Source organism: Chiloscyllium punctatum, chromosome 44, assembly GCF_047496795.1.
Source record: "Chiloscyllium punctatum isolate Juve2018m chromosome 44, sChiPun1.3, whole genome shotgun sequence".
Taxonomy (NCBI): Eukaryota; Metazoa; Chordata; class Chondrichthyes; order Orectolobiformes; family Hemiscylliidae; genus Chiloscyllium; species Chiloscyllium punctatum.
In genome coordinates this window covers 8,310,047-8,538,500 of record NC_092782.1, presented here as the reverse complement: position 1 = coordinate 8,538,500, position 228,454 = coordinate 8,310,047, and the positions used below count along the sequence as shown (strand labels likewise).

General features: G+C 41.8%; 1 protein-coding gene across 5 annotated transcripts; it reads right to left on the bottom strand.

Annotated features, from left to right (window-relative positions):
• Positions 1-935: 935 nt before the first annotated feature.
• Positions 936-176,271, bottom strand: ptpro (protein tyrosine phosphatase receptor type O). 5 transcript variants are annotated; one of them, XM_072562175.1, is made up of 27 exons: positions 175,863-176,271; positions 99,904-100,183; positions 90,637-90,798; positions 85,460-85,612; positions 83,166-83,618; positions 82,130-82,291; positions 68,911-69,107; positions 64,687-64,807; positions 62,201-62,394; positions 56,385-56,496; positions 52,934-53,085; positions 46,200-46,320; positions 42,286-42,419; positions 33,726-33,861; positions 30,291-30,411; positions 30,102-30,194; positions 24,739-24,822; positions 21,397-21,432; positions 18,910-18,991; positions 18,152-18,242; positions 12,658-12,734; positions 10,764-10,898; positions 9,406-9,555; positions 7,534-7,688; positions 4,325-4,460; positions 3,597-3,717; positions 936-2,537 (listed from the first exon to the last, which is right to left on the bottom strand). In XM_072562175.1, the coding sequence occupies exons 1-26, from the start codon at positions 175,935-175,937 to the stop codon at positions 3,607-3,609; spliced, it is 3,723 nt and encodes a 1,240-aa protein (XP_072418276.1). In that variant the 5' UTR covers positions 175,938-176,271; the 3' UTR covers positions 936-2,537; positions 3,597-3,606. The 5 variants fall into 5 exon arrangements, with proteins under 5 accessions (XP_072418276.1, XP_072418277.1, XP_072418278.1 ...); XM_072562176.1 differs by having other exon boundaries at positions 30,126-30,194; XM_072562177.1 differs by lacking the exon at positions 24,739-24,822.
• Between the last annotated feature and the right edge of the window lie 52,183 nt (positions 176,272-228,454).

Here is a 228,454-nt window from a genome sequence, read left to right as displayed (position 1 = left end):
GTGAGAGTTTCTGGAGTGGTGTTTAAAGCTACTTTCTCCAGGCAAATGGGAAGTACTCCATTATAATCCTGGTTTATATCTTGCAGATGACAGACAGGCTTTGAGAACCCAGGCTGGGGTTGACTACTGCAGGCCTCCTAGCCTTTGACCTATTCATTTGGCTATATTATGTATATCGTGAGTCCAGTTTAGTTTCTGGTCAGTACTAACCTCATGCCATCAATTTGTGTCCTATTGAAGATGGGCATTGCCTGGCACTTAAATGGCAACAAACATCTGCACCACGCATTATCTCAAGCCTGAATGTTGTCCAGGTCTGGACACACTTAAAAATGAACTGCTTCATTATTTGAGGTGATGGTGTGAAGGGTGCTGAACATATGCACTCCACCTCACTACCTACATTACGATGGAGAGGATGTTTGGATTTAAGATATTACTGAAGGAATTCCTCAAGGTTGAAATGATTGACTTCTGGCAACCACAATCATCTTCCTCTGTACTAGGTATTATTTTAAGCAGTGAAGAATATTCAAGTTTTGCTAGGGCTTTTTGAGGCAACATTCAGTGAAGTGCTGCCATGATACCTAGGGCAGTCTCTCTCCCTTCCCTGTGAGTTTAGCTCTTTTGTCTGTAAATAAGATGCTTCACTGGGCATAGTTATGACAGACTGTTACACCATAAAATATCTGAATTGGTTTGGTTTGTTGTGCAATGAGGAGATTCTTGTCCTGATGTGCTGTACTGTTTCATGATGCCAATGCTCACTCCAAATTGTTCTTAAAATGAGTTTATCATAACATCTTTAGCATTTGTTTGAGATGTTATTATTAAACACTTAGTCCATTATATCCATAGACTGAATAGCTTCTTGTCGCCAAAGATTTTTATTAGTTCCCAGTAAAATCAGGTTGTAAAATAAAGTCACAAGACAGTGCAAATTAATGATTTATTGTCAGAGGGGTTTTCTTATATCGGTGCATTCCCAATACTGGTACAATTCAAAGCTGAAAAATCTACACTACAGCAAGCCACCAAAAAAAAATAAATTAGAGATACTATTATACAAAGATTTAATGTACAAATATGACTTATGAATGGTACAAAAGTGACAAACAGCAGAACAAGTGCTGCACATGTTTCTGAATCTTCATTTAAGCACATAACATTAGAAATGGTATGTTGCTTTTGGTGGTGTTGTATGAAGGTGCAGTTCTGGTTTGGGCCTGAGCAACACATCACTGGTATATCAATGTGAAGAACTTATTCTCTTCTGCCTCACCGAGAACTTTGAAAAATTGATAATGTTGTGTTCATGGAGTATAGTTAAAACTCAACCAAATGTTGTGCAGCATCTGGTTGTTCCATTTAATTTGGAGTTCTTTTATTAGATACTCTTCAGATGCATTTGTAGATATCTTGCTTTTGAACCATAATGGTTTAAGGCTAGAGATTTGTATTGTGTAACATCCAATAATTTTACTGATTTACTTTTTAAAAAAAATTTAACATCTTTTCAGAATGGTACAAACTGGTACTCCAATAATTATGGTATCTCACTAACAATTAGAATTCTAACTGTATTAACAGGTCTGGTTTGAGACAAGCAGTTTGCTTACTGCTATAGGAGTGTGGTTCTCAATCACTTGTGTTGAATCTTGCTGTCAACTTTTACTTCTGGGGAGTAAATTTCCTGTGACAATTCACTAGCTAAACTATAGCATCGTTGCACCTTTTGTAAAATAAAACATTTGCGCAATTCAAATTCAAATTAGCATTCTTTTCTCCCTCATCTCATTTTTATTTTTAGCGCCAATTTTATGTGCAGCCATGTGATCGTGTTTTTTAAGATCTAGGTAAATTCAGCACCCACAAGGGCAGTGTGTGTAGATGTTGGGAAATATTTATCATAACTGCTAAATGAAAACAGTGAATTTTACCTCCTCTGCAACACAACAAAACTGTCAAGACACAATGCATTACACAACATCAATTTATAATCAACAGTATGTGCATTACTGAGGAATACCTATCAGATCTGCAGTGCCAGATAAATCATCTTAATCACCAATCTCTGATGCAAATGTTCTTTATTGCATAAATACAATAATTCCATGAATTCCTCAGTCACTTCACAGTTTTTACCATTTAGTTTAAAGTGTGGTTTTATTTGGCTTGTATAAGAAAGGCTAGACGATTCCCGGAAAGCAGACGTTTAGTGAAAGTTTATCTTTGTAACATGGTGCATTTAACTGAACACGAGCAGTGGAATGCAATACACTTTATTTCTTCATTATGGACTTGTTGCTTGTACCTACTTTAACACTTGTTTCATATGAATTTGGTCCCACACTGAATTTTCATTGGTGGAAACAGTCCAAAGACACTACAGGTACTTTTTAAGGCATTGTTCCAGAGCACTTTTTTAATGTTCTTTTATCAGCTCTCTCTTGCTAGCACTGGCCCTCTGTGGTTAGAGCCAAGCCCAGGACGTACCTGAAGCTTAGAATAAAGCAGTGTGCTGTAAAATTTGGAATCTGAAAGACAGTAGAAATTATAGAACATGGGAAAGGTTAAAATGATGAGTCATAGATGTACAGCACGGAAACAGACTCTTCCGTCCAACTTGTCCACATTGACCAGGTATCCTAACCTAATCTAGTCCCATTTGTTAGCACTTGGCCCATATCCCTGCAAACCCTTCCTATTCATATACCCATCCAAATGCCTCTTAAATGTTGCAATTGTACCAGCTTCCACCACTTCCTCTGGCAGCTCATTCCACACACGCACCACGCTCTGCATGAAAAAGTTGCCCCTTAGGTCCCTTTTATATCATTCCCCTCTCACCCTAAACCTATGCTATCAAGTTCTGGACTCCCCCACCCCAGAGAAAAGACCTTGTCTATCCGTGCCCCTCATGATTTTGTAAACCTCTATAAGGTCACCCACAGCCTCCGCTCCAGGGAAAACAGCCCCAGCCTATTCAGCCCCTCCTTATGGCTCAAATCCTCCAACCCTGGCAACATCCTTGTAAATCTTTTCTGAACCCTTTCAAGTTTCACAACATCTTTCCGATAGGAAGGAGACCATAACTGTATGCAATATTTCAAATGTGGCCTAACCAATGTCCTGTACAGCTGCAACAAGACCCTCCAACTCCTTTACGCAATGAGATTGTAAGCTTAAGTCAGATTTTATATCAGTATTGATGTTAAGGGATTGCATCAAACTCAACTGGCAGGAAACAACCTGCTTTCAAGAGTGTTTCACATATTGCAGGCAAGTTTAAAAACTATTATGGTGCAAAGCATGGAGCTTTGGGAACCATGCCTGAAGATTAATTCCAAGGTTCCATCAAATTCCATGGAATTCACAGTGATATTAACAGTTACCTTCAGTAAGGCAACAGCACAAAACACCAGGGCTTTGCATACATTTACACCCACAAAAAGAGGAAAATTACTGGAGTTTGGGGTGGGGGGAGGGGGAACTGGGAAGAGAGTATCTTGGGTTGGCCATCTGCTCTAAATGCTAATTTTTCAAGTGAGCATTACATTAAGATAACACAGTTGCCACCATATCAAAATTCTTACTTCTCAGACTTCATAGCTGGGATGGTCTAGAATTCTCATATATCACATCACTGTTGCCATACTGTTGCTTTCTCTTTTTCCACATCAGCTGCACGCACCGATGAATGAAAATGTATTGTTCCTGGGTGGAAAAAAATATTCAAAGTAAGATCACCACAACTTGGAGTCATAGTCATAGAGATGAACTTGCGGCAGAGTTACGAACAGTTCTGGCCTGGCTCCAATTTGTAGGGAGGGCTTCTAGATGAAGTAGTGAGCCCAATTTAAAAAAACCTTGTTACCTTGATATTATACTTTATATTGATCTATACTTATCTTCTTGAAGATAATAAGATAAATCAATATAACATTTCTTGTGATTTTTAGGAAGGCCAGATAATTCCAATTTTAATTAGTTGTCTCTGTAGCCTATGTTTTCACAGGTTTTTTATTATGCAATGTTAAACTTGCAAATCAGTAATGACATTTCTAAATCAATTTCACAATATGTAGAGCATTTCAAAATACCCTGAAAACAGTACAATAAAAGCTGCTTCATCAGAAGAAAATCTGAGAGTAAGCTGACAAATTTTCCTATCTCTAGGGCCAGTGAGGCAAAATTCCAAGAAAAATTATATAATTACACCCAAGCCAATTGAATTCTGAACTAATTTGGATGATTCACAAGCAACTATATTAGAAGTTTGCTTTCCCCTATGAAACTCCACTTGTACACATCTCTGACCTACCTCCGTCTGAACCATTGATGTTCTGTATGTACGCATTTCAGTCACCAGGCCCAGGATATCTACGTACTCATGCTCCTGGATGTGCTGCATAAGTCGGTCAAGAGCTATAAAGGTGCCCGTTCTTCCCACACCAGCGCTAGACAAGTCAGAAGTACATTGCTTAAATCATTATTCCTAAAAAGAGGTCTCACTTTGCCAATTATTGGTTGACTGCATACAGTCTTAAGTAATCAATTTAGTTACTGCAGTATGGCCATGAAAGAAGCTCTTATTACAGCAAATGGATATTTAATGAAACATGCACCACTTGAATTTATACTGCCCTTGTGGAGGAGATGTATCCGATTGGTACCTACGTGTGGAGAGCTTGGAGTTGTGAGCATTTAATGGGGTTTGATGGGAACACAAAATTATTTGCTTATTTGGCACAATGGATGTAGAGAAATTGTTTCACAGATTTTCTTATCTTTTCTGAATCGTGTTGCAAGGGGGATAGTCACAGCAAGTATAACTTTAATGATTTACAAATGCTTGCAAGAGGTTATACATTTTGGTAGGAAGAAGGGGTATGGACTATTTTCTAAACTGAACATATTCAGAAATCTGAAATGCAAAGGGACTTGGAAGTCCAAGTTCAGGATTTTCTTCAGGTTAACATGCAGGCTCAGTTAGTAGTTTGGAAGGTGAATGCAAGGTTAGCACTCATTTCAAGAGGGCTAGAATACAAGGACAGATGTACTGCTGAGGCTGTGTAAGGCTTTGGTCAGACTGTTTGGAATATTGTATACAGTATTGCTGGTATTAGAGGTGGTTAAGAGAAAGTGAGGATTGCAGATGCTGGAGACCAGAGTTGAAAAGTGTGGTGCTGGAAAAGCGCAGCAGGCCAGGCAGCATCCGAGGAGCAGGAGAATTGATGTTTCGGGCATAAGCCCTTCTTCAGGAATGAGGCTGGTGTGCCAAGCGGGCTGAGATAAAAGGTGGGGCTGGGGGTGTAATTTTAGAGGTAGTTTACAAGAATGATCCTACGGGTTGAAGAGTTTGTTGTATGAGGATGTTGGGTCTGTGATATAGAGTTTAGAAGAATGATGGGTGTCCTGACTGAAAGGCCTGGATAGAGTGGCGAAGATGTTTCCAGAGCATATCCTCAGGGGTGAAGGGGCACCCTCTTCGAACTGAGACGTGCAGGATAACTTCAGCCAGAGGGTGGTAAATGTGTGAAACTTATTGCCAAGGAGGCCAAGTCATTGAGTGCATTTAAGACAGAAATAGGTTCTTCAGAGGATCAAAGGTTCTGGGGCGAAGGCAGGAGAATAGGGTTGAGAAACATATCAAACATGATTGAAATAGTGGAAAGGAAAAGCGTCAAAATCTGCTCAAATTGTAAAAAGCCCTGCATCAGTGCAACGTTTAGCATACCCTCAGATATAGGAAAAGAAGTAGTCCATTGGGCTGAATGGACTACTTCTGTTCCTATATCTGAGGGTATGCTAAACGTTGCACTGATGCAGGGCTTTTTACAATTTGAGCAGATTTTGACGTTTTTCCTTTCCAACCAATGGGCCAGCATTTTATGGTACAGTTAAGATACTTGATTGGGATCTGTTCTGTCTCTATTTAAGATGAAGTAAAGAAGAATATTTACGTGCATAATCCCAAGCACTTAAACCTGCACTACACTTGAAGGGCTTTTGCCCGAAACATCGATTTTACTGCTCCTCAGATGCTGCCTGAACTGCTGTGCTCTTCCAGCATCACTAATCCAGAATCTGGTTTCCAGCATCTGCAGTCATTGTTTTTACCTACACTTGACAGTATAGTTCAGGCATGTGAGAAATGCATCCTGAACAGGTCACCTCTCCAATCTTGTAAAGCAATGCCAGTGTAGCATTAATCAAGCCCTGGGAATAGGACTAGGCAGCATGTAACCGATGAAAACAAGATTTACTTTCAATATAAAAGTTATCAAGGACTTCATAATGTTCAAGACTTGAAAGGCCATCTTCCCTAAAACTAATGCATTTTTCATTTAATATAATAAAGGGACAGATCAAGAAAAGTTTAAACATGAGGTGGTTAGGATCTAAAACGTATGACTAGAAGCAGAATGCAGACTCATTAAGAGAGTTGTAAAAACATATCCTTTTAAGCTTTTATAGTGAAGAGGGAGCGTTCTTGGATTAAGTGAAAAATTCTTTCAGAAAGCTGTCACTGGTACAGTGAGCTAAATTACCTCTTTCTGTGATACTGCCTTGCGAGGAGGAAGGGAAGGATACATACCTGTTTGAAATATACAGTGTCTCAAGCATTGAATCCTCATCATTATTGTGTATATAGAATAACTAAATTACGTATAACATGGTGATATAACAAATAGATAGACTGCTAATGTATGTTATAATATTGTTTGAGGAATGATTATTGAATAGGATACTGGGACTATTCCTTGTTCTGCTTTAAATAATGCCATGGAATTTCTTCTGCTCACTTGAATAATTTAGTATATCTCAAGAATCACAACCTATAATGCATCCAATCTGTATTGAAAGTAATCTGCCAGTCCAAGTTAATCCAAATAAGTGTGAAATGCAACTCCATTTCAATTAAAATGGGATGAACCCAATTTATTTTGAAATTTAAAGAAGAACGGTAAAGAAACATTGAGAGAGATTTTGGAACAATTTCTGGGAGCAGTGGGTTAGATCAGTAGTAATGCATTTCTATTTCTTTCTTTTAGATGTATTTCTTTCTATTGAACCAACACTGAAGTCCATTTTATTTTACAGTAAACTTTTTATTATCGAACACCTATGGGGCTAAGACTGTGCCAATTGATCAAATATTCCAGATAACAGAGATCAACATCAACAATGTAAAAACACACACTGATAGAAACGTAATGCAGGGGGTATACACATCACTGTATACTTTATTTACATTTTAATATTAATGCAACTTTTCCTTAAATTTACTAGAAGGGAGCCTTCTCAATCACATCTTCAACTGACTACGCAAACATTGCAGTAGAATACAGTAGTTAAGGAGAATTTGGCTCAAAATTAGATCAATATTTGATATTTAGTGGTAAATAAACTTTTAAAACTATAATAATTGCACAGAATAATACTGTAAGCCTAATTTTTTTTTTGCCAGGTCACAATGTGACAGTTAAAACAGTTAGCTGCACTAATAACATAATTGAATAGACTCACCTGCAGTGCACAACTATTGGGCCGGGTCTCTCCATTGCCTCCTGCCTGACCAGTTGTACGAACTGTAAGATGTTCTCTGTTGCACTAGCAGTGGGCACACCATGATCTGGCCATGCCATGTAATTATAGTGAATCACTCTCTGAATTTCATCTGCCTGTAAAAAGGATACATATCTGGAAACTAATTACAGTAAACTGCACAAATTAAATTGAAGTAGGGTACGTTGAGTTCACAGTAAACAAATACCATCCCGGAAGAGAGAAGAACTAGACAATTCAGTTAATGTAACGTCGGGAAGGTGGTGGCCTAGTAAACCAGAGCCCTAGACTAATGGGTTTGAATCACATCCCATGGCAGATGGTGAAATTCAAATTCAATAAATAGCAAACAATAATGACAATGATGTAACTACTGTCAGTTATTGTAAAATCTATTTAACTCACTAATGTCCATTAGCAAAGGAAACCTGCAATCCTTCCCTGGTCTGGTCTACATGTGACTTAATGGGCAATAAATGCTGACCAAGTTGTCCTTTAAAATGCAGAATAAAGACATCATTGTTTTGCCATCAAAAAATCTGGGAGAATGAGGAGCCAGCATAGAAACATGGAAAATTTGAGGAAGGTACTGGAATTCTTGAAGGAAATGGAACTTAAATGGCCTGCTTTCCTCCCACTCCACCCCCCGTCCACCCACCCAGCCTCATTCCCCCTATTCGCAAATCCCTGGACCTTATGGAAAATCCACTTAACCTGCATATTTGGACTATGGGAGGATATACAAACACTATGCTGGCAGTTGCATAAGGGTGGAATTGAACCCAGGTTCCTGGTGTTGTGAAGCAGCAGTGTTTGTTCGGTGACTATTCCATATTTGGATGTGAGACTGAGTAAAGGTTGTAAGCCTGGTTAGTATTTTACAGTCAAAGATGTCTTATACCCTGAAATAGCTACAAATGGTTTAATCACTTGTGTAGATAATTTTTCACATCGTGACTGTACCCACATTTTGTTTGGACATTCTCCCTGTGTCTGTGTGGGTTTCCTCCGGGTGCTCTGGTTTCCTCCCACAGTCCAAAAATGTGCAAGTCAGGTGAATTAGCCATGCTAAATTGCTCATAGGTTAGGTACATTAGTCAGAGGGAAATGGGTCTGGGTGGGTTACTCTTCAGAGGGTCGGTCTGGACTGGTTGGGCTGAAGGGCTTGTTTCCACACTGTAGGGAGTCTAATCTAAACTAACCCCAGACGTTTCACTGGAGACACTTCCCATCATGGAGAGCATCAAAGAGGGTAGTGGTCATGGAACTTCTAGTGGATATATTTAATTAAATTAGTTAAAAAGTGAGCTTGAATCAAAAATAATTTAGACAAGCGAGTAAAATTAAATATGATTTTAGACCTATTGTACTGATACGCAATCAGATAATTGGAATTGTAAAATAAAACTATAACCAGAGCTTATAGTTGAGCCAGTGTCTAAATTCCACAAGCATTCTTGTTCTCTGTTAATCATAGTCACTCGCAGCTGCCATCCTGTGATACAAATCTGGTTTGAACACCCTATCTGTCGCTTTCTTTGAGCTATATTAATTTATCAGTAATCTCCCCATTTTCCTAATGGAGGCGTTTATACTTGCTGGAGTAAAACATCAATTCTCTCTGACCCAAGGCCACTGAGGCCAATCAAATGCTGCTGCATGTGGCACAAACCAGGTTGCCGATTATAATCTCAACTCCACTCCTGCTTCAATAACGTTAGTGATCATTTTCTTTGGAAGGGCGTGAAAATGCATTTATTTGAATTAAGTATCACCATCACACTGACTGACAGAACAAAAGATTTACAGCAAAATCAGAGCTGAACAACTTACGTAGCTTACGTTGAATTCCCTGATGATCCATTCAGACTGATAAGTCTCCTCAGCCTGATCTGAGGGCTCTGATTCAAAAACTGTTTCAATAGTGATGTCCCCATAGCCAACAGGCTGTTCATTAAAAGGCCAATAATGGTCACATTTTACCTGCAAACAAAAATCAATTTTTCATCATTTTTTTATTTGTGTGATATGCATTTGTAATTAAAATGGCATTTAATCCTTTACTGCAAAAAGCTGAAGTGTAACAATCTATTTCACAACCATACATCATGGCTTTGATAAACCCACACTCTCAATAACTGGCACAGTTGTGGTTTCTTTACCCAAGGACAGCATAGTTCCCTTATAGCAGGTTCTAGATTGGTTACGGAGGTAAAAGATTGAATAGAATGGGGTTTATAGTCTCTGGAGTTCAGAAGAATGATGAATTTGCACTGACATATAGAAAATTTTCAGCCAGTTTAGTTTCTGTTTCCCTGCCTGAAGGTTATAAAACCAGGAACCATTTAGGAATGGGATAAGAAGAAAGTTCTTCAGTTAGAGGGTTGTGAATCTTCAGAATTCTCTCCTCACTGCCTGTGCATGCACCATCACAAGGTGCATTTAAAGTTGAGATCAATACATTTTTGGCCATTCCCACTCTATCCCAATAGTGTGTTAAAGTGAAGTTAGTGTGAAGATATTTTGTTCCCTTCAATAGCAAAGCAAGCTCAGAGTGAGCCGTATATTACTTCTAGATATGTTTGAGTTCTCATAAATTAATAAATACGTAATCTGTGGAGGGATTTAAAGATGAACATTTAAAATTTAAAGCATAAGGGCAATCGCCCATTACAGGCTAGTTAGGACATTCATGATGTGTGAGTAAGAGGTATCCGAAGATAAAATACCAAGAGCAGAAGCTCTCCTCAATAGCTCCCTGTGCAGGGTGATTAAGATGCTGATAATGTGTTGCTGGAAAAGCGCAGCAGGTCAGGCAGCATCCAAGGAGCAGGAGAATCGACGTTTCGGGCATGAGCCCTTCCTGAAGAAGGGCTCATGCCCGAAACGTCGATTCTCCTGCTCCTTGGATGCTGCCTGACCTGCTGCGCTTTTCCAGCAACACATTTTCAGCTCTGATCTCCAGCATCTGCAGTCCTCACTTTCTCCTGGGGTGATTAAGATGTCAATATTTCAGCAAATGTGGACTGTGTACACTAGCTAGTGCCTAGAATCGGTAGTAAGATCTGATAATGTATATAAAGTCATGATAACAAAAAATGTTTTAATGGAACATCAGTTTTGATGGCGAGAGGGTAAGTGGACCAGACCATTACAGCTGTGGCTGCTGTTAGTTTATTTAAGTTACTTGCCCGTCTCCTCTCAGTACATTGTGTAAGCATAACGATGATACAGGATTTCTGCTGCATTATCATTTTCCAAAAATCATTTCTGGTCTCTGGCAAGGGTCCTTGCGTTGCAATGTATTCACGTGCAGAGTTAAATCCCTGTGGAAAATAAATTACAGTTGACCTCTTTGTTCCAAAGACTATGGGTAATATAGCTAAAATTCAACATTCCAAAACAATTGCCATTATGAGAAACCTGAAACACTGTGCAGTGTTATCTATTCTACAGCATCCCATCCTGCTCAGCAGAACCTTCCATTCTCTGTACTTCAAGCAGTCCTTTAGTTGCTCAACACAGAATTATCCCTATCTCCTGGTTATATCTCATCTGTCAGACAGAATTTTTTATACACTGCTCTTGCTAAAGGAGAGGTAGCCCCTCTTTGCAATCCCATTTTAAAATGCATCCTCTAAGATTTTTTTTTATATACACTTATGGGACATGGACTTTGCTGGTTGGCCACTATTTTATTGCCTGTCCCTAGTTGCCCTTGTAAAGATGACAGTGAGCTGCCTTCTTGAACCATTGCAGTTAATGTGCTGTGGGTTGACCCATAATGTCCTTAGGGGTAGAATTGCAGGATCTTGGTCCAATAGTGAAGCGATGACCATATTTTTCCAAGTCGTGGTGGTGAGTGGCTTGGAGAGGAACTTGCAGGTTGCCGCGTAGATCCTGGGAATCGTGTTGTTACTGCAAGTTAATTCATCACTGTGACCAAACAGAAATGTCCAAGGGTTTCTTCTCTTTGAGTTAATGAATGGTAACTGAGCCATTACAGAACCATTATACTTGATCAGACTGCTCTTCCCAAAAGGTGTAAATAAAATCAGCTGTCATTTGTACTCTTGATCTTGTTAGCCACAAATATTTCAGTTTTGGGGAGATGATGATTATATTAGCATAGTGACATTTGTGAAATCTCACACATGGCAAGTCGCTACTGATTGAACCTGACATTCACAGCATCAAATCCTGACCAAGAGCCTTCAGCTACTCGGGAGGAGGAATTTAAAGAAAGCAAGAAAAATAAAACTTTAAAGATCTAAACACTTGCATTCAAGTGGCAAATGTTAATTTTAAACAATGAAATTAATTGCGAAACTAGCCACATTTTCTCCCCCGAATGAGTGAATTGACCAAGTAACTTGAGAACTCAACTACCTGAAAAACTATGTTGTTACTTGTGCCAGTTTACAGATCAAATTGGAGGAGTAAGCAGCTTAATTGAATATTTTTGGTATCGATCATCCGATACAAAGTTAAAAATGACACAAATCCAGGTTTATTTAGAAGCACTAGCTTTCAGAGCGCTGCTCCTTCATCAGGTGGTTGTGGAGTATAAGATCACAAGATATAATTTATAGCAAAAGTTTACAGTGTGATGTAACTGAAATAATAGGTTGAAAAAGATCAGGATTGTTTGCTAAGTTTCTCATCTTTTAGAATGAACATGTTGGTTTCAGTTAGGTCTTCAGATCCTCAGATAGGTGAATGATTCAGACTGTTTAAAAATTATTTCCACTACTTTACCGCACTGAAACTGCTAAAGGACAATCAATTTAAATATTAAGCGTACAAAGTGGGCATTACGTTACAAAGCATTTTCGGTAATTGTGAGATATGACCAACTGTGGTTGGACTTGTTTGTAGGCTACTCCAAAAATACTGAGATGACGTCAGGGTTGTTGTTTTGGTAAATCAAACTTTACAAAACCATCGGCAGTGCTCTGTTTATCGTAGGGGGAAGGCATGGGATGTCATGTCAGCGACATCTTAATGAACCAAGTTCTCTCTAACTGAAACCACTCAGACTGAAAAACAATGATTAAAAACTTCTGTACCACACCAATTACTTACAGGGATGTAGTTAGCATTGATGTAGTCTGAGCCCTCTTCATTGTGAAGAGATCTTAATTTCACTCGGCTGAAGTCGTCTGTGGAGAAAATGGTATCCAATGAAGACGTTAGATCTCTTTAGGTAACCTCTTAACCATATTTGAAAGGAATAGTAAGCCATTACGATGTACCTACTGCATATCTCAGTCAATTAGTGCCAAAATTGATAGGAGTATTTGCTTCACTTAAGTTGCCATTGGAGGGATAATAACAAATAATCAATGCCAAGAGACAGGTTTATCTCGAAATGCAACTGTGCAGATTAGGGCCTCAGAAATTGGGACCCTCGTTAATAGTCTATTCCTCTTGGCAAATTGCTTTTCTTTCAAAAAGACAAAGGGACATCCGAGGAGCTGGAAAATCGACGTTTCGGGTCAAAGCCCTTCATCAGGACCGAAGGCAGGGAGCCTCCAGCGTGGAGAGATAAATGAGAGGTGGGGTGGTCAGGAGCTCAGAATGCATGATCCTTAATGTATTCTGAAGTTGCCCCGTTTAGTGTTGTTTCACTTTAATGTTGGTTATTTAATGGGTATCTGCAATTTTGTAGAAAGTCACAGGATTCATTATCACATCAGCTGTAATGTTAGTGACTGGGAGAAGCCTAAATTTGCTCCTTGCTCACATGTTAGAGATTAATCTTAACGTTGCCTCCTGTGTGGCCTGGCTGGTGCCTTCCTGATTTTTGAGTTACAGACTCATAATGTCCTAAGGTATAGGAGCAGAATAAGGCCATTTGGCCCATTCAATCTGCTCTGCCGTTCAATCATGGCTGATATGCTCCTCACCCCAATTTTCCTGCCTTGTCTCCATTTCCCTACAACCCATTACCAATTAAAAATCTGTGTAACTCCTCCTTAAATTTACTCACTGTCCCATCATGCACCACATGTTGGAGCAGTGAATTCCACAGATTCACAACCCTTTGGGAGAAGTAGTTTCCCAAGTCATGGCTGCTCCCTACTTCTAACCCTTCGTCACCAGATAAGCTACGTCCCTCTGTTGCACTTGTTTTCCTATTCAAGATCCAGATTCAATTTGAAGCACAAACTCTATGCAATGAAAATGCGTGTCCCAATCATTCAGAACTACTGGGGCTTTTTGCAACCCATGTGTTTATTAAAAGTAACTTCCAAAGTTGCTCCTGCTCTCTCCAAGGCCCTAGCTCAAAGCAAACATTCAGGAAAGCTAACGAGCAAATGGGGAGCATTTAAAAGCACGTGCACTATAGAAGAGCCAGCACTTCCAACCAGTGGGATTCACACTTCCATGAAGGAAGAGTTCCGGCTTCAGACTGCATTTAGACCTTGGGAGGCAGTGCAAGTCCAGGAGATGAACCAGTAAGAAGGTGAGTTGGGGAGTGAAGACGCAGACACTAATCAGAAGTCAAGAAGTGAGGAAAAATGTATAACTGGTGGTGGTGGTGGGGGGGGGAAGTTTGAAGAAATGAAGAGAGGTCCCGAGAATGGAAAGAAGCTATGCCGAGAAGTAGGATCGCCGATGAGAAGGAGATACGTCAAAAATATGAAAGAAAAGTTTAAAGTTGCAAATTTCAACTTATTCTAAAAGTTATTTTGTTTACCACTGAAGGAATTAAACAATGCAAAATGTTTTAATTTCGAAGGTAGAATAAATCAAACCATAAAATGTAGGCCATTCAGCCCTTCAAATCTGCTCTGCCAATCAATGAGATCATTGCTAATAGCATAATTCACAATTCCATTTTTGTCCCTTTGCTCTAAAATGTGTCTATCTCGGCCTTGAATAGACATAAACACCCAGCTTCTAATAAAGTGTTAATAGTTGGTTTTATGATAAGGAAGATCTTACTGTTACTACAGTATTAGTGTTGGTTCCTATGGTAACTTTGAGGACTTACTGTAAATGAGCACAGAAGACTGGAAAAAGCAGTTTTGGTCTTTCTGGTCACCCCAGAATGATATTTACTGAGCTGTTACCTCTGATCTCATTCGCTGTCCCTGTTATCTGTGACCTCTGCTCTCACTACTGTCTACATTCAGTACTGTCCCTGTTCTATCTGAACTGTGGACTCTCAATCCTGCTTCTTCTCCAATGCCAGTTACTGTAATTGCATTCATGATGCCATCGAAATGTAATGGACCATCCCATGGTGCATCCCAAGTAAAGTCACAAAGTAAAATGTTTCACTGAGTCACACATTAAGACTTGAGCATGTCTCTGAAAGATAATCATGGTAGGAAGTTCTGTGCATGCACATTTTGAGAGACACCCTGCCAGCAAAAATTTGGCAGCATCCAAATAAGCCCAATAAATTTGATCAACAGAATGACATCAGTGAGAGAGGTACTGCACATGTGGATAGTGTAAGGCACAGATACCAACAACAGTGTGATTAAAATTACTGATGCTCAAAAGGCCAGCTGAGAGGAATGCAGACCTTTGAGGTGTGTTGGCATAGAGGAGATGTTTCTTTTTGCTTTATTCATTCACAGGATGAGGGCAACTTGTATGGCCCATCCCTAATTGCCAAGAGGGCAATTAGGAGTCAACCACACTGCTGTAGGTCTGGAGTCACATATAGACCAGACCAGGCGAGGATGGCAGTTTCCTTCCCTAAAGGACAGTGAACCAGATGGATTTTTCTGACCACAGATTATGGTCATCATTAGACTCTTCATTCCAGATATTCATTGAATTCAAATTCCAGCATCTGCTGTGGTGGGATTTGAACCTGTGTCCCCAGAACATTATCTGGGTCTCCAGAGTAACAGTACAGCAATAATACCACTGGGTCATCACCTCCCCTTACAGAAATGGGAAGAGAATTTGGAACCAAGAAAAATAATTTTAAAGTCTAGCCATTGCTTGACTGAGAGCCAATGTAAGGAAGGCAGATTTCCTTCTCTGATCTACATTTATGAACTGATGGCTTCAAATCATTTCAATTACCCATTAAACTCACTTTCAATTCCAGATTTAAATTCCAACAGATGCCTTGGTGAGGTCTGAAGCCATCTTCCCAGAGCATTATTCTGGGCCGCTGGATTTCTAGTCCAGTGACTTATCCACTACTCCAACAGCACTCACTTAGTGGGTTAAAGGCTCTTCAGTTGTAAGTGAAATTGGAGGTGAACTAGGAAAAGGCAGTACTCATAGGAAAAGACAATGGCAGATGTGGGTGAACAGCAGTACAAGGAAAGAGACGTTCCTTTGATTGAAAATAGCAAGATCAAGGGGATTGCCATAGATATGAGTTGGAGAGTTTACATTAAGGGAAGACGAGATGGCAGTGAGCTCACTGAGGAGAACACACTTAGTTGAAGTGAGGGTTGAAATGACTGAGCTTCAGACAGTACTGCGTGCAGAGGTGGAGGGAGGGACACAATGATGATACCTCAGTGAGAAAACTAAAGTGGAAAAGCCAACAGGCAAAAAGAGGATTGAAGTGGAGAGGTGAATGGGTGAAACAAGGTAAGATATTCAAGAGATGTCAGAGAAACAGGGGGTCAGAAGGGTGTTGTATTTAGTTAGTGTGATAGTTATTCTGCGGGATGGTCTAGGAAGGGCGAGTGATGGAAAATATTTGGCGGAGGAGCAATGGTTATGGGAAAGGTGTTATCACCTCTTAACTATGTTCTGTCAAGAACACTAAGTCAATGCAATCATCCACAAGCATTCATTGCTCAGCAGGGTGGGCCATGTTCACACATGTGAATTGACATTCGGAGGGAGTATAAAGCTCAATGATGTGACATTAATTCCATTTGCATTGTACTTAAAACCATATAAAAATAGTGCCAGACTTCAACTCTTTAACGTTCTTCAATACCTCAAAGTTTCATAACATCTAGATTCTTCTGCATCTGAGAATTCTGCAGTAGTTCTCTAAGTAATATTATTTTCCTTTTTCTTGCTACTTGGTGCCCCCTTCTCCCCTTGTTCCCTTTCTACCATTCACTGACCTTCATTTTCCACATTTCTATTCTACTCCCTTGCCTCAACTCTATCTGTTTATTTATTACATTTCATCATAGAATCCCTACAGTGTGGAAGGAGACCATTTTGCCCATTGAGTCCTCACCAACCATCCAAAGAGCATCTCACTCAGACCTAGCCTATCCCTGTAACCCAGTCCATCCCGGGACACTATGGGCAATTTAGCATGGCCAATCCATCTAACCTGCACATCCTGGGACTGTGTGAGAGAAAACTCACGCAGACACTGGGAGAATGTGCAAACTCCCCACAGTTGCTCAAGGGTAGAATTGAACCTGGGTTCCTGGCACTGTGAAGCAGCAGTGCTAACCACTGAGCCACCGTGTCACCCATTAGTGGTCGTATATTGAAATGTTCAGGGTGGGCCTCTCTCATTTAATCCTAACTGTTACTGTTACCATCATGTTACTGTGACTGTAAAGACCACACCTTTTTATTTTGGATTGTGAACCGAAAATGGAAGCATGAACACTGTTTTTCAAAAAGAAGGGGAATAAAGTGTGCATTGAAGCACTTTGCAACACGTGGATTATAACAGCAGCTCATTCTACTTGTGTGTCTGCATTTGGGACACCGAACAGTTTCTTCACTGATTGTATATTTTCCTGCCATCCACTGTTTTGGTGTCAAACTTTCTACCTTATGTGTCAATCATAATTGAGTGTGTGCTAGGGTAAAAAGAGGTATAGCTTAAGTTTAATAGTGGTAATTTAGTAATTAATAATCAATCTTCTTTGTTAATGTAGTGGTATTGATTATAAAGTTACTTTTCCTGTTCATAATGAAACCTTAAGTTTGGTTTCCAAACTGCAGTCAGTCAGCCAGGTAAAATTGGATTTTGTGCCTTAATACACATTTGTCGAGGCTTAAGTGGAATAGTGGGGCTCATTTCTCAGCACAACGTTCCCAATTGGGTTGTGCCAACACTCTGTGGTGGATTAGGTGTTGCAGGATGGCTGGTGTGCAGAAGCAATACCTTCAGATTACTTTAGTGGACCTCTCCTTGAGCTGGGAGGGTAGATCTTCCCCTGGCTCAGCGAGAAGGTATGGATTAATATCGCAGGACTGTTAGCAAGCTTAAACAGGACAATTGGCTGAGTCAGCAAAGTGGGGACTGATTGTGGTATGTTAAGAGTTCAATGTGTAAATAAATAGGTTAAACGTCAAACCTGCAGTTTTCAACATTTTTCTCTAAATTATGAAAATACATCATAATATAAAAGTCCACATTGTAGAAAAAAATGAGCGCCTTCCAACACTTATCACTCAGACCATTAGTAAACCAATTGAACCTACGAACTGTTAGGAACAGAAACAGTCCTTTGGGAGTTTAATCTAAAAGCAACTTGGTTTAAAGCTGCAATGCATTTAATTTAAAGCTCTGCATGTTTCACAAGAATTACACTTCCAGACAGTGGAAAATGACGTGAGAGAGGATTATTTGATGAATGCAGTATTGTATGACTCCGTAAATACTCACACGGCAGGATATTTGTGTAACGATTTTTACATCGATTCACTGGCAGTTCAGCTGCATCATGGGGTATATCCTGACCCACAAGCTTTAGATCCTGACAACGAAAACCAGAATGATAATGAGTTCATGGAAAGACATGATCGGCACGATAATGAGAAACACATGGACAAACACATGTTTGTTTAATATAAAAACGAATTGTAATCTAAATTGTAAAAAGACTTGTTCATAGTGGAGGTGGATCAGCTGACATCTCAGGCAATGTGGTGCCAGTAACATCACTCCAGTTTATAGACAACAACCACCATGATGCTGGTCAGTCACTGAGGGAGACACTAAACAGAAACAGGAGACTTTCCCATTGAGGTTGGTGTTTGTAGCAGAGGGAAGAAGGAAAAATTTGAAATAAATCAGTGATGGTGAACCACAGCCTATTCTCACATAATGCCTATCTAATCAGACAATGTAGTGGCAGGAACATAAGGTAACAGTTGTTTGCCTGCTATCTGAGCTGAGCTATCAAGGGGATTCGTTGGCTGTACAGCTGGTTGCTGACCCAGAGTGACATCAACAAGTGAGTTCAATTCCTGCGCTGGCTGAGGTGAGGCGACCCTCAGGTTAAACTCCTCACCGGACATCTTTGTCTCTTGGACAGAGCAGCCCTCTCGGGTTACAGTGACTTTACCAAGTACGTGCACGAGCAAAGAAAAGGAGGAGCAAATATTTCTGTAAGTGTCTCATTAGCTGAAGGAGTACCTTACCTCAAACTGCAGAGAGAATTTGTAATCAGAGTCTCTACCCATGTCCTTCAGATATAACTCAAAATCGTCCAGCTGAACAGGGCTATGGGAAGTGAACAGAACAGTCCATTAATTTTAACTCCTGTAATTGGCCTTAAAAAAAAGGATGAATTCACATTAAAGATAAATTCACTTCTCAAGATGCCTTTGCTACGGCAGTGAAGGGTGACATTATTAGAACTTTAGTCAAGTGACTTCTGTTATTTCAAAATTATGTAAGTCACGCTCGTGCCTATTCAATTCATTTCTGGCCTATGGAAAGAACTGTTTAAAGTTACACTTGTAACATGTGTAAATGCATAGTTACAATTAGATGCACATTGCTGGTGTAAACTAACGGGTTTGGGTGCACTGGAGACTTGTCGCACCGACTCTGTTAAATCACTGACAGGACACAGATATAACATGAACACAGCATTTACCATTCGCAGGGTTCTCCATTTTAAAAGCTGCAGCCAGAGGCAATCAAATGAGAGTTCCGTGGGTAAATGCGAAACAGTGTAAAATGGGTTGACCTGTTTTATATTTCTAGCAATTTTTGCTTTAAACAATAGAAGATGATAAACAGGCTACAGTAATTTTACGTTCTCAGTTTGATTAGCTTCATTCTCTGAGACAGGTAATATGTTCACCAATAATTAAACAAGAGCCTGACTATCGCACACTTCTTTTTAAACACGGACTGCTCATTGGGCACCCCAAAGGGATGGCATATGCCAGGTTATTTCCAAATATTTAAAATCTTTTTTGAGAGGGCTGTTAATGCAGAGGTCATGAGTTTTTGTGCAACAGACCAACAGTTTCAGTTGAGCAATTCTGGGAAGCAGCGTACATCACCACAGAAAGGAAATGACTGCAAACCAAAATGAACAACTTGCAGCTCAAAGTCATATCAGCAATTACTCATGTGCAAGGAGCAAGGATCAATAATTGGAAAAAAAATACAATCAATATTCTACAGTGCTGAGAAAGAAACAGCTTAAATTAAAAAAAAACTATTGCTCAGTCTAACCAGCTAAAAATAATCACAGCTGTCTGTGGTCTCCCAATACATTTTTCACTAACTCATCAGTTATGAGTATTACTACTCAGTGCTGACATAGTGGAAACTATTAAAATGAAAATAGGTTTTATTTTGACTCGTCATTATAAATTTAACTTGTCAGACCATTTAAAATGATTTCACCCTTTTGAGCCCAGTTTTATAGTACAACGAATACAACCTTTAAAGAGGATGAAAGGCTTGTGATGAACTTAGCTCCATGATGACTTTTCAGGTTCTCTAATTGAGTGAGGTTTCTCATGAGTAAAGAGGTGGGTAAAAACCAAAGCCATGTCACATCAGTGACTTGGTTATACATATGGCAGTTGCATCTTTTCTGCAACACATTATGACAGTGGTTGCTAGCTGTCCTTTTGCCTCAGAAATGCATGGGTGGTTACAGGCAGACCTTAAAATATGGATAAATGAGCTAAAAAAGAACCTTCATCTGTGCCATTGTCCAATTACCCGGTGAGAAATTCTGCAATGTATCATTGTTGAGGACAATATTTTAACAAGACTTACTTGAACCCTGTAAGATTGACTGGAATGATTGTTAAGAGGATGTGGTGTGGTCAGGAAAGCAATCTCAGTATCAAGTTGCAAGCCATGATTTCTGATTGACATTTTGATTTGGTTTGTGCAGAGATTGGTCTTGGTTTTAAACAGAGACTTTGAGAAAGACTACTGTGTGACCCAGATGGTCAGTGCTTTTCCATAACTGGGTTGAAGAAAAGTTGTACATCGAGATGTGAACTTTGGATTAGATTAGATTACTTACAGTGTGGAAACAGGCCCTTTGGCCCAACAAGTCCACACCGCCCCGCTGAAGCGCAACCCACCCATACACCTACATCTACCCCTTACCTAACACTATGGGCAATTTAGCATGGCCAGTCCTCCTGACCTGCACATCTTTGGACTGTGGGAGAAACCCGGAGGAAACCCACGCAGGCACGGGGAGAATGTGCAAACTCCACACAGTCAGTCGCCTGAGGCGGGAATTGAACCCGGGTCTCTGGCGCTGTGAGGCAGCAGTGCTAACCACTGTGCCACCGTGCCGCCCAAAATAAATCAGCAGCCTGATGGAGACCAGATCCAACAGTTTCCCTAGTCTTAGGAACACATTTTCCTCTTACACACAATAAAAATTTACTGGAAACATCTATTTTATAAGACTGCAGTGTTGTATCTTCCTGCACCTGAAGATCCTTGTAGATCTATCTGGAATTTACAAAGGCCCTATTCTTCTGCATCGGTGTTGGACTTGTGCAAAGAAGCAAGCCTGATTTGTGACATGGGATAGATACACTTTAGTTTACTGGTACTGATACCTCACTGTCTAACACTTGGATCAGAACCATTTTTGATCAGTTTCAAGTTCATCAGAAAAGTGCTGAACATACTTGGCCAGTTTCCTCTTCTTCAATGCATATTTATTCCTGTAATTAAAGAACATCTGATTAGAAAGATGCCATCTGTTTCTAGCTTCAGTAATGAACATTATGAAACTTCCTCAATTGTAACAAACAGCACACTTGAGCATAATTTGGAAGTCATTGTTCCAAAAGACTCTCAGTAACTATCTACACTTGAATATAACTTACAGTAAAAAAATGATTTCTTATCCCCTTCTTTCCTGAGTCATTTCCATTTTACTAACCTGGTATTTGATAAGCACACATCTCAATCCGATGAAGGAAAAGTCGCAATGGATTAAAGGCTAGGACAGAATTCATGCAGGTTGGTAATAACTGACACAAAATATTGATAAACATACAATAAAATGGAGCAAATGTGATTACACAATGAAAAGGATCTGGCTGGACATAGAGGCAAGCACAAGGGTAAGTACAGCATTCACAACAGGGAGCCATACTCAGTGTAAGAACACTGTGTCACCAGTGTGTCTAACAATGTAGTGGCGTTGTATGTAAAACGATATGTGCTTCAGTTATTCAATCTTATAATATCAGTACATTAATATATACATTACTCATGATTGTGATTTTACATGTATTTAACATGAGAATAGTATTAATACTTACATTTTGTGAGAGTATAATGTATACTACACATATAGCACTGCATCATGTATACTATATTATGTTATTATAGTATACAATTAGTATAGTAATATACATTAGCATATTTTAGGATGTGGCTACATTCATTACTATTGTTACTAATGAAATGTAGGTTTGAGTTAATGTATACTGTAGAAGAAGCATGTCTGTATTGTTTATTTTATTGGCAGATTACTGATTTATTATATGGTTCTTGTATATTACCTTACTGGGATATCTTATAAAGTAGCAGTGTTAAATACCAATATACCTCATTACATAGATATGTTGATTCATAGTGAATGTAGAAACTTGTCAAATTCACGACACAGCAAGCCGTTGAAAACCGACATCCAAAACAATCCAACTTTCTGGCTCTTGGTCTCTAGGGTTCGAGGTTATGGCACCTCCAAGTACAGTTATGATTTTAAATGTGATGAGAGTTCCTCCTTTGACTAGCCTTTCAAGCACCAGGCTCCAATGTGCTTTCATCCTGCAGGTGGATCCTGCATTTCCTCCTCTAATCCTCTATCAATTATATTAAACCTGTACCCTCTGGTGATTGATCTATATGCCAAGGGAAATTGGTTGCATTTATTCACTCTATCCTGGACCTTCGTAATTTTATAAACCTCAATTAAATCTTCAAATATGCTACAGTATATATTAACATTTAATGCCATAACCTAACCAATATAGCTAACGATATTTACATTCATATTTGTTAATAAATCTGAATGTAGGCACATCGATCACTAATTCAATGCACTTGAATTAGTTCTTCATCTTTTCATGCAGTGATGTAGTTATCAATATTATTTACAATGTAGACTTGTCTTTTACTAACTTCCCAACATAAGACATATTCCCAGGTACATAAACAGTGACTAATTTTAAAGAGCTTGAGTTTAGGAATTAATAACCTATTTAGCCATTGAAATTCTATAACTGATGATAAAAATGTTAAATTTGGAACCTAAATCTACTGCCTGTTTACTCATTAGCTTGTTCTTGCTGATTCACATTGGCTCCTTGATTTCCCACTGATTCATTTAAAATCTGTATCCTAGTTTTGCAGTCACATTGAGACCTCACCCAGTTGCAAATTAAGCAAGTCTTACAACCCTAACAAAGCCAAGTATTCTCCAGTGCTGGCATTGTTTAGAACAAAGAACAAAGAAAATTTACAGCCCAAGAACAGGCCCTTCGGCCCTCCAAGCCTGTGCTGATCCAAATTCACTGTCTCAACCTATTGCCCAATTCCTTAGGATCTGTATCCCTCTGCTCCCCACCTACTCACACATCTGTCCAGATGCACCTTAAATGAATCTACCATGCCTGCCTCTACTATCTCTGCTGGCAACGTGTTCCAGGCACCTACCACCCTTTTCCACGTTTATCTCCCTTAAACTTTTTTCTCCTGTCACCTTGAATGTGTGACCTCTCATTATTGAATCCCTCACCCTGGGAAAAAGCTTATCTCTGAACACCCTCTCTATACCCTTCATCTCCTGCTTTTCATTCACCTGGCAGCCACTATCCATCTGGGCCTTACACGCTGGAGTGTTCTTCCTCAAACTTTGCTTCACTTTAACGATTTGGTCACTTCTCCTCTGGCTTGGCAATCATTCTCGCCTGATCTTTCCATAATAAAGTATAAATTTTGCTGTAAGTTAACTCTTTCCTAAGGCCCTTGGTCAATCCTATTTGTTATTATTTACAGGATGTGGGCATTGCTGGCTAGACCAGCATTTATTGTCCATCCCTAGTTGCCCACAGGGCAGTTAGAGTCAACAACATTACTGTAGGCGAGTAGTCACATGTAGGCCAGACCAGGTAAAGATGACAGATTTCCTTATAGGACATTAATGAATCTGATGCCTGTTTTTTTTTTAATACAACAATCTACAGTCTCAGTAGGACACCATTGGACCACCTCACCATTCCAGTCTTTTATTGAATTCAAATTTCACCATCTGTGATGGTAAGAGTCTAACTCCTCTCTCCAGAACGTAGGCCTGGGGTTCTGGATTACCAGTGCAGTGCCATTACCACCTAGTCACTGCCTCCCCTACATCTTGGATATAGGAACATGGGAATCAAGAGTCAGAGTATACCAGCCAGCCAGCCCTTTTGAGCATGCTTGGTCATTCAATAAGATTGTAGTGACCTCAACTCCACTTTCCTGTCTGTACCCATAACCCTTGACTCTCTTGTTAATCAAAAATCTATCGCAGTCCACCTTGAAGAAATTCAATGACACTGCTTTTGGGGAAAAGAATTTCACAGAGGTAAAAACAAAAGAATCTGCACTTCCATCTTAAAAGGTGAGATCTCTTGCTCTGAAACTGCCTCCCCTAATTCTCACCTCAACTCCAAGTGGAGCCATCCTTTTCAGACCCTTCAGGACACTGTGTTTCAACAGGATCACCTCACATTCTTCTAAACACTCAATGGGAATTGGCCTAATCAGTTACAAACTAACCTCATGCTCCTCACAAAATGACAGAACAAATGCCCATAACTCTATGGTATATAACACAAGTAATTTTCTGAACTATCCTCCATATTGTAGCTCATAGCTTCTCACAATACAGTTGTGAGAGAACATCTGGTTGAGATGCTTCAGTTTTAACATTTCTCAGGAGGCTTTAGGTAAGAAGACTGTTAAAATAAACTTACCAAGGGTTAATACCAAAGGCCAAAAGATAGTCAGTCCAAAGGCATGATGGGAGAAGTGCAAGCACAGCAAAAATACTTCTACGCCTGAGAAAATGCAACACAGACACATATAGACATAGAGTCTGTTTGATTAATAAAAGAGAAAGTAGTCTGCAATTAACATACACATGAAGCAAGACTTAGTTAGGTACAGTATAAAGAGATTCTGCAGTAACACAGACATGCTGCACAACTTAGATAGTGTTACAATGAAATACAGATAGAGAAATGCACAAAGTTAACATGACTAATAGCTTCATTCACACGTGCAAACACAAAATCAAAACCATTACCTGCTATATTATTCTTCTCAATTCCTGCCGCAGTATTTGACTTGCTTCCAATTAGACATTATGCACAATTATACGGAGACTGGATTGCAGTTAAGAAGAACTCTCCTCGAGTGATTATTGTGCTAACAGCTAGGCATCAGTCTTTGGCTCGAAATTTCACCAAGCTTTCAGGAAACAAGAGCTGGATTTGTTTCAAGGCCTAAAGCTGCCTGTAGAGGGAAACTAATTAAAACTAAGCTTCCTATGTGACTGACTTGGCATGGAGACAGTTTTCCTGTCCGAGAAACCTAGCAAGCACACTCACTAATGGAGACCTACCAACTTCCGAGGAGCAGCTAGCTATAGTATGAGGTGAAAAACTGGACAGAGTACATCAGCAACAAGTTTCCCTCTCAAGCACTATCTTCAAATATTTTCATTGAATTCAAAGAAGCCAAGCCACCATTTTGGGGGCAAGGCAGGGGGAGGGGGTGGTGTTGAACCCCAACAATAAGGTGTTCTTTGGCTGTACCTGCAGTGGGCCTATCAGGAGGCTTGGAATCCCAGCCTTCTGATTGGTGCCCAGTTCCAGGCATTTGATCTGATCTTGTGCAACTGGAAATAGAAGACCAACTGCCAAAGCCTCTGTCATAAACTCACCATTATATCTTTAAAAGCCTAATTGTCTAGTCTATCCAAGAATTGAGGTCACCTTGCACAAATGGCCAGCGCTAGGAGCAGTGTCCTAAAACTGACAGTGGCCAGCACCAATATTTTCATGCCTCTCCTTACATCAGTGCGACATCAGTCTTGGAAGGACCATATCTTCATTCTTTTCCTATTGGTATCTATGTTGGCCATTCAGTCCCCCATATCTATTCTAGCTCGCTACAAGGGTGATTCCTTGAGCCCCAATGCCTGCCTTTTTCCCTCGTAGCATTGCAATAATATCTTTTTTTTCTGCAGACACCAATCAAATTCTTTTCTGAAGGCCAGCTTAAATACACATAGTGCTTTCTAAACCCTCACCACTCAGACAGCAAAAACCATTGCTGTTGCTTCTTCTGCAAATCAGTCTCCTCACGTTCTTAACTCTTATGAGTTCAGTCTAGTAACATATTGTCTGTACTGTGTTCTTACTTGAATGAGCTCAAAGTGGATCTCCCCATTGCCTCTTGGTAGAGGCCAGGTGACTATGGGAAGCCAGGAGGCACAGTGTTACATTTCTATCCCAACCACCTCCCATCCGAGAAATACAAAACAATTGCTTGCATTATCATTCTGAGTGGCCCAAATTACCCAGCATGCACAACTGTTTTCACACATTAGCAGTTTGTTACTTTCTTCTGTCTCTGCAGATGCATTTTGAAAATGGTTTTAAAATCATCCCACTCTCTTGATGTGGCCATTAAATGTTTGTCAGGGAGATGTTCCTCCCCTGGGTAGGCACTTGCTGTTGCCATGGTACCTGTATGTTTGCTGTGGATCATTGGGTCTGTTGGTTGAGCCGAGACCAATGCAGGCGATGAGTTCACATCTTCCTGATTGCCCCTGCCAGTTGAGAAATCGTTTCTCCTCTTGTGCTTATTGCCTGTGATTGTGGGGCTATAGCTGCTCATTCATTTCCGCCGCATACAATCAAGATGGTGCCTGCCATACACAGGTGCCAAGTTACCACTCTAGCTGAAGATGGTCCAGAGTATTGCCTAGCTCTCCAATACTCAGCCTTGGGAATGGTTTAGTAAAATGAAATGTGGCTTTTTTGCTGTCAGGAAGAGTAGTTACCATTTGTCTTTGTACTGGATTACTTTTTTGTGTGTTCAGTAGGCGTGTTTCTTCTCCACTTGAGGACTGCCTTGTTCACATCTGTGTTTGATTTGCTCTGCCTCTCCATTTTGTTGGGTATGTTGTGGAGATAATGTGTGCCGTTAAATTTTAATAACATTTACAAAGCAGTTACATTCTTCACTGATGAACTGAGTCTCACTGATTGTTATTGGAGTCAACTGGTCCATCCCCCAGTAGTCAGAACAGTAGTCTATGGAACAAGATGATCATTTCTGAGAGAGTGAAGACAAGTACTCACAGCTTTAGCCGTGCTCTGTCTGCAACCTCATGTGTCATCAAAAGCCTGATTTACTTAGCTCGGTACTCATTGCAAGCACAGCACTGATAAGAATTTTATTGCTCATATTTGACCAACCCAGCACATTGGTTGCCTTCCTCAAACATGACTCCATTCCTTAGTAGCCTGCATAGATGCACTTTAGCATCTCTCGTCTCAATTCCTTTGTACAACATGCCCATTGAGGACTGACAATTTGTCTCTGATTGCCCGATACATTCTTACAGCAACAAATATACCCCTATGCTTTGCGGCCATCTTCTAATCATGACTTCTTGCAACACTTGGACAACTAACATCTTGTTAAGTAGTTTGCTTGATTTGAGCAAAGCATTCATTTGTCAGACACAACGTTTCTGCAGGTTTCTGACTTCCAGAGATGGCCAGATGCTATTCCATGTAGAAGCTGGAAGACTTCAAAAGCTGTTGCAATATCCTCTATTTTCTTCATTTGGAGCACTGCTCTCAACAGCTTGTCAGTGATGTATATCTGCTTCCCACATTCATGTGTCATCAACTGAACTACAGTTCTCATAACTGGCCCACAACCGCAGTTGAGATTGAATCAGTGTTTAATGATGCTCATAACTTCCTCGGTTTTATACTCTATAGCTTTCTTTATTTAAGACACAGATCCCATCTGCCTTTTCAACCACCTTCTCAACCTGCCCTGCCAAATACTGTGCACATTTACACCCAGGTCTCTGTGTCCCTGCATTCCCTTTATTGTATATTGTCTCTTTCCTCCAACTAACAAGTAAAAGTATCACTTCACAAGTCTCTGCATTGAATAACTGCCAAATGAGTGCCCATTCCACCAGCTTATGTCCTTTTTTTTAAACTCATTCATGGGACGTGGACATCACTGGCTAGGCCAGTATTTCTTGCCTGTCCCTGATTGCCTGCTTAAGAATAAGCCACATTGCTATGGGTCTGGAGTCATGTGTAGGCCAGACCAGGTAAGGATGGCAGTTGTCATCCCTAAAGCACAATAGTGAACCACACGGTTTTTCCTGACAATTGGCAATGGTTTCATGGTCATTATTAGAGTCTTAATTCCAGACTTTCATTTGATTCAATTTCCACTATCTGCCATGGCAGGATATGAACCCAGGTCCCTGGGACATTAATTTCGTCTGCTGGGTAGCAATAATACCACTTGGCTATTGCCTCCTCCTGAGGTCTTATCACTAGCTTCCTCACTATTCATAATATTTCCCGTTTTTGAAATAGTGCTCTGTACACCCAAGACTAGGTTATTAATATCGATCAACAAAAGCTGTAGTCTTAGTAACGTCTCCAAAATACAGTGGATGCTGCAGATCTGAAACAAAGCAACTCAATCATAGAATCCCTACAGTGTGGAAGTAGGCCATTCGGCCCATTGCGTCCACACCAACCCTCCGAAGTGTATCCCACTCAGACCCTGTACTGTGACCCTGCATTTCCCATGGCTAATCCCCCTAGTCTACACATCCCTGAACACTACTGACAACTTAGCATGGCAATCCACCTAACCTGCCCATCTTTGGACTGTGGGAGGAAACCAGAGCACCCGGAGGAAACCCATGCAGACACGGGGAGAATGTGCAAACTCCACACAGACAGTCGCCAGAGTCTGGAATCAAACCCGGGTCCCTGGAGCTGTGAGGCAGCAGTGCTAACCACTGAGCCACCAGGCTGGTGAAATTCAGCAGGTCTGGCAGCATCTGACAGTGAAAAACAAAATGAATGCTTGCAATTGGCTATGAGTCTTCTTTAGAACTTACTGAATTCCTCCAGCAGTTTCTGATTTCAAGCCCAGCGCCAACCTCCAGGGAGCCTCACAATACATCTCCCTTCGATTGTTCAGACTGCTGTCTCCTGACAGCCATCTTCTGCCACTTTCTCATTTTATTCCACATCCATCAAGTTTGGTTGCAAGTTGATTTTGTGGCACCTCATCAAGTGTACTTCAGACGTCCAGACTTGCTGAGTCTCTCTAGCACTTTTGAAAAGAGCTTAACTAGAAGGGTGGGATTCTAACTGTGTTTCAGCAAACCCCTACAGAATCAGAGCAACATTATTTCTCCTTACACTCCCAGGACAATCTGCCATTTGCCTTCCTAATTACCTGGACAAACCTTACTTTCCCTTGGAATTAGGTAGAAGATTCTTCCTTGGTAAGGCAGATGCCAATTACTTGTTTAATACCCCAGCAATGCCCTCCATGTATAAGAAATGTCTTGGTGTCAGCTTTCTGTGTTTGCTTTTGCCCAGAGTGCTGAGATTTTGCCCTGGTGACATCACTGCGACTCTTAAAAACCAACATGAAAATAGCAAGAATTGAAGAACATGTGCCTAAATGGTATTATTGCTGGTTGGTGAGTGTGGAAGTATAGGGCAAATGTGAGGACTTCCGAGCTGGAGATTAGAGTCAAGATTGGAGTGGTGCTGGAAGAGCATAACAAATCAGGCAGCATCTGAGGTGCAGGAAAATCGACGTTTCGGGCAGGAATGATGAAGGGCTTTTGCCCGAAACATTGATTTTCCTGCTCCTCGGATACTGCCTGATCTGCTATGCTTTTCCAGCACCACTCCAATCTTGACTCTTGTGTGGAACTGTAGATAATATGAAGCATCGTGCACATATCCACCACAAAGTAATTGGGGGAAACTTAAATGAAGTTTGGATATACTCCAAACTTTGGAAATCAGCTACTGAAGATTCTAAGTTATATTTTTTGTCCCTTTCAGACAATGGAAGTTTACTTCTTACTTGCTGTACTTTGTCAGTGAACATTTTACAATGACTGCTCTGTTATGTTTGGGATTATGACTTCCGCTGTTCAAACCATCTCAGATAAAAAAAGTTACATGGAAGTTAAAACTGATTTTCAGGCGTTCAAAAATAAAAGGCCCGTCACTCTGCCAATCCAATCATTTACCTCTCCTTTCCACTCTGAACGTACCAGTTAAACGGCAACTTCCCATCTCTCTCCAAAGTGGCGAAATTGACAAATATTCCGGCTCCACAATTTCTGTAAGGTAGCAATGTGATTATTTATACATGACCTCGGTAATGAGTAACTCAACATAGCTGGAGGAGAGAATGTGTGTAGAAAGTTACTCTGTACCTGGCATGTTGCAAGTGCTTTCGTCGTAGAACAAACAGTGTAATCAGCAACAGTCCGATAAGCAGGATACTCAGTATTGCGAGGGCAGAGATGACCACCATGTTCGAATTCACTTCCGTAACTAGATGTTCAAAACAATGAATCAGAAACTCCTTTTGGTACAACTGGTCGGGACATTCTGCTCCTCATGAGCACAACTTTGATGAACATAAAACTGATTAGCAACTACTTTAATATTTGTTAAAAATATACTCAATGCAGTGATGCGAATTGTCCGAAATCACTCCACTTGTGTAACAACAAGATACAAATTTCTTCCTGCCCAAGGCAGGCATTATTGCCCATCAGTAAAGGGTAGAATTGCCATAATCCTACCAGACCATGGGCCGCGCTCTCATTAGACAGAGATAACTGGTGGTGGTTTAACCTGAGGGTCACCATTCTTCAGGCAAGGGGAGAGGCTGAGAAGGAGAGTCCTTCCTGATAACCTGAGCTTGTGCAGGAATTGAACCCATGCTGTTGGTGCCAATCTGCACAGCAAACCAGCCATCCAGCCAGCTGAGCCAGCAGACCCCTTCCAGCAGCTGTTGCCCTGAAAAGGTGGTGGTGACCCTTCACTGGAGGTTAACACAACATACTTTTCTCTATTTCCCCATCAGCCTCAAGTGGATCATGTTGCAGTAAAGCTAAAAGTACTCCTCTCATTTGTCTTGCATTTAACCACAATTTGGTTTCTTCTGTTCTCTTTTGTAGTGAGCAACTGTATGATACCAGAAGATATATATAATTCATCTTATCCCAGGCTTTAGCCATTCTGCTCTCAAAACAATTGTCAGCAAGTGGCTAGGCCTTGTGTTAGGCTTTGCTCCTTATCCGGCAGTATTAAGGGGAATAAAGGAATTTAACCATCACATTTTTGCATTCATAAGGACGCAAGATGGCAGGAGTAGACCAGCCTGATCTGCTCCAACTCCACTTTCTCACTCCCTTCCAACATCCCTTGATTGCCAGAGGCACCAAAAATCCAGGTTGTCCCTCCCTAATGCAGCACTCTCTAGCACCCACATCGTGGTTCCTATTCCAGTTTACTGATGAACCCAGGAGTGTTCTGTGGCCATCTCCCCAAAAGGTAATCCTTGTCGTGCTGGTGTAGATCTATCAATGGGCTGGTTTGAGCTAGTTTCCAAGTGAGCTTCATCTTGACAAGGAGCAGGATAATTGGTCCTGTGCGAAGATGCTGTTTCAGTCATGTCAGGGTGTTGCACATGCTCAGTCTGCACTCACATTTATTTCAGTGAAATGCTCATCTTTCAGTTTAGAATAATTCAGATCATAATCGTTAGATCCTTCAGTAACAATGGGTGGATATTGTTTCTCACAGATGGGTGTGGGAGATATAAAGAATTAAGTGCTTCAAAACGCACACAGGAACAATTGCCCTCTGGTGCCGTTGACACCTATGAAACTTTCTCTTTATTCCGGTTCTGTACTGAGGATCATTTATCATTTCAAAATGATTTGGAACAAGGAAACATAATTGAATTCGAATCCTGCCATGGCAGATGGTAGAATTTGAATTCAATAAAAATATGTGGAATTAAGAATCTAATGATGACCTTTGTTGATGGTTGGAAAACCCCATCTGGTTTACTAATACCCTTGAGGGAAGGAAACTGCCATCTTTACCTGGTCTGGCCTAATGTGACTTCAGACCCTCAGCAATGTGGTTGACTCTCAACTGCTCTCTGGTCAGGTATGGATGGACAATAAATCCTGGCGCAGCAGCGACACCCTCATCCTGTGACTGAAGACTGTGGGTAACTTGATGCAGAGCATTTTTAAATGTGTTTAAATATTTCTGCACTAACCCTGATATCAGTCCTCCTGAGTTGCAGTCTGATCTGACAAAGATCCAGTCCCAAGGTTGCTGGCTTACAGAGGTACAACCTGTATAACTGATGAAGGGGCACCTGCAATCCTCCAGAGGACAGAACTCCAAAGATTTACAACCTTTGGGTGAAAATGTTTCTCTGATCTCAGTCCTAAATGATTGACAGTTGACCTTGAGGCCGTTTGTTGGTATTTTTGACTTCTCTGCCAGGGAAAACAACCTCTAGGTCTCAACCTTGTTAAGGTCCTTCAAAATTTTTTATGTTTCAAAGAGATCACCTCTCCCTCTTTGAAGTTCCAGATTATAGTCCCAGTTTATTAGTCCCTTACCGTAGATGACTCTTTCATCCCAGGAGCCAATCTTTCACTGTAGCAGTGCACTTGTAACTACTCTATTTCATTCCTTAAACTTGGAGAGCAAAACCGCATGCAGTTTTTTCAAGCAAAGTGTGCTCTAACAAGTGCTGTGTTTATCCGCAGCATAACTTCCTTACTCCTGTATTGTAATCTCAAGTAAAAAAAAGGCAATGTATCATTTACTTTGCTTACTTACTGTTGCATCAACCTGCCAACTTTACATTTCTTGTACGAGTACACACAAATCTCCCTGAACATTTAGAAAGATTCACGTTTTCAAAACATTATTCTGCTTTTCTGTTCTTACAGCCAAAATAACGTCTCACTTCCTCAAATTATGTTTCAGCTACCACCACATTGTTCACTCACTTACCCTGTTTCTTTCTCTGCAGGGAAATACGTCATTGTTCACCAGTTCACAAAGGACACCTTCCAGTTAATGCCCCAGTCTGGACTCTGTCATTGCTGAGTCTCAAACTATCAAGTGGAACACAATAAAAACTAATGCAACACCAGAACACTGTGTGAAATGCATGGATCTGTGCTATAATCCTAGCAAAACTGACATGGGTCTGCAATATGTCTCAGAGTCCCTAAAGCTTGCCTTTGTTTTCCAATTCATTCACAGGATGAGGGTGTCGCTGCTGGGCCAGGATTTATTGTCCATCCATACCTGCCCAGAGAGCAGTTGAGAGTCAACCACATTGCTGAGGGTCTGAAGTCACATTAGGCCAGACCAGGTAAAGATGGCAGTTTCCTTCCCTCAAGGGTATTAGTAAACCAGATGGGGTTTTCCAACAATCAACAAAGGTCATCATTAGATTCTTAATTCCACATACTTTTATTGAATTCAAATTCTACCATCTGCCATGGCAGGATCCGAACTCAGGTTCCTAGAATGTTACCTGGGTCTCTGGATTAACCGTTCAGTGAAAACATCACTAAGCTATTGCCTCCCTTATTGCACTTCATTTATCCATTAACTAGCTGGTATTAAACACTTGTCTTGAATACTCTGCACAAAGAGCAACATTCAAGCAACAGAGAACCTGCCTTCAAATTGGAATTGTACTCTCAACTGCAGGAGTTACTGTTGCTCAGTAGTATCCCATTGATACTCAAAACCTGATTCCTCCCTTTGAGGCTGTTCCTAAATGATAGGAATACCTTCATTTACAATGAAAGTACCTGTTGTTGAGACAGTGATGAAAACCGGGGCACTGTAACGCTCATAACTGACACTGGTCACACTGCAGTTATAGGAGGTCGATGGCACGAGGTTGGTAAGTGTAACAATAGGAGAGTAAACTGTGGCCTCTTCTTTCTGAAATGAAGAGAAAGCAACTTCAAACTTACAAACGATGGAAGACTGGCAGAGCAGGCATGTGTGAGAAGCTACACAAATACACAAGCTTTAGTATCATCATTGCTACAGCAAATTAAACCCTTTGGTTACATCTTCTATAACATGCCAGGTATACTGCATATGTAGATTAGTGTTGTGCAGTATGTTATCAATTTGGGGCTAATTAGGAATTAAGATGTGGCCAATGCATTTCCTATTAATAAACAAACAAGTAACAAGGTCCTGAAGAAGGGCCATTGCCCGAAAAGTCGATCCTCCTGCTCCTTGGATGCTGCCTGACCTGTTGCGCTTTTCCAGCAATGCATTTTTCAGCTCTGATCCCCAGCATCTGCAGTCCTCACTTTCTCCTAAACAAGTAAGAGACATCACATCTGGAAATGTTAATAAATATTAGAATGTTATACATATTCTAAACTTTATTGTACAGTTTCAGTAAAATGGAGGTATAAAGCAGAGTGCACAAATATCTTCTTTAAAATCTCTAATTACACACACACACACACACACACACACACTGTTTAGAATAATAGGTGGCCATGCTACCCCTGGGTGGGCTTTGGCTGCACCTGTATACAGCAAGGGATGGCCTGTAGCACTATCCAGAACTCTGACAGAATGAATGCCACCCACCCTGTCCTGTCACTTGGTGCCAGTTAAACTGCAACCCACACAACTCCCAAGAAGGACAAAATCCCAGTGCCTTCCATTAACAAGGTCCTGAATGAACCTAACTGGCCACCTGCCTCTTGTGGGACAGCTAGACAGCAAGCCCTGCCAGGCCCTGAAAAACACCATCGTGGAATGCCTGGCACTAGTAAAATCGGTGAGAAACTGGCACACTGGTCAGTGCCAGTATATTTGTTCCTAATCTTGGCGGGTTCTCACATCCTGCCCACGATGCCCGATGTTTTCACAGTCACAAAGTGTTCTTCGGCATCTTTTATTTTTATACTTCGCAGTTTCACATCCATTTAGTTGGAGTGAACGTTTATTGTCGTTTAACTTGGCTTCGATGTTCTCAAGTTCCGGCCAGCTGTGAGTAGATGCTGTTGAAACTTGAATACTTGCTTTCAGTCACACTGGCATAATGTCATAAACACATATAGGAACCTCATCAGTGCAAGTTCCAAGTTTTGACCATGCTTTCATGAAAACACCAATAGACTGAATCTCTTCCTCACAGTTAAAAATATTCACGTGAACCAAAAAGTCTCCTGGGTCACTGCCATTCACCTTATTGTTTACGGTAACAGTAGGACAAAGGTGCGGTAGAAAAGCTGTTAATGTATAAAGGTAAAGGATCACTGACTGATTTCAACAAAATGTAAGAAATCCGGTTGTTACAGGATCAAACATTCAAGTAGTAGAATGGTTTAGCTGCCATAACAATGTATTATAAATTACCTGTTGAATATTTGCAGAAAGTATTTGCACCAGTGATATCAGAAATACATTGTAAGCATGGATCGAGCATGAATGGTAATTGAAAATCAGCACTCCAGCTATTTAACATTGAGTTTAAACTGATTGAACTATTTCAACTTGTCTGTACGGCTGCTCCCTGACTTCACAAGGCTGGGGAAGTGGGAACGACTGAGAAAATTGCAGCCTTGAAAGACGTGGAGGAAAAAGTGATTTGACCAGCTTGGGCAATATAAGACAGTCAATGGAAAGGAAAAGAGCAATTTCCATTAAATTAAATTGTGAGAGTAAGACAAGGAGGCGCAGTTCCTGGAACAGACACCCGGATAGTATTCACACACCACAACTGACTTATGGAATGGAAACTTTTTAAATTATTTTCTGTCAAAGCTCTTAAAGTTGGGCTGTGGAAACACAGGCATTTATTGCTCATCCCAGATTGGTTTCAGTGCATTGAGGAAGACAGACGGACTGTGGGGCTGGCGTCGCAGGAAAAGCACATCTGATAGGCTTTCCACAACAATCAGTGTTAGTGCCAGTCCATAAAGAACCAAACTGTAAATCTCCACGGAAAGATCTGACCCGGATTTCTCTTGAGTCCAGTTTCAGAATGATTAAATGTCTGCAGTCAGCCACAATGCCTAGAGCCAAGGGTCTGGTTTTACAACACTATCACAGTGCTACCAGTCACTTTCATTAAACTGCACTCCGATGAAGGAGTTGGTTTTGCCACAATATCATCCAGGCTTACTCATTCAATCAAGTAAAAGACTTCGTCCATAGACCAACTGCTATTTACACCAGTAACACTTGATTGTTCCTTTCATTCATTTATTCATACAATACAGAACAAGAGGTTATTATTAAATAAATTTTACCTACATGTTACCCATAGCTCTTGTGGATGATGCAGACTGATAGCCCAACTGGCTGCTCATTGTGCCTTAACTCCGTGAGAACATTTCACAAAGAGCTATCTTCCTGGCTACTGTGAAGTTGCCTGTGCTGTCATCATTTACCTTAATATAAATACTGCAACTGCGCAGAAAGTTATATAAAGGCAGAAAAGAAGAAGGAGGTGGCATTTACGTAACACTTTACATAGATTACAACACCAGCCAAAAATAGCAGAGCTAAAATACCGAAGGCTGTTATTAAAATAAAACTGACTTTGAAAAATATCTTTTTGAATAATACCATATCAGGAGAGTGCACTGCCACAAAATTCTTGAGTTTCAAATCGATATTCTCTTGACTGCGCTGGCCCAGAACTTGACTGCATACTCACAGACCCCAAGAAGTCAAACATAAATGCGAAGTATTGCATTTTGGTACAGCAAACAGGGCTAGGGTTTAAACAATTAACAGTAGGGCCTTGGGTAGTGTTGTAGGACAGAAGTCCTAGGGGTGCAGGTATATAATTCTTGAAAGTTTGCATCACATATAGACAGGGTTGTTTAAAAGGCGTTTGGCACACTTGTCTTCATTGGTCAGTCCTTTGAGTACAGGAGTTGGGAGGTCATGTTGAGGTTTGGCAGGACATTGATGAGGGCTCTTCTGGTGTACTGTGTCCAGTTCTGGTCACCCAGTGACAGGAAGGAGATTATCAAGCTGGAGAGGATCCACAAGAGATTTATCAGGATGTTGCCAGGTATGGAAGGTTTGAGTTATTAAAAATAACTCTGGATAGACTGGGACTTTTTTCACTGGAGCGCTGGAGGTTGAGAGACAACCTGATAGCAGTTTATAAAATAATGAGGGGCGTAGGTTAAGTTAATAACAATTGTATTTTCCCTAGGATGGGGAAGTTCAAGATGAGGGGACACATTTTAAAAAGAGAGGCATGGGACTTAAGAAGACATAAGGGGCAAATCTTTTGCACAGAGGGTGGTTCGTGTGTGGAATGAACATCCTCAGGAAGTGGTGGATGTGGATACAGTTACTATGTTTAAAAAGTATTTGGTGAGGTACATAAATAGGAAAGACTTGAAGGGATATGGGCCGGAGCAGGCAGGTGGGACTTGTTTAGTTGGGGATGGACTGATTGGACCAAAGGGTCTGTTTCCATGCTGTATGACTCTATGAATGGGGAGGAGCTCACAACTTCCTGGGGTCTGCGAGTATTCAGCCAGGTTCTGGGCCAGCAGTCGAGAGAATATAGATTTGAAATTCAAGAATTTTGTGGCAGTGCACTCTCCTGATATGGTTTTATGCAAAAAGATATTTTTCAAAGCCAGTTTTTTTTTCATAACAGCCTTTGGTATTTTAGCTCTGCTGTTTTCGGCTGGTGTTGACTGAGGACTTTAACACAGCAATCCCTCTGCACTCAGGGTGCAAAGGCAGGTACTGTTCTCTTTGATGGAGTCATATAGTCATAGAGATGTACAGCATGGAAACAGACCCTTCAGTCAAACTTGTCCATGCCAAACTGATTGCTTAAATTAATCTAGTCCCATTTACCAGTACTTGGCCCATATCACTCTAAACACTTCCTATTTATATACCCATCCCGATGCTTTTTAAATGTTGTAATTATCCCAGCCTGCACCACTTCCTCTGGCAACTCATTCCAAACACACACCACCCGCTGAGTGAACAAGTTGCCTCTTAGGTCCCTTTTAAATCTTTCCCCTCTCACCCTAAACTTATGCCCTCTAGTTCTAGACACCCCAACCCCAGGTAAAAGGCCTTGTCTACTTACCCTATCTATGCCCCTCATGATTTTCTAAACTTCTATAACCATCACTAGTGAGGTGAGGGGTAGGGAGAAGGGGATAAATCAAAATGGAGTTTGATGGGGAAATAAAACACTGCATCCCCCATGGTGCCCACCTCTCTCAAAAGGCATCAAGAGCATTGATGCACATTATGTGCACCCTCTCCAAGGAGTGCCAGACACAAATATAACCAGACTACGTTTCTATATGCCTCCCCAGCACATTTTTTCCACCTGCATTAATCCCATTACCAAAATGATATCTAATGTGGTCAGCAATTTAATTGGAACAGCACCTCCTCAATGGGATGGTAATCAGACACTGGGATCTCTCAGTTGTTTAAACAGCAAGAACATAGAGAGGGATAGACCTGAGTCTACTAACCTCTGGGCATAATTCATTGCCTTTCAAGTTTCTGATGGCTAATTTACATGCTCAGCCAACCAATCTACCAAATCACTCAGACCACAAATCGAAAGTCCACAAACATATGCATGGAGAACAGCTGACCCAACTCCTTCTTCTGCATTGATCATGCCCAGGAGCACAAGTATCAAGTTATTACACACAATGTTGACCTCCATGAACTGACCATTACTGGCATTGATAATCGATGGTTAATTAGTGAAAATAATATGACACATGTGGTACATTCCATATCAATACTTACTGAACAGTTACGTTTCCAGAATTCTCTGAATAAGAAAATCTAAAAACAGAAATCAAATATGCACAGTACAATAATGAAGATTCCATACTAGTTGAGTAATGTTGTAATTTAATTGGCAAACTAGCACAGGACAAGTGCAGAATTTCTCACTGGCTACGAGAATTCTGATGCATGCTGTGAGTGTGTGCAAGATTAGAAAGTAGAATTTTTATTTTGGAATCTTGTCAAAGATTTTGATAAGGCTCAAAATTAAAATGTCTGTCAACAATTAATTTTCACTACTCCAAGGAAAGCAAAATATTCCACAAACAGCAATGTGATAATGCCAATATAACTTGTTACAGCATTGTTGGTCCAGGGCTAAATATTTGCCTAGACACCTTGGAGAGATCTTGGAGGAGGAACATCTCCTCTTCCATGTTGGGACCCTCCAACCATATGGGATTCATGTGGACTTCACGTGTTTCCTTATTTTTCCCATTCCCGTGCCCACCCCCCAGCTTATCCCAGATCTTCTAACCTGGCCTCATGACGTTTCTTACTGGTTCATCTTCCTTTGCACCTATCTGCTCCACCCTCCTCTCTGACCTATCACCATTAGCCACACCTTCATCTACCTATTGCACTCTCAGCTACCTTCCTCCCAGCCCCACTGCCCTCCCATTTATCTCTCTACCCCCGGTGAAGGGCTTATGCTTGAAAGGTTGATTCTCTTGCTCCTTGAATGCTGCCTGACCTGCTGTGCTTTCCCAACACCACACTCTCGACTCTGATCTCCAGCATCTGGAGTCCTCACTTTCACCATGGAGAGATCACCTACTCTTCTTTCCAACAATCTCAGATCCTTTGTGCTCACCCAATAAATCCAAACAGAGCATTGGATTGTGATGATGAAACTTCCAACTATGCAGTGCGCCCTCAGTAATCCATGTCTTCATTCAACTTTTGATTCATCACTGATATTAGGAGTTCCAGATTCAGGAAAAAGTATATACACACAACTTTTGTAAAAATATTGTGTACCTATATGGATTCTGACAGGAACTGTTTAATTACCACAAGCATCAAGCCTTTAAGAGGTTCTATGTGACTTCTAACACAGTAATCAGGAACATTGTACTTCCATTATAAATGGTTACTTCAGAGGAATAAAACTGGACAATTGAGTGACAGTGAAACCAAGTGAACTGTTCTTGACAGGCTTTCAGGTGACAGGGAACTCTCCAAGACAATAGTTACTCAATTCAGGCTTGGTTCACATTTTGTCACACACGCTCCAACCATCTCTGAAATTCGTTTGTAATGAAACCCAACAGCCAATTTATAAATTGCAATGTCCAAAAAACAGCAATGTTACAATCACCAGATCATTTTCTTTCATGTCATACACAAGATAGCATGTGAGGCAGTGCAATATTCCCTTGGTACATCATGATATGCTAATCGAGATTCTCTAGAGTAGGGCCTGAACTCATAACAGGGAGAAAGTGAGGACTGCAGATGCTGGAGATCAGAGCTGAAAATGTGTTGCTGGAAAAGCGCAGCAGGTCAGGCAGCATCCAAGGAACAGGAGAATCGACGTTAGGGGCATAAGCCCTTCTTCAGGAAGCCCTTCATTCCTGAAGAAGGGCTTATGCCCGAAACGTCGATTCTCCTGTTCCTTGGATGCTGCCTGACCTGCTGTGCTTTTCCAGCAACACATTTTCAGCCCTGAACTCATAACGTCTGACTGACAGCTGTGAGTGCTCCACCTGAGCCAAGACTCACAAAGGTGACTCCCGACAAGCTCTCAAGGGCTTCTCCTTTGAAAGAAAGTCATGATTATTTTTGTTAAAACATTCCCTAAAGCATTCCCTTAGCATGCAATACAGAGAAGTAAGATAACACCGGTTTCATTCCCTCACAGTCGTGTCTTTACAGCAACTGTTTCTGACAACAATGTGGTGCTGATCTTCATTAAAACAGAGAAACCTGAGCTCTTCTGAGCTCTGTGGTGCCCCAATAGTTCACCAAGGGCACCTTTCCCCAAACGTTTCTTTTTGATATTAGCAAATTGTGAGCTTTGTAATCCTCCAAACTGCAATAAACCTCCAGATATCCTGTTTCAGCGATGTAAATCTTTGGGCCATTAGCACTGTTAACACTCAATCTGAGCTACATTTCTGACTGTACAGATTTGGCAAAACTCACAGCGTTATCAAGCAAAATGTTGGAGTCTTTTCCAATTTGAAGTTTTCAAAGGAAATGCCAGGGAGTAGGGAAGAATTTAAAATTACCCATCAGCTAATTATACAGGGAGGTTTATTTCTTAAATTGCTCTTATTTAAAATAAATATCCTTATTGTTAAGGAGGAATGAATCAAACCTTCTGAACAGGACACTACAATGGGAAATACCAAAGAAAGGTAGACCAATGCGATAGGAGACTAAGAGAAGGTGACGAGCAGTGGACAAATCAGGGGCTATCACCAGGAAGGTGCTCACTGCCCAAGTAGCAAAGCTATGGTGTAACGGAGAGGAAACAAGTACAAATATTAAAGATTGTTCGCAACACTGGGCTTTCTCATTAGTGCTCAAATAAATATACCAAGGTAAATTAGAAGAAAATGCACACTTTCCCCACAAAAGCCACACAATATCCCCTATGATTCCCACGTAATGTGGATAAACACCTATTGGAGGCAAAAACACTTGCAAATCTCCCCTATGGACACTGATGGGCAAACATCAGCACTGGAGAATCGTAGCAACTTTCTTGACAGTGCTAAATACCACACCGATTGCAAGATGAGCAAGATCCTTATAAACTTCACTAGTTACCAACATTGTTGAGGCAGAGTGAAATAATTGTTGAAATATCATTCAGAAATCATTTTAAGAATTGGATATTTATATGGGGAATCAAGTGATAACTCAAAACAGGTTTTACTTATTCTACATCAGCTTGTGCTGTACTTGAGTCGTGTTCTTGCTGCCTGGAATGTGTACTCACTGGGTTCCCATTCCTAACATTATACAGTTTTACTGCCCCTCCACAGCAGCTCCGAATTTCTACAATGCATTCCTCAGGATAATGCTTGGAACTAGCCAGACTTCTGCATCCAAACTCCGGGAAGTCCCCGCAGCCCACGCTCAAATCATAGGCTTTCCAAAACACTTTATAAAATAAACAAGGGCATTTACTGCTGACAAAATCGAGCATGAGCACTGCACCCCCTGGTTTTGATACAAAAACCAATTGGTGGGATCACCCCTGCAGCTCTGAAACATGTGAAAGATCATAAACAGATAACAACGTGTCAGGAACGTGTGACCTGGAGGATGAAGGTAAGACCTTTACCGAGGGCTGGTCGTTCGTCCTCAGGTGAGGGGTAGGTCTGGAGGATGGAGATTTTTTTCCCAAAATGTCAACTCTCCTGTTCTTCGGATGTTGCCTGACCTGCTGTGCTGTTCTAGCGCCACCCTTTTTGACCTGGACAGTTGGCCTTATCTAACTGATTCCCATGGTTCCAACCATGATCTAATTAGTGACAGAACCTGGTTCTGAAAAAGTGAAGAGAGCTGGCGACCAACCTTTCCTTCATCTCTTGCTCCAACCTGTTTGCACGTGACCTCATAATGATCAATGACTCCTTCCTCTACCCACAGGAGGGTCACCGATGTCTGCGTTTTGTTGACAGCGAAGAGTGACTTGGGAGAAGCAGGTTCTGTGAAGAAACAGTGAATCACAAAACCAAAATGGATTAGAGCAGTATGCAACTTGGAAGACCAAACTGGTAAAATTTGACCCTGGTATTTATAATGAGCAGAGATAAATCTTTCCCCAGCTTGGCCTATTGCCTGGACTTCAGAAGTAAAATGGATATCTACCTCTCCTGTTCTCACTATACTACCAGGATTGAATTTCTGTTCAAAATATAAATATTTCTTTAAATGGCATCCATTGGCAGGGTGAAGTGCTTTTCCATGGAGAAGACAGAGACTCTGGTGGAACAGAGTTTAGGCTGCTCTTGCACACCTCCTAGTGGTTGTTGTGAAGGTGCCCCGTCAAGAGATCTGAGGCACTGCATACAGCAAATGGAGAGCACGAACTGGGGAAAGGAAAGATAGCAATTGAGGAATTTAGGAACACATTTGGCAAGTTATGAACAAATGTGTGAAAGACTGCTGTAAAATAAAACCAGTGATGCAGCCACATACTTACCCAGGAAGTGAGTATCTGTTATGCATTATAGAAAGTGCCAATCTCTGCATATACCTTATCTTTAGAACACTGTATGCGTACCAACGTATTCAGGGGCACAAACACCTTTAAACAGGTCTGAATTAGGCCAATATTTTATGTGAATTTAAAGACAATCCGGTTCCGATTTGGGGGCAGGGGGAGTTGCTTAGCGCAAATGTCGCAGGATTAAAAATCCAAAGGCTCAGGTTAATGCTTTATGCTCATGGGAGAGTTCAAGTTCCACCATTGGTGGAATTTAAATTTTATTAGTAAATAGGGAATGTTTAAAAAATACTCTTACAATTGTTGCAAAAAAAAACATCTCATTCTCAAATGTCCTTTTATGGGGGAAATCTGCCATCTTTACCTGTTCTGCCCTACCTGTGACAGCAGTGTGGTTGAGTATTAACTACTCTAGCAAACCATTCAGTTCAAAGCCAGTAAGGTTTGGTGTCTAGGAAAATAATTCAATCCCACACCTAACAGAACACGTACCTGCTGGTGGATGAGGGCATGTATATGTTTCATGAAGGATACACATTGAATCAATCCTTTTTCTCTCCAGAAATCTGGCTAATTGTTTCAAGCATCTGTTTATTCTGTTTGTTTCAATGCATTTCATGATTAATGTCATCGTAACAATTTGACAACTTTACTATTCTCTGGGCAAAAGTAATCCATTTAACTTGCCTTACTTAATTCAAACTTCCTCATTTTTAACAAAAGTACAGAAATTGCTGGCGAAACCTAGCAGGTCTGGCAGCGTCTGTGGGAAAAAGCAGAGTTAATGTTTTGAGTCGATTGACCCTTTATCACGTGGGTTTCGCCAGCTATATCTGTTTGTGTTTCAGATCTCCAGCATCTGCAGTTCTTTGTTTTACATTACTGATTTTTAAATGAGTAACACCTGAGATTTACTAAAATGGATGTTTGGTATCAATTTTGATCAAGTCTTTCATTTCTATTACAACAATTAAATGTCCTGTTTTACAAAGCAATGAGCAAGACAGTAAGTCTGATTTCTTGAATATTTTCACATATTGGCTGCTGCCGCTGTAGCTAATCCTGATGAAGAGCTTTTTCCCGAAACGTCAACTTTCCTGCTCCTCGGATGCTGCCTGACCTGCTGTGCTTTTCAAGTATCACTCTAATCTTGACTCTAATCTCCAGCATCTGCAGTACCCATCTCCGCCCTGTAGCTACCCCTGCCTAGTGATCTCCTGCCATAGTATGGTTAGGTTGTCTGTGCTATCCTGACCCACTCATTGAAGCCTGATTGAATCAGCTCAGCAGCATCCATCGCCAAAAGATACCAAGGCCAAACCCTTTCTGCTGCCTCCTCTTTGCCCTCTTGAAGAGACCTCTGTAACTCTACAATTGTAAAGAAATGCTGAGATTTTCTTTATTGGGCGTCACCTCTTTTCCTTCCTGCAACTTCAGGCACCTTTTTATACATCCTGCAGTTATACGTTAAAATTCCAGATGCCCAGAATCTTAATTGTTTTGATGCTCATCCATTGAGTTGGCTCTTAAACCAAACAAATGGCCCAAAGCCAGGTCCTGGCGTAAAGCACAGGGAATGTATCTGCCACATGGAAAATCTGTGGTCATATCAATCATGCACGTCAACTTTACAGGCAAAGAAGCTGACAACTGAAGAATAGCCCTAACATGTCAGAACATGTATCATACAGGGGCTTTGCATCTTAAAATGTTGGTATACTCAATATGCCGTTACTAACGCTGGAGAATAAAGGAACTGGGATACATGAAGGGCTGAAGACACATAAGTGCTGAGGTACTGGTAGAAAATGGGGTGATTTGAGATTTTTCCAGAGCTAAACTGTCCAGAAGTAGTTTTAAATCCGTCATTAAATGATTCATTCTGGCTGAAGCAAGCACTAGTCAATGCCTATTAGATCTTATAGTAAACATAAAGGAGGAAAGCACAAGTAACATTTGGATTTTAATATACCAGCCCATTATTCTCCATGGATACATCGATGTTCACTCTCACATATCCACCACACCCCCTTCACACTGTCCCAGTCTGATTCTTCTAGTCTTAGTTATCAAACACCCTGGACTCCACGCTTTGCATTCTTATAGAATTATCCGCTGCTCCAGCACTCCTAAATGGAATTTGTCGTTTTCTCCCACCCCTTAACCACATTAAATTGATGCTCTTCTTCCACTCCTGCCCTCAACTTTATACACACAGAGGTTTGCTATATCTCGAAGTTCATATCTGCATCCTCCGTTTTCCCCAATCTAAAACCAAGGTGTTACTCTTACCCTCTGTCTCATTCTATTTCCCTTTATTGCCATAATTTGTTCCTTTCTCCTCAAACAGTCATTATTCCCACTCTCCACTTTCACTGCCATCTACTCTCCTTCTTCCCTTTATCATTGCCATCCATTTCCAGCACTTCCACCAAACAGCAGTCCCTGTGGCTAATGCAATATACCAGGCCCCTGTCAGCTTGGTGCCAGAGGACTATAGCCTCTGCCTCCATGAGAACCTCTTATTGAGTTACCATCCCTGGCCGGTAACGCTGTGGTCATCAAGCAGGAACAACGGCCCATTTGGTTAGTTCAGTATCAGAGCCAAGCAAGTGGTGCATTCACCTTAATTTAACTTAACAACCAGATTTCCCAACCTGACCTGGCTCTGACACACTACAACTCTAAGTGACTGATGGTCAGTATCTCTGCCTCTTTTCCAACTTTAGGATAACTTTACATGAACCACACAAAAATTGGTCCAAATCAGGAGCAGTCTCCACTCCAGTTTATTAGTCAGACTTGAATCAAATTCCACAGATGGAGTGTAATAAACTGGAACTCCTCCATACACCAAAACCAAAACTGCTTTATCATATCTATTGACTCATTCATACTCTGAGGATAACAGATAATTTTCTGTTTTACAGTTCAACTTTAGTTTGTGTCGGATTTGTCCCTGGCTTTACACAGTCTATGAAACAGAGCTCAACTTAAACTCCCTCACTAAATTTGTTTTGGACATTGCATGGATTTGATCATTTTGATCATGGGAGGCTTTAGATCCTGTGGAATCCACACACTCCTTATTCCAGCTACTCCGTGACATGGCTGGGTTAAGCTTTTATGGTTTTCAAACATTGTACACTTGTTAAACAATGAAGCAATGTTACTGCAGTCAAACATTACATCAGGATTATGAGAACAATGCCCTCAAGACACCTTCTACTCGGATGGTAAATGGAAATGAACTACTTACGGAGTTGGATGATACGCGGTGCAGAGGAGTTGCTACTCCCTTCTGTGTAGGCTACCACAGTTAGGTTATAGATGTCTCCAGGGGGCAATCGAAGCAGAGTTGTCATTGTGCTGTGAGGCACCTGTATGGAGCAATAGATTGCTATTAGATACAGAACCTCCAAATTACCAAACGGCAAGGTCCAGTCTTCCCAACCTCCCTGGAGCCTCACGTTGATCTTGTGACTGTGAAAGGAATGAGATGGCTCTGAGGCCAGTGGGAATTGTGACTAGGCTCCAGGGATGAGTCATTTGATAGTTTGGGTTGTTTAAACATTTTAATAAACTTGAATTGAAAGAAGATAGATAACTTGGTGGATATAGGCACGGGAGGTGTAAGACAAGTAATATCTATGCTTTCTCAAAATTGAGTTTCAATCATCCCTTCTCTTTCCTACGATATCAAATTGGTCTCTAGATGGTGCTAAATTCTTTAATTCAATCCTGCAGATGATTATCTAACACTTTGTAAACTGTAACTCTGGACATTCACATCTATCATTCCCAGTCCTTCCTATTACCCATCTACTTAATCAACTTCTCACAGTTCACACTCAATGGTCTTGCTCCCAATCATCTTCAAACTCATCACAATCCTGGAATATATACCTCTTCCCTTGATTCCTTCTCAACCCAACTCTCATCAACCCCAATCTCCCACAATTTGTAACTTGCTCAGTGATTTCACTTTCCGTCACGCTGCCCCCATTCTATGTCATGTCCCATTCTCTTTAATAAGCACACTACTGTCGCTTACTTCTCAAAGAATGCTCAGTCTTTTGACTTCACTGCATCTTCACCCTTTCTTCAAAACTTTGGAATATGCATTTCCCATTGAACTGGTCAGGGCCCGCCTAAATTCTAGAAATCTGGTTTCTTCTGCAGTAGAGCCCAGATTGACAAAAATCGTGAGTCTCAGTTAATGCCATGATGTTGCCAACTTCCCCATTCCCCTTCAACATCGTGCTCTATAAAACATCTCCAAATCATTCATTTTTCATGTCTCCACTCAAACCCACCACAATAAAAGCATGCACCCTCACTCGGGATCCTTGTTGTCAAACTCAGTCAAACACTGCCTTGATGTCACTCTCATAGAACATAGAACATAGAACATTATAGCGCAGTACAGGCCCTTCGGCCCTCGATGTTGCGCCGATCAAAGCACACCTAACCTACACTAAGCCAATATCCTCCATATACCTATCCAATGCCCGCTTAAATACCCATAAAGAGGGAGAGTCCACTACTGCTCCTGGCAGGGCATTCCATGAACTTACGACTCGCTGAGTGAAGAACCTACCCCTAACATCAGTCCTATATCTACCCCCCCTTAATTTAAAGCTATGCCCCCTTGTAATAGCTGACTCCATACGTGGAAAAAGGTTCTCACTGTCAACCCTATCTAACCCCCTAATCATCTTGTACACCTCTATCAAGTCACCCCTAAACCTTCTTTTCTCCAATGAAAACAACCCCAAGTGCCTCAGCCTTTCCTCATAGGATCTTCCTACCATACCAGGCAACATCCTGGTAAACTTCCTCTGCACCCGTTCCAGTGCCTCCACATCCTTCCTATAGTATGGCGACCAAAACTGCACACAATATTCCAGATGCGGCCGCACCAGAGTCTTATACAACTGCAGCATGACCTCAGGACTCCGGAACTCAATTCCTCTACCAATAAAAGCCAGTACGCCATATGCCTTCTTCACTGCACTATTTACCTGGGTGGCAACTTTCAGAGATCTGTGTACATGGACACCAAGATCCCTCTGCTCTTCCACACTACCAAGTATCCGACCATTAGCCCAGTACCCCATCTTTTTATTACTCTTACCAAAGTGAATCACCTCACACTTAGCTACATTGAACTCCATTTGCCACCTTTCTGCCCAGCTCTGCAGCTTCTCTATATCCCGCTGTAACCTGCCACATCCTTCCTCACTGTCTACAACTCCTCCGACTTTCGTATCATCTGCAAACTTGCTCACCCAACCTTCTAACCCTTCCTCCAGGTCATTTATAAAAATGACAAACAGCAATGGTCCCAAAACAGATCCTTGCGGAACACCGCTAGTGACGGCACTCCAAGATGAACCTTTGCCATCAACTACTACCCTCTGTCTTCTTCCAGCCAGCCAATTCCCAATCCAAACCTCCAACTCACCCTCAATGCCATATCTCTGTATTTTCTGCAGTAGCCTACCATGGGGGACCTTATCAAACGCCTTACTAAAATCCATATATACCACATCTACCGCTTTCCCCTCATCTACCTCCTTAGTCACCTCAACTCTGCTGTTCAGCTTTATCGTTCATGTTTGGACCACGGTTGGAATGAGGTCAGGAGCTGAGTGGCCCTGGCAGAGCCCACACTGAACATCAGTGAACAGGTTACTGCTAAGCACATCTTGATAGCCCCTTCAATGATAATGTTGGTGATCGAGAATAGACTGATAAAGAACAAAGGGAAAGAACAAAAGAGAAGTAGAGTACAGCAAGAGGCCCTTTGGCCCTCCAAGCCTGTGCTGACAATCATGGCCTAGCTAAACTAAAAAGCAAACCTGTTGCCCTTGTTCGGTCCATATTCTTCTATTCCTTCCCTATTCATGTAATCATCTAAGTGCCTCTTGAATGTTGCCAATGGATGGGCCCGAGCTACACCTGCCCCTTTGTCGGTTATATTGAACAGTAGGTACACAGGCACTGTGTCACAGCTCTTCCACCGTTATATCAATGACTGCATCATTGCAGCGTTCTGCACCCAGGCTGAACTGGAGCAGTTCATCAACTTCGCCCACAACTTCCACCCCGCCCTCAAATTCACCTGGTCCATCTTGTACACCCCCCTCCCCTTTCTTGACCTCACCATTTCCATTTCTGGCAACAGTCTCCAGACAAACATCTACTACAAACCAACAGACTCCCATAACTACCTGGATTACACCTACACCTCCACCCACCCAGTCTCCTGCAAGTGCTCCATCCCATTCTCCTAATTCCTCCACCTCCACTGCATCTGCTCAGACGAGGAGACATTCCAGTCGTGAGCACCCCAGATGTTCAACTATTTTGAACAATGTACTTTTCCTTCCTTCATCATCCAGACAGCCCTCCGCTGCACCACCTCTATTCCCCGTTCCACTGCTCTAAACCCAACACCCTTTCTACGCACCTATCACCCCACCAGTCTCCATATCCGATGCATTATCATCAAACACTTCCTCCAACTACAAATATACCCCACAATCAAGAACATCTCCCCACCCCCCCAACCCCTCTCTGCCTTTCGCAAGGCCCGTTTCCTTTGACAGTCCGTGCTTCACATGTTTTTTGACATGTAATGGAGTGAAATGAATTGCTTGAAAACCAGCATCTGTCACACTGGGGTTCTCTGGGGGAGACCAAGATGGATCATCCACTCTGCACTTCTACATAAACATTGATCTTGTCTTTTGCACTGATGAGCTGGGCTCCCCTATCACTTAGAATGGGCATATTTGTGGAGCAAATTATTTTTTAGTTGTTTACTTGTCTACCACCCTTCATGAATGGATGGCACAGATTACATGGCTTAATTGTGATCCATTGGCCATAGGATCACTTAGCCTTGTTTATCGCTTGCTGCTTCCACTGGTTGGCATGTAAATAGTCCTGGATTGTAACTTCTCCAGGTAGTCATCTCTGTTTTAGTTATGTCTGGTACTGTTCAAGCCCTCCTGCACTCTTCATTTCGGACTGCAGGAGGGCTTGATCCTCTGGCTTGAGTGGGGGATATACCAGGCCATGAGGTTGCACATTGTATTGGGCCATGATTCAACTGCTGTTGATGGCCACAGAACCTCACAGATAGTTGCTGGATTTATTCGGAGTCTGCCCATTTACCACGGTGATAGTGCTACACACTGCGATGGTGGTTATTCTCGATGTGAAGGCAGGATTTTGTTTCCACAAGCACTGTGCAGTTGTTACTCTTATCGATACTGCCATAAACAGAGACAACTGGAACATGTAGGTTGGTGAGGAAGAGGTCAAGTACATTTTGCCCTTTTGTTGGTTCCGTTACTACTTGCCACAGATCCAGTTTAGCAGCAGTGTCCTTTAGGACCTAACCAGCTTGGTCAGTATTGGCAATACTGAGCCACTCTTGGTGATGGACATTGAAGACAGAGTACACTCTGTGCACTTGTCACTCAGTGCTTCCTGTTGCTTCCTAAGATAAGTCGGAGTACTGTTTTGTCAGCCAGGGGAATGGGTAATATGTGGTAGAGAACTGGAGGTTTCCTCACTCATTTTGACCATGTAATCCAATGGTGTCCAGAATCAAAATTGAAGACTCTCAGGACAACATGTGACTATATACTACAGTGCTACCATTTCTGGTGGGTCAATTCTACCAGTTGAATACCAAGGGATGGATGTCAGGGACATTGTCTATAAGGTATGATTCTGTAAGTTTGACTGTATCAGATTGGTGTTTGACTGGATGGTGATATGTAGGGCTGAGCAGGGTTGACGGGGCCGTGTTTGCCATTGTCGTTTCCTGTGTCTAGTCAATTACAGGTGGTCCATCCCTTTTCAATCCTTTTTTTTTAAAAGATAGTTTTGCAGTGTCATCTGTGCTGATACAGCTTGGTGGGCAATGTCAGATGCCAACTCAGACGCCAACACACTGCTGTAGGCCTGGAGTCACATGTAGGGCAGATTTCCTTCCCTCCAGGACATTAGTGAACCAGTGAGGCTTTTACAACAATCAACAGCAATTGCATAGTCACCACATTTAATTACATTCAAACTTCACCATCGGGCCATGATGGGATTCAAACTCATGTCCCTACAACATTAGCCTGGTGCACTGGATTACTAGCCCAGTGACATTAACACTATGCCATCCTCTGACCTTCCCTGTCCCTGGGATTGCACCTCCTCATTGGTGGGCATTGTGTGACTGTCTTGTGTTGCCGAGGCCACTGTTGCTCCTTACTGCTCAAACTCAACAAGTGAATAAAAACTGTGCCTATAGTTTCCCCCTAACTGAACTCTGCCCACACCGTGCTAGCTAAACCTTCTCAGCAGCTCCACATATAATTGCAAGGTTCCTCCAGGGTCTGAAAGCTCGACATGAGAACACTCCCTCCTCAAGTTTTCCCTCCTGTCATCACCATTGATTAACAGTTACAAGCATGCTCAAAGTTCAAACTCACACAACACGAGGTTGTGACGAAGAAGCAGCGCTCCAAAAGCTTGTCCTTTCTAATAAACGCGTTGTACTGGTGTTGTCTGATTTTTAACTTTGTCCATCCCAGTCCAACACCAACACCTCCACATCAAAGCATCGTCAAAGGATTGGTTAGATTACTTGTATTTACAATATTTGCTACAGAGAGTTGTGAACACAGCCCAGTGATTGAGTCATTGAATTTGAATGGTTTCTCTACAGGTGTTTTTGGTTCAGAAATTTTTTTCCTTAAACCAGCCATTTAGCTAGATGGCTCTTCTGACTGCTACAGTGATGACCTCTTCAACAAAAAAATTTTATTTTAAATATTTTTTCTCTTTTCCAACTGTTGATCTTGACCTGCCGTGCATTTCTAGGTGGATCCCACCAGTGCCACCATATTTTGTCATGTGTTTTTCTTTTGTCCATATCTAGGAGTTTAGTGAGACTCACTGGTCAGGGAGAAAGCAAGGTCAAAAACTGTCTCCAGTTGAAATGTCAAGTAGTTTTGGAGAAGCAAAACTTTAATTACATGATACACTGGTGGAAGGGAACCATGTGCTGAAGGTTGTCTAGCAATAGTCTTAGGCACCAGAAGAAAGATCTCCAAACTGGGAAGGATGGTCTCTGACTCTGCTTAATAACACTAGAACAGTTACAAAGTAGCTACCATGTTCTCCAAAGTATGAGTTTTGTTTAGCTAACTTCTTGCCTGAACAGACTGGTAAAATTAAAAATCAGGATCTCTAACTAATTCTCATTTGATTGGAAATCTGATCTGAACATCTTATCAAGTCTACAACTGTTAGCATTGAAATCTTGATGACAGAAAGTCAACAGACTGAGAGAATATTTTTTCAGAAAATCATTTTTTAATTGAACATGAAGCCTTGGTTTCTTTAGGTTTTTTCCCCCAATTTTCTTTCTTTACAAGTACCATAGCATCTCGGTAGAGTTTTATTATCCCGATGTGTGTGAATGTATCTGTTTTGAATTAAGGGATATAAATTTAATCCTGAATATAGCTTTGTTGCTACTTAGTTATGTGACTTGTACAAATAAAAGGTTTGTTTGAATAAAGAAGTTAATTTTGAGTTTATTGAAGAAACATGGTAAAAATCTGTTTTTTTGTTCCCGATAACAAATAAAAAGAAACAAATTAACCAGTAGACTGGTGGGTTATGATTGTTCATGCACCTCTACCATCAGAGTTGTAATATCACAGTGTTCATTCAATGTTTGTGTCTTTCTGCACTTGCCTTTAAGTTTTGTTCCTTACTCTAAGATGTGAACTGAGAAATATTTCCTCATATTATGCAAACTGTAGGAAAATCTGAGCTCTGCTACCTAACTGATCCATCACATGGCAAAAGGAGGAATGATATTCCAATTGTTTTAGATGGGAGGTTCTTTAAAGAGTTAAATTCACTTTGCTTTACCCGCACATTAGAACTAGCATAAAAGAATATACTTACACTCTTTTTAATAATTCTTCGTCCAACTGCTACAACAAGCCAATAAGGTAAGGTTGAATTGGATGCTTCAGTTGTAATGTCCCCGTAGGTCCAGCTAACAGAGAGTAGGTTCTTAGAATACTCCAGCCAAGTAATCTTCGGAGCTAGTGGTGCTATTCAAAAAGCAAAGCAAACAGAACACTTTAGAAAGGTAAATGTGAACAGATTAATGGATTATTATTCACACATGTCATCCAGAGACTTTACTAGTCCAACACTGCTTTACTATCTTTTACTCTTTATAAAGGTGAGATCATCCAAACCTCTGCTCCTTGGGGCCCCACTTGGCACCCAGTCTGTTTGCCACAAGACATCTCTATTCACAGACCTAATCTAGATACACAGTTAAGTGACTCCTTGATTTAACGTATTGATGCTCATTTTCAAATCCCTCTGAGATATTTTCCCTCCTGATCTCAATAACCTCCAAAACCTTGAACCATCTCTGCATGTCCTGCACATCTTCAGTTGTTATTGCTCTACCATTGGCTGCATCTCCAGCTGCCAAGGCAACAAGCTCTTGAATAACATTTTACTCCTTTAACACACTCCTTAAAATTTATCATTTCAAACAAAGCTTTGGTCCAATGTATTTCAGTGTCAAATTTTGATTAAGTTTGGAGCAACCTTGGAAACTTTAACCCAATATTTGGACAGCTTGCGCATTGATCCTAACTTACATTACCACATGTAGAATTCTGCTAAATTCAACCTAAAATGCTCATTCAGATGGGATCTTGGTAAACATGTGCTAGACCTTCATATCCTTATGTAGACTTGTTGATAGAAATGCAAACACAATGGCCCACATTTATGATTGTAACAAAATTGTCAACGTTCATCGTCATACTCTGTAAAGCTGCTAGCATTTTCTGGCAAGTGTGTTGTCAGTGGTGGAAATCAAGAACCTGTTTTCTGTTAATCGTCAATTGTCCACAAGATGCATTGCTGAACTCTACACAGATACAAATTTTAGATTCACTTGATCCAATGTGAACATCCAGTTTTTATCCAGTTAAGTGAAATATCTGAAAACGTTAGACTGCATGTGCAGATTGATACTCCAAACTCTTCGGTGACATGCTCTTCAATACCAAATGTTTGTGTCTAGTTTGTGTTTGCAATAAGATTGCGGGACTGTGTTAGCAGCAGAATCTGAAGGCAACTCCCCTTTGGGTTTATGAGTTGAACTTTATGGCCTCCTGGTTATCAGGTGGTGGTAATCGTGGTGGGGAGCAAGGTGGGCAGGTTGGGTTGGGGGTTGATGGAAGATTGAGCAATATGCCAACTGTACCCCATGTGCCTACCCAACCCCAATGTGAGCCAACTGAGGGCCTTAAGCAGCCATTAAGTGGTCACTTGGAAGCCTCCCCCTACGTTGGGGGTAGGCCAGTGCAAAGTGTCTGACATGCCTGGTGAAACCTCATTGACTAGTGGGTGGGCATCTGGAAGTGGGTGTCTCTGTGTCCATTGGTGACTGCCCCTTCCCCCTCCCATTCACATTACCCCTCCCACAATAGTCCCCACCCTATTTGCCACACGTGCTGGACTGCCAGTTTGGTGTGACCCTAGACTTAGCTCACTATCCAGCTCCAGCATAACTCTCTTGCTTCTGGGACTCCCTACAGCCATAGCAGTGGTCACCGTCTATCACTGATGCTCTTGGCATCGGAAAGCCACCAACAAATTGATTGGCTAACAGGCAGCTCTCTGAGGCAGGACCTCTCCCCTGGTAGTGACAGAGGGGTATCTCTTCCAGCTAATTAGTAACCCAACAGAAATTAAATGGCTGGAGCTGAGACAATCAATGGAGAATGAGTTTGGTCTGGAGTTTATCCAGGGTCCAAGTTCCCATCACACCCAGTGGAACATTCAATGCCTTGTTCTTCCTCAGCAACCATTTCATGTATTTAATGCACGTCAGGGAAACATCTCTGCAAAACTAAACAAGTCATTCTGCAAGCTTATCCCAAATTTTGGAATGTTTGGGAGGTGGTATCCTCATGATATTATCACTGGACTGTTAATCCAGAGACCCAGGTAATATTTGAGGGACCCGGGTTCGAATCCCACTCCAAGAATCTAATAATGACCTTGAATCCATTGCTGATTGTCAGGAAAACCCCACTTGGTTCACTAATGTCCTTTAGAGATGGAAACTGCCATCATTACCCAGTCTGGCCTACATGTGACTCCAGACCCATAGTAATATGGTTGACTCTTAACTTCCCTATGGGCAATAAATGCTGGCCTGGCTAGTGATGCCCTCATCCCATGAATGAATAAAAAATTCACTATTATTCTGAGGAGGGGTTTTTAATCAGAGGTTGAAACAAAAGGACTGATGAATACTAAGCTCATGGACATACGGCAGGTAGGGAGCTAAAGTAACAGTCTTGAGTGAAATGCAGCAGTGGTAGAGAATTGCAATGTGACATCTCCCACATGGATAGCCAAGCACAAAGTCATGTTTTTTCAGCTGCAAGAAAAGTTGTCCACCAGAAGTGGTAACCAGAATAAGGTTAAGAAATGGATGAGTGGAATGGATGCATATTCCTTCCATAGCCAGTGACCTAGTGGTTTTGTTTATTGGCTTGCTAGCAGCCAGCTGAGTACCCAGGTGACTGGCAATGATGTTTTGCCAGTCGTGTAAGATATGGCACCCACTGGTACTCCTGCCTACTGCCGATCACTGGCCTTTGTTGGATCGATTTGCAGATTGATGCTGAAGCCTATTGGTGACAGTCCAAAGATGTACAGGTTGGGTGGATTGGCCATGCTAAATTGCCCACAGTGTCCAGGGATGTGCAGGCTAGATGAATTAGCCCTGGGAAATGCAGGGTAACAGGGAGAGGCTAGGGGTTCGGTCTGGGTGGGAAGTGCTTCAGAGAGTTGCTGTGGACTCAATGAGCCAAAGGCCTGCGTTCACACTGTAGTGATTCTATGATTCCGCATGCTTTTCAATATCAAGTGTTCATGTTCTTGCTGTGGCTTTGCAGACAGCTTGCTGCTATTTCAGCAGCGCTGGAAGGTTAATGGTACAGTGGTGCATATGAGCAGCTACCTTTGACAGGAATCCCAAGGCACTGGGATGTGCCTTCAAACACTGTTTAAAGGAAAAAGCATCAGTTACAGGTTTCAGGCTCGCAAATTCAAAATCAATTTTTGGATTTAATGCACGGTTTCACAAAATCATAAAGACAACTCAAAACTGAAGTTTAAAATAAAAACATGTAACTTGTGGAAAAATCTAAGAGATATCTGAAACTAAAAACATGTCCAACTTAGAACATTGGAAGTATTTTCCATTCAATGGATGAGCATGGAAACAAACTAAAGGGATGGGATTGTGTAAAACAGCCTTGCACACCCCTGTTGCACTACGAGAAACTGTAAATCACCCTCAGCTTACCTGTTATGTAGCTCATTAAAGATCGGTCACAGCAACTCATTTCAGGCTCTCCCCAAGACACCATCGTGACACGAAACTCATAACGTGAGGCTGGTTGCAAGTTAGTCACAGTCTGACAATGAAACACAATGGCAAAAAAGACTTCTTTTAAAATAAAATTAACATTGTGCATAGCATCATAGTGAAATTTTGGCCAAGTGTGATATGCACTTGTTCTACAGCGTGATAGTCATATTCCTTTGTGGGCCCCGCGCTACACACGAATCGCGTCATACAAACAGCACTTAAAATGTTGGTGATCAAATTGTGCTGTAGCCAACACGTGTTTTAAAAGCTTGCCTTTTAGAAACTGTGTCCCTTATCTGTCAATCACACTAAAGCCAATTTGTGTTGACGAGACACTGTAGCAGAACAACTTAGTTTAACAAGAGAACCTAACACTGTAAACGGTTAATTATGCTGGCTGCAAGGAATGTTGCAGTGAGAGTCAGGCAATTCTATATCAGAAGAAAGAAATGTATGTTTTAAATATATACAGTAGTGAATTCATAAACTAGCATTCCTGACCTCAACTGCACGCAATTTGGACTCTAGATGAAACACACTTTTTATTTCCCTGACTGGAGGATAATCTACCTCCTTGACTACCTGTTCCCTTTCTAGCCAACAGTTATGGTCCTAATCGGTAGACTGGTTCACCTGTTTATTCAGCATGGAAGGTGCTGATGAGAGATTCTAACCTGAAACACCCACTCTCCTGCTCCTCTGATGCTGCTTGACCTGCTGTGCTTTTTTGCAACTCAACATTTTATCAACTCTGACTTTCCAGCATCTGCAGTCCTCATTATCTCCACTACATCTTCCATCCCAATAGCCAGTAGAGGGATGGTAGCCCATGCCTTAAGTGACCAATCAGAACAAGGCTGTCCCCATATATGAGAGAGAAAGAATCTGTGTGGAGCTGCTCCAATCACAAGTAGCTTCTCTTTCACGTTGTCAATCTTGCAGCATCAAACATGGGAGAGAACTGCTCTGTGATTGGAAGGTAGGGGCTGCAAGGAGAGAGTTGCTTGGATTGCTATTGGTGTGGTTCTGGCCTCATGGATGGTTCTCGGCACAGCTCCTGGCCTTGGGAACGGCTGTTAGCCTGGCTATGGGCCTTGTTGATTTCTGATGGCGTGGTCTAGACTCTATTGTCTCTTACAGGGGAAGGCGCGAGAATAGGAGGACACTGCAAAGGAGGGAGTAAAGAATGGAACCTGTCAATGGTTGATCCAAGTACCTGGGAGCAAGGAAAACTCAAATTCACTGTGAATACTGAATTGCTTGAAAATGAACATGGAACCTCTGACTTAAGGCTGCATGAGACCAGGAGCAACAGCTTGAGGAGGGACATAGTGAATTCTTTAGAAATCAACACTGTCAATTGTTAAATTAATTTGCAGTTTTGTGATCCAAGGTGCAGTAAATGGAATAGTAACTACCTGGTTAAAATGTTCCAGAGTTGCCTATCAGCAATAAACACATTAGCTGTGATCTCACTAGCTGTAGAAGGTGAGTTCAGGGTGATGGATTTTATATAAAAGCATCCATCAGATTTTTTGAAAAAATGCTAACCTTTTCCTCTTGTCTTGTGACAATTTAAATACTGTGATGTCTAGGATATTAATGCTTTCCTTGTGTTGTGGCTTTAAGTTTAATAGAGTGTTGATAACAGAAGGCACTGATGAACTCTTCTCATTCTGCTTTTGTGCAAAGCTAAGAACTCCAAACATAGGATTAAAGAATGCCTACAGTGCAAAAAGGGGCCGTTCAGCCCATTGAGTCTGCAGTGACCTAACAAAGAACATCCCACCCAGATCCATCCCCCACCCCATAACTCCATTTGAGATTTTTAACCATGGTGCACCAACATAACCTGGACACTACAGGGCAATTTTTAAATTATTTTAAGCATGGCCAGTCCACCTCATTTGCACATCTTTGGACTGTGGGAGGAAACTTGGGTACCCGGAGCAAACCCACACAGACACAGGGAGAACGTCCAACAGACAGATGCCCAATACTGGAATTGAGCCTGGGTTCCTGGTACTGTGAGGCAGCAGTGGTAACCGCTGTGCCACTCCACTCAACTCAGATATAATAGATATTGTTGCCGTGTGTCCTGATCATCAAATAAGTGGGTTTGTGAGAATGTAAAAGGAGCCCCCAAAAACCAAAAAGTAGTCCTGAACATTATAAAGTACCCTTGAGAAAATCCCAAGAAGAGTCCTTGAAAAAAATTATTTGGACATCGGGTCAGGTTCAAAGAAGTGAAGCTAGTTGCATCACGTGATGATTAAGTAGCATGCAATTGTCTGATATTGCCAAGGTTGAAAAGTCTATCCTGCTAAAAACTGATCTTTTAATGTCCTTTACAAACAGAGACATGGAGTACATAGCAATGACGTTTGATGAAATGATATGAAGAAAGTTAATTCCATCGTGACTATTGTTACTAATTCTAGACACCTCTGAAGAAGAATGTGAAGGTTTTGTTGAGGAGTCAATTTATTTTTACTAGAATAACTTCAGGGATGAATCTTTTAAAGCCAGACTGGGGCAGATTGGTATTGAATCGTCATTTCTGTCATGGTACACGAGATGGTAAAGAGCAGCTGTATTTTAAGATACACAAAATATGCCAATAATGATAGTTGGGAGGTCAGGGAGGGAGGAACTTTAATCTGAACTGTGGACTCAATCTGCCTAAGTCTGGCTTTTAAAAATGTAGAACAAAGACAGAAATTGCTGGAAAACTCAGCAGGTCTAGTAGTGACTGTGGAGAGAAATTAGAAGTAACATTTTGAGTCCAGTCCTGAGGAAAGGTCGCCAGACCTGAAACGTTAACTCTGATGTCTCTCTACAGTTGCTGACAGACCTGCCGTGCTTTGCAAACTATTTCTGTTTTGTTTCTGATTTATAATTCCCACAGTTCTTTTGGGTCTTAAAAGATGTGGCACTGAAGAGGCCACTGGAAATGGGTTGCCAGTTTAAAACGTTATAATGAGACTTGGTCCTGATTTCTTTTTTGAAGAACACGTTACATTGCCACATCAAAGTTCATTGTGGAAAGGCTAGTTTGCAATGTAGAGTGATGCCAACAGCATGGCTTCGATTTTTAGATTGACTGGAGTTACCATCAAGATCCTATCTTCCCAATTCCATCCTTTACCCAAGGGTTGGTGACTCCCAGGCTAAACCAACACCAGTTATTCTGTCTACTGAGAAAGCAAACCCATTGGACTGTGGTGACCTTATTGTAGGAAATCAAAGCTCTTGGCATTTGTGTACCAGTTAGCATGGATGGAAAATTGGCAGAAAACAGAGTATGAATGATTGCGTCTTTGTCTGATTGGCAGGATATGATGAATGGATGCAGTCTCGGCTTGTCACAGTTGATATCAATGATTTAGGAGCAAAGACATGGCAGCTACATTTACAGTTAATGCAAAGGTAAATAGGGCAGCACGAGGATAGGGTGGTTAGAGATGGAACATTTATAGGATGAATGAGTGGGCAAAAAACTGGCAGATGGAGCACAATGTAGAAAAATTTGAAGCTGTTCACATTGGCAGGACGAATAAACAAGTAGAGTAACCCTCAAATAGAGTACTTACTCAAACAGAATTCCAAGGTGCAGTGGGAACCAGCTGGTCTAGTCCACAAATTATAAAATGGTAGTGCACAAAATCCAGCAAGACCTACAGTGCTGTCCTTTATTATGAAAGAAATTGAACATAAAAATAAGGATCTCAGAGCTTAGTTGTACCTGGAATTGATGGAACTATATCTCAAACACTGTGTCGATTTTTGGTTTCCCTTATTTAAGCATGGATGTAAATGTGTTGGAGGCAGTTTATGCTTGGAATGAGTGTGCTGTCTTATGACGATAGCTTGAAAAGATTAAGCCTATTTCCATTGGCGTTTTGGAGAGTGAGTGGGAACTTGAATTGTACAAGATCTTGAATAGTTTAGACAAGGTCCACATGGAAAGCAGAGTTCCTCTTGTGGGTCAGTCAGGAACAATGGTGTCAAAATATGGGGATAGCCCTTCCGGTCAGAGATGTGCAGAATTATTTTTCCCTCTGAGGATTGAGAAAGTATGCAACTCTGCCTCAGAGGCAATGAAGGTGGGGCTCAGTGAATATATTTAAGGCAGCGATAGATTGATTCCTTAGCCTTGAAGAATCTGAAGTTATCAGGGGTAGATGGAATGTGGAACTTGAGACACAAACAGCTCAACCATCAGCTTAATGAAAGGCAGAGGCTCAAGAAACTGAAAAGTCGACTTCTGTTCCTAACTTGTAAGTTCATAAGTTTAACTCTGCAAAGTTAGGTATCAGGAAACCCATCAGCTCCAGAGATGTAAGGATCCAGGAGGCGAGTAGCATAAGATCACAAGAAAATGCCTTTCTGCATGCTTCTAACCCTCACCAAGGAATGTTTCTGCTTCATGAGAAACCCAGGTTATTGAGGGTGACTTCCAGGCACAGAAACTGTCAACGTTATCAGACACACGTCACAAAGTTAGAGTATGGGGAAACCCTGTCTTTTGCATTTCTCAGGTGTCAAACCTCTAGCATCACTGATCCACCCATGGCAGGCTAAATCGCTAACATTCCTGCCATAATTTCAGTCAAATGTCCAAGGGAGAGCAGAAAAGTTATTCAAGTGAAATGCAAGCCCATCCTTTCAGAAAATAAAAACATTGACTGTTGGAAACATATTCACAGAATCCCTAGAGTGCAAAAGATGCCATCTGATCCATCGAGTCCAAACCAACCCCCTGAAGAGCATTCCACTTAGACCCATCCCCCTATTCTATCTCTGTGACCCTGAATTCCCCATGGTCATTCACCTAACCTACATGCCTTTTGACTGCGGGAGGAAACCCATGCAGACACAGGGAGAAAGTGCAAACCTCACACAGAGGTCGCCCGAGGGTGGAATCAAACCTGGGTCCCTGACACTGTGAGGAGAGCAGTGCTAACCACTGAGCCACCGTACCACCCCATATTGCCCTACTTGCTTGCAGCTAGAATGACAATTAAGCGAGTGGCTTCTCAGGAAGGTGAGAGAAGGAAGGTACTCTCTTGTGAGATTAAAAGTGATTTACTGCAATAGTATCAAATGTTTACTATTTATGACATTTTATCTATTTAGGCAGATAGCTGAACCTAAAACCTCCTTAAAGTTCACAGTGCATCACTATTAGAATTTCTTAGCTAAAATGTTCTCGTTATTTTCAGACATATATGACACACCTTATGGGACTTGACCTTCTAATCTAGAGATAGGGACACATCCACTGTGCCACAGATCCTGTTGTTGAAATATTCTAAAGTCTAAATCCAAAGTCTAAACTATAGTCAGGTGTTACACTGATTCTATCACCTCCTGAAAACAAGAGCAACTAATGAACTCAATGAAAGAAGGGTTCACTTTTCACTCCCTGGGTATGTTACCAATTGATCTGAGCAACTATGAATATAAGGAGTGAAGGTTCACATACCTGTGAAATGTGACAATGTGGTGAAGACAAAAATGTTTACCTCTGGGAGATGAAATGACCAAGTGAATCATCCAACCTTAACCCACACTGTCTGATTTTCGTCCCATTAATTTCACTGGGGCTGGGGGGAGGAGAGAAAGGCAACTTCTACAAACTGTGGACTATCTGCTCAATTGCTTCACTATCCAAGTGATGAAGCCAACAATCCAACTTGATGAACTCAAGGTCCCCAAAATGTAATCATTACGGTGAATTGAATTACCATCGAGGTTGTTAAGGCAATTGTGAATGGAATATCTTGGATGGTTTTCCATTTTGAGTTTTGGTTCAGTGGATCATGATGGTACATTTCCACAACGTACTTTTTAAACACCACAGAGTAAGGTCTGCTCCAGGTCAACACTACTGCTGTGGGGCCCAAAGGGTATAATATCAGATTCTTCACTCCTGATGGCTCTGTGGAAAGAAGAATAGGTTTAAAACTAGGAGTCTGTCCATTATTAAGGAGACTTTTATGAGAAGTAATATTAACCTCTGATCCATAACTAAAGCAGAGACCTAATAATGAATGAACATGGAACAGTACAGCACAAGATCAAGCCGTTCGGCCCATGGTGTTTAGATTAGATTAGATTAGATTACTAACAGTGTGGAAACAGGCCCTTCGGCCCAACAAGTCCACACCGCCCCGCCGAAGCGTAACCCACCCATACGCCTACATTTACCCCTTACCTAACACTACGGCAATTTAGCATGGCCAATTCACCTGACCTGCACATCTTTGGACTGTGGGAGGAAACCGGAGCACCCGGAGGAAACCCACGCAGACACGGGGAGAATGTGTAAACTCCACACAGTCAGTTGCCTGAGGCGGGAATTGAACCCGGGTCTCTGGCGCTGTGAGGCAGCAGTGCTAACCACTGTGCCACCGTGCCACCCAAACATGGCACCAAGTTAAATTAATCCCTTCTGCCTGCCCTTGGACTATATCCCTCCATTCCTTGCATATTCAAGTGCTTATCTAAAAGTCCCTTAAATGCTCCTATTGTATCTGCCTCCACCACCAACCCTGCCAATGCATTCCAGACTGCTACCACTCTCTGTGTAAAATAAAACCTGCCCCTTACATCTCATTTAAAATACCCACCTACACATCCCTCCTAATGTTGGATATTTCAACTCTGGGAAAAAGTTGGTGACCATCAACCCTACCCATGTATCTCATAATTTCATAGACTTCTATCAAGTCTCTTCTCAGCCTCTGCCACTCCAGAGAAAACAATCTGAGTTTTTCTAACCTCTCCTTATCGTTCATACCCTCGAATCCAGGCAGCATCCTCTCCCAAGCCTCCACATCCTTCCTGTAACGTGGGGGCCAGAATTGGACGCAATACTCTAAATGTGGACTAACCAAAGTCTTAGAAAGTTGCACCTGGCAATCCCATCTAGTACTCAGTTCCCCAACCGATAAAGGCAAGCATGCCATATGTCTTCTTTATCACCCTTTCGACTTGCATGGCGACTTTTAGGGAGCTGGATGGAATAAACGAAGTTTTGAATCACATAGCTTCATCATTATCTGAATGTAGATTTGATGGACTATAGGTGGGGTCCACAAAACAGTCGCATGAATTCTTTAATTAATGTTCCCTTCAAGGTTTTGGTGCAGGACAGATTGAGGTGCTTGGATCTGGAGATGCTCAGCTGTCAGACCTTCCTATACACTGGTCCATGGTGTAATACCCTTCTGGATCCCTGGAATTTATAAGGTAAGGGGTTCAGTGAAACACTCTATTCCTTCTTGTTCTGTTTACAGTGTTCCTTTATATCTATGGTGATATACCAAAAAACACTTCATTGACTGGAAAACACTTTCACAATATCCAGAGGTCATGAAAGATGCTGGAAGGGTGATGCAGAAGGCAGTAGGGATTCCGCAGAAAGATTCTGACATGATTTCTATTGCCAATGTTGTGCTGGATATTAGCAAAATATTTGACACTTTCTCCCCCTTGTGCTGTGTAGTTCAATATTAAATAAAACCTTACTCATGAAAAACCATACAAAATGTTACTTAGACTACAGCAAGAGTATTGTGTGCAGCTGTGGAATCCATATCAAAAGGAGGGATATGATTCCACTGGAGAAGGTGCGTAGGAGATTAACCAGGATGTTGCTTGGCCTGGAGAGTTTCAGTTATGAAGGGAGATTGGATAAACTGGGACTATTTTCTTCAGAGTAGAGGAGATTGTGTGGGGTCATGACTGATGTTTAAATAATGAGGGGGATTAGATATGATAGACAGGAAGAGACTTTCCTCTGGGTGGAGGGTTCAATGACCAGGAGATGTAGATTTATGGTAAGGAGCAGGAGGTTTAGAGGAAAAACGTTTTCACCCAGAGGGTGCTGGCAAACAGGAACTCACTGCCTGTAAGGGTGGTAGAGGCAGAAAGCTGCATAATACTTAAGAAATACTTAGATGTTCACTTGCAAATGCCAAGGCCTACAAGAGTATGGGGCCAACTGCTGGAAAAAGGGAATCAAGTATAATAGTTAGGTGGTTGTATTCAATCGACAGAGATGTGATGGGCTGAAGGGCTTTTATCTGCACTGCAATTGGACGGCAAAGGATGTTCAATCTGACAATCAGTGTTTGTATCCGTATGGTTTTTAAGAGGTAATTCTATTCACGTTCAGCCTCATTAGGGCCTACTGTCAAGGTGCTGTCATGGATTGCGTAATACTTACTCAAACCAAATGTAACTGGGAGAGAAGGAGGGCCAACAGCAGGGCCATTTTTCAAGTAGACCACAACCTGGTAATACGCTCCTGGCATTAGGTTTTCAATGATGTTACTGCTCAGATTTACCTGATAAAGCAAAGAGATTTGCAGAAGTCAAGTATTTTTCTGCTTTTGATACCCTAACAATTTCAGGACTCTTAAGACTTCCAAAACAATTATTGTCCAGTCACTGCGGAGATATCAGTCCTTTTTACCCTTCACAGTCAGATCAGGTCTATATTATTTATGGAGATTGACTCTTTTACAGCATGTTAATATTTAATCTTGTGTGTATACACACACACATACACACACAAGTCTCCACTGGCAATCTCATTGTTCCTTCCACGTATTAGAAACTGCAATATTAAAATTCCAGCTTGGTGCCATTTATACTCGAGTTCATTGTTCAAAGTAAACGAGTCTGTTTTCAAAAACACATCTTGCAAAATGATTTTTGGCAAATGCCTGCATGTTATAAATTAGAATAATGAAAAACACATTAACAGTGTACATGGTTTTGCACATGATATCTTGGGGCTAAACTAATAAATTCTGTCGGCATTACAACGTTATGCAGCCACTAGTTCTTAATGAAAAGGCCTCTCATTTCAACAGTCAGTGGGCCATTGAATAGATTCTCGTCTAGAGCAGAGATCAATTATTTGATCCAGCTTAAAGTACTGTAGGAAGGGCTGGAATGTGCGTTTAGTCGCAACACTAGACCCACCTATTACATGGCTGATGGTTTACTCTACAAGTTAAGGAATTAGCTTATTAAGTTGTGGTACCTTAATGTAAATCTAGAAAGATTCACTTAATGAAACAGTGGCTAGTAAGACATGTGGTCTACATGTAGTAGCCATAGTCTATAAAGGACTGGAGGCATCTAATTGAACAAACAATGGAGTATTGCAGACCCGCATTTTTAGGAAAGCCACATACACTGACCATATACTCAACTACAACAGCAATCATCCCAATACCCACAAGCTGCATCAGGACATTATTTAAATGGGCCAAAACACACTGCAGCACCCAGGAACTATGAGCAGCAGAAGAAAAAAAACTTTGTACAGCATATTCAAGAACAACAGGTACCCAATGTACACAGTCCTCCTATTTTTAAACAACAAACCCAAACAATAAGACATAACACGGCCAGAAACTCTAGCCACACCACCGTACATCAAAGACATCTCAGAGACGACCACCAGACTACTCTGGCCCCTTGGCATCATGGTAGCCCACAAACCTACCAACACACTAAAACAGCTACTGATGAACTAAAAGGACCCCATACCAACAACCAGCAAAACGAATATCATTTACAAAATACCCTGCAAGAACTGCAACAAACACTACATTAGACAGACAGACAGGAAACTAGCCACCAGGATACACGGGCACCAAATAGCCACCAAAAGACATGACCAACTATCCCTAGTACCCTTACACACAGACGAAGGACACCACTTTGACTGGGACAACACATCCATCCAAGGACAGGCTAAGCAGAGACATGCACAGGAATTCCTAGAGACCTGGCATTCAAACCAGAAATCCATCAGTAAACATATTGAGTTGGACCCCATTTACCAACCTCTGAGAAAAAAGAACTGGAAATTATGTCACCCACATTTAACAGACCAAGACATACAAACAGAAAGTGGGACAGGACACCAGCGTTTCACTGGAGGCTCCCTGATGTGATATTACCAAGCATGGTAACAAAACGTAGCAGAATAAATCTACCAGCTCAGCGAACTAACTTACAAACTGCATCTCTCTCCATGCGAGAGGGATATATGGTGATATACTGCTCGAGAATAATGGCGTCACAAACCTTGGCTTAGATGTAGAGGCAGGTCACTGGGATTAAATGTGTACTATTGGCTTTATTCTATATCCTGTAGTTCACTGAGCTATCTGACCCGTTCTACATGTTCTGTTCAGACGACTATATGGAACAAAAACAATTGGGGCAGTCATCATTTTTAACATGTTATTATTTATTATTTAATGCTCAGATCTGAATTTACTTCTTTCACTTTGAGTAAGAAGAATTTGTACCTAAAGTTACAGTAACTGTGCTCCAGTATACTCTGATGTGTCAGGAGGACATTTTTTAAATGGTATAGTGCTTAGCCTGCAAGAAGAATATATTCCCAAACCAACAAGCTCAGGCTAAATCAAAAGGGCTCTAAGTGGGGCATTAAACAAATGTAAGGAAAGATAAATCACTAAATCCAAAGGGGATATTAAAAGATGATCAGAGAGACAAAAAGACAGAAAAAAAACTGCAATTGAAGCCAAACATATAAAATGGTTACAGCCCAAAAGGAAGCCACAAGCTCATCGTATTCATGCTGGCAATCGATAAGAGGATCTCAGCATGTCCCAGCTCGGTTCGGGCCCAAAGACAAGTCTAGAACACAGGATTTGAAACAGGTCATTCAGTAACATCATGGCTGACTGAATTTGTGTTCTGCTCCACTTCTTCTCTGCACCTCAGAACCTCCAACTCCCTTATCTATCAAAAAACTGTTTATTCACAGTGAGTTAAAGAAAGACCCAGACTACATTATCTTTTGGGGAAAGAGAATTCCACACTCCCTCAGAGAAAAACAGTTCACCATATCTCAGTCATAAAATGGAGACCTCTTACTCTTATAGCATGCCTCCTAGTTTTAGGTCTCACACCTTCCCCTAACACAACAGCAAACATCCTCTCAGTATCCACTCTATCCGTGTCCCTCATGATCTTCTGCTTCAATAAAATCATCTATCATTGTTCTCTACTCCAATAGATGTAGTTGTAACCTGTTCAATCTGAGAAGCCTTTCATCCCATGAATGAGTGGAGTGGAAAAGTTTCAGAGAACACCTCTGGGAAAAAAACGTTTCAGAGAGCATCTCTGGGATACCTGCCCCAACCAACCCCACCACCCTGTGACTGAACACTTCAATGTCTGCTCTCACTTCACCAAGGATATGCAGGTCCTGGGCCTCCCATCGCTAAATCCTAAGCACCCGACGCCTGGAGGAAGAATGCCTCATCTTCCGTCTTGGGACCCTGCAACCACACGGGATCAATATGGATTTCACCAGTTTCCTCATTTCCCCTCCTCCCCCCACTTTATCCCATTCCCAAGCCTCCAACTCAGTACCACCCTCTTGACCTGTCCATCATCTTTCCCATCTATCTGCTCCACCCTCCTTTCTGACCTATCACCTTCTCCCCCACCTTCATCTACCTATCACATTCCTGGCTGCCTTTCCCCCAGCCCCACCCCCTCTCCCATTTATCTCTCCACCCCCACTGCCTATGAGCCTCATTCCTGATGAATGGCTTACGCCTGAAACGTTGATTCTCCTGCTCCTCGGATGCTGCCTGACCTGCCGTACTTTTCCAGCACTACACTCTCGGCTCTGGTCTCCAGCCGTTCAACAAATCCTTGCTGACTTTCCTTATTTAATCCATATTTATCCAACTGACTGTTAATAATCCAGTGCAAACTTATTTCTAAACACTTTCTCACCACTGATGCCAAGCTGACTGGCACAGAATTGTTAATTTATCCTTACATCCTTTCTTGAACATTTACAATTCTTGAGTCCATTGGCAGGACCCCTGTGAGTGAGGAGGATTGGAAAATAATGGCCAGTGCCTCTATAATTTTTACTCCTATTTCCCTCAGTACCTAAGGATAGTGCTTTATGAAGGTCCTGAATATTTAATAGCCACTCTATGAACTTTTAGTCCGATCAGTATCGCTACTGCCTCTTCTTTCACTATGATTTTGGCAGCATCCTCTTCCTTGCCTAACAATATAAATACTGTTTCTGCACTCTGTGGTAGGGAACAACTTCGTACTAAGAGTTCTGGATCACAGTTGCAAAGATCAGAGCATAAATTTGACAAAGAACAGAGGAAGGAAAGGATAAATTGGACTGCATATTGGATTGCACACGAGGCAGAATATCTTGTCTACTTTCATTCATAATGAAGAAATGAAATATTGTGTATGGAAAATGAAAAATGGAGAGATGGAAACCTAAATAGTGCTGTTGGCAGTGGGGAAAATTTGAGGTGGCTTTCATACTTAAATCATTTGAATTAATAAACAATATCATAGCAAACAGTTCCATTTTATTTAATGTGCATCCATAGGTAACAGTAGCCAATACCTTGTAGCAATAATGGGACTCAATTCTCTGGCCCTCTAATTGCTGCTGACAAGACAGAGATACGATCGACACAATACTATCGTAGTTGTTGTCTTGTGAGTGAGTCCAGGATACGTGGGCTGTAATAGAATTCAGCACCTTCACAGCGATGTTCTGAGGGCTTTCAGTGATCTCCTTAAACCACTTCCCAAAGGAACCTTCAAAAAGAAAAACACGTCAAGTAATCTTCCATGAAAAGAGAAACAGCACCGGACTTGGGAAGAATATAACCGAATGGCCGTAAATGTAGCTGCAGGGCATCGTTAGTTTTTGATGTTTCTACAATGGTAAATCAAATGCCTTGGCAGAACATGAATCAGTTTGAGTAATCGCAAGGATAACTGAAAAATAACAAAAAAGATAATGTATTTACAAAGAACCATATTACATTTTTGTGAGGGAATTCCAAAGCCTTTTACATTCAACAAATTATTTTGGAGCACAGTGACTATTGTGCAGGAACACGTGGTAAATGAGCAACCAGATAATCTGGTTTTGACGATACTGGTTTATTAAAACACAAGGAGCGCTCGCTTTACCATCCACTCCAGTGTGCAAATAAAGCCTGCATTTAACATTACAACTGAAGAAAAAAAGACTTCTGACAATGCAGCACTCTCTCTGTAGAGCACTGCTGTGTCATTTTAGATTATATACTTGGACTTCAATTCACAACCCAAGCTGTTGCTGACACCAAGTGGATACTAAAGAATATGACCGTGGAGCTATTTAAACACTTCTCATCTGCCAGGCCGTCTCAAAAGCACAAGAAAGAAAATGGAGAGCACCTGGACAGAATCTTGTGAGGATCATGATATTAGCTGGACAGCTTGTGATGGTCGTGAAGGACCTCTGCTTGAGGAGGCTTGCTGCATCTTGTCATACTCAAGCATGCAAGAGAAGAATAAAGAGCCTTCCCCAGGCTCAAACACCACGTGGACAGAAGCCAAGGACTACAGCTGATCACCTGCACTCAGCAATGCCTTGGTGTAACTGGTAGCTGCTGCTGCAGTTCACCCACCTATGACCCCAGGACATGGGCTAAAGGTGAATGAAGGCAGGATGGGGGTCCCTGAGGAAGTAGGTTGGCAGTGAGTGCAGGAGGGTCTCTCTCAACAGGACTCCCTTCCAGCAACTTTTTAATGCAGGGTCCTTAGATCAAACCACCAAAGACCTTTGAATAAGGAGCTGCCAATCTAAACCCCAGGAGGCCGCGAGCAAACATGCATCTGTGTAGGATGAGTTGGAGACAGAGTTAATACAAGCAAGGATAGGATGAGGCCTTTAAGATGGCATTAATTATGCAACCTGCCATCTGATTAAACGCACCCTGCCACGAAATCCACCAGGGGTGAGGGCACAGGATTCTGTCCCTTGAGTGAAAGTCAGCAAGAAACCAAAAGAGAGAGAAAAAACAGAAAAATAACAAAAAGTGGAACAGACAACAAAAAGAAAGCAAAAGAGAAACAAAAGAGAAAGTTGAAAGCAGGCAAGAGTTTAATGGAAAATATTCTCTCCAACATTGTGGCACATTTTGTTATGTGCCACATCTTCATTCGAGGTAATGTTTTCATCTTGCAAAGTTCAATTTAAAGGAAAATGGATATGACTTTGAGAGATTCAACAGATGATATATGTTACAGTAATTGTGCTTTCCATTACTTTATGTTTTACGATTCATCTCTGCTGCCCTGCTTCTCTCCATAAGAAGTCAACAAATTCTACACTGACTCATTTAATGACAATCAATCATGTACACTGTTTGGACATTCCTACATATGCATAATTAGTTGTTTTATCATTTCAGGAAACACCCCTTCTGCCACCCATGTAATGTTGTAAATCGGCTTCATCAGCTTCTGCTGTTCTAGACCTCTCTGAAGTTTAGATTCTTTCCCTTCATTTCGAACTGGTCAATGTGTCCAATATAATCAAAAGATGGGAGAGGTATGCACATCTCTGGGCAAGCCTGAATCTCTTAAAGGGCTGCTGTAGCCATTAAAGGGGAAGCTCAGGACCTTAACAACACTGTGATGTCTTGGAGTCGTAGAGCATGGGTATGTGTAATAATTGGGAGGAGAAGCGGCAGAGTTTCTTCACTGACTACTCATCAGCAGAGGGATACACATACAAGTTTCTGGGGCGACTTAATTTCACACAGGAAGTACTGAAAATTCTGCTTTTATTATGTTTTAGGAGTGCAATGAACAGCTCATGGACCAGAAATCTTCCATTCTACAGCGGTCCAGCCTCTTTCAAGACCGCAATTTCCGTCAGACAAGGAGGACTCAAGGAATTGGATTTAAGACTGGGCAGTGACTTCACCCTCAGAAAAGGAAGAAAGAGGGGAAAAGAATGCGAGCTGATGACCTGCAAACTCATTGGAAGGTGTAGAATAGGAGGCACCCACTGATGGACATCCACTTATGGCAGAAGTAAGCATTCAGGAAGATCATATGAACAAGGAATAACAGTAGGCCACTCTATCCTTTGAGGCTGCTAAGCCACTCAATAAAATCATGGCCGGTCTGATTTTAACGTCACCTCTGCATTCCAGCGTATCCCTGATAATCTTTCATCCCCTTGGTCATCAAGAATCTATCTCGGTCTCAGAAAAAAAATTGAATATTCTGCATCCACTACCTTTTGAGGAGGGGAATTCCAAAGACCCTCAGCCCTCAGGGAAAAAAAATGTTTCCTCATCTCAAACGGGCATCCCCTTATTTTTACACCATGATCCCTGGTTCTAGATTGTCCCACTTTGTCCCCTCAAGATCTTATATACCAGTTGTTGTTACCTCTGATACTTTTAAACTCCAGAGGATACAGGTCCAATCTGTCTTGCCTTTCCGCATAAGGCAATTTACTCATTCTACGTATTAATCTAGTAAAGCTTTTCTGCAATGCTTCAAATACATTAACCTTCTTCTCTAAGTGCAGTGACCACTTTGTGTGCTCAATAATGCACATTCACAATCTTGCACTCAGTTCCCCTCACAATAAACTCTAACATCCCTGACTACTTGCTGAAGCTGCTAACCTTCTGTGGTTCAGCCGCACCCCCTCAGGTAATGTTGGGCTGGACACCTTACCTGCCTCCTCTCAGCAAAGAACGCACAAAAATGCCCAAAGATGACCAACGGAGACAAGGCAAGTTCGAAGAGCATTTCCCTTTCTTCACTGCACACTCCAACTTGCTTCCTCATCGATGCTGTACAGATCTGGTGCTACAAACAATTCAGGGCCAGTACATACTTCTATAGTGACAGACAGTGATAGAAGCAAGGCTGAAGTTATGAATGAAGGAGGCTGCACAGTGACCGTCTGGACAATCACATTTGGGAGACAGACCTCCCCCAAGAAGTCCTTGACAAATCTGCTGCTAATCACATCTATTAGAAAGTAGCATTTTGCTGGGGCACTCTCAACTGCTTCATTCTCCAACCCAAGCTACAATTCCATTCTTTCCTTCTCTTTCTCTACAGGGAAGGCGCAGAGATGTCTCTGCCTATCGTGAATGCCACACGTATGCTCCAGAGTCAGAACCAGGGCAGAAGAGGACATGATTGCACTTGAAGGGATGGAGGATGCTACCTGGGCTGGAACATTTCAGCTTTGAAGAGAAACAACATAGGATGCGGTTGTTTTCCTTGAAGCAAAGGTGGCCAGGAGGGACCTGATAGAGATCTACAAAATTATGAGCTGCAATTTGAAGGTGATAGGTATAAACTTCTCTCCTTAGTATAGGGGTCAGTTATCAGGAAGCAAATCTTTAAGGTCAGGGTGGGAAGTTCAAAGGGAATTTAAGGAAGAAGTGTTTTATCCAGAGGCTGGAGATGATTGAAACTCTCAACCTGCAAGGGTGGTAGAGCCACTACAATGTTTTATAAGCATTTAGATGAACACTTGAAATGCCATAGCATACAATGGTATGGGCCAAGTGCTGGGAAATGGGATTAGTACAGATCAGTGTTTGATGGACTATTACAGACATGATGGGCCAAAGGCCCTCTTTCTGTGCTGTAATATGGCAGGTTGAAAAATACAAGTGTCAGGCAATACTGTAGTAAATGTGAAACTCAACCTTCAATGAGGAAAACTGACAATTAGTTGGAAGTCCTGCTCTAAGAGGTACGATAACATTAGCATCAACAGTGCAGAAAGTGTTTCCATCCAACCCCAATGGGAATGCTTCACTCCGACAGCCAATCAGCAGAGCTGGATTTACTCCTTTTCACAATATTCAGAGTAAACTTAACCTTGGCCAGTACAGCTCAGTGTGACAGGAGCAACACTAACTGAAACAGTATGCCCACTAAATTGCATTGTTCTGATCATGGACAGCTATTTTCTCGCATCATACTGTTGCTTGGGATGACTTGATCTTTGTTAGCAGTTTCTTAAATATGTTGTGTGTGAGCAAGAGTCTTAAAGAATGACAGCAAAATAAGAATGCACAGGACGTGCCATGAATCTTATCTCACACAGAGTGGTCTGCTCCAGATAGGCAAACTGGGAAGAGCTATGAGGCAGCTGCTCTCCATCCTGGAGATAGATCCTGCAAGAGCTAGCTACATGGGTTACTCAGGACTGTGATCATTAAAGGTGAAGGCTTTGATATGAACCTTTCCGTCCTGATTGTCTGCATATCCTTTCGCAGTGTCAAAGAGTCAGAGACGTACAGCATGGAAACAGACCCTTTGGTCCAGCTTGTCCATGCTGACCAGGTATCCTAAATTAATCTCGTCCCATTTGCCAGCACTTAGCCCATATCTCTCTAAATCCTTCCTATTCATATACCCATCCAGACGTCTGTTAAATGCTGTAATTGTACCAGCCTCCACCGCTTCCTCTGGCAGCTCATTCCATACACGCACCACCCCTTTGAGTGAAAAAGATGCCCCTTAGGTCCCTTTTACATCTTTTCCTGCTCACCTTAAACCTATGCCCTCTAGTTTTGGACTCCCCTACCCTGCAGGAAATACCTTGGTTATTTATCCTAACCAGGTCACTCACGATTTAATAAGCCTCTATAAGGTCTTCCCTCAGCCTCCGATGCAGCAGGGATAATAACCCCAGTCTATTCAGCCTCTCCCTAGAGATCAAAACCCTCCAATCCTTGTGAATCTTTTCTGAACTCTTTCAAGTTTCACAACATTTTTCTTATATCAGGGAGACCAGAATTGCACACAATATTCTAAAAGTGCCTCAAAATTTGAATGAGGTTCTCGTTGCTGACAATATCTCCCTTCTTAGAAATGCAGTAGTGTATTGATTTGTTTTTTTATATTTCAAAAATATTCTTTATTCATAAAATATTTTGATGATCTGTACAATTGGTGGTGCCATACATATGTTTACATTCTATTTCTTTAAATACTCAGAGATCGGAACTAATCATTCGTATATACAGGTCTGTAAGTTTACCATCCATATATTTAGCTGAGGCTTCAGCAGAGCCCACTTACTGTGTGGGCCCGATGTTCATCTTTGGCAGTCAGACGTTACACAGTGGTCTTTCCCCACCGTGCCTTGGCAGCAGCTGCCCCACGCTTCAGCGCGTCCCTCAACACGTAGTCCTGGACCTTGGAATGTGCCAGTCTGCAACACTCAGTCGGGGTCAACTCCTCCAGCTGAAGATCAACAGGTTTTGGACAGACCAAAGAGCATCTTTCACTGAGTTGATGATCCTCCAGGCACAGTTGATGTTCATCTCGGTGTGCATCCCGGGGAACAGACCAGGGCACTGCTCAGGACGAACCTTGACAAACACCACTGCATTCCTCTCCAGACTTCCTTTGTGTAGGCACATTCCAGAAGGAAGTGTGTGACAGTCTCGTCCCCTCCGCAGGTGCTTCGAGGGCAGCGTGCATAAAGGATCTCACAGGCAGAGCCCTTCTCACCACCAGCCAAGCCATGTCTTGGTACTTGTTGGAACGTTCTGGCGATGAGGCATTCTGCCAAATGGCTTTGACAGTCTGCTCAGGGAACCGCTCGATAGGATCCGCCCTCTCCTTTTCCCGAAGGGTCTCAAGGACACTATGCGCTGACCACTTCCTGATGGACTTGTGATCAAAGGTGTTTTTCTTCATTAACTTCTCCAAGAAGGACAGGTGACATGGAACGGTCCAATTACTCAGAGCATTCCGTGGCAGCAAGGCCAGGCCCAGTTTGATCTGGTCACATATACACATGAGTCTGCGCACGGACAGTGGATCCGAGCAGAAAACGGCGACATCATCCATGTACAGGGAGGCCTTAACCTGCAGGCCCCTGCTGCCAGGAATAGTCACCCCTCTCAGGCTCGCATCCTTCCTGATGGACTCGGCAAATGGCTCTATGCAGCACACAAACAAGGCAGGAGAGAGAGGGCAGCCCTGCCTGACTCCAGATCTGACTGGGAAGCTATCTGATTCCCACCCATTGATTGAGACTGCACTGACAATGTTGGTGTAGAGCAGTCTGATCCAATTGCAGATTCCCTTCCCAAAGCCCATTTTGGAGAGAACATTTCTCATATACGTGTGTGGTATCCTGTCAAAGGCTTTCTCCTGGTCCAGGCTGATCAGGCAGGTGTCCAACCCTCTGTCCTGCACGTAGGCGATCGTATCCCTGAGGAGTGTGAGACTCTCAGCGATCTTCCTGCCCGGTACAACACAGGTTTGGTCAGGGTGGATCACCGACCCCAGAGCAGACCTGACCCGGTTGGCGAGGACCTTTGCCAAGATTTTGTAATCCGCATTCAACAGTGAGATTGGTCTCCAATTTCTGAGTTTCTCCCTCTCCCCCTTCCACTTGTAGATGAGGGTGATGATGCCTTTTCTCATGGATTCACTCATGGTACCTGCCCGAAGCATACTGACATACACCTCCAGCAGGTCCTGGCCAATCAAGTCCCACAGAGCAGAATAGAGCTCGACCGGTAAGCCATCGCTTCTGGGAGTTTTATTCTTTTCGAAGGACTCGAGGGCCTTGGTCAGCTCGTCCAGAGATAGCGGCTGGTCCAGCCTCTCCTGTGTTCTGTGGTCTAAGACCTCCGTGATAGAGGACAGGAACGACTGGGAGGCCACGCTGTCGGTCGGCTTTGCGTCATACAGACTGGCATAGAAGGATTTACTGATCCTCATGACGTCAGCCTGAGATGACGTTATCGAGCCATCTTCTTCCTTCAGGCTGCTGAGCACGGAGCTCTCTTTGTGCACCTTCTGGAAGAAGAAACGTGAGCACGTCTCATCCTGCTCCACCGAGCGGACCCTGGACCAGAAGATTATCCTGGAGGCCTCAGACGCAAAGAGCGAGGCTTGCTGGCCCTTCACCTCCTCGAGGTCCTCCATGACATCGACACCCATCGTCTGCAGCAGGAGCAGGTTCTGCATACTTTCCTGGAGCTGGGACAGTTTTCCCCGCCTCTCTCTCACCTCCTGAACACATTTGAGGATGAAGAACCTCTTGATGTTCCCTTTTACTGTTTCCCACCAGTCCGCTGGGGACACAAAGAGGGGCTTCACAGTTCTCCAACCTGCGTAGTTCCTCTTGAGCTCCTCAATGTTTCCCAGCGTCAACAGCTTTGTGTTCAGCTTCCACGTTCCCTTACCAGCCCGCTGCTCGTCCTGTAGGTGACGGTCGGCCAGCAGGAGGCAGTGGTCAGAGAAGAACACCGGCTTGATGTCGGTGGATCTGACCGAGAGCGTTCGGGACACAAACAGGTAATCTATCCTTGAGCGGATAGACCCGTCTGCCCGTGACCCAGGTGTATCTACGCTGCACTCCGTCTGTAGGGGTGCTGAAGACGTCATGCAGCTTGGCATCTTTTACCGTGTCCATCAGTGCTCTGGACGTGGCATCCAGTTTACTGTCCCCACCCCACCCCACCACCCCTCCCCCCCACCCCCCACCCCCCCCCCCACCCCACCACCCCTCCCCCCCACCCCCCCCCCCCCACCCCACCACCCCTCCCCCCCACCCCCACCCCCACCACCCCCCCCCCCCCCGCCCCCCGCCCCCCGCCCCCGCTGGATCGTCCATCTGCATCAATGATACCGTTGAAGTCTCCGGCCTGGACATAGCCAGCAACAGTGGAAGCTGCTGCAGGACGGCCAACCGTTCACTCTTACCCACTGGGGCGTACACATTAATCAGTCTCAGGGGAACATTCCCGTACATGACGTCAGTGATGAGGAGGCACCCGCCCACCACCTCCTTAACCTCAGAGATAGTGAAGTTGCCTCCTCGCATCAGGATACCCAGGCCGGAGGCGTAGTTATCGTTGCCCCCCCGACCAAAGTGACGGCCCATGGGCCCACAAGCTGGACCATCTCCTGTAGCTGAAAATGTGTTGCTGGAAAAGCGCAGCAGGTCAGGCAGCATCCAAGGAACAGGAGAATCGACGTTTCGGGCATAAGCCCTTCTTCAGGAGTGTCCCACACTCCTGCAGAAACAGGACATCGGCTTTAACGTTGGGCAGGAAGGCCATCGTAGAAACACATCGCGTAGCCAATTTGATGCTAAGCACATTAACACTGGCAATTTTTATCCTCATTTTAACAGTTTATGAGGTTACCAGTGTCTGTTTGCTGCTGGTCCTACCTCTCTGGCGTAGCTATCTGCATTCCTGTGGTGATGACAAACTGCTGGACACTTGCATCATTCGTATATACGTGCAACAACTGAAGACTCTGTCCACAGAATAGGAAGGACATCATCACCCAAAGAAGGCCACCATAGCTGACACTAGCCTCTCCTTCTACTCAGTGTTACTGTCAGATAATGAGGGGGAAGATTGGGTCCCACATTTTAAACCTCTCGAGATTGGTTAAAACATTATTTTTCCTCTTTTAAGCATACAATTATCACTTAAGTTAAAATACAAATCACTAATAATGGGGACCAATTACCAAGGTTTTCTTGAGTGAGATTATTGAAACTAACCCTAAGGAATAAAAACAAAAGCTCATCATCACATGTACACTCAAACACGGGATTATAAGGGATTATATGTGGTGTGAGCATTGAGAAAAATTTTGAAAAGGAAGTTATTTGAGGTTTTCAAGTACTAGATTTTAAACTTGCAATCGATTAACGGTTGACTCCTATTCACTGCAGTAGCAGAATCTGAGTTTGAGTTTTTGGTAAATGATTGCATTCGCAAGTATATTTTATCAGAGTAAATGAGAGACCCAGGAGGGCCAGAAAAGGAATTACAGGTTTCGTTGTTGATAAATTCATGTCTCCTTCTCTCAAACTACTGCTCAAAAGCAGTTGTTGAAGTATAGTTCAGGATTTATGCCATAGCTTATAGAATCAAAGAATCTTTAAAGTGTGGAAACAGGCCATTTGGCCTAATGAGTCCACACTGACTCTCTGAAGAGCATCCCACTAAGACCTACACCCCTATTACTCTACATTTACCCCTGACTAATGCACCTAACCTACACCAGACTGCCTTTCATACCATCCTTATCTTTTATACAGCACTCTTTATATAAATATCATGTGAACACAGATTATTGTTTCACCCCTTACTTGCTTGTCTTGGCCTATGTTCCACAGCCTTGGCTATTGTTACCATTGTAATATATATCGACAATTGAACCTATACATCTTTGGACTATGGGAGGAAACCGGAGCACCCAGAGGAAACCCATGCAGACATGGGGAGAATGTGCAAACTCCACACAGACAGTCGCCCAAGGCTAGAATCGAACCTGGCTCCATGGTGCTAACCACTGAGCCACCGTGCTGTTTTGGGCTCTGTTCTCTTTCCAAGCTGGCTGACTGACAGTTCAGACTTGACTCATGTGAAATTATCAGACATTTGTGAATTAAATAGGACATGCAAGTTGTCCTGAAGCTGATGGTTACTTGGTTTCAAGTTAAAAATGTTAACTTCAGCGCAAGCACCATGGTCACATGAAGCTTCCTTCAATCATGGTCAGGTGAACATGCAGTAATTTTAAAATCCATATTTGTGTCTTTTTAACAAGAGAATTTACCACATGAAGCTCTCAGGTAAAAAAATCAAATGGTGGAAGTTAAAATTGAATTGTCAATATATATTACAATGGTAACAATAGCCAAGGCTGTGGAACATAGGCCAAGAGAAGCAAGTAAGGGATGAAACAATAATCTGTGTTCACATGATATTTATATAAATAGTGCTGTATAAAAGATAAGGATGGTATGAAAGGCAGTCTGGTTTATCTGCAATAATCTGGGAGATCTAGTTACAGTGAAGCCTGGTCATGTTATCCTTTGTTCTCAAAGAAGTAGCCATCCCAGTCCAGAGGTTTATTCAGACTCAGCCTACAGTGTATGTCACTATTCACCCTCTAGTATCTGCAGTGAAGGTGTGAAGACAAGTCATCTTTGACATGCCTAGCTGGGAATGGATGCATGGGTTTCCTCTGGGTGCTCCGGTTTCCTCCCACAGTCCAAAGATGTACAGGTTAGGTGAATTGGCCATGCTAAATTGCCCATAGTATTCAGGGATGTGTAGGTTAGGTGCATTAGTCAGGGGTAAATGTAGAGTAAAAAGGGTGTGGGTCTTAGTGGGATGCTGTTCGGAGAGTCAGTGTGGACTCATTAAGCCAAATGGCCTGTTTCCACACTTTAAAGATTCTATGATTCTATAAGCTCTGGAATATATCCTGAACTATACTTCATCAACTGCTTTTGAGCAGCAGGTTGAAAGAACGAGACTTATCAACAACGAAACCTGTAATTCCTTTTCTGGCCCTGCTGGGTCTCTCATTTACTCTGATAAAATATACTTGCGAATGCAATCATTCACCAAGAACTCAAGCTATCTACAGATTCTGCTACTGCAGTGAATAGGTATGTAAACACAGGTCATTGGGTATTGAGAAAAACAAATTATTTGAGGCATCGCAAAATCTGAAATACATCAGCCTCTCTTCGTGACTGCTGCAGTTCAACTGATGTATGTAGCACTGTCGGAAGATGGAAATGAATTGCCATCTATCTCGTTGTCTGGGCTGCAACATATATTGATTGCTGCAGTATCAGGAATGCAGCAAATTGCAGGCTTCAGGAAAAGGGAGCTATTAAAACAAACTAAAGGATGTCAATAACTCAGATAAATGCCCACTGCCTCAATGCCCAAGAGAAAAGGCTTTAACTAAAAGATCACACCATTCCTTTAACAAATATTCAATTAACAGTAATCTGCCCATTTAATACGGGATAGAGCCTTAGTAGAAAATGTAAAATTATATACACCGCGAATTGATATTACAGCCACCTGTCCACTTGCACCCTGTCTAAAAATTGCAACATATAACACTGAGAATGAGCTAAAAAGGTCAAACTTCTGACTTTCCACCATGCGTGTTGTAGAGCTCCTAATTTTCTGTCTTAATCATTGACAAACCTTGACAAAATTCCAGTGATCATGCCTGAGGATAAGTTTCCAACCAGCTTCGATGCTGCTTTAGTTAAATATTTTAAATTTACAAACCTATTCCTTTCCTATCAACATTAATAAAAAATTGATTTTGGCAGAAACAAGGTGCATGCCTTTCTAAACAAAGAAAACAAAACCCGCTAACTTGATAGTATAGAACTCGAATACTGCGGTAAAGAGAACCATGTCACCACAGCTTTTTGTCTTGCACTCATCGGGGTAAATGTCACAAAGAGAATTTGTGTGTTCCTTTTTACTGCTAATGCTCAGTGTTGGAATATAAAGGATCTGAGCTTTCATACTCCCAGACTAAGTGTCCCAATAAGCAATTCCAGCAGCATGCGTTATTGGGAGGTTGACATTTTGTTTTGTTCCTTTGTGGAGTGTGGGTTTCACTACCTAGGCCAGCATTTATCAGCCCTCCCTAACCACCCTCAAGTTGGTGGTGGATAGCTGCTTTCCTCATCCACTGCATGTGGCGTGTGTACAAGGTAAATCACTAGCGCACACACGCTCTGGACTTTTTCTAAAAATTACATTTCGTTTCCACAAACAACCCAAACAATGTTTGCATACAGATGAAAGTAAAATAGTACTGTTACAAAAAGCAATTATCTCAGTCACTTCCATGGCAGACCTGTTGACTTTGAATAATTGGATGGCTTGAAGCTGATTTGATTGATTTTTACAAAATTTTTCTGCCTGCAAGCAGGGAAATTTCCCCTGCAAGAAATTTCAAAATGCAGAGAACAAACATGGCTGCCTCATTATGTGAACTTCCACAAGTTCAAAGTCCTGTTCCTAAACGAAAGCTGAAGTGTCTGTCGATTCCAATCATTCTGCATTGTTATTTGACACCTTGAGAGTCATCCAGTGTCAGTGTTTGAATTATGCATTCAATTCGGAGTTACTCTTTTGAATTCGTTTCAAGAAAGCCCTGATACATCAGCCTGGAGTGTTGCTTTCAATAGCTCTCAACCTGAGGAGCAGAATTAATCCACAAAAAGAAGTCAGGTGACCAACCTTTGCAGCCTTCTCTTCGGTTTTAAAATTTTACTAAAAGTTCTGAATACACTGGAACATGAAGCAAAAATGTCAAATGTCTAACAATGACTCAACTTATACTGCACCTGAAAAGGCAGCATAAACTTGTGTTTATTTGAAATTTGACAGCTTGACATTAAGATCAATCAGTGTCAGGTGAAAAGCTTTAGACAACATGTGTCTCTTTCCATGAATATCAAAAATGAAATGACGCAATGTTTTCTCTGCTTTAAAATTCATGGGTATATTTTACAGACATTCATCATTTTCTGAAGAAATGTAGGTACATATAGGAAGTATATTACACCATCTTGCTGCTAGTTCTCATATTGTCCATTAATTGTCGATTATAAACAAGCTCAGTCAATTAAAGTTCATGCGACGGTTAAAGCATTAAGCTTGGCCCACTGCACACATGTTTTGACAATTGTATAAGGGGGTATCTATATTTCCTTACACTCTGAGGGACAGCACAGTACATCCACAGTTTTAAAGCAGTTGCTCAACATGCAATGCACATGCTTATAACTGACACATTAATTGGGCATGAAGGCAGTGGGACCTGTTTACTTATTTGTGGGTTCAATGCTTAGAGCTGTTCTGCACAGTGTTTTTGCCACTGCTCTGAGATAACTGTGGATTCAATTCCTAAGCGTGGCTCTGAAATTGAATTTGTCTGCAGGAGCTACCTCATTCATGCAACAACGTACTTACTCAGGTAAAACGTCAAAGCTTTCTTGGTTGAGCTCTCTCTAGTCGGACAGATTCCAAAGGAGCTGACAGTTGTTACATTGACATTGTACTTTCCCGCCTCTTGGAGTTCGAGCTCAAAAACATAACTGTCATTTTCTACTGTGAAAACCTGACCAGGGTTCCCTGCAGGAGAAAGAGGAAGATTAAAATTTACATGCAAAATACTGAAACTATTTTCAGTGCATTTTTAATGCAGTCCTCTGCAGGGAGTAAATGTCCAGCATGTATTCATTTTAATTTCAACCTACATAAATATCCAGTATAGATGGTTTAAAAAAACAGGATCATATTAGACTCAATTTCCCTCTCCATGTTGCTGCCTGTTGAGTTTCTCCAGCATGCTCTGATATTATTTCATATCTCTGGCATTCACATTTCTTTGTCTTCATTACAGTATCCTGGAGAAAGGCTTCTGTATTCTCAAGAATTTTCCAGTAAAAAAAAATGCAACATTTAAGAGGCATTTGGATGGGTATATGAATAGGAAGGGTTTGGAGGGATATGGGCCGGGTGCTGGTAGGTGGGACTAGATTGGGTTGGGAGATCTGGTCGGCATGGATGGGTTGGACCAAAGGATCTGTTTCCATGTTGTCCATCTCTATGACTCTAATTTGTGCTTGGAAAGTTTCTTTTTATCATTTGCATCCATCCTGAGAAAAAAAAATCATATGATTCTAGCTCAATTCAATTTGTCAAGGCCTTAGGGATCAAAATACTGGTGGGAATTCTCTTTGAAATACTGCCTGGGGACTTTTTAACTTGAGGAGGGAAGACACAGGCAGGTATAATGTCTTATCCAAAACACGGCTCCTCTAACAGTGTAGCACTCACTGAACAGAAGGATCAGCCTGGATCAAGCACTCAACTCTTGAGTGGAGTCTGAGCCCATAGTCTTCTACTGGTAAGTGTACAACCCAATGAACAATGGTGAGACAACGATGAATAAGATAACACAATAACATTTTTTTAAAGTGGTGGTATCGATAGCTTAACTTACCTTCCCTTTGGATGTAAATGTTGAAGCCATCGTAAGCTGTATATGATTTTGGGGGGAACCACTGGAGCACGAGCCACACAGTCTCTGGACCAATCACGGAGCGCACAGACGCTGTGGTCGCATAAATAACATTTGGAGAATCTTCTTCAGTAACATTCATTATATCTAAATAATCGCTTCCACTTGCTGAAATCTCTTTACTGTCTGGATGCAACTCCAGTGCCCAATTAGCTTTCGTTTTCTTGTCAGCGTCATTGGTGAATTTATTATCTCCCCGTTCGGCTGACTGGTTTGCTGTGGGGTCACTGATCTCAGTATCAATTGCATTGCTTCGCTCATCAGCGGTTTTATTAGTGTTGAGAAAATAATGTTCATGACCAGCATGAATTTCACCCTCAGACTGGCGTCTCTTGTACACAATCTTCATTGACACATTACTGGGGGGGTAGGGTGCTGTCAAGGGTAAAAGAGAGATTTGCTTATTGATGAGATATAAAGTCAAGTCAGAATGACTGATCGTATATTTATTCTAAGCTTTTAAAAGAGCTTTGTACATGTTATTAAGATATTGAATTAGGACTCCAATATGAAAAGAAAGACTATAATCGGCTAAAACGAACACATAGTTGTTCTGCACACACAAAGCACATTGTTTTCACACTTATGACACTCTGCACTATTGTCAGAATTTACCTGGCGCTGGATTAGACAGTCTTTACACATAGAGCTCACGTCGGAAATTTAAATTGAGAGATCTGTGCACCTGATTTGTAGCCAGCACAACATCTATTGCAGTGGCAATTTAATCTCCCTGACTCTAAATCAGTGCCTGCACTCTCAATATTGTTCTAGCTGCAGCAGCTCTGTGCTGAAAATGTGCGCAATATATTTTGTCGAGAGTGTGGTGCTGGAAAAGCACAGCAGGTCAGGCATCATCCCAGGAGCAGGAGCGTCGACGTTTCGGGCATAAGGCATTCATCAGGATTGGGGCTTGTGGGCCGGGAGATTATCTGGGAGGGGGGTTGGGCCAGGGAAAGGTAGCTGAGAATGTGATAGGTGGTTGAGGGTGGAGGAGAAGGTGATAGATCAGAGAAGAGGGTGGAGCTGATAGATGGGAAAGATGAAGGACAGGTCAAGAGGGCGTGGCCAAGTTGGAGGCTTGGTACTGGGATAAGGCGGGGGGAGGGGAAATGAGGAAACTGGTGAAATCAACATTAATCCAGTGTGGTTTCAGGGTCCCAAGGTGGTAGATGAGGCATTCTTCCTCCAGGTGTTGGGTCATTAGGGTTTGGTGATGGAGGCGGCCCAGGACTTGCATGTCCTTGGTGGAGTGGGAGGAGAGTTAAAGTGTATAGCCACGGGGCAGTGGGTTGGTTGGTGCGGGTGTCACAAAGATGTTCTCTGAAACGATCTGCAAGTTGGTGTCCTGTCTTCCTGATGTAGAGAAGATCACATTGGGTGCAACGGATACAGTAGATGACATATGTTGAAGTACAGGTAAATTTCTGTCGGATGCGGAAGGATCCTTTGAGGCCTTGGATGGAGGTGAGGGGAGTGGTGTGGCCGCAGGTTTTGCACTCTTGCAGTGGCAAGGGAAGGTGCTGCGGGTGGGGTATGGGCTGGTGGGGAGGCGTGGATCTAACAAGGGAGCCACGGAGGGAATGGCCTCTCTGAAACACTGATAGGGGTGGAGAGGAAATATATCCCTAGTGGTGGGGTCTGTTTGCAGGTGGCAGAAGCGACAGAGGATTATGCAATGTATATGGCGGTTGGTGGGATGGAAGGTGAGGACAGGAGGGTTCTGTCCTTATTACCTTGGGAAAGGTGGGGTTCAAGGGTGGACGTGCAGGAAGTGGAGGAGATATGCTGGAGAGCAGCGTCAACCACGTGAAAGAGTATCCCACCCAGATCCACACCCACCTCCCCAAGTCCCATCCTTGTAACCCTGCATTTCCCATGGCTAACCCACCCAGCCTGCACATTGCTAGACACTCTGGGCAATTTACCATGGCCAATCCATTTAATCTGCTCATCCCTGGAATGTAGAAGGAAACCGGAGCACCCAGAGGAAACCCACACAGATATGGGGAGAATGTGCAGACTCCACACGGTCGTCGGAGGGTGGAATCAAACCCAGGTCCCTGGTACTGTGAGGCAGCAGTGTGAACCACTGAGCCATCATGCCGCCCCAATCTCAGTTTTCTCTGGATGAGAGCCTATCTGCCTAGTATTCCTATAGCTACCTCTGAGCTTTGGCACTACCAAGGCGTTACCATTTGTAAAGGCAGTTTTACCTGTTCGATGATGTTTTGGCTCATGTCCAACAGCACTGTACTCCATTAACGGAACTCGATTAACATTAGCCTCTGCCACCAGTTGGAATGTAATGTTACTGTAGCATGTTCCAGGTAGCCAGGTGTTGAAAATTAACTTGCCCTTCAGAAAATCTGTTTTTAAAAATTATAGACAATAAACAACTCAACAGTTACATCATGCAATCAGCATTGCAAGTCTGTTTTAGAAGCCTTTAAATTAAAAAAAAAGGGCAATTTAAAAAGGGACAAATTTTGTGTGGCTGTGGCAAAGAATCGAGAGTGTGGTGCTGGAAAAGCACAGCAGGTCAGGCAGCGTCTGAGCAGTAGGCGAATCGATGTTTCGGGCATCAACCCTTCATCAGGATTCTGATCTCCAGCATCTGCAGTCCTCACTTTCTCCTCCCTGTGACAAAGAATCACTTGTTTTCCATCATTTTCTGATAAATGGTGATTGACAGACTCTCATTTGGAAAAAAAAACACTGTACGTAATATTCTTCCATTAAAGGATGGCCATCATGCAGGGACATGTTATATTGCAATAAGCGAGAAGGATTGTGTGTTCCCAAAATACCATCAAACTCTGCCAGCGCATGAAAGAAAAACAGCTTGTTGCTGACCAACTGTATCAATCCATTTTCGCATGAACAGGAAATTAGCATGTGATGAAATTCTTCGTACTTGTTCAGGGATCTTCACATTTCCAGCACCTGCAGTATTTTGTTTTTATTATACTTCATACACGTATTTTTTAAATATAGAATCGATTCTCTACAGTATGGAAACTTTGGCCCAACAAGTCCACACCGACCCTCTGAAGGGTAACCCACCCAGACCCATTCCCCTACTCGACTATTCTAGTTCCCCCTCACAGACTTAAGACACTCTGCACTCACTACACACACACACACACACTTTCTCACACTCACAAACCCCACCCCAGACAGACAGACAGACACACACACACACACACACACACAGATAGACAAAGACCCACATGCACACATATATTTTGTGGGGTGAATTTGTACTTGCAGAGTTACATTGCGCTTTGCTCAAAAACTGCATACATTCATGTCGAACTCTGAGCTCAAAAACTGCATGAATTTATGTAAAACTCTGTTATCTCACTTTTTAGATTAGAATCAATCTAAACATCAGGTCATAGACAGAGAACACAGGGGGCTAACACCTTCAACATACTGTCTAACTATCACCATTGTTAACAGCTAACCAGAGAATGCAACTTTAAAAAAAAGGTTTTGTGATTTACACATGAAAGAAGTGAAACTATCACTGTATTCTAACAGATGAAAGGTTTAACAGACAATCAATTTTTCAATGTATAATTTCAGTTACATCACACTGCAAATTTTTGCTATAAATTCTGTGTTACGATCGAGCCCTCCACAATCACCTGATGAAGGAGCATCGCTCCGAAAGCTAGTGTGCTTCCAATTAAACCTGTTGGACTATAACTTGGTGTTGTGTGATTTTTAACTTCGATTATTCTATACTTAACCCTAACTAATGCACCTAACCTACACATCCTGAACACTATGGGCAATTCAACATGGCCAATTCACCTGACCTGCACATCTTTGGATTGTGGGAGGAAACCAGAGCACCGGGAGGAAACTCATGCGGACACGGGGAGAAACGTGCAAACTCCACACAGACAGTTATCAGAGGCTGGAATCGAACCTGGGTCCCTGGCGCTGTGAGGCAGCTGTGCTAACCACTGAGCCACAGTGTCACCCCAAACATTGAATTCAAATTCAACCATCTGCCATGGCAGGATGTGAACCTAGGTCCCCAGAGCATTAACTCCATTTCTAGATTACTAGCCCAGTGATTATACCACTAGGCCATTTCCTCCCCTCACACTACATTAATAGCATTTGTGGCACAGGTTTAGAAGTAGCCCAATGAGATTTCACACCAAAACTCACTTGTCCAGTGTGAATTGGGGTGGCTCCCAAACTAATAGTCAAATGAACAATTTTTCTTGTAAATCTCTCGCTCCAGCTGTCAGATCAAATTGTGCATTTACATTATAACTTGCATGTTTAGTATCAATCAAAACCACATCAGACTCCATGGAGGGGGGTCCACTTTTAACCATCTACAAAGGGTTGGCTCATGGACGAATTTGAATCTCATCCAACTGTTGAAGTGGATCCTGAATCATTTATGGAACAAACAAGTTTTGATTGTGTCAAAAGGCACATTTGAGAGGGTGTGCAGGTAAACATAAACTGGACTTTCAAACCTGTCCAACACACTTGATGCTGGAAGCCTCATAAGTAAACACTTTCTAACCTCACCACCCAACGAGTATATAATCGTCTGGGAGAATCAAACAAAAACACAGAACAAAAAGGGGTTAAAAAGTGGTAGATGACCTGGAAAATTTCTATTCAAGGGCCTAAAATGAACAAAACAAGTCCAACAGAATACATTAACCATGCATGCATTAACTGGTTATATTAACCGTACATATGTTAACTGTTAAATCATTTACCTTTTATACAATGCAATCACATAATACTGTAATTCATTCTGAAGTTTATGTCTTTTATAAAGAAGTATTATAGCCACAGGGTTGTGTGTTTGAACTATGCTTGCAGTCTTCCCATTTATTCTCCTGAAGACAATGGGAACTGTATTGTAAGATTAAGACAAAAAGATTCAGAAGTAGAAGGCCAACACGGAGGTCGTAGTCTCAAACTGCCTTTCACAAAAAGGTTCCTTCTTGGAATTTTGAGTTGAAAATGCTCACCAGTGCACAGCAATATTCAAAATTAGGGAACAACCGGACTCTGAAGTTAAAAAAAACATGAAAACACATAACTGCAGAAACAAAAACCAAAATTGTTGGGAAAACCCAGCAGGTCTGGCAGCATCCGTGGAGAGAAAGCAGAGTTAACCTTTCAGGTCAAGTGACCCTTCTTTAGAAGGGTTCATGTTACTAACTCTGGAGTCTTAGAAATGGACCGTAAAGGGATTCAGAGTGCTTCCTAGGGTTGCAAACTGAGCAGAATCTGAGGTAGAAATTGAGGTATCTTAATGCAAATTGTTACGGGGAGTAAAATTTCATCGTCTTTCATGAAGCTCCAAATTCAAAAAGCAGTCGCCAGTTTTTTTTTAAAAGCTGCACATTAAAGAAGCAATGGAGAAGTTAGTCACAGCCAGGAATTCCTTCTTTGCTCAGGAAGGATGGATTGAGACTAGTTTGAGAAGGTTTCCTTGGGAAAATGCTCATGTGCATGAGTCCGACGCAAAGCTGTAATTTAATAAGGAAGCTGGGGGTGGTTAATGGAGAGGAATGACAAAGGGAGACAATGTAAACAGAGACCAGGGGAGAGAGATATAGGAACATCAGTAAGCCATTCACCCCTAACGCCTGCTCCTCCATTCAATTAGATTATGGTTCATCTGCACACTATTTACTCACCTTGGTTGATTCCCTTTTCCTTACAAACATTCAAATGTTCAATTAAGCTAGACTCAACAGCATTTTGGTGGGAGAGAAAGGGGAAGGATAGCAAGTGAATACAGAGGCTGGAGAAGTAGATAGAGCAAGAGTCAGTGAGGCTGTGTGCAAGGAAGTTAGAGCAGGAAATGCTTCCAATGGGGAAATGTGATAATTTTCTAAAGCACCTGTAATCAGTTCATTATATTAGAAACAGCAGTTATTCTTTGATTCAAAAAGCTACAAATTGCTCAGTCAAATTTAAGAAAAGGCTAAAGGAAATCGATCACTTTGCTAAATGAAAGCGTGGCAGTTCCTAAGGAGAGTGAATACCTCAAGAACAGTGAACAAATTCAATTTCACAGAATTATAGAGTACAGAAAGAGATTATTGCCCCTTCCTAAAAGTGTAACATTATAGGATTATATCTTTTGATTGATACATTATGGACGTCTAAAGTATTTATCAATTAGGTGTGGAGGGGCAGATCAAAAGGGAAAGTCTGATTTGTTGCTAGGATGGTGGTCAGAAATATTCACATCTTGGGTTATAGTAGCCTCTTTGAATAGTTCTTCAGGAGGTGGTCTGTGTTTGGAATAACCCAAGAGAAGGTTTGAAGATCAAGTGTAAATCTCACTCCCCTCCCCCTCACATCAACCTATTCATTCCCTCAGATCGGAGAGGATTTTAAAGGCAACCACTAAACAAAGGGATGTTTTGAACAATCCATGTACTTTTCAGATCAAGAGAAAAGTTTAATGTTAAACATAGTCGATTTGCATTTCTATCTGAAACTATACGCCGTGTATCACATTGCCATGGGGATGGGATGAGGAATGAAGATTCCTTGGTTTTAACCTTTGTTTGATTCTTTTCCCCAATCTGTGAGTTAGTCAGTCTGGGAACCATCTGCTAGAATTAGAGATAGGAGCAGCAGAAACTAGGAGAAACCACCTCCTAGCAGCAATGCACAAAGATGCAAGTGGAGCCCTTTGAATGGACAACCGAAATTTATGAAAAATTAAAGATCTGTCTTATACAATGGGCAGAAAAGATCAGCAGTGGAATCCTCGCAGAGAGTTTAAAATGGCAGACAGGGAAAGGACATGAAATGGAGTGTATGTATGGGAGCTGAGACAGCCATTGGTTTTGGTCCAAGAGAACTGCATGATTACTCAAGACCCTGCCATGTGAAATGAACTTTACAGATAAAATCAGAAACAGAAGGGTGGAATAGTGGCATGGTGGGACTGCTGCAGAGATGCAGTGTTAATACTTATTTGTTTATCGGGAAATGTTTTCTCTTTTGAAACATAAAATGTTATTGCATGATGTTTTCAGTTAATAACCAGGAAATCAAGTGCCTTTTTAAAAGTTGCAGGTATACATTGAGTTTGTATCATCCTGTAGTTGCTTTTTAAGGAGCTACTCAGCTAGTCTCATATTCTAGCTTTTAACCCATTTCCCTGCAAATTGCTCCTTTTCCAACTGATGTTTCAACTCAACCATTTATTGGACCCACTTTATCATTTCATGAAGTGCATTGGATGCTATTGGTCCAACAACAATTAGACATTCAAAAACAATCTGTAACAATACACTTTTGGATCAAAATCAGCAATTAAGCTGAAAATTATTTTATACACCCCTAATGCATTGCTGGATCAGAGATGTTTTCTTACCTTTGTGGAGCGATGTTCGATAATAACTGCCTTCAAAGTAGCTTAATTTTAATCTTGAGAAAAAGTTGGTTGTCTGCTTTGGATATTGAATGTCAAACAGGACTCCAGTTTGTGGGGATTGCTTGTAGTCATATACAGCCACACTGTTGACTGGGAGTGGTTCTAGCAAAGAAAGAAAAAGTGTTAGTCACAGTAAGACCATTTTTTAAATGTTTCAGCTTTGATGTAGTTGCCATTAGAATCTAAAAGACCTTTTTTTTTTGTTATGCAACCCTAATTTAATTGTGATTGGAGATGCCGGTGTTGAACTGGGATGTACAAAGTTAAAAATCACACAACACCAGGCTATAGTCCAACAGGTTTAATTGGAAGCACACTAGTTTTCGGAGCGACGCTCCTTCATCGGGTGATTGTGGAGGGCTTAATCGTAACACAGAATTTATAGCAAAAATTTGCAGTGTGATGTAACTGAAATTATACATTGAAAAATTGATTGTCTGTTAAGCCTTTCATCTGTTAGAATACAGTGATAGTTTCACTTCTTTCATGTGTAAATCACAAAAGCCTTTTTTTAAAAGTTGCATTCTCAGGTTAGCTGTTAACAATGGTGATAGCTAGACAATATGTTGAAGGTGTTAGCCCCCTGTGTTCTCTGTCTATGACCTGATATTTAGATTGATTCTAATCTAAAATGTGAGATAACAGAGTTTTACATAAATTCATGCAGTTTTTGAGCTCAGAGTTCTACATGAATGTATGCAGTTTTTGAGCAAAGCGCAATGTAACTCTGCAAGTACAAATTCACCCCACACAATATATGTGTGCATGTGGGTCTTTGTCAATCTGTGTGTGTGTGTGTGTGTCTGTCTGGGGTGGGGGTTGTGAGTGTGAGAAAGTGTGTGTGTGTGTGTGTGTGTATGTCATGAGTGCAGAGTGTCTTAAGTCTGTGAGGGGGTGCATGTGTGCGAGTGTGTGTGTCTATAAGGGTGTGTGTGGGTGTCTGTGTGCACGTCTGCGTGTACCTGTGAGAGTGTGTGTGTGTAGGAATATCTGTGTGTGTGTGTGTGTGCAGTGCAATGGTGATCACCTGTAATGTGACATGAACCCAAGTTCCCGGTTGAGGCCCTCCCTATGGGTACCGAACTTACCTTGGGTTCATGTCACATTACAGGTGATCACCATTGCACTACACACACACGGATATTCCTACACACACTCTCACATACACACGGACACAGGTACACACAGACGCGCACACAGACTCCCACACACCCTTATAGACACACACACTCCCACACATGCACCCCCTCACAGACTTAAGACACTCTGCACTCACTACACACACACACTTTCTCACACTCACAAACCCCACCCCAGACAGACACACACACACAGACAGACAAAGACCCACATGCACACATATTTTGTGGGGTGAATTTGTACTTGCAGAGTTACATTGCGCTTTGCTCAAAAATTGCATGAATTTAATTAAAACGCTGTTATCTCACTTTTTAGATTATAATCAATCTAAACATCAGGTCATAGACAGAGAACACAGGGGCGAACACCTTCAACATATTGTCTAGCTATCACCATTGTTAACAGCTAACCTGAGAATGCAATTTTTAAAAAAAGGTTTTTGTGATTTACACATGAAAGAAGTGAATCTATCACTGTATTCTAACAGATGAAAGGCTTAACAGACAATCAATTTTTCAATGTATAATTTCAGTTACATCACACTGCAAATTTTTGCTGTAAATTCTGTGTTACGATTGAGCCCTCCACTATCACCTGAAGAAGTAGCGTTGCTCAGAAAGCTAGTGTGCTTCCAATTAAACCTGTTGGACTATAACCTGGTGGGGTGTGATTTTTAACTAATTTAATTGGTTTACACTAAGAAGCAAGCAGTCTGTAGAACAACTGCTTTGAACTTACTTTGCTGATACAAGACAACTTCCAAACCTCGATCACCTAAACAATCAGGCCTGCAGGCATATGAGACTATTAACATTGTTCCTCTGCAAGTCTCACATCATACTGATTTAGAGAGGTACTGCTTTTCCTTCATTGATCAGAATTCTGGAATCCCTCCCTTGCAGCACTATTGATGTATCTAAACCATAGGAACAATGTCATTTCAAGGTGCTAAATTTCTCGTACACAATGCATAGAGATAAATACTGGCCTTGCCACTGACAGTCACATCCTTCAAATGAAGAAAATAAATCTCCTGACTAAAGGGCTGTGCTTTATCTACAACTTCTAAAATATACCTCCTTACCCACCTTCTTCACAAAGAATCGAACATAGAGCACAGAACAGTACAGCACCGCACAGGCCCTTCGGCTCTCGATGATGTGCCAGCCTTTTATCCTACTCTAAGAGTTTGGATAAACAACAAATTGAGTTTGCAACTCCATAAGACCTTCCATTTGCTTTGGATGTCTCAAAATGTTTCAAAGTCAATTATTTACTTTTGAGGTGTTTTCATTCTTGTTCTGCAGGCAAACTAGCAAGCTTTTACAAAGAGCAATGAGATTGTGAACAGTTAAACTGGTTCCTCTCTGTTGGTTGAGGAATCAATATTTACCAGGACAGTAGAGAATTCCTGTGCTCATGTGTGAATAACTTTCTGTGTCCATTCAAGGATGTGGCCAGTTCTATGTCTCACATGAAAGGCAATGCCAATCGAGCACTCCCTCATTCTGACACCGCAGTGTCCGCTGAGATTTCATGGTCAAATCCTGGAGGGGGGAGGGATTGAACCCATTGACATCTGAGGCACAGATGAACTTTACAGTCAATAAATTCTATCCTCTCCGGCAGCAAGAAAGTTATTTTCTGATCTCTAGAAAATTCAGCCTTCAAAAGTAATTGATGTCTTTTGAAGAAAATGTTCTATGTTGACTGATAGCATGATCAAGATTTGGAGCTTGTTTAATTGAAAACTGGGGACACAAAACAGCAACTTCACAACCGAAGATAACATATTGCAACCTTGTGTGGCTAATCTGCCATTTAAGTCTAGTTTTTAAAAAAAAAATTTTAATTTTGATATTTGATACATTTTACATGCTAGGTAATACATGCATTGATCAACAGGTTCATCTCCATTTCCTGTACAGGAAAGTTTACAACAATTAAGACATCAATGCATGTCTTAGCATCAAGTAGACTAAGCTGATATTGAGCTTAAATGATGGCTGACTGGAATAGGAAACCACGTCCAGTGGGAAATCTAAGCCAATAGCACATGCAAAAGCCTTAGTAAGAGAAGTCAGCATTATTGCTTAAAAAAAAAGGATGAATTGGATTATGAAGATCATTCATTGTAGTTAATGGGAGCATTTTCATATCGTACAATGCAAATTTAAGGATTTAATACTGAATTCTTTATCGGAAGTCAGCACAATCTCAACAATCACATAAAGGACAATGAAGTGCAGGACTCAAGGAAATAGTAGAAAGACATTGAATACTGATTAGGATCAGCTATTTTCAGGTTGATTGTACAACTGTAGATAAATTGGAAAGGCACTGGTCAGCATGGCCAATTTTCTTTTGACACAGTATGTTAAAAGAGATCGTGTTGACACCGATTTTCAAATGTAACCTTAATTACATTTCCAAGCAAATAAAATATGACACAGCAATGGCCTGACCTGTCACCATTGGATCAAACAAGTAGATTAAATCTAGGAGTTGGCCAGGGCAGCAACTGCATGACAATCAGGTGGCATGTAGAGGCTGTTTAACAAAGATCAATCTAACTATTCTTCATCTTTAAAAGAATTTCAATCTTCTAAGTTTGAAATAGCGTCAACATCATACATATTTTAGTCAAACATAGACAAACTTCTGATTTCATTCACACAGCCAGGAGCTCCATGTTTTAATAACATACTTGGAAAATTCTAGCTTATGTTGTGTATAGGAGTCTCCATTAAGAACTCCCAGCAGCACGGCTCCAGAGTACTAGAAATTATCCCTACTGTGTTTCCTCCTTGTCCAATTATGTAATGTAGTGAAAAATCAAAACGTAGGGCAGAATTTAAAAGATCAGGCCAGTGATAGGTCAGTGCAACATCGAGGGCCGAAGGTCTTGTACTGCACTGTAATGTTGTGCTCTGTGCTCTGTGTTCCGAACCTATGTCAAGAACTGGTTGTGCCCTACTATGACAATTTCTAGGAGCCATGTTGGGATAAGGTACCAATTAGGCATCCTACCAGTGTCATCAGGGTTCCTGGCTCCACAAGGAATGATCTGCCTTCAAGGGTGACTGACTAAATTGGAGACCAGCAGCTCCCAGCTCTTCAACAAGCCCACTGGCGATAAAGATAAGTGGAGCTGGCTCATCATGGGCTGCCAGGGAGGGATGGGTACGTATAAAGTGCTGGGCACTGGGTGGGAGTGGATGGAGGAGGGAGCTTCCCCCAGATGCCTCCTTAGCTCTACAGCTGGACACAAGATTCCAGATGAGCAATTCTTTTCCACCACACTGCAGACATATCACCAAGGGTTTGCCTATTGTCTGCTGATTGACGTGTACCCTATTTTTTACTGGTTAAACATGAGTGGTGGCAGGATGAAGTATTGATGGTGCCATTTAAAATGCTTACTTGGCATCTGGATGGAAGGGCATTCTGAACCTTGCCGAGAATTAACTGGAGAAGTTGGGATGGTGATGGGGTCACATCCTCACATTCCCACTGCATTATGCGCCTCTTCCTCCCAGCCTACCCCCAGTGAGGAACATTAAATTCTGCCAATAGACTTTATTTTCACGCTAACACGTAAACTCAAACTAATTCAGGAACACAAGTTGAAAATCGGATCCCACACTGATTACTTCTTTAATGCTGCCTTCCAGTAAAGTTCGTTCTGAATCTTTCTCATGAGTACCTGATAAGTGAAGATGGGTGGGCGGGAACAAGAGGAACAAGAACATAGCACAGAACAATGATAAAATTGTTGCTTGAGTTTATTATGCAGGTGTGCGTATTTATAAAAGTCAGAAGAGAGAACAGTGTGTGAACATGACCAGTTTTGGAACTTCATACAGTAATATGTTGACAGGGATTTGAGAGCATTAAGATTTGACACACGTAATTGTGTTATATTGTTTGAATGACTACACCAGTCTGGGTTATACTAACTTGTTCACTGTAGAGGATCGAGAAAAAATTTATATGAGAGAAGTACAAAATGGTTAATCCATTACATTCTGATGGGAAATGCACTGGGCAAGAGTTACAGTGCTTACAATAAATGGGTTAAGGTCACTTGTAAAATTGACAGCCACTGATCTCTTAATTTAACAGCCATTACCTTCTCTTGTTTTCTGCAGCCTTCATTGGAGTTCTAGCTCACATCATATCTGTGTCAGATACAAACTGGGAATGGATCAATACACTATTGTAAGGCTCAAAATACGTAGTCCAGTGGACAATTCCCATTCCGAAGCCTTTAAAGTGGCCAGTGAAATTTGATCACAGGAGAAAACAATTGGAGAAAAGTGTTGCCCCACCACAGTATACACACAGTGCATCCATCAACCGAAACCACTGGGGAGAAGCAGCTTGTGATGGTAGCAGCTTGCAGAAGGTGAGTAATGCAGTGAACAAATAGGAACAGGGATCAGAGAGAAACTCATGGGTTAGGACAAGCAGGAGTGGAGGTGGAGGCTGGAGTGAGGCAGGAAGCCGGAGACAACAGTTACAAAATCGATCAACAAAGGGACATTCAGGTGCATGGAAGCCATGGAAATGAAAGTAATGAATTCCTGGCTACTGAACATGGTGTTTCTCACTAATGTCTGCAGGCATTCAGAAGTTACTATGCGGGTAAATGGGAAGAGTAGGGGAGGCGACTGTAACAAATACTTTTGAATTGCATATTTAATCTTCAACTGTTTCATTTATTAAATGTTACATTTATGTATTATCGGAATTCAAAGCATCTCTCATATTGTGAATTACTTGAGGCATGTTAGAGAGAAACATGCAACTGCTGAGCTGTGACCTCACCAGTTCACAGAAAGTATACTGAGGGTGTTGGCTTTTTGTGCACAGAAAGTGTAAGGTTTTGTAAAAAAAATTGATTGCTAACTTATTCCTGTTACCTAGTGTCAATTTAAACACTGTGGTGTCCAGGAAATTAACGCTTTTCCTTTGTGCGATAGGTTTAGGTTTTATGGTGCAGTGATGATTATTGACGATACTGACGACGTCTTCAATTCTGCTCCTGTGTGACTCTAAATCCCCCAGATTTCAACACAAGCACACAAAGTATTGTTACTGTGTGGTGCATCACCCAACGAAGGCGAATGAGAATGAAAGAAAGCCCCTGAAAAACACACAGGAGTCTTCATCAATCAATAATTAGCCCAGGTTAAAATAAAATCTCAAGAGGAGGCCCAAAAGAAAAGTACTGACACCTGCATTACAGTCAGACTTTTAAAAAAAATTATTGGTTCAGGATAAGATAAGTAAACTAACTAATTTATGAAATCTGGCTCCTGCTCTGTTTTATCTCTCAATTCATTTTGCTCGTTTCATAACAAATTCTGCAGCAATTACCCATATAAGCAATCTTATAAAAAGTACAAACATTTTATTTACCTTTTACAAACAGATAATTTTCTTTGCATTCAACCAAAATCTGTTTATTACTTAGTTATAGAATCCCTACAGTGTGGAAACAGGCCATTTGGCCCAAGAAGTCCACACTGACCCTCCAAAGATTAACTCACCCAGACACATTCCCTTGCCTATTACTCTACATTTACCCCTGACTAATGTACATAGCCTACACATCCTTGAATACTGTGGGCAATTTAGCATGGCCAATTCACCTAACCTGCACTTTGAACTGTGGGAGGAAACTGTAGCACCCAGAGGAAACCCACGCAGGCACAAGGAGAATGTGCAAACTCCACACAGATAGTTGGCCAAGGCTGGAATCAAACCTGGGTCCCTTGCGCTATGAAGTAACAGTGCTAACCACTGTGCCACCATGCCTACTACTGAGTTAATACATCCTGGTAATCTCTTCAACTAAGAGATTACTTGGCACAATATTAATATAAAGCGGTAGGTGTAATCATATGGCAAATGAATTGGCCTTTTTGACCTTATTTTAATTCAGAACAGTAATTGTGATGTAATAAGTATCTGAAGAGCAATATTCATTACTGCAACTGAAACTTGTTCCACATAATGCTACAACTCTTCTATTTATTACATTTGAATAGCAACAACTATATTTGTTATTTATAGGTTGACTGGAATGTGAAAAAACATTTTAATTAAGTCATAATACTGTATATCTATTTTTGAGTGTGGCTTCTCCTTTGCGAATTAGGAATTGCAAAGTCACTCAATAACAAATACAACCTATCTTATGATTTAAGAAAAAAATTCATTCAGTTGGGCCACCATTTATTGCTGATCCCTAGTTGTCCATGAGAAGGTGGTATTGAGCTGCCTTCCTGAAATGCTGCAGTCTACAATATTTGGTGCAGGTACACCCACAGGGCTGTTAGAGAGTTCCAGGGTTTTTTTTACTAAGTTACAGTGAAGGAATATAGAGGATCTTTGGTGGATTTTTGCGGTCTAATGTGAAGACAGTAAACACTGCTGCTAATAAGCATCAATGGTGGAGGGAGTGAATTCTTGTGCTAGTAATGTGAGCTGCTTTGTCCTTAATGGTGTCAAGCTTAAGTTTTGTTGGAGCTGCACTCATCCAGGCACGTGGGGAGTATTCCATCACACTCCTGACTTGTGCCTTATAGGTGATGAATAGGCTTGGGGGAGTCAAGTGCATCTTTAATTAAATACTAGTTAAACTTTTTTGTGTGGATCTAGTGACTTATATCACTCAAACATAAAGCCATATGAAGAAAACTTGCAACAGTAAAGGCATTCATTGATTATTAATGAAACCAAGCAGATCAAAATTTACCACTGGACTGCCATTTCAAAATAAATGTGAACAAATTGCTGCAAAGGGACTTGGAATTACAAGAAACGCAGGAAGGTCACACACGGGGGCAGCAAGTAATCGGAAAGGCTAATGGAATGTTAGCCCTTATTTCAAAGGGGTTGGAGAAAAGAGTAGGGATCTTATTGCAACAGTACAAGTAGTACTGTGAGCAGTTTTGGTTCCCTTATCTCAGGAAAGATATGATTTCATTGGGGATCATCCAGAGAAGGTTCACAAGGATGATCCCTGGTATGAAGGGATTGTCTTACGAGCAAACATTAAACTTGTTGGGGTTCTACTCACTGGTGTTTAGAAGTATGAGAGGCGATCTCATTGAAACACAATGGGTTCTTAAGGAGCTTGACAGGCTAAGTGCTACAGGGATATTTCACCTCATGGGAGAGTCTAAGACAAGAAGGCATTCTCAGAATAAAGGTCCGCCAACTTAATGAGATGAGGAAGAATTTCTTTGCTGAGTGTTGCGAGGCATTGAAAATCCTTGTCACAAACGGCTGTGAAGGCTGAGTCGTTGTGCATATTTAAGGCTGAGATAGATTGTTGATCAGTTGTGGAATCAAGAGTTACAGGGAGAGGTGGATGTGAGGAATGTTGGATCAACCATGATGCTATTGAATGACAGAACAGGCTCAAGGGGCTGAACAGCCTTCTCCTGTTCCTGTTTTGTTTCAGGTCTTAAATATTGTAGTTATGTGAAACTAACAGATCAATCATCAATTATATGTAATTTGTACTAAGGTTCTTGTCTTTTGCAGTCCTTTGACCAAAGTGGATGAAGTAAACAGTATTCTGAGAATTTCACCACACTGAAGCTTCTGTATGACCCTCTTATATATGACCAAGAGGAAATAGGTAATCTAAGAAATATTTAGCAAAATTAAGCCAACTCGGTTAAACAATTACAGGTTGACCTTTTCCTTTGATATATTAATATACAGGATTTTCATGTAATTTGATATCAGCGATTCTGATGTCAAGCAGAAAATTGTCTTTGAGCATCAATCAAGGCTGATGCAAAACATTAGAATTATTCTATAAACCTGAGCAAGTAAGTGCTGTATGTGGAACTCCACGTTCCAAAGACATCACATGAAGTAATTGACATTTGGCACCTCCAGGTGATGCTGGGAAACCATGTTTCTCTCTTCTAGTCTAGATAACTAACAACACCTCCCAAAGGCATGACTCATCGCTCAGCATCCAATAAATTATAACTGACTTACTGATGAACATAATAAACCAACAAACAAAGAGTTGCTTACTTGTTAGTACAGCAACTAAATGTACCGGCTTAACAGTTGATTTTGAGCTGCCAGTCAGGAGGGTCACTAAATAGTAGATCCCATGGTAAGAAGCATTGAAGACCACAGGAGGAGGGAGCGTACTGTTGAAGTCTTTGAACTGGAGTTTATAATTAGTCAGGTTAACAGACTGTGTTATCTTCACATAGTACAGAGAGGATCCATTTGTCACATCAGATGGCTGGAGTGACACGATGATTTTGTTGTCATCACTAACCGTAGCAGAGATCGCAGCAGCACTCTAGACAGAGGGAACAAAAAAGTAAGCTTTAAGAAGAAAGCTCTTCAAATGGTGTTTTTTTCTGCACAAGTGTACACATGGTCAGATTAAATAATTCAGGGAAAACTGCTCCTCTACAATGCTTATCACTTTTTTAAATAATTAGGACCTGGTAAAAGAAAATATTTATTCAATCATATTTAACGCTTGCACACAGAAGAACAAAATGATCAGAAAAATATTTACCAGATGATGCCCAGTTATATTACTAACAGACAGAGTCAGAACTGGAAAATTCAGGTCAAGAGCAGATTATCACAGTGAATGTTTCTTTCAATGTGGATTTATTCTCCAAAACAATGCTGTTTGCTTCCCTTTCAATAGCAACCATTTTTGAGTTCAAAAACCTCAAGCTTATTAAGATTAGCATAAGCCATTTGTTAATTGTATCCTTCAATGCATGTATCAAATAAACAGCAGATTTTACAAGTGTATTATTGGACATTGATGAAAGAAGCCTGCAGCTCACCCCTGCTACAGTTCAAGTGATATTGTGCCTTGTATTAACTGTCCATATGAGAGAATTAAAATAACACCCACTATACTTGCAATTTTATCCAAATAAACCCAGATAGAAACAGACATTTCCAGTGATTATATTTTTAGATGTACATTATTTTCTACACAGAACCTGTACATATTGAAATGTGACCATATGATTGTGTTAAATGTGATAAAACAGCATATCAGAAGCTGTTTCAGAGATCTAAATGGTCATATCAATTTATTTGACTGCAATACGATATTACCTTAATGGTCCACTTATGTTTCAATAAACACACTATGGTATGATTTACTGGTGATGCTGTGAACATAACCAATGGAAGGATCAGTTGCAGGGATCTGTGTGCCCAATCTGTGACATCTCCAAATCTTGGTCATTATCTTTGGTGATTACACAAGTAGGATATCAGGGCACACATTGGGTACACTGGTCTCCACACGTGATTTTCCAATTCATGCTTTCGAGCTGCATTCCAAATAATTAACCTTACAACTTCAAGGGAAGAGCAGAATATTGTCACAATAAGTAGAGGAAAAAGTGACAAAGTTGATCCATGATATGGAGGTGCCACTGTTGGATTGGGTGGACAAAGTTATAAATCACACAAGTTTATAGTCCAACTTTATTTGGAAGCACTAGCTTTTGGAGCTCTGCTCCTTCATCAGGTAGCTAGTGGGGCAGGATAATAGTACACAGAGTTTATAGTAAAGGACCACAGAGTCATACAACTGATGTGATACATTGAAAGTTGATCCAAACAATAATGACTGTTTTGCACCAAACTGAGTATTATTGCAACAAACTCAATCTATGATGGATGATTCATATAGACAGAGGTTCCAATATCAATAAGTTTGAAATATCGCTGATTTTGATTTTCATTGAATAGAAATTAGGCTTTTTCAAGTGTTATGCTCATGTGGATTTTGTTAATGTTATAAATGGTGCTTGCATTGGTTAAGGAGTAAAGGGAAGATATGTGATGTCTCACATATGTAATGTCAGTAAAGGTTTAAGAGACATGATATACTCACTGTACCTTAGCATCTCACCTGAGGATACACGGATCTTAGTCTCTCTCTTAACTCTAGCTACTTAAAGCATGACACATGATAGAAGCCACACTTTCTACGCCTCTTTGTAATCTAATCGATTAACAGCGTAGTAGATACTGAAGTGTCAGTAAACATAATATGTGTACATACGAATGAACTGTAATAAACATTTGTTGGATCTTTCAATACCATGTTCCTGATGTCCTAATCGTTTTTCCGTTATGGTAGATAACGTAAGCATGGCGGGATCAGGCAAGGATACCCAGCCTGCATCAGTCCATTCATCCACTGGCCGAGCAGTGGGGAGTCAAACGGAGGTGGTGAAGTAACTAAAGTAACTACCTCTGACCAACAGTGTCTTTGAATTTAAATCCTCACTGGATGTTCAGGATTGCCAAATATATGATGCCTATTTGTAGTACCTGTCAATTCTGAAAAAAGAAGTCGGGGTAAGTTAGAAGCTGAATATTCAATTTCTGTTTCAAATTCTGAAAATGCAACTACAGAAATGTATATTAACACCATATTTCTATCTCAATCTCCACTTCTTGAGCGCAGTGTAGCTTATCCATGGCCTTAGAACAAAGAAGCAATCGTGTATTTGTTCAGGAAGAGCAATGCACTGGGAATGGGATGTTTAAAATTTGAAGATCACAACATAAATGTTGTGCAGTGGCAAGTGGTCAATTATTTTGTTACGTAACAATTGTACTTTCAGCACCAGAATATGTCAAGCCAAACAGTATTCCAAATGAAGGTATGGCATTAGTGCAGTATTTTCAAGGAATTTACCTTGTGAACAAATGGATGCTGTTCTCCCTAATATTTTGAAATGCAAGGTTGATTCTTTTTGACATCACCATGACTTAGGGCAATCACATGTAAAACAGACAATAATAAGTTGGCAGCCAGTTTTACATCTTTCCTAATTTTCATTTCCATTCAATTCAACCAATGAGTTGCTAACTGATTGCTCCCTAGTGCTGATATTTCTGTGTTCAAGGATTCTGCTACTTTCAAGGACTAAAGCCCAGGAACACTCAAGGACTCTGACTACCATGAATTTCTGGCCATTGAGGGTCTGTTCTGCATTCTCTAGAATGTTCCTCTCTGAGTCGGGTACAGCTAACTCTTTGCCCCAAGTAAAAATAACTCTCCCTCACACTCAGTAAGTCCTGTAATTAGGAAACACAATCAGGGCAGGACTTATACACTTAATGGTAAGATCCTAGGGAGTGTTGCTTGGAGTGCAGGTTCATAGCTCTTTGAAAGTGGAGACACAGGTAGATAGGATAGTGAAGGCGGCATATGGCATGCTTTCCTTCATTGTTCAAAGCATCAAGTGTAGGAGTTGGGAGGTCATGTTGCGGCTGTACAGGATATTGACCATTTTTGGAATATTGCGTGCAATTCTGTTGTCTCCCTGTTGTAGGAAGGATGGTGTGAAACTTGAAAGGGTTCAGGAAAGACTTACAATGAGGTTGCTAGGGTTGGAAAGTTTGAGTTATAGGGAGAGGCCGGGTAGGCTGGGACTGTTTTCCCTGGAGCGTCAGAGTGACCTTATAGAGGTTTATAAAATCATGAGGGGCATGGATAGGATAAATAGATAAGGTATTTTCCCTGGGGTCGGGGAGTCCAGCACCAGAGGGCATAGGTTTAGGGTAAGAGGGGAAAAATTTAGAAGGGACCCAAGGGCAACTTTTTCATGTAGAGGGTGATGCGTGTATGGAATGAGCTGCCAGAGGAAGTGGTGGAGGCTGGTACAATGACAACATTTAAAAGACATCTGGATGGGTATATGAATAAGAAGGGTTTGTGCCAAGTGGTGGCAAATGGGACTAGATTAGGTTGGGATATCTGGACGGCATGGACGAGTTGGACCGAAGGGTCTGTTTCCATGCTGTACATCTCTATGACTCTATAATACATATAGTTATCCATTAATACCAATTGCACAATGGTATGTATGATGTGAAACATTCCAAAAGATCTGAAATCATGCATTTGCAATGCAATGTTCACTTTTTATTGGAGCTATGAGATCCAGAGGCACCAGAATAAAGCACTAGAGTACAATAGAAGCTGACTGCGGGTTCAATGACGAGGTCTTGCTGCCAAACATAGCAATGGAGTGAAGCAAAAAAACTTCTATGGAGAAAGAATCCTGCAAAATATGCAAAGATGGTATAAAGTCTGATATGTACAGGCCAACATTTTTACACTTTCACACCATGAATGTGGGCTCAGGATAGATGTGTAACAAAGTAGGCTCCTGAAAGCTGTACCATGAATATCACCACAAAGTAGGAACACTGGCTATTTGTGGAAGCTGTAGTCAATTATGGGAACACCAGCACATTGACCGTGTTACTGAACTCGTATTCCAATGCCTATGTCAATGATCTGCTGAGATCAGGTAAAATCTCACCACTATGACAGGAGAAATTTAAAATGAACTCATTAAAATCAGGACCAAAATACTTAGTTGTATCAGACATGGGGCTATAAAACTGCTGGATTGTTGATCATGAATGTCACTCAGGAAAAGCAATTTGCTGCCCTTAATTTGTCTGCGCCACACCTGGTTCCAGAGGCCCAGCAATGCTGTCGACTATTTACTGCCCTCTGACATGTCAAGCAAGCAACTCAATTATGATTAGTTCCTCCAGAAATGTCGAATCACTGTTACCGTATCTAAACCACATGGATTGCAACAGTTCAAGTAGGTGGCTCACTGCCAATTTTTCACGGACAATTAGGGATGAGCACAGGCTTTGTCAGTGAAGCCTACATCCCAGGGATGAATAAAAACAATGCACAAAACGCTGCATGATGTTGAAGATGCAGTGGACAGATCATGAGAAGTGAAAATAGGTAAGTTATGTCAGTTGCATTAGAAATGGCATGATGGAACATAGATTTAGCATGAAATTCTGCCTCAATCACTATTGTCTGTGATTATAGCACAAAATGATGAGCAGAAAGCATGGAGGAGCTCTCTCTATCTCTGTAGGAGGTAGCATTTAGAATTAAGGTGGCTGCACTGGAGGAAGGTGCAGAATTGGGTTATTTTTAGGCATGCGAGTGAAGGGAGTTGGCAAAGGCAGACCTCACTGATCCTCAACATGTAGTTGCAGGTTCATTTTCTATGGCTGCTTGACCCTTGTCTTTCTCTGGCCATGCTTTCATTGCTTCCATCCAATACAAGGGCTAACTGTATCATTTTGTCTCTAAAAGCTGCCCCTCCACCTGCGTTCTGATACTGGGATTTTGCACAGCTGCCAATCCCATGCTCACTTTATTATCTGAAACAAATTAACAATGAAAGCTTGAGCAGAGGGTGATTATTTAATGCGGAATCTGGAACTAGCAGATTACTTTGGTCATAGCATCTGACAGGTTACTGACCAACTGTAAACTACTAGTTGGCACCCTTGTCATCAGATGGTAGCATGGAACTGTAGACACAGTTGCTGACAACATTGAACATAAACACCAGAATGCAGAATATAGTATTACAGTTAAAGAGAAGATGCAGAGAAAGATTAACTTCAATATATGACAGGTCCGTTCTATAGTCTAATAACAGCAGGGAAGCTATTCCTGAATCTGTTGGTATGTGTTTTCAAACCTTTGTGTCTTCTCCCAACGGAAGAGGGTGGAAGTGTGTATTACCCAGATTGGGAGGAGTCTTTGATTATGTTGGCTGCTTTCCTGAGGTAACAGGTGGTGTTAAGCTTCTTGAGTGTTGCTGGAGCCATCCAGACAATTGGGGAGTATTCCATCACACTCCTGAACTTGTACCTTGTAGATGATGGATAAGCTTTGGAGAGTCAGGAAGGTGAGTTACGAATTGTAGTACTCCTAGCCTCTGCTCTGCTCTTGTAGCCATTATATTTATGAAGAGAGTTCAGTTGAGTTTCTGGTCAATGGTAACCTCAAGGATGTCGGTTTTGGGAGGTTAGTAATAGTAACACCATTGAATGTCAAGGGAGAGTGGTTAGATTGTCTCTTATTGGAGATGGTCATTCCCTGGCACTTGTGTGACACCAATGTTACTTGCCACTTGTCAGTTTAAATCAGGATTTCATGCAGAGCTTGTTACTAGCTCAGGTTGAGGTTCTGGATATAGGTTTGCTCGTAGAGCTAGAAGGTTTGTTTTCAGACGTTTCGTCACCATACTAGGTAACATCATCGGTGCGCCTCTGGATGAAGCACTGGTGGCATGGCTCGCTTGCTATTTATGTGTTAAGGTTTCCGTGGGCTGATGATGTCATTTCCTGCAGTGATGTCAAAGTCAACACATTGACTTGGATCTCATTTAACACCCCCGAGAAAAAGAACAGGACATGACATCACCACTGGAAATGACATCATCACTGGAAATGGCATCACCAACCCAAGGAAACCTAAAACACATAAATAGAAAATGGGCCATGCTACCAGTGCTTCATCCAGAAGCTCACTGATGATGTCACTGGTGACGAAACATCTGAAAACGAACCTTCCAGTTCAGCGTGCAAACCTACATCCAGATTTTAATGCATTTGACCATCTGCTTCAGTATCTGAGGAGTTGCAAATGGTTCTGAACATTGTGCAATCATTGGTAAACATCCCCACTCTGATCTCGTGATGGAGGGAAGGGCATTGATGTAACCGCTGAATGTGATTGGGCTAGGACACTACCCTGAGGAACTCCAGTCGAGATGTCCTGAAGCAGAGATGACTGACATCCAACAACCATAACTATCTTATGTACCAGGCATGACTCCAACCAGCAGAGAGTGTGCCCCCTGATACTCACTGATTCCAGTTTTGCTTGGGCTCCTTGAGGCCACACACAATCAAATAGGCCTTGATATCAAGAGTGTCACTCTCACCTCACCTCTGGAATTCAGCACTTTTGTCCATGTTTGACCCAAGGCTGTCATGTGGTCAGGAGCGGAGTGGTCTTGGTGGAACCCAAATTGGGTGTCAAAAAGCAGGTTATTGCTGAGTGGGTACAGCTCGATAGCACTGTTGGTCACAGCTTCCATCATTCTACTGATGATCAACAGTAGACTAATGGGGTGCTAATTGGTTGGGTTGGATTTGTCCGGCTTATTGTGCACATGACATACCTGGACAATTTTCCACATTGTTGTCTGGATGTCAGCGATACAGCAGTGCCAGAACTGCTTGGCTAGGGGAGCAATAAGTTCTGGAACACACATCTTCAGTACTATTGCCAGAATATTGTCAGGACTCTTTGCCTTGGCACTATCCAGTGCCTCCAACCATTTCGTGATATCATATGGAGTGAACTGAATTGACACCTAATGACATTAATCCCATTGTCTAGCTTTTGCCTCACTGACTTGGAGGCTACAGCAATGCACATGATATCTCAATACTGCTTAAATGTTTTGACCTTCTGACTCAAACACCCTTTCAGGCAGTGAGTCTAGACTCCCATCACCCTGTGAAAGCATTCCTCCTCTCCTCTCCAATTAGCTTTCTACCTCTGAAATTTATGAGCCCTGGTTATGGATGTCTCTGCTGATGGCAAAAGTGCCTTCCTATTCAAACTTATCAGATTCCCTCCCAGCCTCCGTTGCTAAAGAAAACAGCCTCAGCCTGTCAAATCTTGCCTCCAGCCGAGGCAACATCCGAGTGAATCTTTTCTGCACCCTCTTCAGGAGGAGACATGGGCGGCCGTGGCTGACGAGGGAAGTAAAGAAACATATAAGGTTAAAAGAGAAAAAGTATAACTTAGCGAAGATAAGCGGGAAAACGGAGGACTGGGAAGCTTTTAAAGAACAACAGAGGATTAGTAAGAAGGAAATACGCAGAGAAAAAATGAGGTATGAAGGTAAACTGGCCAAGAATATAAAGGAGGATAGTAAAAGCTTTTTTAGGTATGTCCAAGGCAAAAAAATGGTTAGGACAAAAATTGGGCCCTTGAAGACAGAAGCAGGGGAATATATTACTGGGAACGAAGAAATGGCAGAGGAATTAAATGGGTACTTCAGATCTGTGTTCACTGGGGAAGACACAAGCAATCTCCCTGAGGTAACAGTGGCTGAAGGACCTGAACTTAAGGGAATTTCTATTTGCCAGGATTTGGTGTTGGAGAGACTGTTAGGTCTGAAGGTTGATAAGTCTCCGGGACCTGATGGCCTGCATCCCAGGGTACTGAAGGAGGTGGCTCGGGAAATCGTGGATGCGCTGGTGATTATTTTCCAGAGTTCAATAGAATCGGGGTCGGTTCCTGAGGATTGGAGGGTGGCTAATGTTATGCCACTTTTTAAGAAGGGTGGGCGGGAGAAAGCAGGAAATTATAGACCAGTTAGTCTGACCTCAGTGGTGGGAAAGATGCTGGAGTCTATTATAAAGGATGAAATTACGGCACATCTGGATAATAGTAACAGGATAGGACAGAGTCAGCATGGATTTATGAAGGGGAAATCATGCTTGACTAATCTTCTTGAATTTTTTGAGGATGTAACTCGGAAGATGGACGAGGGAGATCCAGTGGATGTAGTGTACCTGGACTTTCAGAAAGCTTTTGATAAAGTCCCACACAAGAGGTTAGTGAGTAAAATTAGGGCGCACGGGATTGGGGGCAAAGTACTAGATTGGATAGAGAATTGGTTGGCTAATAGGAAACAAAGGGTAGTGATTAACGGCTCCATTTCGAAATGGCAGGCAGTGACCAGTGGGGTACCGCAGGGATCCGTGCTGGGACCGCAGCTTTTTACAATATATGTAAATGATATAGAAGATGGTATCAGCAATAACATTAGCAAATTTGCTGATGACACAAAGCTGGGTGGTAGGGTGAAATGTGATGAGGATGTTAGGGGATTACAGGGTGACCTGGACAAGTTAGGTGAGTGGGCAGATGCATGGCAGATGCAGTTTAATGTGGATAAATGTCTGGTTATCCACTTTGGTGGCAAGAACAGGAAGGCAGATTATTACCTCAATGGTATCAAATTAGGTAAAGGGGCTGTTCAGAGAGATCTGGGTATTCTTGTCCACCAGTCAATGAAGGCAAGCATGCAGGTACAGCAGGTCGTGAAGAAGGCTAATAGCATGCTGGCCTTCATAACAAGAGGGATTGAGTATAGAAGCAAAGAGGTGCTTCTGCAGCTGTACAGGGCCCTGGTGAGACCACACCTGGAGTACTGTGTACAGTTCTGGTCTCCAAATTTGAGGAAAGACATTCTGGCTATTGAGGGAGTGCAGCGTAGGTTCACGAGGTCAATTCCTGGAATGGCAGGATTGCCTTACACGGAAAGACTGAAGCGACTGGGCTTGTATACCCTTGAGTTTAGAAGACTGAGAGGGGATCTGATTGAAACGTATAGGATTATGAAAGGACTGGACACTCTGGCAGGAGGGAACATATTTCCGTTGATGGGGGAGTGCCGAACCAGAGGACACAACTTAAAAATACGGGGTAGACCATTTAGGACAGAGATGAGGAGAAACTACTTCACCCAGAGAGTGGTGGCTGTGTGGAATGCTCTGCCCCAGAGGGCAGTGGAGGCCCAGTCTCTGGATTCATTTAAGAAAGAATTGGATAGAGCTCTTAAAGATAGTGGAGTCAAGGGGTATGGAGATAAGGCTGGAACAGGATACTGATTAGGAATGATCAGCCATGATCATATTGAATGGCGGTGCAGGCTCGAAGGGCAGAATGGCCTACTCCTGCATCTATTGTCTATTGTCTATTGTCTATTGTCTAATCATCCCTTCCCTCTAACACAGTGACCAGATCTTAATGCAATTTCTGTAGCTGGACCATTCGACATTGATTGTGAAGATCTAGCATCTAATTATCCAGCAAAAAATTGTATGCAAAGGTTTTCCAGAGGGTCACGTTCATAATGCATTGGAGAGTAAAGTTTTACATATCATGTTGTTGGCCTCCACTGGCATCCTGGCCAGGTAGATTTAGATTTTATTGTCATGTATGCTCAAGTATGGGATGTACAATGTTGCCAGATAGCACTGTAACTTGGATTAGAGACAAAGAGCTCAAAGTTTTGTAACCCTGACATGTGATGCTTTCAAAGTGTGGTAGTCAAAACACACAACAGGACACATTCACAATATTGGTTCCCCCCAACACATACAGCAAGCTATGGCCCTGGTTAACTCATGCTGGATGTTAAAGTTGCAGGAAACCAGCAGACAGCATGAAACACTGCCTGCATCACACTCAATAGTCCCCCATTAAACATGCAGTATGATCCCCTCACACATGTCTAGGGTTTCAAATTTAGTCCATCAGTGCCTCATTTACAAAATAGTGGAAGTTCAGTTTGAAGGTTTGGATGCTGGCCAAAGCTCTCAATGTTAAACTTCAAGATCAGCAATGCTTCAAAATATTGAATTTTGCCCATCTCCGACTTTTCGGTGATTTTATTTTGGAGTACAAACTGAACTGAATTAGCAGGAATTGGCAATATCAAGACTAAGCCCATGCTGCACATCTCCTACATCTGGTTCACTCAGATTTCCTTTTGGAATTCACTACATCCTGGGGGCGAGGACAACTGAAGAATGTAGTGTAATTTCTAGTGACTGTACAATGAGTCAATGGAGCTGTCAAGAGAGATTTACAGCAGTGAGTATAGTGAGGCCAAAACTGGTATAATCTACTTCTATAGCAGGAAAATTGCTTCAGCGTTTAGTGGCTCTTAATGGATTATGTGCTGTTTTGTTCTTCTTTTGTTGCACATTTGAAAGAGAATAAATTAATGATGGTTCCACTTCCTTCATCACTTGCAAGGTCATGGAGCTTTGAGCATTACTTGGCAGTAAATCTCAAATACAATCCATATATGTGATAGCCATTATCAAATAGAAACATATGTCAGTGTATATGAAGGACACATGCTTAACAATGGAGCAAAGAAACTAATTAAAAGTATAAATGTGCTCATTAACATAAAGTGCAGACTATTAACAATGCTTGTGGTAATATTTCATCACGACCCTGCGCTTTCCTTTTGAAGTGATCAAAGGTTATGTGCATGATTAATTAGTGAGCTAATTCTGTACTGTTTTTAAATATAAACTAATAACATTAATTCACCATGGTTCCTCATGGTTCATGCAGAGTTGTTGAATGCCACATAAACAGATGATAAAATAGAGTCGGCACGGTGACTCAGTGGTTAGCACTACTGCCTCACAGGAACCTGGGTTCAATTCCTGTCTCGGGCAACTGTCTATGTGGAATTTGCACATTCTCCCCATGTCTGTGTGGGTTTTCTCTGGTGCTCTGATTCCCTCCCACAGTCCAAAGATGTGCAGGTTAGGTGAATTGGCCATGCTAAATTGCCCGTAGTGTTAGGTGCATTAGTCAGGGGAAATGTAGGGGATTGGGTCTGGGTGGGTTGCTCTTCGGAGGGTGGGTGTGGACTTGTTGGGCCGAAGGACCTGTTTCCACACAGTAGGGAATCTAATAAATATAATCTAATAGAGATGTACAGCACGGAAACAGACCCTTCGCTTCAACTTGTCCATGCTGATCAGATATCCCAACCCAATCTAATCCCACTTGCCAGCACCTAGCCCATATCCTTCCAAACCCTTCCTATTCATATACCCTTCCAAATGTCTTTTAAATGTTGCAATTGTACCAGCCTCCACCACTTCCTCTGGCAGCTCATTTCACAACACGTACCACCCTCTGAATGAAAAAGTTGCCCCGAAGGTCTCTTTTATATCATTCCCCTCTCACCCTAAACGTATGCCCTCTAGTTCGGACACCCCCACCCCAGAGAAAAGACTTTGTCTATTTACCCTATCCATGCCCCTCATGATTTTGTAAACCTCTATAAGGTCACCCCTCAGCCTCCAACGCTCCAGGGAAAATAGCTACAGCCTATTCAGCTTCTCCCTATAGCTCAAATCCTCCAACCCTGGCAACATCCTTGTAAATCCTTTCTGAACCCTTTCAAGTTTCACAACATCTTTCTGACAGGACGAAGACCAGAATTGCATGCAATATTCCAACAGTGGCCTAACCAATGTCCTGTACAGCTGCAACATGATCGCCCAACTCCTGTACTCAATACTCTGACCAATAAAGGAAAGTATACCAAATGCCTTCTTCACTATCCTATCTACCTGTGACTCCACTTTCAAGGTACTATGAACCTGCAGTCCAAGGCTTTTGTTCAGCAACACTCCCTAGGACCTTACCATTAAGTGTATAAGTCCTGTTAAGATTTGATTTCCCAAAATGCAGCACCTCACATTAATCTAAATTAAACTTCAGCTGCCACTTCTCAGCCCATTGGCCCATCTGATCAAGATCCTGTTGTAATCTAAGGTAACCTTCTTCGCTGTCCACTACACCTCCAATTTTGGTGTCATCAGCAAACTTACTAACTATACCTCTGATGCTCACGTCCAAATCATTTATATAAATGATGAAAAGTAGTGGACCTAGCACTGATCCTTGTGGCACTCCACTGGTCACAGGCCCCCAGTCTGAAAAACAACCCTCCATCACCACCCTCTCTCTTCTACCTTTGACCCAGTTCTGTATCCAAATGGCTAGTTCTCCCTGTATTCCATGAGGGCTAACCTTGCTAATGAGTCTCCCATGGGGAACCCTGTCGAAAGCCTTACTGAAGTCCATATAGATCACATCTACCGCTCTGCCCTCATCAATCCTCTTTGTTACTTCTTCAAAAAAGTTTGTGAGACATGATTTCCCATGCATAAAATCATATAGGCGAGGGAATGGGAAGGGGAATTAAAATGGACGGTGACTGTGAGGTGACCAGCTGAGATGCTCGGCGAAACATGCCCTTAGTTTACGTTTGGTCTCATTGATGTAGAGAAGAACCACCCCTCCAACAACCATTTAATCATGGCTTATAATTTTTCTCCCCGTAAACCTTGATCCCTTTGACAATCAAGAATCTAACTCTCTCCGTCTTAAATACAGAGGAACCTCGATTATCTGAACGAGATGGGCAGGCACTATTTTGTTCGGATAATTGATTATTCGGGTAATCAATTTTACCTTAAACAGGGGAAGCCATACTAATCTAATGCTGCGCTCTACTGAGGAATTTGTTTAAAACTATAATTTTTAATGAGTCTGCCATTTAAACAAACTAATCTTTGCAGTCTGCAAATGACAGGTTAGAGTAAGATGAATTAAACCCTCACCATGAAATTCCAGCATTAAATAAGGTTCCAAACAGCCTCTACAATCGCAAGGCCATTTCCAGTATTAGGTTCCAGGAATGCAATCTCGCGCTAGAATGACAGAAGCCCTGCCTCGTGCACGCGTTTACGTTCTCGGACATTTTTTTAATGAACGGCCCAGTACAATGCTGGGAATACTTTAAAACACTGTGTAACAACACTTACCTAAAAAATATCCAGTCGCTGATGCTTGAGCTGCTAGGTTCTTCTTCAGTACAGGTACATCGAATACACTTACCTCTTTGATGTAACATATTTGTAGGATCTTGAAATCTTCTTCGGATAGTCGAATATTCGGATAATTGAGATTCAGATAATTGAGGTTCCTCTGTATACCCAAATCACCTGGCTTCCACTACCTTCTGTAGCAGTGAATTCCACAGATTCCCCACTCTCTAGCTAAAGAAGTTTCTCCTTATCTTCATTCTAAAGGGTCTTCCTTTTACTCTAAGGCTGTGGCCTCAGGTCATAGTCTCTCCTATCAGTGGAAATATTTTCTCAAAATCCAGTCTGTCCAGGCCATTCAGTATTCTGTATGTTTCAGTTACATCCCCCCAATCCTTCTAAACTCCATTGAGTATAGACCGAGAGTCCTGGAACATTCCTCATATGTTAAGCTTTTCATTCCTGGGACCATTCTCATGAACCTCCTCTGAACACATTCCAGGGTCAGTACATCCTTCCGGAGATATGGGGCCCAAAACTACCCATGATACTCCAAATGTGGTCTGACCATAGCCTTACAGAGCTTCAGAAGTACATCCCTACGTTTATAATCAAGTCCTGTCAAAATAAATGCCAACATTGCATTTGCCTCCCTAACGACTGACTCAACCTGCAGGTTTACCTTGAGAGAATCCTGGAGTAGAACTCCCAAGTCTCTTTGCACTTTGCACAGAGATGCTGGCCAGAGAACAAGGTGGAGTGGTGAAGTGGCAGGCAACCCAAACCTCAGGGTCTTGTCTGCGAACAGAACGCAGGTGCCCTGCAAAGCGGCCACCCAGTCTACACTTCGTTTCCCCAATGTAAAAGAGACATCAAGTGTTTGGCTTACTGGCCCAACTGGTTTCCTGCTTTGTCTCTCTCCCTTCACAAACAAGGATTTTTCAATCCAGCGGAAGATTCCTAGAATCCAGTGAGTTCTGAAATATTTTGACCAATACCTCCACTAACTTTGCAGCCACTTCCTTTAAAACCTTTGGATGCAGACCATTGGGTTCTGTGGATTTGTCTGCCTGGAATCCCTGTTAGTTTGTTAATTACTTTATTCCCTTATGATAAAGATAGTGACAAGACCTATTCTAGAAAAAAGAAGCAGTTCCACATAAGTTTGGGAGAAGCACTCGAGTAAAGATTAGTTCCAATAGAGGAGAGATCAGGTATGGGCTACTGCAAAGTAATTCAAAGGCGGCTTGGAGTGTGTGTATGGAAACGTGTGCGGCCTCTTTACAATGTGGTGAGCTGCAGGCACATAGGACTATGGTACATTGACAATCGGCTCAAAGAGGGAAGCTTGCAAACTTTAAATTTCTGGATAAAAGTAATTCTAGAAAGACACAAGGCAAAGGAAAAGAGTATTGAAGGAAATACATTGTCATTCCTTCAGTAGCACTGGGCAAAATTCTTCCTGATAATATTGTGGGTCGACTTCCAGCACATGGACTGCAGTATTTCAGGAAGCCCACTGACCCCTCCGATCAAGATCCTCTTGTAACCTGAGGTAACCCGCTTTGCTGTCCACTACATCTCCAATTTTGGTGTCATCTGCAAACTCACTAACTATACCTCTTATGCTCGCATCCAATTCACTTATGTAAATGACAAAAAGTAGAGGGCCCAGCACCGCTCCTTGTGGTACTCCACTGGGCACAGGCCTCCAGTCTGAAAAACAACCCTCCACCACCACCCTCTGTCTTCTACCTTTGAGCCAGTTCTGTATCCAAATGGCTAGTTCTCCCTGTATTCCATGAGATCTAACCTTGCTAATCAGTCTCCCATGGGGAACCTTGTCAAACGCCTTACTGAAGTCTATATAGATCACATCTACCACTCTGCCCTCATCAATTCTCTTTGTTACTTCTTCAAAAAATGCAATCAAGTCTGTGAGACATGATTTCCCATGCACAAAGCATTGTTGACTATCCCTAATCAGTCCTTACCTTTCCAAATACATGTCCATCCTGTCCCTCAGGATTCCCTCCAACAACTTGCCCACCACTGACGTCAGGCTCACTGGTCTATAGTTCCTTGGCTTGTGTTTACTACCTTTCTTAAACAGTAGTACCACGTTAGCCAACCTCCAGTCTTCTGGCACCTCACCTGTGACTATCGATGATATAAATATTTCAGTAAGAGGCCCAGTGATCACTTCCCATAGAGATCAGGTCCTGGGGATTTATCAACTTTTATGCATTTTAAAACATGAAAAGAAAATGTTTTCTCATGTCTCAAGATCCATCATAGCTGAGGAATTAATTTTAACAGCATATTAACTGTTATACAGGTGGATTTGGCAACCCGTATGTGGTATACATCTGCTCCATTGTCTTATGGGGTTTTATAATTTGCACAAAGCAAGATTATACAAACAACAAATCAGGTACATCACTATTAGCTCCATCTTTACTTCACTGGTTACAACAGAATGACCAAACTGCTTTGAGAGCTCTGTATCCTCTGATGGAGGGCGTCATATACATTTATTTGAACAGTTGATCCAAGAGAGGGCTCAATGTAACATAAGGTGGTCCTGGACTGGTTGGGCTGAATGGTCAGTTTGTGAGTTGCAAGTAAACCCTTGCCGAAATATGCGCCAGTGAATGGTAGCTTATTAGCACCTGAGAATTGTGCTCCCTAATCCTGCACTATTCCCGAGAAATCAATTAATTGCACTTATAAGTAGAAAATATTGGGGACGAATCAGCAAGAACTGGTGTCCCTGCCATATGCTCCAGTGTGCAGGCACTGGGAGCTAAAGGCTGGGAATTTAAATGCCATTATTTTTCATCGAAGTTGGGGTGGGAATGTGAAGGGTGCTAATATGCGGGGCTGGATTCAAATCACATCAGCTCCAATATAAGATATGTTTTTCTCTATATTAGCCCATATAACATATACCACAGAGAGTCATGTTTGAACTGAGTCAGATGTCTGAAAGATTATTAACATCTAGCTATATACATTCATTTGACATCTCATACACAGTCTAGTTACTTCGATTATTATTGTATTACATACATAGTTGACTAGTTAACCAACAGACTGACTAGCAGACTGTTTACATGCTTAACTGGCTGGTGATTGACTAAACATATAGAGAGTAATATGGAGACCTCCTAAAGAATTAAGTATCATGAAGTTATCTAGTTGTCTAAAAGTGATATTGCCTTTGTGAGATCTATGCAATAATACCACATCTCTCTTTTCTGTCTGAAAAATAGGGAATCTGTTTTGATAAACATATACAAGAATGCACATCAGTTGATGATGACATTTAAACACTAAAAGAATGCTTTGATGGATTATCAATATGACTAAATCTAATGTTTGCATAAATATAATGACTTGACTGTGTAGCCTCACTGTTATTATGGATGGATGTGTATCATGTGTTATGGCCTCCTGGTTACTGCCTAATCTGTTATTTTCGGTTTCAGAGTCATCCTCTTGTATGATGGATGGTTGGTCATGTATAACTGTTATCTGTTTTGTCAGAGGATTTAACCATCGTTTATGACCTGAATTACACACAATGCTGGAACATGTGCATTATATGAAGTTCCCGCACTCTTATGCTTTGCCCTGGTTCAAACTGTGATAGCTGCCTGCATTAACATTGGTCATGCTCCTGAGCTAGTTTCACCCTCATTTCCAACAAAGTGTTGTTTACACGTGGTTGGGTGTTAAGAATGTGAGAGTGAAAGACTGTGGGTCTGTCTTCCAGACATGAATGTTGCATTCAGCATAAACCATTCCTGTGCAGAGTTGCACATAGATATCAAGGGAAACTCTAAGCAAGTTGCTTGACATTTAACAATCATTGACTTTGCTGCATGGACAGTGTGATCTGTGAAGCCATTGAACTTATGTTACAACACAGAGATAGACAGGCAGCCAAACCCAATCAGCCTTTCTATCTATGTATTCACAACACAGAAAACTGAAACCCTTAAGAGCCCAAATTGTTATTCCAATGTTCCCTAATCAGACGTTTAAATAACTAATCCCAAAATTTGTGAATAATTCATTCCAGATACTGGTTTTGTATCTTAAACAGAAGACTTGACAATCTATTAAATACGCCAAATGTTGAACAGAAAAACATTAAACAATAAGGTAATCTAAATAACCCAATTAATCTATGTTTTAAACCCAAAACATTTGTTTTCAGCCTAATTCACACAAAAGACAGTCAAATTAGAAACAAACATGGTTAAGGGATAAGCAATAGAAAATAACAAAACTAGCCAGATAACTGAAATGGTATTCAAGATGTATCATTTGACAGGAATAGATGCAGACTCCTTGGTTTTTTTTTGAAAACATTGATCAGGCTCACTTTTTCATCTCACTCAAGTCAAAGGTAATAATGCTTCTAATTCAGTTCTTTATTGTGTGGGCTTCCAGAAGCTGTCGTGGGAGATTAGGCAGGGAGCTTTCAAATCTTCATGCTTCATCTTCATGGAACTAAACTCAGTTGAAAGTATAGGGTCTCTTCCAGACTTGCCAGAACCAATTACCAAGTAGTGACCTTGTTAATAGCCAACTTCTATCAGTTTAAACACAATGGTCCTCCTAGAGTCTCTATGTCTGGGGGAAAACCTTTCAATCAAGGGACATCCCTCAAGTAAGTGGCCTCTCAAATAAACAAAAACCTGTTTGGTCTGTTCTTATCGTTTTACCACCAGTTGTTTCACAAAGGCCACAAGTCATCTTTAGCTCACAAATCTCACTTCACAGCTTCAAATCAAACTTGATAAAAAGAATGAAAATGTTTTAAAAATGAAAAGTTAGTCAGGCTTCTAATATTGATGCTAGTGAAGAAAACAGGTCATGTGAACACCCCACTTTCTGCAAGTCTTGGATGCATGTAGTAGCGTACTGCGGATCGCTGTCAGACAGACAATTTGTTGAGCAACACCAAACATGCTGACTGTGGCAGTAAATGTATTAACAGCTCTAGCACTAGCAATATTGTGACTAAAGTAGGGGAACTATTAATTTGCAAGCAAAAAGATCTAAACCTGGACTGCTACTTCACCGAGACTTCTTTAGTAAGCAGCAGCTAGCTATCCTTCAGCAGTTGGTTTAGATATTTTCCAGTTCTTTATATTTAGAGCCTGATGTGGAGGTGATCAAATAGACCAATGAGTAAAGTTAGGTCATATGGGATTCAAGGTGAGCTTTCCAATGAAATACATAAAACAGCAGGAGACAGAGTGCTCTTCAGACTGGAGGCCTGTGACCAGTGCTGTTCCACAGGGATCGGTTCTGAGTCCTTTTTGTGTCATTTATGTAAATAATTTGGATGAGAATATTGAAAGTATGGTTAGTACGTTTGCGGTTAAAAAGTTGTTTGACACACTTGCATTCATTGCTCAGTGCTTTGAGTATAGAATTTGGGATGTTATGTTGAGGTTGTACAGGACATTGGTGAGGCTTCTTCTGGAATACTGTGTCCAGCTCTGGTCACTGGAGAGGGTGTAGAAGAGATTTACCAGAATATTGCCAGCTATGGAAGGTTTGAGTGATAAAGAAAGGCTGGATAGGCTAGGACTTTTTCCATTGGAACGTGGGAGGTTGAGAAGCGGTCTGATAGAAGTTTATAAAATAATGAGGGGCATAGGTAGAGTTAATGGTAATTGTCTTTTCCTTCAGATGGGGGATTTAAAAATGTGCCCCCCTCATTTTAAATGTGACAGGACAGACGTTTAGAAAAGATATACGAGGCTTTTTGTTTACACGCAGAAGATGGTTTGCGTGTGGAATGAACTTCCTCATAAAGTGGTGGATGTGGGTACAATTACAATATTCAAAAGACATTTGGAGTGGTACATGAATAGGAAAGGTTAGGAGGGATATGGGCCAGGAGCAGGCAGGTGGGACTAGTTTAGTTTGGGATTATGTTTGGCATGCACTGGTTGGACCGAAGGGTCTGTTTCCGAGCTGCATGATTCTGTGAATGAATCCCTGCTCTTTTCCATGTCATACTAAAATACAATGATCCATTAACAAAACCACATAATAGGAAGTTATACTTGCCAGTACTGTGTTATCTATAGTTATGTAGTTCAGTGGGGATATAAAGGTCAAAGGAGGAGTTTTACTCAGGGACCCTTCTGGTGCCAACAAAAACTCTCATGATAAATTGATGATTCAACCTTAACAGTTCATGAGAGGAACACATAGTACAAGACTTGTTCAGACATGGTCCTCTTCTCTAAGTGATATTCTTGGTTTGTAATATCACTGCAGCATACCATTTTAATGGAAATATCAAGTTTATATTTTTCAAAATGATAGAAACAGTTTGGCCAAGAGGCCAAAGAATAAGTTGAGACAGATAATTTAATGTAGAACTATTGAACTGATCTAATTCTTTCTACATCAACATCTTACTGGTAGACCCTCTGTGGTATTGCTTCGTGACTCAGAAACAACGCCCTTCTGAGAGATATGTGCATTCTTCTAATGAAGTATTCTGGTCTGAGACAGCAAAAAAAAAAGTGTCAACAATTATTTCCCCAAATTCTCAGAACAAAAAAATGGCAAATGCATTAGGTGTTTCTTTGCAGTCCTTCCTGGAATTCGGGACACAGAGCAAACCTCCTGGCCTGTCAAGTCTAGACGAATGATCATGGCTGCGAACTGAAGTCCTTACAGTGAACAAACATAGAACAGAGTAGTGCTGCAATTGCAGAAATCACTTAAGAAATTGCTGAATGAATCAATAATGTGCTATTAACTAATATAGCTTGAATAACAACCAATATATCATATGAAACCAACTGCATTTTAACTGGCCAGTGCAATCGGGACAACCAGATGGAGGTGATAATGTGGGTCACCAAATCTCGTTAAAACTCCCTCTTCTTTGCAAGTTATTCCAATTCTTCACTTTTGATGATCTGGTCTTGCAAAGCCATCAAAACCTCTCCACCTCGGACTGCCTTAATGACCAGATGTCTTGGTAGATCAATCTCCTGCTGAGGAGTTGCCATGGACACCTAAAACTGTTCCCAACTATCTAATAACTGGCATAATTTTAACTTTCATCAAACTACTAGCTTCACTAAAGTGCCATTGAATTTCTCAAAGTTTCAATCTTTTTAGCTGCCCCAAGCAAATACTGAAGCGAGAATAGGAGGGTACTTGTTATGGGGGACTTTAATTTTCCAAATATTGACTGGAAATACTTTAGTTCAAGTACTTTATTGGGGTCAGGTTTTGTCCAACATCTGCAGGATGGTTTCCTGACACAGTATTTAGACAAGCCAACAAGGGGTGAGGCCACATTGGATTTGGTACTGGGTAATGAACCAGGCCAAGTGTTAGATTTGGAGGTAGGTGAGCATAGAGTCATAGAGATGTACAGCATGGAAACAGACCCTTCGGTCCAACCCGTCCATGCCAACAAGATATCCCAACCCAATCTAGCCCCACCTGCCAGCACCTAGCCCATATCCCTCCAAACCCTTCCTATTCATATACCCATCCAAATGCCTCTTAAATGTTGCAATTGTACCAGCCTCCACCACTTCCTCGGGCAGCTCATAGCATACATGTACCACCCTCTGTGTAAAAAAGTTGCCCTTTAGGTCTCTTTTACATCTCTTCCCTCTCACCCTAAACCTATGCCCTCTAGTTCTGCTCTCCCCGACCCCAGGGAAAAGACTTTGCCTATTTACCCTTTGGTTATGTTTACTTTAGCAATGGAAAGGGATAGGTATATAATGCAGGACAAGAGTAATTGCTGGGGGAAAGGCAATTATGATGTGATGAGGCAAGATTTAGGATGCATAGGATGGGGAAGGAAACTGCAGGACACAGTTGAAATGTGGAGCTTATTCAAGGAACAGCTACTGCGTGTCCTTGATAAATACGTACCTGTCAGGCTGGGAGGAAGTGGTCGAGCGAGGGAGCTGTGGTTTACTAAAGAAGTTGAATCTCTTGTCAAGAGGAAGAAGGGGGCTTATGTTAGGATGAGACACGAAGGCTGAGTTAGGGCGCTTGAGAGTTACAAGAGCCAGGAAAGACCTAAAGAGAGAGCTAAGAAGAGCCAGGAGGAGACATGGGAAGTCATTGGCAGATAGGATCAAGGAAAACCCTAAAGCTTTCTATAAGTAGATCAGGAATAAAAGACTGACTAAGAGTAAGATTAGGGCCAATCAGGTATAGTAGTAGGAAATTGTGCGCGGAGTCAGAGGAGATAGGGAAAGTGCTAAATGAATACTTTTAGTCAGTATTCACAGTAGGAAAAGACAATGTGGTCGATGAGAATACTGAGATAGAGGCTACTATAGACAGGGTGGACAGTGAGAGCCTTTTTCCTCGCATGGTGATGGCTAGCACAAGGGGACACTAAATTGAGGGGTGATAGATATAGGACTGATGTCAGAGATAGTTTCTTTACTCAGAGAGTAGTAGGGGCATGGAACGCACTGCCTGCAACTGTGGTAGACTCGTCAAGTTTAAGGGCATTTAAATGGTCATTGGATAAATATATGGATGAAAATGGAATAGTGTAGAATAGATGGGCTTCAGATTGTTGCACTGACCTGCAGAACCATCGAGGGCCAAAGGGCCTGCACTGCACTGTAATGTTCTGTCTTCTATGCTTCCTCATTTCCCTTACCCCCACTCCTAGATGCACTGAAATATCAATGGCTCCCAGGGCCTCATTTTAGTCTCAACCTTTCTCCATAGAAGAGAGCTACCATTCCCTGGGACTTCTGAGCTTGAACTACCTGGAGTCTGCTCACAGCTGTACTCATGCTGCCTAAACCACTTCTTCTGATTCCGCTCCAACCTGCAACTCGTGCCTCTCCTGTTTGAAATCAGTGAACTTTGTAAAGCTCTAACCATCTCCATAACAATGCAACTTTCTCTGAGCTGTCTTTAACCTGACTTTTATCTGAAGAATGTCTAATTTACAGACTTTTCTTTCATCTGATGAAGAAAATGGGATTACAGATTTTTAGAATTTAGTGGAAGCTTCAAACTAATTTAACTTTGCCTCAGAACAAACAATCTCTCTGGACTATCAACCTGCAGTGTGGTCACTACATCTTCAGCTCTGCAAGGCCACTGCTGTTTCTTGTGCTGCTTTTCTGGCTGTTAATCTCTTCAACCAACATGCTCCCAAACGGTTGTTTGGAATCGAGTTCCCTGTGGCATTCATTCCATTTTCCGTGGTTACATGTTGTTTCATAAAACTAAAAGTTAGCTACTAGTTTCCACACTGTAAGTAATCTAATCTAATCTAATCTAAAGCACCTGAACCATGTACTAGACTTTCTTGGCTCAGTGACACAAACATATTTTGGTATTTTGGTCAAGGGAGGGTCAGATGTAGTTGGTAACTTTCTAATTGTCAGAGTGATTGACCTCAGATATATCAAATTCAATCCTAAACTTTTCAGGAGAAGCCAAAGCCTCTGTGTAAAATTGTGATGAAGGTACTTAGCACAAGAACTAATTTTAAGAGCAAATGTAATCCTGTTATTGACAGCAATATGTTTCCTTATATTTTTATATTTTGAACATCATTATCAACAAGTTTCTTTATCCTGAGTACAAACGGAAAGACGTGTATAGAAGCCATGTCTTGTTAATTCCTTCTCCAAAATTCCACATATAATTACACATCCGTTTCAAACCTCAGTTCAGCACATACCAAATATTCAGGATGACACCTCAGGATGGTTTTAAGTGGGCGTTACTTTATCAGATGTCATTTTTCAGATGAAAATTCCTATTTGTTTGTTTAGATCAAACAGATTGAAGGGCGACTGAGGCAAATGGACTCCACGTGGAGCCTATCAGCAAGAAAAGACCTAGTTAACACAAGCCAGAAAAAATTAAAACTACAGATAATGAATTCCTTGCAAATTGTTGTGCCTTTTATGAAGTAACTGTCATCCCTTATTGGCAAAAAATGTTGCTATCTTATACTTATTGTCTTATACCAGTGAGGCCTTGGAAACTTGAGCTCTCCTTGTCTGTTGTGACTATGTTAATGGAGGCTTGATCATGCGATATTAATGGATTCTTCGTATTCTGAGTCCAAATGCCTCATGTTTCGAGACGAATAGAGGAAAAGCAACATTACTAAGTAACTGCATCTGATCTAATGGGTCATTTAGTGATAGTGAAAAATAGTCACTGAAAACAAAAATGTAATCCCAGAGAAATCATTAAGAGAGAACTATTTGACCCTGCTTCAGGTCAGGAACTGAAAAAGTGATGTGCCAAGACATAAGTTTGCTGTTGGAGTAAAGTGTTCAAGAGCTGAATCAAACTTATTTTCAAAACTGGAAAGAAAGCCAAGGAAGGACAAATAATTCATCTGTTTGTTTTCATGGAATATTTGCAAAAACAATTACAGACAAGTCACCTTGAACACAATCAATTCCAGTGAAACTTGAATGATATGGAGATCTACGAACACACAGCTATGTCACACAAGGGCGATACAGGAAGCTTGGTATCTCAACAAGTTTGCCCAACCTCTTAAACTCTTTGTATCCCCTTTATTTTCACAACTGCCTCCTTACAAAGCCATACTTCTGACAGTTTAAATTATGAGCAAGAATAGTCGATACGACTGGTGCTCCATGGTTCAGCAATAAAAGGTGTGCTTGGCAAAAAATACCGTCAACCCGGGCTGGTCAGGTCTCAAAATTCACTTAACTACAATAGCTATGTTAGAATGCCAGTTATAATCCCAGTTCCAGGCTCAATTAGCAATCCATTAAGGGTGTATTAACAGGACAATTATAGCATTGGTATGAAGTTTTACATCAATACTGCCGGAAATAGAAATACAGATCATATCTGGATTTCATCCCATCCTATCAACAATACAGACTCAGATGGAACCCGAGCATCAGTTATCCAACTCGCACTTTATGCTAAATCTATAATTGCAAAGATCAATTTCACAAATACATGCTTTCATGTAAAGACTCACCCATTAGAATCATTGCCAGAGGGCACAGTCTCAGAATAAAGAGACACGAATTTAAGACTCAGATGAAGAGAAATTTCTTCTCTGAAGACTGACAATCTTTGGAACTCCTTGCCACAGATAGCTGTGGCGGGTAGAGTCCTTGGGTGTATTAAGGATAAGTTAGATTCTTCATCACTCGGGGAATCAAGAGAAACCGAGAAAAGGACAGGAAAGTGGATGTGAGGAATGTTGGATCAGCCATGATTGGCTGATGAATGGCAGAGCAGGCTCAAAGGAGTGAACACCCTACTCCCACTCCTATTTCTTGTGGAACATTTTTATGTCAGCCTGATCACCACCATCGCAATCAACCTTTCACTTGCACGGAATCTGGGGCAGTGAGAGAAGGAGGCACCTTGAGCAGTTTGTGCACATTTATCCCAAATTTGTGATCCATGAGCCTAGTGATTGAGGCTTTAACCTAGCAAAGCACAAACGTAAACGCACATTAGTTTACCAAAATCTTGATGTCATGTTCAACTGTCTTCAATCAAGAGCCATCAGTTTTCATTCCATATCTTCTATAGCCAGAGATTTCTGAAGGCATGGTGGCTTAGTGGTTAGCACTGCTGCCTCACAGCACCAGGGATCCGGGTTCAATTTCCATCTGGGCCAACTGTCTGTGTGGAGTTTGCATTTTTTCCCTGTGCCTGTGTTGGTTTCCTCCCATAGTTAAAGGATGTGCAAATTACGTGAACTGCTCATAGCGTTCAGGGATGTGTAAGTTAGGTGCATTAGTCAGGGGTAAATGTAGGGGAATGGGTCTGGGTGGGTGACTCTTCGAAGGGTTGATGTGGACTTGTTGGGCCTAATGACCTGTTTCCACACTGTCGAGATTTTATGAAAATGTCAAACTAATAATACAATGCTTCTCTCCAGTATATCTTACTATATTACCTCCAAGGTGTCAGTATCCAGAAACTACTGGACCAATGATAGTCTCTTAAAGGAGGATTTCTCAAAACCAGCCTTCTCACATTCAAAAGAAAATCAGCTATTAACTGTAGAACTACAAGGTGGAGAACCAATTGTCAAATTTTAAAGTGTCACCCGAGTGTGAATCAGCTTCGAATTGTTTACGGTGATTGTGCATATTGGATGAACAAACAGAGACTTATTAGGAATATTGATACAGGTACATCCAACAGCTATGGTGGCCATTGAGATAACAATAAATGCAAAGAAATATCAATTATTATTAATTCTTGGTTGTAACTTTCACTTGCATTGAACACAGATCAGATTACATTATTACTTCACATGGAGATTCAAAAGTCATTACACATTATAAGCTGTTACAAGGAGTTATGGTGTAAAAATCAGGGGTCTCCTTTTTGAAAGGGGGATGAGGAGATTATTCTTTCTGTCAGAGAGTCATGTGTCTGTAGAACCTCTTTCTCCACAGAGTAGTGGAGATGGAGTCATTTTCACAGAATCATAGAATCCCTCCAGTAGGTCATTCAGCCCCTCTTGTTTATACTGACCCTCTGAAGAGTATTCCACCCGGACCAATGCCCCTAACCTTATCCCTGTAACCGTGCATTTCCCATGGCAAACCCACCTAGCCAGTACATCTCTGGACACAATGGGCAATTTAGCATGGCCAATCCGCCTAACCCGCACATCTTTGGACTGTGGGAGGAAACTGGAGCACCCGAGCAAATCCATGCAGACACGGGGAAAACATGCAAACTGCACACAGACAATTACATGAGGTTGGAATCGAACCTGGATCCCTGGCACAGTGAGGCAATATGCTAACCACTGAGCCACCATGCCACCAAGACAGGGATAGGTTAACTCCTGTGGTAATCAAGAATCTAAGCATAGCAGAGGTAGGCAGGAAAGCTGAGGCCACAAACAGGTTTTATTGATTGACAGAAAGGAGGAAAATACACACTTTCTGCTACTAATTCATATGTTTGCACAACTCAAACCCAACTTACCAACTTACTGTGGATCCCATGTGACTTAATCTTCTAGACTAACCTATCACAAGAGACCTTGTCAAGTGCTTTAGTAAAGTCCATATAAAGTCTGTTGCCCTACCCTCATCAGTCATCTTTGTCATTTCCTCAAAAGATTCAATCAAATTTGTAAATGTTCTCTCCTGCACACAGCCATGCTGACTATCCCTCATAAGTCCATTCTTCTCCATATCTGAATAAACCCTGTCCCTCAGAATCATCTCCAATAATTTTCCTACTACTGATGTAAGGCTTATCGGTCTATAATTGTATGGATTATTTCTGTTGTCCTTCTTATGCAAAGGAACAACACTGACGCTTCTCCAATCTTCCAAAATGTTCTTCTGCACGAAATAATGGCAACAACTGGACTGTGTGTGACTTTCAAACCCACATTCCACTGAACTGAAATGATCTAATAGCACATTGCCAATACTTCCAGATCATAACAACTCGCTGCACGAGAAACATTTTCCTTGTTCCTCAATGTTACTCCTGTTTTGTCAACTCCCTATGTGGGTAAACCAGTATTCTATACAAGTTTAACATGACTTCCTTAGCGTAATGAGAACAAGCCTGTAACAAACAGCAGACGGTCTTACCAAACAGCAAAACAAAACTGAAGAGTAGCTGAAGACTTACTGAAGACCATATCCAATCTTTCCCATTGGGATTGATTTAATGGTATGTACTGTGTATCCTCAGCATTAATAGGACTGTGTATGGGACCGCTGTTTCAATGTTTTCAGACTGAGCTTTGTGCTTACCATGTGACAAGAGGATTTTATAGTTCTCTGAAAAGGAACTCTCAGCAATACAGCCACATGACGGGAACATTACTCATTGGAGCAAAATATATTGCAAGTTGTTTGAACACAAGTACCATTCATGACTTTGCTTTAGGCCAATTTTTTAAAAAGGAAAACATTTCATATTGATCTTATTTAATATCTAGTAGCTAATGAATAGCATGCATATTTTTCTGGAAATCCTGGCATAAAACATTTAATTGCTTCATTACAGCAATGCCATGCCACTTGCATGGTGCTCAGAACCCTGAAAGATTCCATTATTCAGAACATGGAGAAAGTTCCATGCACACATTATCAAAGGCATGGAGAACTGACGATCTTTGTTTTTAACTTTAATTGTCCAGTTTAGAACTTTAAAATATGAAGCAAAATATTAGTTGCGTTTCTTCATGGAAGCACTCTGAATTGTCAAACAAGAACTTTAATTTATAATAAGGTCATACAATATAATAAGTAAACAAGATAATATATATATATCATATAGCATTTATGAAGACTTGAAACGGTTAAAGGTGGATAAATCCCCAGGACCTGATCAGTTGTACCAGAGAACTCTGTGGGAAGCTAGAAAAGTGACTGCAGGGCCTCTTGCTGAGATATTTGTATCATCGATAGTCACGGGTGAGATGCCGGAAGACTGGAGGTTGGCAAATATGGTGCCACTGTTTAAGAAGGGCAGTAAGGACAAGCCAGGGAACTATAGACCAGTGACCCTGACCGCGTGGTGGGCAAGTTGTTGGAGAGAATCCTGAGGGACAGGATGTATATGTATTTGGAAAAGCAAGGACTGATTCGGGATAGTCAACATGGTTTTGTACATGGCAAATCATGTCTCACAAACTTGATTGAGTTTTTGAAGAAGTAACAAAGAGGATTGATGATGGCAGAGCAATAGGTGTGATCTATATGGACTTCAGTAAGGCGTTCGAAAAGGTTCCCCATGGGAGATGGATTAGCAAGGTTAGATCTCATGGAATACAGGGAGACCTAACCATTTGGATACAGAACTGGCTCAAATGTAGAAGACAGAGGGTGGTGATGGAGGGTTGTTTTTCAGACTGGAGGCCTGTGACCAGTGGAGTACCACAAGGATTGGTGCTGGGTCTTCTACTTTTTGTCATTTACATAAATGATTTGGATGCTCGCTTAAGAGGTATAGTTAGTAAGTTTGCAGATGACACCAAAATTGGAGGTGTCGTGGACTGCGAAGAGGATTACCTCAGATTACAACAGGATGGACCAATGGGCTGAGAAGTGGCAGTTTAATTCAGATAAATGCGAGGTGCTGCATTTTGGGAAATCAAATCTTAGCAGGATTTATACACTGAATGGTAAGGTCCTAGGGAGTGTTGCTGAACAAAGAGACCTTGGAGTGCAGGTTCATAGCTCCTTGAAAGTGGAGTCGCAGGTAGATAGGATAGTGAAGAAGGCGTTTGGTATGCTTTCCTTTATTGGTCAGAGTATTGAGTACAGGAGTTGGGAGGTCATGTTGCAGCTGTACAGGACATTGGTTCGGCCACTGTTGGAATATTGCGTACAATTCTGGTCTCTTTCCTATCGGAAAGATGTTGTGAAACTTGAAAGGGTTCAGAAAAGATTTACAAGTATGTTGCCAGGATTGGAGGATCTGAGCTACAGAGAGAGGCTGAACAGGCTGGGGCTGTTTTCCCTGGAGTGTCGGAGGCTGAGGGGTGACCTTATAGAGGTTTACAAAATTATGAGGGGCATGGATAGGAGAAATAGACAAAGTCTTTTCCCTGGGGTCAGGGAGTCCAGAACAAGAGGGCATAGGTTTAGGGTGAGAGGGGAAAGATATAAAAGAGACCTAAGGGGCAATATTTTCACGCAGAGGGTGGTATGTGTATGGAATGAGCTGCCAGAGGAAGTGGTGGAGGCTAGTACAATTGCAACATTTAAGAGGCATTTGGATGGGTATATGAATAGGAAGGGTTTGGAGGGATATGGGCCGGATGCTGGTCGTTGGGACTAGATTGGGTTGGGATATCTGGTCAGCATGGACGGGTTGGACCAAAGGGTCTGCTATACATCTCTATGACTCTAAGACCTCCACGTAACCATATTTTTTCAATGCCAGTGGAATATTTTTGATATTTTGTAAGAGATATGACAGAGCAATATCTATTAAACAATACAATCATAGTAAATAGATATTTTTGTTTTATAGTGAAGATGGTTGAGAAATAAATATTAATTCGAATACTCAGGAGAACTCCACTGGTCATTTTAATAGCGCCATGAGACTACTTAGTGAGGACTGCAGAAGCTACAGAGTCAGAGTAGATAAAGCATGGTGTGGGTTTGATATTACTGTCTGCTGTTTGTTACAGGCTTGTTCTCATTATGCTAAGGAAGTCATGTTAAACTTGTATAGAATACTGGTTTACCCACATCTGGAGTATTGCCTCTAGATCTGGATTCTACACTTAAGCAAAGTGTGAAGGCATTAGAGAGAGTGCAGAAAAAAAGTTACTCAAGAATGGTCTCAGGGATGAGCAATTTCAGTTACATTGATAGATTGGAGAAGTCAGGACTGTTATCCCCACAAAGAAGAAAGGTTTGATAGATGTATTCAAAATCTTGAAAGGATGGAAGAGCTGGATAGGCAAAAAATAGTTTGCACTGGTCAAAGGATTGAGAACAACAGGGTACAGATTTATAGGGAGTTGATAAAACAGAAGTAACATTGAGGAACAAGGAAAATGTTTCTCATGCAGTGAGTTGTTATGATCTGGAAATATTGGCAATGTGCAATTAGATCGTTTCACTTCAGTGGAATGTGGGTTTGAAAGTCGCACACAGTCCAGTTGTTGCCATTATTTTGTGCAGAAGAACATTTTGGAAGATTGAAGAAGCGTCAGTGTTGTTCCTTTGCAAAAGAAGGACAACAGAAATAATCCATACAATTATAGACCGATAAGCCTTACATCAGTAGTAGGAAAATTATTGGAGATGATTCTGAGGGACAGGGTTTATGCAGATATGGAGAAGAATAGACTTATGAGGGATAGTCAGCATGGCTTTGTGCAGGAGAGAACATTTACAAATTTGATTGAATCTTTTAAGGAAATGACAAAGATGACTGATGAGGGTAGGGCAGCAGATGTACTTTACATGGACTTTACGAACGTATTTAACAAGATCACTCATGATAGGCTGGTCCAGAAGATTTAGACACATGGGATCCACAGTAAGTTGGTAAATTGGATACAAAATTGGCTTGGCCATAGAAAAGAGAGGCTAGTTATGGAGGGGGTGTTTTTCTGACTGGAGGTCTGTGACAACTGGTGTTCTGTAAGGATCTGTGCTAGGAAATCCATTGTTTGTGGCATATTATATATATATATATATGATTTGGTTGAATATTTTGGTGGGCTGATTAATAGTTTGTAAATGACACACAAATTGGTGGGGTTGTAGATAGTGAGGAAGGCTGTCAGAGAATACTGCAGTACATAGATCAGCTGGAAATTTGGGCAGAGAAATGGCAGATGGAGTTTAATCCAGACATGTGTGAGATGAAGCATTTTAGAGATAATTTGGAAGAGGAAGGTATATAGTAAATGGCAGGACCCTTCGAAGCATTGATATACAGAGAGATCTTGGGGTACAAGTCCATAGGTCCATGAAAACAGCAACACTGGTGGATAAGGTGGTAAAGAAGGCATACAACATACTTACCTTCATCGCTTGGGACACTGAGTATAAAAGTAGTCAAAAGTTATGAAAGTCATGTTGTAGGTTTTAAAACTTTAGTTAGGCCGCCTTTGGAGTTTTGAGTGTATTTCTGGTCACCACACGATATGGAGAATGTGGAGGCTTTGCAGAGGTGAAAAAATGATGTTTACCATGATATTGCCTAGATTGGAGTATATTAGCTCTGACAGGAGGTTGAATTCTATTTGCTAGAGCATCGGAGACTGAGGGCTGACCTGAGAGAAGTGTATAAAATTATCAGAGGTGTGGAGAACATGTATAGTCACAGCCTTTTCCTCAGGATGGAAATGTCAAATACTAAGAGCTACATAGAACATGCTGCCAGGGGATGTGGTAGAAGCAGATACAACAGCAATGTTTAAGAGGCATTTAGACCGATACGTCAACAGGCAGGGAATGGAGGGAGACCATGTACAGGCAGATGGGATTCGCTTAGAATGGCCTCATGGTTGGCATTGACAAGGTGGGCTGAAGGACCTGCTCCTGTGCTGTATTGTTCTATGTTCTGATCAGTTAATAATCACTAAAAGTTACCAATAGCCTTTTTTTCATATCAGCCAGCTGCACAGTGCATGAGCCAGCAGGAAATTTACTTTTACTTCTGTCTTTCTAACCATCTAAGACCTGAAGCACACTTTGCAGGTTATAAAATAATTAACTCGTACTTCTTGCAGTTTAACGTAATACATTTGTTGCTCAGGATATAGCCTCTGCTGAACTGGGATGGACAAATGTGCAAGGGGTGACCACTTTGTGAAAATCCTGCACTCAGTTCACAAGCCATGACCCTCCGTTTCGTATTACTTGCCATTTCAATTCGCCATCTTGTTCGCCACACCGCAACGTTTCAGTCCATGGCCCACTGTTCCAAACTCTGTAACCCCCAGCACAGACTCTGTAACCCCCAGCACAGACTCTGTAACCCCCAGCACAGACTCTGTAACCGTCAGCACAGACTCTGTAACCCCCAGCACAGACTCTGTAGCCCCCAGCACAGACTTAGTAACCCCCAGCACAGACACTGTAACCCCAGCACAGACTCTGTAGCCCCCAGCACAGACTCTGTAACCCTCAGCACAGACTCTGTAACCCTCAACACAGACTCTGTAGCCCCCAGCACAGACTCTGTAGCCCCCAGCACAGACTCTGTAGCCCCCAGCACAGACTCTGTAACCACTAGCACAGACTCTGTAGCCCCCAGCACAGACTCTGTAGCCCCCAGCACAGACTCTGTAACCCTCAGCACAGACTCTTTAGACCCCAGCACAGACTCTGTAGCCCCCAGCACAGACTGTGTAACCCCCAGCACAGACTGTGTAGCCCCCAGCAGAGACTTAGTAGCCCCCAGCACAGACTCTGTAACCCCCAGCACAGACTTAGTAACCTCCAGTAGAGACTCTGTAGCCCCCAGCACAGACTTAGTGACCCCCAGCACAGACTCTGTAACCCCCAGCACAGACTTAGTAACCTCCAGTAGAGACTCTGTAACCCCCAGCACAGACTCTATAGCCCCCAGAACAGACTCTGTAACCCTCAGCACAGACTCTATAACCCTCAGCACAGACTGTGTAACCCCCAGCAGAGACATAGTAACCCCCAGCACAGACTCTGTAACCCCCAGCACAGACTTAGTAACCCCCAGCACAGACTCTGTAGCTCCCAGCACAGACTCTGTAACCCCCAGCGCAGACTGTGTAACCCCCAGCACAAACTATGTAACCCCCAGCACAGACTGTGTAACCCCCAGCACAGACTGTGTAACCCACAGCACAGACTGTGTAACCCCCAGCACAGACACTGTAACCACATTCCACATTCTACCCCGACCTTAAATTCTCCTGGACTATCTCTGACACCTCCCTCCCCTTCCTGGACCTCTCCATCTCCATTAATGACGACCAACTTGACACTGACATTTTTTACAAACCCACCGACTCCCACAGCTACCTGGATTACACCTCTTCCCATCCTACCTCCTGCAAAAATGCCATCCCCTATTCCCAATTCCTCCGCCGTTGCTGCTCCCAGTAGGACCAGTTCCACCAGAGAACACACCAGATGGCCTCCTTCTTTAGAGACCGCAATTTCCCTTCCCACATGGTTAAAGATGCCCTCCAATGTATCTCGCCTACATCCCGCACCTCCGCCCTCAGACTCCACCCCTCCAACCGTAACAAGGACAGAACGCCCCTGGTGCTCACCTTCCACCCTACCAACCTTCTCTTAAACCAAATCATCCGCCGACATTTCCGCCACCTCCAAACAGACCCCACTACCAGGGATATATTTCCCTCCCCACCCCTTTCCACCTTCCGCAAAAACCATTCCCTCCGTGACTACCTGGTCAGGTCCACGTCCCCCTATAACACACCCTGCCGTCTTGGCACCTTCCTCTGCCACCGCAAGAATTGCAAAACCTGCGCCCACACCTCCTCCCTCACCTCCATCCAAGGCCCCAAAGGAGCCTTCCTCATCCATCAAAGTTTTACCTGCACATCCACCAATATCATTTATTGTGTCCGTTGCTCCTGATGCAGTCTCCTCTACTTTGGGGAGACTGGGCACCTCCTAGCAGAGCGCTTTAGGGAACATCACCGGGACACCCGCACCAATCAACCACACCACCCCGTGGCCGAACATTTCAACTCCCCCTCCCACTCAGCCGAGGACATGGAGGTCCTGGGCCTCTTTCACCGCTGCTCCCTCACCACCCGACGCCTGGAGGAAGAATGCCTCATCTTCCACCTCGGAACACTTCAACCCCAGGGCATCAATGCGGACTTCACCAGTTTCCTCATTTCCCCTTCCCCCATCTCACCCCAGCTCCAAACTTCCAGCTCAGCACTGTCCTCATGACTTGTCCTACCAGCCTATCTTCCTTTCCACCTATCCACTCCACCCTCCTCCCTGACCTATCACCTTCATCCCCTCCCACACTCACCTATTGTACTCTATGCTACTTTCTCCCCACCCCCACCCTCCTCTCATTGCATGATCAGCCATGATCATATTGAATGGTAGTGCAGGCTCGAAGGGCCAAATGGCCTACTCGTGCTCCTCTTTTCTATGTTTCTAAGTAACAGTGACGTGGGAAGAAGAACACAACACAATTTAGAAAACACTGGAATTAAAAAGGTGGAATCAGGCAACAATTTGGAGTGTAGATAAGGAAGCACTGAGCTAGGTCAACATGCGATTAGATTCCCTATAGTACAGAAACAGCCCCACAAAATCACACTGACCCACCCAGAACCATTCCCCTATTAATGCACCTAACACTATGGGCAATTTACCTGACCTATGGGAGGAAACCCAAGCACATCCACACAGAGTATGTACAAACTCCACATAGACAGCTACCTGAGGTGGGAATTGAACCTAGGTCCCTGGCCCTGTGAGGCAGCAGTGCTGACCACTAAGCCACCATGCCACCCAATGTAGTATGAGGTAAATGCTTAAACAAAAGGGGATAAGACAATGCAGTTTATTACAAAACAGTCCCAACTGTGACTTGACAACACTGGTTCATGGGATGATCCAAATGTTTAAAATAATGCAGTAGCTTCATAGCCACTGTTATTTAGGCCTGACTTTTTACTTACAATTAATTGAATTTAAAGTTTCTCAGCAGTCCTGAAGGCATTTGAAAACCTATGCCTCAGGATTATTAATCCAGAAACTGGAAGGGTCACTGGACCTGAAATATTAACTTTGATTTCTCTCCACAGATGCTGCTTTGCCTGCTGAGAGTTTCCAGCTATTTCTGTTTTCTATGATCTCTATGATCATCAGCAGCTTAGAGACAAATATAAATTTGTGGCTTCTCCTTATTAGATATTCACCTGAGCAAAAGTAAAAGTTAGATTCTCCAGTTCGGAGGTATGCTAAATCAGCCCAGAGTCAGATTGCTTCTGCAAAACAAGTTCGGAACCAAGTTCAATGTTTTGAGTGGAATGACTGCCACTTTATACCCCCTCCCCTCAGAGTTACTTCACTAGTCCAGCAGCTCCTGAACTTGCAAAATTGATCTGCAGCCTCACTTCAGTGAATCAAAACGAAGCTTTGTGCAGAGGTTTATTTTTAATAAAAAAAAACTTGTTTGGAAGGGTTATGACACACCTGAGCTGCTATCATATTCCAGCAATGGGACTTTAACACACCCTCTCTCGTACTGTGTCACAAGACCCAACTACATAACATAAGCAGCACTTTCACATCAGTCATTCAAATGGACCATTACACACTTTCAAGGAATACTATGGCAAGAACCTTCTGCATTTGCTACCATCAAACATGCAGCTAGGTGGGACATGGTAGTATACCTGAATCCATCTCCTGCTTTGTCTCCACCTGGATGAAGACCTGGGTAGGAAGGTCTGTAACAGCTCCAGTTATTGCCAATTAAAAGCTTTCACCCCTCCACTGCTGGGATGAACCTGGCTGTATGTGGACCGCTCGCTATCTGGGATGCACAGGAGTTGAGACCATGCTGAAAACCTCTCGCCTCCAGTGGAAGGTGACATCCCTCAATTAAGGCACGAACTCCCCGCCTTCCACCCTCAATGCCATGAAATCCACTGCCATCATGTTCCTGTAGCATGGGTTATTTTGCATCCTGGTTGACTGGTGGGTGTACTTCCTGCAGTAGCCACAGCCTCCTCTGGGGTGCTGTTGAGCACAAGCATGTCCAGCCTCCAACCAGACAGCAGCTCTCTGTAGACAAGGCCTTGGAGTAGGGCCATCCAAGGTATCACCACTGCTTGATATGGTTGTGGTTTAGTGGACCTTCCCTGCAAGGAGCAGTGTAAATCACTCGCTGGCTCTCCAGCAAACGGGTAAGACCACAAGTGCCTCAAAGACATTCCTCCTAGATAATGCACCAAATAATGGCGCAAAGTTAGGCCTTTTGGTCAATAAATCTTCAGTAGTGATTTTCTCTTCATGCATTACCTCTCCCAATTTCTCTTCATAACCTTTAACATTTCATTTTAACAAGCAATGATTCGATTTATTTTCTACGAGCAATAACTGAATTTCTTTTCAAAAAAGTATATAGACTCATGGCAATGCATGACAGAGAATAAGACATGCTGAGCACAATTTTCTCCAACCTCCATTTTAATCCTTTGTGAGATCATCTTTGCAATTGTTCAATGAAGGGGAATCAATCCATCACAATTTACTTCCTCATAAGCCCTCAGTAAGTCACCCTTCAAATCTCCATCGTGCTGCAGACTAAGGTATTGTGTGCAACCTTGTGTCTGGTTTTTGTTTTCTAAGTTCATTTTCATGGAAATATGCACAAAGAATTAATATTCATTTTGGGAGAGAGTTGAGATGCTGAAACTTCAATATGAGAATGTGACTTCCAAATAATGTGAGGCAACGCTTTGATTTTTAAAAAATATATATTTATACTGTTGGAAATTCTTAAATGAAAATGCAACATGACACTTTATGCCTCTTGGGGCACTGCAAATGTAAGAATGTACAACATCGATTTTAAAATTAGGTCAGTCATGTGGAATGGTGCTCAGTTTAATTTTGGGAGATGGAGAAAACGTTGCCAGACCTCTTGCCAGGTGAGGAAAGGAGTTGGTGGGCAATGCTAGAACAGACAGCAGAAGAAATGCAGTTAATAGGCTGTGCGGTCTTTTCAAATTTGCATGCTCCCTTCTGCAAATAATTGAAAGGCGTTTGTCAAACACAATCAGCAACATTCCGAACAACGATTGTGAATGTAAAACAATTCCCATGCGAATAAACATTACATAGAATGGCGGTGGGCGGCACGGTGGCACAGTGGTTAGCACTGCTGCCTCACAGCACCAGAGACCCGATTTCAATTCCCGCCTCAGGCGACTGACTGTGTGGAGTTTGCACGTTCTCCCCGTGTCTGCATGGGTTTCCTCCGGGTGCTCCGGTTTCCTCCCACAGCCCAAAGATGTGCCGGTCAGGTGAATTGGCCATGCTAAATTGCCCGTAGTGTTAGGTAAGGGGTAGATGTAGATGTAGATGTAAATGTAGGGGTATGGTTGGGTTACACTTCGGCGGGGCGGTGTGGACTTGTTGGGCCGAAGGGCCTGTTTCCACACTGTAAGTAATCTAATCTAATCTACATTTTTCATCACATCTTAATAGCAAAACATTTTAGGGAATATTTCCTTCTAATTGCTGATGTGAATGGAATGAATCAGGGCAGTCACACATAATTGTTCCCCTAGTTTATATTTGCATCAACTTTTTCTATGACATAAATGATCTGAAACAAACATGTCTGATACCATATTTCAAAGGTAAAAGCAATGACTGCAGATGCTGGAAACCAGAATCTGGATTAGTGGTGCTGGAAGAGCACAGCAGTTCAGGCAGCATCCGAGGAGCAGTAAAATCAACATTTTGGGCAAAAGCCCTGCATCAGGAATATCATTTGGCATCTCCAGCATTATGAATTAGCTTGTATTACAGGATTAACAAAATGAGAAGCAGCATGATATCCTGACTAATTACAGAAAGCATCAGCTGCAGATAATCCACATGTTCATTAATGAATTATGCAATCATTTCCCAAATTTACAAAACATTTTAACATCTGTGGTAATTTGCACTAATCGCTTAAGAAGGACAAATTCAGAATTGACCAGAATAGCACCTGCCTTTCCTAAAACTAATTTGTCCTGCACTAGTCCAGCGAGAAACAAAACTCCCACAGATAACTTACTCCCCTCCACAAACAGTAATATTTCAGTATTAGGAACTAGTTCTGAGTTATTGAAAATTCTTGGTACAATTTCGAAACTATCTCAACAGGCAAAGAGAGCAGGGGGAGTACAAAAATCAACAAGGAGTTCTTCAAATGCCAGTTGACAGAGATAATTTTCAATTAGTAACTCAGCATTTTTTTCAGACCAGCAGACCTTTAAGGCTGAATGCACTGTAATTTGACATGCATTCTTAACCTACAGCAATCAGGGCTGCCTGCTACTAGAATTCAGACTGGAAGCTCAAATCTTGGCTACCGGTTGTGAACAAACATGAAGGAGAAATGTTTCTTTACAGAGTGTGATTTTGCTTCCCTCCTACCACGCACAGGGTTCTTGGATTTTAAAACATAATTTTGAGGAGACGATGGTGTTCCAGTCACATCACTGGATCAGAAATCCAGAGACCCAGGGTCATCTGTAGACAGTGTTTCCAGGCCAGCTGCGCGAATTTAAATTTACTTAATAAAGTCGATCATTTAAAGCTTATCTCAATAATGACAAACATGAAACCATCATTGATTGTTGTAAAAGCCCAATCTAGTCCTGTAAGGAGGAACTTCGATTATCCAAACATCAATTATCCAAATATCGGATTATCCAAAGGAGATTGCGATAGAAACATTACATCAAAGACATGTTTCCAAAACTGATTGCGCCTTTTGTTTACAGTGATTAAAAACAAACTCGGCTTACTGAAATGCTGCCAAGAACAGTCCTGGACATCGATGGGAGCCCAAGCATCATCTCCCAATGACTAACCACCCGCCTCTCTCTCTCTCTCTCTCCCCACATTTTCCCTGGAGTTTTACACAGAGGTGTACCCTGAAACTTCCTTCCCCAAATAATCTCCCTGAATTGTCCTGTACAGGGCAATGGCGGAAATTGACAAAATGTTGCAGTAGAAAGTTGTGTGTGTTGCTGTACGCGCATGTGTCTATCTGTGTGTGTGTGTGGGGGGGGGGGGGGGGGGGGGGGGCTGTGTGTGTGTGTGTGTGGGGGGGGGGCTGTGTGTGTGTGTGTGTGTGTGGGTGGGGGTGGGGGGGGCTGTGTGTGTGTGTGTGTGTGTGGGGGGGGGTGGGGGGGGCTGTGTGTGTGTGTGTGTGTGTGTGTGTGTGTGTGTGTGGGGTGGGGGGGGTGGGCTGTGTGTGTGTGTGTGTGTGTGTGCGTGCGCGCTATTTGGAGACTCAACACCCCCCCAACCTAAAGGCAGCAGCAGTCTTGCGGTTACTGTCCAGGTTAGCTGCCCCGGGTGGGGAATGGGGGTGCAGGGACACGGGTTGGACGGGGGAGGAGGGAGGGGTTGGAGTGGATGGGTGCGGCGTTGGATGGGGTTTGGATAGAGGCGGGTTTGGATGGGGTTTGGGATACGCAGGGGATGGGGGTGGGGACGTACGGGGGAATGGGGTTCGGGGGCAGGCAGGGTCTCACGCGCTGTGTGCTGCTGCCTCGCCTCCCAAATGGGGAGCGGACTTAGCAAGTGCTCGCTGTGTCAATCCCATTGAACTGATGGCGTGGTGGCTTGGTGGTGGGGGGCAGCTTCAGCAATGCTGCAGGTCCTTTACACACAAGTGTGTCTCTGCTCAGAAACGAACTCTAAGACAGAGAGAGGGAGCAAGGCAGGTAGAGCAAGGAGAAAGGAAACTTCAGAAAACTCCGAGCCCCAGAAGAGAGGCATTGAATCAATTATCTGAATAATCAGTTATCTGAACGAAATACTGCCCGCCCATCTCGTTCGGATAATCGAGGTTCCTCTGTCATGTCCTCCAAAGAAAGGAAATCTGCCATATTTCCCTAAACACTATTCCCCATGACTCCAGACCCAAAGCAATGTACTGAATTGCTCTGTGCAATGGCCTAACAAGTCAGCCAGTTCAAGGGCATTAGGAAATGGGCAACAAATACTGGGATGAAGCACAGCCCATTTTTTTTTGAAAAGGTACATTCAATAAGACTGTGTTAACATAGGCTGATAGAACACAGGATGAAGCCATTAGACTCATAAATAGTCTGCAGCTGTATTTCTACATTGAAAACAGCATTTTTCTTGAGCATAAATGAAGAGACTTATAATTACAGTGAATAGTATAGCCCAGGGAGTGAATGCGATTTCATTATATTTTTGCCCTTAGCAACACTGAACATAAAGTATGTACTGCAGTCTGAATGTTGCAATATTTCATAGGAACACAAATAAGAAAAAGTGGAATAATCCATTTTATACATTAGTAATGCATTTAGTGTACTACTTGTTACTATTCTGTGTGGCTAAACTAATGAAAAGTCTTGATAATTGTCATAATTACTTACTCATGGTGAGCTGCAGCCTTTGCAATCAAAGTTGCAAAGTGACTGCTTTCGAGTAATAACTATGAAAGTTTTAAATATTTAAAAACATATCTTTCAGCATCAGGAAGGATATTTAAAGGAAAAGTCATAGCCTATAGTTATCAGTAGAGGTAAACCAGTGGAGAAGGATAGTTTAATCAAACTATGTCAAAGAGAGGTTAGGAAGGATAAGGGGGAATCAGTGCACTATAGTCACAAGCATGTTTCCTTTCTGAGGGTTATTTCAATACCCTGGTTACAGCAATAAAAGCATCATGGAGAGACAGACAGCAGGCATCATGTGCAGCTGCGAAAAACAGATGTAGGGCAATCTGAAATTAAAGTTTTCACACACAATTCCTGCCAGTGCCATTTTGGTCAGTCGGGAGATTGCAACGGAATGCAACCTGATGCTTATTGAAATTGGGTTCAGTGTTTTAAATGCCTGCCTGACTAACAAACTTCCCAGAGATTGCTATGGTCACTGATACCAGTAGGCTTGGGAACAGTCAGTTTGTAAACTTTGAGGGAAGCCTTTGGCAGTAGCTAAACGTTCTTGCCGACTTCAAATGACAAAATTTGATGGCGCATAATAATTTAAATGTAATTACATGCAATAATTTATATATAACTTAAAACTATGATTGTCAACGATCCTCAAAAAGAATCCATTAAATTGACCAATGATGCGCAAGTGTTCAAGTACATTAGAACACTTTGCCCAGAGGATAAAGAGTATACTAATTTCAATCAGTATTGAGAATCTGATTTTGGTAGGTCACATGGACATTGTGGTTTGACCTTAACATTAATTTAAAGTTCTGATGAGCCTTTGAAAAACACTGAACAGATTACTTCTTTGATTGATTTCCATATCTATTGTATTGAGCTTCATATTGATTTATTTACTCACGTATAGCATAGGCCTATTACAAATGTATGGTGAAGGTTAAAACCGACTAATGGGTTTAGCTCAGTAGAGATTGTTTATACAGCTGTGGAGGGACGTGTAGACATTTTTAATTGAAAGTTTTGTCAGTAGCTAATACAGTGAATGTTTTGAATGACTATCTGGTTATTTTGACTGATTAAGGAGCATTTGAGTGGTGAGATGGGAACTGTACATGAAGTTTAAACTTCAACCTCGGAGCCGCAGGAAAAGTCTCTAACTTGGTTGAGTGCTTACCTGGATATTGTCCAGGAAATGTTAGACATAAAAATCCTAGTTTTAATCCAGGTAACTATGCAACTGACCCAATCCCTATTAAAGATATTCTGCCAACTCCCTAGCCACCACCAAGACCTACCTCACCGCTTGACCACACCCTGAACCAAGTGGCCACCTTGTACCCTATCACACTCATTAAAACACTAACATAGTGAAAACCTGGTTAAATGTTCCAAAACCTGTCAATCAGTGAGCACTTACAAAAATACGACATCTTGTGCCATTTAAAAAAAGGAATATAGCTTGTCTTTTTCCTAGGCTCCTGGGAACATTTTAGTGGAAGATCACCTCGCAATTCTGAAGCAGCTGGCATTGAAAGAGCAAGCTGGAGATGCACAGCTCAGTCCTGGTTTAGAAGTGTAGGGGCAGAGTTACAGTCAGAGGTTGACTTCTGCTCTGGGGAAAAGCAGCTTCATCCCATCTTCAGTATATTCATCCTTGCTGGCATCTGCTGCCAAAGGGCACTGCACACACACACACCTCCAACAGTTGAGCTGTTTTTCAAAACTGCTTTATTTCGCACAGCTGGATTAATGCACATCTCAAAGTACAACCAAGTCGCTTGGTAGCTACTAGCGCGACATTTTACAGTTGCATTGTTACTGACTTCTTCCTTTGTTAATGCTCACAGCACCAGCACATCCAAACTGTGCATGTTGACAAATTATTTGCAGACTTTTAAATTCTGAGGCTAATCACTTGTTTTGTTCTTTATATAAAAAAACTAGAATTGCAGATCAGAGTAACACTAAACATTCTTCAACACCAGTCACTTTATCTCATCAGACCGTATGCTGGAAAAGTATGGCAGATCAGGCAGTATCCGAGGAATAGAAGAATTGATGTTTTGGGCATAAGCCCTTCATCAGAAATGTAGATTCTCCTGCTTTTCGGATGCTGCCTGACCTGCTGTGCTTTCCCAGCGTCAGTCTCTCGACTCTGATCTCCAGCATCTGCAGTTCTCACTTTCCCCCATATAAACTTCTCAATCTTGTTTTCAAATTAGCTTGCATCCTCCCCATCTCTGTAAGTTCCTCCAGTTCTGCAATCCTCTGGGAGCTCTGTGCTCAGCCAGTTTTGGTCTTTTGTGCACCCGAAACTTCATCGGTCTACCGTTGTCAGTTATGCCTTCAGTTTCCTAGGCAGAGAGTTTGCGTGTTCACTCCTTGCGCTTTTTAGCCTCTCTACCCCCCTTTTCTCATTTAAAAGGAAACATTCCTTTCAATCCATCTCTATAACCAATCTTTACCTGTCCTTACAGTGTCAAAACTTGACTTTGATCTCATTTTCCTTTGTTTTTGAATTCTTGTCTGGTTGTCTCTCACTCAAGTTTGTTTCCAAAAATGTTGTGAAAGGCTTCAAATCCCTTTGGAGACAGTGCTGAGAAGTACCATGAGATAGCTCCTTCTTGTAGAAAGATTACTGAAATGAAGAATATTTGGAAACGATTTTGTTGAGGTAATTTTTGTGGAAGTACATTAGGTAGATTGAAGTAATGGGAAGTGCTTTCAATCAAACGGACACTAATTCAAGTTAGTAAAAGATAAATTGATGGTTGAATGAAAGAAATTCCTTTTCTGAATCAGTGAACAGCACATGTAAATATTGTAGGGCATTGTAGGTGATAACCCTCTACTGTTGAGAAAGAGTTGGCGCTGGAATGCGGCTGAACAGATAAAATATGAATGACTAAATAGCATATTATAATTGATAGGGTAATGTCTTCCTGTTATCAGACATAGTCTGAAAGCAGGGAATATTGGAGTAGGGAAAACCCATGACCTGTGAAAGTGGGAACATGTAACAATCAGGCAACTGATGAGTTGCTGCTTTTCTTTTTATCATTGGTTGGACTGGGATGAGGATGTCCTGAACAATGAGAGCTGAAGGCCAGTCTGAGGCTGGTGACTCCGGAGTCTGAGAGCAGCACGGATGAGGTGAGACACCTTCACACCACCAAGTCTGCATTGGTTAACCAACCAGAAGTGCTGGAGCTAGAATAATTGCAGTTCAAGCAGGAATGGGTCCTAAAGTGGCCATTAATTAACTACGCCTAAATTGGGCCTAAATTGCTAACCAGGAAGGAAGGGTGAGCTTGGATCATCTCACCCAGACATTTAATTTGGTAAGGAGAAGGAGGCAGGGTTCTGATCTGCTGTCTAATTAAGTTCCTTTCTTGCCATGGACCCATGAGCAGATATTTTTAATAAAGCATTCCTTTTTTTTAATAATCCCATTTTTAAAAACCATCTTCCAACAGCAATAGTCCTCTCCAATCCCTTGTTACTGTGATGTGCTCTACAAATGAAGTACAAAGAAACCAATAAGAAGCTAATAACTAATTGTAATTTATTTTAAACACTAACGGCCAGAGTGTTTAGGACTCTGCTGTCTTGGGACAGTTATGGTATCACTAAGACTCATCTGGGAAAGGGTTAAAGCATTGCGAACTTAAAGCAATTCCAAGACTCTGTGGACTTGATTTAATTAGCTGTATCCGTAGAGAATAAATCAAATGCCCCATGAGCACCAATGTTAATTTGTCTGTCAGCACATTTTACCGTGAAATGTGCTCAGCTTTGGAAAATCTTTCTAAGGAGCTTTTTTTTTTAAAAAACCATCCCGGAGATACAGCCCTTCATTAGTTTTATTTCAGTAAATGATATTAAAAAGATGGTGAAATTGCTGAGAAATGTTAGCATTGCTGTGCATTTGTAATTGCAAACTAAAATCTCTCTGTTGCACTTCCTGCAGTTGAAGTGAATAATGGAAGAATTCTTATTTATATTGTGTGTTGCACATATTCCATACCCTGTGCTACACTTCCCTGGTCACATTGGAATACCCCGCAGGTCCCTAAAGTTAGGGCCTGAGTCAAACGTTTCATCTGACAGCCGACCCCTCCTGCAACCCAGCAGTTCCCCAATAAGGTACAGCATGGTTAGCCTAGATTATAGTCCTGAAATGAGCCTTTGAAACACATGGCTGGGAGTGTAACAACAACAATTTGCATTACGCCTTGGCGCAAAATGTAACCTGTACTGTGAGTGTGAAGACCTGGACTTTTATTGGGACTGTGCATACACATTCGGTCAGTCATTGATTAACCCAGACTCCTAGGAATTCCCTGGAGAGAAAACTGGAGATGGGGCCTGCTAAAGCACACACTCGTTGTCCAGCCTGTGAAGGTGGGGAGCTGAAGCTACCTTGCTGCTTAGCTGGTGGGGAGGAGGTGGGACATTCAGGCAAGGCTGTCAATTCCAAAATAAACACCACCTAATCTCCAAAGCAATTCTTTTACCAACCAAGCCCAATTACGATTGCAGGACACTAGGCAACAGAGGATCTGCACCAAGCTCACTACAGTTTCATTTAGCTTAGTTGCCTTCCTGACAATAAACTGGGTTAAATTACACTGTGCAGAGATTATTGTGGGCAGCGTCATGGTGCATGGTAGTGGCATTGCCTCTGAGCTGAAATTCTGGGTGCAAGGCCTATCCCAGGACTTGCTGGCCATAGCATGGGCATTACGAATATCAATCTGTTTATCCTCCTGCCACATGCCAAGTGCAGGCATTAAAAGCAGAAGAGGGTCTTGCTTTACAATTGAATAGAAAGAACATTGGAACCGCTACCGCTCTCCAGAGCTCCACCAAGACATGCAGGTTAAACCCAACAACTTGGGTTTCTTGAATGGTATATAACATCAAGGAATACTGAATACATTACAAAAGGCAAGAGCAAAACCAAGTTCTGGCTATGTCTTGTCCCCCAGTCAGGAACCAATTATAAAATGGCCCAACCTATTTATATTGCAAATAGACAAAGTCACGAAAGAGATCAGTTAATGGATGCTTAGTGAGACATTATTCCTTTTATTGGTCTGGTAGAATGCATTAAACCTTTGCAGCTCATTTTGTAAATTTTGTTTTGCATGAAAGGTTCCATTTCCACTTTATTCACCACAGTAAATGTTATAGCACTGCTTCTCCTCTTTGCTTAAGGACAGATCTGAAAAACAGTGAATGGTGAATGTATCTGGGTTTTAAAAATGTTATTGTTTAATGACAGATAGAGTGCGAAAATCACAAAGGTACATTGAAAAGGTCTGTAAAGGTAAATAACAAACAAAATTGCTGGAAAAGCTCAGGTCTGGCAGCATCTGTGGAGAGAAATCACAGTTAAAGTTTCGGGTTGAGTGACCCTTTCTCTCTAACTGCTAAGCTTTTCCAGCAATTTCTGTTTTTGTTTCGGATTTCCAGCATCCACAGTTCTTTCCGTTTTCATTTTGTAAAAGTAAATAGGCAGATATTAACAGTATGAATTTTGCTGGCTCACAAATTGAGTAGAACCCAGGCTCATTATCGGAGTTGAGTTGCAACTCTCCTGCATTAACATTTCAGTTGGATCTGTTCTGCCAGAATGGAGAAAAGGTAAACAGCTTGAACCGCAACAAACTTTGTTTTAACAGGCAATGCGCAAACAGGCACTCTTGATAAGCCAGCAATAATTATATACCGCAAAGTTTACTGTATTCTGGCCGATTAGTTTTGGTGTAATTTGCCCCAATATAAATAAATTCATTGCTCAATCAAATGACCACACGAAATATCAACAGTTGATTCAATTGAGTCAATTTCTCCTCAAATACTGAGATCTACAGCGATGTCCGATTAGTCAGTTGAGGGTGTGAGCAAGAAGACTTTCTGAGGGTACGTTTTATTGAAGGCAAAGTCACATTACTGTTTGCGATTTATGCTGTAAATAAAGTATAACAGTGATGTGTATACCCCCTACATGACATTTCTGTTACTTAGTGTGGCTACATGTTGATTATAAGGACCTCTTGACTATCTGGAATATTTGATCAATCAGCATACTCCTGGTCCCACGGGTGCTGGTTTATAAAACATTTACTGTATTCAGATTTCCTCTCTTGACAGATGCTCTGACAATTTTCAGCACTCAACAATTCACATATCAATATTCATGGCCATCAAGAGTTTTGCAACACTTGGGCAAAGTATGTTGAGTTAAATTCCTTGTGGAGAGGCTCCTTCCTTATCCAGATGGATTGTTCAAGCAGAGGGTGGTATGTGGAATGGGCTGCCAGAGGAAGTGGTGGAGGCTAATACAATTGCAGCATTTAAAAGGCATCTGATTGGGTATACGGATAAGAAGGGTTTGGAGGGATATGCGCTGGGTGCTGGCAGGTGGGACTACATTGGGTTGGGATATCTGGTCGGCATGGACATGTTGGACTGAAGGGTCTGTTTCCGTGCTGTACATCTCTATGACTCTAAGGACCAATATGCCTCATTCTCCAATGTATGCCCTCAGCATACGAGATGAAATAGCGTAGTGTTCCATTACTAAAGGTTTTCCGGCACTTTTACACGTTAGGAGGAATGCTGAATGTTGAATGTTCAGTTCCATACAAGCAAAGTTGAAAAAAATCAACTTGCAGAAAGAGCACAGAGTACCACTTTAAAACCGGCAAAACAAAAGCAGCTTGTTCCAGCACTGCAGTCCCTGCCAATTATTGCCAGTAATTAAAGATAAACAAAGGACAGTTCAGCATAATGTTGAGTTCCTCCTATACATCAGCAATGGTTTCTAACCTGGTATGTCTCATAGAATTAATGGAAAGTTAATTAATACAGATCAGTGTTACTTTGCAGGTTATATCAGACAAAGAGGGAGAGACTCGGACAGGGAAAGACAGAAATTATCTGTCTCTTGCTTTTCAGCTTCTCACTACTCCTGAAAGCTTGTCCCCAACAGTGTGTTTTTTGAGTAATGAAGCACTGCTAAAATGTATCAATTGTCATCATATAGTAAACACAGCAGTCTCCTTGCTCACAGGAAGATGATACATACAGCAATGAAATAAACGACCTGGTTCTGAGATTCCAGCATTGGCCGAGTGATCAGTGTTGCTCTCTCGAGTGCACTCCCCAAATCCCAACCTTGACCTATCAGTACTGTTTGAGTGGAATAACAGGTTTCACTTCTTCTGAAATAGTCCTGCAGGTGCCCAGTGTCACTCTCCTTGCATTCTCTCATGGGCCCATTTGAGGTATTTTTTACAAACATCAAAGCCAACTCTGACCAGCCCATTCTCTTGCCAACCATGCTGTTTGGGCACTGATATTTCCAAGCTCATTGCTATCCAACTTGCTCCTCCCAGTGCTGGTGCTGTGGAGTGTGCCAATGGGGGCAATCCTCACTGCACCTTTCCATATTTCTCCACAGAATGTGCAATCACTGGTGAGTGACACCACTGCAATCCATGAGCTTATTGTGGGGTCTTTTCATTTTTCTGTATTTTTGATCGTGGACTGAAATGGGAAAACAGTAATTTTTAAAAAGGTTCTGCACTTTTTCCAAGTATCCTGGCACTCCGTGGAAGTGCTGTTTATACAACTATCTCATCACGTGGTGTGGGATGGGGGGGAGCAGTGGTTCGATTCAAGCTGAAACCAAGAGATGCCTACAAATGCAGCTTTGGCCAGCAACAAGTCACTGACTGATAACTGATCACTAGTCTATATGTCAAAGGTTTTCTGTGACAGTACTGTGCCATTAAGACAGATGCACTCCGTGCTGTTTCTTCAGCAGAGGGGTGTTACCATAGGGGCACAGGAATGTCTCCTTCAGACAGGCAGTTGGTAAACAGCTTGGAGTTTATCCCTGGGCGGTTTTCTTTCAATGAGACACAAGAAGCATGAGTGGGCAGGGTCAGAGCTCAGGAAGATTTTTAGGTTTGCTTTCAGTTGGTGAGAAGGTTTCTGCTAGTTGGCTGCTAGAACTAAACAGCTAGAACTCTCTGTGCAGCTAAAGTGAGAAGACAGCCCATGAGAATAAAACTCTTCCTCGGAACTGCCTATCCAGTGGGGTGTTTGTGGAATGCTACCTACATTGGAACATTCCATTTGATTTGATTTATTATTGTCACATGTATCTAGGTACTGTGAAAAGTTTTGTTTTGCATGCAGTACAAGGCAATCATACCATACAAAGGGCATTTGGGTAATAGAACTAAATGAGGAATACAATGTTCCAAAGGTGCAGGGTTCTGTAAAAGTTTATTTTTCCAGATGGATACATAAATCATACTGACCAACATGTCTCATTCTGCAATGTATGCCCTCAGCAAACTAGATTAAGAGGTTTCTTGATGAAGGACTTTTGCCCGAAACGTCGATTTTCCTGCTTATTGGATGCTGCCTGACCTGCTGTGCTTTTCCAGCATCACTCTAATCTTGACTCTGACCTCCAGCACCTGCATTACTCACTTCGGCCAAGATTAAAAGGTGTAAAGTTCCGTCACCAAAAGCTTTCTGGCATTTTTACATGTGTTAGGAAGAATGTTGAATTTTGAGTGTTCAGATCCATTCCAGCAAAGATGAAAAATTTAACTTGTGTAAAGAGCACAGAATATCACTTTAAAACTGGCATAATAAAAGCAGCTTGTTACAACATTGCAGTCCCTCCCAATTATTGCCAGTAATTAAAGATAAACAAATGACTATTCAGCATCAACATGTTGGGTTTCTCCCATACATCAGCAGTGGTTTCTAACCTGATGTGTGTCACAGAATTAATGGAAAGTTAATTAATACAGATTGGTGTTACTTTGCAGCTTATATCTGACAAAGAGCTCTCTTTGCAACTAGTTTGAGGAAAAAGCACATGAGAATAAAACTGTTTTGCTAAATTGCCTTGCAAAGGGTGTGTTTATGGAATGCTACCTCTGTTGGAACAGTTGATTTTTAAAATTTATTTATTATTGTCACATTTCCCAGGATGTTTCCAGGAATGAAAGGTTTGAGTTATAAATAAAGGGTGGATAGCCTGGGACTTTTTCCCCTTGAGTGTAGGAGGTTGAGAGGTTTAGAGCTTTATAAAATCATGAGGGGTATAGGTCAGGTTAATAGTGGGTGTCTTTTCCCTAAGATGGGGGATTTCAAGACTGGAGGGCACGTTTTTAAGTTGAAAGCAGAGAAACTTTAAAAAGGAGGGACAAATATTTTCACACAGAGAGTGGTTCACATGTGAAATGAACTTCCAGAGGAAGTGATGGATGTGGGCACAATTAAAAGACATTTGGATAAGTACATGAATAGGAAAGGTTGGGAGGGGTATGGGACAGGAGCAGGCCAATGGGACTAATTTGGTTTGGGTTATAAAGCAGCATGGACTTGTTGGACCAAAGGGTCTGTTTAGGTGCTGTATGCATTCATGACTCTATGTATCGTGTGCGTACAGTACAGGCAGTTCATACCATACAAAGTGCATAGGGGGAAGAGAGCAGAGTGAAGAATACAATGTGCACCTTCTCTGCAACCATAACAAAGAGTGAGATCAACATTTCTATTTAAAATTTCAGAGGTCCATCCAGAAGTCTGATAACAGCGGGGAGGAAGATGTTATTGCATCTAATTGGTACGTGTGTTTAAGCTTTGTAACTTCTGCCTGATGAAAGAGGGTGGACGAGATTATACCTGGGGTGGGAGGGATCTTTGATGATGCTGCTGCCTTCCCGAGGGAGACAAAAGGATAAATGGAGCCAGAAGATGGAAAGTTGGCTTGCAAGATGGACTGATGATTAGTTAAAATCATATATTATCTTGTTCAAGAATTTCAACAGAGTTGAAGTTATACCAGTTGTTCTTTCCATTCATATTTTAACTGTATTGGAAAATAAAGACTGTTTTGCCTAGTGGCAGACCAATCACATTACAGCTGGAACATAGCATCTTACACTTACCCTTAAATAAATATTCATGTTAGGGTCTCTCCTGACCAAGGCGATCTCCTTAAAATGTCTGGGGGAGAGGGTTGGTCTGTTCAGCCTGCCACCCACTGTGCACATGGCTCTCTGGAGGCTGAACAGTTCAGTGTGTGAACTTGGGTCAGATGAAAGTATACCTCTACAAGGACAGAAGCTGCCTTGTTTCTCTGAAAGCAAGTGGAAGTGTCTGGAGAAGCAGCATGAAAAGCAGAACGTCCTGCCAGGCCAGAGACAACATCTCAGTGAAACATGTGAACAGAGAACTTGAGATGCCCTCTCTGTCCATCACACCAATTTTTACTCTCCTGTCTGTGTCTGTGTGTTAGAGGGAGCTTTCAGGGGGTTAGAGAGTTTGCAAGGACTCTGATCCATACGAATTAACTTTCCTATTAATTCTGTGTCGTACTTCAGGCTGGAGACTATCACTGATGTATAGGAGAAACCCAATATTATGCAGATGCTGAATAATCCTTTGTTTATCTTTAATTACTAGCAATAACTAGAAGGGACTGTCGTGATTTAAGTTGCTGCTTTTGTTTTGTCAGTTTTAAAGTGGCATTCCACACTCTTCAAAGTTTGGGAGATTTGTAGCTCGGGTGCTCGTTGTTGTGGTTCTGTTCGCTGAGCTGGGAATTTGTGTTGCAGATGTTTCGTCCCCTGTCTAGGTGACATCCTCAGTGCTTGGGAGCCTCCTGTGAAGCGCTTTTGTGATGGTTCCTCCGGCATTTATAGTGATTTGTACCTGCCACTTCCGGTTGTCAGTTCCAGCTGTCCGTTGCAGTGGCCGGTATATTGGGTCCAGGTCGATGTGCTTATTGATTGAATCTGTGGATTAGTGCCATGCCTCTAGGAATTCCCTGGCTGTTCCCTGTTTGGCTTGTCTTATAATAGTAGCGTTGTCCCAGTCGAACTCATGTTGCTTGTCATCAGAGTGTGTGACTACGAAGGATAGCTGGTCGTGTCCTTTCGTGGCTAGTTGGTATTCATGGATGCGGATCGTTAGCTGTCTTCCTGTTTGTCCTATGTAGTGTTTTGTGCAGTCCTTGCATGAGATTTTGTACACTACATCGGTTTTGCTCATGCTGGGTATCGGGTCCTTCGTCCTGGTGAATTGTGGTCTGAGAGTGACTGTTGGTTTGTGTGCTGCTATGAGTCCTAGTGGTCGCAGTAGTCTGGCTGTCAGTTCAGAAATGCTCCTGATGTATGGTAGTGTGGCTAGTCCTTTGGGTTGTGGCATGTCCTCATTCCATTGTCTTTCCCTTAGGCATCTGTTGATGAAATTGCGCAGGGATCCGTTTTTGGCAAATATATTGTATAGGTGTTCTTCTTCCTCTTTTTGCAGTTCTGGTATACTGCAGTGTGTTGTGGCCCTTTTGAACAGTATCTTGATGCAACTTCTTTTGTGTGTATTGGGGTGGTTGCTTTCGTAGTTTAGGACTTGGTCTGTGTGTGTGGCTTTCCTGTAAACCTTTGTGGTGAATTCTCCGTTCAGTGTTCTCTGTACCATCACGTCTAGGAATGGGAGTTGGTTGTCCTTTTCTTCCTCTCTTGTGAATCGGATTCCTGTGAGGGTGGCATTGATCTGGTGTGTGTTCTCTATTTCTGTGTTTTTAATTATTACAAAGGTGTCATCCACATATCTGACCCAGAGTTTGGGTTGAATTTGCGGTAAGACTGTTTGTTCTAATCTTTGCATTACAGCTTCTGCTATGAGTCCAGAGATGGGTGAACCCATGGGTGTGCCGTTAATTTGTACATATATTTGGTTGTTGAATGTGAAGTGTGTTGTGAGGCATAGGTCCAGTAGTTTGAATATGCCATCTTTGTTGATAGGTTCAACGTCCTGTTGTCTGTTCTGTATGTCCAGCAGGTTGGCTATTGTTTCTCTGGCTAGGGTTTTGTCGATAGAGGTGAACAGTGCATTACATTGAATGAGACCATAGTTTCTTCCTTGTCTATGTGTATACCTCTGATGATGTCCAAGAATTCCTGTATTGACTGTATAGAGTGTCTGGATCCGCTGATCAGGTGTTTCAGTTTCTGCTGTAGTTCTTTGGCCAGTTTGTGTGATGGTGTCCCTGGTAGTGATACTATGGGTCTGAGTGGGATGTCTGGTTTGTGCACTTTAGGTAGTCCGTGGAATCTGGGGGTGTTGTTGCTTTCAGGTTTCATTTTCTGTAGGTCAAACCTGGTTATCTGTCCGTTTTTTTGTAGGTTCCTCAGTGTGTTGTTTATCCTATTGGTGAGCTGTGGGGAGAGGTCAAACTCCCTCTTCATAAGTTGAATTTTAAGCAGAAGTTGAATTTTATGTCAAATTGATAACTGTTTATCCATGGCTAGAATCTATTAATTCATAACAAATAGTAATTATTTATGGAAATAATGAAACCTGGTCCATGCTGTGTATCACACTGGGGTGGCACAGTGGCTCAGTGGTTAGTACTACTGCCTCGCAGCGCAAGGGACCTGGGCTCGATTCCAGCCTTGGGTAACTGTCTGTGTGGAGTTTGTACATTCTCCCCATGTCTGCGTGGGTGTGCTCTGGTTTCCTCCCACAGCACCAAAGAGGTGCAGGGCAGGTGAATTGGCCATGCTAAATTGCCCATAGAGGTAGGGGAATGGGCCTGGGTGGGTTACTCGTCGGACGGTTGGTATGGACTTGTTGGGCCGAAGGGCCTGTTTCTGCACTGTAGGGAATCTAATCTAAAATTAGGGAATTTTGTGCACTTCTTTAAAAAAGTTTACTTATTGTTATGAGTCCAGAAAAGCAGGGCTTGATTTTCAGCATGTGATGCCAGTGTGCTGTAACAGTGAGATATTCTTTGAACATCATGGCCTTGTTGAAAACCTGGCTGCCGAATGATTACATCGATTCCCTAACTGAGGCCTCAGCTCTCAGCTTATCTTTAGCCACTTAGAATCATAAAATCCCTAGAGTGTGGAAGCAGACCATTCAGCCCATACTGACACTCCAAAGAGTATCGCATCCAGATCCATCCCCATACCCCCATCCCTATAATCCTGCATTTCCCATGGCTAATCCATCTAGCCTGCACATCCCTGGACACTATGGGCAATTTGGCATGGCCAATCAACCTAACCTGTACATCTTTGGATTGTGGGAGGAAACCAGAGCACCCAGAGGAAACCCATGCAGACACTGGGAGAATGTGCAAATTCCACACAGACAGCTGCTTGAGAGTGGAATCGATCCCGGGTCCCTGGGGCTGAGAGGCAGCAGTGCTAAACAATGAGCCAACGTGCCTGCTCTGACTAAACTGTCATGGTGGTGAGACTATAACCAAACCATACCACAGCCAAACCTTCCTTCTTTGCGTCCCTCAACATATTCCATGCTTTTCGCCTTCATTTAGCACCTTGATTCTCAGCACCCCTTTCCCAAGTTGCCATGTCAATTTTCTAACGAGATATCTTCGTTGCTTTCATCCCTCAGCTTTTGCACTCAACAACTTCTCACCTGTAGGGATGTTTATCTCCATCTGAACTCAACATGTTCTCTCCTCTGAAGTGACACCTCCTGCTCTTCCTTAATCTCACCCTCTACATATTCACAGTCGGTCGATTCAACTTGCCATTTCATGTGGTCTCCTTATTCCTATAGTAATAAATCAGACACAAGGCCATCTCTGAACACTTCCTTGCGTCACTCATCACCTGCATCCTTCTCCCCCCTCCCACTCCATTCATTTATAACTGCATTCTCAAAATCCAGGCAGCCTAGCCTTTGGTCCTCCATTCATCATGTGATGAGGTCATTGCTGGCTCGGCCTTTTCCATGGGGTATGGGGTATAGGCATTTACTGCCCATCTCCAATTGCCCAGAGGCAACACATTGCTATTGGTCTGGAGTTACAGCTTCCTTCCCTCAAGGACATTGGTGAACCAGATGTTTTTTTCTGACAATCTTCAATGGATTCATGGTCATCATTAGACTCTAATTCCAGATTATACTGAATTCAAATTGCACCATCTGACATGGTGTGACTTGAATCCAGGTCCCCAGAACATTACCTAGGATTAACAGTCCAGTGATAATACTGCTCGGCTGTCACCTCCCCTTACCTCTCTGATACCCTCGTTTCTGTTCTCTTTCACCCTGGTCATTCACCATCAGAATACTCATCTCTGCACTTTTACGTGCAAAGAACATAGCAAGCATAGATGTGCTGGACAACCAGTTTAGCTCAGGTTGTAAGTTTCCTTGCTGAGCTGATAGATTTGTTCTCAGATGTTGTCACCATGCTAGATAATATCATCAGTGATCCTCATGTAAAGCGTTGGTATTCTATCCGACTTGCTATTTGTTCAAAGTTTGGGAGAAGATTTGTAGCTCGGGTGCTCGTTGTTGTGGTTCTGTTCGCCGAGCTGGGAATTTGTGTTGCAGACGTTTCGTCCCCTGTCTAGGTGACATCCTCAGTGCTTGGGAGCCTCCTGTGAAGCGCTTCTGTGATCTTTCCTCCGTCATTTGTAGTGGTTTGAATCTGCCGCTTCCGGTTGTCAGTTCCAGCTGTCCATTGCTGTGGTCGGTATATTGGGTCCAGGTCGATGTGCTTATTGATTGAATCTGTGGATGAGTGTCATGCCTCTAGGAATTCCCTGGCTGTTCTCTGTTTGGCTTGTCCTATAATAGTAGCGTTATAGGACTACGATGTAATGGTTGTTGCAGTCCTTGCAGGGTATTTTGTATATGACATTCGTTCTGCTGATTATTGGTACGGGATCCTTTAAATTCATCAGGACCTGTTTCAGTGTGGTGTTAGGTTTGTGGGCTACCATGATGCCTAGGGGCTGGAGTAGTCTGGTCATCATCTTCGAGATGTCTTTAATGTATGGCAGACTGACTAGAGTGTCTGCGCATGTTGCGTCTTCCTGTTTAGATCTGTTGTGCAGGAATCGGCGGACTACACTTATCAGGTACCCGTTGTTCCTGAATACGTTGTATGAGTGTTTTTCCTCAGCTTCTTGTAGTTCCTGGGTGCTGCAGAAACTAATAATTTAAATAATGCCCAGATGCAGCTCTGCTTTGTGGGTATTGGGATGATTGCTCCTGTAGTTGAGTGTCTGATCAGTGTGGACAGATTTCCTGTAAGACGCTGGTCTGCAGCTCTCCAAAGAAAAGGCCAACAAAAAGCAGAACAAACGTCATTTCAAGGTTACGTCCTCCAATTGTCCTACACACCCTACAATGTCTTCTAGAGTCCAGGTTTGAATCCTACTGAATTGGATTTCCACCCCTGCCACAGCTCAGAAATAGCTCATGTCCAAGTTGCAAATGGCACCATATGAGACTGAGATAAAGGTATGCCAAAGGACGTCTCCCTTGACCTGCCTGCAGTCTTTCAGTGAGGTGTCCTCCTGACACCTGTACAATGTTCTGACTGGGTGGCTCTCAAACTGTAACCAGCCAATCACTGTTGATGGCTTCTCTTCCATTCTCACATCATACATTCTCACATATGTCCCATGGGCTTCCATCCATGTACTGATGACACTTAGCTTTAATCTAACCACTGCTCACTCAAGCTCGCCACTGTATCTACAGTGTTAATCTCTCTCCAGTATTAGATGGGAATAAATTTCTTCCAGATAAACATTGGAAGAATGAAGGCACGGTCTTCAGTTCCCAACATAAACCCTGCTCCCTCGACATGAACTTTATCCCTTTCCCAGGCCAAGCTGAAACAAACGTTTCACAACTTCGGTGTCATATCTGAGCCTGAGTACGGCTTTCAGCCACACTGTAGCTAAGACCACCTGGGCTGAATTGAAAATTTTCCCTGTGTCAGCTCTTCCACAGCTATTATCCTCATCCATATCTTTGTTTCCTCTGCACTTGACTGTTTGACAACATTCCCGGTCAGCCTTCCACATTTTACCTGCTGTAAACTTGATGTCATCAGAAACAATGCTACTTTTTCCCCACTCCCACCCTCCTCTCATTTATCTCTCCATCCTTCAGGCACTCTGCCTGTATTCCTGATGAAGGGCTTTTGTCCGAAACATCGATTTCACTGCTCCTCGTGTGCTGCCTGAACTGCTGTGCTTTTCCAGCATCTCTAATCCAGAATCTGGGTTCCAGCATCTGCAGTCATTGTTTTTACCTGTCATCAGAAACTCTCCTTCCTGTTCACTCATCGGCCCTAACATTGTGGGCACTGCTGCCATGCTGACTCTGCGTAGAGCAGTATCTTAGTCTTAAACAGTTCTCATCCTTGATGTCCACCCATCCATGAGCTGGGTCCTCTGGAGATATCAGCATGCTCCAGTTCCAGCCTGTCGAGCATTCCCAATTTTAGCCATTCCACTATTGTTGGCCATGCACTCAGGTGCCTGGATGCTCAGCTCTGAAATTCTATCCATCTCTCACATTTCTCCATTAAGACACATTAAAACCTATCAGCCTGAACACCTCCCTTACGTGGCTTGGTGTCCTGTTGTCATTTTACAATGTATCAGTGAAGTATCTTGGGACTTTTTTGTGGTGTTAAAAAAGTGCTATATCAATACAAGTTGCTTTAGTTTTGAGTGTTATTGGGAGATGGACCATTTTAGTGAGAGTGTGGTAGGTTTATCATAACATTCAGTGATGTGTGCAATATGATTCAATAAGTGAATCCAGCTTGCTCCTCCACATCTTAATAGCTAATATCGCAGCTCATATTTGTTTTCCTTTGTATCTAAGACAAATGTAAAGAAAAGCAAGGTGAACAAAGTGAGAAGGCAAATGAGTAGAGCGAGAGAAACAGAGGCAACGGACAAATTCTGAGTGTGAGCTTGGTATGTTGTAGCTGTGAGAGGTCAAGCCGAGAAAGAAAAATGCCAATGGTCCAGCAGGAATGGGAGGAGCAAGTGGAAAGGATGGACCATGAACAAATAATGGACTGATACAGAAAACAAGCGAACAAGGAGAGTGTTAATAATGAGAAGCTACAAGAACAGGAACTTCAGCCTAGAAAGGGACACTGTGTACTGAAGGATTACTAAAATTGGTGTGCAACAAACTGGGAATAAACCATTCTGCAGTTCACACTCAGCACTCATTTGAAAAGTCATCGTATAGTAAAAGCAGCTACTATTTATTCAAGCAAGTCACTTACTTCAGACAGCATAATTCTGGAATTAACCACAACATTTTACTGGACACAAATTTTCACTGACACAATGATGGCTTTCTACAGTTAAGTCCATCACGATTTTCAACTGTGATTTCAAACCCGTCTTGCCTAAGTTTCCAGCCACACACTGACCTGACAGAAACTAATTTTAAATGAAATCTGTAATCCAAAATGCTATTCAACAATGCCTTACAGTGCACATGCACATGGTATTCAATAATACATGAATATCTGAAACTTAAAGCATACATCTAACACTTTAGCCCTACAGACACCGAGTTTGTTTAATGCATCATGACTGATGCCAAACCAAAATCTGTACAAATTTATTTTTAAAAAATCTGCTATCAAAGATCCTTCCTCTGGGTCATGAATGATTCAAAGTTTTCCCAGGCATTAATCAACAGAAATATAACATCAGATTTAATTAATGTATTGCACAAAACCTGTCCTTTTCATTCTCTTCAATATCTTCAATTGAAAACCAAGTGAAGGACGTATGGTACCACTCCTAACAGATGGCAGCAATTAGTTTGCAGGAGATTGGATTGATTTAAAGTGCACTTTGCCTTCATTGCCTTTAGAATTCAATGCCTTGTGTAATTCAACTTGACACATGTCCTATACTACTGTCTAAAATCCCAATATCAACAACACAACCACCAAGACCATTTTATAACAGAGACTGTCAAATGCAGAACAGTTTAATTAACCTCAACAACTTACTGACAACACTGTGCCATAGGTATATTGTTGACAGACTTATGGTGACCTAACAAAAGGACAAGAAAATTAGTGCCTCTTTTAAACAGGAAACAATTGTGCAAGGATAATGTTTTGGAGAGAGGATGGTGACAATTGAACTTTCCAGTTTGGTGGCACGGTGGAATTTGTTTTATAGTGGTGGTACACTGGGTGACAACTCCTAAATATACTGAATGCTTGCTCAGTTCATTCCAAGGTGACGGTAGTAGCAGCGAGGTGGTGCAGAAGCAGTTTTGATGTTAGTGCATCTAGTGCATGTGGTGGCAACACACAGAACTTGAGGAGTTGGCATCAGCAGCAGCAACACAGAGTTGGTGGGTCCAGTGCAGACGGCGCTGGTGAGCCCAGCTCAAGACTCAAGGAGGTGGCAAAGGCCAAGGCGATCTGGACATTTTCTTCAAAACCTGTTCTTGCTTTTAATTCTATCTATTCACAGAATCCCTACAGCGTGGAAGCAGGCCATTCGGCCCATTGAGTCCACACCAACCCTCCGAAGAGTATCCCCTTCCCTCACTTTATCTTTGTAGCTCTACATTTGCCATGGCTAATCCACCTAGCCTGCACAGCCCTTGGACACTATGGGCAATTTAGCATGGTCAATCCAGGTAACCTGAACATCTTTGGACTGTGGGAGGAACTGGAGCATCCTGAGGAAATCCATACAAACACTGGGGGAATGTGCAAACTCCACACAGGTCGAGGGCAGAATTGAACCTGGGTCCCTAGAGCTGAGAGCCAGCAGTGCCAACCACTTAACCACCTGGAAAATTTTATTCTAAGATGGCGCTGGACAGTGGCAACTTACTAACTTTTTGCTACACGTGACAATAAAAAAATATGTTCAGGGCTCATATTATCTAAAAACAGATAATTGAGATTGGGGAAATAAAATTAGCAAAGTCTCAATTTTGTCAGGTCAGCAGTGTCTGTAATGATGGCCTAGTAGGCCAGCAACTATTTAGGGGAGGCCCAGTTGGTTGTGGTTATCAGGCTACTCGTGAGCTGTTGTTTAAAGGTTGGGAGCCTTCGGTCCATTTCCAAGAGCTGTTGGTCAATCAAAGAAAGGTGAGGAATGTGGTTTGAGGAGGAAGGGGGAGTTACCTCAACAGTGGCCATTGCCACTGGAGTCCTTCCTCAGTCACAGAATGCCTAATGCTCCAACCACATCACTTAGGTTGAAGTAGTACGGACAGAATAATGATTGTTAGAAAATACATTCTTTGTTAAATAAGATATGAGACAAAGACTGACTTACAGGATGTAAAATATTCCATTGCACCACATGATGATTGAGAGTATTCTGCGCCTGAACCAATGTTGCTTCTTCAAACCTCATCTTCAACAAAATATTTGACCAAAATCCAATTTCCTGTGATCACATACATACAAGATAGCAATTATATTTAAAAAGTAATTAGTTAGCTGTGAAGTACCTGAGCTATCCAAAGGCCATGACCAGGAAATAAATACATGGGGCAGAACATGGGCTACGGTGAGATTTGGAAAGAATTCTGCAAGGTGACCAATCTTGATACTTGGACCAGCGCACTGCAACTTTAACTAAGCTCTAGACATCGAGGCTAGATTCTTGCTAGGCAGCAATAAGTTGGCTAAAGCAGATTATTGCTTGTTGTGGACTTTATTAACTGTACATCTCACCTCATTTATCGAACATAAAAAAGTACAGCACAGAACAGGCCCTTTGGCCCACGATGTTTTGTCGAGGGTTAATCCAAATGTAAAATAACTTAACCTATGCACCCCTCAACGACTGCTCTGCATGTACATGTCCAACAGTCATTTAAATGTCCCTAATGACTCTGCTTCCACCACCACCGGTGGCAACGCATTCCATGTATTCACAACTCTCTGCATAAAGAACCTTCCTCTGGCGTCCCCTCTATACCTTTCTCCTAATATCTTAAAACTATGACCCCTCATACCAGTCAATCCTGTCCTGGGGAAAAGTCTCTGGTTATTGACTCTATCTATTCCACTCATTATCTTGTATACCTCGATCAGATCACCTCTCTTCCTCCTTCTCTCCAGAGAGAAAAGTCCAAGCTTATTCAACCTCTGTTCATAAAGCAAGACCTCCAGTCCACGCAGCATCCTGGTAAACCTTCTTTGCACCCTCTCCAAAGCCTCTGTATCTTTCCTATAGTAGGGCGACCAGAATTGGACACAATATTCCAAGTGTGGTCTCATCAGTAATTTGCAGAGCTGTAGCAAAACCTCGCGGCTCTTAAACTCGAGCCAAAACACCATATGCTTTCATAACAACCTTATCCACTTGGGTGGCAACTTTGAGGAATCTATGTACTTACACACCAAGATCCCTCTGTTTCTCCACACTACCAAGAATCCTGTCTTTAATCCTATATTCAGCATTTGAGTTTGACCTTCCAAAATGCATCACTTTGCAATTATCCAGGTTGAACTCCATCTGTCGTTTCTCAGCCCAGCTCTGCATCCTGTCTATTTTGTGCTGCAGCCTGCAACAGCCCTTGATACTATCGATGACACCTCCAACCTTTGTTACTAACACACCTCTCAACCTCCTCATCCAAGTCATTTATAAAAACTACAAAAGAGCAGAGGCCCAAAAACAGAGCCCTGCAAGACCCCACTCAACACTGACCTCCAGGCTGAATACATTCCAATCACTCTCTGCCTTCTTTCAGCCAACCAATTCTGAATCCAGAGAGCCAAATCTCTCTGTATCCCATACTTCCTGAGTTTATGAATGAGCCTACCATGGGGAACCTTATCAAATGCCTTGCTGAAGTCCATATATACCACATCCATTTCTCGACCTTCGTCGACCTGTCTCCTCAAATCCTCAAAGAACTCAATAAGATTTGTTAGGCATGACCTGCCCCTCACAAAGCCATGCTGACTGCCTGTAATCACACTATGCTTTGCCAAATAGTCATAAATCCTATCCCTCAGAATTTTTTCCAAAACTTTGCTGACCACAGACGGAAGACTGACTGGTCAAGTAATTGCCAGGGAATTCCCTATTACCCTTCTTGAAAAGAGAAACAACATTTGCCTCCTTCCAATCCTCCAGTACGATTCCCCTGGAGAGTGAGGAAGCAAAGGTCTTCGCCCGTGGCTTAGCAACCTCCTTTCTCGCTTCCTGGAGTAGCCTAGGATAAATCTGGTCTGGCCCTGGAGACTTATAACCTTAACGTTTTCTAATATTTCCAGTACATCAACTTCATCAATCTTGGTCTGGTCAAGCCTGTATCCCAGCTCCTCAAAGTTCTCATTCACAACAAGGTCCACTTCCTTATTGGAAACCCAAGTAAAAAACCATATGCAACTTTCTACCTACCACTAATGCCAGCAAACTAGACGCTGAGAAATCTCAACATGGCGGTCAGAGTGGGTATCTAGTGACTTCTGTTCATTGCTCCCACCAAAGCAACCACCAGAATGGACACCAGGTATTATTATTTCAAGGTATGCTTCACAAACACTGGCCACACCCACTCAGATTGGAATCCAATGTGTTTCAGCTTCCAAGAACCCTCATGGCACATCTCAAATCCACCACTGGATACCTCCGCATTTCAGTGCTGCGTCTTGGAGTCTCTTAGTGCCCACTTTCTGTGCCCACCTGATTCATCACAGCATCCCTGTTTTCCCTTGCCTTTTTGCATATTGCCTTCTCAGCCAGAGATACCAAGCTGACATTGCTGCTGTATTGCCATGGCATTTTGTGTAGGCAAATGAAAAACAGGAAGCTTAACACAGCTGTTAGCAATCCTCAGTCAAGTTAAGAGAGATGGTCTTCCCTCAGGGATCTCAGCACTGTAAGATAAGGGCAATCTGTGATACCGGTCTAGGGACTTGGGTATAGTCAGCCAGTGGCTCAGGCAGTCAGAGTCAAGATCCTCTCCACATAAGGGGTGAGAAGCCAAAAGCCAGGCATTCCATTCTTGCTGCCTTTCTGGGCCTGGTGTTCTTGTTGGAATGAGAGGAAGAGAGATAAAAGTGGACAGCACAACTGTCACAATGATAATTGAAGCTGGTTAGGTGTCCTGAGCAAGAGATCAGGAAGCACAGATGATTAGTGCCAGGTGACACGACTGAGGGAAGATGTTGTAGGCAATAAGGACAGAGTGACAGCTTGTACCTTAATAGGAGGTGGGTACAGCAGCAGAGATAAGTTGAGAGATACCAGACAGAAGATGGTGATATTTCCACTGATAATATGGAAAAGAACATTAACCTTTTCCCTACAGTGCTGTGTTTTCCTCCAGAGATTTGTACTGATCCATGTGGCAATCTTGGACCACGATATGGTGTAGCGACTGGTTTGGGCGGGGGGGCAGGGGGGATGCCTCATCTCTCCAGTGAAGCGGGGCACCAATTTTCCCTTGTCTGCCTTGTCCAGGGCAAATGTGCAGCAACGTGCTTCTCCAGATACACAATGGGCTTTTACAAATGGCTTCAAAGAGTTGCTCTGGGGACAGCGAGCATTAGCATGGAACTAGGAATCTAGAAACTAAGAAGGGCAGGGTGGATGACGAGTGAGGTGAGTTTGGAAAATGCAGTGAGAAAATTCACTACTCCTCATGGGGAGAAACTCGACAAGATTGACCCTTAGTCAAAGGGAGGCAAGATTCAGCCCAAGTTCTTTCTTCTAAACCTTATCCATCACTGAAATGATCTCTATTAGGTGGATCAGCTATGGCTCAACCCTCCCAACTCAACAATTGTGGGATCCATTCCCATTCCCACACTTAATCCAGATCAATACCCTCAGTGCAATGCTGAGGGAGGCTGTCATCTTTCAGATGAAGCATTAAACCAAAGCCCCATTGTAACCGCTGAATGTGAAGTGTTCCCATACTGACCATTTGAAGAGCTGGTGATCTGGTGAATATTTATCCCTGTGGGCGGCACAGTGGTTAGCACTGCTGCCTCACAGCGCCAGAGACCCAGGTTCAATTCCCGCCTCAGGCGACTGACTGTGTGGAGTTTGCACCTTCTCCCCGTGTCTGCGTGGGTTTCCTCCGGGTGCTCCGGTTTCCTCTCATAGTCCAAAGAGGTGCAGGTCAGGTGAATTGGCCATGCTAAATTGCCCATAGTGTTAGGTAAGGGGTAGATGTAGGGGTATGGGTGGGTTGCGCTTCGGCGGGGCGGTGTGGACTTGTTGGGCCGAAGGGCCTGTTTCCACACTGTAAGTAATCTAATCTATTCCTGCTGTAAATGGCTATGTTTCCAACATTACACCATTGGCTGTGTTTCCAACATTACACCATTGGCTGTAAGGTACTGTTGGGCATCCGGAAATCATGAAACATGATGTACAAGTGCAAGTTCTTTACGGTACTTCTCTAACCATCTTTGTAAAAGATCTATTGATTGAAAGAAACATAATCAATGCTTTATGTAGCGCATATAATTTAACAGTGCTGAGATATTCTTTTTTATAGACTTGGATTGCAATTGGACATTGGGATTAACTACACCGAAAAGGAAGTCATTTCCAATCAGGGAAAGAGCACTACCAGCAGAAAAAAGTTCAGACATTCTTAATTGTTCGTGTGGTGATTCGTTGCTGTCTATAGGTCTTCAGTTAAAGACAGAAGCTTCAGCCCCGTAAAAATGCTGACTTGTAATGTGATTCTGCAGTCAGTTTTGGCTGAAGCTCCCAGCATGATCACCCTCCTTCCTTCACATATCCTCTTGACAGTACAATTCAGGCCAGAAACATTCTGTACAACAGGATCACATCAAGTAACCTGCTTAATATTAGTTTAGCTGTAATGCACTAATTGGAAGCAACAAATCTACTCTGATAAATTTACAAAAGTTGTAACTTAGAGAGAGAGAGGGATCATTTGCAATATTAATATTTAATCAGCTACATACAACACAAGAAAAGAAAATCTTGTGTTCATTCACCACCCGGCACTTTGTCTAGAAATCCAGAAGTGATGTCTAGCTAATAAATTACTTTTGAAGTGCCATTGCAGTTACTAAATGAAATGGGTGCACATAAGCAGCAACAAGAGAAATAATTTGTCACATTGTTTTTGACAGGATTAGCTGAGGGAGAAATTTAAACAGAGGGACAACTCATTCCTTCCTTCCGACTTGTGTCCCTGAATAATATACAATCATCTGAATAAGTAGATGGACAAAAAAATTGTTACAATTGTAGTGAAAATGGTCCATCAATCCTAAGTTTTTCTCATTTTACTTAAAAACCTCAGATATTCATGGATTAACATTCTCATTAATAAAGGACAGTCATTGGCTATGATCATCTGACAACCCCAGAAAAGACACAGGAAATATTTAAAACTGGCTCTCTCAGAATTATTGTTTTAATCAAGAAGCACTTAAACTCTGAGATGAGAAGAAAATTGCACCTCTTGTTTTATGTACACAACAATTTCACATATTGAAAATGAAAGGTTGCCTCCAGAGTGTTCAGGGAAAAGACAATGGAGCTAGTGTGGGAATATATAAATGAACCCTATTTCAGTAGGTCGCTTTGAGCAACAAGCAAGAGAGAAAGCAACATGGGATGAACACAGCAAGGTCATGGAAAGCTGCCCTCTCAATTCAAGCTTCATAATTCAGCAGCAGTGACAAAGACAAGTTGAAAAACTTTGATTAATTGAAAAATCAAGGGTATGTGCAAGCTTCAACACTCCTGAGGAAAGGCAGCAACTATCGAGCAGCTCTCTTAAAGGTTGTAAATGGCACGTCCTTTACCTTCCTGTCTGTGCAAATACTCCTCATTCCTTCTTTCAAAGTTCAGTTCCTGCATTTTGCAAGTATTTGTCATTGTCTTTTAGTTACTTTAAACTCCATCATTTCACTTAATAAAAGCTTCACTCCAGATCTCCTTCATGTTTGATCTGATTAAGTCGGATTGAAGCTTTGTGCCAAAATGGAAGCAATAAAAATATTATTTGCTATAACTGACCCAGGGGGAGGGGTATTAAAATAGAGAGCTATGACTCTCCTTACCTGCTCATAATGGACACAACTAAACTTTCTCTCCTGCACTGTTTGGGAGCAATACTTATGCAACACACAATTCTCCTCCCATAACTAATCTCAGACCTCATTATAAATGGATCAGGTCCACATCAGGAACATTTTCAGTTTCAAGCAACCATAATCCATAGAAAGTTTTGGAGTAATGTTAAATGCACCTTCTTTCTGTGACACAGAATCTTTAAGCCCTGAACTTGCGCCCACGGTGTAATTATATCCTTGACCAACATGAGTACTAAGTGCCCCTACATGAAAATGACCATAGGTGTGAAAATAGTTTGCACCAATTCCCACAGGATACACATCAACAAGTGATACACCACATGTGGATACTTTACAAAACAAACAGGAATATTATAAAAATAACAACAACATAGATCTTGTAGTATAGTTAAATCTTTTCTTTGTGTTATCACATTGAGCCAGTTTGGTGTATAAAGTAACGGCTCTGAATGAGTGAATGTTCATGTAAAAGTGACCAGTGATGCCACAGTCTTCTGATTGAAACAGTGAGCTCTGCATGAGTACCCAAGGAGCAGATGTGTTCTATACAGCTCCCAAGGGCTCTTGGCAATTATGCCAAGCAAGTTATTATAAACTGTATCTACTGCTGATATTCAATACACTACCTTGTTACTAGGACAAGTGTCTCTTCTGTTTAGAGCCAGTGATCTATCCTCTGGCACTAATAATTAGATAGGCCCTAGACTCAGCATAGACAGAGGAGGATTCGTGGCAACAAACTGGACAAGCTAGAATACCACATATTAGTGACAAGGTATCCATAAATCTGACACCTTTGGGTTGGAACTCTCATTGAGATCTAATCAGGTCGCAGGGTCATAATTCTATGCATTAATTTCTTAGCCCTGTAAACATTTAATTTGCGCATCTATGCAACACCAGCCCTGCTCGGTGAAGTGTGACTAAATTGCTAAAGAAAATAGCCACTTACATCGAGGGCGATTTTCTCATTGCTGGTAACATTCAGATCTGAGTCCATGAAAATATCAGCCATGATCTTATTGAATGGAGGAGCAGCTCGAAGGGACAGGCGGCCTACTCCTGCTCCTAGTTCTGATGTTCTTAACATTTCCACTCAGGTGACTGGTGGAACTGCATCAGGTAAACTGCATCTTATAAAAATGTTGGCTTTGCACAAGCTATTGTTCAAGTGAACGCTGGAATAATTGTTGCCTGCAAATTCTCCCCACGTATGTCCACATGTACCTGATTGGAAGCAAGAGCTTTGAGAGAGAGAGAGAGAGAGACACACACAGATGGGGAGAAATGCTCCTTCTCAGATGCAGATAAAAAAATTACCCCAAGGCCCTACGCTTTACGACAGATACTATCCACTATTTATAAAGTGAACGATAGCACATTCCTTTATCCATGCATGTTCTGAAGAAACATTTGCTTAATCAGACTGTTTACCTCTTGCTTTTTTTGAGTAAAATTATTTTTGTGTTTACTAAAGCTTCTGGGATACTTTGATGAAAGTAAAACCAAAGCTTTGAAAACATAAGTAGAATGAGTATAGTCACACTTATGTAAATCTTAATATATATTAGTGAGAAATACTCATCATATAAAGCCAATGTGTATTTGCCATTAACTTGAGTCTCAGAATTCTTTTCATTGCTGAGTACTATTATACATCACTGATGTTAGTGTGAAATCATTGAAGGCAGTCCAGAGAAGGTTAACTTGGTTAATTCTGGATATGGAGGGATTTTCTTATAAGGAGAGGTTGAAAAGATTGTGCGTATACTCCCTGGAATTTCAAAAAGTGAGAAAATACCATACTGAAACACAAGATTCTTTGGGAACTTGACAGAAAATGTTGGTTTCCCCTTATCGGAAAATCTAGGACCAGAGGGCCATAATTTCAGAGTTGGAAGTCATCCATTTAATACAGTGATGAGGAGAATTTTTTTTTCTCTGCAAATAGCAAATCTGTGGAATTCTTTACTGCTGAGGCCTAGTGTGACTAGATCATCATGTGTATTCAAGGCTGAGATAGACAGATTAAAATCAGGAAGGGGACAAGACTAATGGTATAAGGGAAGTAAGTGAAGCTGAGGATTATTAGATGACCATTGAATGGTGGAGTCAGTGTGATGACCAAATGGCCTTCTTCTGCTCCTATGACTTATGGCCTTACAATGAACTAAAGCCATTTCAACACAAATATACTGATCTTTAAGAACCACTAGATGAATAAACACTATTGTGGCTATGAGGCCTGCAGATTTACTGATTTTCTTAATTAAACAAGCAGTCTACTGACTGAATCAATGTTTAAATCGGAGACCCCCATAAACTGGAGTCTTACTTTCTGTCTCCCATTTTCAAAAATATGAGCAAATATGGGATTGGTTCATGTTTTCAAGCCTCTGCTACAGGTATCATCTTTCTTTTTAAACTGGAGACTGTGAATGCCCTTACTCCCAATGGATAATCATTGAGCAGTAAAGACACTACATACACTAAATTAGTAAACTGCACAGGTTAGCAGACTGGAGCTTTCATAACGTTTCCTTTGCGTGTCCTGTCTTGGAGCATTGTCTTTGTTGTGGCAATGACTTAGTCCTCCACTTGATCTGTACCACTGTAATCATTTCATTCTTTGTGGCAACCATGAATGAACTACCCCTATGATAACAACTTGTAGTTCATTTATACAATTGGCATGTAAATTGTCAAGCATTTATCAAGCTTAATCAGAATGTTTGCTTCCTTCTGAACTAACTTGTTCAGAGATGTTAGTACAATCCTCTGGAGCAGATGGGACTTTCACTCAGAGGTAGAGACACTGCCCTGAGGGCACCACTATGAAACTGGACACAAAAATGGGAAATGCTAAATAGGTGGAGTGAAATGAAAGTTAATCAGTCAGAAAACAGGGTGAACAACCAATACTTTAGAGTCTGACATCGCCCTGGCTACACCTGATTTCACCCAAATCATCTTTCTCTGCTATTTCCATCACATCTCTAACCTTTTACTCACTCCATATAGATTCTCTTAATGCTCAGCAGGATTTATTCAACCTTAGGTAATGTGTCTGTAAACTATGTACAATAACATCAGATCCTTTACTGTTATTTAACACTGTGATTTGGGTACTTGAAATCTTCTGAAGCTTTGATAATCTAAATAACATTCTAGTGTGTGTAATTTGACCAAAAAGACAACTAAAATGTGTATAATTTTGAGGAGTCTTTATGCCATTGTACTGCAAATAGCTACAAATTGCACTCAGAGTGCAAAAGACATTTGTTAAGCATTTGTTAACCTTGATGCTAGTTCCTCTGTAGCATACATTGGAAAACATTCCTTTTCTTTTCCTTTATTTGAACTTTTTGGGTCAAGGCATACTTTCAGTCTTTCACTGTTCAGCTTTAACACTCATCATTCCTTTAATCCCTGACTTTTTTCTTTGGTTTTACTATAACCATCTTCTCTATATTATTTTCCTTCCAGCTAGTGGATGAAATTAATGGCTGTTCGTTTCTTTGGTGCGTATCAGAGGGAACAAGCACCTGGCTTTAGACATTTATTTGGTTTTCCTACGAATCAACTCAACGTCATAATGCCTTAGCACACGTTCCATCACTTTTAGTCAAGCCACGAGCTATGTCAGTGATTTTGATCAATCAAAAATATTGTCAGATTTTAAAATCTCGCAACTGGTTGTTGTAGCATTTAAAATTCAGGACTCTCACTTTCCTAAATGCACACTTTTCGATGAGCTTGACAGCATGTCCACGCTACATCCCTGAGTTTGCATTAGGATCTCACAGCCTAATGCTCATCTTCATGCAAATGACAGTGATATTACATTGCTCTCTTGCATTGCTGTTTACCTAGGGATTGTCGCTCCACTCTTTGTCAGCTCCAGTCTGAATCTCATCCAATCTCACTCAACATTCTACTCAAATAGCTTTTTCATTTTCTGCTCACCTGACAAGAATGGCTTCGCTTTGTTTTTGCCTAACTTCATTGAAAAGCTGAAAAAATTGAAAATTTACAGCACAGGAGGTGGTCATTTAGTCAGACATGTCTCTGCCAGCTGAAAAAAAGCTATCCAGTTTAATCACATCCTCTGAGTGTTCCACATAGCCATGTAGGCTACAACATTTAACTTGTATAACTAAGAATATTTTGAAGTTCTTTGAGAAGGTGACCAAACATCAAATTATACATCACACTGTAAACTTTTGGTATAAATTCTGTGTCTTACAATTGTGTTCTCCACAACAACCTGATGAAGGAGTGGCGCTCCGAAAGCTAGTGCGCTTCCAATTAAACCTGTTGGACTATAACCTGGTGTTGTGTGATTTTTAACATTGTACACCCCAGTCCAACACTGGCATCTCCAAATCATAATTATACGTATCTCAATTAAATCTCTCCCCAACCTCATTTTTCCAAAGAGAAAATAGTCCCACCCATAGCGTAACAATCCTTTCCCGAAGCTAAAATTCTCAATTCCTGGCAACGTGCCTACAAATATCACATCTACCCTCTTTACTGCAATCACAACATTACAGCAATGTAGTGACCACAACAAGTAGGGACTATTGTAACCCCGTCCTCATGTTTTAAGCACCTCTCACATAACTTTCCTGCTCTTATAATCTATACCTTGGTTAATAAAGCAAACGTATTGCATGCATTCTTAGCCACCTTCAGCAACCTATAGGTATTCCCAGGTCCCTCTGTTCCTCTACATTTCTCACTATCTTATCATTTGTGTGGTCAATTGCCTTGTTTGTTATTCCCGAATGCACTACTCCAGACTGAATTTCATTTGCCACATTTCCGCACACCTGATGACTCCATTGACATATTCCTAATATCTGAAGTTTTCCTCTTGCTGGTCAACTATAATGACCAATTTTGGTATAAGTGCACTCATTAAACATGTGCCCAATCGTTTTCAATCACTGATGTGCATCAAGAAAAGCAAGGAACCCGGTGCTATACTCTCTGGAATCCTGCCACAAACAGCCTTCCAGTTACAACAAACACGCTTCAGCCATTACCCTTTGCTTCCTGCTACAGTCAATTTTGGATCCAACTTGGAACTTGGCAATTGCCCAGTGTGTCATATGACACCTTGTCAAAAGCATTTCTCTGAGAAAAATGTTTGTGTATTTTTAAATGCACAAAATACATTCAGCCATTGTTTTTTCCACTTGTGCTTTACCACAATACTGACAAGCCATGATTTATGGGTCCTCATCTAGATCTCAGTTTTATTTCTCATTACATGCAATCACATCTCTTCTGTTTCACTCCTTGCTCCAGGATTTGTTTTTTAACTGCCTTTTGAAGATCCTTCTCCTCATTAATCTGACTCTGACAGATCCTATGAGGGATGTATGCTTTTAAAAAATGGCCTTTTTGGAAAATCTTTGGAAGTTTGAAGTCATATATCTAACGTCTTATGCATATATTAATTTTGGTTGTGGAATATTATTTAAAATTTCCATGTCAAAACCTCCCAAGTCCATTTATCCTCTGTACTATACATCTCTATTATGTCCTCATCGAATACTTGCAGTGATTTGCCTATAAATTTTCTGATTTTTTGTTATTGTAAGGTCAAAGTTTTTTTGTGAACAATGTTTTATTCTATTTTGCAACACTTTTATACGTTGCACTTCTGAAATTCAAATAAATTATTTTAATTGTGATATATGTAACAGTTTATAGACTGTTTCAGTCCCTATTAAAAGCCATCTGGACTTGCTCTTAAGTTTTAGTCAAAATCCCTCTGATGCTTCTCAGAAAACACGAAGGTAGCTTGTGGATTTCACAGCTCAGGCAGTAATATGGTAGGAAAGTGGATACTGCCCTACAAAACTCAATATGGAATGGAAGTCAGCTGGCTTGTAGAAAGGGATAGGATCAATTAGGTTTGCCATGTCGAAATACATTCTCGCAAGTTTCATCACGAGACTTCAGTCTTCCAGTTGCCCCAAGCAGTCAAACAATCTTTTCTCTCAAATATTCCTGCTTTAACTTCGGAAATAAAATCTTCAGAAGTTCTGTATAAAAAGGGTGTGATGTTATGAAAGGTTTCCAATACAACATTTTTTTTACAGTTTCAAATTTAAAATAGCAGTATGTGTGTTTGATTACCTTTGTGAGAGTTAAAAAACCACCAGGTCAGAAAGACCTTCTGAAACAGTGATCTAGTCCAGTAGATTGTTTTTACTGCTGGTTTACAATAGTTGGGATAAACATTGTTTTTGTTTCAGAATAATTCAGGATTGATGTTAGTATTAAAAACAGAGATTAAAAGCTGTGAGGCAGTTTTCAAGGACACATGACTGAGGTCAAAAGCAATTTACACTCCAAGAAAGGAATATAGGCAGCTCAGGGAAAGAATATGTTCCTCTAAAGAAAAGTTTAGTTTGTGAAACATCAAAACATATATGCTACATATTTCTGTCATTAGAAGCTGAGAAAGTCTAAGCTCTTAGTTCTTCATGTAAGAAAACTTTACAATAAAGAACATCCTTGCTACATCTGGATCTTTCACACTAGACTAGATTAAGTCCAAGTGCTGCAGACAAAACATAACCCACAAAGTTTACAAGTGAATCCAATTCGATTACTAAATAGCTCAACGGAATACTTATTAACCACCGCATGAAAAATTTTCACAACCTATTATAATTTGCATAGTGACTTGAATCATATTATATCAAGGATAAAGCTTATCAATCAATGTACCATACTTGATAGTACTGGAGAACGCAAACTATCTAATCAGCATACATCTTAAATACAAATGAGATATTGAAAGAAAAAGAATAACATAATTGAGACTTTGAAATGTACAATGTTCCCTTCAATCCAGTTAAAACTAGTTTAAACGAAGAAATTTTTCTGAGTTTTGCATTTGTGTATTTGCAGAAATAATTTGAATGTTATCCATCATTATATTCTTAAAATAGAACAAAATATTTTTGTTGCTAATAAAGAAGTCATAAGCTTCCAGCAAAGATTAGAAAAATACTCTATACCTCTACCCTCATTGATTCAGAAGAGACTCCCAGACAAGGTAATCGATTCAGAATCAATTAGCAGGCAAGACCACTAACATCAGCAGCCCCTCAATCTTTAGACCTGGATCAATAATTGGTGCAAAGAAATTGAGGGTTGGAGAGGTATTCACACAATAGTTTGATCTTTGTCAATCAAGGCAGGGGATGAACAGAAGGCCAGATTTCTGACTGCAGCCATTTTTGGGAAATCCAGGGCAAGTGCATTCTAAAATTGTACTGTAGGAATGAAATGCATTCATCTTTGATTCAGGATCAAGTCCATTTGATAAGCCAAATGGCCTCTTTGCCTATGGAGGCATGTTAAATATGAGCTTTAAAGTAGTCAGCTAAATGACTTTCACACTATATATTTGTCACAATGCCGTATGCCAATGTTTACAGTAGATTTTTATTAGTTTGCATCTTTTCTCAGAATTCCTCAGTTAATTTGTTAAGATGCATCAGGGAAATGCCAACCAGCTCACCAAGAAAAAGCAACATACTGATGTTGGAAATATGAAATAAAAACAAAGTGCTTCAGAAACTCAGCAGCTCTGGCAACATCAGTGGTGAGAAAAACAGGGTTGACATTTTGATCTGATACAACTCCTCTTCACAGTTGAAAGAAATTAGGAATTGATGCTTTTAATGTTATGGTCAGAGCAGGAAGAGGAATGAGTGGAACAGATTTTAAGGTGCTCGGAACCAAAGTCAAAGAGCCTGCTAATGGTGGTGATGGGGTGACTGAGAGGTATGAAGGTGTGAAAAGGAACAAAGTCAATTGTGTGTATGTGTATGTGCACATATGTAGGTGAATGTATGTGCGTGTGCAGATGACATGCTGGCTCTTTAATCTTCAGCAGTGTGATTTTCTTAATTTCATTTTGACTGCTTCTAAAGTGAGGTTGGAAAAGCCTCAGAGTAAGAAGATGAGACAATCTGAACACTGTATCATTTATCATTGAGTGACAGTGCGGGAAGGAAGTGTTAAAGGTAAGCAGATGAGGTCATGTGCTACCTAAAGCTGCATTTAGCACAAAGAAAAATGAAACACCAGTTGCTAGGATACAGCTTAATTTCATAAGATATACAATTAAGTTCATTACTCACCGGAAAATTACAGAAATTAATGCTTATTGTTCTGTTGGATTGATGGGGTGTAATTTTGTTCTGATGCTCCTTTTTGCCAAAACGCAGCTCAATATTTAAATGATGCAAACAAAGACTGCACAATTTATACAGGGGCTCACTAGGGCCACGCGACATGATACCACATTTGGGGCCAATACCTTAAGTGCAATTTAATTACAATCAGAAAGATGTGCTTAAATGTAAAGTGCTAACACCCTTAAGGAGTAGAGGAGAAATTCAAACAGCAAATGATTTTAAAAGTGAGAAATTCCTCAGCATCATGCCTCTGAATCTATCAGTACTAAGGTGTTGGACCTTAATCAATGAAATTTCTAATGAAACTGCAAGCTCCCTTGGGTTGGAAACCCAAAACTCTGCCACATAAAGCTACTTTAATCCCCTCACCTCCAATGCTCTCTTTAAATCCAAATAAACCATTGAGTCACATTCATTTTTCCTCTGTGAAGCCCCAGACCATTTTGCTGATATGCTCACAAATGTAATTGTTTGATTGGATGGTACAAGATTCCAGTCAATGTCAAACTAAACTAGTGTGGCCTTTATTGGAACAAAAGACAGCAAATCATTGCATATATGAATTCAAATATAATCATTCAGATAAGGTTGGAGGTAGCCAATTCTATGGAGGTGAAGATACTTAGTCAAACATGAAATGATACAGTCTCTACTCAATGAGGCTGAATCTTTTTGAAGTACAATTTTAATTATTTTGCTTTATTGCTGTCAGAAGTGCCTTTGGAATTGCCAGTTTAAGTTTGTCAAATGTACACATCTTCTGAGTAGGTGAGATGAATGCACTTCAATGATACCCACCCACGATTTATTCCAGTTTAAGAGACTGATCTGACAATACCGCTGTAAAAGTATACCATTGCTCATATCCATCAATGACTCACAATTCAAAGCAAAATTCATTTCAATTTTGAATCAGAAACTGTAGTATTTCTTCAAAATGCACCATTTCATGCTATAAAGCAGACACACAGGACCCAGCTGTATGATTCAATGGGCAATGCATGTGCCTTTAAGCTAAGTTCAAGTCCCACTCCAGGCTTATGGAAGGAGCATTCATGATGTAGTTGAAGTGGCTGATATTCAGCCTACTTATTCTTCTGATACCTTCCCAATATTTTCCCCAAAGCCAAAAGTGTGTGAAGATATAAAATAAACCTAGCTTGAAAAGATTAGCAATTCTCCATCTTAACCAGGCACTATCCTAGGGATAAGAAGGGTCACTTAACTCAAAATGAAAATTAAAATTTCTCTCCACAGATGCTGCCAGACCTGCAGAGATTTTCCAGGAATATCGGTTCTTGTTTCTAATATTCTAGGGTGTATCATAGAATCGCTACAGTGTAGAAACAGGCCATTTCACCCAACAAGTCCACACTAACCCTTCAAAGAGTAACCCACCCAGAACAATTCTCCTATCCTATTATTCCACAATTACCCCAACTTACACAGCCCTGAACACTATGGGCAATTTAGCCTGGCCAATCCACCTAACCTACACATCTTTGGATTGTGGGGGGAAACTCATGTAGACACGGGGAGAATGTGCAAATTCCACATAGTCACCTGAGGCTGGAATTTAACTCGGGCTCCTGGTGTTATGAGGCAGCAGTGCTCAACACTGAGCCACAGTGCCACCCCAGAGGCAACAAGAACCAGCCCATGTACATTCCTAAAACTGATCAGCCAAGTTTTTTGAGCCTGTGTAAGCTCTTACTAGTGCACCAGGGAAAAAGAGCACAGCATTTCATGTGAAGACTGTGTGATTTTGTTGCACATGGCCAGAATATAATCCACGGCCTCTAGATTGGATCCAGCTCCTTTGTGCTACATTATCTGCTTATTAGCATTGATCCACAAATGCCAAGACCTGGATTTGTACAAATTAACCCCATGACAGACTCTTCCTACTGTCTATCATAATGACAGTTGCTGGAATAGATTTCTCCACATACTACACAGGGACACGTGTCTGAGGTACAAAAGTGTATGCGCGATTTGCAGTTTATCGTGAAATGTGTGCTCACCCAGACATATATTCACAACTGTGCCTACTTTTAAAAAAAAGTTTATATCTCGCAACCACTTTTATTTTCAGAAAAAATAATTTCGTTTCTGTTGTAACGTCGTTAATTAGTTTTGTTGCCTGTTTATCCTTGCAATGGCTGCTGTCAAATCTATCCATTTGTACGTTTGCCACAAGTCGCCAGCAATTTCCGATCAGCTCTTCCAAACACCAAAGTAATAACTACAGAGATGACTGCGATAGGACTTTTCAAAGGCAGAGTATGGTATTCGCCTTGGGGAGTAGGGCTATTTAAACTCGTGCAATGAAAAAGGTCAGCACTGCTCTAGGCTCGTCCCATTTATTCAAGGAAGCATTCATTTCGCAAAATTCCCTAGAACCGATTATAAATGGATCCGAATTGCTATTTCCCACCCCCACAAATTAACAATACCGGGCAAAGTCATAACGAGTAGCTTCTGTTTCCCAAAGAAACCCAAATTGTTCCATTATTTTACAGTACAGTATTTCGATAAAATGGTTCATCCAAGCAGACATTAATGCAAGAGGTGAGCAAACTGATGTAAGTGGTTGCAAGGAAGCTGGAATGTAGTTGTCTTGGGGAAAATAACGTGGCTTCATTTGGTTGGGAAAGCAGCTTGCTCCAGGGCGACCTTTTCTCTGTCCGATTGTGGTTATTAATGGTGAAAGCGCACAAGAGCTACACATGGCACAGCGTAGAGGTAATCACGCCAATTTCAGACCGGTTTCTGTGTGAAAATAACCGCCCTCGGCTTAAACCCGATCAGTTTGAGGCTACATTCCACTCACCTTTATGGCGAAAAGGAAACAAGCGATAAAAAGCACCATTGAGCAGGCAGCTCCTCTGTGCAGCTCCCAATGCATTTAATAGAGATGGCGAGATCTGGCAAGAGGCTAGGGTGCTGACACAGACAATGGCGCTTTCCTGCAGCATCAGACCATTTGCACTGTCTCCCGCTCAGTCTGCATCCTGCACACTGGGTCCCGGTGGTGTTCCTCCCTCACGTTTACTGTCACGACTGTGGCTTGTGGGTGCACCACTGCAAAGATATAGATATGTCCTCGTCCCTGCTTATACCACGCATTCAGTCGAGAGACTGACTACCTCCGTCCTGTGCACCTCCATCAGTGAGCTGTGTTGCATTTAATCAATGGGCACAGAGTATCGCCCGCACAAACAGCTCATTCTCTTCCTCTAACCCCGCCTCTCTCTCTCTCTCTCTCTTCCCTATCCTTCAGGGAGCCTTTGGCTCCAGCCTGTGACTACCTCCCTCCAATCCCCAAAAGCTTTCAGTTCCTCTCCATTAACTGATCCTTCCATCATTTTATCTAGAGCAAGAAATATCTGAAGGAAAAATAAAATTGCAATCCACAGGGGACACCAGTGATAGAATATTTCCACTGCTTAATGAGAGCAAGAACATTCCTGACCATTTTTATTAATTTTCAAATCAACTTCATTCAATTAATAACACAGGTTTTTCCAAGCCCAAACTGAACCAAGCTTACAGGAGCAGGGAGTTTGTATCTCTAAAATTTCACGTTGTGAAATCCTTGTCTCTAGAATCACCATCTCTAGATATCCTTCCTTCATGACTGTTTCTGGATAGTTAATAATGCAGTTTCCAAATAACACGCAAATAATTAGATCGTTCAATGAATTCAAGAGGAGTGAGGTGACAATAGATTTGAACCACATCTGGTGGGATCAGAACTATCCCTGTTATTTTCCTGCTTGTTTAATAAAAGTTCCCTATTTTCACCAAATGAATTAACACAGCTCCAATCTATTATCTATCCTTGCAAAATATTTGTTCAAACATTCATTTATTTTTTGTAATTAATCAAATCTATCACATTCATATGAATACTAAACCCTGATTTATTTACTAATGAGTACAGTTCTTAATGAAATTCTAACTTAAATGAAATACTTAGCTCAAAGATTTTATAAGTATATTGCTAAATAGCAACTGTGACCATGGATTTTTTTTTAAGTTTCTTAGGGGACGTGAATGGCACTGGCTGAGTCATTCCTAACTACCATTGAGAAGGTGGTAATGAGCTACCTTCTTGAACCAGCGCAGCCATAGGCAGACCCATAAGACCTTAGGGAGGGAATGTCAGGATTTTGACCCAGTGGCAGTGAAGGAACAGCGATATACTTCCAATTCAGAGTGGCGAGTGGCTTGGAGGGGTTGCTTGTAAGTGGTGGTGTTCCCATATATTTACTGCCCTTGTCCTTCAACATGGAAGTGGTCGTGTAGGAGCCTGGTAAATTTCCGCAGTACATCTTGTAGATAATGTACACTGCATTGGCGGCAGAGGAAGTGGATGCTTGTGGATACAGTACAAAGTAAATGGTTTGCTTTGTTCTGGATGGTGTCAAGCTTAAGTGTTGTTGGAGCTACCCTCATCCAGGCAAGTGGTGAGTATTCCATCACACTCCTGACTTGTGCCTTGTTCATGGTGGGGAGTCAAAAGATTAGTTACTTGCTGCAATGTTCCTGCTCTGACCAGCTCTATTTATATATCTGGTTGAGTTTAGTTTTTGATCAAAGGTAACAGACAGACTATTGACAGTGTGAACTACTGGCCCAAGTATAGTTCAGATTTATTAGATCCAGATCTCTACATCTTAATTGAGCAATTATAATACCACTGGATTCCTCCAGGTCTCACTAAATTAGTTAATGCAGTAAACCTATTCCTTTCTAAAAATGGGCACATGAAATAAGCAGCAAATTATAAATAAAACAGGAATCTTAACAAATCATAACATTGTTCCTTGTGTCAACAGTGCACTCCCATCCTTCCAAAGCCCAGCAGTCACAAATGCGTATTGGTAGACACTGTACTCTGCTCCTTTGGAGCTACTTGGGCACACATCAGTGCCAATGGTAGAGTCACTGGCTGGCAGGGTGAACAATTCCACCGGCCATACCCAACCTCAATCTGGCAGCTGCCTCCCCAGCCACATCCATGAGGAGGTCCTCCAACTCTCCGATTTCCATCTACACAGAGTAGCCAAAAATCAGGGGAGTGGGAGGAAGGAACATCCCCCTCAAAATGATGGGAGTAGGGCAGTTGTCTTTCACACTCCATGCATTTTGAAACACAGACTCAGGTTTGATTACTCATCCTGATAAAATCATGATTTCCAGCTCCTCACTTCATTCACCTACAATCAGCATGAGTAAAGGCTGCCTCTACTTTAACTAATGTTGAGCTGAGATCATTTCTTGTTGCTATTGGTTAATTGTTGCTTTTAGTCCTATTGATTTGCCAAAGCAGCTGCAAAGACTCATTGACCTGGAATGTGCAGGATATTTGCTGGTGAGCTGTCAGCATTCACTGTCATTATCTCTCTGAACCTGACCACAAACAAAGATTAACATGAATTCCTGTGGTGGAGGTCTATCATTCACTGTTCTGCCACAGACTATACAATGTGACTCCACCAGCACTTCTCCCCCCATCATCCCCTGAGCTACTGCATCCTTATCTATCCAATCTCCACCCCTCCCCTAATCCATTGCCCCTCCACATCCCCACCTCTCATTACCCTATCCCCCTTTTCTCTTAATCACCCACCTTCCCTGCCACCTAACCACCCACCCTGTTGACAGCGAAATCATTGAATATAATGCGAACCTATCCCCTTTCCACCTTCATTTCATTGTCACACATCCCAGTTAAAGGTGAACGTTTTTCAACACATTTAGCTGCATTTCTGAAGGTAACTAAAAAACACTGATGACTAAATAATTTGACCTCAAAGATATGAGGAATGTTATGAAATATCTATGGAATATGTTATGAATAAAAGGTGGTTTGGTTATCAACTACACCTAGGATTCTCAGTTGCCTGAGGGGAATGAGAATGGATGCCTGGATAATAACACTCCTGGATGGTATCTCAGAGTCCCTGTAATTAAAGGAGATACTGGGATTTTCCAAGCAAGGGTTTGGAGAGAATCAGGAACCCCACTTACCTCCCATGAGCTGTCCAATGAGCTCCTTGAGGGACTTATTGTTAGCAGGGGACTTTCAAACTTAAATCACATGTCCTAATCTGCCGGAACATACTTTTTGGGGAGCAAGTGGGGATCCATCAAGCAATACCTTTTTGAATAAATAATTTTCCACAAAGGGTTTTTGTTGCAGATCAGACGCAGTACATTTTACTTGGCTATTGGACCATGACTCTATGCTGTGCTGGTCCTCTGATGTCCAACCTCATTGGACAAGGCACTGGCAGCCCCCATCATGGCTAACCTTTGAGGGCTGTACTTAGCTGTCAGCTCCCACCTCTGAGCAGAACTGAGTGCCATTGCTGAGACCATGAGAGCATCACGGTCTGAGGATAAGCATCTTGTCAGTGACCAGCCACGAAGGAACCAGGAAATAATCTGGGTGCGGACTCCCGAACCTGGATTTAAAATCAAAATCCTGGATCTATTCAACCAGAAAAGTTTAAATAATTCTTAAACGAATTGTTCAGAATGATTTTTAAGATATTTCAGCCTCAGAATTTGTACCTTTTTTTCCATTTCATTTTGCTTGTTAGTGCTGTTCACTTCCTAGTTGTTGTCTGTGAATTCTTTAATGTGACTGACTGTTTGGTCTGCACCAGGTACAGTACTGGGGAAACCCCATTTAAAAAAAATTATAATCAAGGAAGTTGAAGTTATTACCACAGAAGTAGCGACCTATCTCAGCTGGGCTTTCTTTCAGGACAGCGGCAAGCACCTTGTTTCACTACTGACTACGAATTCTGGGTGAACGTACCACACGTGGGAGAAGGCTGCAATTAACTAATCATTTTTTCCTATTTGTATCATTTTCTGATATGTTAAAAATCTAACTATCGGTTTCTTATTTACTCATCCCACCCCTTTTTCATTTTCTCAGTTGCATTTTGTTTATTCAAGTCACTTAGTTACAACCTTACACCCTCACATTACACTGTTTCAGGAATGCACAACCACACTCAATGTCTTTCCAAAGTTCATTTCATAGCGTCATAGAGATGTACAGCATGGAAACAGACCCTTCAGTCCAAGCTGACCAATATCCTAAATTAATCTAGTCTCATTTGCCAGCATTTGGTCCATATCCCTCTATACGCTTCCTATTCATATACCCATTCAGATGCCTTTTAAATGTTGCAATTGCATTAGCCTCCACCACTTCCTCTGGCTGCTCATTCCATACACGTACCACCCTCTGCATGAAAAAGTTGCCCTTCAGATCCCTTTTAAATCTTTCCCCTCTCACCTTAAACCAATGCCCCGACCCTGGGGAAAAAAAAGACTTTGGAAATTCACCCTATCTATGCCCCTCATGATTTTATAAACCTCTATAAGGTCCAACACTCCAGGGAAAACAGCCCCAGCCTCTTCAGACTCTCCCTATAGCTCAAACCCTCCAACCCTGACAACATCTTTGTAAATCTTTTCAGTGACCTTTCATCTTTAGCAACATCTTTTCAAAGCAGGAAGACCAGAACTGAACACAATATTCTAAAAGTGGCCTAACCAAAGTCTTGTACAGCTGTAACATGACATCCCATTCCTATGCTCAATGCACTGGTGTTAGTTGTGCTATGAGTATCTCCCAGCTTTCCAAGTGAAAGCAATAAAAAAAATTGTGCAAAATGATAATCAGATAGTTAAACGGTACTAGTAACAGACAGTGGCTCAGTGATTAGCACTGCCGCTTCACAGCACCGTGTTCAACTCCAGCCACGGGTGACTGTCTGTGTGGAGTTTACACATTCTCCCCGTGTCTGCATTGGTTTGCTCCCACAGCCCAAAGATGTGCAGGTTAGGTGAATTGGCCCGGCTAAATTACCCATAGTATTAGGCGTAGATTAGAGTGGTGCTGCAAACGCACAGCAGGTCAGGAAAATCGATGTTTCGGACAAAAGCCCTTCATCAGGAGTAGAGGCAGGGATCCTGTAGGGTGGAGAGATAAATGAGAGGGGGGTGGGGGTGGGGAGAAAGTATCTGGTCTCTTCCTTCCTGCTGCTGTCCTCCATTCTCTTGGAAATCCTGGCTGAGCTCCTGACTCTCAGGTTATTTAGATTAGATTTGATTCCCTACAGTGTGGAAATAGGCCCTTCGGCCCAACCAGTCCACACCGACCCTCCGAAGAGTTATCCACCCAGACCTATTTCCCTCTGACTAATGCACCGAATACTATGTAAAAAAAAAAGGACTGCAGATGCTAGAAACCAGAGTCAAGATTAGAGTGGTGCTGAAAAAGCACAGCAGGTCAGGCAGCATCTGAGGAGCAGGAAAATCGACATTTTGGGCAAAAGCCCTTCATCAGGAATACAGGCAGGGAGCCTGCAGGGTGGAGAGATAAATGAGAGGGGGGTGGGGGTGGGGGTGGGGAGAAAGTAGCATAGAGTACAGTAGGTGAATGGGGGTGGGGATGGAGGTGATAGGTCAGAGAGGAGGGTGGAGTGGATAGGTGGGAAGGAAGATAGGCAGGTAGGACAGGTCTTGGGGACAGTGCTGAGCTGGAAGGCTGGAGCTGGGGTGAGATGGGGGAAGGGGAAATGAGGAAACTGGTGAAGTCCACATTGATGCCCTGGGGTTGAAGTGTTCTGAGGCAGAAGAAGAGGCGTTCTTCCTCCAGGCGTCTGGTGGTGAGGGAGCGGCGGTGAAGGAGGCCCAGGACCTCCATGTCCTTGGCAGAGTGGGAGGGGGAGTTGAAATGTTGGGCCACGGGGCGGTGGGGTTGATTGGTGCGGATATCCCAGAGATGTTCCCTAAAGCGGTCTGCTAGGAGGCGTCCAGTCTCCCCAATGTAGAGGAGACCGCATCGGGAGCAACGGATACAATAAATGATATTGGTGGATGTGCAGGTAAAACTTTGATGGATGTGGAAGGCTCCTTTGGGCCCTTGGATAGAGGTGAGGGAGGAGGTGTGGGTGCAGGTTTTGCAATTCTTGCGGTGGCAGGGGTAGGTGCCAGGATGGGAGGGTGGGTTGTAGGGGGGCGTAGACCTGACCAGGTAGTCACAGAGGGAACGGTCTTTGCGGAAGGCAGAAAGGGGTGGGGAGGGAAATATATCCCTGGTGGTGGGGTCTTTTTGGAGGTGGCGGAAGTGTCGGTGGATGATTTGGTTTATGCGAAGGTTGGTAGGGTGGAAAGTAAGCACCAGGGGGGTTCTGTCCTTGTTACGGTTGAAGGGGTAGGGTTTGAGGGCGGAGGGGTGGGGTTTGAGGGCAGAGGGGCAGGATGTGGATGAGATGCGTTGGAGGGCATCTTTAACCACTTAGGAAGGGAAATTGCGGTCTCTAAAGAAGGAGGCCATCTGGTGTGTTCTGTGGTGGAACTGGTCCACCTGGGAGCAGATGCGGTGGAGGCGGAGGAATTGGGAATACGGGATGGCATTTTTGCAGGAGATAGGGTGGGAAGAGGTGTAATCCAGGTAGCTGTGGGAGTCGGTGGGTTTGTAAAAAATGTCAGTGTCAAGTCGGTCATCATTAATGGAGATGGAGTAGTCCAGAAAGGGGATGGAGGTGTCAGAGATGGCCCAGGTAAATTTGAGGTTGGGATGGAATATGTTGGTGAAGTTGATGAATTGTTCAACCTCCTTGCGGGAGCACGAGGTGGCGCCAGTGCAGTCAACATTGTAGCGGAGGAAGAGGTGGGGAGTGGTGCGGGTGTAACTACGGAAGGTGGACTGTTCTACATAACCAACAAAGAGACAGGCATAGCAGGGGGCCCATGCGGGTGCCCATGGCTACCCCTTTGGTCTGGAGGAAGTGGGAGGATTTGAAGGGGAAATTATGAAAGGTGAGGACAAGTTCAGCCAAACGAATGAGAGTGTCGGTGGAAGGGTACTCTTGGGGATGTCGGGAGACATTCCCTCACCACCCAATGCCTGGAGGAAGCACACTTCATCTTCCACCTTGGAACACATCAACCCCAGGGCATCAATGTGGATTTCACCAGTTTCCTCATTTCCCCTTCCCCCATCTCACCCCAGCTCCAGCCTTCCAGCTCAGGACCGTCCCCAAGACCTGTCCTACCTGCCTATCTTCCTTCCCACCTATCCACTCCCTCCTCCTCTCTGACCATCACCTCCATCCCCACGCCCACTCACCTATTGTACTCTATGCTACCTTCTCCCCACCCCCACCCCCCTCTCATTTATCTCTCCACTCTGCAGGCTCCCTGTCTGTGTTCTTGATGAAGGGCTTTTGCCCGAAATGTCGATTTTCCTGCTCCTCAGATGCTGCCTGACCTGCTGTGCTTTTTCAGTACCACTCTAATCTAGACTCTGGTTTCTAGCATCTGCAGTCCTTGTTTTTATATAGTATTCGGTGCATTAGTCAGAGGGAAATGAGTCTGGGTGGGTCACTCTTCGGAGGGTCGGTGTGGACTGGTTGGGCCAAAGGGCCTATTTCCACACTGTAGGGAATCGAATCTAATCTAAATAACCTAAGAGTCAGGAGCTCAGCCAGGATTTCCAAGAGAATGGAGGACAGCAGCAGAAAGGAAGAGAACAGGTTTAACAACTACTTTGAGGAGCAAGATACGACTCCTCTCTTATAGAGAGGACAGGTATCGGGGAGGGGGGTGGGGTGGTGGGAGGTGGGGGTGGCTTACACAGGTAATCATGGAGGACACTGTAGCAGGAGACAATGGGAGGATATCCAGTGACAGGCTTGCAGAAAACTATTGAGACAAAAACAAATGAGAATTAAAGTAAAGACACTTAACTTGCTCATTTACATTGATAGCTCTTGATTATATTTAAACCATTATTGCTGTTGGGCATGTTTACTTTATACAACCACCACCTAACAACTGTAACAACACGTTTGCATAATACTTTTAACATTAAAATCGTGAAGTGCTTCACAAGTGGGAAGAGGAAGCCGATGCTAGTTTGGGAGAGGGTAAGAGGAGCAGCCTAAAACTGAACTAGAGTGAAGGGTTTTGCGGAGCTGATTACAAGGCACAGAAAGAGTGAGCGAGGCAGAGATATTTTCAGGTGGGAGTTCCAGGCAGTGGGACCTAGGTGGCTGCCAGCGTTGGTGAGATAGTGGAGGGAGAATCTACAGGATCAGCACTCAGGGGAAATATAAATTCAGGTTGGCACGATCACTGGCTGCAAATGCAAAAGGTTAGAAAAGACTTGGTCATGAAGCAGCCTAGCAAGGCAGAATCTGCAATGGTACACTTCATGTCAAAAGACTGGAAGGTGATGATAATTATTCACACACTTCTAACAATTGCTAGGTACTCAGACAGCTCTCAAACAGTTTCAAAAACTTCCTGTAAACGAGGTAATTTATATTCTGGTTGTTGAATGCTTAAGGGTACAAAACTGCTGCTGCCTGACATTCATAGTGTGAAAGTATTCATTTGAAGCATTACTGCTCCTTTACTCACGGAGAATGATTTATTTCAAAAGAAAGAGAAAAAAATGTTGAGGCAGCAGCAGAGGCTTAACAAATTAAAACCAGTATTATTTTTGCTGATTCTGAGTGGAATTGTCTCCCTCTGAACTTCGAGGTGGGAAGAGTATTTTGTAGTTGGATGGTGGCATAATCAGAGCTGAAAATGCAGCAGGTCAGGCAGCATCCAAGGAACAGGAGAATCGACGTTTCGGGCATAAGCCTTTCTTCAGGTGGCGTAATCAAACCACAGCTTCCACGTTTCAGTCAGAATTAAATATTTTTTATATGTCCACAGAATGTGGGTGGCACTGGCTGGGCCCAGATTTATTGCCCAAATGACAGTGAAGTGTCATCCACATTGCTGTGGGTATGGAATCACATGTAGACTGGACCAGGTAAGGATGATAGATTTCCTTTCCTAAAGGACGTTAGTGAGCCAGATGGCATTTTACAACAATGCCCATTGTTAGACCAGCGGTCTATTCCAGAATTTTGTTGAAATCAAAATGCACCATTTGCCATGGTGAGATTCAAATCCCATGTTCCCTAGATGTTCAGGATTGCTAATTTAATGACACTACTGATGTGTCATTGCTTCTACAGGCTGTTGGGAATGAGAGGTGTTGGCCAGCAGGGCTGGAGGATGGGATGGTGTCTGGGGCCCTAAGCTTGGTGTCTGACTGAGGTTCAAGACATTGGGGAGGGGGTTTATCTGTTGGGAGTGATATCACCACCCTGGCTTCAGACTTGGTGCAGCCCTCTCTCTGTCACCCCCAACACAAAAACCCTCCCCTCCCCCATTAACCTTAGTCCTGGTCTTCCTTAATCCTGGCGTCTCAGTGGGGTACACATTGTCTAATGTCTCAAGACGATAATGCGCCGTCTTGAAGCCCATTGGGGGGGCACACCATAAAAGCAGTACAAGCTGGAGGCTGGAGAGGGGAACAGATATCCCAAGTTGTAGTATGCTTATAATTACAAAGACGTTCTGTGTAAAACATTGACAGTTCTATTGTGAACTGTGCCATGCACTGCCTGCAATGACACTAACATTCTGCACTCTACAAGGCTGACTTATCATCTGCTCTTTCCCCCCTTTTACAAGTTTGTCAGAACTTCGGGTTCATTGAACCAGGTTTTGTAGGAACAAATCTCAACTCAGCACTCGGTATTGAGGAACCTTGCAAAGATTTACGCACTGCAGGGTTCAGTGATGTACGAAAATAAACAGAGAATGAGCTGCTTCTCAACAATTGACGAATAGTGTCAGAAGGAGAGCTGCCTGCTTAGGGATATCATTAATTGGGCATTGCAAAATTGCTTCACCATTTAACTCCCTTGGGACCAGCAGTGAACAGGTTCATATTGCAGGATTGCACAAGTCACTTGCCTCTTAGAATTTTAATTTACAGCTTTCAAAGTATTCTAAGAATCTTATTGCGGTAACCCAAATCAATTCCCACTTCCCCGCTTCTCTCCACAGCTGTTATCTTCCATTTCCGTGAATACCTATTCATTCGCCTTTTAAAATATGCATTGATTTCAGCCTCTACTATTACTTGTGGCAAAGAATCCCAAATTTCAATAATTCTGTCTATATCTACACTCTTAAAGCTACTTGCTATCTTCATGATGATCTTAAATTTATGGCTTATCATCATTGACTCTCCAAGCAAAAGAAATAATCTTTCTTTGTATTTACTCTATCAATATCATGATTTTATAAAGGTGGATTCAATTACATTTTAACCTTCTCTGCTCAAATGGAATTTGCTCCAACATCACAAGTTCCCCACACTGTCAGATATTTTAGTGACAATCTCCTCAGAGATGCTCAAGGTGGCTTGAATGGTCAAGATGGATGCAACTGATTAGAACAAAAGAACAACGAAAATTTACAGCCCAGGAACAGGCCCCTTGGCCCTCCAAGCCTGAGCCGATCCAAATCTACTATCTAAACCTGTCGCCCAATTCCTATGCCTCTGTTCCTCACCAACTCATGCATCTGTCCAGACGCAACTTAAATGAATCTACCGTGCCTGCCTCTAGTACCTCTGCTGGCAACGCCTTCCAGACACCCACCACCCTCTATGTAAAGTACTTGCTATGTGTATCCTCCTTAAACTTTTCACCTCTTCCAGACTGACACATCTTTTTGAGAAACCCTTTCAGACCGCTCTACCCATATATAAATGCATTAATTAGTATGTTGAGACAATTTGCTGCTGAACTTCAAATTTGCCCAAACTCCTGCAATGACTGAGAAGGAGCCTAAAGCAAGACGGTTGGAGTGCCACGTCTGTTTCAGTGCTACTGACAAGAAGGTGCAAATGTTAGCTTTTTGGCAGGGCTGGTGCAGTCAGTTGTTTAATGCAGCAAGATTTAGGAAAGGGAGCACAGAGCTGAATGCTTTTATGATTAGATTCCCCACAGTGTGGAAACAGGCCCTTCAGTCCAACAAGTCCACACTGATCCGCTAAAGAGCAACCCACCCAGACTCATTCCCCTATATTTACCCCGACTATGGACAATTTAGTATGGCCAATTCACCTAACCTGCACATCTTTGGATTGTGGGAGGAAACCCACGCAGACACGGGGAGGGGGGTGGGGTGGGGGGGGGGGGGGGCGCTTGCAAACTCCACACAGTCCCCCAAGGCAGGAATCGAACCCGGGTCCCTTATGCTGTGAGGCTGAGTTATTTAAGAAATTTATGTAAGTAAACAAACAAGCTTCAGCACTGGGAATGAAAGATCTTCACTTGATTCTCCTTCCAAGCCTCAAGACCCACCAAGAGCTGCAGTACAGCCCGACACTTATTTCTATAGCCAGCTCTACCTGGAATAGGTAGCTATAACCTGCATGGCACCAACACAAACATGGTTGATCTCTTCCACTCTTCCTGCCAGCACAGGCCTATTGTCGGGAATTACAGGCTGATCATCACCCTGCTTGGCCACATTATGCACAGACCCTCTTTGGCCTTCAACTTGTGAGGTGGGACATGAAACTGAGGCTACAGTTCAGGCACTTCCAAACATACCTCAAGCTTAAAGTTCTAGGTCTAATTATACAAGTCCACAGATACTGCCATACATATAGATTTTCATACATTTACAATGCAGTCCACCCCAAATTGTCATTTTATGTTCTACATTGTTTCTGTGACAGTTTTCCAAATTTATATATCTACATGACTAATTGCTAAATGTCAAAGCAGTAAATAATATCAAAGAACATAATTGAGTCTGTGATAGATAAGAGTTACAGGGAAGTAGTTACTCCTAGGCACGAAAAAAGCTGGGTAATTGTTAGAAGGGGTAAAACACAGTCAGTGCAGGGATCCCCTGTGGTCGATCTGCTAAAAGACAAGTGTACTGTTTTGGATACTGTTGGGGGATGGAGGTGGGGGGGGGGGGGGGGGGTGGTGGGGAACGGTGGATGACTTACCAGGGCCATAAACTGGGATGCAGGTCTGTGGCACAGAGTCTGCTCCTGTTGCACAGAGGGAAGGGGGGAAAGGAGGAGAGTATTAATCATTGGATACTCAATTATTAGAGGGTCAGATAGAAGGTTTGTTGGGAACGAAGATGATTCACAGTTGGTGTGTTGCCTCCCAGTTGCTAGATTCTGTGTTGTCTCGGATCGTGTTTTTGGGGTCCTGAAGGGAATGTGTGATCAGCCCCAAGTCATAGTCCACAGAGGTACCAACAACATAGGCAGAAAGAGGGATAGGATGTAAGACAGGATTTCAGGGAGCTAGGGTGGAAGCTGAGAGTCAGAATAAACAGAGTTGTTATCTCTGGTTCATTACCCATGCCACATGATAATGAGGCAAGGAATAGGGAGAGATATCAGCTGAACATGTGGCTGCAAGGATGGCGCAGGAGGGATTCAGGTACTTGGACAATTGGGGCTCATTCTGGGGGAAGGTGGGACCTCTACAAACAGGACGGTCTTCACTTGAACCAGAGGGGTACTAATATCCTAGGTGGGAAATTTCCTCGTGCTATTCAGATGGGTTTAAATGAGCTCAGCAGGGGGATGGGAACCTGAGGTGTAGTTGCAGTGCACTGGGGGACGAGCGTAGGGAGGACATAGACAGGATTTCATGATCACAGGAATGTACAGGTGGTTTGAAGTGTGTCTACTTCAATGCCAGGATTATCCGGAATAAGGTAGGTGAGCTTACAGAATGGATTGGTACCTGGGACTTTGATGTTGTGGCCATTACTGAGACATGGATAGAGCAGGGTCAGGAATGGATGTTGCAAGTTCCAGGGTTTAGATCTTTCATTAAGATCAGGCAAGACGGTAAAGGAGAGGGAGGTGTCAGAAAAGAATTACAAGGATGTTGCCAGGGTTGGAGGATTTCAGCTATAAGGAAAGGCTGAACAGGCTGGGACTGGTTTCCCTGGAGCATCGGAGGCTGAGGGGTGACCTTATGGAGGTTTATAAAATTATGAGGGGCATGGATAGGGTAAATAGACAAAGTATTTTCCCTGAGGTTGGGAAGTCCAGAACTAGAGGGCATAGGTTTAAGTTGAGAAGGAAAAGATATAAAAGAGACCTAAGGGGCAACATTTTCACGCAGAGGGTGGTATGTGTATGGAATGAGCTGCCAGAGGAAATGGTGGAGGCTGGTACAACTGCAACGTTTAAAAGGCATTTGGATGGGTATATGCATAGGAAGGGTTTGGAGGGATATGGGCCAAGTGCTGGCAGGTGGGATGAGATTGGGTTGGGATATCTGGTTGGCATGGACGAGTTGGACCGAAAGATCTGTTTCCGTTCTGTACCTCTTGATGACTCTATGACTCTAGGTGTGACTTTGTAAGTCAGGGACAAGGACTCATCTACTGAGGTGGTATGGGCTGAGGTTAGAAACAGGAGAGGAAAAGTCACACTGTTGGGAGTTTTTTATAGGCTTCCACAAAGTTCCAGAGATGTGGAGGAGAGGATTGCCAAATCGATTCTGGGCAGGTTTGAAAGGAACAGGGTGGTCATTATGGGGGACTTTAACTTCCCCAACATTGGCTGGAAATGGTATAACTCTAGATGGATCAGTTTTTGTCCAATGTGTGCAGGAGGGTTTCCTGATACAGTATGTCAAAGGACCGACAAAAGGGGAGGTCACACTGGATCTGGTACTTGCTAATGAACCAGGCCAGGTGTTTGATTTAGTGATAGGTGAGCACTTGGCAAGAGTGGCCGTAATTCGGTTACGTTTAGTTTAGCGATGGAAAGGGATAGATACATGCCACAGGGCAAGAGTTATAGATGGAGGAAGGGCAATTATAATGTGATTAGGCAAGACTTAGGAGGCATAAAATGGGGCAGCAAAAGGTAGGGGATGGGGACAATTGAAATGTGGAGCTGGTTTAAGGAACAGATATTGTGTGTCCTTAATAACTATGTCCCTGTCAGGCAGTGAGAAAGAAGTGATAAGGTAAGGAAACCGTAGTTTACCAAAGAAATTAAATCTCTTGTTAAGCGGAAAAGGGAGGCTTATGTTACATTGAGGCGAGATGGTTTAGATGAGGCAATGGAGAGTTAAAGTAGCTCGGAAACATTTAAAGAGAGAGTTAAGAAGAGCAAGGAGGGGACATGAGCAGTCTTTAGCAGGTAGATTAACGGAGAACCCGAAAGCTTTCGATAGATATGGACGAATAAAAGGATGACGAGGGTAGGTATAGGGCCAATCAAAGACAGAAGTGGGAAGTTGTGTGTGGACCCTGTGGAGATCAGAGAAGTGCTAAATGAATATTTCTCATCTGTTTCATTCAGGAAAATGAGAATATTGTAGAGGAAAGACTGAGATACGGGTTATTAGACTTGAAAAGATTGAGGTTAGCAATGAGGTGTTATCAATTCTAGAAGGTGTGAAAGTAGATAAATCCCCTGGGCTGGATGGGGTTTTTCCGAGAACTCTCTGGGAAGCTAGGGAGGAGATGGCCGAGCTTTTGGCCTTAATCTTTGAGTTGTCATTGTCTACAGGTTTATTACCAGAGGACTGGAGGATTGCAAATGTTCTGCCTTTGTTCTTGAAGGGAAATAGAAATGACCAATGTAATTATAGACCAGTGAGCCTTATGTCTGTTATAGGAAAGGTTTTGGAAAGGATTATAGGAGATAGGATTTATAATCATCTAACAAGCAACAATTTGATCGGAAATAGTCAGCATGGATTCGTCAAGGGCAAGTCATTTCTCACAAACCTCATTGAATTTTTTGAGAAGGTGAACAAGCATGTGGATGAGGGTAGGGTAGTTGACGTGGTGTACGTGGACTTCAGTAAAGCCTTTAATAAGATTCCACATGGTAGGCTATTGGAGAAAATGTGGAGGCATGGCATTGAATGTGATTTAGCCATTTGGATTAGAAACTATAAGAAGGCAATGAGTGGTGGTGGATGGAAAATATTTGGCTTCATGTCTGGTTACTAGTAGTGTGCCACAAAGATCTGTTTTGGGACTATTGCTATTTGTCATTTTTATAAATGACTTGGACGCAGGCATAGGTGGGTGGGTTAGTAAGTTTGCAGATGATACTAAAGTCGATGGAGTGGTGGATAGTGTGGAAAAATGTTGCAGGATGCAGGGAGACTTGGATAAACTGCAGAATTGGGCTAGAAGGTGGCAAATGGCGTTCAATGTAGATAAATGGTGAGGTGATTCACTTTGGGAAGAATAACAGGAAGGCAGAATACTGACTCAATGGAAGGATTCTTGGTAGTGCAGATGTGCAGAGGGATCTTGGTGTCCATGTACATAGATCTCTGAAAGTTGCCACCCAGGTTGATAGTGCTGTTAAGAAGGCATACGTTGTGTTAGGTTTTATTGGTAGAGGGATTGAATTCCGAAACCATGATGTCATGCTGCAAATGTACAAAACGCTAGTGTGGCCTTACTTGGAATATTGTGTACAGTTCTGGTCGCCCCATTACAGGAAGGATGTGGAAGCATTGGAAAAGGTGCAGAGGAGATTTACCAGGATGTTGCCTGGTCTGGAGCAAAGGTCTTATGAGGAAAGGCGGAGGGACTTGGGTTTGTTCTCATTGGAGAAAAGAAGGCTAAGAGGGGATTTAATTGAGACATACAAGATGATCAGAGAATTACAAAGTTAAAAATCACACAGCACCAGGCTATAGTCCAGCAGGTTTAATTGGAAGCACTAGCTTTCAGAGCGCTGCTCCTTCATCATGTGGTTGTGGAGGACACAATTGTAAGACACAGAATTTAGAACAAAAGTTTACAGTGTGATGTTACTGAAATTATACATTGAAAAATACCTTGATTGTTTGTTAAGTCTCTCATCTGTTAGAATTACCATGATTAGCTAATGATTAGCTAAGGGCGTGGAATGCCCTACCTGCCAATGTAGTTAACTCAGCCACATTAGGACCATTTAAATAGTCCTTGGATAATCATATGGATGATGATGGGATAGTGAAGGGTGATTGGCTTGGATTACTTCACAGATCAGCACAACATTGAGGGCCGAAGGGCCTGTTGGCGCTGTATTGTTCTGTGTTCTATGAATCTTGCCCACCCTATTATTCTGATTATTGATTATGTGCATTGAACATAAAAACATCTGTTAACTCTTTCAGGAACATATTGGGCTGAATCTTTTATCTTCTGGATAGTATCTTGCCAAGAGGTTAAGTGAGGTTTCACTCCTAATCTTACTAAATTTGTTTCATTAACCATTCAGCCCTCCTCTATGGCTTTGCTCTCTCCTGATTCTAACTCTAGCTTCCTCCATGTTATTCCTGGAAGAACAAGTCACTGCCAGGCCATTCCAGAACAGACTGGCATCCTTGGCACTGGCACCATCTTTCAAAGGCTGTTGTGCACCCAGGGAAGCACTGTTAGTCCAGAGCTGCCCTGCACGGTTCCTGATATTTGCCCCAGATGTGCTGTATGAGGGAAAACTGAGGCCCTGCTAGACAAGGTGCTGTGGAGATGGGAGGTCCTCTTCCCCCAAGCCTGGCACTGGAGGCAATGACACCACATCATGCCAGCCTGTTCAGGGGTTGCTACTTGAGTCAGTATGGTAGCTGTAGGAAGAAAATCAATGAGCTTCCTTACAGGGAAAGTGCCACAATCATATTTCTGGTATCTTCTTCTATCTTCTAACTTTGCTACTGCACCCACCTCCAACCATGACTTATGCTCGAACAATCTCAGTATTGCCTGCCACACCTTCCCACACTTGCTATCTCCTAGCCTAACACCTGACACTACTAACCCTGCATGCCCTCAGCACTGCCTATTCAAGTCTTCGGGACACCTTCCCAGTGCACCATATGTGATAGCTGTGCCACCCACTCTCACCTCCATTAATGCCTGCCTTTCACTCCTGGAGGAAAACAGCCCACAATAGGGCAATAAGAGTTCAGACCAGTGGTGGGCTGCCTCACATTCAGCCTTTCCGAAGAGACGATTAGGATATTGACTGCTCCAAGCACTGAGGACTGTGTCCAAGTGCCTGGACTGAACTTGCTGTGGTGGAACCGCCAGAGGACTGCTGGGCAACCTTGGCAGGCAAGGTCCTAACTTTGTGTCTTTGCTAAATGGGCGGCACGGTGGCAAAGTGGTTAGCACTGCTGCCTCACAGCGCCAGAGATCTGGCTTCGATTCCCACCTCAGGCGACTGACTGTATGGAGTTTGCACATTCTCCCCGTGTCTGCGTGGGTTTTCTCCGGGTGCTCCAGTTTCCTCCCACAGTCCAAAGATGTGCAGATTAGGTGAATTGACCATGCTAAATTGCCCGTAGTGTTAGATGAAGGGGTAAATGTAGGGGAATGGGTCTGGGTGGGTTGTGCTTCGGCAGGTCCATGTGGACCTTTTGGGCCGAAGGGCCTGTTTCCATACTGTAACTAATCTAATCTAATCTAAACAGCAAGGTAATACAGCCATACTATGAAGCTAGTCTCTCTGGCTGAGGAAGCAATGTGCAAAAAGGCAAGGCAAGGCAGAAATGCTGTGAGTATCCAGGTAGGTCCAGAGTAAGTAAGCGCTACGAGACCAAGTGAAATGCAATCTGGTTTAGCCCATAAGCTCAATGCTATGTCCTAGAGTGTGCACAGTCTCCTAACTTCAGTATCATAATGAGGGAGTTGTCACTTCACCCTGTGGTGCAACATTAAAGCACAGAAGTTTATTGCAAGTGGATCAGAGATGTGCAATGAGAGTTGTTAGAGTTTGGCACAAATTGGATGCCAATGTCCTTGGACTGGAGGGTGTGTGTGTGGTGAGTGTCCATGAACCATGCCCTGAGATGTAGGTTCTCACTGGCCAACAATGGAGGCCCTCCAGAGCCAGCAGCAAGCTGAAGTCATCATGAGCCTGCTCTGACTCCTATGTGAAAAGGTTCTCAGTATCTAGTTTGCTCACAGTGGCAGGTAGTAAAATAGGAAACTGTACGTTTCTCGGCAAGATGTGCAGTGATTAAGATCATTAACATGAAATAAGATCATTAACATGCACTAATCCCCAGGCAACATGCTGCTCCTTTGGGAAAATCCTATGTTGATTCCTGGAACATTGTTAAAAGATGCAGCAAGTTAGTCTCGATGGCAAGGTAGACTTTGTCAGACCTCTCACATAATTCCAACACATAGCCCACATTGTTCAGGCCACTCTCAGATTCTGCCCACAGTGTCACATCATGTGAGCCATAATACAGGTTACATTGTGAATCCTGTGAAAAAACACAGAACGGTGAAAATGTATAATCAGTGTCATAATATTCTTCTGTTTGATGTACAATAAAGCTATAATTATGAATGCAGAAATTTCATTCCTACAAATGCACAATATTCATTATTCAGAGTTAATTATGAGAATGGGAGAGGGTTTGGCAAGCTGAAGGCTTCCTTGTGCACCTAAAATCTTGCACTGACCCTGGTCTTTAGTTACATTCCTAGTATCATTGCTGGGACAAAGTATAAACCTAAATCTGTTGTGCTGTGCTTAATTTAGTGCATATCAAATTCCAATAGTATTTCTTATAGTCCATACCAATACTGCTCCTTTGTCAATAGGTTTTCAGAGTATGCTTTCTTGAATATGGAATTTTATTTTGGCAGGCTTTGCTGCTGTACTGTTCTGTTAAACTGATAAACAAATGCTTCGATTGTCTTCAAACCAGTGCTATAAAATTCCCCAGAGTTAATACATCCAGCTTTTCCTGACAACTATTCCAACCTGGCTAACTGTTCGAGGGTTAAACTGGCAAATATTTCAAACTTCATCCATGAGATACTGAACCCTTCTTTCTGCTATATAGGCTTCTTTTGACGTCTCCCCATCCAGCCTTACTTTCCTCGCATTGGCCAAGTAGCCTTTCTGATTCCACAAACTCCTGCGAGTCTCATTTAAAATGTAATCAATAAATCAAAGTCAATGTTGAATGCTCATATCTCCAATGGTGCTTCTTGGCTGCACGTTCATTCATACTCTAAAGATTTAGTAAGCAAAAAATTAACTTCAAGTCCCTCCTTCCACATTCTTTTCTTTCTTTCCCAGTAGTAATTCCCACTCTTCCCATGGAAATGTCAATAACCCAAAAGTCTTCATTCATTAACTAGGAAAATGCCATAGACTTGAATCTTTTAACATGATTTATTTTTCCTCCTACTGAGCTGAGTGCTGTAAAATGAACTGGTGGAATTTTTCTTGTAATTATTTCATGTTCTGCAACTGTGCTTTGGAAAATATTACTTTAGCTATCTCTTCCTCAGACAAGCGATGTGAAATATAAAGAAGACATTTGTTGTTTGTGTGAAACAATAAGCTAGTGAATCTTCCAATTCTCATTCCTCCAGGCAGCAGAGAAGCTCAAAATAAGACCATCCAGAATAGTACCATATCGTTTCTGATCATGACAGATACACTGTGCATTAAAGAGACAAAAATATTTCCCTTTTGTGAAATGCCTTTCATCATCTCATGATGTCTGAAAGTAGGTTACTGCCAATTATGGACTTTTTTGAAATGTAATCACTACTGTAGTGTAGCACATTTGGCAATTAATTGGTGAACAGGACCTGTAAGCAGTGTGATAATGATCAGAAAAATCTGAGGTGTTGATTGAGAGTTAAATATTGTTCAAATGATGGAGGGTAACTCTCCTGTTCCTCTTCAAAGTGCTGCTATGAGATCTTTTACATCCACCTGTGAGTATAGGCTGGACCTCAGTTTAACACTTCATCCAAAGCATGTCCAATTGAGAAGTATTTTCCTGCTTTTCCCATGGTAATTCATTTTGATCCAAATGTTAATGGCCTAGACTTTGCATTGGTAATAATGACAAAACAATGCTTGCCGTGGTTATTCCTCCAAAACTGATAGAGGAATGTGAAGTACGGCTAAACACAGATATCAAGCTCCAGTTGAACAGTCACTCGAAACATTAGCTTGCTCTCTCTCCATAGATGACCCACTGTGATTTACAGTTTTTTTTTTGTTTTTAATACAGATTCCAGCATCTGCAGTAATTTGCTTCTACAGAAATCGAGAAGTTGCTATCAGAGTTTCTAATTGTTTCTCCAATGGTTGTATAGTTAAAATCTCCACAGCTTGCATTTAAATTGTGATGGAGAACTCCTATTTTTATGCTGTTAGTCCCACAGCAAACACATTTGTAAGATGTTGCACCATGTGAAATTAGATTCTTAATGTTTACGTTAGAGCACACTGACTCTGGAAAACTAATTTTATATTTGGTCACACGTCAAATTTCTCCATTACAATTTCTATCTTAATAGCATCTGCACATCCCAGTTATTGTTCCACTCTGTCATGGCACATTATCAGATTATGTTCTATTGTTGCTAATCCTGAGAATGCCCAATGGCACGGACGCAGCTTGAGAATGGACGATACCTGGAGAGATGGAACAACAGGTTTAAAAATGGTTGTTAAAAAAATGCATTTAAAGGAAGTGGGAGAACTTGAGATTGGATAAGAACTTATCTTAAGTCAACAGATCGCCCCAACCGTAGTGGGCCCTGACTTTTTATTTAGTGCAGCATTGTAAAATTCTGCTGAAGTGTGACCATTATGCCAAGCACGATGAATTGGAGTAGCTGTATCATCTACAATTTTCACTTGTATGTCACTAAATACTTTTCATCAAAAAGGTTGCTTGACTTGAGCAGCACATGGATTCTTTCAATGATTTAAATTACAAATAGACTGTGATTAATAACATTGGCCTACCTTGCGGTTGTGATCTTGTTTGGTTCTGGTGCACAAGAAACCCTTTCAGTGGAACCCAAGTTTGTGTATGTAAGTGTTAAAGTTAATACTTAACATGCTGGTAGCAGAATTTAACAATTACTTGTTATATTTATATAGTATTTACATTGATGAAAATTGAATAATACATTGTTCTCCATTTTCTGAGGCACATAGCCAATGAGAACTGAAGGATAACTTTTTCATCTGCTGTGCCATTGGCTTTTGCATTAAATTTTTAACAACAGAAGCCATACATAACAAAAACAGTAGCATACATTGACACATTTTTTTATTCTAAACATCTGAAATATATAAATAAACTGACATGCTTTGTTACAATTTTCACTGTTAAAGAAGAGTCACAATTAAATTTGTTAAGCTAACAGAAATCTGTTTAGTGAAATTGCTACACAATCTACTATAGGGTGGTGGTCAAATAATTTTGGGTGCTTGCAGTATTAAATTTTCTGATCAACATCCAAAAATCTCCCTAGGTGATAACCTCGTCTCCTCTGGTACCTTGTTACAGGTGAATGCAGTCTCTGAAATGTTCATAAGAGGTCCTGCTTGTTGCATGTGAGCTACACTGAAGTGTGTTCAACACCTGAGTTATTAACAGCATATCAGCAGCGCTGATGCAAGATCAATGGCTTTAAAAATCTTTTTGATTTTAGTATTTAATATGACACTTAATTTGATAATTATTTGGAAAGGGAGATCGCATGAGGGAATTTCAGAGAAATAATATTACAGCTGCTTCAAAGAAACAGTTAACGTAGAGACAGACGTAATGGGCCAAATAGCTTCCTGCTGTAATTTCTACCATTCTCTGACAAAAGACTATTTTTTATAGAGTCATAGAGATGTACAGCATAAAAACAGACCGTTCGGTCCAACCCGTCCATGCTGACCAATATCCCAACCCAATCTAGTCCCACCTGCCAGCACCCGGCCCATACCTCTCCAAACCCTTCCTATTCATATACCCATCCAGATGCCTCTTAAACGTTGCAACTGTAACATCCTCCAAAAACTGACTCCAAGCACCAGCAAACAACAAAGCCAAAGCTTTTTGATCTTGTATTAAGTGAGGCCAGAGCAAAAAAAAGATGACCAAGGGACTGATATGTTCCTATTCCAAATGCTAAAAGAGTAAAATAAACATCTTGATTAAATGCAAGGCAACTTAAGCACTGCTCCAGCTCGCCATTGCTGTCTTTGGTTGGTTACTAGTCCTGTCCTCCCTTACTGCTTGCGGCTGTTTCTATTTCTATGCTGCTATTTTGTCTGCAGTCTGTTTGATACAGACAGTTAGTTCAAAAGTAGGGAATTGGATGGATAGAATAACTTCTCAAATCTGGTAAATTTGGCTTCAAATACTCTGGTATTTTTTAGCAGTCCTGTACTGATCACATTAAAATGTTGTTATCAGATTCCATCATCTCAGAAGCATACTGCTAATTTATTAAATATATTTATCAATTCTTCAATGTATAATTTCAGTTACATCACACTGTAAATTTTTGCTATAAATTCCGTGTTACGATCGAGCCCTCCACAATCACCTGATGAAGGAGCGTCGCTCCGAAAGCTAGTGTGCTTCCAATTAAACCTGTTGGACTATAACCTGGTGTTGTGTGATTTTTAACTTTGTGCACCCCAGTCCAACACCGGCATCTCCGAATCTTGACTATTAAATATATGTAATGGTTAGGGGTTAATGACTAACAAGTGAAGGAGGAAATGATAATGAGTCTCCCTGAATAAATCCCAGTTAATTACCGTTTCAACAGCTTCTACACAATGACTCTGCTGAAGGTTTTTTGGGACACTACTTCCTTTGTGATCACCAGCCGGCCTGACACTCATGAACCATACCGGCTAGTTTATTTAATTAAAATAGGTTATTCAATCCTTCTAAACTGAACCATTATAATATACCATTCTGTGCTAAGTAAATGGAACAATTGTCAAGTAAACTGATAATGCCATCTTAGTTATACATTGAATTGTTTTGACTGACAAACCCATGATATTATGAGGCAATAGTAATCGTGGTAAACGACTAACATGGGATACCTCATGACCAGTCACCATACGAGAGGATATTCAGCAGTCTTTTACTCCCAATCAGATGCTCAAAATGTTGTGTCTTGGTTTCCCACTCTCTCATCCTTCAAACATACCTCCTAGTTACAGTACAGGATCTTTGGTTTTATCCTTTGTTAAGGACTTCCTCAAGCCAGACAACAGCAACAAAAGAGTAACCTTTGTCTTCATTGTACACCCATAAATCAAAGCAAAGCTTCTTATAAACTAGTTGTACAGCTTTGAGTTAGTTAGGAGTGAAATTTTATTAAACTTAATGCTTTTTTAAGCCAGGAATGTTACCTGATTTCTGACATCATTTTGTCCCTTTCAATTCCATCATTTTGTTGAAACAGGAGTTTTAGCTCCCATAGTGTAGCTCGACAGAAGAATTGCTTTTTTTTGGTATAATGAGATTGATGTGAATTGTAGTGATGTAACTTATCACATGACTCTGATATCAGTAAGAAAGAAACCAGTTTATAATGAGTATGAGGAGAGAGGGGTCTTAGACACTACAATAGGGAGCCGTATTTGATAATTTACTGATGTGTATAAAAATGAGACTGTACATAAGGAGTTGAAGAAACTTAATGATAAAGAGCAAACAGCCTCAGGGATAGAGCATGTGCAGATTCCCACAATCCAGAAAAACTCCACATTGGTACCTCAATGTGTTGGTAGCAATATTGGCTTAAAGAGCAAGGAAAAGTACATTATATCTGAACATTTGAATGTTCTTCATTCAGAAAAAGAATAGTCACAAAATAAGTAAGCTATCTATTCAAAAAAGGTCAAACAGGACCAAATTTAATCTGTTTACAATAGATGGATGTGAGACTTGCTGTTAATTTCTATCATCCGTGCTGTTCGCATTCTGATAGAAAGGATAGCCTCTTAGTAAATCCTTATAGACCACTCTAAGATGTTGCTGCCTCCATTCACAATTCCCTTGAATCTCCTGTATGCAATGCTTTCACTGTTTCTGAGCAAACTTTGCATGCAATGTAGCTTTTACTTTCCGTCAGTGCAGTTCTGCAGGATGCCACTGCGCTCTGCTTTAATGTAGCTGACAGCTCCATGCATGTGCCTATAAAACAAACTGCTTGCATTCTCGGAGAAATTAAGAAACCCTTTTATCATTTTTTTTCTGTTACTGCATTACACACAAGAATATAGCTTTCCAAAGTCACAGCATTGTGCAAGACCCTGATGAAAGATAATAGTGGCTAAAGTATTGTCTATTAATATTTCTGCCTTTATGAGACAGCAGTACAGTGGTAGTTTTCTTATTTATGGCTATCCTTCAACTGTATTAAAAATTCATTTTGTGTGCCATTGAAGATAAGGCTTCATCTTTGAAAAATGTACTGTTTTCAAAATGGAGTGATGATGCCGACAAAATAGGTCTTCCACAATCTGATGAGATGGCAAAGTCAAATTAAATTGCTGTCTTTTTAAATGGTTGGCATGCAGAAGAATAAAAGAAAAATATAGTCTGTGTGCATTAGCTACTGCCTGTACACAAAAGAATGTCAAATGGAATAAAAAATACAAAACATATATGAATATGAGATTTCTCTGGTTTGCACTATTAGAGAGGTTTGATCAAATTGCTGCCCAGCATCTTGCACTGTACTCCAGGTTTGATTCAATTCTATCACAATATCATTTCAAATTTACAGCTACCATTTATTATACAAGACCCAGTGACTGGTTTAGACAGCTTTGTCATTTTCATATTTATTCAGTCAGTGGATAGAATATGGAATTCACTTCCAAAGTAGATGAGATGAACAGTATATTTGCATTTAAGGGGAGGTGGATGAACTCATTAGGGGGAAAACAATAAAAGATAATGAAAAGAGAGCTAAATGAAGTAGACATGGGTTCTGTGGGGTAGTAAACTCACATGGAGCACCAGTCAGATAGCCTGAATGGCCCATTCTATGTAGTATATTTCCAAAGCTCAATGTAATTGAATGCTGTGTTCTGCTGTAAATACGGTTTAGCTGCATAATAGCAATTCAGTTGTGAGATGTAGGCTCAACCAGCATTTATCGCCCCTCTCTGGTTGCCCTTGAGACGATGGCAGTGAGGCACCTTCTTGAACCGTTATGTGCTGTTGGTAAACTTAAGATACCATTGAGAGGGGCAGGTGGATTTCCACAATTTTGACCCAGCGACAGTGAAAGCATGGCAATGTATTTCAGAATGGTGAGTGGCTTGGAGGTGAATTTACAGATAGTGATGTTCCCATATCTGTGCTTCCCTTGTCCTTCTAGATAGACATAAGCCTTCTAGATTCTGTGTTTGGAAGGAGCTGTCTGAAGAGGTTTTGAAAATGTTTGCCATGCATCTTGTAAATAGAACACACTGCTGCAACTGAGCATTTGTAAAGGGTGGTGTGGATAAAGTGTCAAGCAAATGGTTTACTTTGTCCAAGATGGAGTCAAGCTTCTCGAGTTTTGTTGGAGCTGAACTTAGCCACACAAGTGGGAAGTATTCCATCACATTCCTGATTTGGGCCTTGTAGATGGTGGACAGGCTTTGGGGAGTCAGGAGAGGAGTTACTTGCTCTTGTCACCGCTATATTTAGATAACCAGTGCTGATTAGTTTCTGGTCAATGGCAATCCCCAGAATGTTAACCCCAGTGAGGGCTAAAATCCATTTGACACTGGTAAGAATAGGGTGAGGCTTCAAACAGTGTGAATTTTGTTTTATATTTTCTCTGAAGAATTAAATTGAAAATTTAATGCAGAGTACTGGAAATGGAAAGTAGAATTTTTCAATTATGCCTCGACATTTATATTTGGTGCCATCATGGGGTAATCATATGTAAACTAATTCACAAAGAAACTATCACAACTGTTATTTAATTAGAAGAAAATGGAGTTCTACACAAATTTGCACACGACCCTTAGTAAATTTGGAGCATCTTACCAACATGATAGAAGACCCAGATTTATTCAACCTCATTCAAGTATTAAAATCACAACATCTGAAATTTAAATATGAATGAACACTGTAAAAATAATGGCTAGTCCTCTTGAAAAGATTGACAACATAAAATATCACAGTGACTGGCTTTAACCCAAACAAAACTAGTCTTCAATTATCAAGCTTACAACATGAAACTGACAGAGTTCAAAAATATTAATTCCATGTTTCATATACAAATGTTAAGAATGCATTTGCCTGCATTGACAATAGAGACTAAATGTCAAAAAGTAATCCTTTGCTTGTACAGTACCTCAAAACATCCTGAGGATCTTAGAAAGTCCTGTATAAATCCAAATCTTCCAACTAGTTCTGAGATGGTGCGATTTTTGTGTCTGTATTTTGTGTTTATCTAAAGAGTTCCTCAACAGATTGCTTTGGACTTTGTCTTCTGCAGTCTCTGCAATTTATGTTATTTATGATTTCCAGTTATCTTGATGTATTGTGCAATCCCTGAATGCCTTTGGGAATGTTGGGCCAGTATTGTAGATCTGTATGCTCTGTCTTGTATGGGTGTCAGGGAGACTGATAATTCTGTAGCAGCAGTTTTTGTAGCATATTTGGTGTCACATCTTCAACGTAATGATTTATTTTCACCTTTTTGAGCGTAGTATCATTGCCTTTCTTTGATACCAATCAATGTACCTAATTTAGTTTTAGGGCACTCTAGGTTTATCAGTACAATTGCTATGAGCAACATTAACTTGTCTTGTATTTCTGTTATTGTACCATCAGATGGAGTTTTTTCTATGCCACTGCATAGGCTACCAATTGTATTCCATCCTTCTTTGCAACGAAGAAATCAGCCCTTCGTGCCCAGGGGAATATTGTAACAGTTGTGATCCCACTTCCTCTGTCAAATCCTAAAATATTGAGTATTCTGACAGATAGTCCATTTCTTGCCATTGATTCTATATCATTGCCCAAGCCAGGCTAATAAACAACTCCATTGCTACAAATTTCATACCAATTCTTTATGTGTTCAATATGAAATACTATCAAAATGTTATCTCTGCAAGAATTAGATATTTTTGAGGTTCTATGTTTGCCAAAAATGAACTTACCAATCTTGCGTCAGGATAACCAAAACAAAACTGTGTTTATTAAAAGCTACTTCACAGAACTGTTCAACAAACAGATTCAGTAATTATTATTGAAAAAACACAGCAACAACTCCCTCACCCTAAAAGCTACAAACCTGATCTCACAAGAGCCACTAGTCACAGGTTCTACATTCTGGTTAACTGTTCCATAGCATATTTTCTCTTAAAGTGATGCCACCTGAGATGCTGAGATTCCATAGGATGCTGCTTTGTTCACATGACACTGCATTACATTTATTACAAAATGGTTTCAGTTCCTGTCTATATATTGGTAAAACTATCCAACATCTGTTGCAATACTCCTCTGGGCACTGATTTCTATCAAGTATTGGCTGTTAATTTCAGGGAGTTGCATGGAGCTTTGGACACAAACAAGTTTACACAGCTCACCTTATTATGTTAGCACCAGATTTCTATGACACCTAGCTCATACAATTGTAATCTCAACAGTGATGGACTACTCATTGTGCCTGGGCTTGTCTGACATCGCTGGGACCCATGCCGTTTCTAAAGTCCAGCTATGCACCAGAGTGACTGATTCCAGCCAAGAGCCACCCTTCACAGTGCAACACAAAAGATCACCTTCTGAGGGCTCAGAGGTGACATGGGCAACACTTCATTGCAAATACAAGCTCACATTCATCGAATCAGTAGTTAGTGTCACTGCAGCTGTAAGAACCAAACTGGGCTTAACAACCCTTCCTTAATGATCTACTATATAACATGTGCTGCTGTTTTCCGAATGCCCAGGGTGGCATAACATCTTGCCAGTGTTCAATGTGGGACTGTCACATGCTGGAAAGCCTTCATATGGCTAGAAAGGTTGATTTTTATTGAAATTGCAAAGCACAAAAAAACCCCCACGGTTTCTGGAAACAAGCAGGGACGACTTGCCTTTTATGCAATGAGTGATGACCTCACCCAGCTCACATCTACTGGAACTGAGTGTCTAGTCAAGTCCGGTTTGGTTTGTCGTGTTCGAGGTGACACACCTCTATCATGCTGCCGTTGATCTCCCTCCTCTGCAATGTTCACATCGTCCTCCTCAGAAGACTGCTATCACTCCCTCAGCTCTTCAGCTCCCATCACATTCCTTCTTTGCTTCCTCCAGAGTATTGCATTATGCAGCGCATTCTGTCTGCCCCCCCATCCCCACCCCCACCTCCAGACTGATCCAAGCATTGAAACCTCACCTTCAGGAAGCCTATCATCTGTTTTACCAAGAATAGACTTCATTATACCTATGGGGTCGAGAGTGTGGTGCTGGTAAAGCACAGCAGGTCAGGCAGCATCTGAGGAGCAGGAGAATTGATGTTTCAGGCATAAGCCCTTCATCAGGAATTCCAGCACCACACTCTTGACTGTGATCTCTAGCATCTGCAGTCGTCACTTTCTCCTGCATTGTACCTATGCTCTGCCTCAATCCAGGAGCTCCACAATGGGGTCATCAAGAGTAATCCTTGTTTTCTATGAACCATCTTCATGAGCCAGGAACATGACATCAAGGATATAGGCATCAGAGTACCTGCACAGACTTCCAAGATTTCAGTGGAGAGAAGAACAGCCTTTATGTCTGGTATGGCACTTCTTGAATGAATGTGGGGTAGCAGAGAGAAGATGGTGGCTCTTATCCTTGCTAAACATAGGTCAATGTCCTTCTTCCTGCATTGCTGAATATTCGTCAGGTCTATGGAAATGGCACAGATCCAGACAATCACCTTGCTCCATACTGACAGGGTCTGGTACTTTAGTCTTCTCTGGTGGTCGTGAGAAAAGAAGACAGTTCTTTCTTTGCCAGCCGATTGACCGGGGCCCTAGGTGTGCACTGGATATCAACTTGCCTCTTTTGGCAATATCCCTTGGAGGCCCTTGCACAATGGGACTGTGAAGGATTCATCCTACATGACAGTGTTTGAAACGGTTTGCATTTGATTTTTAAATATGGCGTCAGTGACATGAATGCTGGAAGATCCTGATACCAGTGAGCACTTCCACTACTGCGAGTGAAAGATAGAGGATGAGCGTGTTATGATGAAAGTGCAGTACGTGCTTAATAAAGTGGGCACTGTAAAATTCTGCACGAAAACTTATTAGAACTCATAAAGAGAAACCCTTCATGTTTGTGATATATATAAAGATGGCTTGGATGAAAATGTAGATAGGTAGTTTAGTAAGTTTACAGACGATGCAAAGTATACAGGTAATAGCAGTGCCCTGAACAGTGTTGATGTACAGAGGGATCTTGAGGTTTAAGTCCATTGCTCCCTGAAAGTGAACACCTAAGAAGGCATATGGCATGCTTGTCTTTATTGGTCAGGGAGTTGAGTACAAGAGTCAGGATGTTATGTGACAGTTTTACAAGACTTTGTTTAGGCCATACTTAGGGTACTTCATTCAATACAGGTTGCCACTTTACAGGAAGGATGTGGAGGCTTTGGAGAGGGTTTACAAGAGTTTTACCAGGATGCTGAGTCGATCAGAGGGTATGAGCTGTACAGAGAGGCTAGAAAAACTCATGATTTGGAGATGCCGGTGTTGGACTGGGGTGTACAAAGTTAAAAATCACACAACACCAGGTTATAGTCCAACAGGTTTAATTGGAAGCACACTAGCTTTTGGAGCGACGCCCCTTCATCAGGTGATAGTGGAGGGCTCGATTGTATCACAGAATTTATCGCAAAAATTTACAGTGTGATGTAACTGAAATTATACATTGAAAAATTGATTGTCTGTTAAGCCTTTCATCTGTTAGAATACAGTGATAGTTTCACTTCTTTCATGTGTAAATCACAAAACCCTTTTTTTAAAGTTGCATTCTCGGGTTAGCTGTTAACAATGGTGATAGCTAGACAATATGTTGAAGGTATACTGGATTAGTGGATGCTGCCTGAACTGCTGTGCTCTTCCAGCACCACTAATCCAGTATTTGATTTTCAGCATCTGCAGTCATTGTTTTTACCTAATATGTTGAAAGTGTTGGCCCGCTGTGTTCTCTGTCTATGACCTGATGTTTAGATTGATTCTAATCTAAAAAGTGAGATAACAGAGTTTTACATAAATTCACGCAGTTTTTGAGCTCAGAGTTCTACATGAATGCATGCAGTTTTTGAGCAAAGTACAATGTAACTCTGCAAGTACAAATTCACCCCACAAAATATATGTGTGCATGTGGGTCTTTGTCTGTGTGTGTGTGTGTGTGTGTGTGTGTGTCTGTCTGGGGTGGGGGTTGTGAGTGTGAGAAAGTGTGTGTGTGTGTAGTGAGTGCAGAGTGTCTTAAGTCTGTGAGGGGGTGCATGTGTGAGTGTGGGAGTGTGTGTCTATAAGGATGTATGTGGGTGTCTGTGTGTACCTGTGTCCGTATGTATGTGAGAGTGTGTGTGTGTGTGTGTGTGTAGTGCAATGGTGATCACCTGTAATGTGACATGAACCCAAGGTCCTGGTTGAGGTCCTCCCTATGGGTACCAAACTTAGCTATCAGCTTCTGCTCGGCCACTTTTCTCTGCTGCCTGTCCCGAAGTCCACCTTGGAGGATGGTCACCCGAAGGTCCGAGGCTGAATGTCCTGGACCACTGAAGTGTTCCCCAACTGGGAGGGAACCCTCCTGTCTGTTGATTGTTGTGCGGTGCCCATTCATCCGTTGTCGTAGCCTTTGCTCGGTTTCCCCAATGTACCATGTCTCCGGGCATCCTTGCCTGCAACGTATAAGATAGACAATGTTGGCTGAGTCACATGAATACCTGCCAGGTACAAGGTGGGAGGTGTTCCCACGCGTAATAGTGGTATCTATGTCCACAATCTGACACGTCTTGCAGCATCCACCGTGACAGGGTTGTATGGAGTTGTCCTGAGAGCCGGGCAGTTTGCTACGAACAATGATCTGTTTGAGGTTTGGCGGTTGTTTAAAGGCAAGTAGTGGAGGTGTGGGGAAGGACTTGGTAAGGTGCTCATCCTCATTGATAATGCGTTGCAGGTCACGAAGAACATGGCGTAATTTTTCAGCCCCTGGGAAGTACTGAACAACGAAGGGTACCCTGTCAGTTGCAGCACGTGTCTGTCTCCTGAGGAGGTCATTACGGTTCCTTGCTGTGGCACATCGGAACTGACAGTCAATGAGTTGAGCATCGTACCCCGTTCTTATGAGGGCATCCTTGAGTACTTCCAGGTGTCCGTTACGTTCCTCCTCATCTGAGCAGATCCGGTGTGTGCGTAGGGCTTGTCCATAGGGAATGGCTGTTTTAACATGTTTTGGGTGGAAGCTGGAGAAGTGTAGCATTGTGAGGTTGTCTGTGGGTTTGTGGTAGAGTGTGGTGCTGAGGTGTCCATCTTTGATGGAGACGCACGTGTCCAAGAATGAGACAGATAGTCGAGAGTAGTCCATGGTGAGTTTGATGGTGGGATGAAACTTGTTGATGTCACTGTGTAGTTTTATCAGTGACTCCTCGCCATGGGTCCAGAGGAAGAAAATCTCATCAATGTACCTGGTGTATAATGTTGGTTGAAGATCCTGCATAGAGAAGAAGTTTTGTTCGAACCTGTGCATAAAAATGTTGGCATATTGGGGTGCAAATTCGGTCCCCATGGCTGTTCCGTGTGTCTGGATGAAGAACTGGTTGTCAAAGGTAAAGACGTTATGATCGAGGATAAAGCGGATGAGTTGTAGGATGGTGTTTGGAGACTGGCAGTTGTTGGTGTTGAGTACTGAGGCTGTTGCCGTGATGCCATCATTTTGGGGACTGCTGGTGTAGAGTGCGGAAAAGTCCATTGTGACGAGGAATGTTCCCGGTTTGACTGGTCCGTGGGTGCTGAGTTTCTGTAAGAAATCTGTAGTGTCGCGACAGAAGCTGGAGATCCCCTGCGGCTCCGGCTATGTGGAAGGCATCTTGAAACCTATTGTACAGGGGATCTCCAGCTTCTGTCACGACACTATGGATATCAAGGAAGTACCACCTTCAGAATCTCACTCACTATTCACCTCACCTGTGGCTCCTGTTTAGTTTGCCGAAGGGACATTGTAGCAAAGTGCAGACCATTTAGTCACTTTGGCTGTTTCCACAATTCGATGCGATAGGAGCTGTTCTGTGACATAACTCCGTATCTGTGTTTATCTCACATCTCTTAATACCTTAATAGAAACATCAGAATAAGCAAGAATGCTTATTTGATGGTTGGTATGAGTGAAGATCTCGACCCACGGGAGGGGTCTCTCAGTTCCGTGATCAGTCAATAAATTCTAGCAAGTCGGTCTGGTTCTGTAAGATTGCACACTTTATTCAATCTTGGCTGTGCACAAGTTGTCCAGCAACACAGAGGTTAAACACAGAGGTTTCTCGTCAGAGAAACTGCGCACACGGCTTAAGACAAAGACATTATTTTTTTTTTGAGAGAAGAACAGACCATAATCACAGAGCACATTCAAACAATTACCAATCAATTTTAATGAAATGACTTTATTGACAGCAATGTAGCCCAATGATATTTCCTGGGAACCAACCACATTTTCCAACATTCAAGTATTCCTATCTCGCGAACCTAGTCTCTGCACCTGCACTTGCAAAGTCAGTTAGGATGGCTAGTAATGTCTTATCTAGTCTAGTTATTTTGATGCTGTAAAGGAAGCATTGTCTGCTAATCTTTGTTGAGACAGACTATGGTTAGTTCAGCTGTTAGCAGGGTTCAAAGCCATTTTATGTAGCTCTGAGCAGAATTGTCAATTTGCAGCTTAGAAGCCATTTTATCATGTTATTTGCAGAAAGAAACCATTTTTTTGCTGCTTATGTTAGTAAGAGCACATATTAAATGGTTGTTCCTTACTACAACTAGTTACTTCAGCCTGTGTTTCAGATTTCAGATCCTCATTGCTAAGCATGAGATAGCATTGTTTAAGATTTAACAAGCTGTTAGTTATGTCATGTTTTCAGTGTTTGCTTTTACTGTACAGTAGAATTCATTATAGTAATTGTGTAATCTGATAATTTGTTTTGGTTGTGTTCTTGATGAGGAAAGGATTGCAAGGCATGAATGCAAATGATGGATTGCCTGATGGATTCTCAGTTGTGGAGCATCGTCAAGTATTAACAGAGCTTCCAAGCCTGATATTGGAGAAGCTGCCTGGGAAGCAACTGGAATCCCTCTCCTCCTTCCTCCTGATGGAAGAGATTATGGGGGCATGTTGCCCATTGCAATCACCCTTCCTCCTCTCCTGATCTCTCCAGAGTCTAATACTCAAACCACCCAATCTCTGATCATTCCCCCTTCATGGCTTGAGCTAACAACCAGTTGCTTTCTCAATCTGTATTCCAACCTTGCTGTAGTTTACTGTACATGGACCAATGTCTTCATAGAAGCTTGAAAGAGCAGCACACAGGCCCAGGTAAATTTTCTGGCTCTGGCCTGGTGCTCTGATTGAAGTTGAAAACCTCTCTGGGGAAGACTGGTGTGCAGCACTTTCAACATTCAAGTAACCAATTTTATGAGCAACAATTAGTGATAACATTTTTCTTCAAAATGATCGATTGTTTTCCTCATTCTTAACCTAATGATGGATCTGAGCAAAGTGGAATCTGAACAGATGTGAAAAAATTACCTGAGTGATTTTATTGCAAACTTATGACAGCGTCATGGAAATTAAATTGATGGATTTTGAGTGTTCAGTATTTTGCTAGTTATTCATTCCTGACTGATGCTTTTTGCTCCTCTTTACTTCTTTCAAATCAACTAATTTGGGCATTTGTTCAATTGAACAGATCATAGTTATTATAACAGATTGCTCATTTTTGATCTGTGTTGCTGGAGATGTGATGTGCTGAAGCCTGGCACTTGTGCAGTGAGTCTCCTGTAAAAAGGTTGACACAACAGAAATATGCTAACATAATTAAATAATCTTTAATTATGCAGACGAGTGATAATATACTATATTAGCAATAACCAGCACAATTTGAAGGCATTGGCAAGCTCTTCTCCTTTCTGAATCACTAATATCAAAATGCATTTATATTTTCAAACTTAATGATGTTGAATTCCTTCATGTGAAATCAACATGAGCCCATTACATTCATAACCTTGGTATAGTATTTTAATGTGCTTTCTATGACACTAACTATACAAGACAAGTATTTGCTGAGCAATTAATAATCAAGGGAGTTATTTCAGTTCTGATCAGACAACAAGTGAATGTTTGCTCTTAAATAAAGGCATTAGGTCTGCTGGACTTGCATCACTGTCACCACTGATTGAATCATGTCTTGGTAAGATAAGGGTGTCCAGTGCAATGTTACAGCAGGGGTAAGGCCTACAGAAGGTTTCCATGTCAGAGGCATCTCACTGTTTCGGCCAAGATTTGCAATTATACAGCCCCTTTAACATTGTAAGAATATTCCAAGGTGCTTCACAGATTGTAATGGAACACCAAAAAGAAGTAAATGTTAATAAACACTTTCATTATACGTTGTTTACTATTTTTATCAGATTTCAGCTGTAAAAGTCTCAGTCTTGCCCTTCTTCCTGGTTAGCTTCTGAACTTTAGGCTTTGCACAGTAACAAGAACTTACCATTTGACTATAATTTGATTGTTTATCGAGAAGAATGGATATGAATTTTCTTTTTAAAAAAAATTTGTGATTAGTTGTTCTAGAATGTTGTTTCCAGTGTAATGAAGATGTGAGTGTACTCTACCTTCAAGAGTTAAAAGCTTGCCGTGGCAGCACTATGGGGTTTTAAATAAGACACATATGCTCCAGCTACAGGGGTAGCTAGGGTAGCTGGTTGCCTGGAAAAGACAAAACAGATTTGAATTAGGCCAATCAGTTTAAATTATACTCCAAAAACTACCAAACTCCAATCCAGTTTGAATTTAGTATATTGACAATCTTAAAAGTCAATGCCATAATCTGATGCTTTGGAGTATAAGACCAGGGAAAATTGAATAGTTGAAAGGAGAACTGCCAACCCCGGGCAAGTGAAGGCTGCCCAGAAAATAGCTCTCTCAAATGTATCTTTATTGATCAGTAACCTATGAAGCAAAAATCCCCAAGAAGAAGAAAAGAAGATTTGACATCTGACTGGTTTTTGAAAAGTTGAATTTTAGTAAATCTTAATTGGAGGGTTTTATTGGACTAGTATTATAGAAGGGAAAGTAAAAGGTAGGTTAGATGAAGGAGTTGTAAATAGTTGTTAGTTAATTATTCTCTGTTATACTTTAAGAAATAAAGTTGTTATTTGTACTTTAACTAGTTCGTGGCCTCTCGAATTTTCACAGATTACTGCACGGGATAAATCTTTTCTATGTTGCTGGTTTAAGTTAAGCAGGAGGGTTTACTTCATGTCGTAACACCAGTAATCCCTCTGGCAAAATTCATGAAGATTTCCAGTAGGATATACATATGCAGAAGCTGTTTCCAGTTGGAATGAGCAGGTCAGCATTAGCTAGATAGCAAATATTTGAAACAAATTACAGAATGATAGAGTCAAAGAAAAAGATAGGAGGATGTTTTATGCAGTAAATTGTTACAATCCCTGATATACTACATGAAAGAGTGGTGTGTGCTTTCAATAAGAGAATCAAATAGATGCTTGAAAGGGAAAATTGGGTTGATCCTCTGGTGGGATGATATGTGGTTCCTCCTCTCGTTGGGCACTTATTAGCACCATCCTGTCTCCTTGTGAGACGTCAAGGTCTCTCATTCCCTTGTCACCTTGCCAATGGTATTGACCAGATAGCAATGGTAGACTCTTTGACCCTTCAAGCTAGATTTCCCTCTGCCTCTGACAGACTTGTCTGCTATTCCAGTGTCAGCCTATGCATTCCAATAAATTAGTGGCCAATACCACGGGGCGTTCTCCTGCCTCAGGTTGAGCAGGTGCCTGGTCCCTGGAAGTGCTCTAAGTGCCAGCTACCTATGGAGGCATGGCAGTTTTGTGTGGTCTTGGCTGTACCCTAGCGCAAGCACCCACCGAGGGGGCAGTGCCTGAGCTAGAAGAGGGTATCGGATGCAGTGCTGCTGGTGCTTCCTGAGAGATGGAGGAGGCGATGATGTCGTGAGGGGGCTGCTCTCTGTATAGTTGCTACTACTGGTGCCTGCAGGTGGTTAAGGAGAGAATGAGATTGTGAAATAGTGGTAGAAGTTTGATTTTGTTAATACTATGTTTGCAGGATCTACAGTAACAGCATCACCATGTTAGCGATCATGGTCCTGCTGTACTGGGGAAAAGATCGTATGGGTTAAGGAGGCAGATAATAGACACTCCACCAGAGCTGTTGGCTCTCTCTGCCTTATTGTAGGATAGTATCTCCAGGAATAAGGCAAAGGGAAGGACTGGGTGAGGCTGCCACAGCTGGTGGAAGATGTGAGGTGGCCTGAGTGAACAGGCCGAATAGAGGGCAGGTTAGGGCTCAATAGTTTGTGAGTTTATGGTGTTTGATGGTATAAATCATGAGGCGATGGGAGCTGGCTGCAGGGGCAAAGCCTGTGCAAATGTGAGGTAGGAGAAAGCAGATGGCAGCTCTTAACTTGGTGGAGCGCAGAAGGTCATGAAACTTCTTCCTGCATGGCCAAATGTCCCTGTGGAGCTGTAAACACCGTCTGGCAACTTCAGAGCAGGTTGACAGGAACCGTGGTCTCCTTCAGCAGTGCTGAGGAAGGAGGACAGCCCTTCTCTCTACCACATCCCTGTCAGCAATCTCCCTCCAATGGCCATTCCTGGGGCAGTTCTCCCCATGCTGCAGCTGTAAAGGGCAGCTCCTGGTGAACGGTGATTGCTCTGGTGCACTGCTGGGATTTAAATATGGCACTGGCAGAAGGTTACCAGGAAGGTACTGGCAATAACAAGGATATCTGCCGCTTGTGAGACCACCTGTGGGGTGCCACTGGGTCATGGTGCAATGAGGCGAACAGCGTACCATTGCGTGAGAAAGCTTGCTAGGGCTCACGGAGGGAAATGCTACGTGGCACTCCCTGAAACTGAGATGTAGCCAATTTTTGGGGAAAGCCAGCATGATGAATGAATGGAACTAAAAAGCCTCACAGGCACAAGTTGTGCCCAGCTATGACAAAATAAAAATGTTGCATCTGTAAAACTATATGTCACTCCCAGAAGACGTGCAGAAGTAATATGTCATTTCAGAGCAGCAAAAAATTAAATGTCTGCTCATACAAAGATGTTGATATGGTAGAACCACCAGCACAGGAAAGGATACCCATTGCATTTCTAGGGAAAACTGGCGATCCAGATTACTCAGGTTTCAGAACCTGATTATGTCAAAGGACATCTTATTTTAAGATTGATACAGAGATGAGTATCAAGTAACAGTCTACAGACTTGCCTAAGTGGCCATAGCTGTCAAGGTTAAAGGTATGCTAGCCAACTTTGCAAGCCAAGATGTGTAAGAAAGTTGAGAATGTGTACGGGGCTTATAATCAACATTTCCCACTTTTGAGCCTGCACACTTATCTGGAAGTCAGCAACTGTGAGGTAGCTGAAGACATTCAGATAATTCCAATCGACAACTAACCGGTCAAGAGAAACCATGTTGTGCCAAGTTTATTCAAAGAAAAGGCAATCAGAGAACAACTCATCCACATTGTCGTCCAACATGTCAAGTGCCAACCAGGTAAGGGTTTTGCTTCCTAGACTCATGGCAGAACCCAAAAACAGAAAATCTGTAGGGAATACCAATGTTGGCAGAAGAGAAATGTCAACAGAAAGGAAATCTGTGTCTATACTAGAATGCTGGAAATGTTTCCATGCCTATCCTCAATGAAGAAATTTCCGACGATAGAAATCAACAATGTTTGTAAACAGAAGCAAATACAGAAATCTAATTAAGCTCACTGAGGAATTCTTAAGTGAAGTCATTTTGATAACAAAGCTGACAACGGAACAACTTGTTGCAGAAAACTTGTGTTTGTTGTCAGATGATGAAATGACACCAGTTAATGAAGAACATTTCAAGTTGCAGTACTAGGAACAGATGTGATGCTAGATAAGAAACAGTCTTCTAGTTCCAAGACTGAGGAAGGGAAAATTGCAGATGCACTGTTACAACAACAACAGGAGGTGAATGAAGATGTACAACCTAATCAATGAAAGGGAGTAAAGAGTTTGCGTACTCAGCACGGATCTCTCAGGAGATTGAAAATAAGGATTGAAGATTACCATGGAAGCCAAAGCATCATCTAGAAATTCAGGACATGATCAAAAAGAAGAAGAACTTATCCAGCCCCAAAAAGCAGGATACTTCAGAATAGAAAGTACGGTTTTCCACGAAGCTACCATTTTGTGTGATGGAAATTCTTGAGATTAAAGGTCCTCTCGATGTTGCTGTGGTGTTGAGCAACTGTCTGATTCAGCAGGCAAGAGGCCTTCTGCAAAAGATGGGTCAACCACCTGATTTAGAAGGAACAGTGTTCCTTATGAAGGACATTCAGGTGTCAAGAGATCCTTTCTTGAAGAATAGCAAAACCTCCAGTCTGCCTGAATTTGTGAAGTCAGAGACTTCAGGGGTAGATTGACATGGGATCATGGTAAATGTAATTTTATGCATAAGTATACAAATTGTATCATCAAAAACATTGTGGGGTGGTGTTATTGTCTAAAGAAAGGGTTAATGTTGAATACTGCAATGAAACACCACCTAATCTGATGATGACATGCAGATGGGGAAACGGGGTACTTAGTTCTGAATTTGAAGGGGTTAGATGTCTCATTTTGTGACCCCCCAAAGTCTTAATAATAATGCCTAACCAGCTAATGTAACTTCCACCTAAGTGCTATCGGCTTTTGCCCGAAACGTCGATTTCGCTGCTCCTTGGATGCTGCCTGAACTGCTGTGCTCTTCCAGCACCACTAATCCAGTATCCTCTTCTTGTAGACATGTTAGTTGTTGCTTCTTTGATATTGTAACCAAATATGCCCGTAGACTCAGCCAATCAAACAGGTTTGATGGCACCATCTTTCTATCCACAGACAGGAGTCATGCATATAAAACAGGGGTCTCTCTAGTCTTGCTTGTCTCCAACGTACTCTAAGGCAATGCCCTGCTATGTATCTGCACAGTACACTGTGAGGCCATGTTGTACCACACAGTCATGAATTACTTTATCTGCGCAGTGGGGGCACTTGCAAATGAGAAAGTTTAGAGATCCCAGGGAGAACTCTGCAAAGATGCAAAGGAAACCGGAGGCACTGAAAGAGTTAAGGGGAATGATACAAAAGGAGGTCAAACTGTAGCTAGGTGGTAATGCACGTGAAGCTCCACCAGCGCACATCAAAGCCTTTTAAGATTACTTAACAATTTCACAAACATACTTTAACCTTCACAGCTCTGAGTTTGTTGCAATCTAATTAGTTTCACTTGAAAGAAAAAGGCTTCTATAATGTTTTATAGTTTTTATGCATGCAGGGACTTACTCCAGTAATGAAGAATCATTTGATTTACTGGCTGTGGGAAAGTCACTAACATGTCTTTGATCTCCTGCAAAAAGATTGAAGTCAGAAAACTTAGAGCTGTAGACACCATTTGAAAAGATAACTAGAGAATTAATTATTCCACTAATGCAGAATAAATCAATTGTAACAAATATAAAACACAGTATCTATTGTTATCCAGTGATGTTACAACATAGATGTAAAGCTTGACTTTATGCAATCCTGTATATAGTCCACAAGGGGGAGATAGATGTTTGTTCTTCACATGTTCACCAGGCTCTCTGGGTTTGTGTGAATACAGGAGTAACTGTTCTATTCCCAGTTAGAATACTCAATGCTGACAATCTTTGCAATCTTTGTGCTAGTTTGCATTTTTCTATGAATAATCATACCATTGTGCTTGATTAGAACTGAGCCATTCAACCACCTGATGAAGGAGCAGCGCTCCGAAAGCTAGTGCTTCCAAATAAACCTGTTGGACTATAACCTGGTGTTGTGTGATTTTTAACTAGGCCATTCAGGTTCTATGCATACAGGGTGGTGAAAATGTTTCTCACAAAAAGCTATTGAGATTTGGACCCAGGAAGTTGAATAATACTTTCACAACTGGAATTGATACCATCTTATTTGAAGAAGGTATTAAAGGATATTATAGCAAGACATTTCGATGGAATCACAATATAGATTAGCTGCTATCCCGTTGAATGCTGGATCATATTTGAGAGACTGAATATGATATGATTACTTCTGCACTCTGTATCCATTTTGTTTCTTTTGATTTGCAAATTTCGGTCTTAGTCTTGCTTTTGGACAACTGTTCATTATTCTGTCATTCCCACCTCTCGACACATCTTTTGTTTCATTTCTTGTCCCACTAGCTTCCCTTTTGACTCTGATCCACACCTCTTCTTTCATTAACTTCTTGTATTTTATGTGCCAGCAAAGATTCTCCCTCATTTGATACAAGTAAAACCTACTACATTTCATTCTTGATCCAGTCCTGAAAATAGAAGTCTCCAACCTGAACAGTTACATCTGTTTTTCTCTTCCACAGTTGTTGCCAGATCTGTAACATGCTACCAGAATTTTATCTTTTTATTTCAGATTTCCCCTCTATTTTGGTTTTGTTTCATTAAAGAAACCAATTTTGATGGACTAGAAGAACAGGAGGACTTTTAAAAAGTGAGTGAGAGGGTATGAAAAATGAGATGAAGGGGAACAATGAAAGGGAAACATTTGTTTGGAGTAATCCAAAGTTATTTCTTGACATCACAATTTTTTTCTAATGCTCTTTGATTTTAGTTTTCAATGACTTTCTTTTTTACCCTTACAAAGTCTTTGAGAGTTGATGCAGGTATCCTGTTCTTTGTACTTGATTGTGACTGTTTCTCCTTTAGTTTGGATAATATTTTTTTCTTTGTCACTCATTTCAATGTGCAGCTTGTGAGAGCATGTAGTCAGTTTATTGAGTTCATTGGCACATAGAACCTACAAATGTTATTTGTACAGTTTTTGACTGCTGAAAGGTCTGAGATTACAGCTCAGGATACTATTTCTGGTCAACTTTGTCAGCAGAAAGTAAAGTGGCTTTGTGCAACTTTGTATGTGTTTCCTATTACTTTTTCTCTTCTCCTACCTTAGAACATGGCTTATATGTTTTTTTTTCAAAGGGACTTTGTGAAACCTGTCTAGCAATAAGCAAAAGATGGTTTGAGTTGAAATTAAATACACAGTGGGGGATTAAGTGACAGAGTGGCTTAGAATTCTGCTCCAAGACTGAACACAGACAGCCACCTCTCTGATGTGTTACACTGCACATTTAGCACCAACGCTTTGCAATTTCCATTTGGTACTCTTGCTAATTAAATGGAACAAGGTCTGTAAATAGAAGTGCTCTTTGCGGTTTCTCCCCAGAAACAAAAGCACCACTATGGATGACAGCAAGCTCCCCCTGTCTGATCCAACCTCTTGCAGGAGAAGGTCAATGAGGATGACATACATAAGGAGTACTGCATCTGGAAACTTTTCGCCAGGCACAATATACAGGGATTGAAGATTCTCCAATCTCACCACTTCATTATGGCGATAGAAAAATTGGTTTTATTTAATCTGAGAGTTTCTTAATAATAATGTTGAAGTCAGATTAGTCCGAGTACTGCATTCCAGATAGAGGTTAGTCTTATAGGTCTGGGAAACAGATAACAGAGAGAAATGACTACATGCATCAAATGGCATTTTATGACCTCAGGAATCTCAAAGCAATTTATTAGCCAATCGGGTAAAATTAAGTCTGATGTTAAACCTTAAGAAAGCTACTGTGATAACATATACAAGATGGAGGCTAAAAGTACACTTTGTAAAGTACTGCCTATTAATCTTTTACATAAAGAGCTCCCAAACTGTGATACACAACCCCTAGTCCTGTTATGAGTTGAAAATATGGAGTCATTAACAATGAGACAGCAATGGTTGCAGTAGAGCTCCCATTGAGTGTTAACAGCTCTGTCACCCCTTTAAACTTTCCATTTTTCTGTAGTAGTAAGCATAGCCTAATTTACTGATATCTGAGGCTTGAGTTCTGCCCAGTGAAGAGGTTGATGTTATTCAATTAAAAACCTGCAGTCCAAACAGTCTAAACCTCCCCATCCATTCCCACAAGTTCCAAGCACCTCAGTGTCACAGGTTTTCACATTACTCTCACAGGTATTGCCCTGCTCTCCCACCAGCCCTGATGTCAATGGCAGGCACTCTCAGCCAACCTCAGCTGCTTTGTCCATGAGTAAATGATGCTTGATAACACTGTTGATGACATCTTCCATCGTGTTGCTGACGATGGAGAATAGATTGATGGAAAAATAAAGGATCTAAAGACAAAGCAGAAAAAAAACAAAACATGAATAGTGCAGACTGATTTCTTCTGAATAGGGAAACCAAGTTGGATTTGTCTGTTTTTGCATGGACAAGACATAACAAGGCAACATCCCATACTGTCAGGTAGATGCCAGTGTTGTAGCTGTATTGGAACAACTACTTTGGATCCTATCTAAATCCAAGCTTGTTTAAAATGTTTTGTATATTCTTTCTGAAAGAAGACCCCTTCAATGAATTAAAATCTGACACTATACAGCTCTTCATAGTTTGGAGAAAATCAATTACAAAAAATCATTAGACTTGCCAAGAAATCTTCTATTGAAAAGAACTATGAACTTTAATTTCCCTTGGTGAATATACACACACAATCGAATGCTAAATTTTATCTGACATATTTCACTTACTGGACATAGTCCAATGCCAAATCTAATGTAAAATATCACTTTAAAAGGTTTACAGTGCGTGATGTATCACATAATTGTCTCATTTGATCGTTGTCAAGAGATTTTATCCTTGCACCAACAATGTTGTGTTTTGTTGCATTTAGTGAACTAGCTTATTACAATTATAATTAACATTACAGTTACATGAATTATACTCATGGCTTGCACATTTGATTCATCCGTGCATGTATCTTCTCCACATGAAATTGAACCAAGTTAGTGTTTGGTGGAATAGTACAACAACACAGCATGGAAATTTGAGCTATATAAGAACTGTTTTAAATTGTTTTTGCCAGATACATTTACAGAAAGCCAGTGGCTCAGCTACACCAGAGAAAGTTGCTTTGTTAGTCAGCTAATTCTCAGCAAAAAAAGTTGTAAATTGAACCGAATAGTAACTGTTTGATGAATAGTTTAGACAGGTCATTGCACACATTCTAATTTTGCTTTAATTGAGTTTAACCAGTACAATGTAGATTTTATCAGATGACATTAGAAACCAACTGCACCAGAAAAATCACTAATACAGATCAACCAAGTGGCTGATCAAAGTGGCCACTTGTTGCCTCAGCTGACACCAGGATTTAAAGAGAAAGCAAAACAAGCAAAACATGAAGAGTGCAGACTGATTTCTTCTGAATAGGGAAACTGCTTTATGACTGTGCTAGGTTGCTATGGATCAATATTTTTGACACAGATTAGGGTCAATTTAATATAGAAAATTGCTAACCTGTAGTGAGGAGGATTTAGTTGCATGTAAAGTGTCAGATATAGATTTATATCAGATTTATTCTGAGATTTTGAAGCTTACGTACTGGAAATGGATCAGTGTTTTAAATCCTCCTGCTCTGTGTGTGGATCAAAAATGTAATCAATGGTAAAAGCGTGATTCTTTCATGTTATGCTCAAAGTGAATTAAATTGCTCGATCATCCCGTATAAAATCAATGTTTTGGTTGGGTATTTAATATGTGTTGTGGAAGTTCAGGGAGACAGCCCTCGATGGGAGAATAACTTGTGAATCAACGTCTTACCCGTAAGAGCTTGTGCTGGTTTAATTTTCATCATGTTGGGAGATGTATCTCCAACACACACACATACTACAGGGAGTATGAAAATTTATTGCCCTATTGAGGTTGGTGTTGATGAAGAAATTTCTGCTACTTGTGGAGGGAGATGTTGTCTTTCAGAGTTTTATTTTGCTGATAGATGTTTAGTTTCTATTGGGCATGCTTTTGCATTTGCTGCTGGATTGCAAATTTCTTTGAAAGTTAAATTAATTATTTGACCTTCATTTGTTTTAAAATTAAATCTGAGTTAAATGGCTGTTAAGGGACATTTGTTTTTACTATAGAACAGAATTCAAACAAAATAAATATTGAATAAAATTGAAAAATTTAGATGAATAGAGAATGTGCGTCAGAACTGGGGAAGGATTTGTTTGAAAATAACATAGCAGTAGCAGTGTAAAAATAACTAGAAAAGAACACAATGCAACAAAAAACTGGATACTTCTGTCTTTTAGCTTCTAAGCCAGTTTTACTTTCTAAAGCATTCTTAACATTACCAATCCTATTGATTTTATTTTGTTAAAATCTTTAACAACCTTCCTATTTTCTACTGGCCAGTAAAGTACATATTCTCAACTCTTCAGATGATAACTAATCTGTGCATATGAGAAAACATGTTTTCAGATAATCCACTGGAATTTGATTAGATGTTGATGCTCTTTCATTTAAATTATTCCAACTTTTGTTAACAAAATATAGTTTGTGAAATATACTAATCAGCATAATTTATGAGGATTTCAGATGATTGTATGACAAATGATGAAATTATTTTTGAGTCATGTGTTTTGAATCTATTTAACAATTTTAATGTGCCCAACCGTTTGTGTTTATTTTGTATTAGCAATTGTTTAGTTCATTATCCTATATTAACCCCAGAGCAAGATGGCGGGAGTGAAGTAGCAGCTTTCAGGCTCCTGGTCATCAACTGCTTTCTTCCGTCCATTTCTTTTATTCTTTTTTCCTTCTTTTCTTTATGCTTTTCTTTTCTCTACAGTTCTCTCTTATCTTTTGCCCCTGGGGAGCTCAGCTGTGGTCCACTGGCGAGAGATGGCATTGGAGCATGGCAACCATGACGTCGGTTGACCCAGCTCAGGACACCAACATTGACGGTGGTTCTGGTGTCAGCGCTGGCTCAAAGGGTTACACTCTTTGTATTTAGTTCAGGAAGGTTGCGGACTCTGATACTCAAACTGATTCCAAGATGGCGCCGAGGTGATATGATGCAGAGCTGGGCTGAGGAGTGGCAGATGGAGTTCAACCCTGCCAAGTGTGAGGTTGTCCATTTTGGAAGGACAAATAAGAATGCGGAATACAGGGTTAATGGTAGGGTTCTTGGTCAGGTGGAGGAACAGAGGGATCTTGGGGTCTATGTACATAGATCTTTGAAGGTTGCCACTCAGGTGGATAGAGTTTGTAAGAAGGCCTATGGAGTATGGAGTATTATCGTTCATTAGCAGAGGGATTGAATTCAAGAGTCGTGAGGTGATGTTGCAGCTGTACAGGACTTTGGTTAGGCCACATTTGGAGTACTGTGTGCAGTTCTGGTCGCCTCACTTTAGGAAAGATGTGGAAGCTTTGGAGAGGGTGCAGAGAAGATTTACCAGGATGTTGCCTGGAATGGAGAGTAGGTCGTACAAGGATAGGTTGAGAGTTCTCGGCCTTTTCTCGTTGGAACGGCGAAGGATGAGGGGTGACTTGATAGAGGTTTATAAGATGATCAGAGGAATAGATAGAGTAGACAGTCAGAAACTTTTTCCCCGGGTACAACAGAGTGTTACAAGGGGACATAAATTTAAGGTGAAGGGTGGAAGGTATAGGGGAGATGTCAGGGGTGGGTTCTTTACCCAGAGAGTGGTGGGGGCATGGAATGCGCTGCCCGTGGGAGTGGTAGAGTCAGATTCATTGGCGACCTTTAAGCGGCATTTGGATTGGTACATGGATGGGTGCTTAATCTAGGATAGAAGTTCGGCACAACATCGTGGGCCGAAGGGCCTGTTCTGTGCTGTATTGTTCTATGAGGTGGATCCAGCAGTGAATGATGACATTGGACAGTGGCAATATGATATTGGTGGATTCGGCGCAGGCAGGGACTTGGCAGAAACACAGGAGATGGCCAAGAGACGGTGGCAGTGGTGGTGGCATTGTGGCATTGGTGGGCTCACCGCAGGTGATGTTAGTGAGCCTAGCTCAAGACTCATGGCCATGGTGGTGGCTAGGGTGATCTCGACTTTCTGCTTTCCTTTCGTTTCTCTTTTTTAAATTTCTGCTCTTGTTTTTAATTCTAACTATTGCATTCTAAGTTGGCGCCACAGAGAGGCAACTCTATATTCTTGTACTTGGGTATATGTGACAATAAATCTAACCTAATCCAATCTAATCTAATTTAAGCGATTAGTTAAACTTGTGTGTATTGCAGTCTCTCAATAATGTAACATTATAAGTGAATCCTATGAACCTTTGTTTATGTTTGACCCTGGAAACTGAGCTTAAAAATGTGTTGCTGGAAAAGCACAACAGGTCAGGCAGCATCAAAGGACAGGAGAATCGATGTTTCGGGCATAAGCCCTTCTTCAGGAATGAGGAGGGTGTGCCAAGCAGGCTAAGATAAAAGGTAGGAGGAGGGACTTGGGGAGGGGCATTGGGAATATGATAGGTAGAAGGAGGTTAAGGTGAGGGTGATAGGCTGGATAGGTCGGGGGCGGAGAGGTCGGGAAGAAGATTGCAGGTCAAGAAGGCGGTGCTGAGTCTGAGGGTTGGAACTGAGAAAAGGTGGGGGGAGGGGAAATGAGGAAGGTGGAGAAATCTGCATTCATCCCTTGTGGTTGGAGGGCTCCTAGGTGGAAGATGAGGCGCTCTTCTTCCAGGCTTCGTGTTGCCATGGTCTGGCAATGGAGGAGGCCAAGGACCTGCATGTCCTTGGTGGAGTGGGAGGGGGAGTTAAAGTGTTCAGCTTTGGGGCGGTTGGGTTGATTGGTGCGGGTGTCCCAGAGGTGTTCTCTGAAACATTCCGCAAGTAGGCGGCCTGTCTCCCCAATGTATAGGAGGCCACATCGGGTGCAGCGGATGCAGTAAATGATGTGTGTGGAGGTGCAGGTGAATTTGTGACGGATATGGAAGGATCCCTTGGGGCCTTGGAGGGAAGTGAGGGGGGAGGTGTGGGCGCAAGTTTTGCATTTCTTGCGGTTGCAGGGGAAGGTGCCAGGAGTGGAGGTTGGGTTGGTGGGGGGTGTGGATCTGACGAGGGAGTCGCGGAGGGCATGGTCTTTCCAGAACGCTGATAGGGGTGGGGAGGGAAATATATCCTTTGTGGTGGGGTCTGTTTGGAGGTGGTGGAAACTGACCCAGGACCAGTCATCCAATACACCTCTGTGTTTATACATGGATGGATTATGTGAAGAAGAAGGATAGACCAGCAATGGGGTGGAAAATAAAGTCATTCCAGGTTTAACTTCTGTATTTGATATCTTTGTAGAATGGAGCTAACTTCCATAGATCCTCAGCTCACGGTGACTGCATAGGAAGAAAAGCATGCCTCGTTTGAGGAGCAGAATGCTTGCTTTATCTCTAGGTAGCATCAATTGGTGTGTTTTGTTTTCTGTGATGTCGAGTCAACTGGGAATAATTAAGGTGGTAGAACAGATGACTACACATTCAGAAAGCTTTAGTAGTATTTACTTAAGAGAGATAGACCTTTCAAAAGTGAAGCATAATTGTTATCAATTCCAATTTCAAATTGAAAGTGCTTAATTTTTCAATCCCATTGATACTTGCTTTCTTACTGTAAACTGCAAAATCGGTTTCTTAAGTGACATTGTTTCCCAAGAGAAGACAGTAACATGTGTTCTGAAGATTTTAAATTTATAATGATATTTAGTTTAGGTATAAATCATAGATTTATGCAGGCTGTGTGGTTGGTTATGTGTCATTCCCCACTTCTGCAATGATTTAATTATTTTCCCACTCCAACATTGGCTATTTGATACAATTTGGTAGAATTGTCTTGCTTCCAAAAGAGATCTTGTCCTTTACCATCTGGAAACTCTGGCTTTTCTGTAATTTTCCATTGCGAGAACTACATATCTCGAGGATTAACCAGATACTTTACTTTCCACAACCTGTTTTCCGGACGAAACATGATCTTCTGCTACATGACCAAGCTTACTGTAAAATGCTGGATATTAAACACTAACCAGTCTTTATACACTACAGAGTTTTTTAAAAATATCAAATTAGAAATGGAAAGACCAAAGATTCAAAGTAATAAACTGAATAATATTGTGGGTTACTGACAATAATACTATTGTAGCAATCTCAACTTTGGGTCAAACATTTGTTGTTGCATGACAATTGAAACTGATTGGGTGGAGGTAGGGGGTTGTGGGGTGGGTGGGGTAGCTTTGTCTCAAGCTTTTAATATCCCAGCCCATTGGGCAATCTCTTTGGGCATCTGCTGTTGGACCTGATGAAACCAAGTTATAGAGGTCATAGTCAGGATGTATGCACGTACTATGGAAGCTCCTTTCACTGATCATGCATGTTTTAATTTAGTTCAAATTCAGCAAATAAGATTAAAGGTTGTTGCTTTATCTCTGGAGTGAAGTCAACTGTACAGCAGAAAAATTATGCCGTCTGATTAACTAATGTGGCCATTTTGTTATTCACCCGTCATTTGAATTATAATAGCATTGCATATGAGAGCTTTGGAGATGGAGTTCACTCTGCTATGTTTGTTACCTAAAATTACATAGGACAGCAGTGGAGAATAAAACAGACCCACCACTTTCATCTCTTTGTCCAAATTACAATGCAGCCTCTGGGACACCCCTTGATTACTTCCTCCCAAACAATAACATGCAAACTATAGTTACCTGAAAGGACCTGTGCTCTCATTTACCATATTAATGCTACTCCCTTGATACACAAATGGCTTCCCATGCAGAAAGCTGAGGTTAAAGAGGGGAAACTATTTTACACAGAGTGGATCGTGTGTACAATGAACTGCCAGAGAAAGTGGTGAATCTGGGTACAGTTATATTTGAAAGACATTTGCATAAGTTGATGAATAGAAAAGGTTTGGATGCATATAGGCCAAGTGCAGGGAAGTGGATCTAGTTTAGTTTGGTTGGTATGAACTGGTTGGACCAAATGGTCTGTTTCCATGCTGTATGATTCTGCGATTAGTATTTAATCTGGGCCCAATGCATACCCTCTAGTGGGCTTCAGTGATTCTGATGTTTATTAGCTAATGATATTTACTGTGTAGAGCTACATCTGTGGACAATTGCCCCTCACCACAGCAGTGAAGACCCAGTGAAAATCTATGCTAAACAAACACACTGCCATTGCATTATTTGCTCTGTCACTGAATTAGCTATTGCTGAGTGAGTGAGCTAATTGCTGCATGGTAGTTTTAATGTCCACCAATGGAAAATGGCTGCATTTTCTCCCTAAAAGCTCATCAATTAAATATTAATGGGTCCTAACTGACAACAGCAGACTTCTGTTTGAAACGGTAACTTAAGAATTTCCCATGCCCTATCTGTGTGATCAGACAGACAAAAGGGAGTACAGTATAAATTATAAAACATTGAACAAATTCAGATATTTTCCAATTTACTATTAGTCTAAGTGTTCACGGCTGCTGCTGCTTTTACCATTAATCAGGAGCGTGCAAGTTTCAGAATACAAATGAAACTAAAACATTAAATTGTTCCTTTGCTTGTCAGACAATTAGGAAAAGAATGAATGTTAAAAGTGTTATAAGCAGTCTATGCTTCTCTAGGATTGAGCAGATAGACTGAAACAGCCTTCGGCAAACTTATACATTTCCTTTTCCTGATAAATGATGGTATTTATTTTTTTTTCATTTTGAGACCTCAGGCTTAAGCAATCTTTTTTTGTTAAGCCAAGTATTAGTCATTATCATAAAGTCTTTCATGGAGCAGAATAAGGCCATTCAATCTATTGCTGGCTCCCTGCGGAAGGATCCAGTCAGTCCCACTCTCCTATTTGATGCATGCAGCTTTATTTCAAAGAACCGTAGAATCCCTACAGTGTGCAAGCAGGCCATTGAGTCCACACCTCCGAAAAGCATCCCACCCAATCCCTGTAAACCTGCATTTCCATGGCCAATCCACCTAACCTATACATCCTGGACACTATGAGGTGTTTTAACATGACCACCTCCATGAAATCTACACATCCTTGGACCGTGGAGGAAACCAGAGCATCCAGAGGGAAGCCACACAGACACGGGGAGAATGTGCAAACGCCACACAGACAGGCACCCAAGGACGGAATTGAACCCATGACCCTGGTGCTGTAAGACAGCAGTGCTAACCACTGAACTACCATGCCGCCCAAGAATCCATCCAATTTCTTTGTGAAATCATTGTCTTTGCTTCCACCTTTGTAGCCAGTAAGTCCCAGGTGAGTACAACTTTCTGTAGGAAAATGATCTTACTTAAATTCTCCTTGTAAAATCTTAAATTCTGTCCCTTAATTCCTTGTACCATCAATTTGTGGGAAGAGGTTTACTTTCGCTACTTGGTCTAAGCCGGTCATAATCTTGCACAATTCTATTAAATTTCATCTCAATCCTTTTTTAATCCAAGCAAACTAACTTCAACCTAATTTTGTAAGTGAACATGATCCTACTCCACCCAAAGCCTCCATCCTGTAACCATTCTGGTAAATCTCCTCTGCATCTGCTCAAGGAAATTCCTATCTTTCTAAAGTGTGGTGACCAGAACTGAACATTCAGCATATAAACTGAAGTCCTACTGACTGTGTGCGTTTCCAGTAAAGTAGAAAATCTAAGGTAACCTGTGGTGATATAAAGAATGCTAAGAAAGGAAGAGGAAAGAGATGAATTTGCTTTCACACAGAGTCTTTTGAATTCTCAGGATGTTCCTATGTACTGCATGATTAATGAAATAGTTTCTCAAGTGCCATTGCTGTTGTTATTCAGGGTAACGCAGCAGTCAGTTTGTGAATAAAAAGGTTCTACCAACCGCAATAAGTAAACCAGTAGTAATTCTGTTTCCAAGAGATTAATTGAGGGATACAACTCCCTTGCTCGTCCAATCATGTAGTCAGGGCTTCAGTTTCACATTTCACCTAAAGGTTGCAACTCCCTAGTTACAGATCTCCCTCAGTACTAGGTGTCAGCTGCTGTGCATGCTCACAAGTCTAGCATCGGATCGTCAATTCTTTAAATTAATATCAAAAGTGCTAGCTCTGTCTCATGCACTAAGCCAAGAGTTATTACTCTGGGCAACTTCAACGTTTTCACTCTGGAGCAACATTTGCAAATGCACAGGATATAAACTATGCTCTGCCCTGCATTCTGCGTAAGTGTGGCTTCCTCACAGCACCAGGGACTGGGTTCGATTCCAGCCTCGGGTGATTGTCTGTGTGGAGTGTGCACATTCTCCTTGTGTGTGTGTGGGTTTCCTCTGGGTGTTCTGGTTTCCTCCCATAGTCTAAAGATTAGGTGGATTGGCCACGTTAAATTGCCCCATAGTGTCAAGGGATGTCCCGTCCAGGTGGGTTAGCCATGGAATGTGGAGGGATAGGATAGTGGCATGGGTCTGGTTGGGATGCTCTTTGGAGGGTCAGTATGGACTCATTGGGCTGAGTGGCCTGCTTCCAAACTGTAGGGATTCTATAATTCTATGCACAGGATTCAGAGAATAACTCCGGTAGTGGTTTAGCAGCACCACAGAGTCCAGACAATATCTAGCAGAAGTATCAATAAATACTCCACTTTATTTATGATGAGCCATTAACTTACTTTTTTGTTTTAACTTGTACATGCATTTGGGAAGGTCTTTCTTTTTAGCAAAGAGCAAAGATCTCACTTTTTGAAACAAGACTAAATATTGCCATTAGCAAATTACCTCTGATCCCTAGCAACCATATTTTTGCACAAATTGTGCATAGCAAGCTCCCAGAAGTAACAGTGTCTAAGAAAATGTAATGCTAGTTCAAATATTCATTTTGGCCAAGACACTGGGGAGCACTTTTCTGTGCTTTGTAAAGATCGATTAGTATACCGTCTTATATATTTATCAGAGAATGCAGATGACAGTCTGCCGTCTCAAAGGGGGCACCTCCAACACTGTAGTATTCCCTCAATGCTTATGTGAAGTATTCCTAGATACTAGATCTCTGGAGAGAGACTTCAACACACAACTTTTTACTGCAGAAGGCAGAAATGCATTCTTGGCCAAATTTGCAATGTAAAACAACTGTCACTGCTAGGAATTTACAGAGAAGCAATCAGTAAGTTAAAAAAATTAATCAAGCCAGTGGAAATTCACATTTCACTTTACATATGCAGTAAGTGTGTCTGATTCCGTAAAAAAAAAAGGGGACACATAGGATCCCTGGTTTTCTTTCATCATTGCTGTTGGGACCTAATAGGCTGGGAGAGTTTTTTCCACTGGAGCTTAGGAGGTTGAGAAATGACCTTATACAGGTTTATAAAATCATGGGGTCTGTAGAGAGAGTTCATGGTAGGTGTCTTTTCCCTACAACAGGGGATTTTAAGACGAGGAGGCAGATTTTTCGGGTGAGAAGAGACAGATTTTAAAAAAGACTTCAGGGGTAAATTGTTTACACAGAGGGTGGTCTACATGTGGAAGGAACTTCCTGAAGAAGTGGTGGATGTGGGCACAGTTACAACATTTAAAAGACACTTA

Coding starts and splice junctions, on each gene's coding strand:
- ptpro (XM_072562175.1), bottom strand. CDS start 175,937: ATGCATTGGGAGCTGCACAGAGGAGCTGCCTGCTCAATGGTGCTTTTT. Junction 46,321..52,933: donor GAAGAATTATTAAAAAGAGT/GTAAGTATATTC, acceptor TGCTCCATACAG/GTGCCTCACAGCACAATGAC. Junction 18,992..21,396: donor AAGAAGAGGAAACTGGCCAA/GTATGTTCAGCA, acceptor CACTTCCCATAG/CCCTGTTCAGCTGGACGATT.